Raw genomic sequence first — 276,831 nt, 5'->3', positions numbered from 1 at the left:
GGTCATCGCCAAGCACGAGATGAAACCGGCACTGAAACAGAAAATGTCGGACTTCCTGAAGGACTGCGCAGAGAGAATCATCATCCTAAAGATCGTGCATCGGAGGATAGTCAACAGGTTAGACCCAGTCTCACAGAGCAATGTTGCTGAAGTTGTAAACATATTTCAAGCATGTTATAAACTTGGATAATCTGAATTATGCAAAACCAAAGCACCAGTCTATCTGTACTATGAATCTTGGTGGGGGAGGGTCTAGCTCAGTGCTAGAGCATTTGACTGCAGGTTAAGAGGTCACAGGTTCAAATCCCCCACCTTATGAACACTGTTTTGAATAAAAAGCATCTGCTAAAATAAATATTTCACTCTGCATCACATGACATCTGGCTGTGCTTGGTGAGGGTATAATCTAGACCTGACCATCTCTCTGTCTCCAGGTTCCACGCCTTCCTGTTGTTCCTAGGACAGCCGGCCTACGGCGTGCGGGATGTGAGCGTCCATCGCTTCAGTAAGATCCTCAGCGAGTTTGCCCTGGAGTACCGGACCACTCGCGAACGGGTCCTCCAGCAGAAGCAGAAGAGGGCCAACCACCGCGAGAGGAACAAGACCAGGGGGAAGATGATCACTGACGTAAGCGCTCCATCCAGCACAATGCTCCCCGGGTTAGAAGCTCTGAAGACATCAACCTTTGACCCTCTCTCTCTGGGGCGTCATCCCGTTGTAGTCTCTCCATCGTGGTTGATATTCTTGAACTCGAATCAAAAACCCCTCGACCTGGTTCAATCCCCTGGAATGTGGCTACTCCAGACAGCACGTTCTTCTGTAATGACATCAGCATTGTTCTTCAGGGTCCAAACATATAGTTGGTTACTGTAACAATAACCTGTGGGCTGTTTTCAGCGTATCCTGTTCTATAGCAGCTGTAGACTGAGGTCAAGTCAGACACCTCCCCCCTGAGTAGTCTAAAACCCTTTATCCCGCAGAGCCCTGCTCTCTCTCCCTCGGTCTCTCTCCATGTCTATCTCTCTCTCCCTCTAGCTCTCTCCCTCTCTCTTTCTCCCTCTCCCTCCCTCTCTATCCCTCTTTCCTATCCCTCTCCCTCTCTCTCTCTCTCTCTCTCTCTCTCTCTCTCTCTCTCTCTCTCTCTCCCCAGTGTGTTTGCCTTGGCGGGGCCCTGCCCCAGTTTAAGGGGACCCTAATTCAATCACTGTGTGAAAATTCAAACCTTTGCATGTCCCTTGTGGAGCAATAACAAGGCCCACACTGCGCCGTCTCTCCTCTTAACGAGGAGGAAGCGGAGATGAGCGGTCAGGGTCACAGGTCTGATTGTGGGTCCTTATGGAGGACAACGCTTGTGAGTTCCAGATCGCCATAACAACTTTTTCTTTTCCGTTGTGTGTGTCGTCGTCCCCCCCATTTTCCTCTGAAGAGTGAGGATGAAGAGGATGGTGAGGTAGGAGTGCTAGAGGAAGAACGTCATCAGGTGCATGCTCTGTTAGCTGGACTTTGTTTAATCTGGCCGGCTCTGGTTGGACATCGTGATTTGCTGTGATTATAGAGTACAGCTACCTACGCGTCAAAGCCACGTTGTTTGTTGTCTTTGGGTGCTACTGGAATGCAACTAACTCGTAACATGAGATTAGCATTACCATGCCGGGTGTGTGTGTATGCATGTGTGTCTGTGTGCCTGTGTGTTTGTGTGTGTGTGTGTGTGTGTAGAAAGGGGCACATCTAGAGACGAGAAAGCGGCCCCCCAAATTCAAAGCAGCCCCAAGTGGGTCAGAGTCTGCAGATAAGCACGTCCACCCAGTCAAATCCAGAGTAGTGATTCTGACCGAGACCAGGATCGAATTACCGCTCTCTGCTCTCGATCAATACAAGATGACCTGCCCTGTCAACACAACTGTTGCAATACAGATGGCTGTGGCTTTTCATTGTTTGGGGTCAGGGTTCATAGGAAGGTCATCACATTAGACTACAGGCTGTATTGTCTCTGTGTACATGGAGCATATATGTATGTATATGTATGTATATATATATATACATACATATATGCTCCGAATATATTTGAGTTATATGTATATATATATGTATATATATTTGTATAACAGCTTCCGACAATTGTTTTCCGAATGCGGTTGATACCAGAGCATGGTGATTAATCTTAACAGCCAGCGCTCCAACAAAGTCTCTGTGCCTCTGTCTCTCCACAGAACGGAAAGTTTGGCGGCACGTCTCCGGAGGGCCGCGAGAGCCCGCCCCAGGGCCTGCAGTACGCCGAGGACGCCGCGGAGCACGAGAACATGAAGGCGGTCCTGAAGAGCAGCTCGCAGGGCGGCGACAGTGGGTCGTCCACCGTGCCGGGCTTGCGCACGCGCAGCAGGGCCAACAGAGGTCAGTGTTGTCATCCTCCACACACGACACCCGGGACAACGCCAGAAGCACTCGGGTGCAGTTTTTTCCCCCGCTTGAATTCCCCTATGTTTGGTTTTACTGGCTAGTGTGTGACTAGTGGGTGTTGAGTTTGAGGGGTACCTAGCACAGACTTCCTTGTCGTGCTAGCCGTGTTATGCTAGCTACTTTGGTTTGACTGGCCCATACTGACCCTTGTCCACAAATGCCCTAAACAGAGGGACAAACACCTTGTGTCGCCAGCTATCCCATACTGCCACGTGGGGGCTGTCACATGACTTCCATAGAAAATGAACGAGGGGCGAGATTTTGCCAGGCAATTTTTACCTCGAAACATTGCCGGTGGATTCCGCCCTTTAATCTCTGTCTGGATGTTCTAATAGATACTACTGACATTAAAAGTATATTCCTAACGCTAAAGTGTCACTCATAGTCTACATAGAGTTCTGATTGGTCAATATGCGACAGCTCCAAGGTTTTACGCTGGAAAAAAACATCAACAACAGTCTAGGGTGGGTGTCAGTGTGTCTGTCTGGTTTGGTTCCGCCAGGTCGCATCGCCCCGTGGTCCTCGGCGACCGACGACCCAGTGAACGGTACGGAGGCGGACACGGCGGACGAGATCATGGAGCGCATTGTCCGTTCCGCCACGCAGGGGCCAAGCCAGCGCACGCAGCCTCGCGAGAGGAAGAGGTCCCGGGCCAATCGCAAGTCATGTGAGCTGGTCCTTCCTGAATCTTTCGTCCAATGACAAAAGTGTTTTACTTGGGATAGGATTTAACTGGGATTTATCATGTAACGTTGTATCACGTTATGCGACGAAAGAAAACGCAATTAACAGTAATGTCCAGACTAATCCCTCTCTCTCCCCTCACCCCTTCTCTGGACACACAGTGAGAAGGACACTGAAGAACGGCTTGACTCCAGAGGAGGCCCATGCTCTGGGGCTGGCCAGTGGCTCAGAGATGCAGGTGTGACAAGGAGCTGGATCAAGCAGGACACACACACACACATCTGAGAATCCCACTGCCCCTCCCTCATCTCGCCGGCCGGCCAGCCAGCCAGCCACCCAACTGCAACAAGGCTGGCACCAACCCTGGCACCAACCCTGGCACCAACCCTGGCACCAACCCTGGCACGGCCTGGATGTGTGGATCTCACCTTTATGTTTAGACACCAGTGTGTGTCTCTTGATAAAGTTGGACAGAGACATGCTGAAAAGAAAAGTGTCCAGCGATACTAATTGTATCCAGAGACATGGAGGCCACACATTTTGTTTCTGGTCAGCAAAGTGGTTCTGTGAGGGCAATGGCGGACTCTCCTACCCTCCACTTTCTCAGGTCCTGAGGGAAACATTCAAACCACTAAACTATGAGGTTTTACTTGAGTGCTGATTCAACACGCTGGTCCTATCAGGGTCAAGTGTAAATTTGAACATGGGTGTTGGGGACATGTTGGAGAAACGTCTCCGACTTCAAATGTAAAAAGCAAGTCTTAATCCCAGTGGGTTTGTGACCATGGCTGAGAGGTATTCCTGTCAACAGAGAGCTCTGGAGCCCCAATGTTACTTGGCTAAGTGAGTGCTTGAATAACTGTGGCCTTCAGCCTGAGCCACAAGGGCTTATCGCAGCGTAGAACTCCGTAGCTACGCCAACCCTCGACGAGAAACGTCTGAGATTGTGCAGAGCTTGGGTTGTCACCCGTGTGGTTTTAGCGATAACAAAAAGAAAATTGTGGTTGTATTTTCTTTCTCTTTTGATATATTTGTCTCTGTGCACACAACAGTTATTCTGCTTCATTGTACTACTGTAGTAGTTTTGTCTAAAAGTACTTTTATGCTGAAGAAGGTGATCAGATGAGGAATATTTGCACTGGATGTAGAAGTTTGATTTTTAGAGAGGGAGTGATTAATCCTTGACACTGTCACACCACTCCGACATCCACTAAACATGTAAACAAACCATCCTGTATAACCAGCAACCAAGCAGTAGCACAGTTTGTCATAAAATAAAACTTCTTAAGGCAGTATCAAGATTCCATCTTCCATAGATTGAGCTCGGTTACAGTGAGTTGGAATTTGTGTTGGAGGAGGGATGAACTGGAATTTGTGGAACATGGCATGGTGTGTGGGAGAGGAATGTGGAACACGCTTTACGCTACGCGGAATTGAAACAGTGGATAAAAGGATTTTATGGAATGGATAATACAGTGATTGGCTTTTGAGTGAGCTGCAAGTTGACATGGGAGCAGAGTGGTTGGATAGTGCTGGGCCCAAGCTTACACATGTAATGCATACTGAATATCTAGCTTGAGCAAACCTACAGAATAAACACATGCTGCATGTAAGACACCAGGCAGGTGATCACCACTGATGCAGGTCATTAGTCCATAGTTGACCACACTTATAATGTGACTGAGGTGTTAGAATTGAGAGAGTGGCTTGGTAGAAATTTGACCACTCATCACGTGAAAAAAATGAGTGACCTTTAATATTCAAGAAAAAAAAGTTCAACAAATATTTGTGTGTTGTTTTATAGAAATGATGAGCTGCAAATGAATGAGTGCCTTTTAGAGATGTCTATTTATTAAGCCATGTTCAGGGACATAATCTAGAGAATGTCACTGTGTGAAACTAAAGACATACAGCAAACAGAGCTTGGGGTAGCATTATCACTTAGACCAAGGACTTGGAACCATTGACCATTCAACAGCTGTCTTTTTTTTTCATTCTCTTTAACATCCAGAAATCAGATCAACTATGTTCCATGGCAATTACATGTCTTCTACTTCCATGTAGTTTGTGGTACCAGTAAATAATTCAATATAAACATGATTTATTTTTATTTTATTAGGGCAAATAGCTAAATCCATCTGCCTTAATGTAGAATTATCTGAACTTTCCCACACTGCTGACTATCTATTGAGGTTCTTGGATCTAGTCAGACTTGTTTTTGTAATGGTCATTAGCAATTGTTTGAAAAGTTGTGAGATTGTTCTACAGTCACAAATGCCCACTGTGATGGAAGCATAGCCATTGTTGAGAGATTAAAAAAAATGATCAAAGTGCTATGTGTGCAGCACCTTGAGTGATTATCCACAACCAGCCGCAAAATATTTGCCACGCTTATGTCTATCTTGTGAGTACTTTCTGGCAACTTTGGATGAAACCTTTTCTGCACCTTATACACCATTTGTAGCATGCATCTTTTATGGAAACAAGTAGAAGATGAGATATCTGTTTAGCCTCTTTCCCAGATGGTACAGTACTTTGAGTATTGGCACAACAAAAAAAAGCTGAGTACATGTAAAGTAAAAGTAGACGAATGCTGTAAAAAGAAATATGTAAATGTCACGACTGTTTGTCTTTAATTTGTCGGTATTTTGTATAGAATAGTGTATTATAGTTAAATCAGTATTATTCTAAGAATGTTATTTTGTATTGTTATCATTGTAATTTAAGCGAAACCAAGCCATGCATGGTTTAAAATGTCTGCAGATATGTCACTTCAACTAGAATCTGAGGGAGGTTGGTTTGATATTTCTGAGACGTGTTTGTTTTGTTGTACGTTTTTACTCTGCACAGACTTGAAAACATAGTAGGATGCAGTGATCCATTTAACCACCTTAGCACTCCTGTGGAAGCCTCGGAAGCCTTCGATTCCATTGCACTCAACAACAATCCGTTTCTTCTCATTTCAACATTAGCCCGTGTTACCCATTGCTGCCTGTGCCATACCACGTCATTGTGGGGCTTGGATACAAGTGCTGTACTATCAAAACTCTGTGAGCTTTTCTTGCATCTATGCCCACAACAGAAATGTATGTATGAAAATAAATGCAATAAAAATTAAAAAAAAGGCTCATCAAAGAGTTGTGAGGAGTGTTGACATGCTACTGCTAAGATGTCACCTGTGTTCTTTGGTACAGTAAATGAGATCCTCTGCTGGTTACGTTAAAAACTGCAACTTGGGATGGCCGTAGACATTAAATGTGTGAAGGTGCAATATTTCAGTGTGGTTTCTCGAAGAATATTTGGAACCTTGCACGTTTTTAGGGCTTACCAACTGCCACTGTCAGTGAGTCCTGTGTGCTGTTTTTTTTAAGGCTTTGCTGCTCAGTATTAACGATTTAACAGTTTGATCCTTCAGTTAGTGTGCTGTGTACTAACAGACATACGCCACCACAATGTACAATTGAAACAAAGAAAAGTTAAGCCTCTTTTATTTTCAGTCCACACTACCCATGCTGCAAGTCACTCACACAGATCTTAACTGCTCCAGAGTGTATGCAGATTAATGACAAATATAACAATACACTTGTTCAGATGTTCACTCATGATCATCATACAAAACTCATATTTGGTCTTGTTTTAATATTTCTATGCCCACAGGTGTCATGGATCGGTAAATGTGATTATGGTTTGTGTTTAATAAACTAAGCAGAGACAGCGTATGATGAACAAGACATCTAGAAAAGAAATACACAAGAAATACGACTAATAACGAAAGCTCCAAAGAAATGAAGAAAAAAAAAAGGGAAAAAGATTTGAGAGATTCAGCTGAAAGACTTAGGGAACCCAGTGCAACCTAAGACATGTTCTGCTCTATACAAGTTGAGACTAAAAGCAAGGGCACATTGATTATTACATAATTTGTCTGCCTCCTGATCTCATAAGTCAAATCTATCAATATATAGTATTTTCCCTGAACAATTATATTTGCACAGTACCTTACAATTGTTTAGATAAATTACACATTGGAGTATTCCCTTTCCAACAGACAATGATTTACTTTGTAAAACCCCTGAACGGAACAGTTAACAGGCAGAGAGAGCTTACGCAATATACATTTTTCCCCAAGGGGTTCGTTTCTTGCATAATTTCCTATGTTTGCAGTTTGGTGAACGGCTGCACCGAATAAATGGCAAACTGTCTGTGGTAGCACCTAAGTACAAACACTTTTGCATTTGGTGGCCAGACATTTGATGATAGTGTGGTTTAGAAATAGTACATAGCAAGTGTGCAATGCAGTCTAATCATTAACTGCAAGGTGATTAGATTATTACAAAACAGCAGAGATAAACAACGCTAATAGCATATTACTAGACAAATAAAGCTAGTCCACACTCAACACAAGTCTGTCCTCCGTCGGTTGTGATCATTTGTTTCATATCCCCATGTTTACGGTTAATTTGTTTCTTTCAAATCATCGGAGAGGGATACTTAAACACTAGGAGCTATAGTCAGACACACAGTACACAGTGAAAGCTTGGTACAGTAATATACTTTCCCAAGAAAGACAAATGTTCTTTTTTTTCCAAAAGATCTGGTTCGAATTACAAAGGAGTAAAAATAAAAATTACATTGCATACCCATGACCCAGCTTACCTTGACTTTTTTTGTACTTTTCTTTTTTTTTTAAGGTTATGGTTGTTCATGGAGACATAAACATAATTGAAGCTTATCATTTGGGGTGTCTAAAAAGCATAAACATAGTTATATAAAATGTATACCCAAATTTTTGCTTCAGTAAGCCAGTAAGGGAACTAAAGGTTCCCATTTTTAAAAATACTTTTTTTTTTGTCAGTTACTCATGAAGTTATATTAATATATAGCACCAGCCTGTATATCATGGCATGTCTTGGGAATGGTCTAAAGAGCAAATCTGTGGTGCACTAAATAGCATAACCCAGACAGCAGTGAGACAAATTGCTGAATATTCAAAGAACTAAAAGTGCAGTCCCACTCCAGCAAATTCCCAGACCCAAGCTATCTAAACCCGGCCACAAGGCTCCTCCCACTCTAGGACAGCTGGTGAGGAGCTTCAAGCATTTCCATGAGGAAAGTGTCGATAGGGGTGTCACCAATGAGCTTGAAGAAGAAGAGATGCTCTAAGCACTTCAAGCCAATAGAACGCAGGGCAGGCAGTCTGAGGAGAAGCTTAGCAAATCTGTTGACGTGGAGGAAGAAACCACTTTTAAATTATTTTGTCACGCATAAATAAGTTACACGATGCAGTAATAAAGCTCTCTCACTACTGCAAACAAATCATATTCTGAAAACAAGAGAAAGCGGCAGTTTCTATTCAGAAATGTGTGAAATTCAGAAATTCAACCCATGAGGGTAAAATGAGCCAATCTCTCTGGAACTCACCTTCCCTGTTGCTCAGGGTATTTCTGTTTGCAGTAGGCCTCCAGTGATGCGTACACCTTCTCTCTCAGGAGCTCCACTTCACCGGTGTTGGACAGGCCTTTAGCATCTGGGGGACGATACACAGCCACATCCATGAGACTGGGTCTCCACCCTCCCTCCTCCTCCACCACCACCACCACCCACCCCAGTGCAAGGCTTAGGTGTGGAGCCCCGGCAGAGCGCGAGCGGCCCCCTGAGCGCGAGCGTCCGTACCTGGGTTGAAGAGGACGATGGCTCGGAGGCAGCCGAGCTCCGTCTTGTCCATTTCCATGTCTCTCATTTTGCTGACCAGCTCTGTGAGCACCCTGCACAAGCAATGACACGACCAGGAAGGAAGAGATGAGACAACGTTTACAACGCTTCTTGTCCAATAACGGTTTATTTCCTCTTCCTGGCAAAAAAACAAGCTGAGGAATTCTCCAGAGATCGTCGTTTTTTTGTTTTTTTTACCTGTCAAATATGGCTCCCACCTCGGCACTCTGGACACTCTCCCTGGGTGCACAAGGAAGTAGGTTAGTACGCCGCCGTGACACTACGATACAGGCCGATGAGGTGCACCTGAAACGCTGCCGGAACGTGCTGTGGCTACCTGTCAAAGATGGCCGCCACCCCTGCGCTGTGCGCGTTGTCCCTGTGCAGCTCGGAGGCCAGCAGGACCCCGTCCTTTAACGCGATGGAGCGGTGGGAGAAGGAAGCGATCAGGAGCTCATTCCAACCTGATTGACCCGAGATGAAATTGATACAGTGAATAAATACAGCTTCGGATCGAGCACTCCTTGGAAGATGACCGGGGAGAACGGCGGCAGCGAGGGATGTTTGCGACGTTATTTGAATTACAGTGAATGAATTGGGACTGTGGTTATGACATACGAGACGCGTGTTCTAGGCTGCTACCTGCACGCAGGAGGATGACCTGGTCGTCCAGGGGTAACTCGGAGAAGTGAGGGATCCTCTTGGCCCACTCCACCAAGGCAAACAGCTGCTTGTCTGCCGTCTGGCAGATGTTGGTGACGGCATCATGGGGCTGGAACGAGACGGCCAAGCTTGTGAAGAAAGAACTCCCGAAAGCCATGTTGACCTCTGAACAAAACGTTCCATTCTCTAAAATAATAATGTGCTTGTACACTGCAAAAATTCCCTACCAAATTTAGGTGTGAAAATCGTAGTTATGACCTTGCTTAATATGCTTAACCCTTGTGTTATCTTCGGGTCATTCTGACCCATCAGTCATTGTGACCCACCGTCGTATTGCGACAGATTTACCGCATACAAAGACAAAGTGAAGCATTTTCTTTTAACCGTTGGGCTGTCTCAGACCCCCCACATTGCAAAGGTTAAAAGAAAATTATTTTAATTTGTTTTTGTATTGGGTAAAATTGGGTAAACACAACGATGGTTCGTTATGAACCTTTGGGTCATGTGACCCGAAGGCAGCACGAGGGTTAAAATAAGTACATTTGGCTGCCAGTGCAGTAAGAAAGTTTTACTTGATAAGAATTGTATTTTATTTTCTTGCTTACTTAAATTAAGTCAGTAGATAAGCTATGTATACTAGAAACAAGTCCCAACTAGATTTCAAATCTAAAAGAAAGATTTTCACACCGATATGTACAGTTTTGGCAGCGTAGTAGTAGATGAGTGGCAAGCAAATCATTTGAACGGATGACACCACATTGAATCTGCATACCAACGTGACAACTCACAATCTCCCCAACATCTGGCCCTATCCTGGGGTGTGTCTTTCTTCCCCCCCGACTCACAGAGTTCACGGCCGAGCCTCCGTCGGAGTGCAGCTCGGTCCTCTGCTCCACGGCCGTCTCCGCCTCCAGGATCTTCTCCACGGGCATCTCCTCGTTCACGGCGCTGCTGCACTCCAGCTCCCCCTCGCGCTCCCGGTTCCTCTGGCGCTCCTCCTGCACGGCTGCTCCCGCCAACACGGAGAGGGAGGGGGGAGGAGGGGAGGGGAGGGGGAGAAGGAAGGGGGTTTAATACGGGGGGGGGACAACATGAGGGAGAAACACACAGGGTTCCAGAGAGAAAGAGATCGAGAAAAAAAAGAAGGAAACACTAGTGTGCACACTGAGCTTACGGTTCTAGATCAGAAGAAGGTCCGACAGGTTAATGTAACTATTCATTTCCCGTTCTAAATGAATATAAAGCAGATGTGTCTGAAACGTTAAACTATTTTTTTTTTCTTTCTCAATTTTCACAACACTGTACCATGAGTATCATGATAGCCTAACGTGTCAACTACCTACACGGAGATGAAAACACCATTGTCTCATTATTATTAACACAATTTCAAACCCAATCTCTTGAAAAAAATAACACATCCAGTCATATTCATCATCAACCTTACAGTCTTCCAATTTTTATTCTTACATTTCTGACGTTCATCTTGGACCACTATAGAAGGAGGGAGAGAAAGAATAGGGGAAAACAAAAGGAAAAGAGGGAGAGAGGGGTTAGTTTATTTAAACCTACCCCAATTCTCAGGTCTCTCCCCCTCGTTTCTCTTACATACCCACCCCCACAATTAACACACACGTCTAGAATCGATTTTGGTCAAATACTTAACTGGGTAATATTCTACAAAGTTCAATTCTGCCAACGAGTCAAATATTCTAGATATTCTTATTACATTTCACGTCAATCAAATACATGTAATTATTGGTAACTGAATCTTGGAAGTTTTAGGGCTTTAAACGAAAGAATTGTCAGTTAAATTGTGAGTTTGAGATTTCTTGTATTGGGTGACGCGTGACGTCTCTCCCTCCTCCTAGGAAAAGGCTCGATACAAATGTTGTCCCTATTTAAAGGGCGCCTCTCAAAACACTCTTCCAAGTGCCTCCAAAGAGCAAGGCGGCGACCCGACCTTCACCCGCCTTCCATACCTTCCCTCTTCATGCCCATGGCCAGGCACTTCTGGTAACGGCAGTACTGGCAGCGGTTGCGCTGGCGCTTGTCCACCAGACACTCTTTGTTGTCCCTGCAGGTGTAGCTCAAGTCTTTGCGCACAGTGCGTTTGAAGAAGCCTTTGCAACCCTCACAGCTGTACACTCCGTAGTGCTTGCCTGCATCAGAGGGAAGGAGGAGGAGGAAGGAGAAGTGACGAGGGGGGAAATCTAGCCCCACACTGAGAATCAAGCAGGACCTTTTTGTTGTGGAATTGTTTCATGGTCATGAAGTGTAGAGAACCGTTTTATGCTACAAGTGTTCATATACCATGTTTCCATGCAGCATTTCCAAATGCTACACTGAACATCGGTGATTTAACTGATGGGACTAGACAGCAGAACACAGCAGACAATAAGGGATTACCCCTTGCTGAAATTACCACGGATTTGAAGTAAGTCCTCACCCAGCATTTCACCTCTACTAACCCTGGCCTTAGTGCACTCACCAGAGGAGCGGTCTCCACAGATGGCACAAAGGCGTTTCTGGGAGAGCATTATCCCAGGGCTGTGTGCAGACATGGGCCTCAAGCCAAACGGTGGCTTAACATCATCTGAGCTGCTGATAGAGTGCATCCCCGACATTGAAGAGTTGATCTGTACAACAAGCAGAGGAGGGGGGAAAAAAACAACTGTGTTTGTTAGTGGAGAATAATTGTTATGGCTCCTTTTAGCCACGTAGCCTACAAGATACATTGCATATTTAAGAGGCCGACTTGACTTGCCTGATTACTGCTAATTGGTCCAAAGCCCACACCAGGAGAACCAAGTGAGGGGCTGATGACTGAGAAAGGGGAGCCAAGGGTACTGGTAGGACTGTTGGAGGCTGAGCTGGTGGGTTGCTGTGAGGACATGGCTATAGAGCTACCCCACCAAGAGTAGAAGGATGAGTTGTCTGAAGGACACAGATCTGAAGACCCAAGGCGAGGGTAATAAGAAAATGGCACGGTTAGTTAGCTGGCTAGCTTATTAACGTTAATCACTGTTAATGACACGGTGCTTAACTACTTATTGACTTAACGTGTCCCCTGGTGTGTGCCGTCCATAGTCGCTTAAATTCAAGGCAGCCAATTTGCTTTCCAACACCAGTGCTAGCCAACCACATATTTAGTGGCGATGGTACTTGTTAACTAGCCCTCATATTAAAGCTGTTAATGTCACAAATTATCTATACTGTAAAGTAAAGTAAACCAAAGACTATAGCAAATACCTAAATGTATCATTTTGGTCCCCACAAAAGCTCCAACCCCTGGCACAACATACTACTGCAGCGAAATTATCGTTAGCAATGGCACTGGCTTGCTGCTATTTTTACCTAAAAATGATAGCTAACCGAGTAGGCTAGCTGGTTAACCTTAGAAATAGCGTAGCTACCTCTGCGTGTTTTACTAACGAAAGCCCTGATCAGTACCTAATACTGTACAAACGTTGCCGACATTAACGCTTTAGCTAGCCCACTAGCTAATAGCTTACCAGATTTTTTGCTATGTATTTGGGCCAGCGTTCGTAAGCGAGCCTGCTTGGCACTTCAACTTGGCCAGCTACTCTACAAACGTAGCTGCTTAAATAGCTAGCTAGTCACACGGACGGGTAGGCTAGCTATCTGCATCGATAGCCATCCGTATACTAATCCGTTTTTACTGCTGCTGGCGACGAAAATGTTTGGCGATGTCTGTAATAAAACTATTTTAAAATCAAAACATGTCGTATACCGTTAGTGCTAACTGTCTCAGTCCACCAGAAGTTGGTGGTTAAATAATCCAATCGTTACCTCGCTCTACAGTTCAAGATCATATCAGATAGCTAGCTAGCTAGCTGTGTGTGGTCACATAGCTAGCTCGCGGACACGCTAGCTTACGGTAGCTACCTCGCTAGCTAACTAGCGCGAGAGAACGATATGGTCTCGAGTGAAAATTTGTATTACATTTCAGATGGTTATATTATAGTATACTTACTATAGAATTCTTCAGCACATGGTTAAATGTCACATTACTATTTTTGGTTGCGTATTTCTCGTCTATTTCCAGAGACTGGGGTGCGCGAGGTAACAGGCCTAAACTCAAGTCACGTTTACTTGATGCTGTTGTTGTTTACACACGGAAAGGAAGCCATCTTGGCTCTTTGCCAGCGTCCTCTGAGCCACAATGTCTCCAATGAAAGGCAGTTGCAGAGCTCCTGCCTACAAGTGAAAACGTGTGGGCTCAAAGGAAACTGCGACGGAGCTCCTCAAGTGGTTCAGCAGACTTCCTCATGATTATATTTGTTCCAGTGACTACTACAAATAGTATTATTTTACGTCTGAATAAGGAATCAAATGTAATGTAATACACATAGGCCTACAATATGTTTTTTTTTCTCAGTTGCTGATACAGGCAAATTTGAATAAATATGTTTTTATTTGATTTATTCTTCCAAATTATGTTGTACATGCAAAACACGACACTGGTAAACTGAGTAGTAGTGTCTAAATCTATAGGAATAAACCATGAAATTATTTTAATTAATTCAGTTTAGGAAAATACTTGCCAATAATGTATGTCATCCCATTGTTCTTTAAACTTCAAGTAATTATTTTGAAACCATGTACTTTTTTCTCTTATGCAGCACATATATTCTCCATTTTCAAACTGTGCTAACACATGAAGGGAGAAATGCTGTAAAACAGAGTAGGGGATACCGGGGTTGGTTGGCACACTTTTCACTGTCTGCCATATTTCTCTGGCATCATTTATGTTAGAATATTCTAATCAGCAGCAAATGAAACTTTATAGTCTAAGCTATTATTATGTTTAAATGTACACAAATATTTTCTAAAATGTTGTTATTAGTGATTAAATGTTGTGCATTTGTGCCAACAAGCCCCATCAGGGGGTTAGTTGGCACACAATATGGGGTTGGTTGGCACAATGTTAACCCTTGTGCTACCTTTGGGTCATTGTGAACCTTCGGGTCATTGTGACTCACCGTCGTGTTGCGACAACTTTACCTAATACAAAAATAAAGTGAAGCATTTGCTTTTAACCTTCGCGCTGTGGGGGGTCTGAGACTAGGTTAAAAGACAATATAAACTATTTGAACATTTAATAGCACATTTTAAGCAATTAATCATTAGTAGTGGCCCCACTCACACCAACTTTGTGATGAAATGATGTTAGCCAGCTACCATCACTCATTACAGACTTTCACATTTTAAATTAAAATGTAACTGATTCCTATGTCTATTAACTACACTTTATCTGACATCATTTTATAATACATTTAGTCCACAGACCACTTTTTTTTTTAAACTTTTGATACTATAAAACTGTAATGTTACCCTCACCAAAAAAGTTTGTGACTTTCAGATGTTTTAACATAGTAGATGAGTGCAGGTCAAGAAAGTAAACATTTTGATGTTACAATTTTGTTTTTGTTTCTCAAAAGGACCAAAAAATGCTGTGTGCCAACCAACCAACCCTTGTTGCCAACCAACCCCTGTCTCCCCTACATTTGATCAGTTTTTTGCACCTTCAATGGGTCCATGTAAAAACTACTATGAACTTTTCAGAACAATTTGTATTTTTCCTTTGCTCTTCCTCCTTTGATTGCAAAATAGCTTTCACATGTCTCTCCTGCGGTCAAGTTCACAATGTAACTACACACTTGGTCATTGTTTCCAGTGTTCTTTGGAACACCTCTCTAGTTAAAATGTCAGTGTCATTCTGCCCCTACCTTCCATCATAGCTTGTTATGACTAGTGTGTTAAAAGAGTGAAAATCCAACTTGAAAAACAACTTGAAGATTACAAAAAGAGCTGGAGTTGATGCCGTGAAAACAAGACAGGCAACATTCTTACACCCTCACACATGTACTGCCTAGATTGAGTCAACTTATTGTTCTTTTTGTTTGCTATGGTACATGAGCGCTGCTTCATTGCCTATATGCTGAACTTAAATATAGTGGGATTTGGTTTGCACTGGATGTTATCAAGGTGCATGTTTCACATTGTGCCAGATGCCTGCCTAAACAAGTACAGCAGTGATAATGGACGCTTCTCTATGGTGTCTGATATTTATATCAGGTCAGTATCTGATCGAGATTCAGCAGGGTGTTTAAATTATGGTTTTGATGTAATGTGTCAAGAAATGTGTAATTGGTTTAAATCCAGTGTTATGTCCATGTGCCAAACAACTGTTGACTTTCGGTCAATAGTTTCACTGTCAAAGTAGTGAATTTGTGCTTATAAATGTGTTTTTGTCTACAGGGCTGTGCTCCTTTACTTTATGCATCTCGCCACAGTACAACCATGTCAGTCTCCAAATGAATTACACAGACGCAAAGAGTTACTGTAGGAAGATGTATACAGACTTGGCCACTCTCTACAACCATAACGATGTGGAGAACTTGATCAGTTCGGTGCCGGTTGACTTAAAGAGGGCCTGGATAGGGCTGGAAGAGGGAGATGTGTGGCAGTGGCACTGGACTTATGGAGAGGGGGATTTTTTTAATTGGAGGGATGGACAACCATCTCCAAATATTAGTCAAAACAACTGTGTAGCAATGGGTCCAAGTGGACAATGGTTTGAAGATGATTGTAACAGTCACAATAGTTATGTTTGTTCTGATGGTGAGTAGATGTCCATTCCATAACACAAATATCGACAGTACCATGTTTGCATTTGTATATTTGAAAGATTATTATACACAAGTGTGACTAATTCCTATATGTAACAATAGGAGGACAAAGTAATGCTAGTCTCATCTTTATTGATGGGAGAATGTCTTGGAGAGATGCTCAAGATTACTGCAGGAACATATACATGGACCTGGTCACCATACGGTCCCTGGAAGAGAACCGGTTTGTACTGAATGTGACCCAGACCCAGGCAGTGTGGATAGGATTGTTTAAAGACCCATGGACATGGTCAGATGGAAGCAGCTCTTCTCTCCGTTTCTGGAGGCGTTTTCAGCCCTCCAATGACAAAAACCAGGCCTGTGTTCTCGCAGTATTTTTCGACGAGGGTCGGTGGAATGACAGGCGTTGTCACATCAGTCAAGACTTTATATGCCAGGGTGGTGAGTCGATACTCTTCAATATGAATATTTATTTGTCTATGACATTTGTTGATTTGTCACGTGCACTCACAGCAATAGGATTATGTGTGTTATAAATATTCCTAGAAAAGGACAGAATGTTTCTCTTTTTCCTTGAATTGCATTTACATGTCTCGTTATTATTCTCTACAGCTTTAAAAGCACACCCTGAAACATCGACTCCACAACAAATATTTTCAACAGCACAGCCAACTACTTTTCAGATAACGCCTTCTCTAAAAACTACTGTTGAAAATCAAACACACACACCCACTCTATCTGCCTCTACTAATGACAGAACTGCTAAATCCCCAACTCAAAACATACCATTGACATCTCCAGCTCAAAACATTACTTCAAAATCTCCAAGTCAAGCTGTGACACCAACGCAACAGGCAACAGACCTCAACTCTACCCCACACACAACCTCAGTTGAAGGTGCAGCCTCACACAGCACAGCAGAATCAACTGCTGCCATGGCAACTGAAAGCAGTCATGGTTTAATCCAAGGTAACTTTCAACATTTGTGTGCATATTATTTTTTATTATATATATTATTATATTACATATAGCTTGATTCTAACGGTTGTCTGTCCCATAATCTGATATTGGTGCAGAAGAACATGACCTGGATGCAGGCGCAGGGCTACTGCAGAGAGCACCACATCAACCTGGTTTCGCTGACCACACAGGTGGTTCAGGGCTGGGCTGCCGAGAAGGCTTCCAATGCCACATCCCTTTATGTCTGGCTAGGCCTGCGTTTCACCTGTACCTTCAACTTCTGGTTCTGGATCCCATCAGACACAGGCTGCTTTCAGAACTGGGCCCCGGGACATGGGACAGGCGGGCCCCAGGACTGTAGCCTTGCAGGTGCCATTCAGACCACAGGGGGGCAGCAGTGGGTTAGCCTGCCAGAGACGGCCATGCTGAATTTCCTCTGCTACACATGTGCTGGGACTTGAATAGAATTGGACTACAATCTTTTTTTGTGTTATGAATGAAGCTCCCATGTACGCTACTGTATGTGTCTGTTTTATGTGTTCAAGCCTTTTCCCTTAGTATTTTGCTTCCAAGTCAATGCTGTGTGGAAATGTTGGTCTTTTAGAATCTGCTGTTAAAATCAAATTATTAGTTCATTATGCAAACTCGTTCAGTGTCATGGGCAGCAAAGTGATAAAGTGATGTGAGAACGTACATCAGACTCAGGTTCCATGCCTGTCTTGTCGGATGTTGCACATTTGCATATTGACCTCGGTCCCCCAGGGTCACCCAAACGGATTGTTCTTTTCGACCACCGGGGCACAGCTCACACCCACAGGGCAACCTCCCTGCCTGCCGTCCTCATCGACCTGACCTTCACTGAACTGCATGGAAGCCAGTTCACTTCAGGCCACATCTTCCTGTCTGCACCCTTGAAGGAGAAGGATGCTGTTGCCACACCTCACAGCTAAGACTGTTTCATCCTGAATGGCTGAATACATCCCGCATTTGATTGTTTGCAACACGTATGTGCTGATCTTAAACCTGTGTTTTCTGATATTGCCATTTGAGAATTTGAAACAAGAAAGTCACATTAAACCCTCCTAAAATGCTAGCACCCTTTAATGTTTTCCCAGAATTAATTTTCTGAGAATAGAAGACTTCCATCACTTTCCCCTTGTCCCTTGTAGGACTCATGGCAGAAATAATAAATTGTCATGCAGACATTGCATTAATGTGCAGTCATTCTCTGTGCTAAAGCTATCTTATTAAGCAATCTGTTATCAGAAACTATACAACTGTAAGATCTAAAGTTGGCATCTCTTCTAATATGTATTGTTATTGTATTGAGTAGGAAACAACCCCCACAGAGCTTATTTCCTTAGCTGGACCGCAACCACATCTGATGACAATCAATCATATGTATTTATATAGTACATTTAAAGACAACAAGTGGCAACCCAAGTTCTGTGTACACTAGAACCAAAAGCAGAACTAAGCAAATAGAGCATACAATAGGCAAACTGCACACCCAACCCAATTACACGTGACATAACTTATGACCTGACAGAAAACTATGGCATTGCCTTACAGAGGATGAGAAACCAAGGAAAAATGATGTATCTTCAGGCAGCACTTAAATGTATTGAGGCTAGGGGAAGACCAGATGCACAGAGGCATAGTCTCGGGGCAGCATCTGAGAAGGCACCATCACCCTCTTCCTTACTAGATTGTGGTGTCTAAAAATAATCTGGTTTGAGGATCTGAGAGACCTCAATGTGTTGTGGAGACTGCAAAGGTCAGAAATATAAAGTGGTGCTAATCCATGTATTGCTCTAAACGCAAAGGATTAAAAAAAATGTAGATCTAATTTGAAGCCGTGAAGAGAGGCCAGAGTGAGGGAAATGTGGTCCCTCTTACTGGAGCCAGTGAAGAACCTAGCAGCTGCATTCTGACCAGCTGGAGGCGAGACCGAAAGACTCCCATACACAAGGAGTTGCTGTGGTCAAGGCGGGAAGAGATTTAAGTGTTTATAAGAACCTCTAAATCTTTGAAAGAGAGGATGGGTTTTCATTTGGCAATTGTCCTGAGCTGGAACAAGTTACCTTTAACAACAAAATGTATTTTTCCATCCAATAATAGGAAGAATTAAAGATTGTTTGGCCTGATTATGCACATTTGTGGAAAGATCCCCCCCCCCCCCCCTCCAGATTACTGGCTATGGTTTCGATTGAGTCAGATGGGCCAAACAATAAATTACATTTAAGTGTATTTTTGGAGGTTTTGGAGTTTGAAAGAAAGAAAGAAAGATAAAAATGTAACACTATGGGTAGGGCTGAATAACTGTATTCATAACAGAAAGAGACATGCAGAATAAAATGTGAAAATGTTTTTTCATCCTTGTGATCTGCCGCTGCATTTTGACTGCTGCATTTGCATCTGCATTGAAAATAAGCTTGTCACTTGTCAATTATCACGGACCATTACCCACGAGTGTGTCTTAGCCTAGGTTCTCCATGAAAAGGCCGTGGTCAGTATGGGCCTCCCATCAGTTCAATGTTAATGTCCCTTTGGGTCCAGTGTCGGCCTCTGGGTTGGCCCTCTTCCCCCTTTTCTCACCCTCCTCTCCTCTTGTGTGCTGTCCAGCTGGTTGTGACCCTTGACCTCCTGACCTTCACTCCTGACCCTTGGAGATGTTCCCACGCCACACCCTTTTGTGTCCTGCTCTCCATGGAAACACAGTGGTCACTCCCTCCTGAGCTCTAGACAGAAGGAAACGCGAGTCAGGTGCACTCGGAGCAGTATACTTACATCTCATTTGGCCTAATCCCAAATCACACTGGACAAGACAAGACAAATACAAGTTTATTATCAATAAAGGACAATTAAACTAAACTTGTTGATACTTTTTAAAACTAATTTCCACATGGTTCACATGAAGTTATGCTGAAGTAGTGCCTAACTCCATTTAATGGAGAATGTTTAGTGTGTTTAGTGTATTCGTGATCATAAGGTTGAGCATAGTGCATCATGAGCAAACTAAAATTCATTTAAATCAATTAAGGGTCAATATTATGCTCACTTGGGTTTGACAACTCCATATTAACCTGTTCCCATGTATACTGGTGAATATAACATTTTACCAATATCACATTACATTTTAACTGTATCTCCACATGTGCATCTCCATTTTTCCTTTTCCCTTTTCCCTTTTCCCTTTTCCCTTTTCCCTTTTCCCTTTTCCCTTTTCCCTTTTCCCTTTTCTCTCTCTCTCTCTCTCTCTCTCTCTCTCTCTCTCTCTCTCTCTCTCTCTCTCTCTCTCTCACTCTTGCTTTCCCTCTCTCAATCTGCGCCCCTCTGCTGTCCCCTCCCTCTATGCCCTCTGTCACTTTCACAGTTAATTGTGGCAAAAGAGATTTTCTCCATTGAGGCCCAGTCTCTTAGGTAACCCCAGTCCTGCATGAAATGAGATGGATAGAGGGAGAGAGGGACATGGACAGCCAGTCAGAGAAAGCAACAGAGGAGAGCAGGCCAAAGAGGAGTGTGGTGACTACAGCAACGGTTTACATTTAGAGAAACAAGTAAAGGAGAAGCAGTGAAATATATTAATACATATATTAGAACACTTCTACAGGACTTATAAGAAGGTGCCGAGAAGATGTAAGTATTAAAATAGCCCATCTACATGAATATCAGAATGAGTTTTGCAGATTCAGTGTTTATCCGGACAATGCTTTCGATTAATTGTTTGTTAGTTTTCTATGAATCATTAAAATTTGTGTTTGCTTTCAAGATATTATATATTTGAATATTAGTATGTGAAGAAGAAGGTTGATTTGAAACGTCTTTGTAGAACCTCTTGAATAGTCCCCGCTCCCCAGGACACTAAGCTGTGGAGGGATTACTCACAGCCTGAACCTCAAAGAAGATTTCATGGATTTCATGTTTTGGGGAGTAGAAGCTCTGATATGATGATTATCTGAGTCCTTTTGATATGGTGATCAATTTTTAAATGGACTGTAATGATACAATCATACAACGATGATAATTGTTGACAATTCATGTTTCTGAGTTGATTTTTTCACAAATAAGAAATAGAAGAACAATTTATTTTTTCTAACTGTGTAATCTATTGTGTACACGTCAACACATCCTTCATTTGAACAATTGCTTGGGCAAATCCAACGCTGTGCTCACAGTGTTCAGTGTTCAATAGGCCGCTCCTGCAGCTGCCTCTTAGGAGTCTGGAGCTGATTGTCCAAACGCAATTCTTGTGTTTTCCGTATCCATGTCCAGGAGTTGTGGATGGACATCATACTCCTGGCTCTTACTGACACCAAGAGACTGAAAAGAGAAAATAACTGAAATGATGGAGTTTATATGATGGGGCTTGCAACATTCAATCACGTTAGGGCCAATGTGTGGTGATAGATTTAGACTGAATTGAACTGCTCAATGTCTGTGTTCCTCAGACATTATGGTATATGTACATGAACGCTACTGAACATCAGTTACTATAAATGGCAGCATATAGTATTATTAGGAAACCTTTCAATTTCACTATATGTTTAAAATGTTTATTATGTTTGAGAAAATAAATAGATGAAAAATGTGATCTCATGCTTCTCATTTCAGGCTTTTCTACTGTAGTAAATTCAAAAAAAGTCATTTTCTTCGTGTATTTCTTGTATATAGTTTATTTTTACAGGGACAGTGTACATTAATCAACATTTCAGTAAAAGTGTTTGCTTTTTGTGTTTTTTGCCAGCCGGATCCTTTTCAACTGCAATCCCTGGGCAGGTTATTAAAAACAATTACAATACAGACAATCAATGAGCACACACAGAGCAACATAGGGCATACAGACAGAGCAACATAACACAAATAGCAACAAGATAAAATCCATAAAAGCAACAGGGTGTTTTCATATCTCACAAGCGACAGACAACAGACAACATGGAAAGTGGCAATATACAGCTTATTATTATTATTATGTTTACAAATCTGATTGTGCTTTGGCCATGTTTTCAAGTCTTTTGTGGAAGTGTGATAGGTGGTGCAGTTATGTCTGAGTGTCTTCCAGACATGGGAAGCTCTCACAGAGAAAGCAGATTTACTAAAGGTGCTTTAGGTGCATGAGAGTCACCTCTCATGGCAGATCTTGTGGATCTGCTGCCATATGTTTTGGGGGAGAGCCAGGCCATTTAGGATCTTGAATACGAGACATGTGTCGGCGTAGTGCACAAGATGTTCCCAACTCAGGAGCTCATGCTTCCTGAGGATGTAACGGTGATGATGGCTGCTGGGCTTCCTATAAAGCACTTTGAGAGCCTGTTTGCAGACAGACTAAATACGTTTTAATGTTGTACAGCAAGCTTGGGCCCAACTAGTCAAGCAGTAAGTGGGGGAGTATCATAGATTTGAAGTACAGTTTGGCTACCTCTGTAGTGAAACAATTCTGGGTAAATCGGTAATGAGCTAGGTTAAATTTGGTTATTTGAATGACCTTTTTCACCTGCTATTTAAAAGAGAGGTTGGAATCAAGTATGATGCCAAGGTACTTCAAATCAGATCCCACCTGGGGCTTCTCCCCTGACACATAGACATCTGGCTCAGTAGCATCTGTTGCCCTCTTTGTGAAGAACATGCAGACTGTTCTTTTCCACATTGAGATGCAAGCACGAGTCACTGAGCCACTTTGTAACCTGGACCATTCCAGTGGTGAGTTCTTGTGCAGCTTGTTGTTTGCTCTTTACATGCACATGTATGACTGTATCATCTGCATACATTTGAACTTCAGACCCAGTACAGACAGAAGGCAGATCATTAATGTACAGGCTGAACAGGAGACGCCCCACTTAGTACTAGCAGTAAAATAAAATATAAGTTCATTTAACCTCTGAACCTCGGGCGTCTCCAGGGCGTCTCCTGTTCAGCCTGTACATTAATGATCTGCCTTCTGTCTGTACTGGGTCTGAAGTTCAAATGTATGCAGACTAAGTGGGGCGTCTCCTGTTCAGCCTGTACATTAATGATCTGCCTTCTGTCTGTACTGGGTCTGAAGTTCAAATGTATGCAGATGATACAGTCATACATGTGCATGTAAAGAGCAAACAACAAGCTGCACAAGAACTCACCACTGGAATGGTCCAGGTTACAAAGTGGCTCAGTGACTCGTGCCACTCAAAGTGGCTCAGTGACTCGTCCCACTTAGTAGTACTAAGTGGGATTAGAATAGAATTAAATGAACTTATATTTTATTTTATTGTACATTTAATTCTATTCTAATCCCACTTAGTACTGCTAGTTTATGTACCCTTAGTATAGATAGTCCACATATTTAAATTTTAGGTCCCTATATGTTTATTGTATGCACCTTCCTGCCAAAGCAAATTCCTTGTCTGTGCAAACTTTCATGGCGAATAAATCCCATTCTGATTCTCCAGTATTGACCCTTGGGGCATGCCCACATCAGTGGGCGACAGCTCATTGTTCACTCTGATACACTGAGTTATGCCTTCAAGGTGTGATTTCATCCATCGCAAGGCATCCAGGAAATGTTGAACTTGGACAATTTAGAGATTGATCATGATCTTATAATGCATACTGCGTTAGCATGCACTCAGAGTAGGTGAGAACTCAGTAAACAGGTTACAGTATTCAAATTCTAAATGTGGATGAGTGAAATAGCATCGATGAGTACAGCCATTAATAGCTGTACTAATTGTTGGAATGCTTCTTCTTCGAATACATGTTTCTTCGAATCTTTATTCAACTTCTTCATATTTGTATTGTTGGAATGCTGCTTAACTATTGTTCTTCGAATCTTTATTCAACTTCTTCATATTATTCTATTTCTTCCGTGACACCTTTCAGCTCCTTCAAATCTTCAGCTATTAAAACTGTTCAGCTATCAAAAAATTCAGCAGTTTCAGGCTATGAGTGCTATGACTTTTCAGCTTTCTATCTCTTATGCTTGAATTAATATAAATCAATATTCATAATATTTTTTAAATGGTTTTGCAATGGAGTTTTTTCCAAATCCTCTTAATCCTCTTAAACTTCAACTTTCAAATCCTTCTTCTTCCTCAATCTTTCAGCTAGAGCAGGGGTCGGCAACCCGCGGCTCTAGAGCCGCATGCGGCTCTTTAGCGCCGCCCTAGTGGCTCCCTGGAGCTTTTTTAAAAATATGAAAATGGAAAAAGATGGTGAGAACATATTTTTTGTTTTAATTATTAAAACTGAAATGTTGAAAAAATATTTATTATACACATTTTTACAGCAAAATGTGTATGTGTATAATAAATATTTTATTTCAACATTTCTGTCAACGAAGATTTACGTCATAGCCTGCGACACACGTTTCTTTCAGCTCGGCGTAATGCCAGACAGGTGGCTGTTGCAAACAAACCGGCGGGTGTGTCATGGGCCATGGATCCCAAAGGGAAAAAGAGAAAGATAGCTGAGGAGAACAGAGGATTCAACAGTTTTTGACCGAATCATTTGCTTTCATTGCCAATGCGGAAGGATTGCCTGCATGTTTGCTTTGTAATGAGAAGTTGTCAAATAACAAAAAGAGTAACAGACATTTCCAGGGAAGGCATGCTACATTTGCAGCCGAGTACCCAGTTGGGAGTGAGAGAAAAAGTGCGATTGCATGAATGCTCATTATGTATTTGTAGCCTACTTATCATTTTGATAGTAATATAGACCAATTATCACCCTACGTCACACCACTGTCAAACATGCTCAACTGCGCATGTCGGCTGCAAAGGACGGACTTCTCCCAGGTATACACTTGGATCAGGTCATCATATATCTCTGGCCACTGGATTTCAGAGCTTGACATTAACTTTTTGAGGCACTTGTCCTTTGAACAAATACATTTACGTTTCATTTGTCCATGCACAAAAGTCACTTGACCCCCGATACCTTAAATATCCTGACCGAGTGATAGGGCAAAACTAGCCTGGCTAACGGAGGTCACTTTCTCAGGCAAATGACGAATGAAACCGGCTCGGTTAAAGAAATCCGAGATGTTGGCTATCTTCAGCAGGCTGGTATCTACAAAAGGTAGTCCTCCCTGACGTTTTTACTGTAGAATGGAGTGAACGGGCAAAACTAGGCTGGCTCGGGCAAAACTAGCCTGGCTAACGAAGGTCGCTTTCTCAGGCAAATGAACAGGCTTGGTTAAAGAAATCCGAGATGCTGGCTAACTTCAGCAGGCTTGTATCTACAAAAGGCAGTCCTCCCTGACGTTTATAGTGGAGAATGGAGTGAAATACAACATTGTGCACACTGCCAGTGAGCGACCCGAGTCTGACTGAGGCTAACAACGTCAAAACAGTGTAACGGGGACTCAGTCTCACTCAGATTGCCAGTTTTACACAAATCACAAAAATAATCGGACCAGCTGGCTAAAAGCAGAATTCCCATATCTCTTTAAAGCTGCCCTGCTTGACTTTTAAGGTGTATAATTGACTGTAAAACTGTAAAATGATGAACTTTGTGACGTGAAGACATAGCTGCCGCATAAGATGCGGTCTACCGGGCGACATTCTCACTCAAATCTCAAGACTTTCGTAACCCAAATCAAAATTCTGATGCGACAGATCAATGGGGAATCGACTTTTCTCTTAAAGGCTGTCCTTCTCGACCTTTTTGTTCTTTTTAAATCGTACTATTTGTATAATCCGTGTACTTCTCTAACCATTATAAAGGCTATCCTTTCCCGGTTTTCTGCAGCCACATTGCGCGCGCATCCCGAATGTTTACAAACAAATAATTGGTCTATAGACACTTACAGCATGTGTTGCCTTCATTATAAGGCATATATAAGGCTTTTAATTTTTTGCGGCTCCAGACAGATTAGTTTTTTGTTTTTTTGGTCCAATATGGCTCTTTCAACATTTTGGGTTGCCGACCCCTGAGCTAGAGCCACCATTTAAACTTTAAAATGTTAACAAAACCCTAAACTATTTTTAAAAAAATCAGCTTTTTTATATGTTTTCGACTTTTTTCAATATCCCTGATTATGTTTCATGAGTTTTTCAACCCGTTTCTGAGATTTACATGGGTGTGTATGTGAGAGCCTAGAGTGCTGACTGAAACACTAGAAGCTAGTACACTAGGAGCTTCGAAATCTGGTTAAAAAAATATTTGCCGGCATTGCCACAATTTTCACTCTTCATGCTTCGTTTTTGGATCAATAGATAGCAAATGTTGTGCTGGTCGTAGACAGTTGTCTGTGGAATCCAACAGACTTACAAATTTGTTCAGAGCCCCGCTAGAGCTAGTGCTCTCTAGCCCCATAGAGACCAATGCAAATCTGGTGACAAATTTCTCAGAGAAAGCAGAAGGTACACGTTTTTGAAATTGCCGGCCCGGTAGAGTCGTATTTTCTGACCGCACAGCCATATAAAAGGATATCTCTGGTTTCGGCAGAGTCTTGGGTCTCGGAAAATATCCATATTTTTGGGATTGGACATACAGTTTTGCGTCTAGATAAACGTGTTTGAAGTGTGGATTCTACATTTCTGTTATTCTCTCTGCCCTCAGCGCGTTAGCAATCATAGCTGCGCCATGGCAACCACACAGACGCGCACCACGAATTATGAAAGCAGAAGGTACAAGTTTTTGAAACTGCCGGTAGAGTAGTATTTCTGACCGCACAGACATATAAATGATATCTCTGGTTTTGGCAGAGTCTTGGGTCTCGGAAAATATCTGTATTTTTTGAATTGGACGTATAGTTTTACGTCTATCTTAACTTGTTTGAGGTGTGGATTCAAGGTACATTTCTGTTATTCTCTCTGCCCAGCTCGTTAACGGTCACAGCTGCGCCATGGCAACCACACACACGCGCCACTCAGTCTCTTAGGTGATTGGTATTAGTTTATTAGTGGAGTCACAAGACGGAGCTATTTAGTCAACTCGTCTCATTAAAAGACTAAGAGCACTACTACACAACTACTACCACTACTGATACTACTAGTGCTGCTACTACTACTGCACCTGCTACTATATCTTATGCCACTACTACAACTACTAATTCTGCAGGTGTTGCTAATATCTCTTTTACTACTATTGCTAATGGAACTGTTTTATTCTACTACGCCACTGATACTACTGTATCTGCTACTGATATTACTATCCCAACTATAATTTCAGCTACTAAAACTAATATTCTACTACTTCTATAGTTTAACAGTTCCGCTTTCAGCATTGTATTTAAGCTCTTAGCTTTGTTACTGTAGATGATGCAGTTCAGCTTCAACACTGCCTCTTCTGTGTGACTCACACATTTTTTAAATTCATTTCAGCTTGCGGGTATTTTCTCATTTCAGTTTTTTCAGCAATTTTTTAAAATTCATTTCAGCTTTCAGCATTCCAATGCATTTTCTGCAGGAAATGCACTTTCTAGTTTTTTGGGGTGTGCCAAAATATCAAGCTGCTTAAAAATAGTATTATGCAAGTAGCAGTTCAGGTCTGTATCCTCCTAAAAATGAGAGTTAGGTAAATATGGAATGTTGCCAAAGAGGGAAAATGCAGGCATCTGATTGAGAACAGGCCTTGAAATTCCTTGAAATCACATGACTTAGGGGGAAAACTGCCAGTTAGATTGTGAAATAGTGAACGATTTCCAAAACTCTCTTGTCAAGCCAAACAGGGTAGAGAACTGTGTTGTTTTTATTGAATTTGGCAGCGTCACTGCACATTGTACAGTTTTTCGGCATTTTTTATTCAACATAACATTGAATACATGCACCAACCAACATTATTTTCATGAGAATCAGAGAGAAGAAAACTATGCAAAAAGAAACATTGTAAATGAGTTATGGTGTGATTTGCCTTCTTCCCTCATATTATAATTTGAATTGAAATACAAGACAGTGAAGGACCTTGAATTGACCTACACTGGACACCAACTGGTATTTTAAGGGGGGGAAGTTTTTGTTTTGGTAAACCTCATTGAGAAACGTTGAGAAATATTGTTGAGGTGGGAGGTGCTTACAGTATAAAAGATTTGCAGGACAACAGAGGGGATTCATTCTGTGCACAGCCCTCCAAACAGGGAACATGGGGTCTCCCATCTGTCTACTGGTGTTCCTCGTCTTAGCTGTGGAACCAGCACAAGCAATAGAAAGGTACAGTAAATATTTCAACAGCTGCAAGAGGGCATTATCAGTCCTGTTGTCTTTTTTTTTTGCGTAGATCCAATGAGGCAGTTTTGTTACTCACCTCATGAGTTTAATCCTTGATGTGAAAGGTCAATTCAATTTCCAGATTTTTGCCATGAATGTGCTTTGTTGAAATTCCTATGAATCAACTCTGGTCTTTCAGCTTCTTCATCTCAGCTCCCAATGTGTTCCATATCGGAGTTAAGGAGCAAGTTCTGATCCATGTGGGGGAAACCCTCCTCAATAAACGTGTAACTGTTTACCTGGAGGTCGAGATAGGAGGGACACTGATCTCAGAGAGGATCAGCACAATCTGTACTCAAGTGGGGCAGTTTCAAACAGTGGAACTAGAGGTATGTGCAAAATGTGAGATGGACAGCAGACCCACAACTTGGAACAATACATATATGTGAATCCTTCATGTTAAGTATGTTTTCAGATAGACAAGGAGAAGATGTCAAAAGTAGAATTCCTCCGCGGTAAACCCCCCTATCTCTTGCTGGTGAGTGAGATTGCCTCGGTGGAAGGTAGACAGTTTACAAGGGTCTTAGTCTCCAAACACCAAGGCTACATCTTCATTCAGACAGATCAGCCCATCTACAATCCCACTCAGAAAGGTAAAACAAGAATTTAAACAGAATTTCATGCATAGCAAGATACTTTTATTCATAAACAGATGGGTGAAATATCATGTTTCTTCTCTTAACAGTGAACTACAGGGTATTTACCTTGGACCACTCAATGAGACCTGTAGATGGCATTTTTCAATTGTCCGTTTTTGTGAGTAGAAACATTTTAATTGTTGGCTTGTTGACCTTGAGCACAGATATCTGGAGCTTCTGAATGTGACATTGATGTTTAACTCTGACAGAACGCAGCGGGAAACAGAATAAAGAAGGCCCTCCTTAAAGCAACCTCTGGAATTTTCAGCAGTTCAATGAACATTCCTGATGTGTCTAAGTAAGTCCAGAGAGCTTAAATAATGTGATAAGATACCAAAGCATTACAAACACTTCAGAATCATACATTGTAAAAAGCCTATTTGCCCTACAAAAGATTCTAATATTTGTTGCTCTTGTTTATTGATCGCTATCGTTGATTGCTATCATTGATTGCTATCATTGATTGCTATCATTGAGTCATGTCACATGTAAGCCATGCCATACCTATACCTGCATATCTGTTCTAGAATGGGTACATGGAGGATAGTGGCCCACTATGAAGATGATGAAAAGGAAGCTGCCATACGAGAGTTCAGAGTCCAGAAATTTGGTGAAATTCTGTTTCCTAAGATTCAATTGAAGTTCCATATTCTGCATCTGACTATTTTATGTTTGATAGAAGTTTTTCACTGCTTGCCCATTTGAATGTTTTAGTGATGCCCAGCTTTGAGGTGACTATCCTTCCTGAACAAAATTATCTCCTGGTGAACCAAGACCTCCCCTTCACCATCCAAGCCATGTAAGCCTCAGTTCCAACGTCTGCCGATTTCTACAATCAAACACACGCAAATAGAAAATAACATGAAAAATTACTTTTTCATCTCTCGATTATATACTATGATCTGAAACCGCTTCCCGACCCAGGTACTCTTATGGGGAAACTATAAAAGGAGCCTTCCACTGTCGAGTGGGAGTAAGGACAGTCAACCAGGGGTCAGAGGGTGAGAAAGAAACAACTGTGTTCATAAGGGGACTAGAGCTAACTGGAACGGTAAGGGAATACACTCATTTCCAATTGAGTTCTTTAGCACGACTGTCATTTCTTCTAAAGCGATTTACAATAAGTAAGAGAAATATGTCTAAGAGAAAATGACCTGACTGCACATCAAGTTATCCTAAGTAGAGTCTTCGATAATTCCAACTGACTTCTGCAGTTACAGTACTTGAGCATTGGACACACGCATACATGTTTAGCTCGTTCCAAAAGTTGAGTAATCATGAGAAGACATGCAGCAGAAGAAAGTTACTTGATGGTGAGGTCAAATTAGGAGGTTTTCTTTATAAAGGTGATTTGTATTATTATTTATTTGAAAGTAGATACTGAATGTGCTTCTGTTTGACTGAACCCTTTAACCCCAGGAAGATGCTTTCACTTGATACCTACTCGCATTCTGTCTCAGATCATTAATGGACTAGGTGCTACAGAGCTGAAAGTATCCCGCCTAGATGAACTCCTACAAAACAATATGAATACAAGCCTGTCTGACCTGGACCAAAGCGGGGCGAAACTTCACATCGCTGCTTCTGTCAACGACATCACCAGTAAGGTTTGGCACAATCGAACACAGTACAATACAAAAACAGCATTCAAATCTAGCAGGGATCAGATAGTGACGCAAGTGATCACCTTTTTGCTATGGGGTCAACATAATAAAAGCAGGGCATAGGGCATCTTGGAATCCATTTAGCAGACAACATGCTAATACTGGTGTACGTGTGATTTCCTTAGGTGGTGAGCTTCAGGAAGCAGAGGTCTTCCTTCCGGTGGTTTCTCAGGTTTACTACGTGGATCTGTCCCGCACACGCTCCCATTTCATCCCTGGTTTCCATCTCTATGTGTCGGTAAGGAGTGAGAATTGAGCGCTCCATCCATGGTTCCGATTTTGACGTGAAAAACACAAATTCGATGTTTTGGGGATTTTTTTTCAAACTAGGTGGTGGTCAGCCTCCCAGATGGATCCCCAGCAGAAAAAGTGAAAGTAGATATTCAAGGTGAAGGGATCCAGAGGGAACCCAACAATGTTCTAACCAACCAGCAGGGTGTAGCAGGGAGCACATTAGCTGTCCCAGCTGATGCTAAACAAATAACTGTCCAGGTTTGTATGACACAACAGAGTTTTGAAACACCACATTGCTACATTTATATAGGCATCAACAAATGCTTGCTATAACTTAAATACAACCTACCAAGTAATGGCATTTTGTTTTTTCAACAGGTGACAGTAGATGGCCATCAAAAGAATAAAATTATCAAACGTGTCTCATCTCCTAGTAACAGCTATCTGTACATAAGTGTGCATCACACCGATTGGTCTGTGGAAGAACCCTTTGAAATGACATTCCATGCAAACGCCAAACCCAAAGATGGATACATTTACTACATGGTGAGAGTGTCTATCCTTGATTACAAACCGAGGATCTGCAGAAAACGATAAACACTCTTTTTGACACAGAGAAAATATCTGTTATCTCTGTCCCTGGTGCTTAGGTTTTAAGCCGAGGAGTTCTAATTACGCAAAAATCTGTCAGAGCAGGAGGGCCTGTTACAGCCAGCTCCTTCCAAATTACACACGCTATGATTCCATCCTTCCGTCTGATTGGCTTCTACTACCTCCAGAATGGTGACATCATCGCTGACTCTGTGTGGGTGGATGTCGAGGATGAGTGTGAGGGCAAGCTCAAGGTTGGTAGCCAGTCCATGATGATGAAGAAGACCATGTAGCATTTAATTTAAAGACAAGAAACAGTGTCTCTTTTTTACATGGTTAAAATATTGTGAAAAGTGTGTGAGTGAAGGTGTGGTTGTCTATCATATCCAGATCTCAAGTCCAACATCTGGTCCGTATTTACCAGGGTCCCTGACAAAGGTCACAATAGATTTGGAAGGCCAGAAGGGTAAAGTTGCGCTGATGGCTGTGGACAAAGCCATCTATGCTCTCAATGCCCAGAACAAACTCACTGCCAAACAGGTGACCCGCAAATCAACGAATATATAAATAAATAAATGTAAATATGCAGCTCCAGCTTGCTGAGCAAAATATTAACAGATTTGAGGCTATATTAAGTTCTGTGATCAATGATAATACAAGCAATAACTGTATTCACATGTCCCTTTTTAATCACTAGATTGCAAAGTTCTGTATGTTCCGTAAAATGGGAGATTATAGTGTCTTGTTAGACTCGTTCAGTCTGGATGTTCATCTGTCTGCACAGGTCTTCTCCTCTATGCAGTCCTATGACCTGGGCTGTTCCTATGGTGGAGGACAAGACATGGCCTCTGTTCTCAACGATGCTGGTCTCTCCTTCATGTCCGCCTCAACTGAGAAGTCCCAAAACAGACAGGGTACGCCAAGCATCAGTGAGAGTAGAAATATCTATTCAAGTTATGTTTGGGAAAAAATGTACTCTCTTTTATGTGTTTTTTATCCCACCAAATTTATTAAGTGTTCATGTAACACCAGGATGGTTGAAACAGGTCCATCTTATGGACTTACATAAACACTCGACAAGTAAAATATACACTCTTGGTTTTAAATGAACACTTTACAATGTGCTGTGTATAACTGTAGAAAGGATGTTTTCTCAGGTTTGGGCTGTCACAAAGACTTCAGGAGACGCAGGCGCTCCCTGAATCTACAACTGGAGATGATGACCATAAGTACTGTTCTTCCTGTAGTTCTTTCTTGAAACAGCACACACATTCCCACAAGTTCAATAACCTCTTCCTCTCCGTCTCACTGTCAGAATCAAAGTATACAGATGACAAGTTGCAAGAGTGCTGTGTCCGTGGTCTCACACTGATCCCAATGAGGAGGACATGCGAAGAAAGGGCAAAGAGAGTGTCACTGACCGTGAAAGACCCAAACTGCACTCAGGCCTTCAAAGATTGCTGCCTTCAGGGGGAAAAGCTAAGAGACACAAAAAAGAAGGAGGACGTTATCAAAGGCCATGGCAGGAGTGAGTATGACAGTCATAAACAGCATTTTGCAAACAATGAACCAAACTTTTGACCAGTTTGAATGTATTTGCCTCCTTACTGTTAATTTGGAAGGAAACAGTGTTGGTTATACTACGGTACTGTATCAAAAAGTTTTTAGAAACAACAGGATAAAAAGTGTTTAAAAAGGATTCAAAAGTTTTATTGTGATATTCAGTCATCTCCCTTCACCAGCGGCCAGTGAAACTGACATTGAGGAATTCTTCTTTGATGCCTCCCTTCAAAACATTCGGAGATCTTTCCCTCCAAGTTTTGCTTTCACAGTGATTGAGGTGGATGGTAAAAAAGAGTAAGTAACAGGAGATTTAGTGCCTTACTCACCTCCCTTCCTAGTCAAACGTAATTAACTATTATGATGTGTTTATCTCCTAGTCACACTCTATCTCTGCATGACTCCATAACCACCTGGGAGATTCAGGCTGTCAGTTTATCAAAAACTCATGGTATGACAATCGTTCCCCATCCATGTGTTTAGAAGATACTGAACAACCTGTAATTATCTGTTGCCAGAGGTAGAAATAGCTACCAGTAACAATAGCCATAGCCTTGACAAAAACTCTGAACAACTAGCGAGCTAGCCTGGCACTTTAATCCATCAATAATTCCATGTCCTTCCTTCAGGTTTTTGTGTGGCAGAGCCTTTTCAGATGACCGTGTTCAAGAATCTGTTTGTATCACTGAGACTGCCGTACTCAGTTAAGCAGTATGAGCAGCTGTCCATTGTTCCTGTCATACACAACTATGGGGAAAACCCTGCAGAGGTAGGTTTGATAACCTTCACTTGAAACCCGTTCTGAGACATGGCAACCGTCTTTATAAACCTCTGACAATTACCACGCTTCGTTGTAGCTTGCAGTCCATATGGTGCCGACTGAAGGGCTCTGTTCTCCTGGATCAGCCTCCATATCTACTTATGTCAACATCACTGTGGCGCAACAATCTTCCAAATCAGTCACTTTCTCTGCCGTACCCATGGCAATCGGCACCATACCTATCACGATACGCATCTACAACAGAGACAACAAGCTTGGCGTGGATGCAATTGAAAAGCTTCTGAATGTTAGGGTAAGCATAACCCATACCGTCAACCTATGTGTCTGAATGAAAGAGAAAGCCTGAGTGAAATTATATAAAATACACTCTCTTTGGATCATGTGTCATGAACCTGAGCTTGTTCAAATATTAAAATATAATGATTTGGGTTTTAGACAGAGGGAATAGAGGAGTGGAAAGAGGAAAGTCATGTTCTTGATCTGAAAGGTAACATCATTATACAATCATCTAATACACCAAATGATTGGCCTATATTGAAAAGACTTACCTAACCATAACCTGGTACTCTGCTTCTCTGTTAGGGGGGAGTGATGAGTTCGCTATTAATGGACAATTACCAGACAACAGCGTCCCTGGCTCCAGAACCAACATCTTTGTCAGGCTAGAAGGTCTCATTAATGCTCCTCAGATATGAACTTTTCTTACTTTGTTTCCAGTTGCTCAAAATCCTTTTTTTCTCTGACTTAATGATTTAATTTCCAGGGGAGGGATTTGGCAAAACCACAGCCAAAACCCTGCTGTCTCCTGAAGGGGTTAAACGCTTGCTCAAGCTCCCTACTGGCTGTGCAGAGCAGACGATGACTAAATTGGCCCCCCTGGCCCTGGCCTTGCGCTACTTGGACATGTCCCAGGGCTGGTTTGAGCTTCCTGCAGGAACCAGAGATACTGCCCTCCACAACACCGAAAGTGGTGAGGAAGAAGAGGGGTGTTGCACAATTATTCTTTTGAATCTCCTCATTCCTGTGAAAATGGGCTTATTCATGAGCCATGGATGGAAAGTCATTTAAAAACAGTTGACGTGTTTCACTGCGACACAGATTGTTAAAACGACTGTCGCTGGTCAATTTTTCCTCCTTCCTTCAGGCTACTCGAGGATTCTGACATTTAAAAAGAACGATGGATCTTACGGAGGCTGGACTAATACTCCATCCAGTTACTGGTCAGTTCACACCTTCCTCTGCTACCATCTTGTACTGTTAGAGCTGAAACATATCCCTTAACCACTAGGCTTCTACCCCTTCACTCACTCTTTGTGATTCTAAGCATACCTCATACACTGACATCGGTTTGTCACTATGTTTTTCCTCCAGGCTGACTGGCATGGTTGTGAAGGTGTTGTCGCTGGTGGCTGAGCGCCAAGCATTAGTCAGCGTGGAGAAGGGAAGGATTGGCCAGGTTCGGGTTGTGTCTCATGACGACATCACGGTTTCGGTTCAATACCTCCTCTCAAAACAAAATGATGACGGCTCGTTTACTGACCCTTATCCCGTCTACAACAGAAACCTGCGTGTAAGAAATTGAGATGGAATGAAAGTTATCTGTCAGTAGACCACTGAATGAACATTTGAGTGTCAATTACAACGTCTTACCCTACATTAGGTGATATGATTATAAAAAAGACAAAGCTGGAAGCTGAATCTGTATTTGTCCTATAGGGGGGTGTTGGAGGCATAGGTGGAGAAGTATCCATGACTGCTTTCATAACTCTTGCCCTCAATCGGTCCCTCGCCTTCTTACCCGAGAAAGAGAAGAACGATGCGGTAAGCCAGACACAGATAAGTCCTGAGAACCCATGATAACAATGGGGATACTGTATGTACTAAATGTAACTGCATCCTATGAGAGTACATCAACAATTGTTGCCAGTGAATTAAGCGGCTCATTGTGGTGGCTTTGGGTCTTATTTTGTGTAGAAAGACTGTGGTTACCTAGCCAAAGACACAGACCACGAAGAAGGATATATCAAGCGATAGCTTTATATGAAATAGCAGAGGTTGCCATACAGGGTATACTCAGGTACTTTTCTCGTGCATACAGGAATCAGAGGAAGTGCTAAACTGGTGTTAATTTATACTAGAGCTCCCCCCTGGTGGTATAACAAAAGAAACATTACAACACTCGTCCCCACTAAATTCCAACATTCCCCGAATACAAATCAACTCGTTAAATTAAGCTAAGTTAGTGTCATTGTCTTTCATAACCTTAATTTTAACAACAATTATGTTTGGCATATACACAACTGGCACAGTCAATTCAATTGAACACATACAGTGATTAACCCACAATCAGTCTGTCTGGAGGCTTTCGAGCACGCTGTGACCTGCGCACCATCTCCGGGGCTGTAGCTGGCACTGCCGGTGTAGGTGTTTCGGGTGGTTCAGGTGACGGGGTCACAGGAGGGGTCTGTGGGTCCATAGTCAACTGTCCCCCCCCCCCCCAGGGGCCGCCGACCCTTCCCCGAGTGACCTTTCCTCTGGTGAGATACTCCCACAGTAGGCTGGCTCACCAGGGGACACTCGGAGGTGCGGATGATCTCTGGGCTGATGTCATGACGTAGGCGGACATGGTCTTGATGTCTGCGGAACACTCATCCATCAGTCAGCTCAACAACATATGAGAGAGGACCTCTCTGTGTCAGGATCACCCCAGGCAGCCATTTCTGACTAGAGTTGCAGCTGAAATTTCTCACAGACATTGTCCCATGGTTTCAGCTGTCTCTCTTGTGCATGTTGATCATGTCCCTCCTTCTGCTTTTCCTGCTTCCTCATCACCGTGGCCTTTATGTCTGGACGCAGTAGGTCCAATTTTGACTTAGGCCTACGCCCCATCAACAACTCTGCTGCAGCCCGAGCAGTAGTGGTCTGTGGCGTCAGACGGTATTTAAACAGAAAACGGGAAAGCCTGGTGCTTAGCGTGTCACCTTTCATTCGCTTCAGACCCTCCTTCACCGTCTGGACAGCTCGCTCCGCCAATCCATTCGAGGCTGGGTGGAAAGTAGCTGTATGAACATGCCAAATTCCATTCTGTTCCATGAACTCACCAAACAGCTCACTGGTGAATGTCGGACCATTATCCGTGACCACAGCGTCAGGCAGCCCATGAATTGCGAATATTTGCCTGAGCTGGTCTATGGTTTTGGGGGCTGTTATGTTGCTCATGATGTGCGCTTCTATCCACTTGGAGTGGGCATCCACCATTATGAGAAACATCTCCCCCATGAACGGGCCAGCGAAATCCAGATGTAGTCTAGACCAGGGGTGGTCTGGCCACTCCCAGGGATGCAAAGGGGCTGGCGGTGACATGCGCTGATTAGACTGACATTGTGTGCATGATTTCACCTTGGTCTCCAGGTCTAAATCCATCTTTGGCCACCAGACATAGGACCTCGCTAGGATCTTCATTCGCGACGTACCCAGATGGGTCTCATGTAGCTCCTCCACAATCTGCCAGCGACCTGGGGGAGGGATGACTACTCTCGCCCCCCAGAAAATGCAGCCATCCTGTAGGCTGAGTTCAGTCTTGCGTGTGGCATATGGTTTCAGTTCCTCACTGTCCACCACCCTGGGCCAGCCCTGTAGCAGGTAAGTCTTTACTTTGGACAGCACCGGGTCTCTCTCTGTCCACTGCTTGACTTGGGCTGCCTTTACTGGTGTCTGTGACAACTTCTCTAATGAAAAAACAGTCTCCAGAGGCACATATGTTGAGACCGGTGTCTCAGGCAATGGCAGGCTACTCAACGCGTCAGCGTTTGCGTTGTCCTTCCCTGCTCTGTACACTATGCTGTATTGGTAGGCTGACAAGATGAGTGCCCACTGTTGGATCCTTGCTGATGCTAGCGGCGGAATGCCACGCGTTTCACTGAACAGGCTCATCAGGGGTTTATGGTCAGTATAGATCTTAAAAACACGCCCATATAAGTACTGATGGAACCGCTTTACTGCAAAAACAATGGCTAGACCTTCTTTGTCCAACTGTGAGTAACCTTTCTCGGCAGCTGTCAGTGTCCTTGAAACAAATCCCACAGGTTTCTCTGAGCCCTCTTCCATGACATGTGAAAGGACTGCCCCCACTCCATAGGGCGAGGCATCACATGAGAGCACAACGTCTTTATCTGGATCATAGTGAACGAGCAGCTTTGCTGAATGAAGGAGTTCTTTCACCTCGGCAAACGCTTTCTCCTGCTCCGCGCACCACTGCCACTTTGTGTCATTGTGCAGCAGCTTGTACAGTGGGGCTAACACCTTCGATAGATCCCGCAGGAATTTTCCATAGTAATTCACCATACCCAGGAATCCCAGGAACCCCTTCAAAACAGGAACGATGGGTGCTGCCCACCTTGAAAACTGGACAGGCTCCACGATGCCAAGCACCTGCAAACGTTCCAGCTCCTCCTCCACTTTGCTTTTCATTGCATAGGGCACCACTCTGGGCTTAAAGAAACGTGGCGCTGCCTCTGGGTCAACATGCAACTTCACAGCCACGCCCTTAAGTGTGCCCAGTTCTTCTCTGAACACCTCACTGTGTTCTTCTCTGAACACCTCACAGCGCTGCAAAATGTCCTCTGTCGTATGAGCATACTTAATATCATGCCAATTCAGTTTAATTTTGTGAAGCCAGTCCCGACCCAATAAACTAGGCCCCTTACCCTTGGCTATTACACATCTGCCTTGAGCCCTCTGACCTCCAGCTGAAATGTTCACCTCCAACACCCCCAAAAGAGGTATAGCCTGACCTGTGTATGTCCTTAGTCTGAGTGTTGATGGTTTAATAGGAGGTGGCTTGTGTCCCCATGTCCTCCTGTAGGTCTCCTCACTGATGACTGATGCTGTAGCCCCAGACTCAATTTCAAACATTATGTCCTTTCCTTCGACAGTCACTGTTGCATAATAGGGCATGGACGGTTCCTCATTGGTATCCACAGCAAACATGTTGAATGCACAGGCTGCCTCTCCTTCATCTCCTTCAAGATACTGGGTGGGCGCTTGATTCTGCTGGGCTTTCCATCTTTCATTCTTTGCCCTATTTTCAACACCCCTGCACTTTTTTGCTAAGTGTCCCTTTTTATTACAGGCATGACATACAGCTTCTTGGAATTTGCAATCATTTGCATAGTGTGCCCCTCCACACATAAAACATTCAACTCTCCTTGCTGGTTTCACAGCCTCTCTCTTTACATGGTGCACAGCCTGTGATGGCGATCCTATCTGACCACTTTGAATGTCCTTGGCATTATTTGCCGCCACTTCCATCCCCCGCGACATTTCCAGTGCCTTCTTGAAACTCAATGGTGGGGGTTCCCCCAGCAACCGGCGCTGAATGGCGTCATTGTTAATGCCGCACACTAATCTGTCCCGGAGCATGTAATCTAAAACTGCCCCAAAATCACAATGTTCTGATAGCTGCCGTAATTCTGCAACAAAGTTAACTACAGACTGACCTGACTTTCTAAACTTGTTGTGGAATTTGAACCGCTGGACTATTACCGATGGCATACATTGTGGTGGTTCCCAACGAGCCAGACCAGGCCAGCATATGGAATTTCCCCCGGTTTCCTCGGTGTGGCTAAGTTCCTTATCAGTTTGTAAGTCCTTGCCCCACACACACTCAGGAGAATTGAGCGCTGTGTAGCCTCCTCTGTTACTCCATTAGCCGCGAAAAAGTGTCCCAAACTTTCCTCATACTACATTTACAATTTACATTTAGTCATTTAGCAGACGCTCTTATCCAGAGCGACTTACAGTAAGTACAGGGACATTCCCCCGAGGCAAGTAGGGTGAAGTGCCTTGCCCAAGGACACAAAGTCATTTGGCAGAGCCGGGGATCGAACCAGCAACCTTCTGATTACTAGCCCGATTCCTTAACCGCTCAGCCACCTGACTCACTCTGTCCAGTCCTCGCCCCCCTCCACAAATTCACCGATCGTTCCAAACGTAGCCATCTGAACACGAGGCTCTCCTGCCGCCACTGGTACTCTGAGCTGTTGGCTCCCGTCTCCAAGCTCCACTTCACTACTTTCACTCATGGAGATAGCCACCTAACTTGCACACTGTTTTTAGCTAACGCTAACAGACAAAACGGAATGTAAAAAAAACATCTTCCAATTTACCTAGTCGCCAAAATATGTGGTAACCTAGCCAAAGACACGGACCACGAAGAAGGATATATCTAGCGGTAGCTTTATATGAAATAGCAGAGGTTGCCATACAGGGTATACTCAGGTACTTTTCTCGTGCATACAGGAATCAGAGGAAGTGCTAAACTGGTGTTAATTTATACTAGACCTCCCCCCTGGCGGTATAACAAAAGAAACATTACAACACTTGTTACAACAATTGTTGCCAGTGAATTAAGCGGCTCATTGTGGTGGCTTTGGGTCTTATTTTGTGTAGAAAGACAGTATCGTAAATTCCACGACCTACCTCCGGTCCTGTCTCGATGGGCTGGAGAGGCCCTACGCTGTGGCCATCACTGCCTACTGTCTCGCAGTCTGCTTACCAGACCGCACACAGGCACAACCCGCCTGGAAAAAACTCCAAGGATTGGCCACAAAAGGTACAAGGGAAGAACTACTATCACATTCAACACATCAGTCAACATTTCTCTCCTCCTGTGCCTCCCCTGACTCCTCTTTGCCTCCCCAGATACGAAAGGCTGCCGGGTTTGGAGGGCCAATGCAGAACTGGTGAGCCAAGGCACAAAGGCCTTAACCGTGGAGACAACAGCCTATGCCCTCCTGACAGCAGTAGCTCACAAAGACTCAGAGTGGGCAGAGTCTGCGGCTTGCTGGTTAACCACCCAGGAGAACTATGGAGGAGGTTTCAAATCTACACAGGTGAGGAGTATCCTGCCATCGAGCCAACCGAGCTAAAAAACACGAAAACATCTCATACGGAAACACAAGCCGTCACCCTTCACCTCTGGGTTTCTCAGTTTGCTTGAATCCGCATCACTGATATGCTGCCACTGTCTGTAGGATACTATAGTGGCACTGGAGGCTCTTTCAGAGTATGCCTTGGATATGCCACCGCCCCCAGTCACAGAAGTGGAAGCCTCGTTCACTGTTAAAGGGAAGAGCACAATTCTGAAGCTATCACTTGGAAATACGGATGACAAAGTGGAAACAGAGCTAAAGGTAGAACATTGAATAACATACACAGACATACACACACACACACTTGTATAAACCTGATCCTCTCTTGTTACTTATTCCTCAGCCACTGATGGGGAAGAATATTGATGTAATTGTCAAAGGACAAGGAAAGGCCAAGATGAAGGTAATTGAAGGGCTCCAAAGGTACTGAGAATAGTTGCAATCGATCCATAATCATTTGAAGTCAATGCAATCTTATTGTGTTTTATATTACTGTTCTGTCCGGCAGGTTTTAAAGGCTTACCATCTCATAGATCCCAGGGATGACTGTCAAGATCTAAAGATAGAGGTCACAATAGTCAAAGGTCGAGTGCTGTACACAGGTGAAAACTCAACATGGTTCTGAATCTGATAGAGTTAGCCTAATACTAAGAAAGGGGATTCATGCAATAGGATTTGTCATGCCATTTTCGGCGTTGGTCCTGTATTTCTCACACGGCTTCTCTACGACCAGACAAGGTTCCTGATTATGCCTACGGAGAGGACTATGGAGAGGAGGCGAGGAGGGAGGAAGAGGACTTCCCCTCATCATCTATCGAGTGGTTTGATGCCCGCACCAGACACAAGAGAGATACAGAGCAGAGCATTGAAAACGAAGTTCTCTACGAAGTATGTGTCAGGTCAGTTCTAGAGATAAGAATCCCATTAGTGCTCTGATTGCCAATTGCAAGTCAAATTGGTAATATCTTCAAATGTGAACTCTGAGGATCTTCAAGGTATGTAGTCTACTTCCAACCGTTTACTAACACACATACAGCAACACACTTTCTCGTCGTTGTATATTGTGCTATGACGGAGCTGTAACAAACCTCCATACCAAAGTGTGCTTTCTCTCTTCACAGTTACAGTCTGAGCAGAAACCTCTCAGGAATGGCCATTGCAGACATCACACTGCTCAGTGGCTTTGAGGCACAGACTGACGACCTGGAGAAGGTCAGTCACTAAGTCTTAGTGACTAAGACGTGAAAGAACCTTCTCCACGGCTTGAGGTTAGGGTTAGCGTAAGCTGCTCTATGCGTCTTGTCAACATTCGCTTTTGATCTCTGTCAACAGCTGAAGGACAAACCAGAGGAGTACATATCGCACTATGAAACGTCATATGACAGAGTGCTGATCTACTTTAACGAGGTAGGACTTTCTCATCATAGAACTTATCATACTGTACACACCAGGACCTCGTAGAATTGTTCCAACCATATAATACTTATATATACCATATACAAATTTCCCTTTGAGGATGAATACATTTCTATCTGATCTAATCTCTAAACCCCAAATTAATAATTGTCATCTCACAATCTTATTCAAGATGTTCGAGAATGAAGAGTGCATTACATTCAGGGCAGTGCAAAGGATTCCCATTGGTCTGCTTCAGCCAGCTCAAGCTTTATTTTATGACTACTATGAACCAGGTATGAATAACCCTAACCCTTTTATCCATACCTCCTCCATAATTCTTCAACTGAAGTTTCTGTGAAATGATAAAACCATAGTTGAAGTAAAACTGTGTTATTACCTGTTGTATGAGGCTCCCTCTGTCTTTACAGCCAGGAAGTGTGCTGTTTTGTACTCTGCCCCTCAAAGAAGCAAGATGGTCGCTCAATTGTGTGAAGGGAGCGTGTGCCAGTGTGCAGAGAGTAGGTCTTTGTTTCCTGGGCATATTCATCAACATTTCCTCACAGGTTTGAACCGTTGTGTAATCATGTCTAATCGCTTGTCTAAAGGACCATGTCATAAGGAAAGGACGTTTTCCGATAAACCGATGATTGGGGAACAGGATCGTCAGGAACATGCATGCAAATACCCTCTTGCAGATTATGGTCTGTATCACAATAGCTAAACTCCAATGACATTGATGTGGTCATTTGTACAAAATATGAGTTGATTAATACAATGTGGCTTTTTTAAATATTAGGTTACCAAGTTGAGGTTCTTAATGTGACTGTGAAGGGTAATTTTGAGCTCTACACAACTAATGTGGTGGAGGTACTCAGAACAAGTAAGTGTATAGTAACTATAGTTACCATGTAGTAAACCATAGTTACCATGTATAGTAAACCATAGCCATAGATGAGTAGCTGCAATGCCTGTGTTCTGATGTGTTGATGGACCCTCAGACAGAGACATGAAGATGGACGAGAGCCAGATCCGAGTGTTTGCTAAGAGGCTGCACTGTAAAGGAAAGCTGCAGAAGGGAAAGCAGTACCTGATCATGGGCAAAGATGGCCTAACCACTGACACCAGTGGCCGGTAAGTGCATTCAAGATGTCAGGTTTTTCTGATTTATATCCGACACACTCTTTCTCCGTGTCTTTCTCTCTCTTTTCTGTGTGTCTCTGTTTCTGACTCTGTCTTTTGCTGGCTTATCTTTTTGTCTCTCTCTCTCTCTGTCTGTCTGTCTTTCAATATCTCTTCTTACCCACAGGATGCAATATCTGTTGGAATCAACAAACTGGATTGAACAGATACCGAGCCGATGCAAAGGAACACATGCCAGAGACTATTGCGCCTTTTTCAATAAATTTGTGTCTGAGTATAGATTGAGTGGCTGTACCCAGTAAAGAGTTAGTTCTCTAATACATCGTTCTTGACAATAATACCAACATACTGATGAAGAAAGTGTTTTGTCCGTCTCTTCATAAACGGAGTGACTAAGTTCAGTTGAGTTCTGGATTTCAATAAGTATTATCAATCTGCAGATTGGGAGAGGAAACCAGTCTTCTGACCATAAAATGACAACACAACACCAAGCTTAGGTCTCAACCAGGTCTCTCCGCTCTGAAAACCGGAGGACCATCTTTATAGGGCACAAGAATGTAAACATAGATTGTGACAGTCAGGCAGGAATGACGTTACAACAGTCTCAGAGATAAAGATTCACTGCTCCCAACACATGACAACTCTCACACTAGAGAGTTCATAGTTGGAGTTCTCCTAGTAGTCATGACAAGGAAAAGTTTAGCCAGTACCTTCTCCTGACCCCGAACATCCATTAACCTGACACATAGACACAATATACTCTCATTAATAGCAAGCTTACATGAGAACGTACTAACTAGTATCCAATGACTAGTTCTATTGATTAGTGAATAATGTAAGCACACAGGAAATCCCAATTTCTTCCACAGTCCCCCCTTTTGACGTTCAACGTCAACACAACAAACAAGTTTCATAACATTTCAAAACCTTAACAATCAAACAATACTTTATCTGCTACTACTCAGCACAGCATACATGATTATAGGATTTGAAGAAGTATTAGGTAGTACCCAATCAGGCGAAAAGTACAAAGTCAATGAAGTGAATAGCTTTTGTTTAGTTCTCTAGATAGGGCTCTGTCATGGAAATTTTGGAATACAGTTATAATGTGTGTGTTTTATATGAGGAATGTGTTTTAAGGGAAGTCTGAAGAAGCTTAATACAGTGACAGTCGATTCAACCCATTTGGTAGAGATGCCATTTGCAGTTTTATAACTAGGAGACGTGAAGTCTAAGAGACGGGAAGTCTGGGTGACCTGAGAGGGTTCTTGTCACCTGGGGAGGAAGAGACAGTTGGTCTGGAGATGTGGATTCAACTGTATTGTCATTGTGATCTGCTGCTCTGACCCTTCCTGTTGCATTGGGTGGGGTTAATCAAATACTTGTTTGAAGTGGCCCGCACAAAGGATTGTGGGACAAATGGTACAGAGATGTATTGTTTCAAACTGTCACTGAATTGAGTAAGCCAATCATAGACTTGATTACATTGATGGATTGACCTTATAGAATGCCATTTGATCTAACGTTTATATAAGGTAGCGTTTGTGATTGTTCTTCATCACTCTGGCGAACAACCTGTGGCTAGCACCTCCTTCGTTATGACTGATCACAAAGTACTTTGTTAAATCATGATCTGTATAAGCAAAATAAATTTATTGTAACCGCCATCTCTTGACTATTCAAATCTACACAGTGCCGCTAGAATTTTTCCATATCACTTGGTGGCCAGTACGGGGAGATCCTCGTCTGCTCAGTGTATCTCCGACAAGTACTCCCTTAGAAAAGGTGATTTGATCAATCCGGCATAGCCGCCTTTACCTCTATCCAAAATTTTCTGAGAAAGCGGGGCCGATTCGAGGGGGTGCTTGACTGGTTGCACTTTCGCTGGCGCGGGATCCTGAAAGAACCGGTAAATATTCTTTTTTGGCTTCTGTGTAATTTGAGTTGTCTAAATGTGTGTTGTTTAGACTATGGTCAATAATTCGGTTTAGTTAGTAATAGGGCAGAGACCGAAGGAGAGCTGTGTCCTGTGCGTGCAAGTCGTACAAATTGGGAGAACGTTGGAACGTTGGTCCCGTTACGTTAGAGTCGTACAAATTGGGGGAACGTTGGAACGTTGGTCCCGTTACGTTAGAGTCGTACAAAAAAAGCATGCAGGAAATGTGCTGACGAGCGCATAAAGGGTAATAATTCACACGTGATATCGTGCTTTGTGTCTTTAAGGCCCTGGGAAATTGGGTCAGGAAATGTATTGATTTCTGAGTCCCAAGAGTAAAATGGTAAAAAGTATACTTTAGAGGATTGGTAAAGATTAAATTGGTAAAGATTAAAATTGGTAATTGGTAATCAGCTGAGTGTTTAAGAAAAAAAAAGCTTAGGAGGTATTGGGCCTGTGAAATTTCAAAGTAGAGGTTTTAAGTTTGCAACACGCGTGTTCATTTTTTGTTTTAATTACAAGTTATGTTTTTTTGAGGTTAAAAGAAGTATGAGTAACTAATGGTGTCTATTATTCAACCTATATACAAATTACAAAAATCAAAATTTAATTATTTTTCAAAACTTTAATTATTTTTTCGGTTTGAATATTTGTAATTTATGATTGTGCAGTTATTTTCATTGAAAGTTGGGAAGTCGGAATTTAATTGTTTTTAGAAACAAAAAGGAGTAATTGTGTCTTTATTTTCCGTCGTTGGTTATCGTTTATGGATTGTAATTCTGAAAATGAATGGTCTGGAGGCAGAATTGACCTGTCCAAACATCGATTACATGAAGCAAAAGTATGGTAACGATAGTTTATTGCAAATGCAAATATGGATTGTTAAATGTGGATTTTCGAGTGTGGAGTCGTTTTGTTTTAAGGACCTTATTGTATTGCGAAATGGGTTCGTGGAGAGAAATAGCTACACGATTTTTTTTGAAGTGGAGAAAAGAATAGATTTTAGCCTGATTGGAGAGCTTTTTTTTCTGATTGGATGGAGATAGGTAGAGGGATAAAGAAATATTAGGACAGAATAGTGTGGGGAATTTTTCATCTATTTCCCCACAGATTCACGATTGAGATTTTCTGGCTGTTCCGCAAACAAATTTCGCCTCATCCGCAGCCAGGGGTGTTGCGGCAGGATGCGCGGGCGCATGAGGGTTTGCGGGAATGCGAGAACAGAATACGAAGAGGTCAGACATTTGCCATTTCTTCTGACAGCCGGTTATATCTAGGAAAAGTCAAGAAAGTAGGATCCTGGAATGTTTTTTATAGATTTGCTTTGGATTCCCGCAAAGATTTAAGCTTGTGCCTTGACTTGCAATTGCCATTGTGTTTCCAAGAAGGAAAGGTTAAAGTCCTCTCCGGAACAAAGGGTTTGAGTCCCTGTTGTGTTTGGAATAAGCGTGTTGTGGGCTATGGTCAAAGCTGATGCAGAGCGTGTTGACATGCTGTTGAAAACATGTAGGCCAACACGAATTGCTAGGTATGGTCAATCCAAAATGCGTGCTTTAACTGTGGGAATTTGAGCAAAATGTACGTGAATGTCCGGAGATGTGTCATCACTGTTGAAAGTTTTTTTTGGAAATTGTGAGCGAACTCTCAAATCAGAGGGGTTCGTGACCGGAAGTTGAGTTCCGAACTGGTGACGTACAATGTTTATCGGTTATGACACTGTTGGTAGAGGAGAGACGATTGACTTGTTATATTGTTTTACAACTCTGTGTTAACCGTTATATATTTGATGTTAGACTTTACATCGGTCTGATTACCGCCAGAAGGCATTTGTTTTTGAAGACGGAGACATTCTGTTTTGAAAATGCTAATGTTAATTCTTTGACTGAATTCTCCACTTGAAAAGAGGTGCATGCGCTTGAGCCTAGCGGAAGTTGATTCTTTCAGTGAAGCTCATTCTGCGTGCAGTGCCCACACGTGAGTGCAAAAAAAATTAAAAAAAATAAAATAAAAATATTCACTCATTTTATTGAGAATTTGACGTTGAATTGTGAAGTATATTGGTTGGGAAAACAGATGTGTGTTTCTGTTTCTTTGTCGAACTTAAGAAAATATTGTGAGTTGCCATACTCTTGATTTGGAAATTATGTACAGACCGATTTTCTATATTATGAGCTTGATTCGTTATTGAATAACGCGCTGGAAATTTAGTGTTTGGGTAGGATAATTGGTAAAAGGCCAGTTTTGGCAATAAAAGCGGTATTCATTTTAAGAATTACAATCCCGGGGTTATTGAAACTTTTATAGAAAGTTATGTGTTCAAACGGAAATGTTATGTTGTTTAAGGAATATTTTTGTTTATGTCTGGAAATGTTCGATGGTTTTTAATTAATTTTGTGGAAGTTCACAGATGTTACTGTTGTTTAAAGAAATATGTAAAGGGTTATGAAGAAGTGATTAGAAAGATTGAGCCAGTCCGAGGGACTGAAGTGTATACAAGGGGAACTAGTTCGAGAGACCGAATTGCGTTTGTTGTTAAGAGCAAAGGTGCTACATATGTGTGTTTATTGCTGCTGAGATGATTTGTTGAAATGTGTTGGGTTTGGTGGTATTCATATGTATCTATTTAAATGGACTTGAAGTTGAAGCTTTGTTCAACCAGAATGCTAATACATGGGTAAACTGTCGTTCTCTGACGAGTGATATTAGGTGCATATGTAGATTTCGGAGCCTAATTTTTATGTTGAAGTTAAAATAGTACTAATAGTTGATAGAATTGTAAATATTGAGGTTCTGTTGTAAATATGACCATGGGTAATTGTTTTACATGTTGTAAGAGGGTAGACTTGTCCCTAGAAAGATATCCGAAGGCTGACATGATTCTAGCGAATTTGCCAGTCCGCTGTCTGTTGAACCAAGTCTTTTACAAATTGCTAGGATAGCTGGGATCTGAGAGGAAGAAAATCTAGGCCGTGACTTTGTTGGCTAATGGCTAATGGTGAAAACGTGGAGGAAGTGCATTTTGCTCTGTCCTGAGACAAAGGAGAGTCCAGGAAGTTGAATTTGCAACTATGGCAACGACATTGGCCAACAAACTAAAACACCGACAGGCGGGTACAGGCTAGTAAAGGAATTGCAGCTTGATATTTGAGATCCAGGATGAGTAACCGCATGACGCATGCGCAGATGGAAATTGAGAAATTGACTAAGACGAAAATTTAGAGAAATAGATAAATTTGAAGCGAATTTACATATTAATTTGGTTATTTTTGAAATATGTTGGGTGATGAGTATTTTGAGACATTTGCTAACAAGGTTTTGTTTGTTTGAGGACATTTTAAATGAGTTTCAGAAATTCCGAGGAAAGGTGGGGGCTACAAAAAAAAAGAAAAGTCCCGTTACGATGAGTTTTACAAAGGTGATCCCAGAGGGTGTAATTCTGCATACTTATGTGAGTATTAATGGTGAAAGATGTGTCCGTTTAGATGAATTCGAAGTTTGGTGGTTTACGAATGTATGATTTAACATTTGTTCTAAATCCTAGCCAAACAGGGAGGTAGAAGCCTTTCAGACCAGGACTTGTATTTACGAGCGGAAAATCTGTGATGTGTGATGGTATCCATAAAAATGCAGAAATTAGACCCTGGTTCATAAATTAGTTCTAATTGAATTGGAAAAGTTATACTTTAGCAAAATTAAGTGAATAGATGGTAAACGCCAACCATCTGTGTTGTTTAAAAGAAATGAAAAAAGGTTGAGAGTTTTTGCTTTGTTCCAGAGCGCGCTGTTTGATTCGAGTTTGAAATGCGCGATTGTTTATTTGAGTTGATTTACTAACAAAGAGTAATTGAGATAGCTGGTAAATATAGGAATATTCAAAGGTGTATACATTACATGCTTTGATAAAACTTTTGAGGAGTTAAAGAATAAGGTTTTGTTTTACGGGTTTATGTTAAATTGTGAATTTAAAGGTTGAAAAGAAAAAGGGAGAGTTTATATTTTCTTTTGTCTTAAGGGCATGGTACAATGTTTTGGGATAAACAGTTAGGCTGTGATGAGGTTGTTTTATTATGGTATTGGTTCATAAAGAGGGTTATGATAATTTGGTTTTGAAATAATTTGGGAAGACTCATTAAGTCTGATAAATTGTGGTGTGATGGTTGGAACGAAGTAGCTTGTTCTGGACTGCAGCCAAAGCAAGTTATGAAGTTCTACCTATCTAACCTATATAGAAATATAGATGGGGTATAAGTTTGGTTAATGGTTACATTAAGAACATTTTATGGTCTATGTTTTATTTTGGAATCATACAGATTAAATTCTGGTTTAGGGTAGTGATGCTAGTTTTCTACAATGTCTTGGAAAAAGAGAGATTTGATTTGGTGAATTTAAATACAAAAAATTAAAAGGGAATCTGAAATATAAAGGTATTCATTTGAACTGTTCCTAAAGGTTTTTTGAAGAAAAGATAATAAGAGACTAAAAGTTGAGGTTATTCGTAATTTGGCTGTTTTCTAAAATAGTTTTATTTTATACAAATTGGTTCAAAAGTTGGTTGCTTCAGTGTAAGCTTGTTAATTCATAAAAGGGAAAAGAGTTAAAATATTTACTGATAGTTAAATACTTCATTGGTGTTACATATGATTTGGGAAAAGGTATGGAAACAGGAAGTTTCTTATTTTCACTTATAGAACAACTTGCTGTATGCAAATGTGGAATTCACTCTAACAATTATGATTATTCCACAGGGAAAATGCTAGTGCTGATACTAGCTGGAGCAGTTTCTAGATTGCCTGAATGCATTGATGAACTAACTAGAATATGTTTTTGATGTGATATGTTTACAGGAAGTGATGAGATGATGTTGCTATGTCCGGATGAGCCTAACTTTGGGCTTACAGGACTCTTTTGAGGAAAATTGTTGTGTGACCTTGATACAACATTTGTTACAGATTCTTTAAGGGAAGCGCAGGCTTCTTAGAGAGGAAGAGATGACGTTTAGGAATTTATGACTGACTGATGACTGACTGATCCAAACAGAGAGTGACTATGGGGGTTTTATGGTCTTATGAATTTAGCTTCAGTAGTTTGGATTTGTGATAGGATTGTGAGGGTTTGATATGATATTGCTGAGTTGAAAATATTGGACTGTATTTAACCCAGAGTGAGAATTTTGTTTTGTTTGAGTATATTTGATAAGAATTACAGAATACAGCGGACAGATGGAGAAAGGAATGGTGGAATGGAGATTCGAACTTGGACTAATCCACAAGAAAATGCGTTTTGGAAAAAGGAAGGATATGAGAATAAAAAATGGAGGTTGTATGGTCTGCATAAAACATTTATCTTGAGATTTTGCTAAGTTAACACATGGAAAGATCATGCCTCTACAGTTTGTGTGATATCAAGAATCCATTATTTTAGCATACAAGAGGATTTGTAATGGATGCATAGTCATTTTGTTAATATTTCATATGTGGGACAAGTATTATGAGAAAAGGAATTTAAACACGATAAGCTTCACAGTTAAGGTTAGAGAAACTATTTGGGTATTGATAGATGGATTTTGTAGAGTTCAATTTTTGGAGAAGTGATACTGTTTTGATGGTTGTCGGATGGGAAGAAGTTTTAGACTTCTCAGGGGCTCAGTGATCAAAGTTTTGTTAATTTAGATTATTTTCGATGGGATTTTTCTTTGAGGTTATGTAATGATAATGGGTCACACTTGTTTAAGGAAGTTATTTTGGTGTTGATAGGATTCAACATTGTGTTAATCACTTCAGTTGAATGAGAGAACAGAACTTTGAAGACGAAGTCAGACGACAAGAAGTCAGTTACCTTTAACTCTGTGAGAATGTGCTTGTTTATCACTGTGCAACCTTTTTGGAGTCTATTTTGTGTGAGATTCACAGGCAGGTGAAGGAGGCTATTCCTATGACTGGACCGCTGCATGATTTGATACCAGATGACTGGATCGTGGTGAAGGACCTGAAGTCCTGGAGGAACCCAAGGTGGACGGGGCCATACCAGATTCTCCTGACGACTAATCCAGTGGTTAAGATCGGAGGGAAGAGCAACGTGGATACACGCTAACCATTGCGTGCACCTTGTCTGGAGACGGAAGCAGAGGATACGCGTTCTGCGTAGTACCAAGGAAATTTCCGAGCTGTACGCGAAGTGCAGTGTCGTTGAAAGTTGCCCTGAGCAATTTGATCGTCGTTTGCAATCGATTCGACTAGACTACACCGCCTGACAGAAGTTTGTCTACAAGCCAACTGAAGATGGCCACTACGGATGCACGACCATGGCATCAGTTCCGACAACCTGGACTTTGTGGTGTACGGGGTACAATGGGTTTTGTCTTGAGACTAGCATTTCTTATGTTAATGTTTGAATTATTTTTCTTAATTAACTGTTTGGGTTTATGGAATTGTAAAAAAAAATATATATATATTTTGGAATTGTCATGGAAATTTTGGAATACAGTTATAATGTGTGTGTTTTATATGAGGAATGTGTTTTAAGGGAAGTCTGAAGAAGCTTAATACAGTGACAGTCGATTCAACCCATTTGGTAGAGATGCCATTTGCAGTTTTATAACTAGGAGACGTGAAGTCTAAGAGACGGGAAGTCTGGGTGACCTGAGAGGGTTCTTGTCACCTGGGGAGGAAGAGACAGTTGGTCTGGAGATGTGGATTCAACTGTATTGTTATTGTGATCTGCTGCTCTGACCCTTCCTGTTGCATTGGGTGGGGTTAATCAAATACTTGTTTGAAGTGGCCCGCACAAAGGATTGTGGGACAAATGGTACAGAGATGTATTGTTTCAAACTGTCACTGAATTGAGTAAGCCAATCATAGACTTGATTACATTGATGGATTGACCTTATAGAATGCCATTTGATCTAACGTTTATATAAGGTAGCGTTTGTGATTGTTCTTCATCACTCTGGCGAACGACCTGTGGCTAGCACCTCCTTCGTTATGACTGATCACAAAGTACTTTGTTAAATCATGATCTGTATAAGCAAAATAAATTTATTGTAACCGCCATCTCTTGACTATTCAAATCTACACAGTGCCGCTAGAATTTTTCCATATCAGCTCCTAGAACTGACCTTAACGCTCCTTCTATTTTCCTTGTTCAAAGTTGCATGGTATTATACACTTTGGTGATATTGTGACCTCCGATTCATCCTAGTAAAACAGGCACCCCCTAGGACCTTACAAAAGAACTAGTTTATAGCTATTCACTTCATAAGCAAACAGCATAATGACAGTTTATCAATGATACTAGAAACATAGGCATATTTCTCTCCTGGACATAACCATGCTCTCATGAGCTCAACACAGCATGGTATAGATCAAACACTGTTCATAAATTCAGATTATTTCAAACAGTATAAAAGTAATAAAGTAACCACTATCTTTAATTATTGTTCACCGATCTGCGGTTAAGGACAGATCTATTCAGATTGCATACAGCATTGTATATCAGTTGGAAAATAGAAGGAGGCAAATGGCCATCTTTATTACATTGGCAAAATAGTCACTTGGTACTTGAGAATACATATCAGACATTTCAATCATTCCCAGGGCAATAAAGTAATCATCAGTCTTGCTTGCTTTGGTCTGTGGCTTGATCTGGGCTACCATAATCTTACTGGCAGCCTTACGAGAGCCTACTGCACAGCACTGTACACAGCAGGCAGTACACATCTTCCAAGCACAAAACACAATCAGCACAACAACGACTAACATGCCCAATCCAGTGATTCCAATTTGAATGATAGTCGAAAAGAAACCCCCCTCAGAGGAGGTCAGCCAGTCAGCAAAATTCCAAGCTTCAGGTTCCCCCAAATCTGAAATTATGTTTTAATGTGAGCAACCATACTTGTGATATTTGCAGATTCATCGTGGATAAAAGTACAACAGTCATGACCTATCACAGCACAGGTTCCTCCCTGAGCTGACAACAGATAATCCAGTGCCATACTGTTCTGTAGCACTACCTGCCTCATGGCCTTCATCTCAGAAGCAACCGCAGTTAAGGCGTCGGCTGTCTCATTACCAATGGACTCCAACCCTACTGCTAAGCTCCTAATATCTCTAAAGGCAGTGATAACACCATACACAGGGAGAATGGCAGCTGAAAACTGTGAAAAGTGGCTGTGTACTTCGACTCCAAGTGATGTGATCCCAGCTTCTTAGCATCTGCATTAATAATACTTCTCTTGTGGCGGTGCCACCAATGTTTGGGCAAGGGGTGCTCTTTCTCGCCATATGGCACCAAAATCGTGAGTAACTCCAAATGCATACCTTGAGTCAGTGTAAATATTTACGACCTTGCCGTCTGACAAACAACATGCCCTTGTCAACGCAAACAACTCTGCTTGCTGTGCAGTGCATTGTGGAGACAGTTTACCAGATTCAAATGTCTCACTGTCCGTGCAGACCGCATATCCAGAGTCTAGGGAGCCATCCCATGCTCGGGACGAAGATCCATCTACGTACAACACAAGTTCAGCATTATCATTAGGTTTGTCAAACAAATCAGGTCTGGGTGTTAGCACTTTATCGACAACCATCTCACAGTCATGTGGTTCACCATCATCAGGGGTGGGCAACAATGACGCTGGATTCAATGGGGAGCATCTATGGATCGTAATGTTACTTTGAGTCAACAAAATCAATTCATACTTTGTAGCTCTGGTGGCTGACAGGTGTTGAGTTTTGGTGCGTAACAGAAGAGCACTTACTGCGTGAGGAACCATCACTGCCAAGGGCGACCCCAGCACTATATCTGTAGTTGCTTCCACACATGTTGCCGCAGCACAGACTGCTCGTAGGCACGGGGGGAAACCTGCTGCCACAGTATCTAAAGAAGAACTCACATATGCGATTGGCCTCTTAAGATTACCATGCTTCTGGGTCAGTACACCCTGGGCAAACCCTTTGGCCTCGTGGCAGTACAGGCTTGGTGTAGTCTGGCAGACCGAGAGCTGGCGCCTGGGCCAAAGACTGCTTGAGAGATACAAATGATTTATCAGCTTCAATGTTCCACAACAAATGAGTATCAGTCTGGCCCTTCATTAAATCGAGGAGAGGTCTAGCAAACACAGCATAATCAAGGATCCACTGACGACAATACCCGGCTGAACCTAGAAAAGATTTGAGTTGTTTTGGTGTTCTAGGCTTCGGTATCAATCGGATGGCCTCCACTCTATCAGGAGTCAATAGTCGCTCTGTACCTTTGAGTGTATGGCCCAGATACTTGACCTCCTCAGACCATAACTGCAGTTTTTTTCTTTGAGGCCTTGTGGCCCTTCTCAGCCAGTGCCTGAAGCACAGTAATAGTGTCCTGTTGGCAGGAGGCAAGATTCTTAGAACATATCAATAGGTCATCAAAATACTGCACCAGAGTAGAGCCGGCTGCTAAGGTGACATCCTGGAGGTCCTCTCGTAATGCTTGACTAAACAACGTGGGTGATTCGGTGTATCCCTGTGGCAGAACTGCAAACTTATACTGGACCTGGCGAAATGTGAAAGCAAACAGATACTGGCTCTCTTCTGCAATGGGAACAGAGAAAAAGGCACAACATAAGTCGATTACTGAGTAATGAGTTGTGTCGGCTGGAATGCAGCTGAGTATCGTAACTGGGTTAGGCACGACAGGATGTGTTGGGATAACACATGCGTTGACTGCTCGCAGATCCATAATAAACCTCCAAGTGTTTTTACTGGCCTTCTTCAAAGGGTAAATTGGGGTATTACATTTGCTCTTACAACGTACAATGATTCCTTGTGCTAACAATGATTCAATTACTGGCTCAATTCCCTTTTCTGCTTCCTTACTAATAGGATACTGTGGTTTGTTCGGCAAAAGTTTTCTGGGATCTATGGTGATTACAACTGGGATAGCGTTCTTAATGCGTCCTACATCATTTGCATGCTCAGACCATAACTGCTCGGGCACAGCTGCTAGCAAGGACGCATCTGTGGTGGACAAGTCGGAACTATCTCTGCAGTCCACCAATGGAGCTGTATGGGAATACAGAATGTGATAGGCCAAGTGTTCCTTCTCCTGAGGAATAGATAAGAACACTCCATCAGTAGTGCATTTAATGACACAATTCAGTTTGCACAACAAATCCCTTCCCAACAGATTTACTTCACACCCTGTAGTTAAAAGGAACGCATGTTCATCACTCAATGGACCAATATCAACTCTTAACGGCTTGCTAACCACTGTTTGAACAGGAATCCCAGCTACTCCCACTGCATTGACTGTTTGTCTTGATTTTGGAAAGTTTGGATAGTTTTGTGTTGCAATAACAGATCTAGTTGCTCTTGTGTCTATCAGAAAAGGAAGGTCTCTGCCTTCCACTCTCAACGTTATCATAGGTTCATTATCACTAGACACAGTTACTACCGGCATACATGTTGATGTTTCGAGTCCTAGGCCTCCCTATTGTTGTTGTGGGTTCTGACCTTGAGGCGGCTCAAACGGCTCAGCACCATGCCACGTCAGCTGTCTCTGTTGGGGGTGGTGATTCTGTGACTGTGAAAAACCATTGTACTCAAGGCGATACTGTTGGTTAGAGGGGGACAGGTTGCCATTTGACTGCTGGGGGTTATTACCAAACTGCACTTGCGCCTGAGGGCAATCCCTCGCCCAGTGACCTTTCTTCTTGCAGCGTCGACAAACATCCCAATCCACCTCATCTGTCTGTCTCCCCCCCCTCGAGTTTCTCCCTCTTCCTCTACCTTTGCCTCGGCCCCTCCCTTTGAATCCTGTGTCCTGTTGTTCTAAAGAGCTTATCTGTAAAGCCATTAGTTTCTCAACTTTTTTTTCTGCATTTGTCTGCATTAAAGTAAAATTATGCTTTGCATAATCCATAATCATATCAACAGTTTTGTTCTCCCAATGCAGAACCTGTTTCTTAACTTCTACCTGGAGTTCAGGGAGCAATCCACACATGAACACATGACAAAGTGGGACAGGGGAAGCGGCAGCTGTAAACCCAGAGTGTTGGTCAAAAATCCTAGTAAGCCTTTCCAGGTAATCTGTAGGTTCCTCATCTTTCCTCTGTTTACAATCATACACTTTGCTCCAGTCCAGAACACCAACTCCCATTTTTGGTATCACAGCTATCAAACGGCGTTTAAGTGCTTCATATGTTCCATTATCGAGTTCAGCGTTTGGTGCAGGCCAGACTAGTGCTACGTCATCCTCATCTGGAATCAATGCTTTCAGTTTTCTCAACACTCCAGGCTGGAGTGCAACCTCTAGCAATTGATTCAAATCTAGAAAAGTAGGTCTGTGTGCATTGATAGTTATTTGCAGCTCTCTTATACATTTTCCTGGGTCTTCTCTTATGTCAGGGAAACCCTTTCCTAGCTCCCTCAGCTCAGTCACTGACCACGGGCGATAAAGGTATATAGGCTGTACTGCATCAGGACCTGGATAAGCTCGCATAGGGTACATGGGCACTGGTGGGTCCAACTGGTCTGTATTACACACCTTTCGTGTTTGATGTGTATGGGGCTCTCTTTCTTTGCTTGATTGACGTGAACCCCGAGCTGATCGCAAACCCCGACCTCTAGAGATTACCCTTTCTGTATGTCGCTGTGGGTCTTTGCTCAACTGTCTCAATTTCATCAGCAGTAGAGTACTTAGGTCTGCCAGATCCATCACATCTGCAGTAGTGCTTGTAGCAGCAAGTAACCCTTCAACCTTTTCTGGTAGATTCTGCGCTGGCTGCACCTGGCCCGCTGCTTCACCTAATAATGCATTTTCCCTGTCTCTGGCTCTCCTCTGCATAGCCACAGCCATAGCAACAACATCATCATCGGTAAATAGGCTACAAATCTTAGGTAGTAGTTTCCCTTGAGCGCTACCTTCAGCCTGTTTCACAACTACTGACTCCTCACAATTTGTTTTGGCACTGTTAGTCTGTTCAAGCAACTTCATGTTAGCCTGTGCAAGCAATGTCTCGAATTCCCTCACTCTATGACTTTGTTCGGTCTGATCACTTCTTAACACTGACTCCCCGACCCTCTGTCTCTCAAAGTGCTCTAGTTCAATTCTAGCAGCCTCTTGTTTGTCTCGCTCGAAACGTTCTAACTCACGTTTCTGTTCATCTTGTCTCTGTCTCTCAAGACGCTCCAGCTCACTCCTAGCTTCTCTATCAGAATCAGTTTTAGCTTGATCTGACCGTATTTTCTCAAGATAGCCAATGCCACGTCGTCTCGTAGCTTCAGTTAACCATATCATAAACATTGGCCAGCTGACAAATTGTTTACACGTCCGACTTGTTTCCTTGTCTTTCAAAACCGCTTTTAAACTCTCCAATATTTTAACATCAAACGTTCCCTCCAACGGAAAACAATGTGTCGGGTCATGACTAGTCCACGCATGCCAATTCTCAATGCTTGACACTGCTTGAATATCATGTACATCAAACATATATCGGGCTGGACTGTTCTCAGGTAACAACGTCTCTATCGTTCTCGCAGTGGAAGCTAAATTACCCATACTGACTTACAATGTAGGCTATCTGTAACAAAATCTCATAACGGTATGAAGCCAACTCTATTGATTTACTGCAGCAAGAATCACACAGCACTTTAGAACAGTCACAAAATCACATAGCAATGTAAAACGGCCACATAGCACATAGAAGAATAAAAGAACTACAATATAACTCGCTAGTGAACTACAAATATGGCCTTTTCAAGCCAAACTATCCTCGCCTTCCGGGCGCTCAATCATGGGACGCGCATACAAAAAAACTCAACTTGGGAACGCGCCTACAATAATTTCCACAACTCCGTTACATCATGAGTAACAAAATAACCACAATTCGTGCTTAAGAGAGACGAGCTGATCAATAAACTGCCAGTCTATCTTTCCCTCAGTATTTGATTGTGTCCCTCGCTGATCATTTAATGCCAAGTTTGTCAGTTAAAATCCTAACTGTCCCTTTACATTGTCAAAGTATCCCTCACTTGTTTAAAACCCACGTTACCCTTAAGTTGGTCTCTCGCATAAAGCCTTTGACCCTAATACATTATGACCGCCCACCTACTGTGCTTGGTCTTAAAAAAACCCAAAACAAAACTTAATACAGTTATAATTCATACCGAAAATAAAAAGGTCCCAATAAGATCTCTGTTCAAAAAGAGAAAACCCTACAACAAAACTTAATACAGTTGCAATTCAGACCAAAATAAAAAAGGTCCCAATAAGATCTCTGTTCAACTAAAGTTTTCAGCTTTAAACATGCCTCTCAAAAGGTAACATATACATTTCTTTGTTTGGTTCACCCCTGGTCTGTATTCCGTAAAACCATATTCTCTGTTAACAGATCCTTACCCACAGATCAAGAATATGGATTATTTTACATACTTTTCCAATACTTCACGTGACCAGAGTTCTTGTACGCTATCAGAGTTTACAGACTCTGACCAAGACAAAGTAAAAATAGCAAGTCAGTTAATGACCCAAATTTACTAAACCAAAACTCTAATATTATCTTCCTCCTGTTGAGGCCTAGCAGACTCGGGTCTGCTAAGACCAGGATCCCAACTGAATGTCACAATAAAAGGTTCTTAAATGTTTTACGTTACCAGCATCGCAGAGGGACAGCAGGCGCACCAAGCATAAAGCAGTCCGTGAATGGGTTTTTTGAAAAAGGATCCCCTTACCTTTTGGTTTTGCGCGTCACAGGTTCTGCTTTACACTGGTGCCGCCGTGGGTCTCTCCTGGATCTGGTTCTGCAATCCTGCCGCTCGACAACGCCAATTGATGAAGAAAGTGTTTTGTCCGTCTCTTCATAAACGGAGTGACTAAGTTCAGTTGAGTTCTGGATTTCAATAAGTATTATCAATCTGCAGATTGGGAGAGGAAACCAGTCTTCTGACCATAAAATGACAACACAACACCAAGCTTAGGTCTCAACCAGGTCTCTCCGCTCTGAAAGCCGGAGGACCATCTTTATAGGGCACAAGAATGTAAACATAGATTGTGACAGTCAGGCAGGAATGACGTTACAACAGTCTCAGAGATAAAGATTCACTGCTCCCAACACATGACAACTCTCACACTAGAGAGTTCATAGTTGGAGTTCTCCTAGTAGTCATGACAAGGAAAAGTTTAGCCAGTACCTTCTCCTGACCCCGAACATCCATTAACCTGACACATAGACACAATATACTCTCATTAATAGCAAGCTTACATGAGAACGTACTAACTAGTATCCAATGACTAGTTCTATTGATTAGTGAATAATGTAAGCACACAGGAAATCCCAATTTCTTCCACAATACTTACAGAAATCTTTAAAATACGATATTTCAATGGACTCATTGTTTAATACTGTGTGTGTTCCTTCATCTTCAATAAAATAATACTTCCACTGCCATCTTGTTAATATTTACAAAACGTGTGCGATAACTGAAGTCGAGATGTTTCACATTATCGTAATCACGGCAATGTTATGCAAAAAGACAATATTTGATTTGGATCACAAGGTAACCAGTTTTACAAATCACTCATTTCTGGCAGCATGCGAGAAAGAAAAAAAACACTCCAGCAAAGTACATACCGTTTTTTTTTCTTCGATTAAACGCCGCCCTCGAATAAATGCTGCACCAAAAATTACCATTGTGTAATAAACGCCGCCCTCGATTAAACGCCACACCCAAAAAATGAAAACGGTTATTTAATTGGTTAAATTAAACAAACCAAATTAACTAATGTAACGCATTACTGTTGATAACTTCAGTAATCGCATTACAGTTACTAATACAAAAATGTCTTGCGTTACTTGCGTTACTTAAAAAATAGAACCTATAGAAAAAATTGAAAAAATTAAACCTTTTCAAATTATAGGCCTGTTTCTTTGCTTTCACAGTTTTCAAAAATATTGGAAAAATTATTTTATACAAGATTAAATGATTTTGTTATAAAATACAACATATTAAGTGAAAAACAGTATGGGTTTAGAAGTAATTGAACAACTTCACATGCATTAATATAATTTGTAGAGAAAATATCTAACGCAATAGAAAATAAACAATATACAGTTGGGGTATTTTTAGATCTTAAAAAAACATTTGACACTGTTGCCCATGACATCTTACTAGAAAAACTGAAACATCTGAAACAACTTTTGGATACAATGGAAAAAGAAATGGTAATACTAAAAAATTGGTTTGATTCGAATAAACTAACATTAAATATAAGTAAAACTAAATTTGTTGTATTTGGTAATCATTCATCGAATACAATAGGTAAATTCATGATTAACGAAGTTGAAGTAGAAAGGGTGTCAGCTATTAAATTTCTTGGAGTAATTATAGATAATAACTTAAATTGGAAGCCCCATATATCTTATACTAAGAACAAGATTTCCAAATCAACTGCAATATTATACAAGGTTAAAGATTTCTTAAATGAAAAGTCATTATACACTCTGTATTGTTCCCTTGTGCTACCATACATTACTTATTGTGTGGAAGTATGGGGAAACACATATAAAACAAACACCAATCACATTTTTACGCTTCAAAAGAGAGCCATACGAATAGTAAAGAAAACCACCTATAGGGAGCCAACAAACTCCCTTTTTATTGAATTAAAGGCTCTAAAATTTAAAGAATTAGTAGAACTAAAAACATTACAAATCATGTACAAAGCAAAAAATACATCAGTTGCCAGAAAGTATCCAAGGGTTGTTCACAGGGGGATCTTGTATATTCAAAAAGAACAAAGTGAGGACCAATGCTAAATACCATTGTATTTCTGTTAAAGGTGTAAATTTATGGAACTGCTGTCATGCGGAACTAAAAATGTGTGGGACCTTTAGTAAGTTAAAGAAACTATTTAAAAATAATGCAATGAAAGTATATGAAACAATTCAAAAAGTGATAGATGAACAAGCTGTTTTTGTTGGATTTGGACTGTGAAACTCTATTCCATAAGAAATATTATTTTTTTGTATTCTGTTCAGATCTGATCGTCAACATAATAATGATGTAAGACAATAATTATTTCTATTTATTTTATTAAGATATGAGAAGTATTCATAAAGGGTAGGCATTATAAGCATGAGCTTCAGCCTACACCTGTTTCAGACTGCTGTAAATATGCTTTTGTTTGCCAACTCAATTGTGTGAAACTAAGTTGTTTGTCTGAAATAAACCAAACTTTCAAACTTGCATTACTGCGATCTGCATATCGGGAGGAGAAAAAAACAACAAATCAAACTTCCCTTTACAGTAGGCTAGGTGTGTTTGCTTAACACTCGTCAGTTGACTTAGACCCAGAGTTCAGGAGGCGAAACAAAAATGGCAGAGCCGCTTAGGACGTCTTTTGAGGGATGGAGGTATGCACATTAGGCTACTTCGTATTAGTTGCGCGAAAGGACAAAAACGTAACTGTACAATGTAGGGAGCCTGGGGACAGTCGCAACAAGGGACAGTTGCAACAAGTCTTATTCCTCCTATAAGAAACATGCTAGAGTGATGACACTCATACTGCACATGCACAGTTAGATCCCTCCCCCTACCAAGAAGAAATAAGACACATTCAAGATCTACTGCTGCATTAATTGACTTGTTTTGGAGGTATGAAAGTAATTTTTTTCATTAGGTGAATTTTGGTCGTACTGTCCTGACCTTTTGTATGAATTAATCAAAACTTAATTAGTTTGAATGATTGTTTTGTTGACTTCTAAGTGACATGGTTAGCATGTGTCAAGGTCAGTGTGGCTAGCTAGCACATTATGTTTTGTCATGGCTGCTTAGCTTGGGGACGGTTGCAACAACTTATTGCAACCCTCCCCAAGCTAAGCAGCAATATCAAAACAGACCACACAACAGTGTGTTTATAGCAACTGTTTATAGCATCCGTAACACCTGCACACTGAATCTATGTAGGCCTATGTTCTACACATAAACAAAACTCAATAAGTGTTATTTGATAAACATGACAAAATAAATAAATAATACAATAATATAATTGTATAAATAAATAATACGATAATATTATAGTAAAACAGTTATTATTTTCAGAATTCTATGCTCATTGAGACAAAAAGCTAAAGTTAATTAGTGAAACTGATTGTTGTTGCATCTGTCCCCTGGGTTGGGGTCAGTTGCAACATCTGGCTTCTTCCATTCAAATAAATACTGTAAACGATATGTCATATGTAATCATCTTTAAATGGTATGGGTAATTAGCAGAAAGATGCAAGTTTAATATATACACATTTGGTTGGTTTAGTCCAAATAGTCTCTGAGAAACTGAGAGAAATGCAAAAAGTGTTGTGACTGTCCCCAGTCTCCCTACATTGTGCCCACGCCAAAAACACCTCTCCACCGCCGCGAACACAACCCCTAATCTGTCAAAGCATCTTCAACATGCTAACTCAAGACTATATATATATATATAATTTTTTTTTAAACTCAAGACTATAGCTAAGGATCCCCGAACCTTGAGTGACACTGACGCCGATAAAAGGTTGCCGTTGCCATTGTTGCCGACACCAGCCAAGCAGCCACGACTTGACTTTCAACATCAGCAGGTTACCAAAGCAGAGATAAACAGGCTTGTAGCAGCATACATAGTAGAGGAAATGTATTTTATTTTGAGACATTTTGCTTACTACTAATACTGTAGCCTTGTTATGCTTGACAACTTTTAGGTTGATGTTCACAACTTTTTTGTCAGCTTTGTGGTATTAAAAAGCATAAAAGAGAGATCTGTCCTCATTATTATAAGAATTTGAGTTGATTTGGGCATATATATGGTACCTATATTGTTATTTGGCAAAGTGATGTTACGGAGTAATCCAAAAGTAATGTAACTAGTAGTGTAACTAGTTACTTTCAGCAGTGAGTAATCTAGTAAAGTAAAGCATTACCGTACTTTAAAAAAAGTAACTAGTAATGTGTAATCTATTACTTTTTTTGAGTAACTACCCCAACACTGCTCAGGATACACATCCTTTTCCCATACTTAGTTTGCCAAACCAATTCCCCCACCATACTTTCTCATGTTCTGGGTAAAACCAATTTGGAGTGGAGTTTATTAACTGCGCATGGTTTCTTAACTGCGCAGTTATAAGTCAGCCATTTTAGACCCCAAAACCTGACCTGGTGTAACCCTCCCTGGTTTGCCTAGCTGTCCCATAATCAATTTCCCATGACATGTTTACAAATCTGATTGTGCTTTAGCCACGTCTTCAAGTCTTTTGTGAAAGTGTGATAGGTGGTGCAGTTATGTATGTCTGAGTGTCTTCCAGACATGGGAAGCTCTCACAGACAAAGCGGATTTACTAAAGGTGCTTTTCAATAAGGGAACTATACAGTCACCTCTCATGGCAGATCTTGTGGATCTGCTGCCATATGTATGGGTTTTTTGTTTAACAAAAATACTGAGTCGAGGGGGAGCCAGGCCATTTAGGATCTTGAATACGAGACATGCATCGGTGTATTGCAAAAGATTTTCCCAACTCAGGAGCTCATGCTTCCTGGGGATGTTCTTGTGCAGCTTGTTGTTTGCTCTTTACATGCACATGTATGACTGTATCATCTGCATACATTTGAACTTCAGACCCAATACAGACAGAAGGCAGATCATTAATGTACAGGCTGAACAGGAGAGGCCCCAGTATTGACCATTGGGGCACGCCCACATCATAGCTAACAGTGGGTGACAGCTCATTGTTCACTCTGACACACTGAGTTCTGCCTTCAAGGTGTGATTTCATCCTTCGCAAGGAATCTGGGGAAATGTTGAACTTGGACAATTTAGAGAATGATCATGATCTTATAATGCATACTGCGTTAGCATGCACTCAGAGTAGGTGAGAACTCAGTAAACAGGTTACGTTTTCAAATTCAAAATGTGGATGAGTGGAATAATAATAATAACTAGAGAGGGTACAATTTCTGGGGAAATTGTAGGGTGTGCTTGCTTGCGTCGGTTGCAGAGTGGTCCGTTTTTTAATGACATTTTTACAACTGATAATTCTGTATATTTGATATTACATGCATACTTATTATTTATAAAGATTACATAGATTTAAAAGCATAATTTTTTGCTGCTCATTTACAACTCAAAATACTAAGAGTGAAGTGTAGAATGAAATAGTTGTCTTCTCATTTTCCCTGCAAGAGGGAATGGTGATCGGCTATATACAGTAGCAGCCTCATAGTTGAATCAAAACGAATACATTTGGCAGAACAGTGTAAACATTTACCTAATCTCTATGACTTAAACGTCCTTTTAAGTTTTTCCCTTCTCGTGATATTTTCAGGCATTTAGCCTACTCATACTGCATTCATTCATTAATAAAGAACCCCCTTTGAAACTTATTCTAGCAACGACGTTACCGGCAGTAGCTAGCTATCTCAGATGAAATCGCAATTTAAATAGTACCATCTGCTAACTGAAAATATGCCCACAAAAACGTAAATAAGCTTGACGTTTATTTAGGGGGAAATCGCTCATTCATAAAAAGCTCACTGGTAGCGTATGGAGGATTATAGGGGCCAAAACTAAATAAATACTTGGATAAATAAATTATTATATAACACAAAGCTTAAATAAATGACTAATTATATAATGAAATGCCTAATTGACATACAAAATATATAAATTACAAATTAAATGAGACACTAAATGTATAAATGTTACATGTATTTGTGTGTGTATATATATATATATATATATATATATTTACGTTTTAATGTGTTCACATTTATTTATTTATACTTACATTTATTTATTTATACTTACATTTATTTATTTATACTTACATTTATTTATTTATTCTTATCCACGGTGAAACTTGCTGCAGCAAAATAAATCCGTCGTCTACGTCAGGGGGCGGGTTTAAGCCTCTGATTGGTGAATGAACAGTATTACACACCAGGCAGGCTCAACCAGTCGATCAAGCTCTCTTCGATCCAGAAGGATAGCGAATTTTGGCGGGTATGGATGCCAAGCAATAGGTATAGTTTAATGAAAGTTATTGAGCATTATTTAAATAAATCAAGACACCAGAATGTCCCAGAAGACATACCCTCAGCTGCTGCGTGAGGCTGCATCCTTAATTGAAGCGGCCCTCAACTCGTCTACTACTAGTAGTAGTAGTACTAGTACTACTAACGTTAGTAGTACCCCTGTCGTTACCCCATCACGTCTAGACCCTGGGGCTAACGTTACACCTGCCATCACTCCAATTCGAGGCAAGTAAACTTATTGATCGTTGATCATAGTTATATGATCTTTATCAAGTTATGGGGCCAGGGGCGACGTATAGGGGGGAAAAGTTAGACGATTCTAAGGGCCCCTGACTGACAGGGGCCCCAAAAAATAGGCAAAAAGTAATATAAAATTATATTATATAAACCATCATCGAGTATATAATAAATTTAAAATATAATAATACAATGAATGATCTCTTTGTTTTTACTTGTGTTTGGCAATAAAGGTTAAATATCCCTATTGACCAAAAAGTAAACATCCGTATTGACCGACCATCCCCCTGTATCTGCATGAAATGGTTTGATCCTGCCTTTGAGCACTTATCGGTGACGGTGTTTAGTTGCAGTCAGTAGATGCTCTAGTCGCTAGAATGTCGGGCCGTAAACACAAATCAGGGTTTCAGAAAAGATCAGAGAAAAAAGAAAGAGAGGATAGACAAAAGAGAGGGTTTCAATCAGTAACCCAGTTTTTTTTACCAAGAAAGGTGGGTAGCCAATCTGTGAGTGGTATTAACCTGTTGGTTTAATGTCCATATAAGCTATCTAGCTACCCAGCTAACAAGGGACATTTTGTTAGCTGGGTACAGTTAGCCTACATTTCATCAACATTTAATCAGTGCAGGGAAACATTTAGCAAAATATTCAGATTAAATCATTGTCCCGACTCCCTGCCCCTTTTAACAGACTTAACAACAGGAGCCGAGTGCACCAACTGGGCGTAAAAAAATTGGTCTTAACTCCTACGTCGGTCTTAGTTACGTCCGACTTTGTGATTTGAATTTACACCGAGTGCACCAAGCTTGACAGGCCACGGTCGTAGCTACGCCTGGTTTTAAGATGCGCGTCCTTGTGAAAATGCGAAAGCGTTGATCGTTGCCAAGCAACACATTTAAGAGCCTATCCAAAGCGCACTTAGCTAGCCTATCACCCTTCAAAACAAGCCATTGATTTAAAAAAGAAAGAAAAGGAAAATACATTTTACTGATAGAGAAATTTGAAAACTTCTAGAGTTGTTTACTCAGAATAGAAGCGTGCTCACAGGGAAATGTAATAATATCAACACAAACAAACAGAAAGCTTGTAAATCGATCACCAATAAAATTAACAGTGGATTTGTGCGATCACGGACAACTTTTTCTCGCCTTAATGTCCTTTCCATATGTTGCCTATAAACAAGACGCGCTGCATGTGCGTTCAAACTGTTGTACATTATAATTACCATGGATATTAGTCCGATTTTCCAACTTACGCCTGCTCCCCACTAGGCGGAAAATGTACACCCAGGTGCAGCACATAAAGGGCTTAAATGGTGCACTAGTCGTAACTTTAAGTTAGTCGTAACTTTCAGTTCTACGTCGGACGTAGCGTTGCACCCAGGCGTACGCCCAGCTGGTGCACTCGGCCCCAGAAGAGTCAGCAGCACCCCAGTCTCCCCATTACTATCGAACTCCAAGAAGCAATCCATTAACTAGAGAGGGTACAATTTCTGGGGAAATTGTAGGGTGTGCTTGTTTGCTTCTGTTGCAGATGGGTCCGTTTATTAACTGTAATTTTTACAACTGATATTTCTCTATATTTTATATAAAAATGGCTACTTATTATTTATGAAGATTGCATAGATTTAAAAGCATAGCCTACATTTGTTGCTGCTCATGTACAATTCAAAATACAAAAAGTGAAGTGTAGCATGTCCCTGTACTTACTGTAAGTCGCTTTGGATACGGGCGTCTGCTAAATGAAGCTATTGCGCAAGTTCAGTCAGGCAAGACCGATCTTTGCACTCGGGCTTAATCGTAGTGTACACTTCTCACTCCCCCCGCTAAAAACACCCTACCTTCCCCCTTTCCCTGGTCGGGCGGTCACTAGGGTTCAGGTCGATTTGCGCTCCCGCTATCAATTAATGGTGTCACATGATCCGTGCCTTTAAATATGATTCTCTCCCTGTGTAGTTTGTCCATGCTATCAAGTGCGCGACCCTCCACCACCCCGTCGCCGCCCGGTTCCTGTCTCAGTCTTCGGCTCGATTGGTCGTCGGCTGCCGCCACCGCCACCCGTGCCTGGACTCCGTGGGGGATTCTTCTTCGGGCGTTGGGCAGGCGCCCGTGGATCTATATAATTCCCCGTGGGGTTCAAGGTCTTTTTGCCACAAAAACGTAATTTCAACTTAAACCGTGCAACGGAACTTGAATAAAAATACAAGCAACTCAATCGCTAGCAAGACGAAACTTTTGACATCAACGTTGTCTATGTAGTCCAAATATTGACAGATCCTTAGGGGTGGGAAAATAAATAATAACTAGAGAGGGTACAATTTCTGGGGAAATTGTAGGGTGTGCTTGCTTGCGTCGTTTGCACAGGTGTCCGTTTTTGAATGACATTTTTTTTTGCTGCTCATTTACAACTGAAAATACGAGTGAAGTGTAGAATGAAATAGATGTCTTCTCATTTCCCCTGCAAGAGGCAGCCTCATCGTTGAATCAAAACGAATACATTTGGCAGACCGGTGTAAAAATTGACCTAATCTCTATGACTTAAATGTCATTTTAAGTTTTTCCCTTCTCATGATATTTTCAGGCATTTAGCCTACTCATTGCATTCATTCATTAATAAAGAACCCCCTTTGAAGAATATTCTACGACGTTACCCGGCAGTAGAAGATGGAATCGCGATTCAAACAGTACCATCTGCTAACTGAAATTATGCCCCCCAAAACGTAAATAAGCTTGATATTTATTTAGTGGAAAATCGCTCATTCATAAAAAGCTCACTGGTAGCGATCATTGTCAGTAACAACTCAAAATGCGATATAGCCCTGTGTGGAGAAGCTGCCCCGGTAAATTGTACTACTACGGTACAGTACTAGACTACTGCTGTGTTCGTCTTGGTAGCGATTGCGTTGGTTGAATTGGATTTAACGTTCCGTTGTACGGTTTAGGCTGAAATTAATTATTTTCATGAACAGATTGACAACATTTAGGCTGTGGCAATGAAGTTCAGGTTAGTAGTTAGATAGACTTTTGATTTAAGTAAGGGGAGTGCCGAACATTTTCTGTCGCCGTTTGACTTCCTACAGCTGTGTACTGTAGATGTTTTTGTAGTGTGTCTCGCGTAAGCTACGTTGCAGTGAGCTACACTGGTTTGAAACCACAGGTAATGGTAATTTCACCAACAAATCGTTTACTAATGTCAGAATAAATCCTACAACGAAAATGAGGTGTGTGAGGAATGTTTATTTTAACGATTGAAAACAGATACATCATAGACCACTGTAGTATGTGTTGCCCGGGCAACACAGGCTAATGTCATGATGCTAATATTTCAGTGAAATAGTAGACTACTGTTTCCGAAAGTATATGTACTTTCTTAATAATATCAGCTTATATTGTACATGAAAACCTGAATGGGGTTAGCTGACCATGCTAAAAAAACTGAAAATAGTGAAAATTTAGTAGAAAGTTAGAAGCTGAAGCTTCAAAGCAACCGAAAGGTATTTTTGAAAGGGGCTGGAGCAGCATTCCAACATTGATTTGAAAGGATTTACCATTACTTTTAAAGGGAGAATAATTTGCACAAAAACCTTAATATTTTAAAAAGTATAAAAGTGAGAAATGAGAAAATACCCGCAAGCTGAAATGAATTTCAAAAATGTGTGAGTCACACAAAAGAGGCAGTGTGGAAGCTGAACTGCATCATCTTAACAAAGCTAAGAGCTAAAATAGCCTACAATGTGGGAGAAGCTGAAAGCTGAACTGTTAAACAGAAGAAGAAGTAGGCTAGCTAGTCGTAACAAGAATATTATCGTTTTAACAGATTAAATTATAGTTGGGATAGTATTAGCAGTAGCAGATGTAGCCTATGGGTTTACTCGGCTTTCTTAGTTGGATTCAATGTGTTGATGGAATGAAACATACAGCAGTAGGGCCGATACAGGAAGACACAGCGACACTTTGTTGCAGAAGGATGATGGTGCAAGTTTTGTCCGTGGAGCATACAACGATTAATAAAAAAGAATCATGTAGACGCGTTTATTGAGTAGTCGCATAACTAATTACACATGTAAACGGAGTAATCGTATTATTGGCATAAACCGACAATTGCTAGTAATCGTGTTTCTCATGGTCAAGTAAACGTACCAATCACCTGTGTGAGAGACTGAATGGTGCGTGTCTGTCGTTACGGTGATGGTGCAGCTATGATTGCTAACGCGCTGAGGGCAGAGAATAAGAGAAATGTAGCTAGAATACACACCTCAAACAAGATAACCTAGACGCAAAACTGTACGTCCAATCCAAAATATAAGGATATTTTCCGAGACCCAAGACTCTGCCGAAACCAGAGATATTCTTTATATGTCTGTGCAGTCAGAAATACGACTCTACCTGCAGTTTCAAAAACGTGTTCCTTCTGCTTTCCTGGTGCGTGTTTGTTTGGTTGCCACGGCGATGGCGCAGCTGTGATAGCTAACGAGCTAGGCAGAGAGAAAAACGAACATTTACCTAGCATCCACACCTCAAACAAGTTGACCTAGACGCAAAACTACACGTCCAATCAATAAAATGAGGATATTTTCCGAGACCCAAGACTCTGCCGAAACTAGAGATGTGGTGAAAGGTGAAATTGCGCATGGTATTTCAGAATGATGTCTGCCTGTTTAACTAAACAAGTAATCAAAATTATGACAGGCCAATAGACTGTGCCTGGATAAGAACCTGTGACCTTGCACTTTGTAAGACACCGTTTCAACCCATTGAGCTACCCTCAAGGCTGAGTATACGTGGTCAGTTACTGTACAAAAAAAGGAAGCCGTTTCTCCTGAAGCACGGATTGTTCGATTTGGCCAAAGTTTAAACAGCTGTAATTCAATGATCTTTTGACATATCGAGGTGAAATTGTGCATGGTACTTCAGAACGATGTCATCCTGTTTAACTAAACAGATATTTAAATTTAAGACAGGATCAAACACTGTGGCTGGATTCAAACCTACGACCTTATACTTTGCAGGTCACCGTCCCAGCCCATTGAGCTATTCTCAGTGTTAAATATTGTCATGTTCAGTTACTGTATGAAAAAGTAAGCTGTTTCTCCTGTGGTAAGCGTTGTTAGATTCAGCCAAGGTTGAAACAGCTCTAATTCAATCATATTTTGACATATCAAGGTGAAACTTTGCATGGTACTTCAGAGGCATGTCACCTTAAAGCTTATTAGGTTTGAACCATCCTTCAAAAATACATTTGATTTAGTGACACAAACATATTGAGGCAATGTGGACATTTACATAAATACACCCATTTCAGCCATGTTGTACTTGGTACTCAATTGCCTTAAGTAACGTTTTTAAATACGTCAATTATACATATCTGTACCAAATTTCAAGTCAATTTCACCTTTGGTTCAAGAGAAGAGGAATTTTGAAGGTTTTCCCAAATTGTCACAGTACAGGAAAATCCATCATGGTGGACCTTATGGGTCCTTGAGGCTTTTTTGTTCCTCATGAAAAATGAGGCATGCACACCAAGTTTCAGAAGAATTGGAGCAATGGGGTGGAAATGCCATCACTTTGAAAATCGGACTTTTGGGCGTGGCCTGTGGCGCCCCCTATGGTCCGATGTGGCCCATATTTGGTGTGGGGGTACCCACTTGGATGTAGTATCAATGTGCCAAATTAGAAAATTTATGACTAGGGACTTTTTGAGATATTGGGGCGCAAGGAGAAGAAAAATAATAATAAGAATACCAACAATAACAATAGGTTCCCTCCTACCGGAGGAACCTAATAATACCAACAAACACAATAGGGTCCTCCTGACGGAGGAACCCTAATAAATATAGCTGCAAGCAGCGATGCGGGTTCCTCCGCAAAATGGCAAAATATTATAAACATGTACACTGTAGAAGATCGAGACTTGGACAACAAGAGAGCAAAACTACTTCATGTTTGGCCAACAATAGCTGAACAGGGATTTGAACTCATGAGCATAAGGTTACTAGTCAGTCTCTCTAGCCTCTCTGCTACACACCAACTGCTGAGATTTTATGATTAGTAAGGGCTGATTATTAACTTTTTATAGGATACTGAAACTCTTCTTGAGTTGATCTCCTTCCAGACTCTTAGTCAATGCACAACAAACAATAGTCATGTGGGCAACTGGGCTAGGGCAGCACTCATATTCAGCTCCTTGCGAGAATAGCCTGTAACAGTACAGCAGCCGACTCTCTGGTCCCATTAAACTACACAACATGCACAATCAGGGTGACCAACAAGATTATATTAACTAACAAACAATAACATTACAAACATCTAACTGAACGAACACAACAACTGAAATCCCTTGCACGGCTGTTGTAACCAACTATTTTCCACAAGTCTTTGCGTTTTTTGATAAGCCGCACTGCATGCTGGGTACCCAAGGGTGCTGACGCTGATTATCTAGCTGTGCTCCGACTGCGTGATATGAGTATTAGTTTTTGGTCAGCTTTGGGACAAAGGTTAAGAAACGGTTGACATTTCAAGGTGAAATTGCGCATGGTATTTCAGAATGATGTCTGCCTGTTTAACTAAACAAGTAATCAAAATTATGACAGGCCAAAAGACTGTGCCTCGAAACGAACCTGTGGCCTTATGCTTTGCAGTACAACGCTTAAACCCATTGAGCTACCCGCAAGGCTGAGAAATTCTGATCAGTTTCTGTCCCCCGAAAAAAAGATGTATATCCTGTAGCATGGCTTGTTCGATTCGGCCAAAGCTTAAACAGCTGTAATTCAATGATATTTTGACATATCAAGGTGAAATTGCGCATGGTACTTTAGAACGATGTCATCCTGTTTAACTAAACATGTATTCAAATTAAGATAGACTCAGTGTTGCTGGATTTGAACCTACGACCTTGTACTTTGCAGGTCACCGTTCCAGCTCGTTGAGCTATTCTCAGTGTTGAGTATTGGCATGTTCAGTTACTCTACAAAAAAAAGCTGTTTCTCCAATGGCGAGCATTGTCAGATTTGGTCCAAGTTCAAACAGCTGTAATTCAGTCATATTTTGACATATCAAGGTGAAATTGTTTATGGTACTTCATGGGCGTGTCACCTTAAAGCCTATTAGGTTTGAAAACCCATCATTCAAAATGAACTTTGATTTAGTGACACAAACATATTGAGGTAATGTGGAAATTTACATAAATACACCCCTTTCAGCTATTTAGTATTTTATTCAATTGCTATAAGTAACGTTTTTAAATACGTCAATGATACATATCTGTACAAAATCTCAAGTTAATTAGACTTTTGGTTCAAGAGAAGAGGAATTTTGAAGTTTTTCCCAAATTATCACTCTACAGGAAAATCGATCAGGCGGACCTTATGGGTCCTTGAGGCTTTTTTGTTCGCCATGAGAAATAAGGCATGCACACCAAGTTTCAGAAGAATTTGAGAAATGGGGTGGAAATGCTATCACTTTGAAAATCGGACATTTGGGCGTCGCCTGTGGCGCCCCCTATGATCTGATGTGGGCCAGTCTGTGTTTGGGCCGTAGTTGTGGCATGTTGTATCAATATGCCAAATTTCAAAACTTTTTACCAATGTGTTCATGAGATAAATTACTAGAATAATAATAAATATAGCTGCAAGCAGCGATGCGGGTTCCTCCGCAAAATGGCAAAATATTATAAACATGTACACTGCAGAAGATCGAGAGTTGGACAACAAGGGAGCAAAACTACTTCATGTTTGGCCAACAACAGGCTGAATGGGGATTTGAACTCATGAGCATAAGGTTACAAGTCAGTCTCTCTATCCTCTCTGCTACATACCAACTGTTGAGATTGTATGAATAGAAAGGGCAGAGTATTAGCTTTGGTCAGCTTTTGGACAAAGGTTAAGAAACGGTTGACATTTCAAGGTGAAATTGCATGAAATTGTGCATCGTATTTCAGAATGATGTCATCCTGTTGAACTAAACAGATAATCAAAATTATGACAGGCCAAAAGACTATGGCTGGATTCCAACCTACAAACTTATACTTTACAGGTCACCATCCCAGCCCTATTCTCAGTGTTGAATATTGTCATGTTCAGTTACTGTATAAAAAAGTAAGCTGTTTCTCCTGTGGTAAGTGTTGTTAGATTCAGCCTGAGTTGAAACTGCTTGTACATTTCCTATAAAAACGGGACAACGGGATGACTGGGTTGCTGCTGTAAAGAATAACTTTCTCATCGTTTTTTTAAACAGGTTGTTTGGAGTGCCATAACTTGTCATGGAAGGGAATTTTAAATCATGCCTAGCATCAGTGGGAATGTGTCCTGGCTTAGGTTACTGAAATGAATTTGTGCAACAGGCAAGGGATCCACCTGAACAATCAATTGACTTCATTAGAGAAAACCATTAGAGTTATCTCTACCATGCGTAGACTACAAGTAGCTAGCTACTGTGGTGAACCTGGCTTGTGTTGCAGTAGTTTACACAGTCTCGCTAAACAGATGTGTTGTGATGGGCTCAAATAAACACGCATTGCTATGTTTTTACAACCGGAGGATTGATCGGAAGACTAGAAACCGTTTTGCCAGAATAAAAAATTAAAAACTAAGCTTCTGACTGGTTTTGAACCTACAACCATTTGCTTACCAGCCAATTGAGCCATTCCTAGACATGGATTACACAAAACTGGATAATAAAAAAAGCTGTTTCTCCAATGGCGAGCATTGTCAGATTTGGTCGAAGTTCAAACATCTGTAATTCAGTCATATTTCGACATATCAAAGTGAAACTTTGCATGGTACTTCAGGGGCATCTCACCTTAAAGCCTATTAAGTTTGAACCATCCTTCAAAAATGCATTTGATTTAGTGACACAAACATATTGAGGCAATGTGTACATTTACATAAATACACCCATTTCAGCCATTTTGTACTTGATTCAATTGCCTTAAGTAACGTTTTTAAATACGTCAATGATACATATCCGTACCAAATTTCAAGTCAATTTCACCTTTGGTTCAAGAGAAGAGGAATTTTGAAGGTTTTCCCAAATTATCACAGTACAGGAAAATCCATCATGGCGGACCTTATGGGTTCTTGAGGCTTTTTTGTTCCTCATGAAAAATGAGGCATGCACACCAAGTTTCAGAAGAATTGGAGCAATAGGGTGGAAATGCCATCACTTTGAAAATCGGACTTTTGGGCGTGGCCTGTGGCGCCCCCTATGGTCCGATGTGGCCCATATTTGGTGTGGGGGTACCCACTTGGATGTAGTATCAATGTGCCAAATTAGAAAATTTATGACTAGGGACTTTTTGAGATATTGGGGCGCAAGGAGAAGAAAAATAAATATAGCTGCAAGCAGCGATGCGGGTTCCTCCGCAAAATGGCTAAATATTATAAACATGTACACTGTAGAAGATCGAGACTTGGACAACATGAGAGCAAAACTACTTCATGTTTGGCCAACAACAATAGGCTGAATGGGGATTTGAACTCATGAGCATAAGGTTACAAGTCAGTCTCTCTACCCTCTCTGCTACACAGCAACTGTTGAGATTTTATGAATAAAAAGGGTAGAGTATTAGCTTTTTATAGGATATTGAAACTCTTCTTGAGTTGATCTCTTTCCAGAATCTCAGCAACGGGGCTAGGCAGAGCTCATGTTGCTAGGGTAAGGGTCAGCTGCTTGCGAGAATAGCTTGTGATAGTACAACAGCCGACTCTCTGGTCCCATTAAACTACACAACATGCACAATCAGGGTGACCAACAAGATTATATTAACTAACAAACAATAACATTACAAACATCTAACTGAATGAACACAACAACTGAAATCCCTCGCACGGCTGTTGTAACCAAACTATTTTCCACAAGTCTTTGCGTTTTTTGACATGCCGCACTGCATGCTGGGTACACAAGGGTGCTGACGCTGATTATCTATCTGTGCTCCGACTGCGTGATATGAGTATTAGCTTTGGTCAGCTTTGGGACAAAGGTTAAGAAACGGTTGACATGTCAACGTAAAATTGCAGTTTCGCAGGGTATTTCAGAATGATGTCATCCTGTTTAACTAAACAGATAATCAAAATTATGACATTCCCAAAGGCAGTGGCTGGATTCAAACCTGTGACCTTGCACTTTGCAGGACACCGTTTCAATCCACTGAGCTACCGTCAAGGCTGAGAACATGTGGTCAGTTACTTTATATAACAAAGAAGCCGTTTCTCCTGTAGCACACATTGTTCGATTCATCCAAAATTTAAACAGCTGTAATTCAATGATCTTTTGACATATCAAGGTAAAATTGCGCATGGTACTTCAGAACGATGTCATCCTGTTTAACTAAACAGGTATTCAAATGTAAGCCAATTTAGCCAGCCAATTGAGCTCCTCAGCCAATTGAGCCATTCCCAGACATGGATGACACAAAGTTCAGCAACTGGATAATAAAAAAAGCAGTTTCTCCAATGGCAAGCATTGTCAGATTTGGTCCAAGTTCAAACAGCTGTAATTCAGTCATATTTTGACATATCAAGGTGAAACTTTGCATGATACTTCAGGGGCATGTCACCTTAAAGCCTATTAGGTTTGAACCATCCTTCAAAAATACATTTGATTTAGTGACACAAACATATTGAGGCAACGTGGACATTTACATAAATACACCCATTTCAGCCATTTTGTACTTGATTCAATTGCCTTAAGTAACGTTTTTAAATACGTCAATGATACATATCTGTACCAAATTTCAAGTCAATTTCACCTTTGGTTCAAGAGAAGAGGAATTTTGAAGGTTTTCCCAAATTATCACAGTACAGGAAAATCCATCATGGCGGACCTTATGGGTCCTTGAGGATTTTTTGTTCCTCATGAAAAATGAGGCATGCACACCAAGTTTCAGAAGAATTGGAGCAATGGGGTGGAAATGCCATCACTTTGAAAATCGGACTTTTGGGCGTGGCCTGTGGCGCCCCCTATGGTCCGATGTGGCCCATATTTGGTGTGGGGGTACCCACTTGGATGTAGTATCAATGTGCCAAATTAGAAAATTTATGACTAGGGACTTTTTGAGATATTGGGGCGCAAGGAGAAGAAAAATAATAAGAAGAATACCAACAATAACAATAGGTTCCCTCCTACCGGAGGAACCTAATAATAAATATAGCTGCAAGCAGCGATGCAGGTTCCTCCGCAAAATGGCAAAATATTATAAACATGTACACTGCAGAAGATCGAGAGTTGGACAACAAGGGAGCAAAACTACTTCATGTTTGGCCAAAAACTGGCTGAATGGGGATTTGAACTCATGAGCATAAGGTTACAAGTCAGTCTCTCTATCCTCTCTGCTACACACCAACTGTTGAGATTGTATGAATAGAAAGGGCAGAGTATTAGCTTTGGTCAGCTTTTGGACAAAGGTTAAGAAACGGTTGACATTTCAAGGTGAAATTGCATGAAATTCTGCATCGTATTTCAGAATGATGTCATCCTGTTTAACTAAACATATAATCAAAATTATGACAGGCCAAAAGATAATGGCTGGATTCCAACCAACTACCTTATACTTTACAGGTCACCATGCCAGCCCATTGAGCTATTCTCAGTGTTGAATATTGTCATGTTCAGTTACTGTATAAAAAAGTAAGCTGTTTCTCCTGTGGTAAGCGTTGTTAGATTCAGCCAACGTTGAAACAGCTTTAATTCAATAATATTTTGACATACCAAGGTGAAATTGTTTGTGGTACTTCAGAAAGATGTCATCCTGTTGAACTAAACAGATAATCAAAATTATGACAGGCCAAAAGACTATGGCTGGATTCCAACCTACAACCTTATACTTTACAGGTCACCATCCCAGCCCTATTCTCAGTGTTGAATATTGTCATGTTCAGTTACTGTATAAAAAAGTAAGCTGTTTCTCCTGTGGTAAGTGTTGTTAGATTCAGCCTAAATTGAAACTGCTTGTACATTTCCTATAAAAACGGGATGACTGGGTTGCTGCTGTAAAGAATAACTTTCTCATCGTTTTTTTTAACAGGTTGTTTGGAGTGCCATAACTTGTCATGGAAGGGAATTTTAAATCATGCCTAGCATCAGTGGGAATGTGTCCTGGCTTAGGTTACTGAAATGAATTTGTGCAACAGGCAAGGGATCCACCTGAACAATCAATTGACTTCATTAGAGAAAACCATTAGAGTTATCTCTACCATGCGTAGACTACAAGTAGCTAGCTACTGTGGTGAACCTGGCTTGTTTTGCAGTGGTTTACACAGTCTCGCTAAACAGATGATCAGAGTGTTGTGATGGGCTCAAATAAACACGCATTGCTATGTTTTTACAACCGGAGGATTGATCGGAAGACTAGAAACCGTTTTGCCAGAATAAAAAATTAAAAACTATGCTTCTGACTGGTTTTGAACCTACAACCATTTGCTTACCAGCCAATTGAGCCATTCCCAGACATGGATTACACAAAACTGGATAATAAAAAAAGCTGTTTCTCCAATGGCGAGCATTGTCAGATTTGGTCGAAGTTCAAACATCTGTAATTCAGTCATATTTCGACATATCAAAGTGAAACTTTGCATGGTACTTCAGGGGCATCTCACCTTAAAGCCTATTAAGTTTGAACCATCCTTCAAAAATACATTTGATTTAGTGACACAAACATATTGAGGTGTACATTTACATAAATACACCCATTTCAGCCATTTTGTACTTGATTCAATTGCCTTAAGTAACGTTTTTAAATACGTCAATGATACATATCTGTACCAAATTTCAAGTCAATTTCACATTTGGTTCAAGAGAAGAGGAATTTTGAAGGTTTTCCCAAATTATCACAGTACAGGAAAATCCATCATGGCGGACCTTATGGGTCCTTGAGGCTTTTTTGTTCCTCATGAAAAATGAGGCATGCACACCAAGTTTCAGAAGAATTGGAGCAATGGGGTGGAAATGCCATCACTTTGAAAATCGGAATTTTGGGCGTGGCCTGTGGCGCCCCCTATGGTCCGATGTGGCCCATATTTGGTGTGGGGGTACCCACTTGGATGTAGTATCAATGTGCCAAATTAGAAAATTTATGACTAGGGACTTTTTGAGATATTGGGGCGCAAGGAGAAGAAAAATAATAATAACAATACCAACAATAACAATAGGTTCCCTCCTACCGGAGGAACCTAATAATACCAACAAACACAATAGGGTCCTCCTGACGGAGGAACCCTAATAATACCAACAAACACAATAGGGTCCTCCTGACGGAGGAACCCTAATAATAAGAATACCAACAATAACAATAGGTTCCCTCCTACCGGAGGAACCTAATAATAAGAATACCAACAATAACAATAGGTTCCCTCCTACCGGAGGAACCTAATAAAGAGAAACAGGAAAACAATAGTGAGAATGCTTAACAGCATTCTCACAATAATAATATATATGTGAGAGAACAAAGGTTGTGCTCTCGCCGAAGGCTTGAGCACACCCAATAATATATATGTGAGAGAACAAAGGTTGTGCCCTTGCCGAAGGCAAAGCACACCCAATAAAAATATATATGTGAGAGAACGATGGTTGTGCTCGCCGAAGGCACACCCAATAAGACTTTATTTATATAGCACATTTCATACAAGAATTGCAGCTCAATGTGCTTTACATAAAATCAGTAAAAACAATAAAAACAACAATATAAGTGATAAAAGTAATACAAATAAATAACAATTAAAATGTAACACAAAAAAATACAAGACGCAGTCTTTGCGGGAATCAAAAACACATATAAGCCGCAGTCTTTGCGGAGTCTCGAGTCCGTCTTAGACTCGAGCTGCCTTTGCAGTTTCCAAAACAACCCAGACTAGCCGCAATCTATCTGCAGTCTCTCGAATTCGTCTTGGACTCGAGCTGCCTTTGCAGTTTCAGAAACATATAACAACCCAGACTAGCCGCAATCTATCTGCGGTCTATCGAATCCGTCTTGGACTCTAGCTGCCTTTGCAGTTTCCGAAACATATAACAACCCAGACTAGCCGCAATCTATCTGCAGTCTCTCGAATTCGTCTTGGACTCGAGCTGCCTTTGCAGTTTCCAAAACATATAACAATCTATATATAGATTGTTATATGTATAGCAATATATACATATAGCATATAGCAATCCATCCGTCTCTCGAATCCGTTGAGCCGAATACAAAAAACAAAAATAAAACTATAAAAAACAATTAAAAAAAAAAAAAAAAGTAGTAAAACCCTTCTGAGATAAAATTAGTTAAATGCTTTGGTAAGAAGATAGGTTTTAAGCTGTCTTTTGAAAATGTCTAGCGTGTTTGCTTCCTTAATATTTATGGGTAATTTGTTCCATAGTTTTGGGGCGTAATTGACAAAGGCTGCATCACCAATATTCTTAGGACTGCTTCTGGTGACCTCTAATAGGCCTGCATTTGATGATCGCAGTGTTCTAGCTGGTGTGTAGTTTATAAGAGAGTTAGCAATGTAGCTAGGTCCTTGTCCGTTTAGATCTAGGTATGTGAGGAAAAGGACCTTAAAGTCAATTCTGAAGGTAACAGGGAGCCAGTGTAAAGTAGCTAGGACAGGACTAATGTGTTCTCTCCTTTTAGTTTTGGTTAATAATCTAGCTGCAGAATTTTGAATGAGCTGTAGTCTTTCAGTGGTTTTCTTGGGAAGACCAGCGAAAAGTGCATTACTGTAGTCCAGCCGGCTGTATATAAATGCATGAATTAACTTCTCTGCATCATTTTGGTTTATGAATGGTCGTACCTTCGCTATATTCCTCAGGTGAAAGAAAGCTGTTTTGGTCACTTTATTAATGTGAGAGTTGAAATTTAAATCTGAGTCCAGGATTACACTGAGACTTGTCACCTCTGGTTTAAGACAGGGGGTTAAACCTCCTAGATTCTTAGTTAGCATCTCTCTTTTGGATTTGGGGCCGCATAGTAGGACTTCAGTTTTGTCTTCATTTAATTTAAGAAAGTTATCATTCATCCATTTGTTTATTGCCGACAAGCAGTTGGTAATGGAATTTATGGCTGTTGCATCGTTGGGTTCAGTGGATATATATAGTTGTGTGTCTTCCGCATAGCTATGGAAATATATGTTATGTTCTCTGATTATGTCGCCGAGTGGTAACATATAAAGTGAAAAAAGTAATGGACCTAAGCAGCTTCCTTGAGCAACCCCGTAGCAGTTCTCATGTTTCTTGGACCTATGGTCTCCTAAACTAACATAAAACTTCCTTCCTCTGATATATGATTTCATCCAGTTCAATACACTATCCGTGAACCCAATAAGCTTTTCCAGTCTATTGATTAGGATGTTGTAATCAATGGTATCAAATGATGAGATGAAACAGGATAAGGATAGAGACTTTATTTGAGAGTTTATATCAGAGTTTAGTCTGAGGTCGCTAATTATTTTGGTGAGAGCAGTTTCAGTACTGTGATATTTCCTGAAACCTGACTGCGAGACTTCCAGGATGGTATTTTCTTCAAGAAAATAATTTAATTGGACTTATATTATCTTTTCCAGTACTTTACTAATAAATGGAAGGTTTGATATTGGTCTGTAATTTGCAAGGATACTGTTATCCAATTTGGGTTTCTTTAATAGGGGCTTTACAACAGCTGCTTTGAAGGCATCTGGGAAGATGCCAGTTCTAAGGGATGTGTTTATAATCTCTAGCACCGGACCTGAGACACCATCAAACACTCGCTTAAAGAATGTTGTGGGTATAGGATCAATATCTGAGGTTGTGGAGTTACATTCGCTGACGATTTTGGAAAGTTCACTTAGTGTGATACATGTAAATGTGCTCATGGTTATGTTACAGGATCTACTGATGCCAGTTTCACCTCCACTAGTAATGATACTAGCCTCGATGAGTACAGCCACTAATAGCTGTACTCATTTTTGTTGGTGTGCCCAGAACAAAAAAAATGGACATGAATGAGAAGAACAATAATGATGTTAATGGGAAGGGATGAGATAATGCAAGGCATATATCAAGCTGCTTAAAAATAGTATTATGCAAGTAGCAGTTCAGGTCTGTATCCTCCTAAAAATGAGAGTTAGGTAAATATCGAATGTTGCCAAAGAGGGAAAATGCAGGCATCTGATTGAGAACAGGCCTTGAAATTCCTTGAAATCACATGACTTAGGGGGAAAACTGCCAGTTAGATTGTGAAATATTGAACGATTTCCAAAACTCTCTTGTCAAGCGAAACAGGGTAGAGAACTGTGTTGTTTTTATTGAATTTGGCAGCGTCACTGCACATTGTACAGTTTTTCAGAATTTTGTATTCAACATAACATTGAATACATGCACCAACCAACATTATTTTCATGAGAATCAGAGAGAAGAAAACTATGCAAAAAGAAACATTGTAACTGAGTTATGGTGTCATTTTCCTTCTTCCCTCATATTATAATTTGAATTGAAATACAAGACAGTGAAGGACCTTGAATTGACCTACACTGGACACCAACTGGTATTTTAAGGGGGGGAAGTTTTTGTTTTGGTAAACCTCATTGAGAAACGTTGAGAAATATTGTTGAGGTGGGAGGTGCTTACAGTATAAAAGATTTGCAGGACAACAGAGGGGATTCATTCTGTGCACAGCCCTCCAAACAGGGAACATGGGGTCTCCCATCTGTCTACTGGTGTTCCTCGTCTTAGCTGTGGAACCAGCACAAGCAATAGAAAGGTACAGTAAATATTTCAACAGCTGCAAGAGGGCATTATCAGTCCTGTTGTCTTTTTTTTTTGCGTAGGTCCAATGAGGCAGTTTTGTTACTCACCTCATGAGTTTAATCCTTGATGTGAAAGGTCAATTCAATTTCCAGATTTTTGCCATGAATGTGCTTTGTTGAAATTCCTATGAATCCACTCTGGTCTTTCAGCTTCTTCATCTCAGCTCCCAATGTGTTCCATATCGGAGTTAAGGAGCAAGTTCTGATCCATGTGGGGGAAACCCTCCTCAATAAACGTGTAACTGTTTACCTGGAGGTCGAGATAGGAGGGACACTGATCTCAGAGAGGATCAGCACAATCTGTACTCAAGTGGGGCAGTTTCAAACAGTGGAACTAGAGGTATGTGCAAAATGTGAGATGGACAGCAGACCCACAACTTGGAACAATACATATATGTGAATCCTTCATGTTAAGTATGTTTTCAGATAGACAAGGAGAAGATGTCAAAAGTAGAATTCCTCCGCGGTAAACCCCCCTATCTCTTGCTGGTGAGTGAGATTGCCTCGGTGGAAGGTAGACAGTTTACAAGGGTCTTAGTCTCCAAACACCAAGGCTACATCTTCATTCAGACAGATCAGCCCATCTACAATCCCACTCAGAAAGGTAAAACAAGAATTTAAACAGAATTTCATGCATAGCAAGATACTTTTATTCATAAACAGATGGGTGAAATATCATGTTTCTTCTCTTAACAGTGAACTACAGGGTATTTACCTTGGACCACTCGATGAGACCTGTAGATGGCATTTTTAAATTGTCCGTTTTTGTGAGTAGAAACATTTTAATTGTTGGCTTGTTGACCTTGAGCACAGATATCTGGAGCTTCTGAATGTGACATTGATGTTTAACTCTGACAGAACGCAGCGGGAAACAGAATAAAGAAGGCCCTCCTTAAAGCAACCTCTGGAATTTTCAGCAGTTCAATGAACATTCCTGATGTGTCTAAGTAAGTCCAGAGAGCTTAAATAATGTGATAAGATACCAAAGCATTACAAACACTTCAGAATCATGCATTGTAAAAAGCCTATGTGCCCTACAAAAGATTTTTATATTTTTTGCTCTTCTTTATTGATCGCTCTCGTTGATCGCTATCATTGAGTCATGTCACACGTAAGCCATGCCATACCTATACCTGCATATCTGTTCTAGAATGGGTACATGGAGGATAGTGGCCCACTATGAAGATGATGAAAAGGAAGCTGCCATACGAGAGTTCAGAGTCCAGAAATTTGGTGAAATTCTGTTTCTTAAGATTCAATTGAAGTTCCATATTCTGCATCTGACTATTTTATGTTTGAAATACATTTTTCACTGCTTGCCCATTGGAATGTTGTAGTGATGCCCAGCTTTGAGGTGACTATCCTTCCTGAACAAAATTATCTCCTGGTGAACCAAGACCACCCCTTCACCATCCAAGCCATGTAAGCCTCAGTTCCAACGTCTGCCGATTTCTACAATCAAACACATGCAAATAGAAAATAACATGAAAAATTACTTTTTCATCTCTCGATTATATACTATGATCTGAAACCGCTTCCCGACCCAGGTACTCTTATGGGGAAACTATAAAAGGAGCCTTCCACTGTCGAGTGGGAGTAAGGACAGTCAACCAGGGGTCAGAGGGTGAGAAAGAAACAACTGTGTTCATAAGGGGACTAGAGCTAACTGGAACGGTAAGGGAATACACTCATTTCCAATTGAGTTCTTTAGCACGACTGTCATTTCTTCTAAAGCGATTTACAATAAGTAAGAGAAATATGTCTAAGAGAAAATGAAGTTATACTAAGTAGAGTCTTCGATAATTCCAACTGACTTCTGCAGTTACAGTACTTGAGCATTGGACACACGCATACATGTTTAGCTCGTTCCAAAAGTTGAGTAATCATGAGAAGACATGCAGCAGAAGAAAGTTACTTGATGGTGAGGTCAAATTAGGAGGTTTTCTTTATAAAGATGATTGTAATATTATTTATTTGAAAGTAGATACTGAATGTGCTTCTGTTTGACTGAACCCTTTAACCCCAGGAAGATGCTTTCACTTGATACCTACTCGCATTCTGTCTCAGATCATTAATGGACTAGGTGCTACAGAGCTGAAAGTATCCCGCCTAGATGAACTCCTACAAAACAATATGAATACAAGCCTGTCTGACCTGGACCAAAGCGGGGCGAAACTTCACATTGCTGCTTCTGTCACCGACATCACCAGTAAGGTTTGGCACAATCGAACACAGTACAATACAAAAACAGCATTCAAATTTAGCAGGGATCAGATAGTGACGCGAGTGATCACCTTTTTGCTATGGGGTCAACATAATAAAAGCAGGTGGGGGACATACGGCATCTTGGAATCCATTTAGCAGACAACATGCTAATACTGGTGTACGTGTGATTTCCTTAGGTGGTGAGCTTCAGGAAGCAGAGGTCTTCCTTCCGGTGGTTTCTCAGGTTTACTACGTGGATCTGTCCCGCACACGCTCCCATTTCATCCCTGGTTTCCCTCTCTATGTGTCGGTAAGGAGTGAGAATTGAGCGCTCCATCCATGGTTCAGATTTTGACGTGAAAAACACAAATTCAATGTTTTTCTGTTTTTTTTTCAAACTAGGTGGTAGTCAGCCTCCCAGATGGATCCCCAGCAGAAAAAGTGAAAGTAGATATTCAAGGTGAAGGGATCCAGAGGGAACCCAACAATGTTCTAACCAACCAGCAGGGTGTAGCAGGGAGCACATTAGCTGTCCCAGCTGATGCTAAACAAATAACTGTCCAGGTTTGTATGACACAACAGAGTTTTGAAACACCACATTGCTACATTTATATAGGCATCAACAAATGCTTGCTATAGCTTAAATACAACCTACCAAGTAATGTCATTTTGTTTTTTCAACAGGTGACAGTAAATGGCCATCAAAAGAATAAAATTATCAAACGTGTCTCATCTTCTAGTAACAGCTATCTGTACATAAAAGTGGATCACACCGTTTTTTCTGTGGAAAAAAACGTTGATATTAGATTCCATACCAACGCCAAACCCAAAGATGGATACATTTACTACATGGTGAGAGTGTCTATCCTTGATCACAAACCGAGGATCTGCAGAAAACGATAAACAATCTTTTTGACACAGAGAAAATATCTGTTATCTCTGTCCCTGGTGCTTAGGTTTTAAGCCGAGGAGTTCTAATTACGCAAAAATCTGTCAGAGCAGGAGAACATGTTACAGCCAGCTCCTTCCAAATTACACACGCTATGATTCCATCCTTCCGTCTGATTGGCTTCTACTACCTCCAGAATGGTGACATCATCGCTGACTCTGTGTGGGTGGATGTCGAGGATGAGTGTGAGGGCAAGCTCAAGGTTGGTAGCCAGTCCATGATGATGAAGAAGACCATGTAGCATTTAATTTAAAGACAAGAAACAGTGTCTCTTTTTTTACATGGTTAAAATATTGTGAAAAGTGTGTGAGTGAAGGTGTGGTTGTCTATCATATCCAGATCTCAAGTCCAACACCTGGTCCATATTTACCAGGATCCCTGACAAAGGTCACAATAGATTTGGAAGGCCAGAAGGGTAAAGTCGCACTGATGGTTGTGGACAAAGCCATCTACGCTCTCAATGCCCAGAACAAACTTACTGCCAAACAGGTGACCCGCAAATCAACGAATATATGAATAAATAAATGACTAAATGTAAATATGCAGCTTCAGCTTGCTGAGCAAAATATTAACCGATTTGAGGTTATATTAAGTTCTGATCAATGATAATACAAGCAATAACTGTATTCACATGGCCCTTTTTAATCACTAGGTTGCAAAGTTCTGTATGTTCCGTAAAATGGGAGATTATAGTGTCTTGTTAGACTCGTTCAGTCTGGATGTTCATCTGTCTACACAGGTCTTCTCCTCTATGCAGTCCTATGACCTGGGCTGTTCCTATGGTGGAGGACAAGACATGGCCTCTGTTCTCAACGATGCTGGTCTCTCCTTCATGTCCGCCTCAACTGAGAAGTCCCAAAACAGACAGGGTACGCCAAGCATCAGTGAGAGTAGAAATATCTATTCAAGTTATGTTTGGGAAAAAATGTACTCTCTTTTATGTGTTTTTTATCCCACCAAATGTATTAAGTGTTCATGTAACACCAGGATGGTTGAAACAGGTCCATCTTATGGACTTACATAAACACTCGACAAGTAAAATATACACTCTTGGTTTTAAATGAACACTTTACAATGTGCTGTGTATAACTGTAGAAAGGATGTTTTCTCAGGTTTGGGCTGTCACAAAGACTTCAGGAGACGCAGGCGCTCCCTGAATCTACAACTGGAGATGATGACCATAAGTACTGTTCTTCCTGTAGTTCTTTCTTGAAACAGCACACACATTCCCACAAGTTCAATAACCTCTTCCTCTCCGTCTCACTGTCAGAATCAAAGTATACAGATGACAAGTTGCAAGAGTGCTGTGTCCGTGGTCTCACACTGATCCCAATGAGGAGGACATGCGAAGAAAGGGCAAAGAGAGTGTCACTGACCGTGAAAGACCCAAACTGCACTCAGGCCTTCAAAGATTGCTGCCTTCAGGGGGAAAAGCTAAGAGACACAAAAAAGAAGGAGGACAAGGGCCTTGGCAGGGGTGAGTATGACGGTCATAAACAGCATGTACAGTTGCAAACAATGAACCAAACTTTTGACCAGTTTGAATGTATTTGCTTCCCTACTGTTAATTTGGAGGGTAACAGTGTTGGTTATACTAAGGTACTGTGTCAACAAGTTTTTAGAAACAAAAGGATTAAAAGTGTTTAAAAAGGAAGGTTTATTGTGGACTGGGGGTTATATTCAGTTATCTCCCTTCACCAGAGGCCAGTGAAACTGACATTGAGGAATTCTTCTTTGATGCCTCCCTTCAAAACATTCGGAGATCTTTCCCTCCAAGTTTTGCTTTCACAGTGATTGAGGTGGATGGTAAAAAAGAGTAAGTAACAGGAGATTTAGAGCCTTACTCACCTCCCTTCCTAGTCAAACGTAATTAACGATTATCATGTGTTTATCTCCTAGTCACACTCTATCTCTGCATGACTCCATAACCACCTGGGAGATTCAGGCTGTCAGTTTATCAAAAACTCATGGTATGACAATTGTTCCCCATCCATGTGTTTAGAAGATACTGAAAAACCTGTAATTATCTGTTGCCAGAGGTAGAAATAGCTACCAGTAACAATAGCCATAACTTGACAAAAACTCTGAACAACTAGCGAGCTAGCCTGGCACTTTAATAATTCCGTGTCCTTCCTTCAGGTTTTTGTGTGGCAGAGCCTTTTCAGATGACCGTGTTCAAGAATCTGTTTGTATCACTGAGACTGCCGTACTCAGTTAAGCAGTACGAGCAGCTGTCCATTGTTCCTGTCATACACAACTATGGGGAAAACCCTGCAGAGGTAGGTTTGATAACCTTCACTTGAAACCCGTTCTGAGACATGGCGACCGTCTTTATAAACCTCTGACAATTACCACGATTCGTTGTAGCTTGCAGTCCATATGGTGCCGACTGAAGGGCTCTGTTCTCCTGGCTCAGCCTCCGTTTCTACTTATGTCAACATCACTGTGGCGCAACAATCTTCCAAATCAGTCCCTTTCTCTGCCGTACCCATGGCAATCGGCACCATACCTATCACGATACGCATCTACGACAGAGACAACGAGTTTGGCGTGGATGCAATTGAAAAGCTTCTGAATGTTAGGGTAAGCATAACCCATACCGTCAACCTATGTGTCTGAATGAAAGAGAAAGCCTGAGTGAAATTATTAAAAAATACACTCTTTGGATCGTGTGTCATGAACCAGAGCTTGTTAAAATATAACGATTTGGGTTTTAGACAGAGGGAATAGAGGAGTGGAAAGAGGAAACTCATGTTCTTGATCTGAAAGGTAACATCATTATACATTTAACCAAATGATTGGCCTCTATTGAAAAGACTTACCTAACCCTAACCTGGTACTCTGCTTTTCTGTTAGGGAGGAGTGATGGGCTTTTCACTATTGATGGACAAATACCAGACAACAGCGTCCCTGGCTCCAGCACCAACATCTTTGTCAGGCTAGAAGGTCTCACTAATGCTCCTCAGATATTAGCTTCTCTGACTTTGTTTCCAGTTGCTCAAAATCAAATCAATTCCTCTAACTTAATGATTTAACTTCCAGGGGAGGGGTTTGGCCAGACCACAACCAAAACCCTGCTGTCTCCTGAAGGGGTTAAACGCTTGCTCAAGCTCCCTACTGGCTGTGCAGAGCAGACGATGACTAAATTGGCCCCCCTGGCCCTGGCCTTGCGCTACTTGGACATGTCCCAGCGCTGGTTTGAGCTTCCTGCAGGAACCAGAGATACTGCCCTCCACAACACCGAAAGTGGTGAGGAAGAAGAGGGGTGTTGCACAATTATTCTTTTGAATCTCCTCATTCCTGTGAAAATGGGCTTATTCATGAGCCATGGATGGAAAGTCATTTAAAAACAGTTGACGTGTTTCACTGCGACACAGATTGTTAAAATGACTGTCGACGGTCAATTTTTCCTCCCTCCTTCAGGCTACACGAGGATTCTGACATTTAAAAAGAACGATGGATCTTACGGAGCTTGGACTCATACTCCATCCAGTTACTGGTCAGTTCACACCTTTCTCTGTTCCCATCTTGTACTGTTAGAGCTGAAACATATCCCTTAACCACTAGGCTTCTACCCCTTCACTCACTCTTTGTGATTCTAAGCATACCTCATACACTGACATCGGTTTGTCGTTATGTTTTTCCTCCAGGCTGACTGGCCTGGTTGTGAAGGTGTTGTCGCTGGTGGCTGAGCGCCAAGCATTAGTCAGCGGGGAGAAGGGAAGGATTACCCGGGTTCAGGTTGTGTCTCATGACGACATCACGGTTTCGGTTCAATACCTCCTCTCAAAACAGAATGATGACGGCTCATTTATTGATCCTAATCCAGTCTACCACAGAGAAATTCAGGTAAGAAATAGAGATGGAATGAAAGTGATCTTTCAGTAAATCACTGAATGAACATTCTTTGTGTTAAATAGAAAATCTCACTCGACATTAGGTGACACGATTATGAAAAGCAGTTTAAATTAAGGACGAAGCTGGAAGCTGAATCTGTATTTGTCCTCTAGGGGGGTGTTGGAGGCTTAGAGGGAGAAGAATCCATGACTGCTTTCATAACTCTTGCCCTCAATCGGTCCCTCGCCTTCTTACCCGAGAAAGAGAAGAACGATGCGGTAAGCCAGACACAGATAAGTCCTGAGAACCCATGATAACAATGGGGATACTGTATGTACTAAATGTAACTGCATCCTATGAGAGTACATCAACAATTGTTGCCAGTGAATTAAGCGGCTCATTGTGGTGGCTTTGGGTCTTGTTTTGTGTAGAAAGACAGTATCGTAAAATCCACGAGCTACCTCCGGTCCCGTCTCGATGGGCTGGAGAGGCCCTACGCTGTGGCCATCACTGCCTACTGTCTCGCAATCTGCTTACCAGACCCCACACAGGCACAACCCGCCTGGAAAAAACTCCAAGGATTGGCCACAAAAGGTACAAGGGAAGAACTACCATCACATTCAGCATGTCAGATGGCTGAGTGGTTAGGGAATCGGGCTAGTAGTCAGAAGGTTGCTAGTTCGATTCCCGGCTTTGCCAACCAAATCACGTTGTGTCCTTGGGCAAGGCACTTCACCCTACTTTCCTCGGGGCGAATGTCCCTGTACTTACTGTAAGTCGCTCTGGATAAGAGCGTCTGCTAAATGACTAAATGTAAATGTAAATGTCAGTCAACAGTTCTCTCCTCCTGTGCCTCCCCTGACTCCTCCTTGCCTCCCCAGATACGAAAGGCTGCCGAGTTTGGAGGGCCAATGCAGAACTGGTGAGCCAAGAAAAAAATAAAAGGATACCTGGCACGGAGGCCATTACCGTAGAGACAACAGCCTATGCCCTCCTGACAGCAGTAGCTCACAAAGACTCAGAGTGGGCAGAGTCTGCGGCTTGCTGGTTAACCACCCAGGAGAACTATGGAGGAGGTTTCAAATCTACACAGGTGAGGAGTATCCTGCCATCGAGCCAACCGAGCTAAAAAACACGAAAACATCTCATACACAAGCCGTCACCCTTTACCTCTGGGTTTCTCAGTTTGCTTGAATCCGCATCACTGATATGCTGCCACTGTCTGTAGGATACTATAGTGGCACTGGAGGCTCTTTCAGAGTATGCCTTGGATATGCCACCGCCCCCAGTCACAGAAGTGGAAGCCTCGTTCACTGTTAAAGGGAAGAGCACAATTCTGAAGCTATCACTTGGAAATACGGATGACAAAGTGGAAACAGAGCTAAAGGTAGAACATTGAATAACATACACAGACATACACACACACACACACTTGTATAAACCTGATCCTCTCTTGTTACTTATTCCTCAGCCACTGATGGGGAAGAATATTGATGTAATTGTCAAAGGACAAGGAAAGGCCAAGATGAAGGTAAGTGAAGGGCTCCAAAGGTACTGAGAATAGTTGCAATCGATCCATAATCATTTGAAGTCAATGTAATCTTATTGTGTTTTATATTACTGTTCTGTCCGGCAGGTTTTAAAGGCTTACCATCTCATAGATCCCAGGGATGACTGTCAAGATCTAAAGATAGAGGTCACAATAGTCAAAGGTCGAGTGCTGTACACAGGTGAAAACTCAACATGGTTCTGAATCTGATAGAGTTAGCCTAATACTAAGAAAGGGGATTCATGCAATAGGATTTGTCATGCCATTTTCGGCGTTGGTCCTGTATTTCTCACACGGCTTCTCTACGACCAGACAAGGTTCCTGATTATGCCTACGGAGAGGACTATGGAGAGGAGGCGAGGAGGGAGGAGGAGGACTTCCCCTCATCATCTATCGAGTGGTTTGATGCCCGCACCAGACACAAGAGAGATACAGAGCAGAGCATTGAAAACGAAGTTCTCTACGAAGTATGTGTCAGGTCAGTTCTAGAGATAAGAATCCCATTAGTGCTCTGATTGCCAATTGCAAGTCAAATTGGTAATATCTTCAAATGTGAACTCTGAGGATCTTCAAGGTATGTAGTCTACTTCCAACCGTGTATTAACACACATACAGCAACACACTTTCTCGTCGTTGTATATTGTGCTATGACGGAGCTGTAACAAACCTCCATACCAAAGTGTGCTTTCCCTCTTCACAGTTACAGTCTGAGCAGAAACCTCTCAGGAATGGCCATTGCAGACATCACACTGCTCAGTGGCTTTGAGGCACAGACTGACGACCTGGAGAAGGTCAGTCACTAAGTCTTAGTGACTAAGACGTGAAAGAACCCTCTCCACGGCTTGAGGTTAGGGTTAGCGTAAGCTGCTCTATGCCTATGTCTATGTCTTGTCAACATTCGCTTTTGGTCTCTGTCAACAGCTGAAGGACAAACCAGAGGAGTACATATCGCACTATGAAACGTCACATGGCAGAGTGCTGATCTACTTTAACGAGGTAGGACTTTCTCATCATAGAACTTGTCATACTGTACACACCAGGACCTCGTAGAATTGTTCCAACCATACACTACTTATATATACCATATACACATTTCCCTTTGAGGATGAATGCATTTTTGTCTGATCTAATCTCTAAACCCCAAATAACTAATTGTCATCTCACAATCTTATTCAAGATGTTCGAGAATGAAGAGTGCATTACATTCAGGGCAGTGCAAAGGATTCTCATTGGTCTGCTTCAGCCAGCTCAAGCTTTATTTTATGACTACTATGAACCAGGTATGAATAACCCTAACCCTTTTATCCATACCTCCTCCATAATTCTTCAACTGAAGTTTCTGTGAAATGATAAAACCTTAGTTGAAGTAAAAACTGTGTTATTACCTGTTGTATGAGGCTCCCTCTGTCTTTACAGCCAGGAAGTGTGCTGTTTTGTACTCTGCCCCTCAAAGAAGCAAGATGGTCGCTCAATTGTGTGAAGGGAGCGTGTGCCAGTGTGCAGAGAGTAGGTCTTTGTTTCCTGGGCATATTCATCAACATTTCCTCACAGGTTTGAACCGTTGTGTAATCATGTCTAATCGCTTGTCTAAAGGACCTTGTCATAAGGAAAGGACGTTTTCCGATAAACCGATGATTGGGGAACAGGATCGTCAGGAACATGCATGCAAATACCCTCTTGCAGATTATGGTCTGTATCACAATAGCTAAACTCCAATGACATTAATGTGGTCATTTGTACAAAATATGAGTTGATTAATACAATGTGGCTTTTTTAAATATTAGGTTACCAAGTTGAGGTTCTTAATGTGACTGTGAAGGGTAATTTTGAGCTCTACACAACTAATGTGGTGGAGGTACTCAGAACAAGTAAGTGTATAGTAACTATAGTTACCATGTAGTAAACCATAGTTACCATGTATAGTAAACCATAGCCATAGATGAGTAGCTGCAATGCCTGTGTTCTGATGTGTTGATGGACCCTCAGACAGAGACATGAAGATGGACGAGAGCCAGATCCGAGTGTTTGCTAAGAGGCTGCACTGTAAAGGAAAGCTGCAGAAGGGAAAGCAGTACCTGATCATGGGCAAAGATGGCCTAACCACTGACACCAGTGGCCGGTAAGTGCAGTCAAGATGTCAGGTTTTTCTGATTTATATCCGACACACTCTTTCTCTGTGTCTTCTCTCTCTCTCTCTCTCTCTCTCTCTCTCTCTCTCTCTCTCTCTCTCTCTCTCTCTCTCTCTCTCTCTCTCTCTCTCTCTCTCTCTCTCTGTCTCTTACAATATATCTTCTCTTCTTACCCACAGGATGCAATATCTGTTGGAATCAACAAACTGGATTGAACAAATACCGAGCCGATGCAAGGGAACACGTGCCAGAGACTATTGCGCCTTTTTCAATAAATTTGTGTTTGAGTATAGATTGAGTGGCTGTACCCAGTAAGTTAGTTCTCTAATACATCGTTCTTGACAAAAATACTCTCATAATCTTTAAAATGTTATATTTCAATGGACTCATTGTTTAATACTGTGTGTGTTCCTTCATCTTCAATAAAATAATACTTTCACTGCCATCTTGTTAATATCTACAAAACGTGTGCGATAACTGAAGTTGAGATGTTTCACATTATCGTAATCACGGCAATGTTATGCAAAAAGACAATATTTGATTTGGATCACAAGGTAACCAGTTTTACAAATCACTCATTTCTGGCAGCATGCGAGAAAAGAAAAAAAACACTCCAGCAAAGTACATAGCATGAGGGAAAAGCCACGTCCTCCAACTGTTTAATGTTCAGCCAGTGGTTAAGATTCAGTTGAGTTTGCTGGTGTGATTTAGCTTTCCCAGCAGTGGTATTTATTTTTTATGTCGTTTTTTTTTTCTTCACCTGAGGCAGTCAAGGACATGAGAGAGCTCTCTGTGCTCAAAACAACCCTGACCCCCCCAGGCCCAGTAACCCCACCACCCCTTTCCCAATATCTGTACGGGAAAGGGGTGGGGGCAGCGATGGGGGCGGGGGGGTGAAGGTCGTGCACCAGGGTTAATACAGTGCATCTACATTGAAGGACTGCAGCTGACCTGACAGGGCCAAACCCAGACCATGTTCCATGGCTCATGTTGAGACAACAGTGACACAAAATGGCTTCAACTTCCTCACCTGACCATGACAGGCGATGTGATGTCCGTCAAACAGACACTACTCTGATTTCTATAAATACACAGACGTATATATCAAATACATGGATGGAGACAGCCCCAAAGTTGTGAAACAGTTGGGCTATCCTTTGTTGAGTTATGAGAGAGAGGCACAGGGAGAAAAGGGGGAAGAGAGAGGGGTCAGTTTAGAAGTGAGGGAGTGAAGAAGGAGGGTTCTGAAGCGGGAGAGGCAGGGGAACAGGCCTGGGCTTATGCGCTTATATTATTTTAATCTCTGAAGCCTGCTCCAATGTAAGCAACATGAGAGCACTGGCCGTCACTTCAATCACATCCAGGTCAATGGCTGTCCTGTTCCTGACTTTGCCATCAGACTTCTCATTAAATGTGAATCAATAAGGAGTAAGCAAATACACATACCACAACATCACATATTTTCACATCAGCAATACCTTATTTGACTGTTTGTGAGTAACACCTTTTGCACATTTCAAATCGTACATGTTTGTTTATATTATTTCCTAAATAGTGTGCGTCTGGGATTAGCATAATGCTACCCCACCAAGTCATCTGTGATGGTGCCTACTGTACTAGACTGTAAAGCACTGTTTTCTATGTAGACTACTGTCAAATCAAAGATTTGTATCACAATTATGACACTTTAGTCACATTTGTGATAATTATTACATATAATATTCCAGACACATAACTCTGCTTACACATGACATTTGCAAAGTAACACCTTGCATCCACATAAGTAGTATTTACTAGAAAAACAAACTGGATATATTAGTATTGAGGAGGTGCATATCAGAATAGAAACAGTGTCCGTAAAGCAAGTCAAAGACATCAGAAGCCAAAGCGATGGTAAACTAGATGGAGGATCATGGGATATGTGTTTTGTTAGGTGCCCATGGAGTCGTAGCTTGTTCACGGTTTGGCTTCACCCATTCTCCAGAGGCCAAGGCAGGGTCAGAGGATGGAGGGTGGTCCGCACAGAGATGGAGGGAGGAGGAAAGGAGGGCGGAGTCGTATCTGTGCCCGGCCACCAGATGGAGGCACCGATGGTGTCGGACCACCCAGCCTGGACGCTGCTCTGGGGGGGACAAGAAGTTCCTTCTCTTCCATGTGGATGGGAGGGTCCATCAGCTCAGGATGTCTCTGGATTCAGAGTCGACCACCTACGCCCTCAAGCCCATCGTGTGAACTACCACACGTCACCCACAGGGGGCCCCGAGCGAAGCATATTGTTTTCAGTATTTTTCCGCTTTTCAGCACAGGCCATGAAGTTAACTTAGACAGTGTGACATTCAAATTGCTATATTAATATTATTATTATTATTATATTCAATGTCCTTTTCCACATTTCCACCAATTGATGTATTGATGAATCATTCCATTAAGTTGAAAGGCACCCATTGAGGTGTTTCTGTATGTGCAGTAGGATTTTGTATTAGTGCTCGTATGTGTGTGTGTGTGTGTGTGTGGCATGAGAGGGTTTGTGTGGGTGTGTTAGTATGTGTGTCTATTTGTGTGTGTGTGTGTGTGTGTGCATGTAAAGAGAGTACTGTGCTTGCACATGGTTTACAAAAGCGGGCTGGTGGGTGGTCATTTAGCCAACGATTGCAACGCAGTACTACAGTGTTTGTTAGCTGGTGGATATTTGGTAACTTACATAACTCCCACGTAGCTACATCTCATTAGCTCCAACAAGCAGGCCATTCATATGGAACGATGTTCCTCTTGCCCAGCTATGGAGGTGAATACCTGTGGTGTGAAGCTGTGTATTCCTGCTGAATCATGGGTATCTGAATGACCAGGGGCTTTTTATGCAAGCCTGACTGATCACGGTGTGTTCAGAAAGAAACTGGATGTAATTGGATTGGACCCACTGGGCAAGTCATAACGTCAAACTGAAAAGTGAAAGTATGAATTGATTAAAACACGGTTGAACATGAAATGTCCTTATTGTGTGTATACCCATTAAATGATGAACGTTCACATTAAATACAAAATGTGCATACCCCCCCCCCCCCCCCTCCAATATAAAAAAAATATATAAATCAGTGTGGATGTGTTTTATATTTTATATTATATATATATTTATAACTAACTAGTCCTCATCTAAATCAAATGTAACTAGTCCGAATCTAATATTTTCTGCAGTGGTTGGGTAAGAAAGAACAAGGTGGGTGGAGGCAGGAGGAGGGGGGAGTCCTTAAGTAGCTGCAGAATTTATCCCCCTGCTCCTTTCTAGTGGTGCTCCTGTCTCTCTCTCCTCTTCCTTCCTGCCTCCCTCCATGCTCAGCCAGACTCCATGAAGTTCTCCAGACAGATGGAGAGTAGCACAGACTGACAGACGCAAAGCCAAGGAGGAAATCACCCATCACTGCCCAGGTGAGTGACTGTCCTTACGTGACTATTGGAAAGTTCACCTGAATCCTAAATTGCTAGCACGGGCATAATAAATATACAGTGATACAGTCTACAGTGACTGTTTCACAAGAGGCCCATTTTGGCTATACCCGTAACGGTCACGGTATTTGGATGGACTGATCCTCGTGTGAGAGGATTGTTCATGTTTTGCCTATTTTAAAACTCAGTTTCTTCACCTGTGCAAAATTAGGTAATTCATTTTTTAAATTTAAATCGATTTAATACAAGAGCAACACGAACAAGGATGCTGAGGAGTGGCAATGCATTGGATCAGTATCTGTTGAATTACACAGTTGCCGTTTCATCAGTACTACAACTGTCTTGAATGGCTATCATGATTTGATCACTGTCATAGTTTGAACTTCTAAACACACTAAATCCTATGTAAACCTTCAAAGACAGTACTTTTGTTCACAATTCAATGCCCTAACTCTTCAAACATATCATTGAGCACCTTCAGCATCTCTCGCACGTTTTCCTCTTCTACTCCATCGAAGCAGTAAAAGATCGGCACCAATTACTTTGTGGTTTCCATGAGGAGTGTGTGTTGGTTATGCAACCTTCTCTAAAGTCAAAGAGGTCCAGTCTCCAGGAGAGCTATACAGTACTACGTTGTTAGGCCCCTGCACAGGCTCTCCTCTGACTGCAGCTTCTGGCTGTCTCTCTCTCTCACCAGCCACCTCTCTCTTTCATGCTAAAAAACAAACCTCCAGGGCATTCACTCAACCATATCATTTTCAACTGAAGTTAATCACCATTTAGTTGTATTCATATGATTCATTCTTCCTTTTAGTATGTTAGCGGTACCAGGTTTTTGATTCAAAACCTTTCTCTGTTAATATACATTTTTGGGGGAAAGGTTTGAGTTAGTTTACGGTTCCATTCGTTTAGCTTCATAATCCTTGTGCCTTGATGACTTAGTACATGCAAACATGCAGATAGGTGTAATTGAATCTTGTGGACAGTTTTACATCAACATCCCCCCCAAGATAGACAAATTGAGCGCAGTTCATGTGCAGCATAATGTCTCCTTTCTTCTCGACGTGATGTGATACTTGGAAGTGGGAGTTTTTGGAGTGATCGCAAGAGGGGGAGTGTTTGTGCAGGTAGAAGGGAAGTAGGACTGTGAGATTGAATGTGAGCATGTGTGGGTCCATGACACCCTAGAAAACAGTCCTGACACCAGGTAGAAACCTCATCTATGGTGCGCTATAATGTAATGATCCCAGTACGCCCAAACCGATGTTTAAACTGATAACATACTGTGAGAATTTAAACAATGTTTCATTTTTCATTTCTAGTAACGCCCTGTGGATTTATTTGACTGTCCATCACTGAAACATAGAAGAAGGAGTTTTTTGTTCCTCACAAGCACTTCATTTACAAACCCTAAAAAACGGTTTTACCTTGATATCCAGTTACTGGTCTTAAAGGTAAAATGCTGTTTACACTGGCCCTGCTCCTCCTGGTCACCCCATTACCCTCTCTCCAAACCCCAACCAATGAGAAGAGGAACTCCACAGGAAGTGACCAGCCCAAGCCAAATGTAGTTCTCACCCTGGTGAAACCAAAACCCGTAGCTGTGATCGCTAAACAACCCAACAAGACCCCTCGCCCCACCCCCAAACCAACCATCAACCTGACCGTTTTGACCCCCTCAGTCCCTACCAAGCCCCCCGCAGTCAGTCCTCCCAAGACTGTTAAAGACAAGACCCCCCCTGCCCCACCACCTCCTGCCATCAAGGTGATCCTTACCGACGGCTGCCTCCACAAGGACATCCAGAGTCACTCTTCCAGCACCCCGGAGCAGGGCCAGGAGCTGCAGCTGGAGCTGAAGCCTGGGTCTCCACTGGTCATGACCCACAAGATCAGCCTGGTGCCTGGGGGCTGCACAGGGGGCTGTGTGGCCGAGATGGCTGCCCTGAAAGGACGTGTGTCCAGGCTGGAGAAGGAGATGTCGTCCATCAAGGAGCAATGTACGACCTCACATCCTTGTTGTGTTCTCCAACATTCTTTGATCTTACACTTGTTGATACATCTTGAGCATCTATATATGACGTAGAATGATAGCGATGCAGCCAGCTAGTCCAGTCAAAGTGTAGATGATTTGTCTTCTCGTAAACCAGGTCCCTGCTCTAAGGTGAACTGCCCGAATGACTGTGGCGGACGAGGTAAATGTGAGAAGGGAAAGTGTGTCTGCCTCCCAGGATTCCTTGGGCTTGACTGCAGCAAGTGCGCCCCCGGATCTGACTGCAGTAAAAGTGAGTCACCCGCGTTAGTTTGTCTGACTTCCTGATCATTGGACTGATCCTCCTTTGAATCATACAGTTCACCTACCCTTCCTGTCTCTTTTCTTTCCCCAGAGGATGTTAAAGACAAGGTGAAGACAACAGTGGAGAAGGTAACCCCTGAGAGCAATGTTAACAAGACCAGCGTCTCGTCTACAGAGGTGAAGAAGGTAGCAAAAGAGGACGACTCCAAAACCAAAATCAAAGTGGTCACCGTCACTGCGGTAAAACCGCAGGTTACGGTTACTAAGACTACCAGCAAGGCTGGAAAAACCAAGATTACACTGGGCCTTCCGACAGTGGGACAGGTCCTCTTAAAACACAATGGAGGAAAAAAGCAGAAAGAAGCTCGTAAAGGCGAAACAAAAGTTTTTCTTCCTAAGAAAACACCCAAACCAGACCTTAAAGGCAAAGTGACCGTTCAGGACCAACCTCTTAACGACACCATTACCCCGACTACTGTGAAGAAATCAAACGGCACCACCAAAGGCACAGACACTGCGAACAAGACTCGCCCAAGGAAGGAGAACCTAGAGCAGTCCACTCTGTCTGAGAAGAACTCCACCCAGACATCTGTGAAGAAACCCACCAAGAAGGTGAATGAGAGCGTCACCAAGGTAACAGTGTCTGTCAACAACACCCAAACGGTGACAGGCAAAAAGAAAATTCCACAGAGGAGTCAGTATTTAGTGAACGTGACCACTCCGAGTCCCGAGGTCAAAGTCCCGAAGGTCAACAAGACAATGGTGCTGCTGGTGAATGCCACCAGGAGGCCTCTGGCGACCGGCCTCGGTTCGGTCAAGGTCCAAAACATCTCCTCCTACGGCTTCACTCTCACGTGGTCCGCTCCGCAGGCCATGTTCAAGAACTTTACCGTGATCAGACGGGAGCTGAGGGCAGAGGGCGAGGAAGAGGAAGAAGCAGAGGATGGACCTCTTGGAGGACAAGACAAAGGACTGGCGACAGCAAACACCACCGAGAGTGCTGTCAACGGAACCGCGTCCTCCACCAAGGTTCTCAGTGGCTCCAAGTCTAAGGCTGACGGCAAGCACACCAGGAAAGTCTCCATGGCTCTCCCAGGAGGTGTTCGCTCGGTGGAGTTTGGCAACCTGCATCCTCTGACCCGCTACGCGCTCAGTATTTACGGCACGGCTCCTGGAAAGAGGTCCAAAATCCACAGAGTGACCATCACCACAGGTGACCAGAACCACCCCCTCTGAACTTTGAATGCTCGGATCTTTATTTAAACACTCTTACAGCAGCATTATATTCTGCCACATTTGTTCACAATATACAACTCTTGAGTGGAACCTGATTCTTCCCTTGACCTCTCTCTCTCTCTCTCTCTTCCCCGGCCTCTCTCCCTCTCCTCAGGTCCTGAGCCCCCTACAGACATGGTCTTCAGCAACGTAACCGAGTCCTCCCTCGCTGTGTCCTGGACCAGACCCAAGAGCGCCCTCACCGGCTTCCAAATCACCTACACCAATATTGTCACTGGTGCGATTCTCTCCATTGGCACAATGCTCTTTAAATCTTCTGCATGTCTACCTTAAAGAAATCCTGTACCCCCAGGATGACCTCTCTGTTTCTGTGCTTTGACAGCAGAGAGCAGCTCAGTGTCAGTCAATGCCCAGCAGTCCCACGTGGTCCTGCCCATGCTGTCTGCAAGCTCCTCGTATGTGGTCACCGTGACCTCCGTTCTGGGGAAGATCCGGAGCGACCCTGCCGTTGCCATCATGACCACAGGTGCGGGACTCGACATTCAGTCGATACATTCCACACTCAGTCAGAATGGAGGAATCTGATGATGGAGAGCGGATGTTTGCTTCCCACTCCAATCCTAAACAGCATCACGACAACAAAACGACTTGCTTTACCGTGAACTGACTCTCCCCTGCAGTGCCCGCTCCCCCTGTCCAGCTCCAAGCCATCAACATCACCGACACCAGAGCGGTGCTGCAGTGGACGCCCAGCCTGGGAAAGGTCGACCGTTTCATCATCAGCTACGAGTCAGCCAGGAGTGAGTCAGCAGGCACGTTCTCCCCACGGCGCGGTGGTGGGAGAACGTCCATTTTCTGGTGCCAGATCCACTCTGGTGCCAGATCCACTCTGGTGCCAGATCCACTCTGGTGCCAGATCCACTCTGGTGCCAGATCCACTCGCGAGGCCTGTGACGGAAGCGGAGGTAACCTTCTCTCTCTCTCTCTCCTCTGCCCCCCTCAGCGCCCAACGTGACGGTGTCGGTGATGGTGTCGGGGAACTCGGTGGAGCACCATCTGAAAGGCCTTCAGAGAGCCACCCTGTACACAGTCAAGGTGCTGAGCGAGAAGGACAGTCTCCAGAGCACGGCATTGGCCACCACCTTCACAACCGCGAACAGTGAGGAGGTTATGTACAATACGGGGCAGAAAGTCTTAGGCACAAATACAAATGTTTAAAGTAAAGCCAAAATGTGTTAAGAAATCATTTCATTAAAGTGTTTTCTCATCACTGCACTTTTATACTACGACAAATACGGACAAATATAAGACAAAATTAATGTACAATATTATTTAAGACGTTTGCACAGTCCTGTATGAGGAACCCTGAGATGTTTCAAAGAAACTTGATCCTGTCTTGGTGTGCCCTGTACCTGTCTCAGTGGTGAAGGCCAGCGATGTCGACGCTCATTCCGCTGTGATCACATGGAAAGCCCCAGCTGTAGCGTTCCACAGCTACAGAGTGACCTATCAACTGGCAGGAGGGGAGGCCAAGGTGACCACACTCCCCTGACCTCTGACCTCTACCACATGTCTCCCTCACGAGTTCCTTCACAAGCACAGCTGTTGATGGGAGAATGCCAACAGCCTGATAATCGTTGCTGTCCCCTTTGTGCGCAGGAGGTTATACTGGACCCATCTGCGAGTGAGTACAAGCTAACCGGACTGCTAGCCATGTCCAGGTACACTGTGCTGGTTCAGGGAGAGAGGGAAGGAGAGTACACCTCTGTGATCGCCGCAGAGTTCACCACAGGTAAGGCTTACCCACCGGAGACATCAACATTCCGACAGGCGGCGAGGCGAAATCCAAACGAGGCGTCTTATCCGACGAAGCGTTCACCGGCATCGTGTGTTCCTCTCTCCCAGCCAAGCTGCGCTTCCCATTCCCCACGGAGTGCTCCCAGGAGCTGCTCAACGGCGCCCTGCAGTCTGGGGAGGTGGACATCTACCCCCAGGGCAAGGAGGGAGGGGCCGTCAGGGTCTACTGCGACATGGAGACTGACGGAGGGGGCTGGACGGTAAGGAGAGAGGCTTCATGTATGATACTGATGCTTCAGGTGGGGCAGACACTGCAGAGATACAGTAGTCTCAGGCCTGTACTGCAATCACATCTCGGACACAGCAGGACGTCTATACGGTAGGTTATATTTAGACACGTTCCATGGTTCGCACTCCATCCAAATTGTTTTCTGAAGGCAGTTTTGCGGTTCTGATAGGTGTTCCAGAGGCGAGTGAACGGAAAGACCGATTTCTACAGAACCTGGAGTGAATACACCCACGGCTTCGGAAACCTCAGCGAGGAGTTCTGGCTCGGTAGAGTGATTATGATGAACCAATCCTGTCTGCCTTGGGATTCAAATACAAAAATTGTCATCGTAAAGCCTCATTAATATTGAGTTATGTTGAGTCACGTGTCAGGAAGTGACTCACGTGTCAGAAAGGAACGTGTCAGGAAGTGACTCCGTTTACGGTTATGACTCAACAGGAAATGAGCTGCTGCACAACCTGAGCAGCATGGGCCCTGTCAGTCTGAGGGTGGACCTGCGCTCAGGAAATGACACGGCGTACGCACACTACTCCAACTTCACCATCGGGTCCGAGGCCCGGCACTACGCCATTGAGGTCTTCGGCTACACCGGCACTGCAGGTGAGTCCAGAACTGGACAGTGAAGGGAAACGAGAGCTTGCAAAATCATAAATACATGATATTTATACATTACAGGTATGTAAGTCAGGTCTACTCCGTTTTTATTTCTCCACATATAACAATTGGTTTAATTCCCTCCTCGGTATAAATACCACCCACCTGCGGCATCGAAAAGTTCACTTTTTGGTTAACTCCTCCTTCTCCTCCATCACGTCTGTCAGGTGACTCTATGAGGTATCACAATGGTCGCCCGTTCTCTACCAAGGATAAAGACCCCAACCCCCTGGGGATCCACTGTGCCAGGGCCTACATGGGGGGCTGGTGGTACAAGAACTGCTACAAGACCAACCTCAATGGTCTCTACGGTGTCAACAGCAACAACCAGGTATAATCTCCTCTCTAGCTCTTTCCGAAATTCCACTAGACACGACGCGTTTTTCAAATGATTCGACATGTACACAGTCGTGGATATTCGTTTAGACCTGAGTCCGATGAACGACGCCAAACGATGAAATGCTTGTTTTCTTGTCTTCTACACTGTTGAGGAAGTCTGGAAATCAAAGATGTGATCGCCAACGACTCTTTTCATGTGCATGTGATGTTATAACCGGAACTTGTGCTGTGCCTCAGGGCATAGTGTGGATAGACTGGAAGGGGAAGGACGCTTCCGTCGGCTTCGCCGAGATGAAGTTCAGACCAGCTGGATTCTCCCCTGCCACCCATGGCTAAGCCCATCCCCGCCAGCCCTGCCGCCCCCAAAGCCCTTCGCTACGGAGAAACAGAAACGTGGACCGCCGCCGCAAGACCAAGACAAAGAGGGACGACGCGCTTTCCGAGGCGACGCCTCGGGTTTCCGCGTCAGATAGCATGTTCTGCGTTTTTTTTACACGGCTGTTACAGAAGCTTCTCTTTCGGTATTTGTACAGCGCTCCAGGTATTTTCGTCTGTGCCCTATCCTTGTCATGCATGGAGAGCTGTCTCTCTCTCTCTTTTAAAAAAAAAAAAACGTACGCTGAGATTCGATGTACTAAGCAGACAGGAGATGTTAGTGGTGGCAGTATTTTGTATTTTTGTCGTTTTCTTATGACTCACATGACCCCACAATCTCCAACAAGAGTTCACACTCTGTCCCTCAAACACCTCAGGTGTACAGGAGATAGGTTTGCCACCTCACTACTACTGGAATCAAATATGCACTGCCTCTCCACTCTATTGGAATAAATGTGGCAAACCAGGATCTGAAGTTGGGTGACTTTATTTGTCTCGTTGTGTGTGTGTGTGTGTGTGCGTGCGTGTGTGTGTGTGTGTGTGGGGGGGGGGGTTCTGGGTTTCAATGAAAGCAAAACAAAGCCCTCTCCCCAGTGAAGCATCTTGTTTTCCTGCCCCAGTTCATCTCTCCACCAGGGTAAACACTGTCCACTGTTAAGGTTAAAAACACAACCTTCGGAGAGGCCCCATGCTGGAGCACCCTAACCCTAACCTGGGCATTGTAGCCATCCGTAACTGAGACTAGATATTCTCATCCTGTAGTACAATGGACCCAGACCTAGGAGCTCCCCTCTTCCCTGTGTGGTATTAAAACATGCTGTCCTTTGTCTGTTTGTCTTTACTTCACCACCTCGATCCTTTACAACAAACATGAAGGTGAAAACAATATTTTACTAACCTTGAGCCGAGTGCTGTACCCACACAGCAAGAACGCCACACACACACACACACACACCACACACACACAAACACTCACACCATAAGGCTGGATGAGGTGGGTATATAGTATATGAGCAGAGGACAAAAGGATGGGTCTTTTTTGGAGTCAGTGAAGGACTGAGTCATGATGGTAATGGGCATATCAGTGGTGAGTTTGGGAGCTCTTCTCATGCTGCTAGCCCTGTGGTTACTGCTAACCTTTTCTGCTGGACACCATGACACATCCACACAGGGATTCACACAAGGTAATTAACATGATATCAATAACTACAATGTACAATAGGATTTCGAAGAAGTCATTTCACATAGACTTGTTAGGATATAAGATTATAAGACTATTGCTTTGTAATGCTCCACATTGAGGCAGGTCCAATCTGCATTTCTGCCACTTTGCTTGCAAATCTAGCAGCAGCTCTCACTCAAGGTTGGATGTCCAGACTACCATGAAAATGATTATTTACAGTATCATTAGGCTTGGGGTTACTTGACGTTCCCTTTTTCCTCAATACAGCGCTTAAATCTAGACTCCTGGCCTCGATCTATCAGTTTCTCCCCTGTTCTCCCTCTCCCTCCCCCTCCCTTCCGGGGCCTACCCCCTTACCTCTGGTGGGCAACATGTTTGAGCTGGCACACGACCACCTGCCCATTCACCTGACTACCTTGGCACAGCGCTATGGCAACATCTACCGCCTCAAGCTTGGCAGCACCAGTAAATATACATTTCCTCATTGCTTAGTTTCGGCAGATAAACAACACTTCTAAAAGCATGACCTAAATAAATCTGAAAGGAATTCAGAGGTTTGAGTTACGTTTTAAACATTTCAAAAGGTCGGCTATGCAGATGGATGGAGTTTTAGGGTTACTCTGGAAAAATGCTATCTGTTTCAGCCATGGTGGTGCTAAACAGTGGCGATGTCATTAGAGAAGCCCTGGTGAAGAAATGGTCCGACTTTGCCGGGAGACCGCATTCATACACGGGTAAAACACCTAACGAAGGCAGCCGTCACTCGGTCGGGCTAATTAATACAATACATTCCGACCACAGTTTCCCCTCCTAACGGCGTCCGTACCTCCACCCCCCCCCCCCCCTCAGGAGACGTGGTATCGGGGGGGGGGCGCTCCATCTCCCTGGGTGACTACAGCGACGAGTGGAGGGCTCACCGCCGCCTGGCCCACAGTGCTTTGCAGCGATGCACGCAGCAGTCTCTACACGGTGTCATCCAGAAACAAGCCCTGCACCTAAGACAGGTAGAAAACACGGGTTCCGCTCAGAACCCCCGCAGTGACGAGAAAGAAGGAAGAAAAGTGGAAATTAAGTTCTAGAAAGAAGTTATGACAACCTAATAGCTGCGTACATGGACGTGACCCAATAATCACACACGCTGACATGGCCAAATCACAAACCAATGTTTCCATCCATGTTTAAACTCATTTAAATACACCATGTATTTAGAAGCACAAATATGCCCAAATGCAGAGGCTCACTGTGACCCCTCCAGGTGCTGTTGGACTACCAGGGCCAGGCTGTGGACCTATCAGAGGACTTCACTGTGGCGGCCAGTAATGTCATCACCACCCTAGCCTTCGGCAGAGAGGTGAGCATCTTCCTGGCTCTCTGCCGGTCCTTCTGTCAGAGTGTGGGTCTCTTGTGGACAACCAGAGACCCAGGATTAGAACTGGAGGCTCGTCTGTTCTTATACGGCTTTAGTCGCTGGAAAAACAAAACTGGATGTATTTAAGTATTTTTACACAGTGTGGCCAGCACATCCTAAAAACTGAGACTCCCAATGAGCAAATGTATTGCTGCTGGAAAAAGTGACTATTCATTCAGGGACACAGGCTGCTTATCTTATGTGGCTCATGTAGGCATGAAGAATTCCATGAGGGATATATTATGGAATATATCACGGTTATAGACGTGGTTATGGTGGTTTGACAAAAAAATGGTTCTCTTCTCCAATCTAGTTATTTCCGTATGTATATCCCTGTATGCCATCTCTTGTGACAGGAATATCCTATTATATGTAGTGACCCGGATGTTTGTGTTCCAGTATGAGAAGAGCTCACATGAGCTTCAGCGCCTGCACAGCTGTCTTAACGAGATTGTGTGTCTGTGGGGCTCACCCTGGATATCTGCACTCGACTCCTTCCCCCTGCTGAGAGTCTGGACACTCTACATACTCACCCACACATATGACTAGATCCTACGTAGTATCAATAGAAAATACTTGTTATCAAAAGAACTTTCATTACAGAAAATCATGTCAGTTTGAGACCACGTTATAGCTTCTGTTGTTGTCGTTCCTTCCAGAAATTGCCCAATCCTCCGTTTGCCCGTCTTCTTAAAGAGGTGGCGAGGAGAGATGACATCATAAGAACACATCTGAATGAATACAAGGTTACAGCGTTAGACGTTTTGGAATGCTGCTGGTTTCTAACGTATCCACCAATCATGGAATTTACAATGTACAATAATGCATGTCCACTGTCAACGAATAATGCAGATGCAAGATCGCAAATGTGAGGATGCCATCACAGGGTCCCTTCTCCAAGGAATTGACCAATCACAGGCCAACTCGACACAGGGAATGGTAGGAACTAGTTGACTATGGTACTACTGACTCATCAGGACATTGAAGGTTAATGATAATGTGGTTAATACAACCAGTGTACTGGTCTATCTGCAGGTACTGACAGACACTCATGTCCACATGGCCACAGTGGACCTTCTTATTGGTGGAACTGAGACCACTGCTGCCTGGTTAAGCTGGACAGCGGCCTTCCTCCTACACAGACCGGAGGTACAGTAAACCATGCAGCATATCAGGGTCCTTCTGGGACTTGTAGTTTTTTATAAGATCAGAAATCAGACATTAGGGTGAATACTTGTGGGACACACAAATGGGAACATTTCTTCACTGAAAGGGTGATGAATATGGTGCATCACACCCAATGACTGTAAAAACCAATGGACATAGTAAAAGCCCATCAAAAGTGACCAAAAACATCTTGATCACCCCCATGTGGCTGGCTGCGGTATAGGTCATAAGTCCCACCCCCTCCATGTTAGCAGATGGGACATGAGACAAACTAAAAAGTGCACGTCTAATACTTCTTTTTCAAAGATGGTTTCTGTCATTTTTGGTAGTTCTTATTACGCTGATGTCTGTTCAAGTGCTCATTTTTATGATCGGTTTGTTTATCATTTGTTATTTGACGATAGAAAAAGGGGTTAGTGTGTGCTTCCGATTTGGTCGGGCGAGTGTCAATCGGGACTTCCATACCGCGGCTCCACCACCCGATCACTACTACGAATGACATCACCAGCGCAAGATTGCAGAACCTGTATGCAGGATATTTTGGCTTCATTTACGTACAGTGGGAGGAAGCAGAGTCGTTGCCCCTTGGTCACCCCTGGAAATGGCCTCAAAACCTATCGATTTTGTATCTGATACTTGCTTATGATGAGCTCAGTGTTGATTTTTAGTAATGGAAGCATATACAGTACATGTAAAGATAACAAAGATAAACTGTCCCACTTTACCAGTATTCACCCAACTAAATGTCGATGATTGAAATCTCTATGTATCTGTCCAGGTGCAGAGCTTGGTGTATGAGGAGATGTGTAGGGAGCTAGGTGGACGCTACCCTCAGTACAGCGACAGACCCCGCCTCCCGGTGCTGTGTGCCGTTATCAGTGAGGTGCTGCGGCTCAGGCCGGTGGCACCGCTGGCGGTCCCTCACCGAGCCATCAGGGACAGCAGGTGACCCGCAGACACAACTCTACCTCCGGGTTGTTTTTCTTATGTTACACTGTACCTCTGGTGTTTTTGAACTCCATGCTTTTGAACTCAAATATATATCTGATGTTTTTTAACATCATGTATGTGGTGTACTTATTTTATTACATATCTGGTGTGTTTTCTTTCACTAAAATATATATCAGGTGTTTTTATTATGCACTAAATCAGATCATTTATGGTATTATATAATTAAATCGGGTTCTTGGCTTTCAGAGCCAAACTTCAGTTTCTATACTATTTCCTCATTTTCCTGGGTCAGCTTGTTTCCTGTCAAGGTTATTTCAACAAGTGTCGTTGCGTCAGTATTGCAGGATATTTCATCGCCAAGAACACAGTCATCATCCCTAATCTGTTTGGAGCGCACCACGACCCGGCAGTTTGGACCGACCCCTACTGCTTCAAACCAGGTGCTTGGCTGTCGAGCGCATTCCTTTCATCCCCAGCGCAGCACAAACCCGGCAGCTCCAGAAAAGACTAACAGTAGCCCCTCTCTCTCTCTCTTTCAGAGCGCTTCCTGGAGGGCGGAGGGGCCTCGGTACGTGCTCTCATGCCTTTCGGAGGCGGGGCCAGGCTGTGCCTGGGGGAGTCGGTGGCCAAAATGGAACTCTTTCTGTTCACGGCCTACTTGCTGCGTGACTTCCAGTTGGTCCTCCCCGTGAACGAGGCTCTACCAGACCTGAGGGGCGTGGCTAGCGTGGTGCTCAAAGCCAAGGCCTACAAGGTGGTAGCGCGTGCCAGACCTACGTAACGTCTCCTACAGTAACTCTGCTATCTGATGGGTCGTGATCTCATTCTGATGACGTTTTGATACTCTGGAGTTTACACAGTTACAGTAAATATCAATAAAATAGTTGTATATTTGAGATGGAGTGGTGAGCTTTTATTGACAGTGATGATGAGGGGTGGCCTACTGCTGCTGCTTGGAAGTTTCACCTAGAATGCTTTCAGTCTCGTATAGATCCGAGACAAAACCAACTGTGGCCCAGTAGGAGGAAGAGACCCATGAGGTCAGTGTGGGGAACAAGCGATTGCAGTAAACTGATACCACCAAAGCAGAAGAGGGAAGCTTGAGCACTTAACACAGAACCTTGCAGACAGACTCACTATGGTATTGTTATTTCTGACACCATTTCTGACACCCTTTCTGAAACCATTTCTGACACTATTTCTTCGACTGATTTAGATTTCTGGGCAACAGCTTTCTTTGCCAACAGTCCAACAGCAGAGTCGGCTAGATTCGGTGTCTATGAAGTACTGTAACCAGTTGTATTACAGCGCAGACCTCCACCGAGTCTGTTAGACCAAACAGATAGTAGCCAGGTAGAGAATGCTAATGGCGTTTAATAAAAGAGAAATTGAAAAGACGTGAGGCGGGAAAAAGAGTTAGGGGGGAAAAGGAGGATTGAGGAGGGACAGACGGGAGTGAAGGAGAGAAGTTAGTTGGTCTTCTGGAAGGACTGCCCCGGGCGCGTTTTGCGCAGGATTCTCATCAGGTTTCTGGACATAACGTATGGCTTCTGCACACTGCCATCATTCCTCTCTAGGTCCTCCACTGTGGAAGCAAGAGGGCAAAGGTCACTCTGCTCTACGCTGTTCTACTACATTTCCAATCTACTCTAACCGAGTCTGCTCTACCCTGCTACAATCTGCTCTGCCATGCTCTACGCTAACCTATCCTGCTCTACTCTACTATGATCTGCTGAGCTACAATCTGCTCTGCCATGCTCTACGCTAACCTATCCTGCTCTACTCTACTATGATCTGCTGAGCTACGATCTGCTGTTCCCTCGGCGGAGTGGTACGTACTGAAGCACATGTAGAGGGTGTCGATGCACATGCTGTAGACACTGAAGAAGCCCTGAGCGATGAGGTAGGCTGCCACTATCACCGTCTGGAGGAAGACAGCACCGGGCGAGCTCAGTCACACCTTCTCAACGCAATGACCAACACACCTGCGCATACGCATCACCGCTGTGACGAGTTACAACTTACAATGCTGGGCACCCAGTAGTAGTTGAGCATGTTGGCTTGGAAGGCATCCTCGGGCATGTTGATCCCACCAGAGAAGAAGAAGAAGGCCGGCACACCTGTTACGTCATAGGTGAGTTAAATCGTAAAAAGGGGTGTTATGGTACATGCGAAATAAAGGTGCCCTTCGTAATTACGAATGATTGTATGTTTGAGTCGGAAGTGAACATAAGGTGGGTTTTGACGTGGCCTTACCAACTGCTGTGACCACTACGAGTTTGCAAAAGAACAAGAGCATGTCGGCCACACCGTCCAGTACTACCACCCTGTGGACAAGAGAGGTATTACAAAACAAAAATCTGTAAATCCCTCAAACCCTACAGATTCATTATTACATTTTCAACTGAAAATAGATGTATTATTACCGGCTAATGTTCCTCAACAGTAGTGCATAGGCACTTTGTGCTGACACAGCGAAGTTCTCTCCATACATAGCCATCTGTGGATTGTCCAGATTTAAAGACGACAAAATAAGAGTTGATCCACATTTGCTTAAAACATTAATCAGGGACAAAAGAACACGCCTACTTCTAGCTGCTAAACCAAAGTAGACAGGTGAAAACTGACGAAACTGACCGCGATGAAGGCGTTCCTGCTGACGAATTTGAGGAAGCCCTCCAAACAAATGGAGCAGGGCCGGAAGCAGGTCATCAGGAACCGAGCGCACGAGCCTTTGGAATCTACCAGAACGTGACAGTAGAGGCATTCCGTCAACAGGCCTGAGGTATCAGATGTGAACTCAGCAATGGTGTGCTATATCTACATAAACAGGAGGGAGAATGGGTGTTTTAGTCCGTACCACGGCACTTGCGGTCCAGGTATTCCATCAGAATCCTGGGGAGCTGGAAGAATAGGAGCGTGAGGGAGCCGATCGCCAGAGAGCCAACGTGATACCTATCGTAGACGGAGGCCAGAGCATGAAGCAAACACACAGACGTTCCTTCACCTTACAGAGAAAGTTCTAGCACTCCGTTGATCCATCGCAACGTCGCAGCTAGCTTCGACACAAGTTCTAAGTCTTCTCTCTTCAAGACTAGGTGAGCCTCCTGGTATGAATCTAAGATCCAGTCCCTCACAGTTTGAGGTCTTACCGTAGCGTGCGGATGAAAGCGTGGCTCAGGGGGAAGGCAGGGATGTCGGTGGGTTTGGTAAAGGCCCAGTAGTAGGATGAAAACACCCCAGCCAGGGTGCTCTGTCCCAGGGCAATGACAAAGTTGACACACCACAGGAAGGCAAAGACGTTGAAGAGCTGGAGGACGACCAAGTTCCTCTGGAAAAACCCTTCCTCATCGTACATGTAGAAGAGGCATCGTGCCGCGGGGCAGTCTGGGTAGATTGAGGAGTCGAATGTCTGATAGGAGAGGAGGGAAAAGGAAGGATATGAGGACACAAGGGTTTAAGGGGATTCACAAGGACGCATAGCCCCACATGTAACTCCAAACATCGCTTGAACCATGAGCCCTGCTGTTGTTACCTGTGGGCGGCAGTTTTGTGTTCCGTTGATAGGGCTGCATCCAGGCATGATGGTGTTATTCAGAGACACCACTCTGTATACAGGGATTCCGGAGGTTGCCAGGTACAGAGCAGTTATCCCCCAGTAGGAGACACACACCACCACCAGCACAAAGGTAAACAGAGGGTATACAAGGGTGGACATCATGCAACCCACGGCCCTGCAGGAGCAACAGATATGATTAACTCAGATCGATTCAAGTGTTGTACTCTACTCCTGTACCTGTAAGATCGACCTGTGAAAGCTGAATCCGGAATCTAACCTGCTGGATTCCTCAATGAGAGACACAGCTGTGACCACACTCCTCCTGATACAGCTGAGGACCACAAGGAGAATGAACTCCACCACACACAAGACGATCACTGGGGAGGGACAGAACGAAAGAGAGAGGGAGGAAGAGAGAGAGGGAGAGAGAGAGAGAAAGAGAGAGAGCGAGAGAGGGACAGAGAGAGAGAGAGAGAGAGAGAGAGAGAGAGAGAGAGAGAGAGAGAGCGAGAGAGGGACAGAGAGAGAGAGAGAGAGAGAGAGAGAGAGAGAGAGAGAGAGAGAGAGAGAGAGAGAGAGAGAGAGAGAGAGAGAGAGAGAGAGAGAGAGAGAGAGAGAGAGAGAGAGAGAGAGAGAGAGAGAGAGAGAGAGAGAGAGAGAGAGAGAGGGTAAAACCCCTGATGTTTCCAGCAAAACAAGCACAATGACAGCAGTTAACACAATTGAAAATGAACTCACAGAAGGCCAGCCATGTCTCTTTGACTTGAAAGTAGACGGACACTTTATCCTTGAACCTGAGGTCACCAATAGTCATTTTAGACTTGCTGAAATTGGCATATTCTATGTAGCAGCGAAATATACCTAAAAGGAAAGAAAAAAAAATATGACACTGGAAGGGGAAATTAAGCTTACATACAATTGCAATTGTAAAGCACTGAATACTTTTTTTCAGCTCTGAAGCTTCGTGGCATCACACTTACCATAGCCTCCCATGGCTAGCACTCCCAGGATAAGCACCCAGACCAGAACAAAGGCCAGATACCTCAGCAGCAACAGGAAGACCAGGCTGACGACCATGGCTACTATCATACCACTGAAAGCACAGCAAACACAATGGTTTAGAGCTCCTACACAACAACAATCTGTACCATGTGAGACACAACAAATAATCTTTTTTTTCAGACTTACAGTAATATCCAGTACCAGGAAGAAGCAAAGTCTTCAAATATCCTAACTCCTACGGCTTTGGTATTATAGCCTGTTATTAGGGAGCTTGAGGTAAAAAAAAAAAAAAAAAAAAAAGGTTATGTTTACATACACTTAATAAAGAGGTAGGTCGATTTGCTCAGTCATTGTCATCATCAGTACTATCACATACACCTACAGTACATCCACTGTTCTACGTCTAAGTCTTGTGGGTGCAGGGATATCTACCGAATGGCTGTGGTAATACTAGTAACAGTTTCGTTGACGTCGGCCTTTCCAGGCAAAGTGAAGTTGGAGGGCATCTTTCTTAGAGCAGCCTGAGTGGGTAAACATCTCCCCAAAGCTGAGTGTGACATCACAATATGGACAAACTCAGTGACCTATACATGACTACACACCCATGTCATATATTACTCATCTCAGATATGTATTTGATTATCCATTAAAGAATACCCAATTAAACCACTTTACCTGGTTCACTTGGGATATAGAAGGACGGGCAAAGTTCCTGATCAAGGATGTCTTGGACAGTCTAAACAATCAAAGAGAAGCTTCAACATGCATGATCAAATCAAATGTTATTTGTATCGTCCTGATCCTAACTGTCAATAACTCAATTGATAGCACTACAATCGACTCCAGTGAATGGACTGTACCAGTGTTGTCTCTGCCAGGTCAAAGTTGGGGTCGCAGTACTGCCGCGGGAAAAAGTCCATGGGGATGGCATCTGCTTCATAAGCAGCTTCTGGTAACATCCAGTACCGTGAGGGACACTTTTTGACGCACACCTGCCGTGCAAGAGAGACCCGCGAGTGAACGAGTGAGTGAGTGGGTGAGTGGTGAGTGGGTGACTGACTTGACTGACTGACATCACCTGTGTTGTAGGGCACTGACGACCATTCAGTGCTGCAGCCATCGTATTGGTAGTGGTGACACACTTCAGTATGTCCAGATAGAACATGCTGGGCTTGTTCCTGACAACACAAAGTACAATGTCACTACTGAACTAGAGAGGGTACAATTTCTGGGGAAATTGTAGGGTGTGCTTGCTTGCGTCGGTTGCACAGGGGTCCGTTTTTGAATGACATTTTTACAACTGATATTTCTGTATATTTTATATAAAAATGCATACTTATTATTTATAAAGATTACATAGATTTAAAAGCATTTTTTTTGCTGCTCATTTACAACTGAAAATACGAGTGTAGTGTAGAATGAAATTAGATGTCTTCTCATTTCCCCTGCAAGAGGCAGCCTCATCGTTGAATCAAAACGAATAAATTTGGCAGACCGGTGTAAAAATTGACTTAATCTCTATGACTTAAACGTCCTTTTAAGTTTTTCCCTTCTCGTGATATTTTAAGGAATTTAGCCTACACATATTGCATTCATTCATGAATAAAGAACCCCCTTTGAAGATTATTCTACGACGTTACCGGCAGTAGAAGATGGAATCGCGATTCAAACAGTACCCTCTGCTAACTGAAAATATGCCCCCAAAAACGTAAATAAGCTTGACATTTATTTAGTGGAAAATCGCTTTCATAAAAAGCTCACTGGTAGCGATCATTGTCAGTAACAACAAGTGGGATATAGCCCTGTGTGGAGAAGCTGCCCCGGTAAATTGTACTACTACGGTACAGTAGTAGACTACAGTACTGCTGTGTTCGTTCATCTTGGTAGCGATTGCGTTGGTTGAATTGGATTTAACCTTCCGTTGTACGGTTTAGGCTGAAATTAATTATTTTCATGAACAGATTGACAAAGTTTAGGCTGTGGCAATGAAGTTAAGGTTAGTAGTTAGATAGACTTTTGGTTTAAGTAAGGGGAGTGCCGAACATGTTCTGTCGCCGTTTGACTTCCTACAGCTGTGTAGATGTTTTTGTAGTGTCTCGCGTAGGCTACAGCGTTGCAGTGAGCAACACTGGTTTGAAACCACAGGTAATGATAATTTCACCAACAAATCGTTTACTTGTAATGTAATGTCATAATAAATCCTACAACGAAAATGTATTTGTGAGGATTGTTTATTTTAACGATTGAAAACAGATGCATCATAGACCACTGTAGTATGTGTTGCCCGGGCAACACAGGCTAATGTCATGATGCTAATACTTCAGTGAAATAGTAGACTACTGTTTCCGAAAGTAGATGTACTTCCTTAATAATATCAGCTTATACTTTACATTACACATGACAATTGTGTGTCATATCACAAAGTAAAATGAGTAAATAGTTATCACCCTGGCCTCTTTGCTTGTGGCGTTTCTGCAGCTGCCTTGCAGTAAAGCTATAGTTAGCCTAGCTATCCCCCAAGTTAACAGATGCGAAACGAATGTTCTGCCAAAGGTAGTCACGCGTGTTTTCGTGACGTTAGTGACGTAGTGACGTTAGTAACGTCAGTGACTGTGGCTAGCAAATTAGCCACCGTTAGCTTCACTTTTCGCCACAAAAACTTAACTTCAGCCTAAACCATGCAACGGAACGTAAATTCCAATAGAAGCAACTCAATCGCTACCAAGACGAAACTTTTGACACCTACGTTGTCTATGTAGGCCAAATATTGACTGAGTTTTAGGGGGGCAAAAATAAATAAAAATAATAATAATAATATATATGTGAGAGAACAAAGGTTGTGCTCTCGCCGAAGGCTTGAGCACACCCAATGACAGGATACTAACAAGCAAAATGCCTGTGTTGTATCTCCTTTACACCATGTTGATTGTTTCAGGAAGTGGCTTACAGGATGAATGACTGTACATCATGCTTACCCCTCCACCATCAGACACCAATGAGAAGGAGACTACCTACAGTAGATACTCACGCATTCATACCGGTACCACAGAACATTCCAGTCGAGTTCCTGGGGAAGAGAACGTGGCGAGGGTCTCCAAACAGCCAAGCTGGGGGACAGGGAGAGAAAGGTAGTTATTCCCTCTCAGTGGTTAGGGTTTATTGCTATGAGAAAGAGTGATATCACTCAAAGAGGAAATAATCTCAAAATGTTGAGCGGTTTTACCCAGAATTCCCACAACCATGTAGGCAGCAACTGTTGCCACGAAGAGAGTACAACAGGCCGCATCTGTGCAATGTCTGTAAATAAAGTTGCAAAATTAACTCAAAATAGTGTCTGACTGATTATAGTAACTGCCGTTAATTAGTAATACCGAGCGACCATTCTTAGCAAACCTTTTACGGATCAGTCCAGAAAAGAGAGGGTCATAAGGGCCTAGAATAAAAAAGCCGAGGATACGGTTATGATATATGATTGGGTTGTAGGAAGAGTTCAAGGTGTTGTATTTTCTAAACGCACAATGTTAGATTAATAAACTCACCGTGATTCACTGGCTTCATTTTACCGCTGTTGCGGAGAGGACGACACATTTATTAACGGTTTTGTAGGTAAAAACGTCCTCATACAGATGAAGTTAGGCCCCTGTTTAAGGAGTTCAGCTGTGATCTAACGGAGAGATGAATGTGAAATCTCAATTTACCGAGATAACCCACTATGACGCAATAGACGCGTACGTTGCCAAAGCAACACAAGCCGTTGCCGTAGCCAACTGTTTAGTAGGCCTAATGCACTTGTGAGTTAGTTGAAACTGTCGATGTCAAATTAAGTAGTATATCCATTGTATTAAATATTACAGAATAAAATGTGTTCTATCCGATATACCCAACTTGTACTCATCATACCCCTGACCTTGCACCCCTTAGTGATAGCCGTGCCATACAGGCCAACAGCTTGTCTTTCTTGTTTAGCATATAGTAGCCTACTGTACATGACAACTAGCTAGCTAACCAAGAATCCAGTGTAGCCTATCTCTGGCTATTGTTTTTTGTGGACCAATGTAGAATTTATTTTTATTATAATAATATTCGTTCGTCGGTTTTAAAGTGTGTGTCAGAGATAGCTACTAGTAATTTAATTAGAGCTAGCCTGTATTTTTGGTCTGTAGCGGTCCGTGTACGTGAGTTTCCTTATCCCATCAAAACGGAACAAGCAGGAATAAGAAAATCCGTGTATCATTCGTTCTTTCGTTTTTCAATTGATAAACCAAAAAACAAAAACAAAAAAGTATTCGTTTTTCCGTTATTCAATTGAGAAACCAAAAACGAGAAACGAAAAACGATTGTTTTTCTTGTTATTCAATTGAGAAACCAAAATCCAAAAACCAAATCCAAAAACAGGGCACTAATTAATCCGTGTATCATTCGTTCTTTCGTTTTTCAATTGATAAACCAAAAAACAAAAACAAAAAAGTATTCGTTTTTCCGTTATTCAATTGAGAAACGAAAAACGAGAAACGAAAAACGATTGTTTTTCTTGTTATTCAATTGAGAAACCAAAATCCAAAAACCAAATCCAAAAACGGGGCACTGACCCAAAATGATTTAGAAATTGTGTTTTTGGTGACCCGGAAGTTGTTACTCATACGCCCGTTGGCTGCGCGCAGTTTTCAGTGTAACCAGAGCGAGAAACCATGGAAACGAGCGTCCACCAGAAAACACAAGGAAGAATGTAGATAGATCCCAAACTTGAAATGGAATGTTTGCACTTTCAGTGTATATTTTGTTGTATGTATTGTACTTGTGTTTTTCATGCCAACAATGTTAATAAAATGATCAAATGCATTCAGTGGCACTCATAATTTCTCTTTCACCGAAAAAATGTGGTTAGTGGAAATTCTGATTGTGGCTATGGTAACAATCAGAATTTCCACTAACCACATTTTTTCGGTGAAAGAGAAATTATGAGTGCCACTGAATGCATTTGATCATTTTATTAACATTGTTGGCATGAAAAACATAAGTATAATACATACAACAAAATATACACTGAAATTGCATTCCATTTCAAGTTTGGGATCTATCTACATTCTTCCTTGTGTTTTCTGGTGGACGCTCCTTTCGTTTCCATGGTTTCTCGCGCTGGTTACACTGCAAACTGCGCGCAGCCAACGTATGAGTAACAACTTCCGGGTCACCAAAAACACAATTTCTAAATCATTTTCGGTCAGTGCCCCGTTTTTGGATTTTGGTTTCTCAATTGAATAACAAGAAAAACAATCGTTTTTGGTTTCTCGTTTTTGGTTTCTCAATTGAATAACGGAAAAACGAATAATTTTTGGTTTCTGGTTTATCAATTGAAAAATGAAAGAACGAATGATACACGGATTTAAGAAAATTGTTTGTCAATCCGTTTATTCGTTTTTTCAAAAACTGAAAAACGGATTTTGACTTCTTATTTTGTTATCTCGTCTTTTACATATAAACCGTAAAACGACTTGATATTTCGATTGATCTCACGTGGGTGGAGCCAAACGTGAAAGCCCTGTCATTGGCCAAATGTATAGTCAGCACTACTCTTTCAAAGTAGAAGTTTCCCTTTTAACTTGATCAATACACAACCCCAATTCCCCAAAAGTTGGGACACAGTGAAAAATAAAATAAAACACAGAATACAATGATTGGCAAATCTCATAAACCCATATGTTATTCACTAAAGAAAACATATCAAATGTTTAAACTGATGAAATGTAACATTCTACATTTAGCAGACACTCTTATCCAGAGCGACTTACAGTAAGTACAGGGACATTCCCCCGAGGCAAGTAGGGTGAAGTGCCTTGCCCAAGGACACAACGTCAGTTGGCATGACCAGGAATCGAACTGGCAACCTTCGGATTACTAGCCCAATTCCCTCACCGCTCTGCCACCTGACTCCCTTTTAAGGGAGTCAAAGTAGAAACCTGAGTCAGGTGCTCCCCTCCATTTTAAGGGAAATATATACGGTGATTATGAATTTGATGGCAGCAACACATCTCAAAAAGGTTAGGACAAGGCCATGTTCACCACTGTGTATCATTCCCTCTTCTTTCAATAACAGTCTGTATCTGTCTGGGAACTGAGGAGACCAGATGCTGGAGTTGTGGGAGAGGAATGTTGTCCCTTTTGTGTCTGATACAGGATTCCTGCTGCTCAACGGTCCTGGGTTTTCTTTGTTATATTTTGTTTCATGATCCACCAAATGTTTTCAACTGGTGAAGTTCTGGACTGCAGGCAGGCCAGTTTAGCACCCAGGCTCTTCTACTATGAAGCTATGCTATTGTAACAGATGCAGGATGTGGTTTGACATCGTCTTCCTGAAATATGCAAGGCCTTCCCTGAAAATGAACATGTTGCCTGGATGCAAGCAAATATTGCTCTAAAACCTGTATATACCTTTCAGCATTGATGGTGCCTTTCCAGATGTGCAAGCTGACCCTTGTATAGGCCCTAATGCACCCCCATACCATCAGAAATGCAGGCTTTTGAACTGAACGCTGATAACAAGCCGGTTGGTCCCTCTCCTCTTTAGTCCAGAGGACGCAACATCCATGGTTTCCAGAAATAATTTCACATTTCAATTTATGTGACCACAGAACATTTTTCCCACTTTGCCTCAGTCCATTTTAAATGAGCTTTAGCCCAGAGAAGATGGCAGTGTTTCTGGATCATGTTCACATATGGCTTCTTCTTTGCATGATAGAACTTTAACCTGCGTTTGTGGATAGCACGGCAAACTGTGTTCACAAACAATGAGTTCTGCAGGGTGTTTCTGAGCCCATGCAATGATTAAGGTAACATGATGCAAATGTTCCTCCAGCTGTGTATTTTTAGTATTTTTCAGATTGAGTATTTCATGCAGAAAGAAAAAGGCAGCAGTTAGGTGTTGAAAGTCATTTGACTTTGTATGGTACTTGAATGTTGCATCACAAAGGAACAGAAAAAAGTACACCTTAAAGTGTGTGTGTGCTAGTTAGTTGTGCAACCACTCACTAACTGCAGCTAAGGCCATGTGGAGTGAAACCTATACACAAAGGGAGCTCTCCTGCAACAGGATTGGTGACTACTGGTCTAAGGAATAAAAAGGTAAATATCCTTGAGTAGCCCAGTGAGAGCCCCAACCTATATCTGTCCATCAATTACTCTCCATCAAAACTACCCATGAAACTTGACAGAACTTTTGTTATAATAGTGTGACTTTTTTTCCCCTTAAAAGTATCCCTTACATGTGTGGAGTATGGTGTGTAGATGAGTGGGGGGAAGAGTTAATGCATGAAACTCTGTGGCAGTGACAGACTACACTACAGGGAGGAGGTGAAACTCTGTGGCAGTGACAGACTACACTACAGGGAGGAGGTGAAACTCTGTGGCAGTGACAGACTACACTACAGGGAGGAGGTGAAACTCTGTGGCAGTGATAGACTACACTACAGGGAGGAGGTGAAACTCTGTGGCAGTGACAGACTACACTACAGGGAGGAGGTGAAACTCTGTGGCAGTGACAGACTACACTACAGGGAGGAGGTGAAACTCTGTGGCAGTGACAGACTACACTACAGGGAGGAGGTGAAACTCTGTGGCAGTGACAGACTACACTACAGGGAGGAGGTGAAACTCTGTGGCAGTGATAGACTACACTACAGGGAGGAGGTGAAACTCTGTGGCAGTGACAGACTACACTACAGGGAGGAGGTGAAACTCTGTGGCAGTGACAGACTACACTACAGGGAGGAGGTGAAACTCTGTGGCAGTGACAGACTACACTACAGGGAGGAGGTGAAACTCTGTGGCAGTGACAGACTACACTACAGGGAGGAGGTGAAACTCTGTGGCAGTGACAGACTACACTACAGGGAGGAGGTGAAACTCTGTGGCAGTGATAGACTACACTACAGGGAGGAGGTGAAACTCTGTGGCAGTGACAGACTACACTACAGGGAGGAGGTGAAACTCTGTGGCAGTGACAGACTACACTACAGGGAGGAGGTGAAACTCTGTGGCAGTGACAGACTACACTACAGGGAGGAGGTGAAACTCTGTGGCAGTGACAGACTACACTACAGGGAGGAGGTGAAACTCTGTGGCAGTGACAGACTACACTACAGGGAGGAGGTGAAACTCTGTGGCAGTGATAGACTACACTACAGGGAGGAGGTGAAACTCTGTGGCAGTGACAGACTATACTACAGGGAGGAGGTGAAACTCTGTGGCAGTGACAGACTACACTACAGGGAGGAGGTGAAACTCTGTGGCAGTGACAGACTACACTACAGGGAGGAGGTGAAACTCTGTGGCAGTGACAGACTACACTACAGGGAGGAGGTGAAACTCTGTGGCAGTGACAGACTACACTACAGGGAGGAGGTGAAACTCTGTGGCAGTGACAGACTACACTACAGGGAGGAGGTGAAACTCTGTGGCAGTGATAGACTACACTACAGGGAGGAGGTGAAACTCTGTGGCAGTGACAGACTACACTACAGGGAGGAGGTGAAACTCTGTGGCAGTGACAGACTACACTACAGGGAGGAGGTGAAACTCTGTGGCAGTGACAGACTACACTACAGGGAGGAGGTGAAACTCTGTGGCAGTGACAGACTACACTACAGGGAGGAGGTGAAACTCTGTGGCAGTGACAGACTACACTACAGGGAGGAGGTGAAACTCTGTGGCAGTGACAGACTACACTACAGGGAGGAGGTGAAACTCTGTGGCAGTGACAGACTACACTACAGGGAGGAGGTGAAACTCTGTGGCAGTGACAGACTACACTACAGGGAGGAGGTGAAACTCTGTGGCAGTGACAGACTACACTACAGGGAGGAGGTGAAACTCTGTGGCAGTGACAGACTACACTACAGGGAGGAGGTGAAACTCTGTGGCAGTGACAGACTACACTACAGGGAGGAGGTGAAACTCTGTGGCAGTGATAGACTACACTACAGGGAGGAGGTGAAACTCTGTGGCAGTGACAGACTACACTACAGGGAGGAGGTGAAACTCTGTGGCAGTGACAGACTACACTACAGGGAGGAGGTGAAACTCTGTGGCAGTGACAGACTACACTACAGGGAGGAGGTGAAACTCTGTGGCAGTGACAGACTACACTACAGGGAGGAGGTGAAACTCTGTGGCAGTGACAGACTACACTACAGGGAGGAGGTGAAACTCTGTGGCAGTGACAGACTACACTACAGGGAGGAGGTGAAACTCTGTGGCAGTGACAGACTACACTACAGGGAGGAGGTGAAACTCTGTGGCAGTGACAGACTACACTACAGGGAGGAGGTGAAACTCTGTGGCAGTGACAGACTACACTACAGGGAGGAGGTGAAACTCTGTGGCAGTGACAGACTACACTACAGGGAGGAGGTGAAACTCTGTGGCAGTGACAGACTACACTACAGGGAGGAGGTGAAACTCTGTGGCAGTGATAGACTACACTACAGGGAGGAGGTGAAACTCTGTGGCAGTGACAGACTACACTACAGGGAGGAGGTGAAACTCTGTGGCAGTGACAGACTACACTACAGGGAGGAGGTGAAACTCTGTGGCAGTGACAGACTACACTACAGGGAGGAGGTGAAACTCTGTGGCAGTGACAGACTACACTACAGGGAGGAGGTGAAACTCTGTGGCAGTGACAGACTACACTACAGGGAGGAGGTGAAACTCTGTGGCAGTGACAGACTACACTACAGGGAGGAGGTGAAACTCTGTGGCAGTGACAGACTACACTACAGGGAGGAGGTGAAACTCTGTGGCAGTGACAGACTACACTACAGGGAGGAGGTGAAACTCTGTGGCAGTGACAGACTACACTACAGGGAGGAGGTGAAACTCTGTGGCAGTGACAGACTACACTACAGGGAGGAGGTGAAACTCTGTGGCAGTGATAGACTACACTACAGGGAGGAGGTGAAACTCTGTGGCAGTGACAGACTACACTACAGGGAGGAGGTGAAACTCTGTGGCAGTGACAGACTACACTACAGGGAGGAGGTGAAACTCTGTGGCAGTGACAGACTACACTACAGGGAGGAGGTGAAACTCTGTGGCAGTGACAGACTACACTACAGGGAGGAGGTGAAACTCTGTGGCAGTGACAGACTACACTACAGGGAGGAGGTGAAACTCTGTGGCAGTGACAGACTACACTACAGGGAGGAGGTGAAACTCTGTGGCAGTGACAGACTACACTACAGGGAGGAGGTCAAGCACCTGACGGTGTCACTTCTTATTCCTGCTTGTTCCGTTTTGATGGGATAAGGAATTAAACTCACGTACATGGACCTGTAGCCTATATAGTCCAGTAATTTTATGAAAAAGGGTAGGACAAATTGCAACAGAAGCAAAGTCAACTGATTTTGTATCTTTCATATGACCTGAGTAAAAGAAAATAATATTTTTTTGAAATTTGTGAATCGATCTGAATCGCTAGCAGACTGAATCGTGATTCAAATGTGAATCGATTTTTTTCCCCACCCTACAATTCACTATCAACCGGTTAATTAATGTACAAACAAAATATTCCTACCCCAATACAGTAGGCCTATTCGGTGGATACAAACATTTTGGTCATCATTTGGAGACAAAAACCAAAATTACGAATTATTATTTGTCTGATGGTCAAAGTAGCCTAGACAATTTTTTGTTTTTGACTATCCTTTTTCTTTCTTTCTTTCTTTTCTTCTTTTCTTTCTTTTCTTTTTTTGCTGTTGCGTAAGTGGTGAAAGAACGTTGATGGGAGGGGATGCTAGCGAGACTCACTTAACACAGGAAACACATTTCAAGAAGATAGCAAAAAGATAGAAATGGATTACTTTTCGATGCTGTGTCTCTACGTTATTGTAGTTGGGCATCAGTCCTCAGGTAATTTATTTTTAATCAACTAAACATCATTTAAGGTTTCATATTCATGAACAATGAAACAATACTCTTTGCTCCACATTTCTTAGGTCTAACCACAATGTTTGCTTCCGTGGGTGGTAGTATTTCTTTATCATGTGGTTCAACCTCACCAACATACTGCTCTTCTATTAACTGGAAAATGAAAGAAGGGCCAAATGGCATCCCCAGATTTGTGGTCAAATCAGGACAAATTACAAACCAAGAACAAGCCAGTCGACTGACAGTTGCACAAGACTGTTCACTGCAAATTTACCATCTTAACATATCGGATGGAGTAGTTTACATTTGTGAAGATACAGGAATCAGATCAGAGATCTCACTTGAGCTTCTAAAAGGTATGTGTTGTGCTTAATTGTAACAAATATACAGTACATTGGTTTTTATTTGTAGAATAATTTAATCATTTTGGCATTTTTTTTCTCTCTAATTAATTTAGTTTATCAGGTTGAAGTGGAAACAAACATTCAGCTTGAGTGCTACTTCAGTACCTTTGTTGGAACACCCTATTGTAACAATACAATTCTACGAGAGATGAAGTGGCTTAATGAAGACAAAACAGAGGTAATTGGAACAAGATTTCAGACAGATGAGGTAAATGCTTGTTATCATAGACTGATCATCACACCCAAGAAGTCAGACCATCACAGGAAATGGACATGTCAAGTAACTGACATTAATGGCATGAAAACCAGCTACAGTTACACCACATCAATTCCAGGTAGGCTACTTATCAAAATCTTTATAACATGTATAATTTTGTCAATATTTAAAACTACCAGAACTTTACGAGTGGAATCCAAGCAGTTTACAACTGTTCTGTCTCTGCCTTTCAGTTGGTATTGAGGAAGTGTTTGCTGTGGTTGGTGAGTCAGTGTCACTTCGCTGTGACAATGCATCCTCTCTGGTTAAGGGTGGCAGTCCATGGTGGAGAAGGATAAGTGAACAAGAAAGTTCATTGGTCCGTCTATCTGAATCAGAGACTGTTACAGCAGGCTCAAGGAGGGAGATACCTGAAACCCATATGAACCGTGATTCCTCCTTAGTCATCAACAAAGTGAGACCACTGCATTCTGGGTATTACACATGTTCACTCCTCAATGTATCCCTCAACAGAATCAAACTACACACTTTAGAGGGTGAGTGTTTAGGGATTCTCACTCGAATTTAAGGTTGTATTTAAAGATGTATTGAGAAAATAGCTTAACATATCTTGTTTATTTTCCCAGTAACTGCAGAGTGGGCTTCTCCAGGTAGAAAAAACCTCACCTTGACCTGTTTGCTCATGTGTGGGGGAGCATGTGGACAAGACCTCAATTTAACTTGGGCACCCAGTAGCCCAGATGCGAAGCTGAGAACAAGAAAAGACCATGAAACCCTGGTGTCTACATTCTTCCTGCCAGATCCGAACAGCATTGAGACAGCCTTCTGTTCTGTGTACAGAGAAGGGGTCAAAATGGCGACGAAAAAGTGGCCAGTTCAAGAGAGTGAGATCATTTGGATATACATCTGGACGCATTTGACCTCTTTTAAACTAGATTCCTTGTCTGTTTCTTCCAGAACAAGACAATTTAGTAAAATGTGTAATCGGTGTTCTCTGTTGCAGATCGAACAGGGATTTTGGTTGCATGGTTAGTCCCTCTTCTGATCTTACTGCTGTGCCTGGTTGGAGGGAGTGTCTACTATTTGAGGAAGAAGTTCAGGAGAGATACAGGTCTGTGGGTTTTCGCTTGCTCAAAGTTTTCTCACTTTCCTGACACAGATGTGTAAACTGTAGAATAAGTAGGATACAGGCAAAACATTCTCTGTCAAACATTTACTGTTCAAAAGACTGATACAGTGAAATGTATTTATTTATTTGTCTCTTTGTAGAGGAAGCACAGGGATCTATTGGAATGGTAAGTTGACTTGTTTGTAGAACAGAAAAAGAGTGCAATGTACAACAATAACAACATGCTCACCCACGCCACACAAATTGTGTTTGATTTAATCACACCAAGTTGTGATTAGTACCAACACAATTTGCTGGTACTAATAATTTTGAAAACTGCTTCAGTGACGTGTATATTGCTGATCTGCTCATGACAGACCACCCATGTATATGAAGTTGTTCACGACGGACTACCACCCAATTCACAGCAACCAAGAAGAGAAGCAAACAGTACAGATAACAATTCTTGTTTATATGATGTTTTACAAGCTGTGAACTGAATGTCATATTATGTCTTATACAGATATTGCATAAAGTGATTAAATATCATTAACCAGAACCCAGGTAATCACATTTATAAAAACTGGACAACAATGAAATTGTTTAAAATTAAAACTTTCAAATATTTTAGAAAGAAATACACATTGGCACACTTTCTACACTTGAGATTACACTTTGGAAAGAAAGTCTTGGAACACTCATCGTAACATGTCAAAGAAAAGCAGAAGTGCAGTTCATCCTTTTCACTCGTATATAACTGCAGAAAAAAAGATGAATCGAGATTACGTTTACTCATAAAAGAATGATCAAATACGCAATAAAAAAGGAAAAAGGTGTGATATTGTCAGTGTTATGATTTGGAAACTCACAGGTACATAGGCTCTCCTCTTGGTCAGTCGGCAGAGATGTATGCTCTTCATTGACCACTAATATTGTGAGAAAAGAAGATGGATATTAAGTGGCCCACGTATCTTGAGATTGTAGACAAATTGATTCATGATTTAAAAAAATTAACCTGACCTGAAATTGGGACTTCTACACATTCGTAGTGGTGGTTTGCCCATGTTGAGGTAACTGCTTGATACACAGTGAACAGAATAATGTATTTTAAAATGTAACATTGTACTAATTTAGCTTTTATCCAAAGCAATGTACAAATAGTGCATGTAGAAAGCGAAGCAGCATTTATATAATAACAATATACGTTGCCAAATCCCTCAGCAAATTTGTCAAGTAAATTGCTGTACATCACATTTCAGGGGTCATGCATTACCTGTGTGTCTAGTGGTCTTCCATCTGCGGTACAGTCCCACAATTAGTGCAATGGTGGGGATGAGGGTAACACTTGAGACCACAAGAGTTACAACCCAACTGCTCGACTCAGTCTGCACACTCACGACAGTTTCATTTGATGTGGCTGCAAAGGTGCGTGGAGCTGTCGAGAACACAGCTTTTTAGGACAAAGTTGGAATGAATTGCTTGTGAAAACTCCATGTGTTCTTTTCATACACATGGAGCAAAACACGTTTTCCAAAAGGGCCGTCTAGTCCTTATTTTGCTTCCTCAAATAACTCAAACTAAAAAGTCAACAAATGTCTACCTTGTGCTGTGGTCACCATTGTTGTCAGTGTTGATAAAGTCGAAGTGTTCGGTTTGTCCTTTTCTGCTAGATGACAGAGCATTGTCTACAGGGCCCATTGCATGACTATACATCTTCCCTTGACATAAACAAGGCATCTTTGAGTAAGACTGTATTTGAAAATACTGTACTCACGTTTCACTTGCAGATTCACTTCGGAGCATTTCTTGTTTTGCCCTTCATAGACAGTACATCTGAACCACATATTAGAAGCCTCCTCAGAGGTTATGACTAATGATGCATCCCCTGCTGTGATGTTCCGGAACCTCCTTTTTCCATTTGCAGCTGTTGCAGAGTTCAGACTGGACTCCGTACTTAAACTTGAGGACTCAAGGATTGGTTTAATTGTCTCTCCTTTAATCTCTGACCAGGTGATGTTTCCTCTTGTGTAAAATGGACAAGGCAAAGTAGCTGTGGAAAATTGGAGCACCTTCACACTTTCCAGCACTTTGCAATCTTTAGAAGAAAAGAATCGTGTTAAATCTGTACATACTTTATACATGATAAGATCATTAATATTCAATGATTATCATATTTGAATGTGCTGTTTTAGTTTTTGATGATGTATTGTTTTACCTCTCAATTTCAGAGTGAGGTTTGTTGTCAAATCACAAGAAAATCCTTCACAGACTTGGCAGGTATAGTCTCCTTCTTGAGGCTCATCTGCATCCTTCAGAGTCAGGTTTCCATTGAAGTTCAAGGCTTTCCCATCTCGTTCTGAATCTGGGACCACAGAGAATGTGGTCGGAGAACTACCAAGGGTCTGTTTCATCCATCTGGCATGAAAGCAGCTCTGTTGTGATCTGGGAGTTCTCAGAGTACAGGGGAGGACGGCTTCTTCTCCCTTAGTGACTGTGATCACCTGCAACCCCTCACCTTCATGAGAAGGAAAGGGAAGCACTTTTAAAGCAGAACAAAACATGCTTGCAAATACATATAACAAAGATTCCTTGTTTTATCTTATCTAGACAGTGCGCTCACAAACTCTCCAGACAATACTCACCAATACATCCTGATATCAGCATCAGTAGCACTAACATTGACGACTTGGTGGACTTTGCCATTGTCTGTGTATGTGGACTCATGATTCAATTACACATCTAGTCTACTCTTGTTAGAACTCCACCTATTCCCACTTCTACATTTCACAAAGTTGGTCTTTATGGTCTAGTTTCATTATGAATTCACACACTGGAAATAAAATAGTCAGTACAACACGAGAAGCATTTAGAACTATGCTGTATGGAAACAGCATAGTTCTACACTATACCCATATCTTTGAAATGTAAACGTTTTTAAATTAATACACCTTAGAGACGTAATGTATTGAGTATGCTCCTACCCGAGCAGTACGTTATTTGTATTATAGTGTCACCTAGTGTTAGAGAGGTTAGAGAGACTACTGTACAAGTGGCAATGGCCAATTAGAATTCAGAATAAGTTTTGATCACAAAGTAGTTTACACAAGGAATTCACTTTGGTGGGCAGGTTCATACACATACTGTATAAGAATCTTTAAAAAGTGAGACATTTTACCAAATTTACAAAAAAATACTAACAAAACCGTGCAAAATAAAATATTAATATAAAGTACAGGCTGTGTGACAGAGAAACATTAATGTAACGCTCAGTATTTTATATGTGAGTTAGTGTCAATTGGGGGTCCTGGCCGGGCCTTGTTGATAATACCCGCTGCAGATGGAAAGAAACTGTTCTTGTGAGGTGAGGATGGACTCAATGATGGCCGTGTAGATGTGCACCATCATTGTCATTTGCAGGTTGAACTTCTTCCGCTGCCGCAGGAAGTACATCCTCTGTTGTGCTTTCTTGGTGAGGGAGCTGATGTTCAGTTCCCACTTCTCACACAGGTCTTGGGAGATGATAGTGCCCAGGAAGCGGAAGGACTCCACTGTGTTGACTGGGGAGTCGCACAGGGTGATGGGGGTGAGTGGGGCTGGGTTCTTCCTGAAGTCCACAACCATCTCCACTGTCTTAGGAGCATTGAGCCCCAGGTTGTTCTGGCTGCACCAGGTGACCAGATTGTCAGCTTCCCACCTATAGTCAGACTCATCCCCAAAGGAGATGAGCCCAATGAGAGTTGTGTCTTCCGCAAACTTCAGGAGTTTGGCGGACTGATGACTGGAGGTGCAGCTGTTGGTGTACAGGGAGAAGAGCAGAGGGGAAAGGACACAGCCCTGAGGAGTTCCGGTGCTGATGGACCGGGAGTCAGAGATGTGTTTTCACAGCTTCCCGCACTGTTTTCTGTCTGACAGTCTGTGATCCACCTGCAGGAGTTTTTGTAATAAATGTATTTTGATTCCCTTATGAAACTCATGAATCGTCTAATATGTAAAACATTGATACTCAAAAGACATGCCCATAATCAGATGTACTTAACAACTCTCATAGCTAGGCCTATTATTCAATGGTCAAACTAAGCTTTATGAAGGTACAAGCTGTTCGCAACATTACCACTGAGAGGAACAACGTGACTTACCACATGCTAACTTTAGAGTTCTGAACTTCCTCCTCATCTTTGACTCAGTGTTCATGAAGTAACACTCATATACTGTGCTTGCTGCAAATTGTATATAAATCACCAAAAAGAAGAAAACTGAAATGGCCAAAGAATTTCAAGGTAAGAAAAATGTCTGTCTGCTTCTGTCAGTGCTGTTACTTGTTGAGAGTGATGTGCTGCTCTGCCTTCAAGCAAAAATGTTGGTTTTATCTAACAATGCAACTAATGCAACTAGGTTGTGAGTATGAAATATTAAATTGTAGAAATGTATGTTCTGCATCTGAAAAGATTCTTATGGTCCAATCTCATACCCTTTGTTCACACTTGTATTTGTCAAAAGACACCTTAAGCAGGAAATGAAAACATGTGATTTTTCAGGAGGGAAAGCATTTGGATTTATCAAGTCCCAGCAGGAGGAAAAATTAAACTCGACCAATGAGGTTTGTTTAATAATTGATATTTAAAGTAGACCTATTGATAATTACAGTAAATATGCAATCATGCAAAACATTGAATGAGCAGAGTAAACCTTTTCAAGTTTTCATTATGGTTTGACACTCTCTTTGGCACTGACAGGCTTTCCTCTCAGATCCCAAATATGCAGAAGAAGAGGAACTTGCCTCTAAGCTTGAGTTGTTTAAGAGTGAGAATTCAAGCTCTCTGAGATTATTCGTATGCACCAATAAATATGTGTTTCTTAAAAATTTAACTAATTCAGTCTGTTGCACTGTATTCATTCACAGATAAGTACATGGAGTTTGATCTCAATGACCAAGGAGATATTGGTAATTTCTATCGTATTTTCAGAGACCTATTTGTGTCATATGAGACTCACAGTGAAGAGAGTCAAGTCTGGATAATATTTAAATGACTCTCTGTCTTTGCTCCCTTTTTCTGTCTACTTCTTGAGACAGACATGATGGGGCTGAAACGTATGCTGGAGAAGCTTGGGGTGGCCAAAACTCACTTGGAACTTAAAAAGATGATGTCAGAGGTTTGTGGGAGTGCAAAAGACACTATCTGCTACACGGACTTCCTGAATATGATGTTGGGCAAGAGGAACGCCATACTGAGACTGTGAGTTCAAAGATTTTGGTTGTGACTTCCTTATTCTGCATAAGTCATGCTATTATCTCCAATTGTACCTCAGTACATTAATAGTGATTATTCATACTTATGAACTGATAGTATTATTATCGCTATTCTCTTCTTAAGGATCTTGATGTATGAAGGCATGGCTAAACCGCAGGAAGTCCAAGAACCTGGGCCACCACCACGCAAGACCTTTTCAGATCTTCCCTAGTTTTATGACACACTTTGTATATTACATTTTTTAATAACATACTTTTAAAAAATAAAGGTTTACCATTTAAAGTGTACAGCGCAGTTTAATATTGCTATTGATATGTCACTGATTGGTACTTGCAACATAAGAAAGTCCAGAGTGGATTCAAAGGTCCTCCTCTTTCCTGAATGAAAATAACCATCAATTTGGGTTCAAATGGCCCTTCTGTTATGGGCAGGATACTTATCTGATGAATCTTTCAGCTTTTGAAGCATTTGTATCTTTTCTGGGTGGAACATAAAGGCAACATTAAGCAGAATAGTCTTTGCATAGTTCCTTCTTTTGTTTAGTATGATTTAGTGACATATTTCGACTATTATTGAACATATTAACAAACTTCACTAAATTGTGTTTGCTTTCAAACCATATCAGTGTTTTCACACTGATCTTTAAGAGGTTACGTTTGAGACAGGTCGTCAATGTTAATATTCTAGTGTCTAGATGTGCGGATTTTGACCGGAAAATCAACCAAGCTCTTTTTGTGGGCCCCGGAAGAACTGTCTGTTTACAGTTGCTACCAGCAGCAGCAGCAGGCAGAGAAATCGTTAGCTAGTTATCTTGATAGCTAGGTAACAAATATTGAAAACAAATACAGGGTAAGTCGAGTGGCTTTATTATTTTATCAAACTTCATGCTGCAGATGATCGTGTTTTAGGTTGGTAGCTTATGTACTGTAATTAAAAGTTTCGACGTGTCGGCGTACTGTAGTAGCAGGCACGTAGGGTTAGCTAGCTAGCTACAGTAACGCAGCATCACAGTGTATATTGCTTCATATTCAGTTTTACTCCACGGTACGCTCGGGGGTCATTATTTCGGAAATCGGCATGTGTAGTTATTATCCCGGTGTAGCTAGGTTAGTGCAAGTGTTGGCTAGCTAGTACTAGGGTTGAGAACATAATGATAACGTATGTTGGTTGATTTACAATGATGGCCGATTGTTTAGCCATTTTTCTCTTTTCACACAGGAGTATGAGCAGCTCAGAGGAGGTGTCCTGGATCTCCTGGTTTTGTGGACTGCGGGGGAATGAATTCTTCTGTGAGGTCAGAGTTGAGACTACCCTGTCTCCCGCATGCTGGATACTTCTCTTTAGTTTAAACCCAGTTTGTGACTCCTCCTCAGCAGTACAGTAGTAGCCAGTCACAGATGCTTTCCAGCATCTTTCACCATCATTGAAATAGTTTATGAAATGTATGAATGAGTTAGCTTACTGCCTCTTGTTTGCTGTAGTAGTATTGCCTTTGTGGATCCCACAATTAAACATCGTAGAAGCCAAGTATTATCCAGTTGAAAAGTCTATTCTTAACTGTCTTGACTTTGTTAATTTTTAACACACAAGTAATCCTTTCAGCTTGTTATGCAACAAGGTTGCATGTGTGGCCATAAGACTCTAAACTGTGTGCAGCTGCTGGGAAACTCCTAAAGAACCACCATCTCTTACTGGTCTTATGCTCCAGGTTGATGAAGACTACATTCAGGACAAGTTCAATCTGACGGGACTGAATGAGCAGGTCCCCCACTATCGCCAGGCTCTCGACATGATTCTGGACTTGGAGCCAGGTAAGGTCGCCAGGAGAGTCAAACTGCTTTTTTGGGGGGGGTTAATTTGTATTTTTTTTGTATTTATCTCATGGTAGAAAAACATGAATTAAATAAGATTTAGAAGTAAATTAAGATCTACATTAATGAGTGCCGGTTTCCTTGGTGCAGTTTGTCGCCTTGAAAATCCCGCTCATTGCCGTGTGTGATTCTTAGATGAAGAGCTGGAGGACAACCCCAACCAGAGCGACTTGATCGAGCAGGCAGCTGAGATGCTCTATGGCCTCATCCATGCTCGCTACATCCTCACAAACAGAGGCATCGCCCAAATGGTGACTTGTCTAATGTTCATGTAGTCTGCTAGTGAAGTTGATGCCGAATGACCCACAGTGCAAGTTTTCAGGAACACTTCTGTTACTTTATAGTTGGAGAAGTACCAACAAGGGGATTTTGGCTATTGCCCCAGAGTGTATTGTGAAAACCAACCCATGCTTCCTATTGGTAAGTGCTGCTTGATTATCTGGCTGTTAAAGAACATTCCCTGTTGATGGAATTAACTAGCATTCATACACATTTGTCGGCATGATCTTTTTTTGTCTGTCCATCAGGCCTGTCAGATATTCCAGGGGAGGCCATGGTGAAGCTGTACTGTCCGAAGTGCATGGATGTTTACACCCCAAAGTCCTCCAGGCACCACCACACAGACGGGGCCTACTTTGGGACAGGTTTTCCTCACATGCTGTTTATGGTGCACCCAGAGTACCGGCCAAAACGACCTGCCAACCAGTTTGTGCCAAGGTTTGCCCAGTTTATTTCCCCCCCCCCCCATGTGTTAGTTCTTAGCTTATGACTGGTTCCTGTGTCTCCTGTGGTCTTACTTGTGGATTGACTTTGCAGGTTATATGGTTTCAAAATCCATCCTATGGCTTACCAACTCCAGCTCCAGGCTGCCTCGAGCTTCAAAAGTCCTGTGAAGACAATTCGCTAGACCTTGAGCATGACCAACGATGAAGACACTAAGGAGACTTATTTTCTATGTTTATTGTTACTTGGTTGAACGATTATGTAGATCAATAAAGGCTTGTATATGTAACCCATGACATATAGGTACTAGATACACACACACACACACACACACACACACACACACACACACACACACACACAGCCACATGTCATTCATCTTCCTGTTTCTCATGGTGCTGTGTGATGGCTGGGTCTCCTTGTAATCATCACTCTTCTAGAACAATCTCTCCCCCCCTGGAATGATCTTGTCTGATGTCATATCCTTTATCCTTACTGGGGTTTACATAGTCGCAAGAATAAAGAGGTTCAGTGAGTTTAATCTGTTCAAATCAGTAATAATTTACCTACTCCAGGTTTGAAAGGATTGCTGAAAACAACCGGCAATCAATCAGTCATTATTAGTTCATTTTGAGCTGCACTTTAGACACCAAGTTAAATGTAAAGGTAATTTTCAGATGCTACTGAAGCAGTTGCGGTAATGCTGAAAGGTGCACAAGACATGTTCTCAGGGTGAAGACAATGTATTTGATTTGTGTTTGTGTGTTTGGTAAGCTGTTTCAGAGGAGTGGGTAACACCCAATAGGGTCTAGGCTCATTTGTTCTCAACTCATCAAGGGTTTTAAACACCGTTTTGTTTAGATTAATCTGTTCAAATACTTTATGTAATTTAATACATACCTACAGATGCCATTTTACACATGCCCTTTTTCTCTGCAGCTTGTTAGAACATTTGAAAAGATTTCTTTTCAATCAATAAATTCAATGGTATTTGATGCCGTCTTAGGTATTCATGCTCTTGTCTTAAAGTGAGACAGCAAACATAACTTCAATAAACTGTTTTGTTTCGTATGTTTAGTGTCATTTCTTTGGTCCACTGCAGTACTGGAAATCATTCACAATGTAATACTTTTATAATTAATTCAGGTTTATTTTTTCAATTTTAGATTTATTTTTCTTAAAAAAGCATGGATAAGTCACAGGAAAGCATTAATGTTTTTTTGAGTTCTAAAAACTACAGCTTTGCTCTGTTCAAGGACTCACATTCCCTTCAGCTAAGCCACCAAAATATGGGTAAGAAAGTACGCTACCAAATGGGCTGTCTCCAGAGGGACTTACATTTAACATTATTTGCTCTACAAAAGGATCAAACACAGCAAGTGATAGAAGAGTCTATTTTCTAAGTGTTAAGAAAGCATTACAAACTTGGTTGATAATGAATGCAATTGTGAACAACATTGTGATAACTCTGATAAAAGCCTGAAAACAGGCTGGAATTAAAACATCAATGTACGTAGAATCACAGGAAACAGTCCCTACTTCACAAATAAATTATGGTAGCACATGTACAAAAGACAAAAGATACACCCCTATGAAAGAAATGCCACATACACTGAAACAGCTGCCTTTGATAAATACATCTTTAAAAACAGACCATTATTGTATAACAGATCTGAGCTAGCTTCACATTGTAGACCCCATTGGCTGGGCAAGAATGTACATCAATAGTAGGGATGGATATACATGCTGTGTCTGGACATTCTTCATACAATCATACAAGAGGTCTTTTGTCTCACTGTAAAGAAAGAACGAACAAAACCTGAGATACAAATACCAAAGCTTGTTCAACAACAGCTTTGCAAATCAATCACGATTTGAAAGCAAAAAGAACAAAAAGGGGAGTAAATTCTACCGACAGCGGACTAACAGGGAGCTGTCTTTTGTACTCAACAATGCATTAAAAGATGTAGTGAAGGATCAAATAAGGGCATGTCATGGAAAATGGGCCACGCCATTTTTAAGGTGTACAAAACAAAGAAAAGATGATATGTTAACCTATAATAGAGTGGATGGATTTCAATAACTTAAAAACCTCATTTTGTACAAATACTATAAAAGCATTAATCCTATAAAATAGAGTAGCATTTTAAAATAGATTTCAATCGAAAGTTTACAAAAAGGTGTGTACTATTAGTACAGTACATCTGTTTACTTGGCTGGTTGTGGAAGAGACAAAATATTGTATTAGTATTTTACCTGAGCAGAGAACTAGGCCAAACAGCAGTCCAGATTTAAGTATGAAACACGTCAGTTCAATACTTCATGGTGAGGTATATCATTTGAATATAAGTCCTAACTGCTCATTAATCATAAAAGTAAACACATAAACAAGGAAGGAGTTCCCTTATAAACAACCCTGTGTATTGAAATACGGTTATTTCAATTCAAGTACTATCATTTACTTATAAGCCGCCCCCAAAGATTGCTTTTAATATAAAACCAGCCAGTAAAATGTCTAGAAGTACTGACAAAAGACGTGAAAACCAATGGACAAGATGGTGTTAATAAGCATTTTTAAACCAAAAAGGGACAGAATCATCTTTAAACTGAAAACTTTTTTCCATCTACAAAATAAAAAAAGTAAAAATGGTGTTTTATACACCAGACTGAAGATATGAGATGAGTGGTCAGAGTATACAAGAAGCCACGCGTGTTCAGAAAAAAAAAACTTCAGAACACACAGGACAGCACTGTGGAAACCAAGGGTTCAATGGCAATCATGACATTCCACACAAGTGTGGAAGTCTTTGCCTGCAAGGGCTCAAGCTCTTGCCTGTCTTGGGACTGCCTTGGCAGGATAGACAGGATTCTAGAGCAGAGCAGAGACAGTATGGCGCCGGCTGTTTCTGGGTCACAATGACGAGTTTCTTCTCTCTCAAGGTGGCCGGCTTGGTTTGCATCAGATCCATAGGGCTTGTCTACTGTGAGGCACGCGCAGGTGTGTGTGTGTGTGTGTGGGGGGGGGGGGGGGCGGTGTATGTGTGTTTGGGGGGGGGCTCTGCTCACAGAAGCTGGAGGTAGGGGGGGGGGCAGTTGAAAGCAAAGCCAGGTGACAGGGAGTCAGATCACATGGAGTCTGCTCCCACGCCACTACCCTGCAAGACACAATGGAAGAACCAGTTACGACCAAGGACCACCAGATACGTTGAATTACAATTCATGTGAAAGACTTCATGGTCCTCCGCGTCCACAGAGAAACGATCAGGTTCTTCACGTCAGATCTGATGTTCACCAGCGTACCTGCTCTTGGTCTACTGTCTCAGAGTCTGCCGTGATGACGATTCTCTTCTCCACGCGGGTCTCTGAAGAGCCACTCTTCACCACCTGAGGCAGAGCAGAAAACAGATCCCCAGGCAGGATGTCAGACCAATGCCACAAGGAGAAGATTTTTTTTTTTTTAAGGAGCGGTGTTCCTTACCTTGGAGATGTGGGTGGTTGTGGTGGTGACCGTGGTGCCACTGGTGGTGTCCGAGGTGATGGTCTGCATGCTGGCCAGAGACAACCCATCTTTGTCCCCGTCGATCCCATCCGTCGCCACCTGAGGCAGGGGAAAACCCGGAGTTACGGACGAGTACCACCGTCCCGACCGGAAACCTCCTCCGGGCCAACCTCCGCTTCCCAGTCCCGTCATCCTCGACTGGGACTGATCTTTAGCCGGCCCGGCATTGCTGCCCTCCTACAGTAAGAGGAACCGGGAGCTAGAACCGGGCCATGGAGCCCCTACCTGTGCAGACTCATGGGTGATAGTCTTGCTGTGGGTCTGGACAATGGGGACGTCCCTGGTGGTGGTGCCAGCGGGGAGGGAGTTGGACGAGTCTGAGATGGTGACTGTGTGCGTCTGCACCAGGGGGGGCTGTGGAGGGGAACACACCCAGGAGGGGGGGGGGGGGGTCTTACAGGATCTCCCACAGCCCGGGGGTTCAACCCCCCTCCCCCCCGCCATTCAACACACACACACACACACACACACACACACACACACACAGAGCCTCACACACGGACATCACTCCAGCCCAGTCATCGGTAAAAACCCTCCTCATGCACAAAAATCATCCCCCTCCACCACCGCTTAATCCATTCATTTGTTGATTAGATCCCAGAAAGGTGACCGCGAGTGCCATGCCGAAAACACTTCACACTACCCACCACCAGAGGGCAAGAGAGGAACAGGGGGGGAAAGCCCATCCCCAAAAGTCTGAAAACGATTCCAGTCCCAAATCAGTGTGAAAGAGAGGGAGTAAGAGAGGGAGGCTAGGAGACCGTGTGAGATAGAGAAGTGGTAAAAGAGTCTCCAATAGCATGAAAGCCCATCACCTTAGTTTACAGTGCTTTCCCACTCGTCGCCACTCTCTGCAGCATGCTGTAATAGTTCACCCGTGCTGCTGACCGCAGACCTGTGCTGTGACTGAAGGGGTTTGGCCCCAGCCTTGCCCTGCTGGGTCTAGCCAAGATGCAGAGGACGAGGAAGCCAGCAAGAGAACCCAACAGAGGCCAAGCAGAGCTGAGCATCACCAGCACTTTGACGGGCGGAGGGGGGGGGCTACCTTGAAACAGCGAATGACCTGGGGACCACCGCCCACGAAATAGGAGGCATGAAGGGCCCCGGCTATCCTGACAGACTGCTCCAGGCTGGGGTCTGTATCCTCCTTCCCCTCCTCCTCCTCCTCCTCCTCCTCCTCCTCCTCCAGGGCTGGGCAGGAGGGCTGATAGGGGTTGTGGAGCTGGGCCAGTTCCACCTCGACGATGGGTACGAGGTCGTTCCCAGAAACCACACCCTCGTCCTCGTCCCCTGACTCCGCCCCTTCAGGTGCATTGTGGGACTGAGCCCCGCAAGGCCCCCGTAAGGCGTTTGGGGTCACGTTGGGGTCGGGGAGAAGAGCCCCCCCCACACTGAGGCCGGCCTCCTGCTCCGCCCTAGTGGGGGAGTCATCCCTTACAGGGGTAAAGCATACACTCTAAAAGAAAGACACACACAGGTAATCAGTGTGTGTGTGCATGCGAGTATGAGAAGGTGAGATTCACGTTGGAGGATATGTCGATGTGAAAACTGACAGAGCAGAGCAGTACACAATTCAAGCAGTTTCAATGTAGACAGTTATTCAACATAGCTGGACAGATTTTTTATACGGACAGCTTCTTTCAAAAGTAGCAAATGTTCTCATATTCACCTGAAAGGTCTTTATTATGTTGTTCAAATTTGATTGTCAAAAGGTCATGCAACAAGATGACAAAAGTGATGTGTTTTTTTCAATAATAACTACTAGTGAATACTGAATAGGTATCAAATACTAGAGTCCTCACAGTGAGTTATATTTGATCATTTTAGCAAGTTCTTCTTTGCAAATGTATTGCCTTAGCAAGTTCGAGCATGTAACCTAGTCTTGTGAGGTTTGGGTGCCACATTATAGGATTGTAGGTGACGCTCTACATATTGAAATACACAACGTGATTCTGAATTTTCATTCAAATGAGTTCCAGCCAAATCACAGTGTTACTGGTCATGCCACCAATCACGTGTTAACCACATTAAGGAAGAAAATGGAGACAATTGACACCTCTGATTGATTGCGTGTCTGCAATTGACACCTGCCCAAAAAACGTTTTGCACAATTTAACTGTCCAGTAAAAAAAAGTCAATTGTGACAACATCATTGTCAGACAACTCAATATAGTGAAGTCCAGATCGTGAAAAAAAATACTAAATAAAGAGTAGAGCAGGGTTTTTGGTCATACGGAGTCCTTCAGACTAGTCTTTGAAGCACAAGTCCGTCACGGCCAGGGGAAAATCACTGAGCGAGAGTGTGATTCCAGAGCCAGAACCAGGCCGCTTCACCAGGACAGATGAAGAGGATGAAGTGAGGGAGGGTGCAGCAGTGATGGCGTAGAAGAGGGGAGAAGGAGAAAGTTGACGGGCCGGTGACAGGGTAGGCCACACCCTCTCTGGTCCTGCCGGTCGGGACAGGCCCCGCCCCCACTCAGCTGCGCTTGGAGTAGAAGTCTAGGAGAGGCCCGCGGGGGAGGCGGAACACAAACTGAAGGGGGGGGGGGGGGGTAGGAGAGGAGAGGGGAGGGGGGAGGTGGAGAGGAAAAGCCGAGGGGAGAGAGATGACAGTTGGAAATGCTTGAAATGACTGTGGTGAAAGCCCGTAGGTCCATCCTTCTTTTGTGTCCCTGCCGACAGTGTCGTATATGAGCCTCCTAAACCTACTATGCACAGAGGCACCTGTTCTTCAGACTGCCAACAGTAGCTTATCCAACCACTCCCAAACATGTTAACCCAGAAACCATGTGCACTCGTGCTTTTAAAGGGGATGGTGTCAAACGGATAGGTGTGAATGTAATTTGGGTCTTGGTGTCATAACTGAAAAGCTGAATCATAAAATACAAACAAGGTCCTACACGAGATGCGGCTCGGTATGGAGGTAGCTAAGCAGCTATAACAGAGCACGCTAATAACTCGTTGAGGTCCATCAGGGCTATCATTTTGATTGGTGTGTTAGCGAGGTCTTAACATCTGTGGTGCATGCCTGTGTGCACTGGTGTTAGGAGAGGGAGAGCTGGGTGTGTACACGGATCCGATGAGGCGTCTAAGAATGGCTCTTTCCACATTCCTAAAGAGGGGGAGGACCGAGGCAGGTATGGGGACTGAGGGCCAGGGCAGGGCATAGAGGCATCAGGCAGGGAGGCAGGGGGGAGGGGGGAGAAGAGGAGGGAAGGAGGAGAGCAGGTGAAAAAGCTTGAAAACAAGGAAGAGAAGAGAGTATAAGCACACCGGTCCACCTCCCATCTCCTCCTTGGGAAAATGTAAGGAGGCTGGGAAGGGCTCATCTACAGGCCATGCAAGTTCACGTTGGTCTGTCCACCATGCAAGGAAAGTCGGGTTGAGGCTCAGAAACAGCCAACGAGGAGGCAGATACAGGGCTGGACTTCCTACAGGAAGACGACGAGGAGGAAGAAGCCAGCTACATGTAGCTAGCTCAGTGACTCAATGGGTAGTAGCAGGTGCAGAGGCACCTCTAGCATCCCAACGCTTCAAAAGAAGCTTCTAGCTCTTCAGCTCGTTCAGTAGCATTCTATAGACATGCACCTGCCGTATATCACATGCCGAAACCACATGATCCTCCGACATGCACGTGTTAATGCACATGCTGACAGATCGAAAAGCTGGGCTCCCGAGAACAACTGAGCCACAAAAGATAAGAGGAAGAGAACCAAAAAATCGGGTCAAGGCCGCTTGGTCCATCCAAACGAGACCACCACACACAGACTCAAGCAGGAGTGACAGCCGTGACGAGGGGCCAGTGCAGTCTGAGGTATTCAACCCATCACATCCATCCGGGTATAGAGATACCGTGACGTGAAACCGTGACGTGATACCGTGACGTGTGTGCTTTACCAGAAACTCCATTTATGCTTCAGTCAATTCAGGGGCCGACGAAGCAAAACTGAAAATACGATTGGTATTATTATTTTGTTTATTCCGTCTCCCTGAATTGACTCTGAGGTTTAAATGGCCTGGTTCCCCGAGCCTGAGGAATGCTAGTGGGTCCAGAGGATGGAGGTCGGAGGGTCAGACTCACCCCGTCTGCGCCGGCCAGTGACTGGCCGTTGACGCCCGCGCTCCGGAAGGGGGAGTGGGTGGACAGGCGCTTGTCCCACTCGCTGGGGCGGTGCTCGGGGACAGACTGCATGAAGTTCCTCTTCAGCTCGCTGATGCTGGCGTGGTGCCTCAGCAGGTCCTCCTGGGGCTTCTCAAACTCCTGCACAGAGGAGGATGAGAGGGGGAGAGAGGGAGGGAGGGAGGGGGGATGAAGAAGGAGGGAGAGAAAGGAATAGAGAAAGGGAGGGCAGGGGCGGGGGAGAGACAAAGGGGGGAGAAAGAACATAATACCCCAAAGTAGGACGAGCAGAGAGAGAGAGAGAGAGAGAGAGAGAGAGAGAGAGAGAGAGAGAGAGAGCGAAGGAAAGAGGGCATTAGGAGGAGACGCCAAAAAAAAAGAGGGGGATAGGATGACAAAAAGAAGTCAAACAAAAGAGGGACGGCGAAAAGGAGGAGAAAGAACAGAAGAAGGGAGGGGTAGGGTTGTGAGAGCAGGTGTGAGGACGGGTGACGAGACGGGGTTAGCAGTGCGGGAGAAGACAAAAGACAGAAAAACAAAGGTCAGATTTTCAGAAGACATCGGGTGTATATTGACATATATATGTTTGATTAATGATTAGATGGCTAATTGGGACAAAGCAGCAGGGGAGTAACTGTGCTGGTCGATGCCTGTCGAAGCTAGTGTTAGAGCAGGGCTGGGACGGGCTCTTCCAGGTATGGAAGGCCAGACTAAGGCCTCATTAGAGAGCAGTGAAGGACACTGCTGTCTTCTTCTCAATGCTACTGCAGAAGAATGACGGAGCGCGTGTTTAGTGAGCTCTAAAGGGGATCGAGAGGAAATCTGCAGTGGTTCTAGGGAACTAGGGAAATACAGGGGGAGGGGGTCATGACGAGAGTTGATTGACATTGATTATTAAAACAGTTTTACAAATGGATTTGCTTCCGGATAGGTCGTCGTGGGCATACAACCCTGTTGCATAAACATGTAGCATCAGAGCTGGCAGACAATTGACAAGATACAGCATACAAATCACAGACGATGACAGGTGAAGTTAGCAGACATGACCAGTCAGGCCTCTGAGGCCAGGGGCTAATGGGGATGGAAACGTGACAAGCAGCAGCGGCGGCAGTAACAGCAGCATGGGGGGGGGGGGGGGGGATGACCGTCATAACTTATTCATTAACTGCAGAAATATATGACTGGGGAAAAACACCATCCAGGCTTGTCTCATTTCTAGCCCTGGGGCTAACCTCAAGCCCAGGGTTTAGAGGCACGTAATGCTGGGCCTAGTCTGGAAAGATACCGTGCAGTGTGAAAGGTTTTTACGCTAGGCTGGGAGTAATGATGAGATGGGCTGCTGATGGGATGGGGAGGCGGGGGGGTGGGGAAGGGGGGGGGGGTAGAGCAGGCCGGCTAAACGAACAAAATCAGCTCAACAGAGTTTCAGAATGGAGCCCATTCACCTTGTATACTGGTGCGGAACATGCACAGAAAAGGCTTTCAAAAGTAAATGATGAGGCTTTTTCAGCTATGCCCATTCATTCAGCCAAGCCTGGAGACCGAGGATCAAAACAGGACCTAATGATGCCACTGCCTTTGCATGACCTTTTTTATGGTGGTAAATGAATATATTGTGGACAAGACCACAATCCCAATCATATACTTTGCAAGCAGCTCAACAACGTTCCCCTAAAACAAGTAGCCATGTTAGAAGTTAATGGCGCCCACGCACAATAAAAATTAAATTATAGGTTATGCGGTCGAATCAATCTAATAGCAAAATCAAGGATACCAGTGTCAAAAGTGAGAATCGTGCCACATGCAAAGCGTACTGCACAGCAGCCATTGAGACAGAGCAGGGAAACACAGCGCGAGAAGAAGAGATCTCTAGGGATACCAACCTCCAACATTAAAAGGCTATGTCTGATATAAATTGAGTCACCCTCAATTCTCCTAGCTCTTTTCTGTGAAAAACGAAAGGACAAACAAAACAAAGTGTGGGTTTCAGAGATTTCCGTGTGTGACATGGCAGTGGGTCACAACCTGGACATGCATGGTTACTGTTTAGTACACGGACGTGCACTAGAGTAGAGTAAAGTAGAGCAGAGGTGTCTGCATGCAGGGGCCCCCGGGGGCCCCAAAGAGCAGGAAGGAACCCTAGGTGAGCAAGGCAGGAGACCCAGTGACCTATAACTACAGTCGGTGTTAAGACGGCATTCAGAAGACTGCAGTGGACACGGTGACAGGCCCCCTGAAGATAAACATTAGTCGTCATCTACAACAGTTCAAAACCTCAAACCAGTCATGTGTTCAACGGACATTCCGTCGTTTTCAAAACGTGCAAAGACCGTTTCGAAAACCTCTTCCAAAAACCATTCAACAAAGGCTTGAGTCAAATCCTGTGCCTTAAAAACAGGAAGCATTGTTCTAATGCTTTGTCTACACGGCGGAAGGGGGAGGGGTAGGGGGCTGGTGGTGTAGGAGGAGTATACCGACATGGAGGAGAGGGTGAAGATTAGTCTGACGAATGGACGGGAGGAGTCGTGTCAGGATGAGGGGATGGAGACGCTATGGAACTAAGGCACAGCCAGGACTGAGGTATCTGACCTTGCGCATTCGAACCTGCTCCGTGCTTGTGTCCTCAGACTAGCATTCCCCCGGGGCAGAGAGGGAGAGAAGGACACATGTTAGCATCCTCCGCTAGCTTCTAGACGCCAGCCGCGCGTTAGCTCGGAGGCATTTGCGTGCGGTATTTACATAAGGCCCTGAGTGTGACACTAACCTGAGGCCAAGTCTCCCCATTGGTGGTGGCTGTCACCGTGGAGACAGCCTCTCTCTGCTGCCTCCCCGCTGCTGTCTACAGCAGCAAGAGAGACAGGTCACACTCAGACACAGGGAGGACTGGGCTACACTCAAACACCTTAGAAATGGGCAGTCCTTGCGATAGCCACAGACTGGCAAGTTGACACACTTGCCTTTGTACTAATCAAACTACCTCAAAGTACTGTTACTAGTAGCGAGTTGCTACACGCTAAATACTCTATTATATACTAAATTACTGGAGGTAATTTGCTACATTCAACATGCAAAGATCACAGTTATACAACATTATGTTATAGCCTACTCCGACTCCATTTGATAGTAATTGGCGCTTTAACTCTTCAGGTCAGTGTGTATGTGGGGGAGAAAGTGAGATCCATGAAGGGGTGTAGATGCTGTACCTTGACGTCGCCCTCTGGTTTGGAAGGCTCCACGGCCTCCACGGTGACCTCCAGCTTCCTGTCCTCCGGGCGTCCGGGCCTGCTGATGGGGGTGGAGGTCTGGGGCTGCTCCAGGGGGGCCATGGGGATGCCGGCCTCCATCAGGGCGGCCTGGGAGAAGACCGGGGCGCTGACGGGGCGGGCGCCTCGGTGGGTGCTCACCACTGGGGGACAGAGAGACGGGGAGGGGGGGAGAGAGGTGAGGGTGGAGATATGGAGAGGCGGTGTTGGGGCGGCGGGGGAGGGGCAGTCCACGCGCGTGGGACTGTCCGACCCACTGACAGGAGGGGGGACGGGGGACGGGTTTGAACGCGCGCACAAACACACGGTCGGTCACAACACCTTACCTCATGTTGACCTCAGCACACGTACAGGGCCTGCGGAAGCATACTGTACCTTCTCAGCCTCACAGGCACCGGAACGTTCCGTTTGACAGAGGCTAGCGAGTGGAGAAAGGAAGTGAGCGGGAAGCAGGTGCCCACAGTTGGGTGGGCAGCACGGCATGGTCAGCACTTCTGTCTCAACCACGGACGCACGCGGAGAAGTTGTCGTGACCCACTGAGTTAATTAGCACAAGCCAAGTGAGTCAATGTTCCTACAGCAGGCTAAAAATAAATTCAACAGTTCTTCAATAAGCAGGGCAAAGCATTCACCCAAAAAGGTCATGGGAATCATTCATGCTGAAGAATAATTCAGAAGACCAATTTTGATATGTTGGTTTTAATGTTTAGCTTAAGATAGTTTTTTTTGTTATTTTGCAGCAAAGCAATGGTCACAACGAACTCAAGAGAGTTGGGTACCTGAGTCAACATCCAGCAAAACAAACCAGTCATCCACCACCTCTCTCTGCGCTCGCGGCCGCCTTTCCTCCAGAATTCTCTTCTCAAACATTGGTCTCTTCTCATCAAGCGCTGTAGGTCTAGGCTCTATGGTTGGAGCTTTGACCATAGGTGGAATGTCTGGGAAAATCTGAATGCGCTTTTGTACAGCTATTGGACACAAAACAAACAACTTTTAGTGAAGGAATCAGTCGATATGAATGATATGGTGCATGTTAAACAAATTATGAAGAATACAATATACCTAGTCACCATCATTCACACTTTGTTTTTATTACGGGATGACAGGGCTTAGAATGTTAGATCGTTCTAGTGGTTTCCATGTGGAGCCGACTGATCAGGAAGGATTCTGAGAGTGTCGCTAGGAATACCTGATTCTTTATGGGCAACTTCCAGCAAGATAAACCAATCGTCTTCCACATCCCTCTGGGGCTGAGGCACCCTCTGTGTGGGTATCTCCTGCGGTATCTCCTCCACTGTGGTGACCGTCTCCCATACTCGCTGCTCTAGGGTTCGAACTCCAGCCGTATAGCCAGGTCTGACTTCACTCACTGACACAGAAACGGCAAGGTCAGACTTCAGACATTCTGAAGAACAGATGTGCTGACGAAAATGTAAAATGTTGCTTTCATGAAAAGACTTTGGGAGTGGATTGGGTTTCGGGGTGTTGATATTTAAACGGAATACTACATTCGTATTTGAGACAATATCTTAAGGAACGATAACAATACATGAACGCCACGGTGAACTTTGGGATAATGGGAGGTACCTTTAGGAATCTTAGGAGGTTCCTCGCGGATGGCTTCGAAGAGCACAAACCAATCAACTCCCTCCTCTCTGTCTACAGGTGGTGTTCTCTGCACCACCACGACCTCAGGCTGATGGCTTCCCACGGCCACCAGCACCCTCTCCTCCTTCCTCCCAGTCTCCTCAATCACCAACGTTCTCTCCTCTACAACCTCTCGTGCAGCTGCGAAGGCATCAACGATTAGCATCCAAACATGGAAATGGTGAGGAAAAGAGACAAGGTGAATCGCTGCAGAAAATAAATGGAAGTCAGACCAGGAAGTAGTACCTGGGACAAAGGTCATCGTCTCCACGGGAACACGGTCCGACAGGATAAACCAATCATCATCCACTTCTCTAGGTGTTGGTTGGGATACAACCCTCTGCTCCAGTTGAATGGTCTCTTCCACTATCTGCACTCTCCTGATCGGCTTTATGTCTACTGGCCCCAACTCATGCTGGACGCTCACTACAGCTGGAACCACCGCTGGTGCAACGGATTAAAAAAACGACCACAATCAACTTATCTGAAACGTGGCGAAACCACAACAGCAAGCGAGCCAGGAGTAACGTTGTCACAAGCTTTTCATGAACCTCAGATGCTAAGATCACGCCAATTTACTGGAGGCCAATTAGGGGGAAGCATTGAACTGTAGAATACCTGATACTTTAGGTGCAACATCCAGTAGCACAAACCAGTCATCCTCCAGCTCTCTCAGTGGCGGTGGTGGTACAGTCTCCTGGGGCCGGGCCAGAGGAGGTGCCACAGTCTCTTGAGGCATTCTCTCCACTTCTACCGTGGCTACGCTTGGTTCTGGTTCTATGGTTGACACGACAACATGCTCATCCAGACCAACTGATAAACAAGGAAGAGAAAAGCCTTCAGAGGCGGCAGGGCGAAATGTAGGGTTGTTGCTAGGCTGCTCGCTAGGGAAAACCGGTATGCGGATTTGTCACATTTGAGCCATGAAGAAAAAAGCTTTTGGTCTAGTTATAGATGCTTGGGTTTGGAGGTAAGGAGACTGTACTGTTTTTCCAAAACCGGGTGAATGAGACCTGTGTTTTGCAATAAGTTCCGTTGTATTTGCAAATGTTACCTGGTGGGACCACGGATGGTTCGTCACGGACAGCCTCAAACAGAACAAACCAGTCGTCTCCTTCCCTCTCAAATGGGGGAGACCTCTGGACTGGTAGAGACTCGGTTTGGAAGCTCTCGTCTACAATTTGCACCTTCTTCTGTATTCTCTTCTCTATGGTGACCATCTCCACCACAGAGACGGTCTCAGTCACAACTCGAGAGGCCTGAACACGTTCCTCAGGAACAACTAAACAGAGTCATAAACAAACTTCAGACTTCTGTATTCTGTTAGTCAGCAGGCCACACACACACACTGGTTATGCTTTGAGACGAGAGGTGATGGGTTAAGTTTATCATGTTGAGAATCGGGATGGAAAGCATTGCTTTAGATACTGGGAGGTGAGAGATACCTGGAGGTACGACAATCAGTTCTCTGGGAACCACATCCAACAGGACGAACCAGTCATCATCTCTCTCTCTGATTGGCTGCAGTTGAGTCTGCTCCACAGCGATTGGCGGTGGATGATTTTCCACTTGTACCATTATCATCCCAACTCCAACCTCCATCCTCTCCTCTCTAGACTCAGTCACGGTGGACTTGATCACCTGAACAGGCCTCTCAAGAAGCACTGATGAGCAGAGACAAAGATCCATCAAATATCGCAGGTCACAGACAGCCAATGGGCTGACAGCAATGAGCACAGAAAATGGGTGTTCTGGTGAATGCGAAGCAGAGCAAGGGATGATGGGAATAATACCTGGAGGTACATAAACCGGTTCCTTAGGAACAACATCCACCAATTCAAACCAGTAGTCATCTCTCTCTACCACTGGCTGTGATTGGGTCGTTTCCAGAACAAGCGTGTCCTCTTCTTCTTGTAACTTGATCTCTTTAACCACAACTTCTCTCTTCTCTTCAACCACCCTAGAGATGGTTTCTTCTGTGACACGCTCCACCGAAGCAACTAGTGCACAGAGAATTCGAATCCTTATACACAACACGGGCGCAACTGAGGAGCATTAGCATAGAAAGCACGTAGCTTCTGTTCTGGAGCCATGCGAAGCATAGTAATATAGTAATACCTGGAGGTACATATGATGGTTCTCTTGGAATCACATCCAATAGCACAAACCAGTCATCTTCCATCTCCCTCACTGGTTGTGGGTGGATCATTTGTGGCCTGGCCTGCTCTTGCGGTATTTCTCTCTCTTCAGGGACAACTTCTCTTCTCGCCTCTCGTCTCTCAATGATGTTCACCTCAGTTAATGTTGAGATAGTGTCTTCTCTGACAGGCTCCACCAGTGCAGCTAATACAGAGAAACAGGATCTTCACAATCCAGCTATTGTACAACGCTGATGGCAAGCACCGTTTAGCATTTTAGAGGCATGAAGAAGCATGCCTCTAAAATGGCATGCTTAAGCAAGAAGCAAATGTAAGCACAGCAGGGTCATATAGTCGTACCTGGGGCTACATGTGTTAGCTCTCGGCTAACAACATCCAGTAACACAAACCAATCGTCTTCCATCGCTCTCAGAGGCAGCGGCGGTGTGATTTCGGACGGACGCCTCTCTTCCCGCTCTTGTAGCTCAATCACCTCAACTGTCACCTCTCTCGTCTCCGCCTCTAACTCCTCGACCATAGAGACGGTTTCTTTTGGAGAGAACCGAACACGCTGATCCACAGACACTGATGAAAAGGAGATGCCTGAGGTATGAGAGCACAAAATGGCTGACAGCAATTAGCATACAAAGCACAAGGGAGGTGTAGTTCTCTGGTCTGGACAAAGCGACCACGGCAGGGATTACATCTGCTTTACCTGATGGCATTACAGATGATACTCTGGGAACAACACCAAGCAGGATAAACCAGTCGTCGACTCTCTGAGGCAGCGTCTGGGCTGGTTTCTCCTGCATCTCCGGAGGCAGGCTCTCCCCTTCCAGCTCAACCTGTATCTCTTCAGCTACAACCTCCCTTCGCTCCTCTGTCTGCCCAGCGGTTGTCACGCCAGTACCAGCAGAGGGGCTGACAGCAGGATGTCTCTGAGCACCCTGCTCAAATGATGCTGAAACAAACGCACACCAAATTCCAGAAGACCGTCAGCTACATGGTCACTGGAGTTACCCACAGCCAGAAAACTAGTCATTTTTAATACTGGTTATGTTTAAGAACAGTTCATTTCTACAGCAGCTAAATCAAGAGGCTTGGGTTAGTTTTTGCAGAGGGTGTGCCTGTTAGCAATTTATATAAGCCAGTGTTTGGAGAGGGCTAAAGCTGGTATTTCCTAAAAGGAATCTGTGATAACAGCTTCAAGAAAACAAGAGGCACAAACCTGGAGCAATTGGAACTGCAAGGTATGGAGGGCGGTCCAGGAGCACAAACCAATCATCTTCATTGGCCTTCGGGGCTCGGGGCATACTACGAGCCATCGACTTCTCTTCCTCATATCTTTCCTCAACGTTGACTTCCTGCCTGAGCGTCCCTTCCTCTGCTACTCCAACCCAGTCCATGACCGCCACCTCCTCCTCTCGCTTCTCCACCTTTCTAGTCTGCCACTGGCCCTCCTCCATCTCCTCCTGCCGTCGCCAGCTCTCCTCCACAATAGTGACTCGCTTCCGTGTCCTGCGCTCCACCATTTTCACCTCCGACACTGAGCAGATGCTGATGACGCCCTGCGGCGTCTGGCGTTCCTCGTCCTGGGCTCCGTCCGGCAGCAAGCCCTTCTGGAACACCTCCTTTATCTGCTCCTCCAGCTCGTCCTCAGTCTCAACCATCTCCTTTGAGGACTCTACCTCCACCTCCTCCTCTTCCTCCCCCAAGTCCATCTTTTCTACCTCTTTGTCTGACGGATCCTCTCTCTGCTGCCTGGTGTCTTCCGGCTCTTTGAGACCTCCTTCTCCCTCTTTCTCCCCCTCCTCCCCTATATCCATTGGTTCTACCATTTCTTCCTGGTCCCTGATCTCTACCACCCCCTCTTCCAGTAACTCTCCCTCCTCCTCTTTCTCCTCCCGTGGCCTGATGGCAGCTACCGCGTCTTCCTCCGCATCCTCCCCTCCCAAATCCATCGGTTCTACCCCTTCTTCCGCTCCCCTCCCCTCATCCTGCTCCCCGATCTCTACCCTCCCTTCTTCCTTCTGATCCTCCTCTTCCACCACCTCTGCCTTTCCCTCTTCCCCCGACGCCGCGCCTTCCTTCCCCTCTTGCGCCTCCTTTTCCCTCAATTCCACCTCCAGCACTTCCTGGATCCTCTCCTCTAACTGGTCGACCTCCTGAAGCCGAGCTTCCAGCTCCACCACCTCCCTCAGCCTCTCCTCCACCTCCTCCGCCTCCCTCAGCTTATCCACCAGCGCCACTGCCTCCTGCAGCCTCTCCAGCACCTCCTCCCTGGACCGAGGCTCCTCCTGCCTCGCCTCTCTGGCCCCCTGCTCCTCACTGGCCTGGGGCTGGAGTGGCGCAGGGGGGGAGACTGGAGGAACCAGAGGAATGTTGTCAGTACTATAGACAGGACTACTGGTGAAGACCTGCCAGGTGGTAAGTCAATTTACTAGCTATATTCAGCGTCAGCATATTTGATAGGTGTGTAAGAACTCACATGGTGGAGTGTATGAACGCTCATAGGAAGATGCGTCATCGGTGCGGTCCAGCACCCAGAACCAATCAGCACGTTGCTCTAGTCGTGGTTGTAACAACCTGTCAAGTTTGTCAAGCTTTGCGTAGCTGGGTTTGGCTGGAGACATCACAGAAACACCTATTTGTTTTAGGAGGGTAGATTAGAATTTGTATGCATTCTTGTGCTATAGGTGCCACCCATTCATTTGATGGCTTTTACACCTAGGTTAAATGAAATGCAGGGTCACGATTCAACACTTTTAAAAGACGCCCAAGGCTGAACCTGAAACCTAAAATATACCTGTCGTAGGGTAGAGATATCGTAGAGATGTCGTAGGGTCAGGAATAAAGGGAAGAGAGGGCCGTCGACGTAGCAGTAAATACCACTCCTCTTCCTCCTCCTCACCTTCCTCCTCCTCCACTCTCCCCTGCTGCCGCGCATCAGACACCCGTCCCTCCCATGATTGGCTGAGAGTTTGAGTGACAGCCTGTCCTTTCTCAGTTCCCTCCCACGTCTGGGTGACTGTTTGGACAGACTGGCCCCCCTGCCAAGTCTGGGTGGCTGTTTGAACAGACTGCTTCCAAGCTGTGAATAGAATATGTGATGATCCTGAGAGAGATCATTTCAGGCCATGGCAGCACTCTGGCGGTCTTTCAGACGCCGGCTTTGACGGTGGCCGCTGCATGTAGCAGTTATTACGCCCTGTAAACCGAAGCTCGCACAAAGCACATGAAAGGAGTAGCAGCATGCTTATTTGAAGATTCACAGTGGAGCCCTGCAGAGATGGCCTCGGTGTCAGCAGAGCTACAAGCAAGACAAACGACGCGGCTGAAATGGGACAGATGACTTCCGCGCCAGCGAATTTCAAAAGGCGGAACCGGAACGTTCCAGTGCAGTCACAGGACGAGTCATTCGAGCGAGACAACAGGTTGCGTGCGCAAGGCCGCTGCTGGCGGCAGCGTTCAAGAGCTCAGGGCTGCACACAGAGCAGGAGGACCGACCCACGGGTCCCAGACCTGGGCGTCTTCAGCTGCAGAAACGGCAGCCTCCCGTTCGGAGAAGCTCGAGGTCTTCGCGGTAAAGCGCGAGCAAACGCGCGTTAGGTCTTCAGCGAGACGCCACGCGACAGAACAAGGCAAAAAAGGAAAGCGGAGAAGCTAATGTTAGCGATGGGCAGTTGGGTGTGACGGAGATTGAGACGGCGTTGTGAAGAGCCGCTATGTGAGACCGAACCGTCCCGTGATAACCGGACCTGCCCTGGGGTTACACAGGGGGCGGGTGACCAGCTCAGGAGAGGCCGGTGACCCAAGGTGACCCCTTGGGGCCGCAGCAATGACCCCCAGAGGGTGAGGGTAGGGCGTGGCAGCAGGGAGAACATCAACAGAAGCGTTTCAAAACAAGCGGAAATGCAGCGACGGTGTAACTGTTAGTTGCCGAGCGGTATTGCTCTGTAAGCCAGGCGACAGGTCCAATGAGGGTCCACACGGTACCTGAGGATGGGCTGGGCCGTGGTTGGTCTGATTCCAGCAATAGGAACCAATCATCTTGCTCGGTCCTGTTTGGGGTTGAGAGCTGCAGGCTTTGGGAAGAATCGTCCCCGACGATTACTACAAGAGTGGGAGAGGTAACGTACAGGATGATCCTGCGGCCTTAAACGCACGCACGCACACACACACACAGAGACAAACACACACACACTAACCTCCGTCTATGGTGCGGGACAGCCTCTTGCTGGCAGAGCGCGTGAAGCGCGGGGCGGGGCGGTCGATCATGGAGCTGGCGTGGCGGGTCTGGGCCTGGGTGCGCCCGCTGTAGCGGAACTTGGACCCCAGCCCCAGGAAGCGCCGGGACGACGGGGGCTCCACCGTGGACACCCTGGGGGACACGAGCAAACAACTCAGCCAAAAGCCTCAGTCACGTTCCTCCTGTGTCACAGTGCCAGCCGCTCGGAAGCGGTGGCCGATGGGACAATCTCGCGTAACGAGATTACGCCGAGCTCCTGCTGTCTCGATGACATGTCACGTAGCCAAAACATTAAGAGATTTCATTCTGGGCCTTGGGACGTACAGCAGGTACTATGCGGAGATGGCGTTGATGGTTTAAATTGAACGCTGCCTAATAGAATTACTCCATGAGAGAGGTTAAGCCGCAGGGGCCTATTAGCCAATTAGCGTTAGGATGGCCTGAGAAGGGGCTATGTTGTCAGGCAGGTCAAAGGGGAGGGGCGTGGCCTCACCTGAAGAAGGTGTGGTTCTCCACAGACACCTTCCACAGCTTCTTGGAGGCCTTGTAGTTGGGCAGCTTGAAGCCAATGGTGCTCTCGTACTGCTCCTGCTGCAGGGGCGAGGACACAACCTTTACATGACTCGTTTTCTTACCCCGGACAGTTTAACAGCACATCTGTTCCCATTCTCGGATCTTCAGGTCTCACACAGATTATCTATATTGCATGATTTACATGGTATTGAAACTAATGAGAATTTCTCAAAAAAAACTATATATATATATATATATATATATATATATATATCATTACACATCAGATTAGGCAGATGTTTTCAACAGTGTGTGTGTAAAAAAAAGAAGCACGATGGCGCGGTGCCTCGCGCTACCTCTGACGGTCGGATCTTGATGAAGAAGCTGCTGCGCTTGTAGGAGATCTTGAGGACTTTGGGCCAGGGGAAGCGATTGATCCTCAGCTTGTCCTTGTAGACCATCAGCCCACCGGAGCACACCCCCAGCATGATATCTACACCCTCCAGGTCCTGCTCACACAGACACAAGACCCCACAAGGTCCCATTGACCCACTGGTCCCACAGGAACGCTAAGGACTAGCCATTGCACTATGGTACTTTGTAGATTTGCGTCACAATCAATCGATAAAAAAGAGGTATTTAGTATACATAAAAATAGTTTCATTCAAGTTCTACTCGATTTCACTGTCCTTAGTAAATGTGTATCATCAGCTGGGTGCACCTACAAGATTACACCACAAGGAGGCAGGCTCAGATGTGCTTTTAGGTTCATGGATTAAAAAAAATTAATCTGTGTTTTATTTTTTTCCTTTTCCTTTTTTGGGACGTGTGTGGGGGGGGGGGCGGGGGCAGGGGGAGAAGGGGGGGGGGGCACTGACATCAATTTTGTAATGACAATCTCTGTCCTTGTGTTACACAAGCAAGCACGCTGGGAACACGTCACACAGCATTATGCTTGAAAAACGTGAAAACCACAAAAGCAGCTTTCCTTTAAGCACGCCAAGAGGCCTACTGTACAGAAGGGGGATTAGGGGAACTCTGACAAAACTACTAGTCCAAGAGTGTGTCTGATGGCAGTTCATTGACAGTACCTTGGCTTGATGGAGATCCACACCGTACATGGAGAGCTTCTTGGCGTTCTCCAGAAACATCATGTCTGCCTGGGCTGGACTCATTGACCTGGAAACAAACACGATGACGTGTTTATGTATGTTAGGTTGTAGGTTATGTATATGTAAACAGACTGAAAGGGGTTTCTCCCGCTTCCTTAAGATGGGCTCTTGTTTGACAACTGCTGCTTCCAGGAAAACAGCTACTAACCGTAGTCTCTCATTGAGGTCTCTTGCCTCAATGCCTCCCCGCTTCTCCTCTTCTTCTCCCCAACACTTTGCCTCTCCTCCCCAAATACCCGTCTCTCTTCCCCTCCTCTCCACCTCCCTGCCTCTCCTGTCCTCCTCTCCAATCCTCTGCCCACCTCCTCTCCACCTCCCTGCCTCTCCACTCCACTCCTCTACCCACCTCCTCTCCACCTCCACTCCTCTACCCACCTCCTCTCCACCTCCCTGCCTCTCCTGCCCTCCACTCTACCTCCCCTTACCTCCTCCTCCCACCTGCTTGCCTCTCCAATCCTCTGCCCACCTCTCCAATCCCCTGCCCATCTCTCCAATCCCCTGCCCACCTCTCCAATCCCCTGCCCACCTCTCCAATCCCCTGCCCACCTCTCCAATCCCCTGCCCACCTCTCCAATCCCCTGCCCACCTCTCCAATCCCCTGCCCACCTCTCCAATCCCCTGCCCACCTCTCCAATCCCCTGCCCACCTCTCCAATCCCCTGCCCACCTCCTCTCCACCGGCCCCAAGCCCTGCCTCCCTCCTCCACCTCCCCTGCCAACCCACCTCCCAGGGCTCACCTGTAGGTGCAGTGCAGCTCCATCACCTTCTCCTCCAGCTCCTTGCTCTGGCCCGGGGCCAGGCGCAGCTCCTTGACGTAGTGTTCTCCGTGGACCTCCGGGTCGTACTCCCCCAGCTCCGACTGGGCCGTGTAGGAGCCCAGCAGGGCCAGCGTGACGAAGGAGCAGGGCAGGCTGCCGTTCATGATGTCCTTTCGGAGCTGCAGGCACAGGTAGTACCTGGAGGAGGGGGGGGGGGGGGGACACAGGGTCATCATGAGTCTCAACCAGGAGAAGTGGAACATGTCCCAGGAGATGGAATCATCTGTAACCAATAGGATGCTGTTGTTATGAGTTTTATGAAAGGGGCCATGGCTGAGTGCGTGTATGAAGAGACACGTACCGTGTGAGGTCCTCTGTGAGCTGAGCTGGATCAGGAGGGTAGAACTTCACGTTGAAGGTGAAGTCATAGGTAGCACCTGAGAGGAGGGAAACAAGCCAGTGAAACCCCGAGCGACTCCCACGTGAGCTACAGAGATACTTCAACTATCCTGATGACGTCACCCACCTGGAACCTGTTTCCGAATCTCTTTGGTGGGATCCAGCCATGTCTGAGAAGAGAAACAGTTCATGAACCACTTGGATACCACAGTACTGCCCTTTAGTGGACGGGCCTTCTCGTCCACTGCTCCAAAACTGTGTCACTCACTTCCTGTTTCCTTCGATTGGCGATTATTTTATTTGTTCTTAAAACGTAGCTTTTTAATCAGGTATTCAATTGTTCATTTAATTCTGTCGGTGCCTATTGTTATTATACATTATGTTTTATGATTTTAACGTTTACTGTTTCGTAGCGCTCTGTATGCAAGAAAGGTGCATTACAAATTTAACACTGTTGTTGTTACTATTATTATTATTATTATTATTGTCATTATTATAGCCATTTTCTGGTGAAATTGAACCAAAGCAGCCAGCCCATCCTATCCTGTGCAGTGAGAGAGCTCCTACCCTGACGGTGGGCGTCTCCCAGACAGCCACCCCATAGTAGTCCTTCTCCAGCAGGTTGAGGTGGTCGCACACCTTCGCAAAGAGCTCCTGGCCCTTGGCGTGTTTCTGGACAGGACAGAGAGATGGGGGCGACATCACTACTTGAAAACATGTATTCACTGCATAGAAGAAGCAACAAGATGATTTATGGAGGAGCGTTAGAAGACAAGGCAGGAAGACAGAGACAGAGAGAGAGAGAGAGAGAGAGAGACAGAGAGAGAGAGACATAGAGAGAGAGAGACAAAGAGAGAGGGGGGGTCTCTCTTACATCGAGCTCGCACTCAAACACATCGTCGTCCAGGAGGGTGACTTTGCACTGCATGGTCGGCGGGCGCTTGGAGGGTTTGGACTCCACTGCAGTCTTCTTCTTGTCTTTAGGCTTCTTCTTCTCTTCCTCCTCGTCCTCTCCCCCCTCCTGAGATGACTCCGACGACTCCTTGGCCTCCTCGTCCTCCTCCTCCTCCTCCACCTCTTTCTGCTCCGCCTTCTCGGGCTCTCCCTCGCCTTTCACTGCGTCCTCCTCCTCTCTCTTCTCCGCCACCGGGGGCGTCTCTTTGACAGCCTCCTCCGTGGCCTCGTCTTGGGCTGGCTACACGGTTCACGGAAAGGCAGCCATGTTAGTTCATTATAGCTTCACACAGACAGGAACAGTTGCACGAAAGACTGGACTTGAAATGACGGTTAGTGCAGAGATACTGCCCAGGAGAAGTGGTCTGGAGATGGCAGTTGCTCAGAGCTTTTTCTGAACACAGGCCAGATCTCTGAAGCTCTCTTCAGAATAATTCGTTCTGCTGAGCCAACTAGTCCATAGAATCAAAAATTTGTGACGCAAACAAAATAAACAGGAATTTAAAGCTATACGTGCTTTCCTTATCCTTTTATCTGATGCTAGGTCACAGATCCAAACAATTACATAGACTGCCCTACCCAGCCATCTCACTTGAGACTCATTCACTGGGACTTATTCCCTATATATAGTCTCCTCACCCAGGATACCCCTCTGGGAGTTTGTGTGTATGGCTGACTGCCACCTATGCCCGTCATGGACTCACCTGAATCTCAGTGCTGCTGAGGGAGACCTGGTCTGCGGCCTTCTCTGCCTCCGCTTTCAGCTCCGGCTCGGGGGCAGCGATGGGAGCCTTGGCCTGCTCCTGCGCGGACACCTCGGGCTTCTCCTCCCTCCTTCCCTTGGGTTTTCTCTTTTTTTTCTTCCCCTTCCCCTCTTTCTTCTCGCCCTTTTGGTCCTTTCCCTGTTTTGCCTTTCGTTCTTCTTCCTTCCGCTTCTTTTCGTGGTCTTCCTCCTCCTTTTTTGCCTTCTCCTCCTCCTCTTTAGCCTGTTCCTCCGCCAACTTTTTCGCCTTCTCCTCCTCTTTGGCTTTCTCCTCCTCTTTCTTTTTTGCGGCCGCCTCTTCTTCTTTCTTTTGTTCTTCCTCCTTCCTTGCCTTCTCTTCCTCCTCTGTCTTTTTCGCTTTTTCTTCCTCCTCTTTCTTCTTGGCCTTCTCTTCCTCCTCCTGTTTCGCCTTCTCTTCCTCCTCCTCCTTGGCCTTCTCTTCCTCCTCTTTCTTCTTGGCCTTCTCCTCCTCTTTCTTTTTCAGTTTGTCTTCCTCTTTCTTTTTCTCCTCCTCCTTCTTTTTGGCCTTTTCCCCTTCTTTCTTTTTGGCCTTCTCCTCCTCCTTAGCCTTTTCCTCTGCTTTCCTCTTTGCCTTTTCCTCGTCTCTCAGCCTCTCCTCCTCTTTCCTTTTCGCCTTCTCTGCCTCTTTCTTTTTCTCCTCCTCCTCTTTCTTTTTAGCCTTCTCTCCCTCTTTCTTTTTCTCCTCCTCCTCTTTCTTTTTAGCCTTCTCTCCCTCTTTCTTTTTCTCCTCCTCCTCTTTCTTAGCCTTTTCCTCCTCTTTCTTTTTTGCCTTTTCCTCTTCTTTCGCTTTTTCCTCCGCTTTCCTCTTGGCCTTTTCCTCCTCCTTTTTCCTTTTAGTGTCCTCTTTCTTTTGACACTCCTTCTGTTCTTTGTCCTCCTCTGGCTTCTTCCCTTTACTGCTCTCCCCCTTTTCCACGTCCGTTTTCTTGGCCTCTTCCTCTTTCTTCTCCTGTTTTACCTCTACTTTAGTCTTCGCCTTCTCTTTTTTCTGGTCTCCCTTGTCCTCCTTTTCACCTTTGCTTTTTGTCTCTTTCTTCTCGACCTTTTCACTCTTCACCTCTTTCGTCTCCTCCTTTCCGTCCTTCTTGCCCTCCTTGGCCTCTTCCTCCTCTACCTTGGCCTCTTTGACCTTTTCCTTGTCGGCCTTCTCCTCCGCTTTCTCCTTGTCGGCCTTCTCCTCGCTGGCCTTCTCGACCTCGAACCCCTCTCCCTCGGAACACTGGGAACGGCGCTTGAGGAAGGAGGAGAAGAGCCGCGAGAGGCCCCGGCCCGCGGACGTTCTGGTGCGGGGCTTCAGCTGCTCCTCCTCGGTCGGGGAGCTGGCGCCGTCAGCCGGGCCGGCCTCCGAGGCCTTCTCCTGGGCCTTGTCGCTGGGCTTCTCCCCCTCGACCCCGGCCTCTGCTGCTGCTGCTGCAGCCTCGGGCTTCTGGTTGTTCTCCGGCTCTGGCTCGGGGCTGGCCTTCTGCTTGCCCTCAGTGTCTGCCTCGCTCACCGCACTCGCCTCTGTCGTCATGGTAGCCACTGGAAGGAGAGGAGGAGACAGTCAGCGATGGGGAAAGGTCACGGGTCGCCGTTGCATGCACAGACACACCTCTCTGCGAGACACGTCTACGGGTCGTGACGCCCATCTGGAAAACGACATCGCTCTGAACACAGAGCCAGAAATAACATCCCAAAAATAAACCGGGTCACTAAGACGATCACAGAGATGCAGTTGGCAATTTCACCTCAAAGCCCCATTGACTCACAGCATACATACGTGTTAATGATGTGCAATAAGAAACTGTTGTAGTCTCTAAATAAGAGTGCTGCTGAGAATGAATCCATTTAAGATGAAACCACCTCCAGACTACATGCTCTCTGAAAACACACACACACACACACAGTTATGAGAATGGATGCCACTTTACCACACAATGGCTTCTCCTGTTGTGAATCCTCATGTCGAGGCGGCCCTCTAGGGCCAAGCTCGCGGCCGTGCTTATCAGAGTCTCATTAAAACTCAGTCACACAAAGAGGCCATTCTTCTCTGAGGCTGACGAGGAGTACAGCCAATATCATCATCATCATCCTACCTCCACTCCACCATCCATCCCACGCCCAGTCCAGCCGAGCTGCCAATCTGACGATTCAGGATAACTGGGCAGTGATCATTTGGAATTGCCATTCTCGGGACAGCAGAGATTCTCAAAAAGACTTGACTACAAGAGCACAACGGCGTCCATTTCACATGGGTTGATTTGAGGCATCACTAACGTCTGGGCATGAATGATTAACCCACTTGCTAACGCTCCGGTTCACAGCCAGGTTAAGACCTGGTATTCATCTGGTATTCACCGCTAACTGTCGTAAGGTATCTAGCCGTGAGCTATTACTGATGACAATTCAGATAATTGCAGTGCATTTTGCAGGAAATGACTTGCCAGGCTTCGTACTGTCGAACCAAACGGCCTACTCATTCGATAATGAACAGCTTCGGCACAGACGTGACTGGTAGCAACAACATGTGAGCGCTTGTTGTTGTTTTTTAATCGAGAGGGAGGGAGACAACATTAGCATGGCGTTTATTCATGATGAGCGTCTAGTCTGGTCTGGCAGGGCCGGATTGTAGTTCTCTCACACTCCTCCGAATGTGGTTCACGTCTAGCCCTACATACGGTTGGGGGAGGGGTGGAGGCAGGCTAGACAGGGTGGCAGGCAGGCCCAACCTCCAGATGCACAGGCCTGGGGGCTGGAGCCTGGAGGGTACAGCCCCCATACACTTCCCTCAAACACTATAGGAACAGCAGGGAAGTAAGAGGGGGGAGGGGAGTGTGTGGGGGGGGGGGGGAGACCCACAGAGACCCAAATCCTCTTCAGCCCTCCCATTGTTTATATCCAGTGACCAATAACTGTGCTGAACACTATAACTAATCCTGTGCACCCATCCCCCCACACCACCACCCCACTCCGCCGCCCCCCCCCCCCCCCCCCCCCCGCCACCCCCATAGACCAGTTCCATGGGTCACCACACACGTGCACGCGCCCCCCCCCCACACACACACACTTGCGTGTCCGCACACACACACACACAAAGTACGCCTCAGTGCTCTGGGGCTCCTCTGGGTCTTTTAATGCACCGTCATCTCAACGCTGACTGTCAGGAAACAGACGAGCCCGCTAATGGACCAGCTGAGCTCGTGTCTGCTGCCTCCTCCATTTTGTGCTCACGGTCTAACATCTCCAGCTCGGACCAGCTGAGCAGCGCTGACCCGCCACCGTGACTGATTAAGACGGCGAGCCGACTGACGGCCCCCCCCACCCCCCCCCCCCCCACCATCCAAATGGGAAAGATGGAGAGGGAAAAGATAAACAAGTGACGCCTGTAAACACACCGGGAAGCAGCTTCCCTGTTGTAACCAAGTCAAGAGTCCCCCAAAAGTAGAGACGTCACAGAAAAACAAAACAAGCCACCCAGATACGCTTCTCGCTATGCGCTACTAAAGCACCCCCTGGACCGTAGCGACACCTCCTCGTGGGGGACCATCTCGTTAGCGGTGATCGACTGCTGCGCGACGCCCTTCCAGAAAACAGCACGCTCCCTGGAGCTGCTGGATCAGGTGCAGGCCAGATGCTCCTTCGCGCAAGAGATCGAGACGGGGAGAAAAACGACGCCAAAGGCACACAGGAAGCGGACCTCAGAAGTGTTTACTTATCTGGGCTTGTCGGGGCCCATGCCAGTCCGCTTATACATCAGCCTACTTGATAATGTGTGTGCGTTCCCTGAGGTAGGTCGTTGTAACGGCATGCCAGTGCGTGTCAGCATGTGTGTTGCGATGGTTGGGCAGAGGAAGATAGAGCTTGCATGGGGGGAGCTATAAATAGCCATGCGTTGCAAGATGCTGTGGACTCATTAATTGCCTTTACACAGGCTAGATGACGTCTATTTCTGTTCAGTCGCGCGCGCACACACACACACACACACAAAAGCCGTACGAGTGTCCCAAAACATGTACGGGGCCGATCACGCGCACATAACTCGACACGGTTTCACCTTTTAGGAAATTGTAGATGAAACAGATGCTTCCCGGGCGCTGAGAGCAAGTTAGGGATTTAGAAAAGAGTTTCCCATTAATTAGGTCTCTTGCGAGATTATCTCTCTCTCTCATCTCTCTCTCTCTCGCTCTCATCTCTCTCTCTCTCTCTCTCTCTCTCTCTCTCTCTCTCTCTCTCTCTCTCTCTCTCTCTCTCTCTCTCTCTCTCTCTCTCTCTCTCTCTCTCTCTCTCTCTCTCTCTCTCTCTCTCTCTCTCTCTCTCTCTCTCTCTCTCTCTCTCTCTCTCTCTCTCTCTCTCTCTCTCTCTCTCTCTCTCTCTCTCTCTCTCTCTCTCTCTCTCTCTCTCTCTCTCTCTCTCTCTCTCTCTGTGTGTGTGTGCGAGGGAAGCTGGCAGCCGCAGCATGGCGATCAGCTGTGCTGATTCATGCTTTATTCCAAGTCACACCTACTTGGCCTCGTCAACAGAAACATGCTGAGCGCCAGAATGTCAGTCCGCTGACCACGTGGTCGCTCACGTCTCTCGGGGACGGAGGCACAACCACGCGCGTCTTCGCAAACAGTTATGAGTCATAAGCCCTCCTCCACAGCCCTCCTCCACAGCCCTCATCCACAGCCCTCATCCACAGCCCTCCTCCACAGCCCTCCTCCACAGCCCTCCTCCACAGCCCTCCTCCACAGCCCTCTCCGCGCAGCTCGCTCGGTTCGCTGTGCCGCGCAGAGCACGACTGGGAGTGTGGCTCCAAGCGCGAGTGCCCTCGACTAGAGGACTCCCGTTAAGAGGGGAAATCCTCTGCTTCTCTAGCGCCGCAGAGAACCGAACCGCCCGTATGCACCGCGGAGCGTCTGTGAAAATTAATGAAAACTACCACTTAGAAATGTGCAAGGAGCTTATATTGCCTTTGTGTACAGCTCACATAAACACTCACACAAACACACACATAAACACACAGCCACAGACAAGTGTCCTGGTCATCAGTGAAAGCCTCGATTATCCAAGACCAGGTTTCAAGCTAATCAATATGGGCAGATGGCAGTTCTGGTGTTGTAACCTGAACTGTCAAGGGATGGGAATGGAGTACGCTGATTGATTGACTGTGGTTGCCTTGAGAGCAGTCCTAAATCAATTTCCACCAGAACCTCAGCCAAAGCCAATTGATCGTACAGCTTTTTCTGTCTACTGGCGTACGTTAATGTGGATCAGAGTATCTGATAACATTGGTAATTATCCATTTTTGTAACTCGATATCATGAACCTGACGGAACAAAACATGTACCGCACACAGTTGCATTTCCTATTTCATAAGGTCCTGATCAGAGAGAAAGTTCCATTTTAAATCTGGTCTTTTCTGTCTACTGGCATACAGTAATGTGGATGAGAAAATCGGAAAACATTGGATAGGATCCATTTTTGTCACTCGATATCATGAACCTGACGAAGAACCAAAACATGCACTGCGCACTTGCTGTTTCTCGGTTCTGATGAAACACTTCCATTTGAAATCTGTCCTGAAGTGTTGTTTCCATAAAGCTGTGCCTGCAGCTTTATGAACCATTAAAGACTCTTACAGCAGATCAATGCACCCTGCTCTCCCTCCCCACAGGAAAGAGCAATTAACTTCCTTTAAGAGGACGGCATTTCCTATTTGCACTTGTCAACACAACACAACAACGTAGTGAGTACGCTAATGCAGCATAACTCCCAAAAGAGGATTAACACCAGCTCCAGGGCCCTCGTCGACCTCGCCCTCATACGACCGCGCCAACAACATCCTCCAACATCACCCCGGCAGCTCATTGGTGAAGGAAAGTCCCGGTGGGCTCTTCCTGATGGATAGGCCACACCCAGGACCCCACACCAGTCACGCGCTCTGGGGCTGAGCCCCTCTCCCGTTTACATCGAGGTGATATCTCGTCATCTCAAAAACTCTCCCTCTCCACTCTCTAATGCGCTCCCTCGCTCGCTCCCTCCCTCCCTTCCACGTCATGTTTTCAGCCCTTCATAAAAGATTATCTTCCTATATATATCCACTGCCAGTATCAATGGACTCCCAGCTTAGTGGATGAGCCCCCTGCCAGTGTGTGAGGGGGAAGCACACACCCAGGCCACCCTACAGCAAATATGTATTTGTTCTTAACATATCCCCTCCTATCGGAGCTCAAGCGCAAGTCAAGTCAACTGGAAGGAACGGAAAAAGGGCAAATAAAAGTGGTCCGGTAGGTTTTAGTGAAAAATGCGGAGCACTTCTTCGAAAAAGACATTTGCACTCGCTCATAGAGAGCTGGGGTGGTGAGTCCACTTAGTTTAGAGAAACAAAAGACCCCAAGTAGAGGTCAGGTGAGATACAGCAGAGGTCTGCTGCTGAATGGGAGCAGGCTAACATGCTCACGCACACCTGGGGGAGCTTGGCTAAGCAGGATCATGCATCGGGCTCTTTTTCACAACTAAATCTCATCTCCATTACTAACACCAAAGCCTTTTATTTTATTTTTGTTCAATCATAAAGCTACATATATCCTATGTAATAGAAACACGTTCAGTATATTAAAAAGAATATAGAGCTAAATCTCCAGAAGAGAAATGAGACTTCACCGCGAGGGGTTATAAAAAGCTGATTATTCCGAGTCGCGCAATGGCCACTGATCATTAGTCATGGGATCCTTTCTGGGAAAGGACTTGGCAAGTGTTGGCAAGTACCATTATCAAAGTTCCAATTCCACTCCTGAAGAAGAAATTGTATCTGGTTAGTATATTCAGAAATTCCTGGTCAAATCTACTTCCCATCTAAAGTGGCTTACAAACGGTCACCCCTAGGATATCACAGGACACGAGTGCTCTGCTGAAGTGCTATCAGCCAATTTAAATGCCCTAGCGTGCGCAGCTCATCCTTATCCCCCATTCATTCTTTTCCGTAAATAAGTCGCGCACATGTTTTCAAAGTGAGACTCGCTAATACATGCAGCGCTCGACCACACAGTGTTTTTTTATATATATTCTTCAATGTCTTGAAGAAACATTTTGGTGGTGGCAAAAAAAAAACACGCAACATAGAAAACCACACATTACATCAAATACAACACGCGGTCTTATGTTCCTGCAGGAAAATGAGTCCAAAACACAGATTTATTGACGGTGGGATTTGATCGTTTCGTGCGGTCTAGTCTGCCCCTAGGAATTAAATAATGGACCACTCAATGTATAAAAAAATGGCGCCGAATGTTTAAAACAAATAAACATCAACTTCAACAAGACAAAATACATTCTTAATTGTGCTTACCTATATCACAATTATCATCAATGGAGAATTATGAATCCCAATATCCAACTCAATCTATTATTCCGTACATTCAATGGAGAAACAATGTTGCAGATCGACACATGCTTTGCTTTGTTGTTCTTTAGGTGTTCGATGCTCGTAAAGGGGTGGAGTCATTCAGAGAGCGGACGAGTTACTTGGCCTCATGCACCAATTACACGGTTCGGTTAAGCCCTCTAAGCCAATCGGAAAAGTCGGAGAAGACATTAAATGTGCATTGAGGAACGGAGTAGCCTCCCGATCCAGTTCTACATAAAATGTTCTGATTGGTACATGGCCATGTATTACTCACTGAAACGATGTGGAAAGCATGCCACAATTATCTCACAATTACCTTTCTCGAATGGGTGGCCGAGAATGATGGCTCACGGATAAAGTGGAAATATGCAGCAACTTTGCAACTGGGCTGGGCTGTCAAACAAGCACGAAGGCTGATACAAATCAACTTTCAAATTATGGTTTGTAATCGACCAGTTATTTCCTTTTGACTTCCATCGATTTCCCGTTCCCACAGAGAAGCGGTGAATCTAGCCTCTACATCCTCCCTACAGCCTCAATTAATCATCCCAAAATAATTTAATTTGTGGCCCAATCCATTACACTTCAAATCTGCAGCATGCGGTGCCCATGGGTCTCATGCTGCTGCTACCAGAGAGTACGTTCCAAAAACAGTAGGGAAGCAACAGGGGTGCAAATGGCCCCATAACCCCTTTTAGACAACGCCCTAGTGCTTTCCTACACACAGCCAGAGATAGGCACGTCCCTTAACTCCTCACTCTGGTGCATGGGAGATACTGATTGACACATTGGAATAGCTATCAGGTCCAGCCATTCCACACAAGGGTCCCATTGGAGAGTACAATGGTCTCACCCAAGGAGGTGTCACAGCGCTCATTTGTTCTCCTCAACCCCACCACAAACACACACACCACTACCAAGCTGTCTTTAGGGGGGACGGCACGGTCCCCGCCCATCTGCCTGACCCCATTAGTGCCATACGGCTCATGGAGAAGCTGGGGTAGGGGGCTGGGGCGGGGGGCTTGGGGTTCATTATTTTCCACAGAAACACGGGGGGCTCCTTACCATCACCTTTGTCTCGTGACCAAGTTCACGGGCAAGACCGCATCAAAGTTGAAAATCGAACAGAAGCTACACAATGACCAGTGCCCTTCAAAAGGTTTCCTTATGCCGTTTCAGAATAAATAAATACAAATTTGGAATGATAATTTAACCCAAAAACCTCTGGAAACAGAGCTTTGCTAAACTGTTCCCTCAATACACAAAGTAACAAGGGGCACGGTCAAACACGCAGATGGAATGTGTGAACTAGGTGGCTGGGAGCTTTTTGTTGTCCCCCTGATGGAGAAGGGGAGTGGTCGGAACCACCCAGAACCCTCCCTCCATACTCCAGTTGCCTAGGAACCCCTCCCTTGCCTGGTCTCCCAGTCCCTGATGCAGGGAGCAGGTGTTGAGCTAGACCTCTGTGAGGGAGGAGCCACACCACTACACAAGGTCCCCAAGAGACAGCGACAGACTACAACCCCGCACTCAGACGGCACAACAGACGGAACGCCCGCTCACTTCAAGACAAGTCAACCCTCTCGCACGACTGACATGCTAGGTGTGCCTCCTCTTTCACTCTCTCTCTCTCTCCGGCAGATACACATACGCAAACCACCACTGCACTCCAGCTGAACACATGGAGTGCGTTTGTTTTGCCTGTCTTTATCCCTCCCTGGCTCTGTCGCTGATTATATAACCCCCCACTTCCCCACCCCTCCCTCCCTCCCTCCACCTGAATCCTGTGCCTTTTTCTTGCTCGTGCTCTACTCCGTGTTGTATCTGGGCAGATGTACAGTATCATGCCTCGTTCTGCCTGCCACTGCACGTCTTATGTAAAACAACATGTGCAGCTATGAACATGCAGTATGAACGCAACACCGCTGCGTATGACCGCGGGCAAGTTTTAGGGCGGGTGGGGGGGGGGGGTGGCGGAGGGCTTTATTTGTGCTGAGGGTCTAAGCTCTAAAAAGCACTGGCGGGATAGATGTTGGGGCTGCATTAATATTCATAGCACACCATTATGGTTTAAAGTATTTATGAACCAGGAATGGTCTATGTTTCTTCCATTCTTCCGGCAGACAGCTATGTGGGACCTCCCCTCTCACTCCCAAGTTTGGGTCCTTCCATCCAAAGACACTCTGGTTGTATGTAAGATGTCTCCATTATTCCTAACATCTTATCTCCTTGCTCCCTTCTCTAAATCCTCTCTGTTGCAATGAGGATGAGCCAAGAAATAGAAAGTGCGCACCGCTGCTACACGACGGCAGGTCGAATTGCGGTGTTATACTTGACTGTGACTATGCTGGTAATTAGCACGAATAGAAAGTCTGGGACTGAATTGAGACGGCCCTCTTCACAAAGAGGAAGGAATCGTGTTCTAACCCTTTTATATCCACAATGTAGGCTGCACATCTATTTATGCTCTTGTCCCATGTCAATCCCGAAATCGGAGGGTACGTAATCAGCATGTGGAATCCTTGAGTGTGTACCGCCACCTGGTGGTCAAATGGAGCATTGTCGTTATACATGAGGTATAATCCAGGATTACAAGCAGGGTGGTCTTCTGGTGACTGTGAAATAATGAGCTGTCAGAACTACTATGTAGCATAACTTAAATCTTCAAATAGGTTCGCTTTGATATGGAGGGAAAGAAACAGTATGAGACAGAAAGAAAAGAGAAAAAGAAAGAAAGACAGACAGAAAAAGAATAAGGAAAGAGAGGGGTAGAGCAGGAGAGAGGGGTGGAGAGGGAGAGGAGAGGAAGAGCAAGAAGGGAACCCCGCCTCGTTGCAGCAGTGCGCACTGGGATAGCGAGTGTTTAGGAGAGATAAAGGTCATTTTCCGTCACAAGGCCTCCGATAGATGTGCCACTCCTCCTTGTTTTGGCAGTGCGAGTTTACCAGTGGGGGCGCGCCAGAAAACCACAACCCATCACACAGCAGTTGTATAAAGTAGTAAATAAAATAGCATGCTGTCTTCGAATGTAAAATCGTGTAAAGAGTCATGTTTCTTCTCATTCCTGGTCTTTCTCTCGTGCTGTCCGTGAGCTTTAAATCTCCTTGGCTATAACCCAAACAACTGGTGTTATAGGTCCCTCCTAGTCTGGGAAACAGTCACATGGGATAACAGACTAGGCTAGACTCTCTATGTGAACGGCATGTTGTGAGTAAGAGCAGGGCTTTGCCTACTAGACACTATAGCAGGTGCATGCCCCGAGATACCAAGCGAACCTGAAAACATTCAGGACAGAACTGAATGTCTGAGATCTGGAGGGCAGAGCAGAGACAGAGTCATTCAACTTTGACTCTGGAGAATGCTGACATCCAGTATCTCCCTTGAGTCTTTTCATTAGTATGCATAACATTCAGAGGAAAACCAAAAAAAGCACACACACTCAGGATAGACAGCTATGCTTGGAATCTCCACTGCTATACAGAAGAACTTCACATTACACTAGCAGCACAACAAATTCTGTTAGCAGACGTAGCAACATGGCATACTCACCAAATGTCCACACAGGAAGGCATCACAAAAGGGCATCCCAGCCACGATGAGGCACACCAACCAGATGCAGGGAGGAGAGAAAGTCAGATATTTAATCAGGTCAAATATGAACTTGGTCAATAATATCACCATTAAATTGTTAATCCTTTGTTGAAATGATTTGTGCAGTTAGTCATGAGCCAGAAGTAATGCGAGAGGCCATAACAGATGGTGACTGGGAACAGTAGCACAGCACTGTTTAGTGCAAGGCCAGGCTAATACACGAGCAGTCAGCAGTCACACTCACACATACAACAAAATCACATCTATTACTAAAATCCAAAGTTAAGGTGATGTTTTCCATAGGTCACGAGTAGCAACGCTCGTGAGAAGGATTGGAGGGCTCGAAAAACACCTGTACATTTGCACATACTTGAATGTAGTATCTTAGCGACAAAAGTCGTGTTCAATAAGAATGACGTATAGTCTACCTGAAAAGTGCCATAAAGACAGGTTCAATAAACAGTGAGCGTTCGACTATGAAATGTCCAACATTCACCCAACAATTTCATTTACAATAAAAATCGCCTTGACAGAAATGTCTACGCCGTACAGTTTACCAATTTCGTTTTTTTAGTAATTACAGCGACCGACATACGAATGTCCCTGTTGCAGTTTGACATAATAAATGGAGCACAGCGCACGTTGAACTTCGAACGAACTGTAACTGAAGAAAATAAATAACACGACTGTTGCAGCAAAGATAGGAAATAATTGACAAATGTAAAAGCAATCAATGTTACCTGAGATTTGTGTCCTGTACAAGTATCAAACGGCATAACTCCGGTGGTTCCTGACACAAGTTAAAGCGTATTGATCTGAGGTTTCCAGTGACGCTTGTATCGCAATGACGAAGCACTTCAGCGCAGCAAAGGGTGGATGCCCCTGCGGACTAGGTGCTCAAAAAACAATTCTCCTCCGAAAGCTCAGAGAAGTATTATGCCTGCATGCTTCCAGGGGAAACTATAGAGCGGGAGAATAACAGCAAGGCAGGAATACTTGAATACACCGACGTCTTTTCTGTCTTCCTCGTTACTGTGTTAATGTTTACCTGAGTTCTTTGATAGCAGGTGTATGAATCACATGTTTGGAATGTGTGGTCAAAAAAAGCTTTGTTCTGATGGTCTTCGTGCCAGTCTAAACTCGCTGGCATCTGTTCTGTTATCCCCCACTATTGGAACATTAACCCGAATCTTAACGGAACATGCTGATTCTTCATATTTTAGACTGCTTGCACTGGTATTATAATAATAGCCCATAAAAAGTATCTCAAACGAAATTGCACGAAAGGCCATGGGCTATGTCCCTCCTCAATGCTGTCTCTTATGAGTAACAGCATTGCTCTGGCCTGGCTGAGCTCACAGCTGGAGGGAACATGAACAGCTGATGATGTCAGAGCATCTGTCTGTAGAATTACTTAAAACCAAGTGGCTTGTTTCCAAGCATCCAAAAATAAACAGCAAGGACAACTTAACAGCACTATACATGTGACCTGAACCCCAAATAAATCTATTATTGGGACCAATTTTCCACTTACCAACCCCTCTTTTTCAGGACACATTGTCTTATGTCTTAAAGGTTTTACCAGTGAGTCTACACATTAGCATGCAATCATGGAGCTATTTGCCCAGGAGCATAGGCCTAACACATCACAGTTGACACCCAGTTGAATGAGACAACCTCTTTCCCACTATCATGTTTAGCAGAAAAGATACACCCAATGTGTAGATTAGCTTTACACAGCTGGCCAGCCCAAACACACACACAGTCACACACACAGATAAAAGCAACCGTCGCTACACTAACACACATACACTAACACACATTTACACACACATGCAAACACCAACACACATTTACATGCAAACAGCAACACACAGACACTGCACACATTAAAGCACAAAAAACACAAGAGTACTTGTGTCAGCATCAAAGGACCTCAATTTTTGTGAATTCCCTGGGGACAAAGTGACATGTTCATTCATCTGAGCAGCATGTCATTCAGTGGGAGCAGCGAAAGTGAAGAATATAATAGGCTATAAAGTAAATAAGTAAATATAATATATAATTTATTCATATATTTAAATTCATCAAGTGATGCAATTTTAACTATATACATACATATAAATAAATACGTATTTACTCTATCTATAGTTGGGTGTGCTTTGCCTTCGGCAAGGGCACAACCTTTGTTCTCTCACATATATATTATTGGGTGTGCTTTGCCTTCGGCAAGGGCACAACCTTTGTTCTCTCACATATATATTATTTATTATTGTTTATTTTCGCCCCCCTAAGGATCAGTCAATATTTGGACTACATACACAACGGCGGTGTCAAAAGGTTTGTCTTGTTAGCGATTGCGTTGGTTGTATTTTATTTACGTTCCGTTGCATGGTTTAAGTAGAAATTGCGTTTTTGTGGTGAAAAGTGAAGCTAACGGTGGCTAATTTGCTAGCCACAGTCACTGACGTTACTAACGTCACTACGTCACGAAAACACGTGTGACTACCTGTAGCAGAACATTCGTTTCGCATCTGTTAACTTGGGGGATAGCTAGGCTAACTATAGCTTTACTGCAAGGCAGCTGCAGAAACGCCACAAGCAAAGAGGCCAGGGTGATAACTATTTACTCATTTTACTTTGTGATGTGAAACACAATTATGAAATCTAATGTACAATATTAGCTGATATTATTAAGGAAGTAGGCCCACATCTACTTTCGGAAACGGTAGTCTACTATTTCACTGAAGCATTAGCATGACATTAGCCTCTGTTGCCCGGGCAACACATACTACAGTGGTCTATGATGCATCTGTTTTCAATCGTTAAAATAAACATTCCTCACAAATACATTTTCGTTGTAGGATTTATTATGACATTACATTACAAGTAAACGATTTGTGGGTGAAATTATCATTACCTGTGGTTTCAAACCAGTGTAGCTCACTGCAACGCTGTAGCTTAAGTGAGACACACTACAAAAACATCTACACTACACAGCTGTTTAGGAAGTCAAACGGCGACAGAACATGTTTATGGAAGCAAATCGTTACCAAAATTCAAATGCAAATGCATTTCCAGAAATGCATTTGCATTTTAAGAATGTGGCTGCGTTATTTGACTCATAAATGAAATTGGTAATCAATCATCCTATTTGCATTTTAATTTTCTTCTTCAAGAGTGCTCAATCTTTCACTTAATTAAAATGAAAAATAAATAGACATTTGAGATTTAATTTTCAAAACATGTAACTCATGTGGCGAAAAGTGAAGCTAACGGTGGCTAACTTGCTAGCCACAGTCAATGACGCTACTTACGTCACTAACGTCACGAAAACTCGCGTGACTACCTCTAGCAGAACATTAGTTTAGCTGCTCTTTAACTTCTGGGAGATAGCTAAGCTAACTGCTTTACTGCAAGGCAGCTGCAGAAACGCCACAAGCAAAGAGGCCAGGGTGATAACTATTTACTAATTTTACTTTGTGATATGACACACAATTGTGACGTGTAATGTACAATATAAGCTGATTTTATTAAGGAAGTACATCTACTTTCGGAAACAGTAGTCTACTATGTCACTGAAGTATTAGCATCATGACATTAGCCTCTGTTGCCCGGGCAACACATACTACAGTGGTCTATGATGCATCTGTTTTCAATCGTTAAAATAAACATTCCTCACAAATACATTTTCGTTGTAGGATTTATTATGACATTACATTACAAGTAAACAATTTGTGGGTGAAATTATCATGACCTGTGGTTTCAAACCAGTGTTGCTCACTGAAACGCAGTAGCCTACACGAGACACAGCTGTTTAGGAAGTCAAACGGCGACAGAACATGTTCGGCACTCTCCTTACTTAAATCAAAAATCTATCTAACTACTATCCTTAACTTCATTGCCACAGCCTAAACTGTGTCAATCTGTTCATGAAAATAATTAATTTCAGCCTAAACCGTACAACGGAACGTTAAATCGAATTCAACCAACGCAATCGCTACCAAGATGAACACAGCAGTAGTCTAGTACTACTGTACTGTAGTAGTAGAATTTACCGGGGCAGCTTCTCCACACAGGGCTATCGCATTTTGCGTTGTTACTGACTGATCGCTACAGTACCAGTGAGCTTTTTATGAATGAGCGATTTTCCACTAAATAAATGGCAAGCTTATTTACGTTTTTGGGGGCATATATTTTCAGTTAGCAGATGGTACTGTTTGAATCACGATTCCATCTTCTACTGCCGGTAACGTCGTAGAATAATCTTCAAAGGGGGTTCTTTATTAATGAATGAATGCAATATGAGTAGGCTAAATGCCTGAAAATATCACGAGAAGGGAAAACTTAAAAAGGACGTTTAAGTCATAGAGATTAGGTCAATTTTTACACCGGTCTGCCAAATTTATTCGTTTTGATTCAGCTATGAGGCTGCCTCTTGCAGGGGAAATGAGAAGACATCATATTTAATTCTACACTTCACTCGTATTTTCAGTTGTAAACGAGCAGCACAAAAAAAATGCTTTTAAATCTATGTAATCTTTATAAATAATAAGTATGCATTTTTATATAAAATATACAGAAATATCAGTTGTAAAAATGTCATTCAAAAACGGACCCCTGTGCAACCGACGCAAGCAAGCACACCCTACAATTTCCCCAGAAATTGTACCCTCTCTAGTTCAAATTGTATGAGCTATTTAACCCTTGTGTTATCTTCGGGTCGTTCTGACCCATCAGTCATTGTGACCCACCGTCGTATTGCGACAACTTTACCGCATACAAAAACAAAGTGAAGCATTTTCTTTTAACCGTTGGGCTGTCTCAGACCCCCCACATTGCGAAGGTTAAAAGAAAATTATTTTTATTTGGTTTTGTATTGGGTAAAATTGGGTAAACACAACGATGGTTCGTTATGAACCTTTGGGTCATGTGACCCGAAGGCAGCACGAGGGTTAAAGAGACCTCATTTGAACGTTAAAAACCGATATGGCGTTACCTATAAAAAGTTACCTGACGTGTTGCCTATCCTTTGCGTGTCCTTAACCCTCGTGCTGCCTTCGGGTCACATGACCCAAAGGTTCATAACGAACCATCGTTGTGTTTACCCAATTTTACCCAATACAAAAACAAATAAAAATAATTTTCTTTTAACCTTCGCAATGTGGGGGGTCTGAGACAGCCCAACGGTTAACCCTTGTGCTGCCTTCGGGTCACATGACCCAAAGGTTCATAACGAACCACCGTTGTGTTTACCCAATTTTACCCAATACAAAAACAAATAAAAATTATTTTCTTTTAACCATTGTAATGTGGGGGGTCTGAGACAGCCCGACAGTTAAAAGAAAATGCTTCACTTTGTTTTTGTATGCGGTAAAGTTGTCGCAATACGACGGTGGGTCACAATGACTGATGGGTCAGAATGACCCGAAGATAACACAAGGGTTAAATTGTTTTGAGTTGAGTTGGGTACCTCACCTCAAGAGTTAAAATGTGTACCCTATTAAATGTAACCCAAGCATCTCCGTTCAGACATTACAACCATCACTTGTGACTGCAGATTGATCCCACAGGACCAGGAAGGAAAAAGTTAGAATGTTGGCGTTGGCATGCAAGCTTTGTGTTCCGTAGAGTTGACGAACTGTGCTGTCTTGAGAGAGCTCGTCGGACTGGTGTGAATTCTAGTGTGAAATAGATGGTTTGATTGTAGTTGTTGCTATGGCTGATGATAAAGGACCTTTTCTCACGTCTTGTATCATTTTTTACCTATCGATTGGAGCAGCGCTGTTTCAAATACTGGAGCAACCGAATTGGGAATTGGCCACGTTGGAATATAAGAACGAGAAGGACAGAATTCTTAACAAATATCGGTGCTTACGAAAAGAAGACTTGGACGAAATTTTTGGGGTAAACGTCCATTCCACATCATCTATGTTTTGTTGTGATAGTTTCATTGTTGCCTATTTGACAATGTGTTCGACCGACACTGGAAATTGAATATGGTCTTGCAGTATCACTAAACGACAGTTTCCTGTTATGGTTGTTCTCATTAAAAAAATTCCAAGACTTCCCGGAGAACCCTGAGGATAAGGTTCCTTCTTTGGGTTGATCAGGGTGTATGAAATGTGGGTGAAAAGATATAACAGCAGAAGTATTAACATACTGAACATAAATTGAGTAGCCATTAAGCATTTACTTCTCTAAAAATACAAGTAAGGGCATGCTGTGTCCTTCCTTGGTTGGTCACAGTATGGAATGGTAAAAAAAAGTTGAATCGGTTCAAGCAAGGTATTGGCCCTTTGAAAATGAATTCTAAATCGACTTGAAATTCTAATTAAAATTAAGAGCTAAATCTTAGTCTTACAAGTTAAACATGTCAGGTCAGTTTAATAGAACACAACTAACAGGAAGTGAGACAGTTTGCCACATGCCCAGGCAGTCATAGTTTGAGTGTTTTTGGGGTGTGTACACTCTCAGAGCACTAAAGGGAGGCTGTAGATGTATATATTAAAATGGTGTGTGTTTTCTTTAAACTCAGGTGTGAGATCACAATAATCAAGTAACTAAAAGTAAAACCCAACTCATCCAAACTCTTCTATATAGGTTGTGTCCCAAGCTGCTGGACAAGGTGTGACCATCACTGGGGAAAAGGACTACAAGAACTGGGACTGGGGCAACTCTGTCATCTTTGCTGCCACCATCATCACAACCATAGGTGGACAATTTCAATGAACTGGTGTTGTCGAAATTGGTCTTCTCGTGACGATATTGTAGGGAGTCTGCATTCGGGAATCATTTTATCCACTCAAACATTTGATAAATGGATATATGTGTGTGTAAAATAAATTACAATGATTTCCCATACTGACGCAATGAGTGTTTTGTATTAAGTGACCGTCAAGGCAGGGATGAAGTTTGTCGTCACATTTCTGGTTGCAGGTTATGGAAATGTGGCTCCCAAGACGGATGGTGGCCGTGTGTTCTGCATCCTGTATGGCCTCTTTGGGATCCCTCTGTGTCTCACCTGGATCAGTGAGCTGGGCTCCTTCTTTGGAAACCGAGCCAAGCGCCTGAGCCAGGTTCTGATCCGTAAAGGCCAGAGCGTGGTAAGAAGGCCAGGAATTGTATTTTGAGGGGAATCAGAATGCCTGTGAATAAGTACATTGTAAGGTTTTTCATTTCCCCTGGTATGAATTACCGGTATATTTGTTTAAATCTTAATTAAAGCGTTAACATTATTCAGATGTTGTATTGTTGTTTCAGATTTCTTTTATTCATCTTTTACAGAAAATGGTTCAGATTACATGCACAATGGTTTTCCTTCTCTGGGGACTTCTGTTTCATCTGGTGCTCCCCCCACTGGTCTTCAGGAACTTTGAGGGCTGGACCTACCTGGAGGGGCTGTACTTCTCCTTTATCACCCTCACCACTGTCGGCTTTGGGGACTATGTAGCAGGTATGCGATTTTATAGATTGTAATAAAAAATGGTCAAATTCAAACGTAATATGTATGTAACTGAATGCACTTAACTTTTTGTGTTCCTTGAGGGCTATTTACGGTATGTGTCCATCTTGATACATTAAAAACAGACCAAATATAGGATAAAATATAGCTGCAAGCAGCAATGACGGATTCCTTCTCAAGATTGCGGACCATTTGAAAAATAAACATGGTCGAGAAATGTATCCCACAGATCCCACTGAGATTAATTGGCAATTTTACGTTCATTTTTGTAGTTTTTCACAAATGATCCTTGTACAGAAAAATACATCAATTGGACATTGAGTTCCTCAGACTTTATTGTTTCCCATGAGCAATAAGACATGCAATACCAAGTTTCAGATATTTATTTTGAAAAGGACAACTTTGTGGCATGGTCTAGCGCCACCTATGCCCATATCGGGCCCATGCTTTCTTATAAGTGTAAGCCTAATCTTTAGTTTGTGGGCCAAAGCAGGAGTAAAACTTACCAAGCTGTGTTTGGTTGATGAAACTTCATGGTTCTGGAGAAGAATGCTTTCTGTTAGCAGTAGCATTAACTGTGGCTAAACTAGCCACAGAATGTTTTCTTAACAGAGTCAGCCCATTCTTGCCAGAAAGCCTTGGATCTGAGTGTGTGGCCTAAAGCTCGCTCAAGTGTGTCAATTATGTCAGTGAGAGTTTGGAGCGCACACATAATGTAAAGGAAGGAAGAGTGGAATGAGCAGATTCCACTAGCATTTAGTCGAGTTTGGAAACATTTTCATTGTACAGAAATATACAAGATGGTGGCCGTTATGGGTTCTTGAGGCTTTTTTGTTCCCCTTGAAAAATAAGGCAGGTATACCAATTGTCAGGCATTTTGGACTTATGGGGCGAAGGGAAAATCACGTGCGGGCCATTGGTGGTGTGGTAGTTACTTTCTCATAGCCTGTAGAATCAATGTGCCAAATTCAAACAAATTTCAAGTATGAGATTTTGAGTTATTGGGCACTTGAGAGCTACTAGAATAATTATAATAATAAAACCAACAATTCTAATAGGATTTCTTGTGACGGACAAATCCTAATAATGATGACATTATTAAAATATGATGCATGTCCCTCTTCCTCAACCAGGTGTCAATCCAAGCATTGACTACCCCAGGCTATACCGGGTGGGTGTGGAGTTATGGATGTACATGGGTCTAGCCTGGCTCTCTCTGTTCTTTAGCTGGAACGTCCATATGGTAGTGGAGGTCCACAAGGTCTTTAAGAAGAGGAGGCAGAGACACCGGCTCCCTCCGGACCAACGGCACCACCCCGAAAAGGACAAACAAGTCGCCCCCCTACAACGGCCCATGGCCATCGACATCTTCAACTTCCTGTCTGAGAGGGAAGCGGAGGACTACAGCACGGTTATCAAGAAGATTGGCGTCGTGGCCAGGAGGAAGGTGATTCCCGAGGAGGTGGTGGGGCGCTCCAAGAGCTGCAGTGACCTCCTGGAGATATGCACCCTGGAACACTCCCCTCGGCAGAGACGCCGCTTCAGCATCGGTGAACCCGTGTTCGTCCGGCCCCCGGAGTCCCTCGGAAATTCCTTCGCGATGGAGCAGGAGGAGGAGCCTTTGCTTCCTCAGGAGGACTACAGAGATCCGGTGCCCGAGGAGAAACTTCCGGATAAGGTCACCACAGGGGAAGAGGGTGGCTGTGTAGACGACCCGAACGAGACCCCCTGTCCTGCCAACTCTCGACACACCTCCAGCACCAGCACAGAAGAGAGCGTCCGGCACCCTAGGGGTGGCTCTACCAGGTTTACCATATCCAAGGTAGTGATGGGGGATGGGAGAGAGGACAATGACGAGAACGGGTGACGCTGGTTATGATCTTGAATGACGCAGGACAGTTTCCGTTTCAGATTTCCATTCATCCATCATCTTTCGCTTGTCCGGGGGTCGGGTCGCGGGGGCAGCAACCTAAGCAGGGAGGCCCAGACTTTCCTCTCCCCGGGCCACTTCCACCAGCTCTTCCTGGGGGACCCCGAGGCGTTCCCAGGCCAGCCGAGAGACATAGATTCCGTTTCAGATTTTGTGCGTCAAATTTTTTCCTACTAAAAAAACAGCAGCTTTGCTACCTCGATAAGCACATACCTGACGGGTATTCAGCACCGTTGAAACAATGAGCCTCCTATTGAGTTGGCTGTTTTCTTGTAGCTCTCCAAGCTTATTTTCTCTTTAAATTGTTATGACACAATTGGAGGATTCTAAAAGTAAGTGCACTACATCGTTTACATTTTCATATACACTGTTCTCAAACTGTGCGTTTGATTCTACAGAAGTCTCATCTCTTACTGTATGAAATCAATGCTTTGTTATAACAAATGTAATGTTTCCAAACAATAAAATACAATGGTATGTCTTTTTAATATGTCCATTCGTCTCAGCGTTATAGCAATTATGTCAACATTGCATGTTTGTCAAACTGCTTCATCAAGTTTGAATTCAAAGGGGCACTACTTCAGGTCACAGCAGAGTGCTTTGTGGTAGACCGTCCCGATGAGAAGCTTCCCTCCATAGGGGGCAGCTACAGAGGAGCCCATGATCACATGTCCATCGTCAGCGTAAACTTGGGTCACTATCGGCTTCTCCGAGAGAATATTCTGAATCCGAATGACCTGCAGGAAATATGAACAAAACCAAATAAATAACCTGATATACAGTAATGCATGTGGAAGGAATATTGATGCCTGCAAAGTGGGAAAAATGTATTGAGTTTATATGCAGATGCAGAAAAATGTCTGATGATAGTGTAGTTGTGAGAACTTCTCTCCATCAATGTTTGGAAAGAGCTGTATTGATACATCCTTCTGATTCATGAGGGCCAATACTTAAATAATCAATCATTGAAGGGCACTGTATCTTTGTGATTTTTTTATTTTCTTTCCGTAGATAAGTTTTAAAAGGTTTTTCACACTACATTGTGTGCATTGTCATTTGGATCGTTAAGTGCAAATCTAAAAGGTGCTCTGAAGGGACATTCTTTCTCTCAGCAATTTAAGTTTGAATCTCAGAAGTTTACGGTTGGGTATAAAAGGGAAGGCAGACCATTGTTCTTTTCTTTTACGACTGCTGCTTGTTCTACCAAGAGGTCCCTCCAGATTTACATTTTCTTTGTCCCCTCAGACGCCTTGACTATGACGTATTTCCTTCTCTCACGCTTTCTTTGTCTGTCCCCTGTCTAAACTTGATCTTATTATTGCACAGTCGGACAGGAAACAAGCATCTACTTTATAACCTGTTGGCCTCAACATTTGTGCTTAATGTAACCTCACATTGTTCATTCTATTAAACCCATGTTCAACGATTATTCGCACCAGGTCAGAGTAGAAACATACACTGACCTCAGATCCAGGTGGATCGTCAAGGTCCACGGTATTTTTTAGCTTTGCTCCATTCGGGTGACAGCCCAGCCATAAATCACCCGTGTCATAATCCACCTCAATGTTGTCACAGAGGGACCCCACAGCTACAGACTGTAAAAGACATCAGAAAAAGTGAGTGAAATACAGCTCTTTAATGGAGAATAATCATTGGCCCAATTTCACAGACATGGATTAAGCCGAGTCCTAAAGCAAGAGAAAAATTCAATTAAGATCTCCAATGAAACTGTTTTTAATCTAGGGCTGTAATAATATAATCCCTAATCTAATAAATTACCTTTACATAAACCAAGTCTTCCCCTCTGCGCCTCTCAAAAACCTCAACGTCATGGTCCAAAATATCTGAAACATATAGATACCTGCAACAAATAAGCATATACATTTTGTTTTTGCACACTATTGGGAATGAGCTCAATACATTTTGAAAAAATGAAACAAAAGTTACATCTAATAAAATGTTATCAAAACAAAAAGTGACCTCTTATCTGGTGAAATGTTGATGCCATTTGCAGACAGAAAGCCATCCCCAACTACTTTCACCTCTTGAGGACTGTAATAAATGACATTACACCAAGGCAGGCCGAGGACAACAGTCAGCATGTGTAACAGTTCGTTGGGAAAAGAGTGATCATTTGTAGCATAGAAGCTCTCTGGTCCCACAGCAACTATGTCATTTACACTGACAGAGAGGAAAAATGAGGGGGAAACAAAGTATTTAGTCAAACAAAAACAAAACACCTCTGGATTATGGGCCATAAGAGATTAGACGTACCTATGAAGAAGTTCATGCCTAATCGTTTTCAGGTGCACAATTGCATTTTCTTCCTCAACAAACCGAAAGATATCTACCTGGCTGTCACCAATCAGCTGATTAGGGTGATTGACGACAAACAGGGACACAGATTTATCTGTAAAAACAAAACGTTGACACTTAAAGGTCTGCTCGCTGTGCTTTTCCCTGGTGTATGGAAGAGGTGCAGCTCTGAATTCAGCACATTTATTCCATGATACATGGAAACTGGAGTTTAATATAAGTGATTTGGAGAAACAACAGCGAAATTAGAGAGTACCGATAATGATTTCCCACAGGTTCTGGTTTGGTGTGCATAATATAGTACATACTTCTACATGACTATATGTGTTCATGCTACATTAGGATTGCTACTCAATTTCGTATTACTTTGTGCAATGACCAAGGAATTCTATGAACCCAAAACCCTACAGACTCCAATATAATCTGATCAGGAATGTGGAGATTTAGGGCAACCTCCAATTTGTAATCTACAGAATTGTTGTGCTGAGTTCTCCCCTTTGAGTTTGGTTGTCTTCGATTCCAAATCACCAATATCTTTATTGTAACTATTGTACGTGTTTTACCGGTTTCATCAGTGAAGATGCTGATGCCATGGGGGTTGAAGGAGTCGCGGTCTAGATCTCCTTTGATTTGCAGTTCCACAGGGGTCAGTCTGGGATCTAGCAAGTCCAGGGTGTAGATCTTTCCTGGCCCTTCCGATTGTGGCAAACCAGGATAGTTCAGACCCTGGGTGGAAAGGATTGGACAAGTGAGGCAACTGCAGCAGTGGATTTCGCACAAATGTAAAACTGGAAAATCACCATGCTACAACTAATTAATGCTTAAAGATGTGTGCTTGTGAACACATTAACAATTAACATTATTTACTACTAGCTTTCACCCAGGCAGATCCATAGGAATGACTTACTGTGCTTATGATAGCCAGTCCATCTCTGAGAATACTGAGGTCTTCTGAACCATAGTCTATACAATGAGAGCAGATTCCACATTACCAAGTATACACTAAAAACCCTGCAGATTTGTAGGCTGTCTGAAGCCAAATATGATGTTACCTGTTGATATGTGGCATACATTACTATCTTAATTTCTTGGACTTTAGACTGCATATTTTGCAACTCATAACTACACACCATAATTTCTCAATTTATTATGAATATTACATACCATCTGAACATGACATCAGTAGTCTTACTCACTTCCGTTACAAAAGTGAACCGTTTTCAACATTCATTCTACATGTATCAAATATGTACATACCAATATGCTTCAACAGTTGACAATTGGGAAGGTGTTTTTGTGGAATTTCTCTTGAGTAAAGGCTCATTTCCCTGCAAAGGAAACCAACATAATATAATTCTGAAGTAAAAGGTGATAACGTGTGACATGTAAACATGTGAAACGTAACTTACATCAGTTTAAAAATACGTTGTCCAATTATTACTGCAAAAGCAGCAACACAAACTGCCACCAAAAGCCGATTCATAGCTGTGAAGACTTCCAAGCAACCCCTGGTCAAAGATTACACGAGGTAAACAGGAGGCGTGGCTTCTATTTAAAAGTTCATGGGTGCTGAGCCAAAGTAGGCGCTGTTTCACCAAACACCACATTACTGCTTTTAAAATGACTGGACTGAAGGTAACACAGCAAGGATTTATTAATTTATTATCTATTATCAGTTTCACATTGAGCAGAAAATTAGTTTCACATTCAGGTTCCATAAGCATTCCTATAACCAATTTAAAAAACTACGTTCAAAATTGTTATCACTGTGCATGAGAACTCTAAAAGGCACTTAGTATACTGTTGGGTCATAGACATTGCATCAGTACCAGTTATTTCCCCTAATAAGGCTTTGAGAGAAGGGAAGTGGAATAAAAGGAGGCATTTCAGTTGTTGTTCTAAACATAGTTCTGTTAGATGCATCTCTTCTCTGTTGAGTCTTCTGGATACTTCTACGGGCTAATCCAGGTCACAGCAGAGTGCTTTGTGGTAGACCGTCCCGATGAGAAGCTTCCCTCCATAGGGGGCAGCTACAGAGGAGCCCATGATCACATGTCCATCGTCAGCGTAAACTTGGGTCACTATCGGCTTCTCAGAGTGAATGCTCTGGATTCTTATCACCTGTGCAAAAATTTTAAATACAACATTAAGGTAATGTGATGTCAAAAACATGCTGCAGTTGTAGGTGACCGGTCTGTGCACCAACCTCTGATCCAGGAGGGTTTTCTGGATCGTTCAGAAAGAACCTCCAGGCGTTGGGGTGGCAGCCCAACCACAGATCACCAGTTTCTGGGTCAACCTCCACATTGTCACAAAGGGAGCCAACAGCTACAGTCTAGTGGCATAACATGATTACAAGTCTTTACATGGTGTCCAGAGATGCGATTCTTCAGCTGATTTCCAACTGTTCATTTCATCATGCAATGACTACACAGTTTCTGTTTTTCCTACATTTACCTTGACAGGGACCAAAGCATTGCTTTCCAGTTTTTCCAAAACATGCACATTGTGGTCCATTAGATCTACAACATAAATGTGTCTGCAAGAAAAAAGGTGTTTCACATTAACAACATCACAAACCTTAAATGTTATTATATTCCACAGAGCGTAGCTCGAGAAATACAGTGGACCTACTTTTTGTCTGGTGAAATGTTGATGCCATTGGCTGAGTAATATCCATCTGCCACCACAGTGACCTGGTCAGGACTGTAGTAAACCACATTACACCAGGGCTGGTCAAGCAAAGGCTCCAGCTGTTTCAAATTGGAATCCGTAAAATAGCGGTCATTGGTGGCATAGAAGCTCTCCACTCCCACAGCAATAATGTCATTTACGCTGAAAGAACAGAACAGATTTCATGTAAATGTTGTAATTTTGTGGTCAAACTGGTTAGTCAACACCTGTGACGTGTGTGTGTGTGTGTGTGTGTGTGCGTGACGTGTGTGACGTGTGTGTGTGTGTGGGGGGGGGGTGGTGGTACCTGCCTACCTACCTGTGGAGAAGGTCATGCTTGATGGTTTTCACATGCACAATGGAGTTCTCCTCTTCAACGAACCGGAAGATCTCCACTTGGCTTTTATGCTGAGGGTGGTTGACAACAAATATGTATACCTTGTCATCTGAAAAGTGAACGAGAAATTGGGTTTACACAAAACTCTAGATTAGAAAGAAATTCAAAGAATACGTTCCAATCACATTTTCTTTCTACCATTGTCTGTGTACGTGCTGATTCCATGTGGGTTGAAGGAGTCGAAATCAAAGCCTCTGTCCATACGCAGCTCCACTGGTTTGATCCGAGAGTCCTGCAGATCAAGAGTGTATATCTTCCCAGGGCCATCTGAGTAAGATGGCATTCCAGGAAACTTCAGTCCCTGGTAATTCAATAAAAGTTCAATGTTAGAAAAGACACTTAGCTAGACTTACTGGTAAGTAATACAAATACTAACATCTATGGTACAACCAAAATGTTGCAAAGATTAAAACTCTGAAACTCACAGTGCTAATGATGGCAAGTCCATTTGGAAGTATTGTGATGTCCTCTGATCCATACTCTATAAAACAAGTCATTGCTGAATTACAGTTCACAAGAGGTGTATGGGTAAACTTAAGGTGTTCTATTGATACATTATATTTGCGTTCATGTCTCGCAGTGCAGTCACGATTTTTCATTTCAATCGCAAAATAAGCTTTCAATTATTCTTATCTCATTCCACCCATTAACCGCATAGTCTGTGGCTTTGTGCATTTCTTACCAAGGCTTTTGATTGGACGACAGTTTTGGAGGTGTTTTGGGATTAGATCTCTGGAAGCAAGACATCTTTTTCTGCAACATGATTAAAGATTAATACCCATGCGTTAAAACTGCGGAACCCCATAGCAATGCTATGTCCAATGTGCACGAAAGCATTGCACACTGCTTGCAAGAAGACGTGCTCTGACTAGTCTTTGCAGTCAACAAACGACGGTATTAGCAGACGTAACCAACCTAGCGTATAACTCAAGTGACACAAACTCAGCGGAACGTAAATCGTTTAGTAGCTAGGTGCATGAAATCACAAACAAGTTTAATTTACCTTTCTAACGATTAGCATGTTAACCAATTTGCTAAGAAGAGAGGACCAATACAAACCTCAGATTGATAATTCTTTCTCCCAAAAAAATTGCAAAGGCTGCTATACAAATCGATAATATGACCAACTTCCCCATGTTGATAACCTAGAGTAACAAACTTGAGTGAAAAAAGGAAATGCGAATCGGTTCACGAATCTGATCACTCGTTTTATCCTCCAGTTGAAGCCGGCATTTATTCCTGCGTCATCCAAATATGATTACCCAGTTCCCTCAACAGCTGTTCAAGAGTTGAAAAGATTCGGTGTACCAATGGAATGCGTGCCCTTTGTAAAGACGGGACAGGTTATTTCCGGAGACACCCTTGGATCATTTTTGGCCCCCTATATAACATTTTGTGCGTTCAGTCATGGTCCTGTTAAATTTTCATTGATTCATATCCAGATGCTTTGATACAATAGCATTGTCCTGTTGAGATATTAAAAGAAAGTAGGCATCAACATGAAAAAGTATAGACATGCAATATCATAATTTCTGCCTTTGTTATCGATTAAAATGCCCTTTGAAAAACGTAAATCTGGTGACTGAAAACACAGACATGCAAGGAAGGGATAACAAAAAGACAACATGCACTACTGAACGGATAATACCTGTTTAAATCATTTATTTCTGAAGTTGTTTTGCAGGTGATAAGACTCCTCCCAACATAAAAACAAAAAGTTACAAAATTGTATATGTAATCAAAACCATGTGTAAGAGACTTCATAAAAAACAAACATGAACACACATACTGAAGTGAAGGTAACACAAAATTGGCAAACTATTGACCCTGTTATAATCAGCATTGGGTGCATGCAACCTGACAGTAACTGTAGAATATCTACAAAAGTCCAATCCAAGAATGATAGTTTCTAACAACTTCAAACACCAATAACTCCTGCACATAAGTGGTAGTGTGTGTGTGCAACCTTCCAAGAACTACATCAGAATCTGGTCTTCTTATTCGAAGTTGTGTAAAGGTTCACAGTGAAATACTACAGCAGGATCCCCCAACAAACTGGTTCAAGCAAGACTGATTATTTGGGACATACAAAATAAATTTTATTATCCATTCTCTTCTTCATGTCTACATTGTATTAGAATTTCTAGACACTGGCATTGTGAAATAACACAACCATATTGATTCTAATAATCCTGACAGGTGCGACTATACATTTCTGTCAAGTTCAGATCCCAAAATATAACTGAACATGAAAAGCAATTCAATTCTTTTTTTTGTGTTATTCTCAACATAATAAAAAGGAGACCCATGGGCCTGGCCTTCACTGAGAACTAGCTAGGCTGGATATGGGCGCACACAAACACAGGCGAGGAGGTGCCATGAGGAGGTCGGTTCAGGGCTGGGCCCCAGTGGAGGCTGGGACTTGTGTAGCCAAAGTGTTGGGGGCAGAGATGACAGGGGATCCAGCTATGTTAGCCATTGGCTGTGCGGAGGACATCGAGGTGATGCCTGAACGAAAGGGACAACAAAAAAAAAGAAAAAAAAGAAGGATCATCATCAAAACCCTGTGTTCATTTTGAACGCTGTCATTGCGGAGTGGGAGTTTAGACACCGGCAGTGCTGCGTTGGGGGACTTTACCTGCCATCATACTTGAGGAGCTGACCGGTGTGGAGGTGGCAGCCATTCCTCCAGGAGTGGTCCCCCTTCCCTGATCCTTGACGATGGGGTCTGCAAAGAGACAAGACGCACTCCTTAAAAAGGTTTCTTCCACTTTCCTTTTTCATCTACAAGTTCATCCTCGTCTTTCTTGAGGGTTTTGGTTGGTTTAGGTGCGTGTGGGAAAGCCCTCTGTGACAATGCTTGTAAAAAAGGCTACACAAATAATATTTGATTTACCTCAGGATTTTTGTTGTTGGTTTATTCTGTCTGATGTATATGTACAGAGATGTAGAGACGTAGAGAGAGGGAGTGAGAGAGGTGGAAGGGTCTGACTTACAGAAGTATGCGTGATCCATGGCCTCTCTGGCAGTGAGGCGGGCTTGGTGGTCGTAACGCAGAAGCTTGTCCAGGAAGTCCAAGGCCTCAGTGCTCACCAGGTGCTGGTTCTCACTGTGCACAAACCTCTCCCACCTCTTGCGGGAGTGTCTGTAACCAGACGTTAAAACAAGGAAGGCCTGTCAGTTCGCTGGGTCACGATAACTGTATCTTTGCATACAGGTTCGATTTAAAGGGTTCTTTCATTGTGTGCCATGAACTATTTCCAAAGGATTCCTACCTGCCCAAAATGTCATTGAAACGAGGGTCTAGTTCGATGTTGTACTTGTCAATGTAATCATACAGATCCTCTGTCCCAAGAACTTTAGCAATCCGCACAAGCTGTGAACACGTTTCAAATACAGTTAGAGGGAGGACCAAAACTAAAACTGAGAAGGTGAGCAACATTAAAAATGGTCTTTTATCTGGGCGACTTGAGTACGGCATGTTTCATATTGAATGGGACACCAACACAGCTCCTACCTGGTCGTAGTTATCGTGCCCATGGAAGAAGGGTTCCTTCCTGAAGATCATGCTGGCCAACATACAACCCAAGCTCCACATGTCCAGGCTGTAGTCATACATCTGCCCCAAGATAACACAGCACGCCCATTAAGACTACATTCCACCAAGCGATTTTAGGTGGATGAATCGGCATTAAAACGCAACGGGAGAGGGGAGCTCACCTGGTAGTCTACCAGCAGCTCAGGGCCTTTGAAGTACCTGGAGGCTACTCTCACGTTGTACTCCTGGTTTGGGTGATAGAACTCAGCCAAGCCCCAGTCGATCAGACGGAGCTACGGGAGAAGACAGAGCAGTGTGTGTTGGTGGTGTGTTCTCCCCCTGCAACTGCTTAGGATGGGATTTAAGTACGGGCTGCAGCGTGAAATTTGCGAGAGGGAAATGCTGTTACCTTTCTGTGTTCATGGTCTATCATTACATTGTGTGGCTTGACATCTCTGTGCATGATCCCCATACTGTGGCAGTAATCCAGGGCCTATAAGGAGTTAAGCATTTTTGATGAAGCACAGGTGAAGAAATTGGAGGAAATGCTAGCACTGCAGTGAAGTAAAGTCCAGTGAACATAATTCACGCTATTTATTGCTGCACGGCAGTTTGGCCTGTTTACCATCGTCATGGTTCAGCGTTGTTGACCAAGTATTTAAACAACTGAAAGTTGGCAGTGTTCTAATGACATGAGGCACTAACCACCAGCATGAGGTTCTTACCTTCAGGATTTCATACATGTAGAACCGGATGTCAAAGTCTGATAAGGTTTGATACAATTGCTAGATAAAGAAAGAGATGAGAATCAAATGTTAACACTTAACGTCTGGGCGGTGGACATGGTATAAAATAATCATGTTTAAAAGGGGGGGTAAAAAGTGAATAATTTTCACACCATATACCCACCTTGAAGTCTGTGTTGTTTACATGTTCGAAAACCAGTGCAGGAGTGCGCGACTGAAAATGGAGGAAAGAGCATGAGAGATGAGATGCCTTCAATCATTCATAATTGTAGCTCCAAATGTAGAGATCAGAGAGGCGACTTACCACAGGATCCTTGACAATGTCTAAAAGGGAGATGATGTTGGGACCACCCCTCAGGTTTTCCAGAATCTTGATTTCTCTCTTGATTTTCTTCTTTTTAACAGGCTAAACAAACACATCGTTCAAGTGTCAAATACACCGGTATATTATAGAAGCCACGAACAATGATGTCTTAGCACTAAGTAAGATTCTCATTCAATTGGACAAACTAAATAGTATTTCTACATCCATACCTTAAGTATTTTGACAACAACCTTCTCATTGTTGGTTATGTTAATGGCTTCAAACACTTCACTGTATTTGCCTCTGCCCAGTTTTCGCACCAGTTGGTAGTCATCTTGATTCCTGATAAATCAACAGAAGAGATAAGTTAGATAGATCACCCAGTCTTTTATTATTTTTAAATGAAAAAAACATATGCAACAGTCATATTCAAATGATCAAAAACAACTAACTGCCATTGTCACATACCCCCATTCAACCACGTGGGACTCATAGTCCCAGTACTCCCGGGGCCTCTGTGTGTTTACATCAGGGTAAACTCGAGAGCGGCTTGGAACCGGGCCTGACATATTCTACAAAAGGATCTTTTCTGGATCACCTGGGGGATCACAAAAGAAACATATTAAAATCTAAAAGAGAGCCTAGAAGCATGCAGTCACTACTAGATGCTTGGGGCTCTGTTAACATCCACTAGGGGTTCTGCTGAAATATTAAGTCATATTAAAATAGTTGTTCCTTATACATTTACCAGGCCAATTTCCCAAATCTTACATTTTAATCAAATCTATGCTCTGTACTCTTATCAATATACATTATTCATTCGTTACTGCCAGCAGTGATTCTCGACTAGTCATTTTCCCCCTAGCACAGCAGTGGCAGAATCACTATACCTTGGAGTTTTGCTCCAAGCTGCTGATGACAGGTGGGATATAACAAGAACGGATGAGATGCCTTTATGGTTGAGAAACTGGAGGACATAAAACAGAAAAAAGAACTTCAAAGACCATGTAGGAGAAATACGGTATACTCTATGGACATTGAGCTGGGATTTAGTCTCAAAAGCATATTTGATTCTTCGAGTGTCTAGTATTTTCACATCAGAAACCCGTGCAGGTAATGGCCGGAATAAATAACACGGTCACTCAACTGATGTGTTTTGTAAACTAAATTAAGGTGAGACATTTAAAATTCAGATCTGTCCATCCTCTAGATTCAGGAGTGACCTTAAGAATATGCGTTACCATCAATGTTTTACAATATAGCAGTCACATAGTGGGCAAACAATTATAAAATGGGGTGATATTGAACGAGTAATTTAACAAACCTGAATGTTGAGGAGGACATCCAACCAGTCTAATCCGGGGGCACTGGGCTCAGTAGAGTCATCACTAGAATCAACACCACGATAAAAAGCCTGTTGAAAATAGTAATTCGAGAACATGGATCAACACCTCACACTAGTAGTAGCAATCGGTCTATTATATTTTTTTAGATCTCTATCGCTTCTACGTGATGCAATAGCAACATTATTGGATATGCATCGTGAAGGCTATGACCGTGTAACTTGTGGTGTGTAGCAAACGTTAGGCTGATAAGATTGCGAGGCCAGTCGGCCAATGGTCAAACCTCTTAAGTAGATAGCTAATGACTGTTAGCTTCCAAGCTACATTATTCTTGGAACTTAAGCTTGCTACTAACTGGTTACTCGCGACGGTAATAAGTCGCTAGCACGCACGAAAAATGGCCTGGTCCGGTACGCAAGCAAATCAGGCAGCTGGCTTTGCTATCTGATAGCCATAGCGTGCTAGCTAACACCGCACCAAAGCCGGTGAGCGAGTAAACTTAAACGTGACCCCGAAGGTGTACTACAAAAACAGATTTTTGTCGGCGTCAAAAAATATACAATTGCTAAGCATAGCGATAGAAAAAGGTAGCCTCGAATATTTATTTCAAACACCATAGAAAAGTGATTGCAATGGCCTGGACTCAGTGAAAAGCTAACCTATCTAGCTAGCATATAGCTAGCTGGCTTGCGAGACAACTGACAACGCCTTGAAAAACATTTGCTAGTTAAATACTACGTTAATGATCGGGTTGCTACACAGATTTATTTCACGATTCAAGCATTTTTCCTATATTAAATTCGATCACAACAGTGCAGTTTCAGATCATGTACATTTCCCGTGAATAGTCAAAATTATATTACCTCTCAACGTTGTTAGGTTGTCAATATGGCGGTGCATGAAATCAGGGGCTTAGCAGTAGTATGAAGTTCCATTCCTGCAGGGGGCGCGCTTCCTTCTTCTTCTTCTTAGGATATCAAAGACCGACTGTTCCCCCATGAGCTCTTTACTACCCCCAACAGGAATGTACAGGCTTTGTAATTCAATTAACCCTTGTGTTATCTTCGGGTCATTCTGACCCATCAATCATTGTGACCCACCGTCGTATTGCGACAACTTTACCGCATACAAAAACAAAGTGAAGCATTTTATTTTAACCGTCGGGCTGTCTCAGACCTCCCACATTGCGAAGGTTAAAAGAAAATGATATTTATTTGTTTTTGTATTGGGTAAAATTGGGTAAACACAACGATAGTTCGTTGTGAACCTTTGGGTCATGTGACCCGAAGGCAGCACAAAGGTTAAGAAAAATGCATTTAACAACGATGATAATAATGTGCCAGACTACTTTTGATTACTTTTTGAAACACCTTACTTAGCTAGCCATGGCAGTTGGCCAGGTGGCTACCAGTGGGATACTATTGTCCCAAATGAGAAAACCCCCAAGTCTAAAATAAGCTCAAACTACAAGATGCGTCTAACAAATAAATCAAACTGATTTGAACTGTATTCAAGTCTCATATAGTCCATAGTCTCAGACGGTTACCTGTAAACAAATATTTCCAAACACTCACAGGCAGAATACATTGGGACAATGCAAAGCTGTTGTTCTGTCAATGGCCTCTATGTTCTCTTTGCTGTTCTAATGAAACCCAGAGGCATGGTTCTGTCTGCATCATCGACCATAGGCTCCAAACACCCATAATTAACTCAGTCTCAGAGACAAAGAATGTTTGCATTTTTAAATGTCTTGACCAGTTACGACAAACATATCTCAGTTTTCAAACCCAGCAGATAACCATCCAATTGTCAACAGACTAAACCACAGTTTTAATCCAATGAATGTAGGTTATTCATCTCCCCTATTCCCACAGTCATGCACGGTTTCCTTCACAAATAACCTGGGACAATAACAACAGTAGTCATTTCCTGTGACATGATATCCCTCTAAGTTGGCATGGACAGATGAACGGGTTTTGAAGCCCACTGCTCCCTTTGAGTGAAACCAATTCTTGGCCCTGCTTTGGATGCTGTGCATCCTTAGCCAGTCATCTGTGAAGCTTTTGTCTCTGTAGTCTCCAGCCTATGAGAGCTCAGTACTGCAAAAAAAAAGCCAATCAGAGCTCAAGTAGTATTATAAAACCTTTGATGCTCACCACCTGGACACCATAGTGGACGTCTGTTGCAACGTCATCCTACAATGAAGCTGTGAGTATCACCTTTACATTTTCTTCATTGCGCATGCGCAATGTGTTTGCTTTCCCCTAACCTTTGGATATTATAATAACAATATTACAACAATTATATGAACTAACTAATAACAAACTTATGAGATGTATGACTAAATATGAAGACTTTTGTGAGTAATCAGTTGTTTCTTCCAGCCTCTTGTGTCTGTCCATTCTGGTACATCTTACTGTTTCCTTCACAACACCAGTTCAAGGTACTGCCTCTTTCAAACATGGGATGGCATGTTTCAATGTTAACCTTTTGGATATGTTTTAATGTGCCTTTAATGTGTGTAGGTTTTCATCAGAATCAGAATCAGGTTTATTCGCCATGTATGTTATACAAACACGGAATTTACTGTGGCAGGGAGGTGCAAAACACTAAACATATACAGATCTTAAATTAAGTAAAAGTACAAAAGTTTAACTATTTGTAAGAACTAAACAATCTAAGAATACAACAATTTAAATATAAAATAAAAAATATCTAAAAAAAATAAAAAATAATAATAAAAAATAAATAAAATAAATAATAATAATAATTACAATGAGTCAATATTTCGTTTCAGTAGTAAGACGGTTTACTTGTGTCAAAGCCACCATATTCTTCTCTTGTAAGACTATTTGAGTTGTGTAAAAAGAGAATCCAGATAATGCGAAATGTTGCATATCCACCCCCTTTTCTTTTATCTTCATCTTTACAGATACAACTACAGCACAGGAAAACCCAGTCCCTGAAGATCTTAATGGTTTGTTCCTCAGACCTGACATTTCCTCTCTCCTCGCTGGGTTGAATAAGGGACAAGATACATCTAAACAGGAGGGATTCCACCGCTGAAATGTAACCTATTTAAAACACTCTCATTGCATTACACTCATCGCTCATGCATTCCAACCACTTTTTTCAGAGCATGGAAATACCCTTGACCACCCCGACACAACACCAGGTCAGTGATAATACAATTACGAGCAGAGTTATTTCTAGATGAAAAATCTGTTTTGTGTTCCATATTAAGCCAAACCTCTGTGTGTTTCAGGTGGTACCACAACCACTGCAGAGCAGGAGAAGGCCTCAGGAGGTAGGCAGTAGGTTTAGTACACATATCAACCCATACCTACAGGCTTTCTGTTATGAGTTCTATTTGTCATCCATAACTACTTTCTTTACAGAAATGTCAAAAGTAAAACCAGCCCCGAATGCTGGTTTATCAGACAAGTTTCAGACTAATTTTAAACAAATACACGAGGATATTGAGCACCCAATGAAACAATGGGAAAAATGTTGTCTTCTTTACAGAGACTGTAGATTCAGAGGCAAGATCCAGAGAGAGTGGTAACTCACACGACCTTACAGGTGGGTATCGAGTTTGGCATCGCCATAATTCAAGGTTACAGGATCAAAATGTTTGAAAATGTTTTTCTGAATTTGTTTCTCAATGTTGAATAGATGCAGAGCGACACGAAAAGAACTCAGTAGAGAGCAGAGGTGTGTCAAATGTATAATGATTTCATTTGTGTGACTACCAGACAGACAGACTGTCTTTCACACTTCTTTTGGCTCGCTTTCTCTCCTCTCTTTCACATGTGCACACTCTTTCACTCCCTACCTTCCCTCCATCTAAAAGAGGACGGCAATTGAAGACACTTGACATGTTACTAATTGTATATTGTGCTCATACATTTCTATAATAATGCCCAACAATTATATTCAGTGTGTTTAATTCAATGGGTGAGTCATAACTAATAACTCAATTATTCTAATCAGAAACATGGAGGATGGCGCAAGCTACTAATTCTGCAGGTAGGAACCTACATCTCAATGTTATTGCATATCAGGTAGTTATGTGCCACTAATATTAAACCCCACACCTCTGTGTTTTTGTGGTAGTCAATGACAGTGAGGAGACAACAGCTTCAGACAAAGATGTAGCTTCCGTCAAAAACTCTGCAATGATGAGAGGTAAGGGGGCACTGGCAAGTCATGAGGTACCTTGTACTTGTCCATATAGACTAAGGATGTAAAGAAAGTCCCCCCCTTTCTGTCTTGCTATCTCTCTCTCTTTCTTTCTCTCTTTTTCACTCCCTCTCACACACTCTTTCTTTTTCTCTCCATCTATATCCCTCCCTCTCTTTTTCTCTCTCTGCCTCTGTCTAAAGACACAGTGAAGCAGGTCATGAGCAGCAGAGAGGGCGATGTTCTTAGCGACGTGGGCATTTCCAACATGTCATCCCATGTGCTGATCCCAGACAAGTTGGACCTCGGCAGCGCCGAACGCAGGGACACCCTGAAGACCGTCCCCAGAGGGAGAAACGTCACCAACCACAAGCTCGTGGGTCTAAACAGCGAGGGGTCAAAGGTGGCAGACTGCCAGGATACCAGCTGTGTATCCACAGACCCAAGTGATGCAGTCAAAGGGCTCCATGTTGCCGTGAATGCCAGTGGGGAGGGCAAAGATCGGCAGGGCCATGAGGGCCCAGAGAGGGAGGCCGTGCCTGGGGACAGTCGCAGACTTGGGGTGAATGCTATGGTTAAACCAGTCAGAGAGCCACAGGACCTGGACAGTCTGGAGATGGCCAATGGGAGAATCCTTGAGGAAGGATACAGCAGAGATGATCTTGACGGTAGGTCTGTCTTATGCATTGAAGACAGGTGCTGACAGGGTAAACTTGATTTTATGTGATTTCATTTACCAATGCTTTGATCCAAAGCAACGTACAGGGGACCTGTGACGTGTTGAACTTCCGTCAAACGCTCTTCAACTGAATTATACTCACCCAAACAAACAAAAACAGCCATAACAACTGTGTTCAATCCCTCCACAGAAACCTGGGAGTTTATCAGTGCTGAGAGGAACCCAGCAAGTAAGTTCAGGATCTGAGCGTAGGACACACACCCTGGTTTACCTGTAGAACCCAGCTCTCTCCAAACCTCCAAGAGGCCATTGCATGTCATGATACTGGTGTTTCTGTTTTTGGAATGATGCATTGTAATGTCTCACTGGGAACTCTGTTTGCTGTGCTTTAGCACTTGATCAGATTGTCAGAAGACCCGGCCAGTAGTCCATTTGTCTACGGTGGATTCCTTTGTACATGCAGTCTCACTTGGAGAGCCGCCAACAACAGACGCATTTGTAGTTTCATGCAGAGCAAGCTCCCGTGGCAGTAAAAGGATCTGATGCCTTTCTGTTTTATTCTGGGTTGGGTGGATTGGCAACTCCACCCTCATCATTGTTTTTGAATAAAGATATTTAAAATACAATAGTTTAATGTGGTACATTTATTGTAATTAGCAGAAATTCATGTTTGTTACATTTTGAAACAGTCACATCCAAAGAATGTTTTAACAAACACAATATTCATGAACGAGTTCTTTAATGTTCAAAATGTGATTGAGTACAACACTGCTTAGTCAGGGCCTACAACATTTGACTCATGGGAAACAACCGACCAGAATATCTCTTGGGATTTTTTATTTTCTTCTTCTCTTTTCTTCTCTACAATTAATGCATAGAAGGGATTCTGTTTTACTGTCAGTAAGAAAGCCAACAGGGGAAACAATATGACCATAATTCAACAATATTGTCAAATGAAAGCAAATGTAGAAAAATACATATTCAGTACAATTAAGCATGTGAATAATATAAGTATATAAGCGGTACAGAAACATAACAATACAGATACAAACAGTTAAGATACAAACAATCATGCAGGAATTTCCAATATCCCAAATAACAACAATTTAATGTTAACCTTAACTTAAATACAATCCTGTACTTTTTACACACAAATAGATGCAGTATGTAAGGTAGACACATATATCTTAGCTCTACATCAGGAAAAAAGCATAATAATAGTACAGTCAGATCATTGTAACATCGTTATTCTCATATTCCAGCCATAAACAATTTCCGAGAATGTCCCTCTTAAGATATCCTATTTCCTGAATGTTTGAAGATCTTCGTACACATTTAATTGGACTCCATGTAACTCCTACAACAGTCAAATGCAGAGTCACATTCATTTGTGTGTATTTGTGTGTGTGTGTATGTGACTGTGTTTGTGTATACATGTGTCTGTGTCTACCTGGTAAGGAGATTCAGTGATCTCAGCTGTCTTCCTCACAGAACTGGAGGTCTTTGCCATTGCTAAGGAGAGAAGGAGCAAACGGCTATTTGGTTAGAATAACACACACACAATCACACAATCTCACACACGCACACACGCAAACACACACCCAGACACAAACTCACCCTCGTGAGGGCTGGCTCTGCTCCTCTTCCTCTTGCACACTGTGAAACTGAACACAGAAGCAACGAGGAAGAGGGTGAGGATGATGTCACAGACGATGATGCCTACCAATGCCCCCAAGTCCAGCTGGTAGCAGTGTCCACATTCTGCACAGGCAAAAACATTCTTTCAAAACAGAGCCAAAGATACCAAGAATATGAGATCAGATGTGGAACACACAAGGTATCAACGGGTATATAATGCTTAATGATACCTAGTATGTGACAGAATGTATTTACCTTGCCCTTCTTCTGTAGGGCCTGGAAGTCAGAAGTCAGAAGGTAAAATAAACAAAATGAAAGAAACATGAAGCAAAGTGTTCAGGAAGTGCTGTGTGTTAACCGTGGCCGGACGGACTACACATCACCCAGAATATGCTGTTTCTAGTGAGGCCGGACACAGTTTCCTGTAACTGCATCGCTCAGATCAACACCCACCCTCATGAAAAGACACGCTTCACCTGAGCAGTAAGGGCATCATGAGGACATCACATTATTATTGATTATTATTATTATGTTCACATAGCATCATCAGAAGGCATTTTAGAAACAATTAAATTGATTTTAATTATTTCCAAAGGTTAAACACTTTACATTGAGGATGACATAAAGTACCTTATGTAATAAAGTACTACATAAAGATAAAACATTATGGGTACATAGGAAATGCTATGTAACTCAATGGTATTAAGTATTAGTGGTGTAGGTCACTAGAAAAGTACTCGAAGAAGGTCAGAAGACCCAAAATTAGGACAAAACTGCTAAAGGGTCCACTTTAAAGAACTCCCCCTTCCACTAGGCTGGTGACGGGCCTGAAAGGGGTAGTTGAAGGTTGAGTTACCAAAACAAGACAACATGTTAACATTCACTTTACAAGCCTGGAAATCCAACTTCCCCCATACCAAGTTTCATGTGTGTATTAACTTCACTATACTGTAAGGAAGTTTAACTGCATAGAAGTTTCTATCTATTAACAACGTTGTCAAGATAGATTTTGCTACGTAGTTACATGGTAGGTTTTGCAGATTTTTGTTTTACACACTACTACAGAATAACTTCTGAACAACACAACTGACTATTGACAACTGACACATTGTTTAATACCTAAACTGCACACAGAATACAGTCGTCGTAAATTACTCAACACACTCACCAAACATCCCATTCAGAGGAGCGACAATACAAAGGTCCTTGGCCATCTTCAGGTTGTTGTTGCTAGGCAGAGAACGAGGCGGACAGAGAGGTGGAATCTATGACAGAATCTCTGGTGCTCCCAGTCATGTGCGCCCGGAGAGTCTGAGAGAAGACAGGAAGTCCACACACTGTAGGAGTGTCTGAGAGAAGACAGGAAGTCCACACACTGTAGGAGTGTCTGAGAGAAGACAGGAAGTCCACACACTGTAGGAGTGTCTGAGAGAAGACAGGAAGTCCACACACTGTAGGAGCGGCCGAGTCAGCAGGGGGTCACCTACATCGCCCTGTGTGTGTGTGTGAGGGAGTAGGAAGAGAAATACTGAATGATGAGAAAGCCAGGGAGTGGTATCAGTGGACTTGTTTTCACAAGTATTTTTCTCTTTCTGTGTCTCCCCGTCCACCTGGAGACCAGTTAGACAGCTATGTTGTTGAACCCTTTTCTACATTGACCATCCTTAGAGGGGTCAGACCATCTACAAAGCCTGGTTTAGGGTGCGGTTAGGAAATTGTTGCTTTGCTACATCCACCAGAGTGAATCTAATAAATATACAGACATACAGACAGTACTTTTCTATATACAAATCCTTCTTTCGAACTTTCACCAAAACGATCGTTATTATGCCAACTAGCTGTTACCAGTTTCTGTCAAAAGGTTACCTTGACACCTACACGAAACAATTTCCTCTCAGACCCTTTCAAATGAATCCGGTGGTTAGCAGAAATGTTTCAGCTGTCACCTCAGAACTGCACTGGCCCAACCTGATGGAACCCACAACCGCATGTGAAATAAAGGGACATTGAGAGTAAAACAAAACAAAGCACTTTTCTCCCTTTATCTGGAAGGGCATCTAAAAGTTGATCAAAGACAAAGACCGTCAATAAGTGATCTAACCTTTGTCTGTGGATGCCTTAGCTGAAAAAATATACATTCATGATGTGGTAGAGAGGGGATTGAGCTGGTTGTCCAACAATCAATTGTCTTAACATCGCATCATAAGATACATTTTTGCACATGACACTATTTACTACATAGACACTAATTCAAGAAACATGGTGAAGGAAGCAACACTTTAACTAGCCGAATGCTGGTATCAGAAGAGCTTGCTTCCTTTTTCAGTATTAGAAAAAGAGAGTATCTATACATCAGCTTTCACCTCCAGCTTATTCTACTGTAATAGAACATATATCACCACATTACCGAGCTACTAACACTTTGACTGGCTATTTCCATGTCATTGTCCAAGACAAAGGATTTCTTAAAAGTAACAAAGAGGCTGAGCCTAAGGCCTCAGCGTGTGAGAGGTTCGATCAGATTAGATAGAGGAAAGAAAAATGGGTCAGTCTAAACCGCCAGGACAGATATCAATCTAGGCAAACATACACAGCTAATGAGATAATGTAACTCTGCGTGTGTGTGTGTGTGTGTGTGTGTGTGTGTGTGTGTGTGTGTGTGTGTGTGTGTTAGAACTGATCACCAGTGTACAGACTACATTTACGAACGTTGTTTTTTCCTGTTAAACTGGAAGAATGTTTCTCCAGCAGGTGGCAGTAAATGGCAGTTGGTAAATGACAAGGTTTCATTTTTTGATGGCGAGTTTCCATTGTTTAACTGGAGTTGTGGATTTCCGTGAATTTACATAAAAGAAGGGAACATTTTACACAATGTTTTTAGTTATTAAATCATTTTATTTGCTTTGATGTAAGTTACAACGATGAACTATTACAAGTTTAGTTTATTAGCGTCACTCCGTCACTTAAATGTCCCTAAACCCAGATTAAAACCTAAGGAGATTGTGCTTTGGTTGTGGCAGTACCTCCCCTCTGGAATAGCCCCCCACTACAAATTAGAACATCTGACTCAATTGATTGTTTTAAATTTATGCTGATGACGCATCTATTCTCTTTTTCTTGTGAGTGTCCTTAGATACATGGAGATCCCAATGTGATGCTTCTGATGAGCTCTGTGTTCTGTGCATCTGTGATTGTTTGCTTGTGGCGATCTGGGGATGTGCTGCACTTTGGTCAACGTGTGATGTTTTTAAATGTGCTATATGAATAAATGTTGATTGATTGAATTATCGTATTACAGTAAGGGTACATTTGCACAAAAATCTTAATTTATGAAACGGTCATGGTTTCAACCCCCCCCCCCCCCCCCAACACACACACACAAAAAAAAACATATAACAAATAAAAATGGTTTTACAGGTACAATGTTTTATAAAATCACAAAACCCTTATTGATAACATATTCTATTCTATCGATGGGAAGTATCTGGGCCGGAATTGGACACCTGATCATGCCTATGCATAGTACAAATACAGAATATATTTACAATCCAAAAAGTTGAATACTGGTTAAGAGCTGCCTGAAAGAAATACGTGCTTTCACATATAAATAAATTTGTCCTGAATTAAATAAAAATTGTACAATTGTTTGTGCATTTAACTCATCATCCACTTTCATGGAGATGTGAAACCTTATGGTATGTCGGATTCTCAGGGGAACGTCATGTCTTGCAGTTTGCCCTGACATTCATGTAGATCTTGTCAGCTGAAAGGAGAAAAAAGATGGGAATGAACAAAAGGTAAAGAAAGACAGATAGAGTGAGAGAGACAGACAAACAAAGAAACAGAGAAAATAGATTATGCTGAGTTCGAGAGACACTGTTTATGTAAACCTGTGTTAAAGGCAGGATAGGCAAGATTTTTTGGGGGGGTTGTACAAACCTAGCAATTTTAGCTAGAGTGTCAAAGTATTCAAACCAAATGATCCAACTCCCCCAAAACACATGAACGCGCTGCCTGACTACTGCCGGGAGATAGGCCGACAGACAGACAAATAGCCCGTCCAATAACTGCATTTGGTACGAGTGCCATTCAATCATTAGTGCCGTTTCTACCTTAATAATTGGTTGTGTTGATTACAGTCCTGCAACACCCACAGATATAGGATTGATTTCATTTTACTGTCAAACATTTTGATTTATTGGTTGCTATCAGTTTATTTCAGCAAATATGACAAACGGTGCTATTCAACAACATGACAACAACATGACAACAACATGACCCAACCTAGGGAAAGTAATATCTTGACTAGGAGGGATGTGATCAGTAACTAAGCAAGCTTCAACCTGCACCTTCCGCTTTCCCCTTCCTCCTCCGGCTTGCACAATGGTAGGTGACCAAGACAATGACTAGGGTCAAGATCACATCTGCGACGATGATGCCAGCCATGGTGGCAGGATCAATCCTGTAGCAGGTCACATTCGCTTCTAGAAAAAAATGCGAGATGAGAGAGAGATGGGAGAGCTGGCGTGGGCAGGGGTGAGCAGAATGTAAGTAAATCAGAAGATCAGAAAATGTTGGTATAAGGTTTTCAGGCTTAAACACAGGACATGAGACTAACATTCCTGACTGTACATATTACTTATTGAAGGACTGATTTATTCTTAGTTCTCAGTGTTGTTGCTATGGTATTATTGTATGTAGACCTACCTTCAACAGCCACAGTTACCTCTGAAGAAAAGAAAGGTGCAATAGAAAAGTGTTATTGTGAAGGCTTAGTGAGAGGCGTCCATGCAACACCCATCCAAAAAGCAGTTCAGTTTCCGTTAACTTTTTGTGGTCTAACTTTCCTGTTCCCCCTTGCACTTTGCACACACACACACACGCACACACACACACACACACACACACACACACACACACACTAATACATTATTGCATGAAATACATACCACAAAACCAAAGAGTGAGAAATATCAGCAGTATGTGGTGGACCATTTTCTGTATATGATTCGGAAAAATATTCAGTTAATCAATTAATGATTCATTTCACAGTACCCATTTGTTTGTAGACCCCCCTGTACATGATAATGTTAACGTTATCACTTACATAAAGTAATTCTCTGTTAAAGTAAGACATTATGATTTTACATGAGTTTGACACCTCAAATGTCAACTCTATGAGTCATGTCACTTTCCATCTGATCTAAGAAAATGGAAAATACTGAGAAATAAATAATATACAATAGGAATAACAGATAATCAAATGCTTGTATTATTAAGTATATGTGATTAGTAATAATAATAGTGTAAATGTATTAAACAGCAATCACATTTCCTCACTGATTTACAACATTCATATGGGCAAAGCGAGGTGAAATTGGAACGTTTGCCGAAGTTTTTTGTTAAGTTGCTAGTTAAAAACAATCCTTTTTACACAAGAATAAATACATGAAAGATATCAAATATATTCACATAGAGTACATACAGTGCATGTATATATAGATATATATCTATATATATAAATGTATTACGGTATTTATATGAGAATATTTGTTTGTCTTAGCCAGTCTTAGCCAAGGCATGTTCCCAAACAGTGTATTCAAGCTTTACCTTATATAAAGCCCAAGCCTTGATAAATAGAGAACCGAATCCTCTTACCTGAATGTAGTTTTCGTGTTTGCTCGGACTTCCTTGTGACAAAGATGTTTTACTATGAATGACTGCCGGAACTCTTTGTTTCTAATCCCTCCCATGAAGAACCAGAGATTTCTGCCACAAACACAATCAGCACAAGTGTGTTTGAACACTCAGTTATACCTGTCACATTACTTTATACTTACAAATCAGTAGGCCTTCATTGAATCAAATGTCTTTAGTATTTAATCTGAGTATTTTGCTGTACTATAAAAAGTACATAAAGGTGTGTAGTCTTGTGAGAGGTAGTGTTGAACACCCCCACAGTTCAGTCAGTGTGGAGTGAGGATATTGCTGCCACCTTGTGTTCCTCATATATTGTTCACTTAAAAAAAAAAATCCACCACCACTTCCCAACCAGGCATACATTTTGAAGTAGAGGAATGTATAAGTAAGTGAAGAACGTCTAGGCCTACCTATCATGAAATTAGCTGATCACCTTGAGACACCAGGAAACCTACCTTTCAGCCAAATACATGTCCTCTAGTCTTGGGGGCCCTAACATGTAGCTTACCTGAGACCCAGGTTTAGAAACAACCCAAAAGACTCCGTCTTGACTACTCCTATAGCCTCAAATGCAGAAGTACAGGTTCATCTGGTTCATGTTTGTTATGTATGTATATGTATGTTTGACTAAAATCCAAAATATACTTCACGCAAAGTTCATGTACGCATACGCTGAGTGACTGCCTCTGTGTACAGACCAGCTGTCTTCAACCCTGTGGATTTCTAACCTGTTTTATTGTCATTTTATTTTGCTTGCTGTTGCGCCACAATTTATCCTTGGGTATGGATTGCCTTGCCATTTGTGCTCTCACACTGCCATGTAGTGGGCACTTTAGCAAACAATCTGAAATTTATACCTTTTTTTGTATATTTTTTTTCTCAGTAAGTAACCAGCACCTCACAAAATAGCCTACAGTTGTTGATAATGTCACTGCTTATTTATATTAGCCTTCTTAACCATAATTCAAAACTATAGGTTGACTGAGGAAATGTTTTCTCTCTTGCAATGGTCGTTATCTGGTTTTAATTTTAAACGTGTACAGACGTTAAAATGGCCGTGTACAGACGTCAAATTCTGTTGCCTGTACACGGCAAAATGTGTCCGTACACGGACGTTAAATTTTGGGTTTGAGCACATATCGCGTTCCATATAAGCGTGAAGTATACCGAGTCCTTTAAGACGTTCGGACCATCTACGCTTCCATGCTATTGGTTGGAGACAACATACCCACCCCTTTATGATGTTGGGACCAACGTATCAATCCCCTTTTTGACAGAGGGCCTTATCTTGCACCCAGCGCAATTGACTTTGTCAACCACCTTTGTCAATCATCATTCCTAGTTTGCACTCGACGCAAAGCGGACTTTTCCCTCCACAGACGCACGTCGGTAAATTAGGGAATGATCTTGCGCTCCCGGGGGCGGTTCAGCGAAAAAAGGAGGCGTGTTCCGGCGCAAACGTTCCCTGGTGCTATTTTGCAGTTTCAGAAAAACAATTCCACCACAGATCAGGAAAAATGTAGTCTAAAGTCAATGGCGCGTTATTCAGATGCTATTTTAAGGGCGCATGCTTGGCCCGTGCGCACTGCTGGCGAGGCCAGGGTCTTCTTCCTGCGAAGCTACGTTACATTGTTTTGATTTATTGTATGGCTGTGTTAGTACCTTTCTTTCATATCAATGATTAAAAAGATTTTCATGAGAAATCTATATGTATGTGAACTTGATTTATAACAATTGTGGCAATTTCCTCCCACGCCCGTTTAACCGAAGCACATTTGGGTGGGTTTCTTCTCCCATCCCAATCAGGATTTGGTTTATTCGCCATGTAGCCTAGCCTGGCTCTGCCCTCCTACGTACTTCCGCTCAATTTTATTTTTGCTTCTGTACATAGGTCTGGCCATGAGGTACGTAAGTTAGATTTTTCAGGTTGATTTTCTACCGGCGAATCAGTGAACAGAGGGAGTGGCTGAGAACGAGGACGTTGATGTCGCGCTAGTTTGTGTTGTAGTTCCGTAATGGCGGCGGAGAAAGATGCGAGCAAAGCCATTCGGTCCGTTGTGGCAACGCTGCCGAATATCCAACAGCTAAAGCCGGAGCAAGAACAAGTTTTGCTGAGTTTTGTTGGTGGCCATGATGTTGTGGCCCTCCTCCCCACGAAGTTCGGGAACTGTTTGATTTTCCAGCTACGGCAGCTAGCTCTGTTACAGTAGTGGTGAAGGAATTGGCTAAGGCGAACGCTAGCGATTGGTTATGGCAGATCAGAGTGGCTCTGGGCAGATCCAATAGTTTTAAACTTCAACAGAGTACCCGCCTACAAGGAAGTCAACGCTTGTCAATGGAGCGAGGCCAGACTCTCTGTACAAATGCAATGTACGAGAGTCTGGTTAGGACCAGGCTACATGTAGCCTACAGTACCAGTCAAAAGTTTGGACACATTTTCCCATATTACACAAACACAGAATTTACTGTCTGTGGCAGTAAGGTGCAAACAATAAACATATACAGGTCTTAAATTAAGTTAAAAAAAAGTACAATGGTTAAACTAATTCTACGAACTAACCAATTTCAAAAATAAAATATATATAAAAATAAAACGAAGCACTACGAATTGCGCTTCGGGGGGGGGGGGGTTCTGTTGATACATTTCGCCTAGGGCGCCAGTTGTGCTAGGACCGGTACTGCAGAACAGTTTATTCTAAATTTTAAAGCAGATTTAACCATTTTGTAATGAATGTTTTATTCATGGCATAACAAACGTAATTATAGCCTAATATAATTTGTGATATCGTGGCATGTTAAAGGTCCCATGGCATGCTGTTTTTGGATGCTTTTATATAGGGTGATTTCAGGTAATGTGGGACACATTTTGGTAGAGGCTCCAGTAGACTTACAAAAAAAACTGTTAACTCACCCCAGTGGTGTTTCTATAAATGGTTTTAAGGCTTAGGAACATTTTCATGTTGGAATGAAATGGGAATACACAGTATTTTAGGAGCTACACAATTTCAAAAGTGACCCCCTCTTTCACTCAGGCAGCATTTTCAGGTAATGTGGGACAGCTTGTGTGGTAAAGTGGGACAGTCATCGTCTGTCAGCCTAGTCTGCTAATATTAATAGTAATTGGTTTATAAACAACAATGCTAGGTGCAAGGGTGTGGCGAGATTCATTTAGTTGTGGGGTTTGACTTATACAATAGGCATAAAGTGTAACTGATGTAAACCTTAGTGATCTGCAGTCTATGTGCTAGCTAGCTAGTCACGATGCGTTAGCATTTCGTTGGACTAGCGTTAGTGGTCACGCTTACAAGTCTGAAAGCGCTGGTTCGATGACAGTGAAAGTTGTTATTTAGTTGGGAACTTAAGTGCAGTGTGATGCATTGGTATTAAACATGTGACAACTGTCGAATTAAATTACTTTTACTTTTTTTTGTTGCTAACAAAGCATTATTTTACACATTTTTGTGTGTGTTCGGAAGTTCGGATCATTTTACTGATTCGGTTCTTTGAATCTCGTTCATTAAAATGAACGAATCTTTTTTCGAGTCATTCGTTCATTTCAAGGCGGGGGGGGGCTATCCGTCTACTGCAAACACGTATCATATTCTCATGTAGGTTAGTGCATGACATGTGCACCAGCAGCTACTATTTAAAAAAAAATTCCTGCATTAAAATAATGTATCATGACAGTTTGTATGATTTGGTCATTTATTATCACACTAGCATTTAATTATCACGGCAAACAATTCCACTGCACTAAACTGTAAGTGTAAATGTAAAGTGAAAATAACAAAACCAGTCAGTATGATGACTTGAGCGAATATCATTCACGTCTTACTGAAACAGCAGCCACGCTAAAGGGAATGAGGAAACTGTTTCCTCTACTAAATAATACAATGCAGGTCACGTGAAAAAAGGATTCAAAGACTCGTAGAAAGACCGAGTCGGGAAATGAACGAATCGTTCGTTTCCTCTAGCTACCACTACAGAGCCTATGCAGGTCACGTGAAAAATGATCCAAAGACTCGTAGAAAGACCGAGTCGGGAAATGAACGAATCGTTCCCTCTAGTGTTTCCTCTAGCTACCACTACAGAGCCTATGCAGGTCACATGAAAAATTATCCAAAGACTCGTACCCGAAGACCGAGTCGGGAAATGAACGAATCATTTTTGTTTACTTGGACGAGCCTATGCAACAGTCCCGATGCGCGGCCACGAGAAAATGAACAAATCACTCTTTGAGAGGACTCGTTACTCCCGAGTCCTTGTAAGGATTCGTTCAAAATGAACGAATCGTTCACGAACGACACATCACTAGTATGTAAATATTATGAGGAGGAGAGAGGCGGGGCTAAGTGCCATGATTCGGTCGTTTGCAAGCCTTGATGTCTCAAGAAAAAACAATATCACGCTTGCATGGTCGTAGCTCATTTTCTCATTGGCGGCCAAATTCTCTGGGCGGGCAAAGCAGAGAAAGGGAAGGTAACCTTTCCTCTTATGAGGACAATTCCAGATCGGCCACTGGGGCACCATAGGCAGGCTAGGGGAACTCATATTAATGTTAAAAAACCTCATGAAGTGAAATGTTCATGCCATGATGGGACCTTTAAGGCATTATAGATTGTTGACATGTTGGAAAAGATGGCGTGGTCCGTTTCGCGCTCTCGCTTGTCTCTGCGCCACTGAGCACTTTCCATAGATATGAACGGGGACGCCATTTTTAAAGACCTCCGTAGCTTGGTCTAGGTGCTATGGTAGGCCTACATGAAGTTGATCTTTTTAGCGATTTTTCACGATGACAGCAGAGGGCGCACTAAGCTTTGAAAGTTACAATGTGCTGTAGTATCAAGCAGTCTATATTCCGCGTGAATGAACAACATACAAAGTATTTAATTATTGTACATTTAATTAAAGGCTATTCTTTTCTATATAGACTAGACAGTAGTCAAGTAGCTAAACCGGAGATAAACTTGGCAAAAAAGGCTAAAACTATGGGCTACATTTGACACCATTGAATTGCACATTTGGTACAACCAAAATAAGTAACCATCTTCTAAGGGGACTTATTTTGTACATCAATTTTGTTGTTACCTTTTCTGTTTTACTTTATTTTCAATAGGGCTACAATTGATGCTTCAGGGCGACCATATGTCGCATTTCCAGCAAAATCACTCCAACACGAACTCTACTGCGTATTTCATCACCTCACAGCGGAACCCCAGAGTTTGTCCGTTCTGTCATACGGGGGCGAGGGGCGGTACCTTATGACGTGTTATGTGTACAAAGTGAAGAGGAGAACTTAACACATTGACGGAGATCAGGTAGCTTACAGTGTTCATATCGGACTCCAGAGATAAAGATTCACTAGGAGCTCCAACGTTCTTGGTTAAGCCGAGCCGATAAACTTCTGATTTAAGAGAAAAAGGGATTCTGACATGCACTGGCAGAAATGTAAGTAACATTTAGGATTATATTATGTTGTGAATGCTGCCATATCATGCGTCTAATATACAGTTTGTAGTATCCCTATTATGAATAGGCTATAGCTATCTATGTAGGCTAAGCTTGTGTTTTTTCAACTAGCAAGGTTCCCATCTCAAATGCGGATAAAATCGGAAAATAGTTAAAGCTACACTATTTACAGTAGGCAAGTGCTTCTGTTGAATTTTTACTTTAACTCTGAAACATGGGGAAACCCTTTAACCCACCCACCCCCCGTCGCCCCTCTGTAGTTGATTTCAGTTCCAGTTTTACTAATATGAATTGCGATGAAGCGTGAATGGGGAACCCTGGTAGTAAAGACTCAAGGTCTACTACACTGCCTAGCGTAGCTTATCGCTCACTTTTACCTTTATGTTACGCGCTGTTCATTGCCAAGCATCTTGTCGACATTCTTAATATGGGGACCACCTCATTAGCCTATGCTTTCCATTGTAAACGTTATAAACGGCACATGTTGCCTTTTAAATACAGAACTCGTAAAATACAATATCATAAAAGCTGTCAGCATTGGGCTAGCATTAGACTAGAGTCACGATTGAGGAAGTTTGCTTTTTTTCGTTCATCGAAATTGAACCGACGCTGAAAGGTCGTAGGAATCCCCACCTCCCACGAGCGTGACTCAATGTCCAGGGGTTTCCGTAATTTAAATATTACACCCTGATCAGACAGGGTATCCCAGCGCTGTTATCAAGCCTGGTGGTCTATTTCTTATCTCTCACTGAGACTGACACTGTTTTGAGGATGAGGATACTATGCCAAATAACTTAGTTTAATCATTCAAAGTAAAAAACAAACAAACAGTTGTTGCATATCCTAGATGAAATGTAGGCTACATAACGTGAAGTTAAACTGCAAACATTTTATTGTAAATTATCCATGTTGGTAAGTGTGACATATTACATCTAGACAGTCCACTACATACAGAACATAAATTCATGATATGTAGGTCGTGATAGGGTTTTTCTTTCCTCCTTCATACACCACTGGTTATGAATTTGCATACATTTCTTTTCGAGCTGTGCAGCTGCTCTCGACTCGCTCCAGCGAACAGAGCCTGCGTGGCAAGGTTTATCTCTGGCCAGAGAAGGATTCGCGCCGTTGGAATCATACTCCCACGCTGCAAAGGACACTGAGAAATTACGTGGGGACATGTTTATGAGACCACTATGCGGTTGACAAACGTACATGCCCCTTGTTATAATGTGAGAACAGAATGAACAATATGAGAATAGTGTGAACCGTAATACTCAAACTAAGTATGGTTTCATTCACGTCATAGACTCACTTTCTTAGACAGGCTTCAGTCTTGACCCTTGGCCTCTGATAGTACAAGAGCACCATGAATATTATTTATTGGAAATGCACATGAGATGGAACTTTTCTACAGAAACTCCTTGGTATCTCCCACTGTGTCTGTACACTTTGTTTTAAGATTTGTGCAGCATTTGAAGTGCAGTGGGAAATAGGGAAGAGTAAAATGAGGAAAGGCAAGGATAAAGAATGAACACTAAGGTATTTTATCAGAGACGGACGTGAATGGTAACTGTGAATTTCCAGAATTGTAGAACAGTCTCAGTTCCTTTTTCTTAACTCATTTTCTATGGGTTACATTTTACTGCTGAGATACCGAAAGCTCTTTTGTAAACGAAAAGTGAAAACAGAAATGAGCCTCTGGTAATTTCGATCACCGTTTAAAGTACTTGTGAAAGGTCTACTGTGATATAACTTCATTAAAACAGACAGTGATGTATGTATCTAAAATCCCCTTTTGCAGTATTGTTATCAGAAAACCTTATGTGAGATAGGTGATGAGAAAAGGTCTTACTCAGTAACCACACAGAGCAGTGGTGAATCAGTGCAGCCCTTCACCATCAGTTAGTGACACATAGGCTAGCTCAAGAGGCCCTAGGTTTCTTCGTTTCCTTCAGGCTGTCATCGTAGGCGGTTCTCATCGCTCCAATTCAGAGCAGCGACTTCCGCGTCGACGTAACGTGCCCTTAGCACACAGGAAGGAACGTGTTGCGGTTCGTGTGGCTTGTCAGCGTAACGGAGCCAGACGAGAGTGAGTCATAGAAAATGTGTAGTGGCAATCCCTCCAATACCAGGGCTTCTAGAGAACCTGTGTGGTAGACCTGGCCTTGTGGTCTCTGTTCCTAATGGAAGAGGTTCCTTATACCTTGATCTGCACAACTTTCTGTTTGATGGGTGGAAATGTAATTTGATCTTTCATGTGTAGGGTAAAGACATCGAGGAAATGTAGCTACACTGCTTTGCCACACACCTTATCAACCTTGTCTTTCCTATTTTCAGCTTTTTCCTTTTTATGTTAAATAGAGGAACATTTTCATGAAAAACAACACATATTTAACAGATGAGATATTATTTTAGAGGAAAGGATCAAAAGACTGAAGTGGAAAGAGAAGACTCACTGAGTTTGCAATATCATCTCAGAAGCATAATAAGACTTTTTACGTAATACACTTGATCAAAACCAAGTACCCACAAATCTGGAGGATATTAATGAACTGTTGCAGTGAAGAACACATTCCACAGTTTGCCAATTGTTCAAACATTATTTTGCGTGTCTGTCTCTCACTCTCTGTTTCTACCACCACCACCTGACTTTTGGTTCAGAGGTAAATCAGCTGACTCGCTTTTCGCTCTTCGCTTTTCTCTGACAGCGTCAAAGGAGAAGCCGTGTTATTCTCTGCCCACTGTGAAGAAACTCCTGGAGCAGAAAAGAAGGCGAGACACAGCCTCAGGGTCGCCCTCCACAGCAACAACTAGTCCTGCTCCACCCAACGTTGGCCAGGTAAAACACCCTCATACACAGAGACACTGCCTATCTCTGAATTGAGTACTGACTAACATTCACTCTCTGAGTGAACTCCTCACAAAACTGCTCTAAAATGAATCCTATCATTCCTGTCAGCAGGTTTCCACTTCCGAGTTGTCGACGTCTACAGGTCAGTAATAGAACAGCAACGAGACCCACCTCAAACTCAAACCTGGGACATCCAGCTGAACAGAACGTCCTGGCCTTGTCGTGGTTGTGAGTGTTTATGACAGACGGTGGTTTGTCATTCCCCTGTCCCTTCCAGGTGCCTGCAACAGCTTCTCAGACATGCCGGTGAGCTACTGTGAATCCTGGGAAGCGGTGTGTGCTCACCCAGGCCCATCTGCAGTCCTGGAGAATCCCTTCCCCTCCATGGGGACGAGCTCCTACTCCAACCAGACAGGACTGGAGGACTCCAGCCAGGCCTCAGCCTACAGTCTCTCCATGGCATCTGCCTATAGCCCTCAGCCCATCCAGCAGAGTGGCCCGCTCTATCCAGACATCCTGGGTCATCAGTTCCATGTGAGATACATCTCACAAAATGTATTGTTGTGAAACTTTCGCAAACGTACAATGTTTCCAGCCCACTCACTGTGGATTGTCTCGTGCCTTCTTAGGCAGTCGACGGTTTGACTTTTTACCTGTTGTCTCCCCAGCTGGAGTGTCCTGTCTCTGATGCTGGGCCTAGTCTGGTGTCGTCCAGCCTATGGTTGTCTGGGGCCGGGGCCCAGGGGCCCACCTTGAACCCCTATCCCCGCCAGCTGGCCATTGAAAGGCAGATGGACATCAATATGCTGAGAGAGGCCAGGGCCTTCTTTCAAGAGAGGGATTACAGCTGGCACCCTGATGAAGATGGAGATACGTAAGTATGTGTGTCTGTGTGTGTTCGCTGTGTATCTGTGTGTGTCTACACTGTGTGTGTGTGTGTGTGTCTGAGCACAGTAAGTTTAGTCATTGCGATCCGGGTCTTTGGGCAGCCACCTTTTTGTTGCAATTATGCTATACAACAACAATGACCTATGACTAACCCTGAAAAAATACAAAGAAAATTGTGAAATTGGTCATGGGGCTTTACACGGTCTGTAGGAGTCACCTGGAACCAGTGTCTCATGTTTGCTTGTTTTGTCAGGATTCTGCATATCTACACAGCCAAGGGGCTCAGGGAGTATGCCTTCGCTGCTGCAGAGAAGCTGAGAGATCTTGAGAGACTGGACACTAAAGAACACAAGGGCAAGGTACAGCCCCAGTTACTATAACTTCAGGTGCAAACACGGCTGGACTGGGACAAAAAAAATGGCCCTTTTTGCTCAGACCGGCACACCACAATCGGTCGGACACCACCCACCAGTACACCAAAAGAGTTAAGAGATGTGATTGGGAAAATTATATAAAGGTTTATATATATATTAAATATCATATCGGCCACAAGTGCGTCGGACAGATTGGTATGCCAGATTACCAGTCAAGGCCTGGGTGCAAATACAGCAGCCTTTTAGGAGAGCAGTTCCACCCTTTATACAGCACAAGATACACTGCCCGTGTATTGGCCTTCTCACTGCAAAATAGCCATCAAATAGAGACATTTATGTTCCTGTTTCCCAGACTGCATTGCTGGTGGCGGTGACGGCGGACCAGCCAGAAATCGTCCAGGACCTGCTGTTTCTTGGTGCAGATATCAATGCCTGCGATGTCAAAGGTCAAACTGCTCTTCATCTGGCTGCAACCTATGGCTATCCCAGGATCCTGCAGGTGAGACTGTTAGTTTGGCCTCAGCACAGATTCAGTATGGTCTACATTGTCTGAATGTAGCCCAAGGCCGTAATCATAATACATATTGGGGGGACACACATCCCCCCCTATATTCAAATCTGGTCAAAATGTCCCCCCCAATATATTGATATAAAAATATAAATGTGCTACGCTACGACAGGCAACCACGCACGCTGTCCGAAATGATCATAAAAAATGTAATTCGTCCCCCCCAATGTTGACTCCATGGCTACGGCCTTGATGTAGCCTATTGATTTTGAATAGGTCTCTGGCACGAAGACTTCAATCCCTTAAAGCTTTGGATCTATGTTATAGGTTATCCTTTCCTCCGGACCTGGAGTGAACCTGGAAGCCAGGAATTTTGAAGGTAACAGCTTGCAAGCTGGTGTTCTGTTTGGGTCTTCATCAGAAATTCAAATTCTCGCTGTTCATGATCATTGACCTATGCACTTTTGTAAAGCTCTCTCTTGGAAGTCGTAATGAATAAAAGCGTCTGCTTAATGAATAAATGTAATGTAAATGTAGTAAATTATAATAACTTTGTTTTGGGAGATTAGATTGAAAAGGCAATACTCTACTATGTTTAAACTGCTTTGTACTTCCAATGAGGCTTACACAGAGATAGATAGAAATAAAGAAAACTAGACGGTAGAACATAATTGATCCCAGAGGACAAAATCCACCTTTACACAGCAACATAGAAAAGGAATACTCCCAGAAATGCACCTGCTGTTAACCTGTGGCTCCTCCTGCTCTCTCCCTCGCTGTCGCAGGCTTGACTCCCCTTCACTGTGCTGCTATCGCCCACGGAGCCACCATGAAGGCTCTGTCCTCTGCGGCCCTGGCCGATGCCAGCCTAAACGCCACTGCTGATGACAAGCTCTCCTGCCTCCAGATGCTGCTGAGTGCCGCAGCCATCGTTACCAGCCAGGTAGAGCGCCCCCCTCTGAGCAAGACTGGTGCTTCATCACGAAGACTCGTGACTGGTTTCAGCATGACCAAGTGAATGTGAAACGAATGACTCACGAATGACTCCCTTCTCACTTGTTCTCACTACTCTGAAAACCACAGTTGAGTTTTTATTTGAGGGGCACCTCAGGGCGTTGCAGTTTCATTATGTTTTGTTCACGGCGTTCTTCCTCTGTTTCCAGGAAATCAAAAGCAGCAAGACTGTCTTGCATCTGGCCGTCAAGGAGGGAAACATCCATCTGGTTCGCTACCTGCTCAGGATCCGCCTGTCTAACATGAAGGACTTTGTCAACATGAAGGTGAACAACCTCAGATGAACTGTGTCACTGTACGGGGTTGAAGTGTGTGTGTGTGTGTGCAGATGTGTGCGTGTGTGTTGGTGTGTGTGTAGACGTGTGTTTGAGCGCCATTCACCGTCCCTCTGGCTTTCCTGCAGGCCCACGGTCACACAGCGCTACACATGGCGGCTGGTCTCCATGGAAACCCCCATCAGGAAGAGATGCTGAGGCTGTTGCTGAGCAAAGGGGCGGACCCGAGCATCCGCAATCTGGAGAACGACCAGCCTGCTCACCTGCTGCAGAGCGGCCCTCGCGGCGACCAGGTGAGTCGTCAAAATCAAGATGTCAGCCAAGTCATGTTACCAGCCCTCCTGTAACCTGATCAGTGGCACAGAAGTTAAATAGCACTGACCTCTGACCAGTTAGTCTCTTAGTTAGGGAGTGGATCTACAGGTTCAGGTGTGTTGGTTCACAGCCACCCTCACCTGTAGCTACTGTGTGTGCGCTCGGATTCTTCATGACTTTCTCCTCTTTCCAGCTCAAGCTCATTCTGAAGAAGCGAAGCGTTTCCACTCGTCGACGTGTAATGTCCTTCCAGGACCAAGAGTGACTGGGACCACTGTCCCCATGTATCCCCCCCCCCCTGTGACAGTGCCGGTCAGGATGTAAGCCATTGTACAGCTATTATTTAGTCTAATATTTGACTATTTGCTTACATGGCATCAAAGATAGGGTTTACAGACAAGTTTCCCTCCAATAGCTTTATCCTGACAGCGCTGTGTTCAAGGGGAAGGGATTTTTAAGTATCTTCTTGTGAGGATATCTGGTTTTCTTTTTCAGAGAACCAGAATGACATGCTTTGTTATCAGTGTAACCCCCTGGGTTATTTTATGTGTGCACAAACATTTCTAGTTAAACATATGTTCACTTTTAGTGAGTCATATCTAAATTTCTTACCCGTATTGGCATCCTTGGCATTTATTCTAAAGCACCTATTATTTAATACTGCCGGTGGGTTTGTGTTATGTGTTTGGTCAATGAACGTGTCAATCGGGGGCAGTTGCACTGTTGTAATTGGTTTTCGGTTAATTTTGGTAGGGCGGAAGTTGCGCCCTGTTTTGACTGACACTGTATATATGTTATGTTGTTTTTCTTTTTGGGCTCTTGGGACGCGACCACTCACGAGAGAGGCTGGACGGTTAGCTCTCGTGGTGCGTCAATTTGAGGAGCTAGCTAGCTAAACCTAGCTTCTATGTTGGGGTACGGCTATCCTCTATTGGGAGCGGTTAACGGACTGACATCATTGGAAGTTACGAGAACTTTTCACCTAGAGCAGAAGATCTACCCATAGAGGATAACGCTGGACCCGTGTGCCCTAGCATTTGAGAGGACCGCGCTGGATTGTTGTTTCAGCCGGCTAAATCCACCCGGGAGTGCAACGCTGGAAGTTTGTTTGCTTGGTTCCCCGGAGTTCGCGCCACTTTCTTTCCGCACCCGGAGCTATTGTTTCGGGGTGCCATTAAAACCTTCGGGGTGGGTGAGTAGGGCCTACACGCTCTTGAGCGTGTAACATTAGCCGCTTTCGCACAGCAGCTTGGGCTGCACCGACTCTCCACATCAGGCCTGCACCGTCAGAGACCTTTTATTAGCACTCGGTACCGAGTAGGGACATTTATTGATAAATAGCATTGCCGGCTTTAGTATTGCGTATTTGATGTGTTTGTTCATGTGATAACCTACTGTTTTGCTTAATAGCACTTATTGATGGTTGTTGTTCTTTTCGTATTTAATACGGGAAAATTATTAGCTTTAATCATCGTGTGACTATTGACCTCGTTAATAGTTTATGACCCACCGAATCATTAAAGGGGTCATCTTTTTCAATGTAATCTTCTTGTTTCTATGTTCCTATTTACAGTTAAGTTTGCATCATCTTCTTTCATATATATGTTGGATTGAAGTAGCCTGTCACACACTTTACCCTTATTGTAGACCTTGTACATTGTTACACGTCATTTACATACTCATACTAGGGTTAATTAGCCCTGTCTACACAGTTTAGAGTGTAAGTTAACGAACTTAAGCGCTGTTCATAAGCAGTAAAGCAGAACAAGCGTTACATCAGTATCTGTCATTGTATTATTTTTCCAGAGTTGTTTTTTCTTCCTCAGTATAACTTGAATGTGATGTGTACTCTCGATTTCAAAGCTATTCTGAATCTCTACATTTTTGGCATGTTGCCACACTGACCTAATCTAATAACCTGATCCAGGTTTTTTTAAATGGTTACATAAATAAACCTGCAGAGAATTGATCAATCTAGTAGACATGCAGAAGCACCTAGCTTCAGTTTTCCCAGGTATTTATCTGCACCTACATCTTTCGTGTAAGTGGGGGTAATTATTTCAACAAAGGATATAAAGGAATAAATTAATAAGAAGACTGAATGATAAGGTAGATTGTGAACCCCATGATCAGACTCTTTCTCAGATCCTACCTGATTTCCATGAAATAGTTTCCATAGAGGCAGCCCCAACACATACTTACTCCCCTTAAAACTTCCCACCGTGAGGAGAAATCATATTGGTTCATTGAATGGTGGTTTTGATTTCAGTAAGCGTTAGTGCTTATATTAAGCATGCGTTTTTTTTCGTCATTCATAACTCAATTCTTTTACTCTTGGTACATTTTTCTTCATTTTACTATGTGAAGTGAATGTGTGGATGATGTCAATGCTGTTATAGTCAAATGTGTAGTATTTATTATCTTGGGCATTATACGGTACAGAGTGTGATTGTTTTTGATTAATATAAATAACTGAAACGTACTATTATGGTAGATATGCATCATTGTAAATGATAATATGAAATACCACTTAATTCCAAAGATAGATATCCATGGTACCATTGGTACTACGAAAGCTTTTATCTATTTTCCCCTGTTTTTCATATCATAGTATGTCTGAGTCCCCGACTAGATGAGACACACCTATCAGATCACTGAAAGGCACCCTAGCGTCAACAGGCAGTTTGAATGTTCTTTCACTTGTGTCAATTCTACCTCTAAATGACTGTTAAGAATCACTGAACTGACTGTTTGTGACAATGGCACGCTGCTTATGATGTCACTGAATTTAGTTTGTCTAAGCAAAACCACTGTCAATAAACATTATTTCAGTAGTGTGGTCTCTGGTTTGGTGTTTATTTCCCTCCAGCCCTCCTGTATGGCATGGATAGTGCCATCTGTAATTGTAGTAATTAAGAATGTACTCATTGTAAAAGACAAGGCACACTAATGACGAGAAAACTGCCAAACATTTTCACTACTCTGAAACAGGGTGTTACAAAGACACATATTAAAGAGATAGCATGAAAACAACTTTATTGAAGGAAGCTCCTAGAACATGCTATTTCATATTTATTGCAGCATCTGTTCCGTTTGGTTGTGTGCGTCTTTTTGTCTGCTTTTGTTGATGCTATGGGCTCAGATTCAGGCATGGCTGCATGGGCAAAACTAAGTCATGACAAACACTACAACTGCTAGAAAAGGATCAAACGGTTCAAACGAAAGCCCACTTGCAGCTCATTCGTTTCTTTGCTCCAAAGAATGGACATTCCCTCTCTTTTTACACATCAATGCCAGGCAAGTTTCATGAGCTGAGAATGGACAAAGTATCAATGATAGAAAACCAAACAGGTGCAGTGGTGCATATCACTAGTAGCGTCTAGAAAGCAGAAATAAACAAAGTAATAATGGAGCCTATTACAAAGACGTTTCTGATTTAGTGTTAACAGTGTTAAAATATGATATACAGCATAAAGTAGTAATCTAAAGAAAATAACGGAATGTGCTTGAGTATAATATTACAGACATGCTATGATGGCACCAACCATGTCAAACATCCATCCATGATGTTATTGGACAATAAATAAATGTGCAATTGCGTTTCAAAGATTATACAATAAAACAATTTTTTCCATGCAGCCATTTTAGTGCTTTAAATAAAGTATACTGCTCAGACCTTTATAGTCGTGACACATAGTGACAACAGGTGTTTTTTGCGTTTATTGGCAAGTTAATGTAGTTTATAATGCGTAGCCGACCTCTCAACTGGCACTGAAACCACATTGAACATTAATTTTGAGACAAGTCAGATGCACCTATGATGTCAAGTAAGTTGTCGAACAGACAGCTCTAACAGTCAAATATATTCTAAAACTTGTTTTTTTAAATACAATTCAACCGTTGAAAAAGGTACCGTAGTAGAATATTCCCTTGCGTAGAGAAGTACCCTGGTGTTTCTTTCGACCGAGTTTGAGTGTGTGTGTGTGTATATGTGTATGTGTGCGCTGACTCTCTCGTGTGTTTCCGACGACGGCCCCCTCTCCTGCCTTCAGCCACCGACTCTCTACACGGTCTGAGGAGGCACTGCAGCAAAGGACAAAGAAGAAGAAGGCAGCGTCGCTCACATCCACAGATATCGGCGCCAATGACTGAGAGCCTTCTCCTTGTGAGCACAGACCATGAGATCTACTGGAGCCCCCAGCAGGAGCAGCTTACCTTCTGTCTTTGGTATTTGGGTGCCAAGACCTGTGCTGGAGCTACAGCGAAGGAATCAGGAGAGGAGGGAAGGAGAGGAGGGAAGGACACGAGTTAGGACGGCACTTGTTCTAACGTATGGATGCGGCGAGGAAGAGCAAACCTGAGCAAACCGAAAACTTTACGGCCACAAATTATTTGCGTCTGGGTCGCCTGGTTTTGACCGCGTGGGCCATGCACATAGGACTGTGGATGGGTGGGTCAAATCCAGGGACCGAGATGCGAGGTCATTGTGGCCACAGAGTTCTGTGAGGAATGGAATTCAAAAGAACCAGGCTAAATGCAGTCGTTTCTGGGATGGTCCTGATTGGTCAGTTTTGGGGGTTGCGGCATGCCATTGGTTTAGATCGAACACGGCCCACATTGCCAGCTCTCATCCAGAACATGTCATCATGGAGGCCTGAACTGGGATCACTGGGTTAACTCGAGGGTTAGCTCAGTGTGTTGGCAGTGTTGTTGGTTTAGGGCATTCACACAGAAGCATCCACTACAGAGGTGGGAAGGGGTGGGGGGGGGGGGGGGGAAGAGGATAGGAAGATTGGAGGTTTGGGGGTAGGAGGGGGGTTCAGACATGATCAGACCAATAGATCAAAACTATGGCCTTTCTCCTCTGCTACTTGGGTTTCTTGTTTCATTGTCATTCCGCATGCACAGGCAGAGCTGCTGCCAAGCCGTTTGCAAACTCTTACTTTGAGGAGGATTTTGTGAAACATTTTGTCATTTTTTTACCTGTTGAAAAGATGAGAAGTTACACTAACAGAAGAAGATATGGGTACATTTTGTGTGTATGAAAGAGAGATTGGTAGAGAGAGAGAGAGACATATGAGTGATAAAGATAACTTACTCAGTGCTATTAAAATGCCGGAAACAAACATGATCACAGCCAGGATGACCCCTGTAGTCCGTAATGTCTCATAATCTGTGAAGAACCCACACATTAATACCCATGGAAACATAGGCTATGGGTAGTTTGTCACTGAAATGATCTGGCGTTTCATACTCACCATAGTGAAATCCACTTTGATCTGGAATTTCTGCTTTTGTACAAGGAAACATTTAGTCATGAGTGACAATTATTTTAACCAACCCAAAATGACATTAATTTGTCGAATTTGTCTGAATGCCATGTCTATTGTCCAACTTGATCTGTGTTTATCTAGTATGAAATGGACACATTACGTTTTGCCGTTAGACACAATGACAACAAGCGACTTGAGATAGACTCAGCAAAGGAGAAAGACATTTAAACATCGGCAACATAAAATGGGGAAAACTGTAGTAACAGGTGTCACTGTCGTCCGTCAGTTGTCTATTAACCCCCATTCTCCACAAAATTGGATCTACTGAAGAAACTACACGACCACCTTCTTTAATCTACAGCTTGGCCATCGAAGAACTATCGATAGCTGTATTGCAAAAGGTCATTGAGTGATGATTGAGCAGTGTAATTCAACTGAGATTCGCTATGAGGATCAGGGTGTAAACGGTGAGCGTAAAATTCTATCGACGACGCGATTTTTTTTGTTGAGACACCAGGCGCTGGTCCCTTGTTGCTTTAATGCGGAGCGCTTGATCAATGCAGCTTTCTCTGCTCAGCAGAAAAAGGCGCGCCACAGAAAGTGGGAGACGCAGAGGGGCTGTTGAGGCGATGCTTTGAGCAAGTTTATCGGTAAAGTCTTTGACATGCACACCTATCGATTAGTATTCAATTTGCCTCTTATATGTCGAGAATATGCTACTTAGCTGAATTTAACCAACGCTATATCGAAACTGTTTTAGCATATAAACTAAACATGCTCCTAAACTAATCTTGACCAAGATATCTTCAAAGGAAATGTAAGCCCCTAATTAGCTCGAGTTGGCTGGCATGATTTTGCCTTAACTGAGCATCGATAATGCGGCTTTGTGTTGCTGAACTCCCCCTTTTTTTCATGGCTTAGCTGGCGCTTTCTACATCACCCCAACACCATGCTACCCCATCTTTAGATGTGACAGCGATAAGAGTCTAATCGGAATTAAGCTATTTTTATGGTCAAACATAAAATAATGCATGCATTTTAGAAGTAGGCCCATTGGAATGGATTTTGAGAATCAATTAATTGACAATTAAACCTTTAATAAATTATATTTACTACAAATCTCTACTGGCACTCTCTTTGCACTGTAGCACCATCTAAAATTATTTCAATCAAGTAGATTACACGTACACTACATGCACAGAATAAGTCTGCCAGGTAATAAGATCTCAATTCAAATCAAACAAGACCAACAGAATAAACTAGTCAACTCAAACTTCAGCAGCATATAAATAATATATATATATAAATATATATAAGATTTCATGGATTAAACCAGAACAAACCTTGTGTTGCTTCCATTACTGCTGTGTTGAAGGATTTTGACTTTCTGACTCGGAATCTCGCAGGTACAAACGATGTGAAGCGCACATAAGCAGCGGAATCTGATGGAAACTGCGGCTCTACAGTTTCAGTTGCATCACTGTCTCAACCACAAAACAGCGGAGGCCCCCTAGTGGCTAAATGTGAGAGTAGCGGGGGACTATCGGTTTTCCAGTGCAGCAGTGATCAAGGTATTCCCCTATGATAGTAAAACTAGGTGTGCCAACCAATGCGGATGTGCTGCACGGAGCCGGGGAGCTCCAGAACCACTTCTTGGTGCGCTTCCCATTCCTCCTCAATGCGGCAGACGGAGCGGTCCTAGCAACATCACAAATGAAAACACAAGACTGCATTGCGAAGTGGATGGGCCAGACAATTGTTTTCAAAACTGCAGGAGTGTTGCGTATCAAACCATCCATTATTTTATCAGTTAATTTCCCGTTTATTTCAGTTTACTTAAGTGTCAGAAGCTTTATCAAGACAGCAGTACTATAGGTCTACATTAATGTGACAATCTTCCTCGAAAGCAAGGCCATATCAGCTGCATACATGCTGTATGCAATGTTCATGTAGTGCATCATGAACGCATATGTACACAAATAATCTGTAGGCATTCAAAAGCAATTCAAAGTGAAACGGCCTTCTTTTTGTATGGCAAGAGACACTCCCACTATTAGTTGCATTGCTTTAACGCCGTTGCACGTCTTGAGGAAGATGAATGTGTTGCCAATTCTTCCTCCGTGAAGACATACAGTCAGCAGAACTTTGCTGCAGGGGCTGTATAGAACCGCTGTCCCAAGCTCTATTGCAAACAGTTCAAAATGAACATGCATTTACGCAATGAAAATCTAATATTTTTCTACAGTTGTTTATTTAATAATTCAGAAAAAAAAAACAGTTTTACAATTTCTAATTAAAAAAGTACTTTCCTCGTGTAGCCCTTTATCGATAAACACGATAATCACAGAATCACATTTACTTTGCAGAGGAATACATAGAAAAATAGAGAACTAAAACATATGGCAAGCCGAGAGCATATCAGCAGGATGTAGACATGGGATGAAGCTCTTTTTGTGACTGCCTAGTCGGCGAATGGTATTCTGTCCAATGCTGACGGCTGGTGGCTTGACTTGGTATCACTAGAGTGGACGACAACAAGGCGTCAACAAAGAAGACTCACAATAGTATTTATTTATTAAACAAATAAAGGAGACTTATTTGATAAGAATAGCTAAGATTAAACGTTGTACTTACTATTAACCCATCCCTGGAAAACATCTTATCACCTAAAGGAAGAACTAAGTTGTTAAAACAGCAAGCCATGAATGCAATTAATCTATAGGCAAAATAACACCGAAACATAACTGGCCATCTTTACCGTACGTGTTCCCAGCCGCTGTGCCAGGAATCTTTCCTGAGATGCAAAGAAAAACATTAAAAAAGGAATAAAGAAATTTATTAAAAACAAGATAGTATATTTCACCGAACATTTCCCCAAAATACTCTGAATAGTCAAGGAGACAGCATCTTATCCCATCCTAACCAAACTTACCATGGCTTCACTTGCAACGGCATTTTCGGCCTGTATTAAAACATACAATAAAATCAGAGGCATTCTAATGGAAAGCATGTTAAAGCATGTAAACAGGTCTAAAAACACGAACAAAAACAAATCAGAGGGAACAGACACATTCACTCCAAGTCGGAAGCTTCTGAAACCATGTCTGAGCTATTGCATGCAATTCACATGGGTTTGCATGCAATACATGCTTAACTAATAACACTTATAAGTGGACACTACAGACATCTCACTGTGCTGTATCTGAAGCAGAGAGGGGAATGAAAGAAGGGGTGCACGACTAAGACAGGTCTCTCCATTACAAATTTATAGGCCGGTTTGGATTACAAGCCTTCAGCGGCTGCAGTCATTCATGTATGTACATATATATATATGTGTGTGTATGTAAACGGACTGCTGCAGTATATATATATATACTTTAGGATAGTAAGATTGGGGGGAGGGGGGGGGGTGTAGAGGGGAGGTGAAGACCCCTCCAGGTGGGGGGTCGGTGTTGAAGTAATTCAAGGCTGTTGGCCTGCCAGTCCCTCAGGAGTATCTGTGATTTACCAGACCCTGCTAGAAGGGAGAGTAGGCTGCAGAGAGTAGGCTGCAGAGAGTAGGCTGCAGAGAGTAGGCTGCAGAGAGTAGGCACACGGCTGTCCTTAACTGATCCGGAAACACTTACTGACAATCAGGACGATGCCCATGATGAACAGTACCACAGCAAACACCAGCCCACAGATTCTCAGGGATTTGTAGTCTGAAAAGGAGGTGAGAGGTCATTTTCCATGGCGAGCTAAGTAGGTTGTGAGGACATGTGGTGTTCTGTGAGTGAACTTCTACTTGTATGAAGTCTGCTTTACTTCTATCTACAGAGCAGGTCCATGGAAACTGTTAACATCAGTGTTGAGCCTTCATAGGTGCTTCTATAGAATTTACAGCTATGTCTCTGTGTGGCTGTGCAGATAGTAGCCTGTATCAATCATCCAATTTCCTGAGAGAGGATTTTATCACCATCGATAGTCTGCCAACACACAGCTTTACTCAGTATGCCCGATAGGGAGCAGATGAATATTTAATATGTATCTAGATCATTCTGGATTTGTTTTCTAGATATTCTATTGACAGCATTCAAACGTCATCCTTGTAAAAGAGGCTGCGGTCTTAACAGACTAGCACACAAGGGTACATAGTTCTCAAAGTCACTCCACTATGACTCTACAGAGAATTTGAGAAAAACAGCAGACAGAATCAGAGCTATTTGGCGGCTGCAGTCCGGAAGCTTGGCCTTGGGGGTTATGATTTTTCCATCGCTACTGGAGAGATGGAGGGAAAAATGCAACCCCATCTTGACTTCCTAGAAGTTTCCTGTGGAGGGTCACACGTTCAAAAGTCCATGTTGGTTCTCACCGTAAGTGAAGGGACTGTCGTAGTCTGGAAGAAGGGTACACAGAGAGAAGGGGTTAGCAGCCAGATGGATCAAGTCTCGCTTTGGATAAAGGAGTCTGCAAAATGCAAAATGAATAAACTAATGTACATTTAGTCACAAGTAGTAGGGCTTAGCATTCCTAACAGTTTGAAAAGAGCCCTGTAAATGATGCAAAGGTCAGAGACTATTATAAATAGGTTTGTCGTATACTGGGACTAGAGTCCTCTTTGCATACACACACACACGTTTCCAGAGTGAGTGGGGTGTACACAGTGGAAACATTTGAATATCAACCCTGCTTTTTCCTGAAACATCCTTATGAGAGTATGTGAAGCTTTTGCTTGACATAAGTGAGACATTAAGCAGTTACCTGGGACACTTGGGTCATCGATTGGAGATGCTGAAAAACAGAATAAACACTTTGTTTTACCAACCACCTTGCTGTGTGACTTTGTACCCAAGTGTGTAGTAGTACCTAACATGATTTAATGAATGTTTGGTTAAACTGCCTGGGCTGATACATAGGTTTTAATAATGTAAACAGTATAATGAAGTATATGATAGCTAACAAGGCTGCTGTTGACTCCTCACAATAAACTTCCAATCCACCGCTGGCTCTATACACCAGGTTAGAAACAGATTCATGCACAACACATTGTCATCATTAAATCATGCCACATAACACAGTTGAGTGAAGCGAGTGTACAGTTACTGAAAACACCTACTCCAGGAAATTGTACGGATTCAACACTTCACGACGCAACTAAAATATCCAACACATAACATTTGCAACAGAGCAGTAGTCAAACACAGTCTAAGAGTGCGGGTGTGATTGTTGTGCATCATTCCCATTTCGGGAATGACAAACATCTGGAAAATAAAAACATCTGCTTGTCAGCGTTGTGTTCGTGCTGTTGCAGCACACAACCAGGTGCAAGCTGGCTCTTCAATACCTCAGGCGTTTGGGGACATTCCTCTAAGACTGAAAGTGGGAAGAAGCCGTTCTCTTAAACCACTTCAGTCTCATCCCTTCTCTGCTGACCTTTCCTTCTGGTTGTCTGCCTGTGCGCTGTGAGCGAGAGCAGTGTTGCGTATCACTTGAATGATAATGGAGAACTCCCCGACAAGAACTGGACAACTATCAACGGGGACGCAGGTCAACTTCTCTGCCAGCTAACGCTTTCTTTGCTCTCATCCATCCCCGCCATTAGGAGGCTAACTGGCATTGTGTCCTCACAGTCCTGGCCAAGAGCCCTCAAAAGCAAGAAAAACAACCCATGTAGGGCGACGTGCTCAGGATCATGTCCAAGCCGAGAGCACACTGTCTGGGCACAAACAGGGCCTCATGGTACCACAATATGAAACGCTTGGGTGGATGCCCAGTCTGAGATTACAAATAAATCCCTAACTTAACTTATTCTGGTGAGAAATGGTCTTCACCTCATATATGAAATTCAGTACTTCATTCACCACCCACCATATTAAAGCTGACGGTCTTTATAAGTGCTGTGTTGGAAGTCTGAAGTGTTCTCTGTGGCTGGTTCTGAGGGATTGGACAGAGACAGGACACAGCCCCTTGCAGCACCGCAACGGACAACGTACAAGTCAGTAACAAAGCTCTTCGTGCGTAGCTGTGTTCGCTTTAGCAGACTGCACACATTCCATTCCTCTCCAGTGCTACAGAATTAACTTACCTGGCATCTCTCTGCCAAATGCTGAGCCTGGGAGAGCACAAACAGACCAGAAGCCTGGTCAATTGAACTGCTGATGCTTGAAATTCAGGTCTGTGTCAAATTCATTTGGATTAAATATACAGGGAAACCTAGGCCAAAATGTCTGTCTAAATGTTTTGACATGAGCCTGCTATTTTTAATGGTGTTTCCAGTTCCGTCCATTTTGCTTAGTCTTTTACTTAGTGTTTCCCCAGGTCACATGGAGAAGTTACTGAGCGCAGCCAAACATCCTGGTGTCAAACTGGAGCCAGTGTGAAGAGGCCAGAGACCGCGGTACTCACCCAACGCAGGGGCCACAACGGAGCAGAGCACCACCAACGCAAACACATCCATCCCTCCTGTCAACAGAAGATATGACGTCAAGCGACACAGATACATAACATAATAAACGTGTGTTGTAAACTTGGCCAGAAATCCAATTTTATGGCCAGGAATGGGTGCTATACCAGACAGAAAAAAAACATTTGATAAAAGGTCAGTGTCAGTGCCAGCTAGGGTTTTCTATTACTTAAAAGCTTTGTTCTTTCACCTTTAACACAAATGGATGATAAGTCATGCAAATACTTTGGTCAGCCAACAGACTTAAGAACAAACGTTTGGTCTATGTTCTCACAGCTGTGATACCTCCTTCAGTTCTGACTTACTGACTGAGGAGCAGTGTGTGTGTGTGTGTGTGTGTATGCCTGTAGGTAGAGGTGTGCCTTGCTAGGTAGTTAATACATTCAACCTGGGTTCCTGAGGCCAAACCGACACATTCAATAATTAACACAGACCAACTAAGAAGACATCCATATTAGCAATCCAAGCTAGAACAAAACCGCCCATCTAAGTCAATCATTTATTGATTATTAGTTCCTGAGGTTGTGCCATTGAAGTGATGCTTTTGATGACCCCACATGATCATTGACCACAACCACAAGGAGGGACTCGAGGGTTCCCAAGAAACGTCCGACCCAAACAAGCCTTAACCAGATGCAACTGGACCCCCTTATGCAATAACCTGACTCGGGGTAAGGGAAGAGTGGGCTATTTCAGGCTCGGCACCCTGAGCATGGGGAGACGGGGACCTGACACTCGCATGTTACAGGGCAAGGCCAGGGTTGAGTGTCTGTTGAAGTTGCTCTGCTTTCTCCCTCTCTGCTGGGCTGTGTTGTAGAGACCTACCACTGCTGGAGCACGTTTTTGTTTCAAGCATTCTTTTGGCATATCTGCCAATCCTTTTTAGATACTCTTACCTTTGTCATTTGGCAGGCAGACATGAAGTAACTTACTCTATATGAAGTGTCTTACAGTCATACGTTTACAGAACCAAACCTGACATGAAGTCAGGGATATATTTTCAAGCAAATATGAGGTTCTCTTATTTACCAAAATATGGTTGAACCATTTGAAGCTATATCTCAACCATAGTATCAATGGTGACTGGACTATACTGTTAAAGGATTTAAAACAGTGATATTTGCAAAAAAAAAAAAAAGCTCCTCTCTTTGTGGCTCCCTCCCATGCCAGAGGCAAGCATGCAGTTACTCTGGAATTAATAGAACTATTCATGGGGGAAGGAGGGTCTTTTTGGAGAGATATTTAAAGGTTGTGTAGGCAAGTTGTGCAAAGCTAGCTATTTTAGCTTCAGTTCCAAACGATTCAAACCATAATATCCCACCCCCTCCCTTCAAAGCAACTCCCACAAAACTATATTAACACGCAGAGTGCAGGGGCAGAGTGCGCACAGGTAGGTAGGTAGACAGACAGCCCGTCTAATCATTAGGCAGGGTACGGCTTAATGATTGGTTGTGTTTATTACAGTCTTGCGACGCCCACAGATGTCTGATTAATTTCATTTTACCATCAAACCTTTATATGTATTGGTTGCTATCTAGGTTTATTTAGACAAATATGACAACAAATGCTTCTCAACAACATTGCCTACCCTGCCTTTAATGCTCAACTAGGAAAACAGGATTACCAACTAAAGCACTGGCAGGCAAGATTTATCTACCAAAGGAAGCATACATTTTTAAGCATTATACTTGACCATTTCATGATTGTTAGTCCTGTATATTGACGAGTAGATCATTTAAAGAGAACATGTAAGTAAAAGTGAATGAGTAAAAGCAAAGTACAACATTTAGGCCTCGACCAATAAACAATGGGCATGTTCTTTGGGGAATTAACTCATAAAAAAATATCTAATTTAAGTGGGCAATTGATGGATCTCAAACTTTTATTATATTGGCCTAGTTGTCGCGGCACAGTGAGTTACTTCTGAAAACTTTCTTCGCACCCTAAGCTTTAAAACTTGATCAACTTTATTTCACCCCCCCCCCCCCCAAAAAAAAAAAAAGCCTCGTGTTACTTTTTAGCATGTTGGCCACGAGTTGTATATTTGAGTAAGTTGTGTCGCGACGAGTCAGTTTAGTCAATTTTAAACAACTTGATCGAACTGCGGCCAAGCCTATGGTTTCGCTTGATAACATTAAGTTGCAGCTGTGTACTGCCCCAAGAGGCAGGGAAACAACGCATCGGATTCAATTACTGTTATTCTTTGGTAAACACGAGGATAACAGAATTTGCTTTCTACTGTAGCTCTACTGAGTTGCCTAAAACCTAAGACAAAACATGCATGGCCATAATTTGACATTCAGCTCAGTCAACAAGGAGCTGACTAGTGATCAATAAATCTTACGCAAAAGAATCAACTGCAAAAGCAACTCGAGTAGTAACTTACTTTTTTAGAATAAAACCAAGACGACAAAACGAGTTCCACACAAAAAGGTCAATTGAAAAACAGTCCGCGTTTTTCTCACTCCCGAATGCGCCACAATTTTGATACTGAATGAATGTTCCTTTGTTGATGAAGGCTTAGCGGCAAACTTGATTAAAATGCATGCAAACTGGATCACGGAGTGATTCCTCAATAACTTCAGCAGAGCGTTACAAGCTAGGTCTGTCTTTCTACTCAGAAAAGGGGTTGGTCTGAGGTTTAATATAGTGAATGGGTCTTAGGACGTAAGACTCACCGCCAACATTAGGCTACCCCCCCTTGCTCAGGAGTAAACAACTACCAGTAGGCTACTTGGAAGAGCCCAGACTTGACACCAACGCCGTCTCCACGTTGTGGACACTTGTGATTACCCAAGCGACTCAAGCATTGCGAAAGTTCACTCATCCTGCTCACAAATTAACATGAAGACCATGTATGCTGATGTAATTTAATCAGACGTGTACGAATGTAAAGAGCAACATTCAGTTTATTATTAAACTGACTGGTCCACGAAAATAAGATTAAGTGAGCAGCTTGAGGGAAAAAAAAACACGGAACAATCTTGAATGCAATCCATGTTCAATTTCAATTATAAACCATGCGGGAAAACTGACTGCATAAACATGGTTTACTGTCGTCAAGTTGACGGGAACACCTTTAAGAATCTCAATCGATCAGCGATAAAGCACGACAGGCGTTAGCTCTCAGTTTATGCAACCAGGTTACAAGTAATGCATAAAACACAAGGGCCGCATGTTTAGTTGCCCATGGGTCAACTCAATTGGTGGTGCATTTCCAAAATAAACTTGTAAGCGCAAGTGTGGGGAATGTTCCTACTGTGAAACTGAACGTTTAACCAAGATAGAATTTAACCTGGACCACAAGATGGTGCTATTGATACAAGGAAAGTTTCTTTATTTTTGCAGACACCAAAGTCAGTTAAAGTATTAGTCAGTAAAACAGTATCAATTACAAAGCATTAGTAATGAACTTTTAGATATTACAGAAATGGAAACATTGATCAGATCTAAGCATGATTCATTCTGGCATACAACATTCCCAGATGTCATGTACAATGCAGTGACCCAAGCTCCACCATCAACATACTCCTGGCATTGACGTGGACAAGGACAGTGAGACTTGGTATGCTGTTGGAGTCACATCTTCTACAGGCCACTGGAAAGAAAGATGCAAATGATAAATCAGTCCCAGGCCTTTGGTAGTCAGCCAAGTCAAACATTCAACCAAGCTGAAGGATGACAGCAACACACTTGGGACTTTTGTATGAGAACTGGACGGAGGCACTCAAAACAAAACGGCCAATACCTCCCATTACAATACAGCAGAAGAATTTTTATGATTGGGCAGTTTGAGACGTATAATTAAAAGCCGTCACTCGGACAGCCAGTTAAAGAACACAGCCATGGAGGGCAGGCTATACTCCCCTCACCAAGGAACAGACACGCAACATTAAAGACTGCGATCTTGAATTAATACAGTACCCCAGATGAGGCTTTCAAATGTCCTTGGATGACAAGGAGTGATTGCATTGCAAGCGTGGAAGCATTTGATGGCAGCATATCAGCCTTACCTGCTTTTAATCAGTAATTACCATTGGGGATTCTGCCGTTTAATTAAAATCAGACCAAATGCAATTAAAAAACACTTTCATTCCCCCAACAAATTCTCTGTGGAGCTTTTGTTTGGTGCGTGTTAAGAGGAGAATTGGTTGAATAGTCTTGGCACTGCCATCTCAGCCTGATCTTTACCAGGCAATTTCAGAGGTCAAATTAACTTCACAGCTAGAAACTTGGAGAAACTCTGCTGACAATGTCTTTTAAATTATATTATCCTATGCTACGGTGGGCTCAGTTATTGAGTTAGCTCAATCAAATGACACCATTGCATAAGATCAGCAGCCCTTTGCATTTTTTTTTATATCTAAAAATGAACCTCAGTGTAGGCCTACTAAACATGGCTGGAGACCCCCCCCCCCAAACTCACCAGTTAGAGAAGTCCCAGGCCCTCCAGGACCCAACGATCACAGACACATCACTGGAGGGTGCTCCATCTGCAGTCTTCAGGTCATCCTTGGGGTTGTCGTTGTAGTTGCCACAGGCGCCGCAGACCTTGCCGGCCAGCTGGTTACCAACGGTTACGATGACTTCCTGGGAGATGGAGTAGGTGACGCGCACGGAGGAAGTCCTCTCGACGACCACCATCCTGTTATAAACCTGGACAGTCAAGTGATCGGCCAACGTGCTGGGAAGGGACGTCTTCCTGCCATTCACCTTGGAGGGGGAGAACAACAAATGACACCGCCGCTCTCCAGCCAGTATTCCTTTCACAAGCCAGCCACTTAATCCAGTCTAGTCAATCCCCTCACGTCCTCAGTAGCTACCCCACATCTGCCTCACCCAGACGAGGTGCTCGCTGTTCACTGCGACGGCGACGTCCTTGAAGAACACGTAGACCGCGGCCACGGCGGGAGCTGCTCCTTTGCTGCACACGCGCACGTCCACCACAACGCGGAACCAGACGGCAGGCGCCTGGTCGCACAGGGAGGCTACCTCGAACGCCCCCAGGCCTCCCGTTGCCCCCGCCATGCCATCGAAGGAGGTCAGGTAGGCCGCAGGGCTGACCAGGCAGCGACCCTGCTTGGGATGGCATGCCCTTACCCCATCCCTTACATCACAGACCTCTCCGCTGGCACAGGACACCTGCTGGCAGTTCACCACCCCAGAGGCCTGACACACACACTTGGAGTTGCAGTCTTTGTTCACGACTGTCTGACCCACCTGGAAATGCACATGATATAAGAGTTAGACATCAGACTCATGAACAAAAGGTGTCACATCAACGTACATCCTGTAACAATCTCCATGTGAGGAAGTGTCTAGAGTAGTGATTGATTAAAATATGCAAAGCCTGACCTGTAGGTACTGCCCCTCGTGGATGCACCCGCACGTTTCCATGGAAACGCACTTGTCGCCATCAGACACAAAGCCCGCGTCACACAGGCAGCCCTCGAAGCAGGTGTCGGAGCAGGGGAAGGGGGACATCAGACTGGCGCAGCTGGAGGCGCAGGTGTCGGCACACTGCTCAAAGTGGCTGTTAGCTGGGCATGTGGCGGCTGTAGGAGAAAAGTCATTGTGACATTCATCCTCCGCACGTGACTTCACTGGCTCTTGAGAAAAGAGTGGTAAGGAAGGAGAAAGTGAAGGATGAGGTGGGGCAAAAAAAAAAATGCCAGGACTCACGGCAGAAAGAAGGGCTCCTCCAGGGCTGGATCTGGACCCCGGCGTGCTGACAGGCGACGGCGTAGGCCTGGACGCCCTGACACAGGGTCTCCCTGTCTCCCTCCAGGGCACACACGTCATACACACAGTGGGCAAAGTACGGCGCTGGGTCTACCTTGCCGTGGCAAGCCTGGAAGGGCCCACCGGCGGCCGTTATGATCCCGCAGGAGTCTGGCTTGCCATAGAGGGCGGCTTTGGCTTGGTCACATGCAGGGCACTGCCCGCCGCAGCCTCCACACACGGAGCCAGGGAGGTCCACCACCCAGGCGCTGCCAAAATCGTCCACGATTCTCGTCTGCTTGCCACCAGGGAGGCTGAAGTCGTCTGCGGGGTTTTTGTCGTAGTTGCCACAGAGGCCGCACATCTTGCCCTGATAGGTGGAGGGCACGACGACCTCGACGTAGTACGTCGTGTCGTAGAGAACCCGCAGACCAAAGTCGCTCTGGACGATGATGTTGCGGCCCTCCTGGCTCACCGTCACACGGCCCTCGCTCAGAGAGAGGGGCAGGTTCATCCACTCGTCATCCACCTGGAGACAAGAGGGCACGGCTCAGACTGAAAGTTGAGATCAAGCTCAATAAAAAAAAATAAAAGGATGTACAGTAAGGTACTACTTACAATAACTCTCCATTTCACCCCTTGTTCAATGCTGACAATGTGGCCGTAGACCTCCACAGCTACGGTCTTTGTCACCGCCACTCTCCCGTTGCCATACTTCTCATTCCCCTGGGTGACTGCGAAGGAGCTCAGCTGGCCTTTGGCATTGTCACACACCTTAGCCAGCGTGTACACACAGATGCCCTGGAAGTCAAATCTACGCCCATCAAACGTTATGTAGTGGGGGTCCCCTGACGCCACGCACTTTGCCTCGCTCTCCGGGTAGCAGGCCTGCACCCCCTTCGCCACCTTACAGACCTCCCCTGGTCGACACTTGGCCTTCTGGCAGGTCACGGCGCCATTCTCTCCACAGCTGCACTGCTCCAGACACTTGTCCTCCGAGTAGAAGATGTCACCCATCCTGTAGTAGCGCCCTCCGTAGGAGCAGCCGCACTTGGCCACGGGCACGCACGCCTCGCCGCTCAGGAGGTAGCCCTCGTCACACTGGCAGCCCTCAGCGCAGGGCCGTTTGCAGCTGGAAAGGGAGGAGAGGCTGGCGCAGGTGGCAGGACAAGCAGGGGCACAGAGGCTGTACTGGCTGTTCGCCGGACAGACCAATGCTGTGCGATGGATGAGGAAAGGGGAAGAGGGGAGTGAGACAAGGAGGAGCGATAGAGATTTTATTCAAGATAAGACGAGTCAAAAACGTGTGACACTTGTTAGGTTTGGCTCCGTTAGGCTGTGACGGTGCATGCGTTGTTGGGACCACTAGAGGGCGAGGTATAGAAACAAAGCCAGACTCACGACAGAAGTTGGGGGTCCTCCAGGTGCCCACACTGGCCCCCTGACCCTGGCAGGCGGACACATAGGCTGCTACAGCGTCACACACAGCCCCGCGGTAACCATGGTAATGGCAGGTGTCGAAAACGCAGTCCTCAAAGAAGCCCGTGGGGTCGACTCGGCCGTGGCAGTCTTTGAAAGGCCCCTGCTTGTTGGTGATGATGCCACAGTAGGCCTGGCCCTTGAAGGTCTCCTTCTGGGAGTCTGAGCACCCCTGGCACCCTGCCTGGCATCCACTGGTACAGCCTGGCACCAGCCCCACGCGCCAGCTCTCCCCCAGTTTGGAAGGGTCTGAGGCAATCTGGCCATCACGCATGCCCAGGTCATCCTGGGGCTGGGTGTTGTAGTTGCCACACAGGCCACAGACAGCACCCTGGTAGGTGCTGGGCACAGTGACCTTCACCACACTGCGCCAGTCGAAGGTCAGAGAGATGCCGGCGGATGTCTCTACCACAGCCGCTGCGCCACTACGGAACACGCGGAGCTGACCGTTAAAGTCCAGAGGCAGAGACGACAGCTGTCCATCGAGCTGGAGACGTATAGGAAGTGAGGAGAAGGAAAGGGGCAGTGTATGAGAATAATTTATAGGAGATTATAGATTTACTGTAATAATTCCCCAGTGCTTTTTAATCCAAACTAATACCCAGTTAAAGCTTAGTTTAATCAAGTCCGCATGGATCACAAATGCTAATAGATAATTAAATACAGCGCCGTGAAAGGAAGAATTAACACATGCAGAACATTATGACCCAAACAGCCGAATCATCCTCAACTACTAATGCTGTTCCTGTACCCCTCTTCATACAAGTAAAAGGGCTGCGCTTGTTTGGATTTCTGCCACTACTGCCATGTTCAGAACTCACCAGGATCATAGAGGGGTAGTCCTTGCTGATGGTGACGGAAACCCCGTACATCGACAGGACGACGGTCTTGGTGAAAGACACGGCCATGCTCCCTCGGTGATCGTTCTGCACGGTCACCTTAAAGGGGACGAGCTCGGCCTTCTCGGCGCACAGCGCCACCAGCTGGTACACGCACGTCCCCTGGAAGTCAAAGCGGCGTCCGTCGAACGTCTGGTAGTGGGGATCACCCGCTGCCACACACGTCGCCGAACCGACGGGGCTGCAGGCGCGCTTGCCGCCCACCAGGCCACACTGCTCCTTGGCGGAGCAGGAGGCGACGCGGCACACGACCATGCCCAGGGTGGCGTCGCACTCGCACAGGCGCCCGCACGCCTCGTCGGCCCAGAAGCGCTCGCCGGCCTGGTAGTAGCGGCCCTGGTAGGAGCAGCCGCACGTCTTGGCCGGCACGCAGACGCCAGCGCTGAGCACGTAACCCTTGTCGCACACACAGGCCTCGACGCAGGTGTCGGGACAGGTCGGCCTCTGCTCAGGGAAGGGGCAGGATGGCTGGCACGGGCTGGCGCAGATGTCGTAGTGGCTGTTGGACTGGCAGTTCATCGCTGAGGAAAACATACGACCAATGTAGAATTTGAAACATTTGGGCCCTATTCGTGGGGCTAAACCCTCTAGGTCACAGCAGAAGGTTTACTTACGACAGCCAAACTGGGTCCTCCAGTCCTTCACCACGATGCCCACCTGACGACACTGCTCTGTGAAGGAGGCCAGAGCCTGGCACAGCATCTTCTTGTCTCCCTTTGTCACACACAGGTCGTACACACAGCTGTCCATGAAGGTCTGAGGGTCCACCTTGCTGTGGCACACCTGGAACACACTCTTGGCCTTGGCGGTGAGGATCCCACAGGAGGCTTCTGACTGGTACAGCTTACGGGCGCTTTCCTCACACTCTGGGCATTTCCCCTTGCACGCGTCTGCACAGGGAGTGTCCTCTTGGTCGGCCGACTTCCATCCTTTGGCCCAGTCCACCACTGAGGGCATGGTCTTGCCCGTCGCGTTCTGCAGCTCATCGGCAACGTTGCCGTTGAAGTTTCCGCACAGGCCGCAGACACTGGCAAAGTAGCTGCTGGGCAACGCCACTACGACTTTCCAGTTCCAGTCGTAGGAGACGCGGAGGCCGAAGTCAGTCTGTATGACAGCAGTGCCACCAGACTGGGACACGGTGACCTGGCCTAGGTTGAGTGGCAAGTTCAACACCTGTCCATCAACCTGAGGGACAGAGGTAGTCTAGTATGAATTACATATATAGAATATGTCAATATACAGTAGGGTACTCCAAGGTTACAGCCTTACCATGACTCGGCCTATCTGGTTCTTCAGTATGGCGATCGTGAATCCATAGACGGCCACCTTGACCTCTCGAACGAACGAGACGGCGGTGTTGCCGCGGTTGTCGTTGCTCTCGGTGATGCTGAAGGGCGTGAGGCCGGCCAGGTCGCCACAGGTCTCAGAGATGATGTACCTACAGGTGCCCTGGAAGTCATAGTTGAAGCCGTCGAAGGTGTGGTAGTGGGGGTCCCCCCAAGCCCAGCAGATTCCGGTGTACTGGGGAACGCACGCGGCCTCACCCTTCTCCACTCGACACGTCTCCTTCGCACGACACCCAGCATCCTTACAGGGATCTACAGAGGGTCAAGACTTAGTGTTCCACAGCATCTGTTTACAATTAAATACACGACACTGTGCCAAGTTCTGATTCGTGAAAAGCTTCAAGATGGGAAATGTAATAACTGCCATAGCTCTTGAAAGTGTGTGCGCACGCAAGAGTAAAAGAGCCTTGCCTGTGTTGTAGCAGGACTTGACGTCTTTTTTGATCAGACACTTGGTGTTTGCGGGGCAGGAGTGGGCCACGCAGACAAGCCCCTTCAGAGGGTCACAGGAGCACTTCTGACTGCAGTCTCCCAAGTACGCCACCTCACCAGCCTGGTCACATACAGGACGTTTGTTACATTAAGGACACATTGTTATGCTGCAGCCACACAAACCTCTCACTCTTATAACTTTAAGACCCATGCTACTGTAACCTTACGACACCCCAGAATAACCCATCTCTACCAGGTATGTCCGTCCGTTGTCATAGCAGCCACACCGATCCTGCTGGACGCAGGTCTGGCCGTTGAAGAGGAAGCCAGCGTCACATTCGCAGCCCTCAGAACACTTGGAGCACTTCACGACGTCAGTCAGACTAGGACAGGCTGAAGAGCAGGCATCAGCACACGCCTCATAATGACTGTTAACTGGACACTTCATGGCTGCAAGAGGAACAGACAGAAGAATCCCAAAAAATTAATGCTGAAGCGTAGGATGCCGACACCATGCTGTCAATCATGTTTGTGGTTTCCCCAGCTAGAAGGCATAACAGGACCATCACTCACGACAGAAGGAGGAAGTCCTCCAGTCGAGGTCCACCCCTGCCATGTGACAGTTGAAGGCGTAGGCCGCCACACTGTCACACAGCACCTTCTCGTCGCCCTCGGAGACGCACAAATCATACACGCAGTCGTTGAAGTAAGACACTGGGTCCAGTTTACTGCGGCAGGCTGCGAAGGGGCCCTTGGGAGCCGTCATGACCCCACAGTGGCTGGGCTTTTCAAACACGGCCCTCTTCGGGGGGTCACAAACCGGACACGCGGTGCCAGAACAGCCGTCGTCGCACACCACACCCTTTATGGCCACCTTCCAGGAAGCCCCGAACGCATTGACATCCTTCGTCACCCGATTGTTGGACATGGTGAAGTCATCAGCACGGTTTCCGTTAAAGCTGCCACAGAGGCCGCAAGTCTTGTCGCGGTAGTTGCCAGGCACGGTGACTGTGACGTGGTAGACGAGGTCATAGGTCACAAGCAGGCCAAAGTCTGTGGATATGGTGTAGTGGAAGCCCTGCTTGTACACCTGCACGACTCCATTGTTCAGACTCAGGGGCAGGTTGTTGAACACGCCATCCACCTGAGGAAACATTTGAAACAATGATTTGCCAATATCACACTTCCATTCAATTCCCTTTAATCCTGAAGGATTCCTTTTTCATAATTCTACTTCAGTTAGTGATGCGCATCGCCTCACCAGGACTCCAAACATGTCGTTTCTGAAGATGAGGGTGAAGCCGTAGACCTCCAGCGCCACCAGTTTGGTGACGGCAACCTTGCGGTTGTTCCAAGACTCGTTTTCCACCTGCACAGCAAAAGGCACCAGCTGGGTGCCATCCAGCCCGCAGGCCTTGGCCAGGGTATAGGTGCAGGTGCCCTGGAAGTCGAAAGCCAGGCCATCGAAGGACAAGTAGTGGGGGTCGCCAGACGCTTGGCACACAGCCTTACCCACCGGATTGCATTTCTGGACTCCGTCCAACACCTCACACTTCTCATTCGGACCACAGGAGAACTTCTTACACGCCACCTGTGGATGATATTTGCTCAAATCACTGAATGCAACATCCAATTGGTTTTCCTGTTGGAGATGCCTTGAGATTCATTATTGATGGTCAAGAGGCGGTCTTTGTATACCGTACCTGTCCATCCTGTGCGCAGCTGCACTCCTCGTCACACTTTCCATTAGGGTAGAACACCTGCCCCACCTGGTAGTAGCGACCGCCTTGGAGACAGCCACACTGGGAGAAAGGTACACAGCTGTCCCCGCTGAGGATGTGGCCTTCGTCGCAGGAGCAGCCCTCCTTGCACTGGGCCTGGCAGCCCTGCGGTGACGACAGGCTGCTGCAGGTGGCAGGGCAGTTGGACGCACACACATCGTAGTGGCTGTTGGCCGAGCAACGCACCTCTGGGAGACGGGAGCAATTATCGATGAGATCTCATCTGTTAAAATAAATATAATTTGGATAAAGAGAAAAAAAAGTTGTTTCAATGAACAGCTCTCACCACAGAGCTGGCTCGACCTCCAGTTGTAGACCTTGGCTCCTGTGGCCTGGCAGGCTGAGGTGTAGGCAGTGAGGGCCTGGCACAGCACGTCCTTCCTGCCCTTGTACAGACACACGTCATAAACACAGTCTTCAAAGTAGCCCGCTGGATCCACCTGGCTGTGGCAGTCCCTGAATGGGCCCTTGGGGTCTCTCAGGAGCCCACAGAAGTCGCCCGTTTCGTACGCCCTCTTCTGGGTCACGTCACACTCGGGACAGGTGCCCTTACAGCCATGGACGCAACCAGGGATCTCTTCCACAATCCAGCTTCCGCCAAACTCCAGAGCGTTCACCGGAGCTTTTCCGTTCATGGGTATGAGGTCGTCCTGGGGCTTGCCGTTGTAATTGCCGCACAGGCCACAGACAGCGCCCTGGTAGGTACTGGGAAGGGTGACGAAGGCGTTGCTGTTCCAGTCGAAGGAGACCTTGAGGCCAAAGTCTGTGGTGACCACAGCGTACCAGCCGCTCTTGTAGACCGATATCTGGCCTTCACTCAGGGACACTGGCAGGTTCAGCAACTCTCCATTTACCTGGGATAAATGGTTCAGACAGGAATTGGTCATTTTTCTTCAATTGTTTACTGGGAATGATCCAGTACATTGCTCTATTTAGATTCCTGTATCCCATGACTAAAAGCCAATTTAGCTTACCATGACTTGGCCCTTGTACGCCCTACTGATGGAGATGGTCTGAGAGTAGACCTTGACCTCTACCAGCTTGGTGTAAGACACCACCCTGCTACCCCGGAAGTCGTTCTGCACCAACACTTGGAAGGGCACCAGACCAGGGTCACTGGAGCAGAGCCCAGCCAGCTGGTACACACACGTGCCCTGGAAGTTGAAGCGCTGCTGGTCAAAGGTCAGGTAGTGGGGATCGCCTTTGGCCTGGCAGGTGCTGTAGGAGACAGGGTAGCAGTCTCGTATGCCATCCACCACCTGGCACTGCTGTCCTGCCCGACAACCTGTGTCCTGGCACTCCACGCGCCCGCTCTCTGGCACACAGCGGCAGCGTCTTTTGCAGGTCTGGTCAACCCAGAAGGACTCGCCGGCAGGGACATTGCGACCAAGGTAGGAGCAACCACATTTGGCAGTGGGCACACACTTCCCTCCACTCAGGACAAAGCCAGTGTTACAGGTGCAAGCCTCCACACATGGACCCTTACATTTCGTGGGGGCAGTGGGGTCGGCACAGGTGGCAGGACAGGGGCTCCCACACAGTTCATAGTGGCTGTTGGCTGGGCACTGGGAAGCTATAAGGACAGGATGAGACAAGGCAGTCAGTACAGGCAACAGTCGATGAACAACTCCCAGTTTCATGAATGAAAGGTTACTCACGACAACGGGCGAGGGCTCTCCAGTCTTGGACCTGGATGCCAGCCTTCTGGCAGGCGTCGGTGTAGGTCTCTAGAGCCCGACAGAGGAAGGTCCTGAGGCCTCCTCCCATGCACAAGTCAAATTTGCAGTTGTCAAGGTAGGCTTGTGGGGGGACGACAGAATGGCAGCTGCTAAATGGGCCTTTGGCCACTAGGCCGATCAGACCGCAGTACAGCTCGCCCTCAAATAGCTTCATCTGGCTGCTCTCACAGCGATCACAGCCTCCCACACACTCGTCTGCGCACAGGGCGTCCTTCACCAGGCCTGGAACCTTCCAGCTGCTCCCGAATGCCGGCACCCCACCTGCCTGCGTGCCCAAAGGTGTGGAGTAGTCATCGTTGGGGTTCCCGTTGAAATTGCCGCACAGGCCGCAGGTCTTGCCAGCGTAGCTGGCGGGCAGTGAGACCACGAGATGATGTTCCCAGTCATACTTCACGGTCAGGCCAAAGTCGGTCTGAATGACCGCAAAGCGACCCATCTGGGACAAGACCACCTTTCCCTCGTTCAGAACCACAGGCAGATTCCACAGGCCATAGTCAATCTGATCACAGAATTGTAGACAAAAAGGGCACAGCATTAATGCAATTAGCACAATGTTCATCATATTACAAATCCAGGTTGGGAGACTTAAAAAAAAAAAAACTAAATCTTTAGGCTTTGTTTAAATAGAAACAGTAATGGCATGGCCTCAGCGTGGATAACCGAGGAGCCGTCTTACCCTGACACGGCCAGTCTCAGTCCGCATCACTGTGATGGTGAGGCCGTAGACCTTCACCGTAACCACGCCCACATACGACACCCTGAGACTGCCCCGGTTCTCATTCTGGGATAGGACCTCGAAGCCTGGCAGCACGTCTTTCGCCGCACATTTATTGGCAAAGACGTATGTGCACGTGCCCATGAAGTTATAGAATCGCCCGTCAAAGGTGCGGTAGTGGGGATCGCCCATGGCCCAACAGGTGCCGGCCTCGGCTGGCTTCTTGTAGCAGGTGGGTATCTCCTGCTTCATCTCGCACACCTCATCTGCCTTGCAGGTCATATCGCTGCAGGTCATTGGGAAATGACCTGGAAAAAAAATTAAAAATAAAATAGATCATACAATGTTAGCACCACCCGTTTAGTACAGTACATTTGTTGAAAAGACAATGGTCCAAGTTATCTATCAACAAGTCTACTGTGATGGACATCCTCCATCCTCTATAGAAACAGTTCTGATGCAGCAATCTTTACGTCATTTACCTGCCTGGCCGCAGAGGGCAGGAGAACCATAGCCATTCATGTAACTGACCCCCACGCTGTAGAGGGCAAACGGACTGCCAAGGGTCAAATTGTGTCTGTTGTCAGGGTACCCCTGAGGGTAGGCCATCTCTGCCCAGGAGAACTCACTAGCTGAGATGCTCGTCCACTGGACAGTGTCGGGCAGGGGTTTGCCGTCAAAGCGCAGAGTGGCAAGCTCATTGGTCTTCACCACCAGTAGGGCCTTGTTCTGAAAGCCATCCTGGCCTTCCAGGAAGTAGGAGGAGCAGAAGCGCTGGGAGGGCAACACGGTCATCAGGAAGGGGTCGTATATTTGGCCCTTGTCCAGCATGACCCCGTTGAAGAGCAGCAGCACCTGAACGCCATGGTCGGCCTGGATGGTCATGGAGTCTGGCTGCTGGATGTCAAACTCTTTAGCCTTCCCCTGGTCCAGTGAGACGACGTCGACCTTGCTCCCCTTTCGCACCGTGACGCGGGTGGCCTGGGAGGCCTGGATGATGACTGTGCTCTGGTCTTTCTGGAAGCTGAGGGGAGGCACGATGAAGCTGGATCCCCAGCTGGAGACGGGCAGCAGCTGCTCAAAGACGTGGTTGCACTTGGAAAACTTCCAGGTGCAGGTGTGGCCCGTGAAGACAGCCACAGGGAGCTGGGAGGACACTCTGGTGCCCGTCAGCTCAGAGATTGACTGGATCTGGATGCTCTGGTAGGGCAGGAGGTCAACAACCAGCTGGCTCCCTGCGATGTACAGCCGTTTTTGGTAAAACAGTAGGTCACTGGGCACCACCGCCACACGGTTCTTCTCCTTGCCGTTGCTTATGGAGAACTCCTTGAAGGTGCCCAAGGGTGTGGCGGACGGGGTGAAAATGTAGTAGTCTGTGCCCCATTCGCTCACGGGATAGATCACGCTGGTGTCGGCCGTGTAGAGCTTGTAGTTGAAGGCAGACACCGTTACGTCTGCAGAGGACTCAATCTGGACCGTCTTGGAGGACAGCTCGGTTCCGCCCATCTCTACCCCGTCAGGGAGGGTAACGGTGACCGCCTGTCCGGCCCCCAGCATCTGCTGTTTCACAAAGTTCAAACTGGACACCTTCACTGTCACGCTGGTGTCGGCCTGCAGGGCATAAATCTGTAGCTGGAAACGAGCGCCAACGTAGCTGGTCTTGTAGTTCTCCATGAAGGACATGGCAAACTCCCTCCCGGCCCATCCAGCATGGCACACATCTAAGAGACAGAGCACAAGACAAACTGATCCAAGGGAAGATCAAAACCACTGGCTGACGTGACATTATTTTTGCCTACGTGTTGAGAATCCATGAGGGGATTAAAAGTGCAGTACTAAGACATAAGGGTTTGCAAGACAGGCCTGTTATACGATGGAACAAAGTCCTTGTATGAAAGCGAGGAGTACTTGAGGATAATTTGACAGGATAGTTAGTTCACACCTCATTTAGATTTTTACATAATGGAAGGAATAGTTTTGTTCCCTGTATAAGTGAGTGCGCTTTGAAAAGAGTAACTTAAAATTGCCAATCAAAAACACTCAGGTCACTTGGAGTTTAAAAGAATCTGGAAATTTCATAAATACCTCTTCAGTGATTCTGCAGAATGGATTGAGACCCCCCCCCCCCCCCCATCTGTGTCACTCAAATGCTGACTAACTTGAGTTTTAAATTATACTGCAGTTCACACTGCTATAGACCAGTTTCAAACTCAATAGCTGCTCGAAAATAAATGCCACTGAAAACAAACGCAGGTCTCAATTTAGACCATCCTTTGTTCGACTCAATTTTTACCCTGTTGAAATTCTAGTCCGCTCACCTTGGCAGTGGGACCGGCCAGGCAGGAGCTGTACCCACTGACAGGGTTGACAACATGATAAATGGCTTTAAATTGAGCGATTACTTGGCTGTACGCGTAGTGCTGAGGATTCTTGAGCATGCTTGGGGAAAGCCACAGCAATTGACAAAGAGGGATGAACGTGGATGCATCAGAGTCAATATTAGCACGTAATGGACAGAAAGCGGTTGGAGATGGATGGCAATACTCTTACGTTTCTTTTTTTTATATTTTAGTTTTAATGCGGTATTGAGATCTTATGTTGAATACAGAGGGAACATATGCAATATTTATTACAAGACTAATGGAAGTCTGTCTGTATACAGTATAACTGAAATTGGAAGTGGCTGATTGGAAATTAAATATGAAATGCTTTCAAACGTTGTAATTAGATTGGAATCACTGAATGGAAAACCAGAAAGATTGAAAAAAAACTTACCAGAGACTAGTAGAGCAGCAAAACACAGCAATAACTGGGTCCCCATGGCTGCAAACACAGTATTTCTTTTACTCAGGATACCCACAAGTTTCATAATTACACTTCAGAAAACACATCTACAATATTTAGTGTACTATAACAGAACTTTGACAAGTCACTGAAACAAGCCTACCTGGAGAGGAACTTAAGCTAACGGAACTCATTTACTGCTTAAATAGTGTCATGTTCAAGTTAACAACCAATAAGAGCCCATTAAAGTCCCTGAGTGGGTGTTTAGCATAGTAAACAGACGCTCTCCAACACAAGGGAGTCAGAATCTGACTACACCCGAGTCTGTTGACACAAGATGGAAAACCACACTAAAAATGATAAAAATGAATTTTCAGTAGGATACATTCTACTACAACTGAGTGATGTCCATGTTGATAATTAACACATTTGCATGGAATTTCCCCCAATTGAGACTTGCATTCCCTTATTCATAGAGCAACATTGAACATTTTAATTGAGTGCAATGAAAAACGAATTCAGAATTAAATTGAATGGTTTTTCTATACATTTTGCAATTGGTTTAATCCTCCGGTATGCAAAATATTAGGTGCAATCACAACACTATTGACTGGGCAAGGCAGGTGAGATAAGACCTCAACCGCAACATTTTTCTTCATTATAACCCTTTACACAGACTGAGCCAGGATACCAGAGAAAGAGGAATTGTTCAAGCAGGTGAACTCCATGACTCAAAACATTCCAAGGAACAGCAACCCCACTGAAACTTACTTTGTATCGCTTGTATAATGTATATCAAACATACATATACAAATCCTGTCAAAGCATTCTCTCCCGCTCTGCTTTTTCCCTGACTGGAGTCCTCCTGGATTTTTATTGCAGTTGCAAGGTGGCAGGCAGGTGGAACATCCTTGATTGCTGATGGAACACACCTGTGACCCCTCTATGTTGGGCCTATAGCGGGGACACTGTCTGCACAAGCACACACTGTTCATGAGCTGCAATCACCGTTTTCCCCCGTTAATCCCCCTAAAACATTTATTTTCTGCGATTATACCCATGAGAAGTCTCTTTTGTCACTTACCACAACTAATTCCTATCCCTACACTAATTACACTTAGAAAATGCTTATAGAAGGAGTTGACAATGGCTAATCACTGTGAAAAGAGTGTTGACGGTACAAGGAAAGAACCGTTTTTAATGGCACCTCTACTTCAACTGCCTTCAACTGAGTCAAAGCATTGCTTGATTACCGTTTGAGTCAACTGTCTGACCCACTGTCTGAACCAGTTAAAGGGTTTATTTGGGGGGAAAAACAACGTTAAGTACCAAGATTATGACATTTTGAACTGTATCAACAGGTTGAAACATCTGCTCTTCACAGGTATTTCAATTTCGTCCTACTGAATGATAATGATAAGTGAAATTGATGTTTGATTTGGGCCCCAACCTTGTGACAACCAACTTATGGTGTTGGTGTAAAGGCTCTGTTGTTCTGGGTGGTAGCTATTGGACCAATAATAATTGTTTGATAAAGAACGTCCAAGATGCCAACATGATTGAGGATTCAAATATTAATGCAGGACATCATTTGGCTTCATTAGGAGTTCACATTGGATCTGAAACCAGGCCAACAGGACTATTTCTAGGTAAGGCCCAGTCAGAATACAACTGTGTATATATGAGTGCTTCTCAATGGCTCAACACTTTGGAAACAGGGTGTGCCTTTTCTTTGCGTTGCCGTAATGTAAACTAGGTTAGCCGGACATGATTGTTTAATCAAGTGGAGCAGGAGTTGGATCAATTAGGTAAAAGTACAAAAGTTTAACTATTTCTAAGAACTAAACAATCTAAGAATACAACAATTTAAATATAAAATAAGAGTTGTCTCTGTAGAGGGGGTGAGGGAGGAGGCCCCGTGGGTGGGAAGGGGTAGATCAGGACAGTCCAATTGTCTTTCAAATCTACACTTGAATCATTTGGTTACGGTTTGGGTTCTGGTGAGGCAACACATTTGTTTCCTTGTGCATATTGATCCATATCCAATATTGCCACATCTCAAATATGTTCTTTAAACACGGAATTGAAAGCTGTCAACGTTATTTATTCATGGATTAACTGTGAACACAGGGTGTGACACACATCCCCGTAGGACAGCTGCACATCATACAGCACCTGGCCTCTCTCTCCCTGGCCTGGCCTCGACCCAGCGTGGCCTCGTATCTCCTGGCCTGGCCTCACCCCAGCCTTGCTTAAGATGCACTTTGAGATCTATGACTGCTCTGGAACTATCGCCTGGCCTCATGTCTCCTGGCATGCCCTCATCCTAGCCTGGCCTCGTGTCTCCTGGCCTGACCTCATCCTAGCCTGGCCTCGTGTCTCCTGGCCTGCCCTCGTCCTAGCCAGGGGTTGATCATTGTGTTGAACTGCGAAGGGATTAGGATACGTCTATTGTCAATATATAATGAGATTACCACCTGGGAGTCAGGTGGCTGAGCGGTGAGGGAATCGGGCTAGTAATCCGAAGGTTGCCAGTTCGATTCCCGGTCATGCCAACTGACGTTGTGTCCTTGGGCAAGGCACTTCACCCTACTTGCCTCGGGGGAATGTCCCTGTACTTACTGTAAGTCGCTCTGGATAAGAGCGTCTGCTAAATGACTAAATGTAAATGTAACTAGCACCCCATTTATTTGCTTACGTCAAGAAAAGTTGCCTGTAACCGTTATCTGATTTTCTTTGAAGTGCTTAAACATGGAAATCGGGAAGAGCAGATGAACGATAAAATTGCTCGCAGAGCAATCGAGCCTCAATGCAAAATCGGATTACATCGGACTGAAGCATGGTTCCAGAGTCTCATCAGCCACCTCACAAAATAAAGAAGGTTTTACACCAAATTTGAATATTTTTCTAAGAAAGTCAGCGACCAGATATAATTTATAAATGCATTTCTGGAAATGCATTTGCATTTGAATTTTGGTAACGATTTGCTTCCATACATTCACAAACACAATGCCCTTTTCATACCAATCATATTTAAACAATGATTTCCTATTGATTACAATGACCCTATTGTTCCATAAGGCTCAAATTTGTTAAGATAGGAATGTTTAGGCTCGAAGTTGATAGGCTCGAAATTTTTAAGCTCCAATTTTTTGGGGGGCTGGAATTTGAGCAACCTGAATTTCCGAGTCTTGAATTTTTTCTTCATTGAAATATGTGAATTCGTTGTTGTTTAAATTATTCAAAGTATTCAATGCCTTTTAAAATTCAAAACATTATGTCACTGATTTGCTTCCATACAAATGGCAGCGCGCCCTCTGCTGACATCCTGAATGTGACTGTCAAGCTCGTGGGAGCAACTTCCGGGTCACAACACTAAAATCTAGGCAAAATTGAGAAAGGAGATTTCCACACACTATTTTAATTCCCGATTTCCACGTGTAAGCACATCAAAGAAAATCAGATAACGGGTTGTTTTTTCTTTTTTCGTTTTCTATTATCGAAACAAAAAACGGAAAATGGTTTTACTGTTTACTTGGACGAGCCTATGCAACAGTCCCGATGCGCGGCCACGAGAAAATGAACGAATCACTCTTTGAGAGGACTCGTTACTCCTGAGTCCTTGTAAGGATTCGTTCAAAATTAACAAATTCACGAACGACACATCACTAGCCACTGAGCACTTTTCATAGAAATGAATGGGGACGCCATCTTGGAAGAAAAATCTAGCTGTGTCTATTAATATATAAGTCTATGAGGTGGGACCTATCCCATTCTCAGACAGTCCCTTGTAGCAGCAGCTGCAGTCCTTGGGCTGGCCACAGAGGGCGCCATTGAGCCCCAGATCAGGGTCACAGAGTCAGTCATCCCAAGGGCTGGGGGTCAGCTCTGCTCACATCTGGAACTTGTCCAGACAGCTTGGAGTGCAGCCAGATGGACGGGCCTATTCTGTGGAGGAATATAGAGAAAAACAAAACATGCTCAGCCCTCACATTCTGCTGGTGGAAGACAGTTGTACTTGGCTCACAGAGTTAGGGTTGGTCAATGATGCATTACTCCCATCTAGTGGCTCAACAGCAACCCAGAGTAAGAGACCTGAATAACAACCACTGTTTACCCACAAGGTCTGACATATTCATTCGAAATCTTTCACAAGTTATCAAAGCAGTAGCTTGAGCAGGAGAAAAACAAATAACTTGACTGTAAAAACGGTATCTGGAGACCAGGATATGAATTTGAATGCAAGCAGGCCCTAATCTCAGTAGAATTTCCTTGATATGTGATCAATATCAACCAGCCAAACACAATGAAATGTTAATAATGTGCAAGCGTGGGCTTCATCAAGCCCTCCATATTTCATTTAGCACGCAATGATGCCGAACCCGCAAACATCGCAGCTACAATTCCAGGGGAAAGTTAATTTGTTTTTGCTTGTATAACAAAGTGCTGGGAGCACATTCAGACTCGAGGCAGAAGCCCAGGATACTCCAGGCATGAACAGCAATCCTCTCTAGCTGGCAGACAGCAGTGCACTCAACCAGAGAGTCACCAAGGGCGGACCGGAGCACTCCCTGATGACACAGGTCAGTGACACAGATCCTGAACATGGCTGCTGGCTCCACTTGACCATGACAGGCTGGGAATGGCCCATTAACCTCTAGGATCCTCCCTCAGGCATCTGAGCCAGAATAGAAGCCCGGTCGCTGGGAGGAGCTGTCCCCAGAGGCAGCCTTCCTCACACCGCGAGTCTCCGGCGGTCCTTCACTCCCAGACTGCTCTGGGCTGAGGGGCTTCTGAGAATCGTCCGCAGTGAGGCCGTCAGCAGGGTCAGGGCTCTAGGTCCCAAACTGGCCACAGGTGGGGCGTTTTCCACAGAGAGGAAGGACGAGTGTTGTGCTTGTGGAGAGCCTGAGAATGAAGCCAAGGTTCTGTGAGGATATGAGAAAGTCGTCTGGCAGAATGGACCAGTACAGAGGAGCTCGGCTGGTGAGGCCTGCTCCTCCTCAACACTCCTGCAGGGGGAGCCAACACCGCACTCAACACTCCCACGTCAACAACAAGCATATGAGATTACAATTCAGTGTGTGTTCTGCTTTTTCAATTTCAAAGGGCATGGACTTCTTTAAAATCAGTCATGTTTCCAAACACAGCATTTTATTCTCTGGCTGAAAAACAAATAAGTCAGATAATAATTGAAGGTTACAGTTAATCACACCAAACAAAATGGCACAACATCATGTCGGCCCATGTAATGGTCTTGCTGTTCATCCTCACCAGTTCATTGTCCATGACCAGAACATGCCGAACCGAGCCCAGGCGATTGGCTGTCGCCACATGAAACTCTATGGGAATCAGCCCAGGGTTCTGCACGCGCGTACCTGTAAGCTACCACAGGTAGAGTGGACCAGCGAGTCACTCTACAGGGTGGTGGAAGAACGATGGAGAGACGGCCTTTGTACAGGCATGCTGCTCAAGTCCTCATCCCAGGTCTTGGTGCTCAAGTCGGGCCACAGGAGGCAGTGTGACCCAGGGCCTGGCGGGTGTGCGACTCACAAACTCAGAGCCGGTGCAGGCTTCATCAGACCAGAAAAACCTGTGTGGGGGGGGGGGGGAGGGAGGTAAGGGGTGGGGGGGGGGATGTTCTACTGTTAGACAAAAGCATCGAAGGGATGAGAACGCAAAACATGTTAGTGCTAAGTAGCATGTCAACCGTTGGCATTAACGCTGCATATTAAGTTTGGCGCAAACATCTGTTGGCTTGTCATACAAGTATAAACAAGTAGGATTGAGGACTAATCCAGTGGTGTTGTTAAGCAACCCTGTGGTGGAGGGGTTTGCAGCCCCGCGTAGGAGGCGAGGGCCCCGACGTCACCGTCTAACACATGAAAGGAAACGAGACGATCCAAAGTAAAAACATTGAATTCAAGAGTACGTCGTTTGCATTCATCTGTCACTGTGGGCATTATAAAGTGCTCCCGTGTTTCCTGGTGAACCACGCAGGCCTGGTTGCTGACGGCAGGTGGCGCTATTCCTTCAAGACCCCTACGAGGTGACCCGAGCTGCTTGGCATGGGGCTGTGTGGGCCTGCAGAAGCAGAGCTCCACCCTCTGGCTGCCCTGACTGGCACACCGGGCAGCGTCGCAGATGGTAGCGTAGACTGGGACCCAGTTGGAACGATGTTATTGTTGCACCATGTCTGGTACAAAGAAAATACAGACCGTTCCTCGGCTCTAACCACTGAAATACCGTTAGAACTGTGCACTTCAGGTCCCTGGACTGTCTGCTGTACTTACCACATGCACCACTTCCATGTGGATTTGGATACAAGCATCTGCTGAATGAATTCAATGTAATTTGTAGATGGTGGTTTTGAACACGGAGAGGCAATCGTGGATCGGTTTCTCCCAGGGCCACAAGCAGGCATGCGCTGTGACCCCCTGGCTGGTCTTCAAGTCCTGCTCCAGCTGGTTGGTGTAGCGAGGCCCAGACAGGAGCCCTCCTGGTCAGGGAGCCTGGGGAGACCTCTGGCTCCAGCCATAGGCAGTGGCGTTCACGGTGGTCCCCTGCGGAGAGAGGAGGTCGTTGTCTGCATCTGCTGTTATCTTTTGCCACACAGGCTGCAGACGTCTGTGTGGTTGCTGGGGAGTGTGTCCAGGACATGGGGAAGCCAAGCATACAATACCTGGAGGATAGCACCCGCCTCTGTGACCTGTAGCCTGTGGTGGATCCTCACCATGCCAGAGTGGACACATGCAAAACCCTTCTCTGACAATCTCTCTACAGAGAGACAATGTCTCACAAGATATTTCAGGCTCAATTATAACATAGAACATTTTTTGAAATATACTGGATGTAAAATGTCAAGCTAATTATTATTTTAATCCAATAATTATTCCAATCATGCAATTTTGATTGGCAAGCTCATAATAAGTGACACATAACTTCAAAGGGCAAGACTAGAACATCTGCCTTGAGATTGCTTGCTGCAGCAAAGAGTAAATGGATGGCCATTCCTTGGTTCATGTTTGAGCCTGTCAGTAAAACATTTGTCTTGGGGTGACTTGTTGTTAGTACAGGCTATTCTCTGGTTCGTGCTTGAGCCTGTCAATAGAAATTAGAAAGGACACTACTGAGCGGAACCTGGCCACCATGAATTATTTCCAGCACCTGAACGAGCCACTTATCACCAAGAAGACAGCCCCCGCTTCTCTCATTATGAGAGACAATCAAACAATACAATGGAGAATCAGTACAACACTGTAGTCTCCCCAACATTGCAACCTCCCTGTGTAAACTAACGTCCTGACTTTTTCTATATTGTTGTACGGGATTCCAATCGTGTGCCGAGCGCCTGGACGGCGAATTGAGAACTTGAGAACGCAGTCCCTGTCGACTCGCTGGATGGTAACATATGAGGACGACTTCACACCTGGTCCTCGGCCCGGCTGTTCTGAACTTTGACCCAGAAATCCTCAGAGGTGTCGTCTCAGTTCCCGAGTGTCGGCGCAGTAAGATTGAAACCCCTGGCAGTGACAGTCCCTGGTAGTGAGGATCTCCCGCTATCCAACACTGGGGAGGCAGGGTCTGGCTGTGGGGCTCTTTGTTCTGAATGTGTAGGGCTGTCATACACAGAGACAAATAGTGTGTTGATGATACACGCTTTACACTCCCTTCTCCGAGGTTTCATCAACAAATCAACATTTCAGCAGAGTTGTCTTCAGAGTTTCGAGAATAACACACAGATGTGAGGACTGCACACGCTTGACAGTGCCTCTAATTGAACGGATCCAAATGCACAAGCCACATTAGATTACCCATTATTCTTGTGATCATTACAGTCTGTTGGTTTGATAAATTAGAAATGCTGCCTCTTCCCATTCGCACAGCAGCAAAACACTGAACAGACACTACAGAGAACAGGCACTGTTGTTGGAAGTCTTTTTTTCATGAAATTGATGCATACTGAGAAATGTGATCAAGTGAAGATGACAAGTTAATTAATTTGGAGCCATTGATGGACATGGGCACTGTATTTGGTTGACTGACGAGAGCAATCATGCCTGCACCCCTAGGCTAGGCTTAAATTATGGACAAAGATACAGTGCTTTATGCAAGAAATGATCACGAAACACGTCATTTCTCAAGTCAGATGACACATTGCACTGATACATAAATGAGTCATTTTGTTGGCAAAGGACTCCGCACTCAGGTAGATTTTGAATTTGTAAGGCTTCTTCCAGACCAACCTTAATTAAGAGCGTCGGACTACGTGGATTAAGGTGCGGCTGGGGAAACAAAGTCAAGATTTGGTGGGTGTATCAGTTGACCCAGAAGAACCGGCAGTGCTTCCCCCAGCTAGGCAGTTTAGGGAGCCGTTGGCTGGGACAGCTAGTCCCCTCGGGGCATGAGAACCCTTTCAGATACGGGTGTCATGGGCGGAGCAGTTACACTGTTCCGAGCAGCCGTTGACTCTCGCCGTTGACTCTCCCCTATCTCCAACGAAACAATGAATCAGAGTTTGAGTGTGTCTGTGTGTGTGTTTGTGAGTGGGTGTTCCAACTGTTCACAAAACACGAACCATCCAACTGACACCCTGAGACAACACAAAAAGCCTTTGGATTTGGAGATTAGTCAAACTCACCATACAGGTGACTGACGTAAATTCCCAGTTGATACATTAATCAAAGACTAGAAAGGACTGGGACATGGCACATCAGGTTGTAGGGCAGCTGTGCGAACATGTTAGGCACCTGCACCCATGGACTTAGTGCAGGGTGATGATTCATTTTAGTATCACTATGCAACAAGTGCTGCTTTATCCCACCTCAGAGCATGATCCTAAAAACAAGCAGCCACACTTCCTGTATGAGGTGAGATACAACCATCGCCACTGACGTCACACCCAGGGTCACACTCACACCTCTCCAAACCATCACTGGCAATATGCAGACGCTGATTGACACTGGGGTGGTGAGGAGGTAGAGTGCCCATCCCCCATGAACACACATCCTGGCTGAGGTCACAGGCCTCCTGGATGGAGAAAGAGGTGACACAGTCTCTCTGGACCCTGAATCGGGCCATCGGAGGGAGGGAGCACCAGGCATCTTAGCAGCTGAGGGTCCAAGGACTCAGTCCGGCTAGTGGAGGGGAGATGGTGGGGTACTGCTGGAGGCTGCTGGCAAGTACCTGCACATGCCCGAGGCTGCTGTGCAGGAGTTTAATAACGTCCGTACTCTTATTGGTCTTATACGCATTCCATTTGATTCCACGAGATTAGCGTTTGTCAACCTTTGAGCCTGTTACGGACATGACAATACATCCATTTTGAAACAGCAAACATTATGTGGGCATTGCATTGGAACACACTGCTCAATCTGCAAGTGAGAACGTGACATAATGTGGCAAAGAGGAGGGGGGCACTGCCCCGAGAGAACCTGCACAATAACAGTCATCCAGGAAGCTGAGGCTATGATGGGAATTTCACACTGGACATCTGGTCTGTGATTGTTATGGTGAAGAAACATAATGAGATACCTTCTCCCTGTAGGATTGGCCCAGGATATGCCTGATAAAGAAAACATGTGCATTTTAAATTAAGATCATGCAGGAAATTATGGGTGAAGGGTGAAGAGATTTCATGCATTTGTACGTATTCTTATTTTTTTTTAAAGATCCTGCAGGACATGTGTCACTTTCAACAATTCCCCTGCTGTAAGCAAAACTTGTCCCCCCTCGAACGGTGAGTGTGAGTTATACGGTAATAGAGATAAGACTATCAGTGCTGGTGTCAGGTTACAACGAGCTCAACAGCCAATAGGGAATTCACGGGCACAGCTTCTACTGTAGTATGATTGCTGGCTGGTGTACACACCTGGGTTAGTGCGCACATACACACGTTTTGAAACATTGTCAAGGATCACCAGGAGAGGACAACAACACAAGTAGTCTACGGCCAACCTTGTAAAGTTAGACGTGTGAAACAACGGGTGAGATATGCATTTCTTGTTATGTTTAAAATTATTTTTCGACTACAGAATAGTAACTTTTTTTCAGTGAGTCTTTATGTGAATTATGTGGTTGTGATGACACACTTTGTATGTGGGGGATTCCAAATGAGTGCTTTCAGCTGTGGTTCACCAATACCAAATAACCCAGCAATGAAATCCTCTTTAAACATTTAGAATAGGTAGGTGCATTTTGACAGTTCGTTGCAAACCAACGTCTCAGTGTTCGTTGCTGTCAGAATGTCTGCAGGTGAGTTGGTAAACCGTGCACTGATGTGTTTGTAGCTAACCTGCCACTCAACATTGTTTGTCAAGCACCATTCCAACGACAGAGGACGTTGTCAAAAACATTATTATGAGACCAACCACTCGGACTGAGTGACACACTATTTGGAATGTGTTGGCTTGACATAATCCAGGTCAACATTTTAGGTTCTCCTATGAGTGGAGTTGCAGCCCCTCCCAAGTCATAACTCAAAAGTATACAAATAACTAAGGTAGGCCAACTGGACTGTCACTGTTGGGACTTGAGAAGCTTAAGGGAGAGGGAGGGGTAACTATACAATATTTCAAGGTTCTTGCTTTGTGAAGTGCAACCCAAGTGATGGTTCAAACACACCTGTTCAAATCTGATTTAACCCTAAATGAGTCATAATGCTTTCTTGATCCGTTTCAATGTGAATGCATTACGTCTGCTAATGCAAAGCCTGCCGTAGCACAGCACTTTATGATGTTGACTAAGACTTGCCTGTTAAACACCTTTAGACTCTGTGTGGGTATAAGGATTGAGTATTGTACTCAGTGACGTCCCCTGTATCTAAGAAAGGAGTCAAAATAAGTAGGCTACAGCAAAAAGTTGTTTCATGTGGTAGAGGTTCGCATACTGATATAGTCCTAAACTCAAGCAGCGATTGTAACTACTGCGTTACTTGCCTAAAGACAAGGAAATAAACGGTTCTTCTGCATTAAATTCTACTTAATTTTAAGAACACGGTCGAATTGGACTACTTTGAGGACTGCAGACGTTATTACCACAGAAAAAGTATTGTTAAAATAGTTACTGAGAGCAAGTAATTTTCTGATATTTAACCGAGCTCCCGTAAAATTGGCACCTGGATACAATGAGACCTTGTCAGAATCACTTAGCCTACGCAGGTTTATTTGCAGGATAACTTACAGCACCATTTACCTACAGTTAGCTCAATACGTTTTTGTACATTTCTTTTTAAAACCTATTTTCTTCAATCTCATAAAACAGGACAAATGAGAGCAGAAAGATTTTTTTAGCTGAGTAGACATGAGGCGGTAGAAAGTAGACCGCATGGATGACGTAACGATCATTATTTGATGTTTTCAAACTTGCAACTAGTTGCTTGTGAATCCCCTACTTCCTCAAACACTTCTCAAGTAAAAAAAAAAAACCTAATAGTCGATTCCGGCTATGCACGCAGTGTTTTCTGTAAGCGACGCGTTTACATTTCTGTGTCCGGTTCTTCAGATACTGTGAGAAGCAACCTGCTCTCTCGTCTCCTCGGTGAGTCTCTTAATACATTAAGTGGACAGACAGTTGATTTTTTTTTTTTTACTTTCCTGAAAGTGCTTGCCAGCTGTTTGTAATTGTAATCATTAAACCCTTATGTAAAATTTATTGGGTGTGCAAGGGCACAACCTTTGTTCTCTCACATATATATTTATTGGGTGTGCTTTGCCTTCGGGCAAGGGCACAACCTTTGTTCTCTCACATATATATTATTATTATTTTTATTTCTTTTTGCCCCCCTAAAACTCAGTCAATATTTGGCCTACATAGACAACCTAGGTGTCAAAAGTTTCGTCTTGGTAGCGATTGAGTTGCTTCTATTGGGATTTACATTCCGTTGCATGGTTTAAGTGGAAATTAAGTTTTTGTGGCGAAAAGTGAAGCTAACGGTGGCTAATTTGCTAGCCAAGGTCACTGACGTTACTAACGTCCCTACGTCACTAACGTCACAAAAACACGCGTGACTACCTGTAGCAGAACATTCGTTTCGCATCTGTTAACTTGGGGGATAGCTAGGCTAACTATAGCTTTACTGCAAGGCAGCTGCAGAAACGCCACAAGCAAAGAGGCCAGGGTGATAACTATGTACTCATTTTACTTTGTGATGTGAAACACAATTGTGAAATGTAATGTACAATATTAGCTGATATTATTAAGGAAGTAGGCCCACATCTACTTTCGGAAACGGTAGTCTACTATTTCACTGAAGCATTAACATCATGACATTAGCCTCTGTTGCCCGGGCAACACATACTACAGTGGTCTATGATGCATCTGTTTTCAATCGTTAAAATGAAAATTCCTCACAAATACATTTTCGTTGTAGGATTTATGACATTACATTACAAGTAAACGATTTGTTGGTGAAATTATTATTACCTGTGGTTTCAAACCAGTGTTGCTCACTGCAACGCTGTAGCCTACGCGAGACACACTACAAAAACATCTACACAGCTGTTTGGGAAGTCAAACGGCGACAGAACATGTTCGGCACTCCCCTTACTTAAATCAAAAGTCTTTCAATAGGTGAAACTATCTGACTTCTAACCTGAACTTCATTTCCACAGCCTAAACTTTGTCAATCTGTTCATGAAAATAATTAATTTCAGCCTAAACCGTACAACGGAACGTTAAATCCAATTCAACCAACGCAATCGCCAAGACGAACACAGCAGTAGTCTAGTACTGTACTGTAGTAGTACAATTTACCGGGGCAGCTTCTCCACACAGGGCTATCGCATTTTGCGTTGTTGTTTTTGTGCTGCTCATTTACAACTGAAAATACGAGTGAAGTGTAGAATTAAATATGATGTCTTCTCATTTCCCCTGCAAGAGGCAGCCTCATAGCTGAATCAAAACGAATAAATTTGGCAGACCGGTGTAAAAATTGACCTAATCTCTATGATTTAAACGTCCTTTTAAGTTTTCCCTTCTCGTGATATTTTCAGGCATTTAGCCTACTCATATTGCATTCATTCATTAATAAAGAACCCCCTTTGAAGATTATTCTACGACGTTACCGGCAGTAGAAGATGGAATCGCGATTCAAACAGTACCATCTGCTAACTGAAAATATGCCCCCAAAAACGTAAATAAGCTTGACATTTATTTAGTGGAAAATCGCTCATTCATAAAAAGCTCACTCGTCTCGGTAGCGATTGCGTTGGTTGAATTGGATTTAACGTTCCGTTGTACGGTTTAGGCTGAAATTAATTATTTTCATGAACAGATTGACAAAGTTTAGGCTGTGGCAATGAAGTTCAGGTTAGTAGTTAGATAGACTTTTGATTTAAGTAAGGGGAGTGCCGAACATGTTCTGTCGCCGTTTGACTTCCTACAGCTGTGTAGATGTTTTTGTAGTGTCTCGCGTAGGCTACAGCGTTGCAGTGATACACTGGATTGAAACCACAGGTAATGATAATTTCACTCACAAATCGTTTACTTGTAATCTAATGTCATAATAAATCCTACAACGAAAATGTATATGTGAGGAATGTTTATTTTAACGATTGAAAACAGATAACGCTACATCATAGACCACTGTAGTATGTGTTGCCCGGGCAACACAGGCTAATGTCATGATGCTAATACTTCAGTGAAATAGTAGACTACTGTTTCCGAAAGTAGATGTACTTCCTTAATAATATCAGCTTATACTGTACATTACACATCACAATTGTGTGTCATATCACAAAGTAAAATGAGTAAATAGTTATCACCCTGGCCTCTATGCTTGTGGCGTTTCTGCAGCTGCCTTGCAGTAAAGCTATAGTTAGCCTAGCTATCCCCCAAGTTAACAGATGCGAAACGAATGTTCTGCCAAAGGTAGTCACGCGTGTTTTCGTGACGTTAGTGACGTAGTGACGTTAGTAACGTCAGTGACTGTGGCTAGCAAATTAGCCACCGTTAGCTTCACTTTTCGCCACAAAAACTTAACTTCAGCCCAAACCATGCAACGGAACGTAAATTCCAATACAAGCAACTCAATCGCTACCAAGACGAAACTTTTGACACCTACGTTGTCTATGTAGGCCAAATATTGACTGAGTTTTAGGGGGGCAAAAAGAAATAAAAATAAAAATAATAATAATATATATGTGAGAGAACAAAGGTTGTGCTCTCGCCGAAGGCTTGAGCACACCCAAATATCAGTTGTAAAAATGTCATTCAAAAACGGACCCCTGTGCAACCGACGCAAGCAAGCACACCCTACAATTTCCCCAGAAATTGTACCCTCTCTAGTTCTTATTGGAGTAGCAAGGCTTTAATACAGATTATTCTATTGGACAGAAGCTGTACCATCTAATTATTCTATAACACTTTACCTGAACTAATACTATCACTAGGCTACTACATGTACTTTGCAGAATGAGCAAGAAGCGAGGATCATCTTGTGTTGGTGTTGGTGAATCTATATTAAAATAAGAATATTAACATTCTGTTTTAGGCCTATTGGTAAGCAATGTGTACTTAGAATCACTGTTAACATTGCAGCAGGCTGCAGCTGACAACCTGCACCACAGTATCCTTTCAGCATTATATCAAGTCAAAACAGTAACTTCAATGTGCCATTCAAATGAGCAAACTGAACCCATAAGGAAGATATTTTACGGTCAGTGGATGTTGCCTTCAGTGCCGCACAGGTGTTGAGAATAGATGGTGTAGTCAGAACTCTTAAGTTAGAATTCACTTGTGATGTTATATTCTTTCACATCCTGACTTATTCGTTTTCGGTAGGTCTCTGTGTGAACACGTGCTCGTCATGCATGCATTCTAAAGTGTGTCAGCCTGACCTGAATATTTTCTCAGATCAAACACTCAAGTTGTGGAGAGAGCTTTAGTTCTGCTATACCGATGCACGCTTCCCCCAAAGAGAGGAACAGGCCCACATAGACATCAAATGGATGAAACTCTGAGGAACTTTGTATTAGGCTTTTGAACATTTGTTTGAATCAAATACATTTTCTGAGAGGGATTTAAGATCTGTGGGTGAGAAGCTAGGTAGCTGAAAGGGAGCTGGTGCCAGCCAGGATGGAGGTTCAATGCTGAAATCCTTCAGTGTCTGATGCTCTAGGTGGGTAAAAGGAAGCCCAGACAGACTGAGGTTTTTGTCTATGAAACAAGTGGCGTTTTTATAGAAACCGAAAAAGGAACTGACGTTTTGTATTGTCTGAACTTTGCAGGAAGAACAGAGCTAACAGGGTTTGTGACATTCTACCTGTAAGGACAGTTCTAGATTTCTCTCTCTCCGCTGCCTAGTCCCGGAAGTGTTATTTGGGATATTTGCATCTGATTCAGCTAGATAAACAGTTCCTGTAGATACGACAGACTTGAGTAAACATTTCAATGAGAATATTTTCTCCCTTCACTGAACCACAGGAAAGTACCACATTGGAAGTGAATAGCAATGAATAACAGATGATGTGTGAGCTGTCTTTTCTCCTCTCTGGCAGTATTTCGTCCTTCTGTCTGTTCTCTCTTTCTTTGTTCATCTATTTGTTCTGTCTTTTCCACACAACTTTATGATATTACAATTTAATCTTTTGTGCACTCAGTATTTTCCTCTCGTTCGCTCGGTCTCTCACAAGCTCACTCACATAGCATTCACCCCCTTGTGCTTCCCTACTATCTCCCTTCCTCTATATATCCACGTCTGCGATTGTTATCTCTTACGTCAATGTCAGGTGTGTGTGTCTGTGTGTGTACGTGTGCTTGCATTTGTGTCAAAGCCAGGGTATTATCCCTGGTCTGAGTGTACGTGAAGGCAACATCCTTTTTATACATCACTCGTGTAAGTGTCTGTACCTCAACAGTGTTTGCGTGCGTCTGTTTGGTTGTTGATAGCACTGTTCATCTTTTAAAATTAAGCCCTGTAAACAAGATCTTGATGTTCTCCGAATGGGGCCAGGTTTAGTCAGACGGGCATGCCGCTGGAGGTTAATCCTATCACTGGATAAAAAAAATAAAAAAACACACACACACACACACACACACACACACACCCACACACACACACACACACACACACACACACACACACACACACACACACACACACACACACACACACACACAGGAGCTAATCTAAGAAAAACAATGCGAGTTTACTTTGCAGTAGTTGTGGGGCTTCCTTGTAGCATTGCACCCTTGATTTATGATTTTTAGATTTATGATAGTCAATGATGTTTGCTGTACTGGCTCCAGGAGAGTGTCTGCCTCTCTTTTTATTAGGAAGCCAGCGTTTATTATGAGGCGCAAATTTGGCCTGGTAAGAACGAACCTGGGAAAAAAGGAAGATTTTGCATTCAAATATACAAAAAAGATTGAAAATTGAAAAATAACCCAAGCTTTACAAAGTATTTTGATTCAGAGGCTGTGGACTGCGTTGATAAATATTTCCAAATTGGATCCGCTTATTATTTTACCCACAGTGACTCTGGAGACCAAATTGTATACAGAGGGTTTTTTTATTTTAATTTGTGGCTGCTTAGGTAGGTTGTTTGTGTTTGGAGATTTACTAGCCAGCCAGGAGGCCAGAGAGGCCTGCAATGCACTTTCTCCAGACAGTCGTCCGTTATTTGATTAGCACCCTAAAACCCCATATTTCTCCCTCCGTGACATACTGCTGGGTCATTTTGCAAGGCAGTCAGTGGCGCCTGATTCCCAGTCTCCGGCTCCTACTGCTGCCCTGCAGGACGGACATCTGCTAGCAAAGCCTTGTGGAGACTTCAAGAGCCGCGGCAACGCTAGCCAATGAGATTAGAAGCCTAGATGCTCCAACCTAAGGCCTTTCTCAAGCATCAAACCAACTTGGATGGAGGCATTTCTCTCTTGCCACTCCATTCCAGGCACCGCCTTTCTTTCCATCCTGCTCTCCGCTTACCAAGTATGGTGAACTGTATGAACTTCTTTAACATATTAGTAGGCCGGAGATCAATTCTCAGAAGCTAGTCTGTCCTAACAATGAAAGTCACATCTGCGCACTTCTCATATTACACCAGAGTTGCCATCCGAAGAAACAGCATTCGGATACAATGGATGCATGGAAAATCTGGAGGAGTCGTAGCAGATTCCTCCGCCTTGTTTACGAGAATTCTCCCAGCGTGCCTAGGGTGAGCTGAGGTCACAGGTCCGTTTCCAGGGCCGACCACCTAGGCATCGACCTCCAGTGGGCGAGAGGTGGTTTCCCGAGCAGTGGTGTTTAAATATATCCTTGATTGTACTAGGCCCGGCCAGCTGCACTTTGGAACTTTTGTTTTGCTGCCTGGGAACAGCTGGGTTCACATCTGTGCGACGTGGAGACTCGGACCAGGAAGGACTCTGTCCCTGGCTCCAGGCCAGGAGGAGGGACTTGGCTTTCGCACTAAGAAGGAAAACGGTTGAGCAGAAAACAATCAATGTACCTGTCGATATATCACCTAAACGTGTGCTGGCGGAAACCGTAATATTTCCGTTCTGTCGCATTATATCCCACATTGTGTTGCAGGGTTTAAATAGAGTGCGACCATCAGTGGCCTACGTAGTGGATGTAAATCACTTTTCGCTCTAATGTTGAATAAGAGCTGATTTGTGACTCGGCTTGGTTGCTCCACCTGGTACACAGCATGGAGGAGGGGCAGGTGTAAACGTTGAATAGGCCCCTGATGCCAGCTGACTGTGACCAAACACCCAGAGAGGTCGCAGGTTTCTGCTGAGCACTGTGGGAAATGAGGTTTATGTTGTGCAATCACTGTAGTTTTCCGTTGAGCCTGTTTTTATGTAACTTATACTGGAAGCGTGACATGCAGACATCGCAATATGACGAATGTGTGTTTTTTAGCGCATCTTTCACACCATCTATTGTCGAGGCACCATTTTCACACACAAGTGAGTGTCATTAGCAAGTATTTTAGAACATTCTGTCTCATCTCCCTCCAGCATTTGAGAAGATGATGCGATTCCTGTTCCTGTGCCTGCTACTGCGAGCTGCCATAGGTACGTTTTCACCTTTCACCTGTTTCTATCAGGTGATAAACATCAAGTCAGACACCTTATCTGTTATGGTCTCTTTCTACATACCAATGCATGTGTCTTAAACAGCCGCAAAACAAAAGTGCCAGTTTGAGTGAAAATATACCATTGAGTTGATTATTAACACAATTTTTCCATGGAAGTACAGTATTTGAGAACACCAGAATAGTCCATTTGATGATCGTTTCAGAGGTGAAGGAGTAAGCTTAAATGCTTTAGCATGCAGTCGGTGCTGTGATGGGTCTTTTAATGTCACAACAGTTGTTCTTTTATCGGATTATGACATCATCCTACCTACAGTTAGTAAAAAGCAAATACTCATCCTATTGAGTAAATCCCTCAACTTGTGACAGGATACATGCACAGATCTGTCTTTGGTTCACATCCGTCCCACCTGTCCTTGGAGAGTTTGTAGTACACAATGAATGGGGACCGGTGTGTGATGGTTGTTAGTTAACGCAGGCCTCTTCTCCCTATCCTCTCCAACAGCTACAGAGTTCGAAGTTGGATCTGGCAACGGAGGTATGTGATGCATCTTGTTAGTGAACCAGGTTCTGTAACGTGTGTGTGTCTTATAATGATCATTTAACCCCATAAGACTCAATAAGCAAAAATCGTATTCTCTCTCTCTTTCTATCTCTGTCTCTCTCTCTCTCTGCCTGTTGTCCCACAGAAATTGATGATGAGGACTTCGTAGCACAGACCAGTAAGTTTGCTACTTTGAACTGATCTGTGCACATGGAATGCTATGTGATTGTTGGGCACCAGAGACTAGGTTGTGGCCCAGTCCGGGGAAGTGAGGGCTGTGGACCATTCCTTTCTCCTACCTCACATCATTCGACCCAGAGTGGAATTAATTAGATGTCCTGAGGAGGAGGAGGAGGAAGACGAAGAGGAGGAGGGGGGGGGGGGTGAGGTTGCCTTCTGAACCACCTCTATACTGCCCCGCCAGCCGCCTAATCAACATTGGCATTCTCATCTCTCCTGACGCCTCTCCCCGTCACTCCTCATTCTGCCCATGATGGGCCCTTGATAGAATTACTGAGCTGTTTAGGACAGGCAAGACAGCCGAAGAAGAACCCCCAGCTAGCTCCCAGTTATCCCCGGGCCCCCAGCTGCTTCCCTCCACCTCCCCCCACCCTCTGCCTCCCACCTCCCACTACCTCCCCCCCCCCCAACCTGAGAGTGAAGGTTGAACGATTAACGATCCGTCCGGAGGTTCTCATCAAGCCAATCAGATTGATCGTAGAGCCGAGCGGGCGCTCTGTGCTCCAGCCCAGCCGTGTTGAGATAACGGCCTTTGTGTGAAGTCAGCCGACCACTGTGTGATTAGGTCTTTTGTTTGGTCGGGACGCGGCCATTGTTGTGGGGAATTAAGCGTACACATGCAGACACGCTGACAATCATTTAACCCCCCCCCCTCCCGTTGCAGGGATGCCTATATTGAGGACGTATACTGACATGGTCGACGCAAACAAGTCTACTGGAGGAGACGGAGCTCAAAGTAAGCTCACAACCAATCACAAACGTAGACGCGTTCGGTGGAGATCCCCCACCTCGCTGTTTGCACAGGAGATGCGCTGTTCGTACGAAAGCTATCCAGTCAGTCACCAGCTTGTGAGAGAATCTTAATGACGGCTGATTAAAAAATGAAAAAATGAAAAGATTCTCTGTTGCAGACACATTCGTCACCATCGTGATCGTGGTGGCTGTGAGTGTCGTGGCACTGTCGATCGCCGCCATCGTGGGTAAGAAATCTGGGCATCGATAAGACAACAATTATTGTGGTGTGCTCATTCACAGCTGTTTCTATGGCTCTAATTGGCTCCATTGTGTGCCTATACCAACTATAACCACAGTGAATAACATATACTGTAGTCACGCGTATGAAGAGAAATAGAGAAGTTAAAGTTTTAAGAATTAACTTTAGGGTAGCATTCTTAGGAAAGGACAAATTAAGAATATGAAGACATGCTGTCAAGCTATTGGTCTCAGTTCCATTTCTGTCACGGAGTAAACGTATTGCTGTCTTGCTGTTATGGGGTGGCTTGAGCAGGCTTAGGCGTAGTAAACTTTGACAGAGTGCCAGCTGAAATCCCAGAGTTGGTGGGAGAACTCTGGTTAATCCCTTGATCCAGGTGCTTGACCCTGAATACTATCCTATAGCTTCCATTTGTCATGAAAACCCTGCTAATGCTTAAGCAAATGTAAACGCGTTGCTTGTGAAACCGTGACCTTCTCCTTCCTTTTGTGAAACTCCTGACATTTCTTTTCTTTTGTGTACCTTGTCGCAGCTGTCGTGTTGGTGAGACGCCGCATGCACAACCGACAACAAGGGTAAGGCTACGTAGCTCTGCTCTCTCACACAATCGACCTCATTGTCTTACACCTGCTAATGTGGGTTTCTGGAGCTCGCGGTGTTATACAATACCCTCGATCCTCCATGGATATCTTGAGGAGGGTGTCGGGTACGTGCCTGGTGGAGACTCGGCCGCTGGGTTTGTTGACTGGGTTCTCCAGGATGATGTGAGGCAGGGTGTCCTCCAGAGCCTCTGGGTCTGAGTTTGGGCCTGGGTCTGGGCCTGGGCCTGGGCCTGAGTTTGGGCCTGGGTCTGAGTTTGGGCCTGGGCCTGGGCCTGGGTCTGAGTTTGGGCCTGGGTCTGGGCCTGGGTCTCCAGTCTCTGTGCCTGCAGTGACACATCGTTCCCTCCTAGAGGTACTGCATGTTGAGCTTCATGCCAGGTGACTCAGGGACAGAGTGTGACAGAACCAGTCGGGTGGGTAACAGTTCCCTCTCTGCCTTGGCAATTTGTTCCACTTCACGGCAACACGCCAGAGCATAAAATCACACAAACGCTCGGTTGACAAAACCCAACCAGGAGCATCCACCCAGTCGAGCCTGCCCAGGCCTGCTCTGCCATTACTGTGACAGCCTGGGGGCCTCGAACCTTGCCTACACCCCTCGCCCCACCCTGCTCAATCACTCCCGGCAACAATGACAGAGAGAGAGGGGGGGGGGGGAGGGAGAGGGGTTAAATGGAGAAAGAGAGAAAGAGAGAGAGAGAGAGAGAGAGGGAGAGAGAAATGGAGAAAGAGAGGGGGGGAGAGAGAGGTTAGAAATGGGGAGGGAGAGAGACAGAGATGAGTTAGAGGGTGTGAACTTGCGTGACCCTACAGTGCAGGACCCAACCTGTCCCGGCCTGCAGCTCTCCACGTGATCCGGGTCAGGAGAGCCTTACCTTTGTGGCTCTGAACACCGCATGACGACACTCCCAATCAGTCTGTCAGAGATCAGAACAGCCTGAACCAGTCGAGCAGAGAGACGCATTGCCTGTCTCTCTGGGGGCCGCAGGGCTCCAACACTGGTGCTTCGGCTCAACCTGTCTCTCTCATTCTTCAGCTTTTGCTTTTCTTTTCTTTCTCTCCTTCTTTCTCTTAGTGGCTTACTGGTGTTGATCGCTGTGGGCTGGCGTTGTGCAGAGTAATCACTTTCCCCTGTGACAGTGAATTGGTGCTGTGTGTGAGGCAGTGTTGAGAGGTTAATGAGTTCCCAGAGCTTCACAGCTCTGCTAGCAATGCAAATAGGGAGGATAACAGACTGGGTGACTGACTGACAGACAGACACTGCTAGACACAGACAGACAGACACCGACAGAGAGACAGAGAGACAGAGAGACAGACAGAGACAGACACAGACAGAGACAGACACAGACACACAAAGTCAGACACACAGAAAGTCAGACAGACACACACAGACAGACAGAAAGTCAGACAGACACACACAGAAAGTCAGACACACACAGACAGACAGAAAGTCAGACAGACACACACAGACAGACACACACAGACAGACAGAAAGTCAGACAGACAGAAAGTCAGACAGAAAGTCAGACAGAAAGTCAGACAGACAGAAAGTCAGACAGACAGGAAAGCAAAGCCAGACAAGGTGAGCGACACACCGGCAGCCACCGACAGACTTGTGGACACTGACATACAGGAGCCTCAGACACACCGACTCACAGACCGACTCACAGACAGACTGACAGACTCCCAGACAGGCTGGTCTGCGAGGGTTAAATTCCTGTGCAGGATTACTGGATAGCTCCTGGGGCTGCAGTCATCCCTGGCTGTGTTTGGTGCTGACTGATCGCTCCGCTGAGAAGCGGCTTAATCGCACAGCAACCCGCGGCTTGTTGCATCAACAGAGGCTCGCCAGGTTTAGAAGCCCCATCTGGGGACGGCAGTGTGTTTGGAGGTGATGCAGTCACCATGTAGCTGCCAGGACTCTGCCGCGCACAGCCGGCACGTCTCCCGGAGCCTTGTTCTCAGAACAAGATGACAAATCTCTTAAGCCTAAAACGTTCACGCCGGTGTATCTAAAAGGTGGATGCGGCGTTGGTTTGTTTGTTTATTTACTTACTTTTTTTCTTTTTCTTCCTTACATCTGTTTTGACGAAACATGTGCTGTAAATTGAAACTTCAAAATGTCAACGTTAGAGGTGACACCTTGGAATCTTCCGCTGTGTCTTCATATGAACTCTGTGTGTGCCTGCCTCCTCTCATCTCATCCCTTCTCCTCTCCTCTCATCCCTTCTCCTCTCCTCTCATCTCATCCCTTCTCTCATCTCATCCCTTCTCCTCTCATCCTCTCCTCTCATCCCGTCTCCTCTCCTCTCATATCATCCCTTCTCCTCTCATCTCATCCCTTCTCTCATCTCATCCCTTCTCATCTCATCCCTTCTCCTCTCATCTCATCCTTTCTCCTCTCTATCTCTCCAGGATCTACTCTGTGCCTGCAGAACAAGGCCAGAAAGGGGCGGTCTAACCCAAGACGGCCCACAGGACACTTGGAGGAGAGGACCAATGCACTGAGCTCTATCACACACTGCCCTTTGACCCAGGAAGTGGACACATCATGGCCCCCCTCCCCCCACCTGCCCTTATAGCACCTCACCCACACCCCCACCCTTCCCTCCACCGCCATCACAGAATGGCTGTGTCTAAATGGCTGTGCCTAAATCATGTTAGTGTGTATCCTGTTGTATTTCTATATCCTTGGCCCAGATATCCCAAATGTACAGTATGCATCCATCTCAGGACATTTGGAACAATTCCAAACACCTAATTGGATTCTATTTGAGGAATCCACATAGAAGTCATTGAATGTAGCCAGTAGAAAAACCTGTTTTGATGAAAGGCGTAATTTAGACCAAGAAATACTCTGTATTTAACAACTTGCGAGTAATGGGCTTTTACTCCAATGAGTTTCTTACCTCTGAACAACAAAAGTTTTTGATTTAGTGCAATTGGAACAAGCCTGTGTGAGAGGAACTGGCTTGTTTGACAAAGGGAAGCGATGCCTAATCCATAGTAAGCCAGCCCAGTTCTCACTTCAGTCTCCCTTTTCACAACTCTGACATCTCCTGTCCCTGGCCCATTAGGAGTGACAACAGGCAATGCAGCAGGAAGATAAAGCTGGTTCCCTCCCTTCTGAACCTTGGAGGAGGAGAGAATAGAAACAAGCAGAAAAAGACAGTCTGAAACACCCTCTTGTGAGGCAGTGAATTAATCGACCGCCGTGAATGATGATGTTGTTTTTTAGTTTTCCTGCTCCTTTGCGTTAGGCTTTCGCGCCGACGTCCACAACCTCACAGATTGTAAATAGCTCTCAGATGACTGGGTGAGAGGTAGTTTAATGCTGAATGCGCTGGGCCATGGGAGGGGTGTGGGGGGGTTAGGGCGGAGGGGGTGTGGGGTGGGGTGTGTGTGAGGGGGGGCAGGGGCGGTGCAGAAATCTAGAGCATCAAATCAAGTGTAGGGGATGATTGGGGAAATACCCACGATGCCCCATGTTTCATTCATGCTGAGCACGCCCTCTCTCTCTCTCTTTCTCTCTCTTTTCATTTAAATGGAAATCAATTGTGCCCTGTGAAGAAAAGCTTTAGGACCAAGGTGCGGGACTGGCTTATTTCTCTCCTGTATTACAGAAAAAGGAAGTTGTTTTGCCAGGGGTCAGGGGTCGGAGAAGACGGGAAGGTGGACACGATCAGGTTTGGCATGACTCAAGGTATTTTGTTCGGAGCGTCACATGGTGTGCAGTTGTGCAGGCTGGAGCTGGCGAGGGAGAGATGTAGTGTTGGAATCACTAGGTCTGTCTGAATAAGGGCTCCCATGTCCTTTGCTATGTCTCCGCTCAGCCACCCCTGGTGAGGTCCAGGGGTGAGGTCCAGGGGTGACTGCAGGGGTGAGACTGGGGGAGGACTCGGCTGGTATCCAGATTCTCAGGTACAGAAGCACCTGTGGTTCTGAATGAACCCATTTTCCCCAGGTTTTTACAGCACTCGACAACCTTCACTAGTGCCTTGCTGAATATGAAGTGGCCCATCGCTTGTCTTGCGAGGGTTCTCGGAGAGCCGCCTGTTATGTTTGTTTTTTGTGCCTATGCCTTCCTATGTACATACTCTAGTGTTTGTACATGTGGTATTTCTGTTGAACACCTCCATCCTCGTAAACTTAATACAGTCAGCATTTCAAAAGGAATTTTCCAATCCGGTGTTGTCTATACAATACAAAAGCATTTCAGTTTATCTTTCTTTTAGGTCTTTCTTTGTGTTTACACCAAACTCTCATTGCAAGGGATTCTTTTATCCCTTAGAAATAACTAGAAACAGAACCGAACAATGTTTCCTGTTGCTGAAGAGCAAGCTTGTTCGACCAAACAAACAACAATGCCCAAATCAAAAAGAAATCCGCGTCTTGTCCTGCAGCGGAGATGCGTCATAGAATCACACTGCACCGTTCAGTCGCAAAAGCGTCTTCAACTCTAATTATAGAAAAAAGTATTGTCATCCTGGTCTCTCTTGTCTTATCTGACGTCACGATTACAAAAAGGGTTTTTTATTTTATGCGGTAGTATATAAATATATTTTTTAAACTAGACCAAAAAAAAAAACATTTAGTAAGGGCTTACGTGGATTTGTCACTTGTGCAGAAGTCTGGCCAGTCTCCTTTTTCTTTTCATTTCATTTTTCTTTGGTATAAAAGAGAAGCATTGCTGCGTTCGGCCAATCCCTGGCCGTGCATGACCAAGCCAGCCCTACAGCATGCAGGTCCCCCACAACACAGTCCCTGTCTGCTTTCAAATTCATTTATTGTCATATATTTTTTTATTTTAGAAATAAGATTTCTTCTTCTAGAAAGAAGGCTTTCTGTTGGATTATGAATATGTTAACTAGTCTTTATTTTTGTGATCTCTTTCAGGGATGGTGCCCTCTGCACAACTATATAATATGCAATCAATGTAAAAAATATGAAAGATCCTTGTGTTATATTTGTGTCATGAGATTTTGATTTATATATAACCTCTATATCTAAATGCAATTTATTCTAAAGGTTTTGAAGTAAGCAGTCATATTTAGTTAGGGCTTTTTAATCATGTACATGTTATTATGGCATTGCTTTCATGCTGAAATACTAGTTTTTAATATCTATGGATATTAAACTTTATGGATCTTGCAATAGATAGGCCATTGTGGCCTATTACCTATTTAACAGCATATATTTGCACAGCTGTTCACACAACATAAACCAACACATTTTCTTTCCCTAGATCCTTCTCTCTCTGTGTTGCAATTGACATAGCATAGTATAGCAAAGTATTGTATAGTTTAGTATAGCAATTCTGTATGTTACATTATCCCCATTTCCAAGATTAAACGTGTTCCACTCTCTCCACTTGTCTCAGTATATGTGTTTGTCATCTTGCTAAACATTGCGTTTGTGAAGGTGTTGTGTTCTAGTGGATGCAGACATTTACATTTAGTCATTTAGCAGACGCTCTTATCCAGAGCGACTTACAGTAAGTACAGGGACATTCCCCCGAGGCAAGTAGGGTGAAGTGCCTTGCCCAAGGACACAACGTCATTTTGCAGAGCCGGGAATCGAACCGGTAACCTTCAGATTACTTCATATTAGCCCGATTAGCCCGATTACTTCAGATTAGCCCGACTCCCTAACCGCTCAGCCACCTGACTCCTCAGACAACTCTTGGGCTTCACTGATCTACGTTTCAAAGGGAAAAGCTAAGAGGCTTAGCACTTAAACACACTTAACATTCTGTAAAGAACACCCAGCAACTGACTGTCGGAAACGTAAGGGTTTATTTTTAGATGCCGCTCAAACTGTGGTGTGAATGAACAGGAAGTGAGACGACTTTTTGATTTTCTGCCTTTTTTCTGCCTAGGAATTCTTGAGCAGTGTTGTTATTGATTCCAAGGTTTTTAACAGAGACAACTTGGAAAGAGAAACAGCTTGCCAGGGGGCTGGGTGTGTGATTAAAATATGAATCATCTCTTCATTATCCAGGAGATCATGATCAATTTAAATTTCAGTTAAGTTTCCAGCCATGTCATGGAAATAACATTCAGCAAAGATGAACAGGATGATAACACATTGCTTTTTCACTTGTCAGCATGATTCATGTTTCCTTTGTTTGTCCTGTGTTTTTCAACCCCTCTGTTCCTGTTCGGCATGTAGTCTACTAAGGAAGAACACACACTCAACACGCATACAGAACTGTTCATACAATGTTTGTTAGTCTCCCTGGTGGCCTCCTGGCTCTCTGCACAGTCTCTCTCTCCTCTGGTTAATTCCTGGTGACTTGGTATGACCTGGGTGAAAAACACAGGGTAGTGGTGGGGAAAACACCAGTTTATCACATGGAAATGTCAAACATCTGTTCATTTAACAGTGAAATGAAAGAGCAGCAGATCTGCGCATGGTTGACCTGGCAATCCTTTATTGTTTTAACAAACGTCTTGAGCAACCGCATACTGTCTGCGATCCATTAGTCATCAAACCGACGGTTGTTCTATTCACCCACTATGAAGGATCTTGGGAGGGGACTCGACACAAGCTTTTACTTACCATTTGTTCAATGGTGCATGAAAAACAAATGAATCTACTGTACCTTCATATTGGGCCTATTTGCTCATTTGCATGTGATAATCATCCTCTGTAAGGTGTTGTCAAGATTTTATACCAAACCATTAGCACCCGGCATGCATGTTAAAATGGTTGAACCGTTGGTAGGGAGATGCAGACCACTCACTTTCCTTTACTGACGTGACATCTGGGGATCCTGGCTATTTTACCACCTGAAACAGAAAGAGACACAGATAGACAGAAAGAGACAGAAAGAGAGACAGAAAGTGAGAGAGAGAAAGCGAGAAATGAATATAGACAGCGAGAGAGAGATAGAAATAGAAAGATAGAGAGCCAAAAGAGAAAGAGATTAAAAGAGAGCGAGAGAGTGAGAGAGAGAGCGAGAGGGAGAGAGACAGAGAGAGAGTGAGAGAGAGAGCGAGAGAGACAGAGAGAGAGGGAGAGAGAGAGAGAGGGAGAGAGAGAGAGACACTGTAAGACTGTTGTGATCAGGGTTGTGCAGCAGGGGTCCTGTGGGTGCTCTCCTCAGACGAGGGAGAAGTGGTCCCACTCACAGGTGATGATCATGATCCCCAGGACGAAGAGCACAGCTGCCACCGTCAGCCCAGCCACGCGGAGGCTCGTGTAGTCTGGAAAGAGGAACAGTTCACACCAGACGTACGGACGTTCAGTTACCATGCTTTACATGACTTGCTAACATCTTTGAGCGTGGCGTGTGAAATCCACAAACCCAGTTCCATGCAAATCAAAGTTTCTTTTTTTTTTGTGGGGGGCTGGCAGTGAATTGTGGGTAAGTTGGAGAACAGACGTGAACTGAGCTTACCGTACGTGAATGGAGCATTCCATTTGTCGTCTGTGAGCAAAGAAAAACATGTTTAGAAGTTATCTATTGGTGGCATCGCAACTTTGCAACTGACTGTACAGAATGGTGACAGTGTTATGACAGGGACACACATCAGATATCCCAGATGTGTCTCACAGGATCCTCTGAGGAGTTGTTGATGTGACATCAGATCTCAACAGCCTAACCCAGCCCAGTGCAGAGGGACACCTCTAATCTCAAACATGAGGAACAATCAAGCCTTAATCTGTTGGCGAGACAGGGAGCCAGGCGTGCTGTTCCCCTCTCCTCCACAGACCCAGCGAGGGACACTGGGAGTGCTGATACTGTCAAGTCTGCTATGAGATAACAACCAAAGGAAAGAGCCAATGGCAGGTATGTTGAGTATTCTTGCTTGGTTACCCCAGGCAACCGTGGGCCCATTGGTGGGAAGTCTTGTTGAAGGACTGGATGATGTCACTGTGAATATGGATAAATGGAAGAATTTTTTATTTTTTTAGATATGAACTCTGAAATGTTGTTTGATTTGTAACTTGGCAATCCCACTGGATTTAACTTTTATAATAGCCTTACTTATTATGCAGTGATAAACCTACTCTGTTCATCGTTTTTCTGGGGCACACCGACTCCTTATCTTTGTCACGTGGACCCATACATAATTACATCTTATTATGTCCAGGTGCATGCCTTCATCTTTCATCTCTTTAAAGATTTTTTTTTTTTGGAACATTTCAATGGCAGCTCTCTGTCTAGAGACACTTTGTACAGCCAATCAGCTCTGTCTCTTCTCTGCAGTTCCAGAACCTTGAGCTCTTTGGTTTATCTAAAAAAAGGACTGGGAAATTCAACATTTTCTAATGACCTGCTAATTGAGTCTGACGCTACACGCATCCCTGATAGGGAGGATATAAATGGTGAATAGGGAAAACTCAATATCCCAGAATTCATTGCTGTATCTCCCCCTCCCCCCAATATGGAGTTGGTCATTTAGAACTACCGACAGCCTGTAATTTATATACCTGGGGTGGAGGAGGGCTTGGCTGTCGGTGTTGACTGGCTGGTCAGCGCTGGGGAAGGAAACACAGAGGGAGACAGTGAACGAGAGGAGAGGACAAGAATGGATGTGAACACAGTTTGAACCAGACACAGGACTCCACCTGATGCAGAAGCTATGGTTGTAAGATTGAGACGTGGGGGTCCTGAGGTGAAACTGGTCTTGTTGTCCATTCTATTGCCTGAAAGAACGAAACAAAATGAGAAACATATCAAGGTTGAAAAGTAAGTTATCTTTTTGTTTAGTGAATATTTGATTGATATCATAGGGTCTTATCAAATTTAAATTAAAATGTAAAAATTAATATAATCTTCTGAGCTACTTCTGAGAGTGCACTTAAATCCAAACAGCAGGCGGCAAGTGGTCTATGGCTATTGATCTCATCTTCATCCTCATAATGAGACAGATTAAAAAGCAGCTCTTGGTTGTCAGGCCTTTAGATTAATGGTTGAAAAACTGAAACAGTGGAAAAAGCTCAGCTTCCTGATATTGTAACCCAGCGACACCACAGCAATGAGGTCATAGGTCATACCGGTGGACACTGGAGGACTGGTGACATATAAGTTCACTGGTCCGGTTCCAGGTGTAGCAGATTGAGCTTTTAAACCTGTCAGAAAAAGATGCATTTTCAGAACAAACAAAGCAGTCGGAAGAACCTCAGAACCTCAGAACCCATTCGAGCACAGCTGGAGACAGTTAAAGCTTTTGGTGCAATGACCAGTGGCTGTAAACATTGTTAGGAATGTGTCTACTCCAGGTGTGGGAGGGGAGGAGAGGGTGATGGAAGGAGGGAGGGAGGGTAAGAAAGAGGGAAGGAGAGAGCAAGGGAAGGAGAATAAGATGAAGCAAGGGAGAGACGGAAGCAGAGAGGGAAAGAGCGACTGAGAGTGGGAGGGAGGGAGGGAGGGAGGGATGGATGGAGGGAGGGAGGGAGGGAGGGAGGGAGGGAGAGAGGGAGGGAGGGAGAGAGAGAGAGAGAGAGAGAGAGAGATAGAGAGAGAGAGGGAGGGAGGGAGGGAGGGAGGGAGGGAGGGAGAAGGGCACAAAGGAGCGTTGTAACTGGATGGACAGTGTGTCATAATAATTGTCTTGTGTACGTGGACAGAGCAGCGCAACTAGAAAGAGTTGATTCTCTTGAAGCGCTGGGGAACAGAGCCAGTCTGCTCTCCAGGACAGAGAAGCTAATCCAGACTGTCACTTAGCATCTCCCAATCAACCCCTGGAGGGACAGACATCAGCAGACCCACTCGAGGTCCCCACAGACAGACACACCAGCATCAGAACTGTATCTACAACTGACCACAGTGATCTACTAAGCTCAATCATCCATTTGTCAATTAAGGGATCCAGTACTGAAACTCGGAACTGTATTCTGAAAAAAACGTAAATCGTCTATAAATCTAGGCTTGTTGAGTTTTTGTAGTGAGAGAACTAGAGGGTATGGTAGTGTGTGTGAAGCCCAAAAGACGCGAACCCACCTTGTAACAGGACACACACGTAGAGAAGCTGGCACACGCAGAGAATCTGAAACCCAACCACGGGCAAAAGAGAGGGAACAAAAGACAAGCGTTACAAGAAAACAAAGAAGCAGACTGGCTTCATCTTCGTTACGATGAACGCAGGGTCCGCCTGGAATGAATTCAGCTTTAAAGCTGACCTCCACCTTCTGAGCTGAAAGCTGCCAGATAAGGATCTGGGGCAGGCCAGGTGACAAGTGAAGTGAATGCAGATCACTGGGAGACTGCCATCAGGGCGCTACTGTCGCAGACAATGGATTAAATGACGTTTGACATCCCAGCATCTATCAGGCCTCATTACCACACACATGTGCACACATGCACAATCATGCACACAGTCGCACACACATGCACATGTACCAGAACACTCACACACACACACACACACATACACACACACACACACACACACACACACACACACACACACACACACACACACACACACACACACACACACACACACACACACAGTCACACAAACTAAAGTCTATTTACATCCACAGGACAATAGATCTTCATATGCAGTCATTCAGGCACAATCATGCCCTACCCTACCCTACCCTACCCCGCCCCTCCCCCCTATCCACTCACACACACAAACAACGATGTGTCCTTGTCAATTACAGGGATAACAGGTCTCAAAACAAGCTGTTGCAATGGTTTTGCTGTAATGGTTCTTCAATGGCTGCTTTCTTTAATAGTTTGCTCAGAATTCTTCAATGCAATATGAATCATGTGGAGAGAAGTGACAGGCCTGTAAGACTTAGTGAAAAGGTCATAGGGGAACACATTTTACCCTGAAACCCCCCAGTTTCAATATCAGGAACTCGCCTGTGTGACAGAGAGTGTCTGTTTACAAACAGGAAGTTGTGCTATCTACACCTAGTAACACTTCCTCTGCATTACCGAAATGGGTCACTCACGCAATCATCCAAGTTGGATTTTAAAAAACAACCCATAGTATTGCATACTAATATCTCTATATATGATCTTATCTTCACAGTGATAGAATGAAACTCAATCGTGATTAAGGCACAGGGTGGAGGGGTGCATCACCAAGAGTCTCTGTTGCAGTTTCTTGAGTTTTAAAACCCTTCATCAATCTCAATCCTGTCAGGACAACTAAACGTACAGTTGGAGTTTGAGGAGTTGTCCCTGAAAGATCCACTGCCACCGAAAGAGGCTTCAAAGTCAGAGAACAATCCAATATTACGCACACAACATCAAATTAGCTTCCTGAATTCTGGAACCACATGGTTGTCCAACATTAAAAAAACAATAGCTATGCAAATGTACTGGATCGAACGCAGAAGAAGTAAAACATTTTCATGTACTCTATTGTTACGAAACCGCGAAGATGACAGTGTCCAAGGTGCATCTCCCTGACCTAATTCTGCCTGATGCAGGTATGAGGGGAGGGGGAGGATGAGAAGGCCGGGCGAGTGTATCTGGCCCTGGCTGAGATGCCAGCCCTGACCTATCCTGATGGCAGCAGGTCCTGAGGGCCGGGGCCGCTGTGACAGGTGAACGTCAGGGGCCGTCATGAGGTTTGACAGCTCAGATTAGCAGGTCGTGTCATTCTTCGTTTCACTCTGGAGCATATGTCAAGACAGGGCACTGTGAGCCCCGGGGTGGACTGTCACCCCTCTCTCCCCTCCGCCCCCTGTCTGTCTACCTTATCTGTCTGTCTGTCTGCCTGCCTGTTTGTCTGGCCGGCCGGCGGTCTGTATGTCTGTCTGCCTTATCTGTCTTTCTGTCTGTCTGCCTTATCTGTCCTTCTGCCTGTCTGTCTGTCTGTCTGTCTGTCTGCCTTGTCTGTCTGCCTGTCTGGCCGGCCGCCTGCCTGCCTATCTATCTATCTATCTATCTATCTATCTATTTGTCTGTCTGTCTGTCTATCTGTCTGCCTGTCTGGCCGTCCATCTGTTTGCCTGTCTGTCTGCCTGTCTGGCCGTCTGTTTGCCTGTCTGTCTGACTAACTGCTTGTCTGGCTGTCTCTCCATGTGGCTGACTGTGTCTGTCTGTCCATCGCACCATCTGTCTGTTTGACTAACCGTCTGTCTCTCTAACCGTCTGTTTGTCTGTCTGTATACTATCCTGTCTCTCTCTCGCTCTCTCCTTTTCGGTGAGGGAAAACATTGTTGGGTATGAAAGATTTTGGGCTCACCTTGGTGTCCATGCTGAGATGATGTAGGTCTGTCCAGAGCCTCACGTACAAAGTCCCCTCGTCGTATCGCTCAATACAGACCGCTAGAACATCCGTTACCCAGCCACACCCATCTGCTCACCACTTCTTCCTCATTCTGTTTGCTCACTCTCTCTCTCTCTCTCTCTCTCTCTCTCTCTCTCTGTCTCTCTCTCCCACTCAATCTCTCTCTCTGTGTCTCAGTCTCGTACCACTTTCTCATTCTGAGTCTTGAACGTGAGCCGTGTTTATTGTTTCACTCATTTGTTCTCTGGGTTTGACGGCAGACCGTCTCTCTGGATGTGTCATACGAACACTCCCGAGAAACAGTTTATGGATTGTCATACCTCGTGGGACAGATGAAACATTATTTTAGCAGGCTCTTCTCTCCATTATTTACATACGTTTTGCACAATATTTCCATTCTCTGGCCACCAAATGACAGCGGAATGCCCCTTTAAGGAGGTCTGATTGTGGGCCTGCATAAATTGAGTGTTAAAGGGGAGGGTTACTGGCAGGCCGTCTGAGGGATGCTTAGAGGCATGGGCCACGGCCTCTGACTGACTTCAGCCCCACAGGATTATGCCACAGAGGCATAGCAGTCCAGGCTGGAGACAATGGACAAAGGGCCTGATTCAGGAAGCCAAACAAAGGCCACAGTCTTCAAAACGGGGGGTCAGGGGTGGCATTTTGGACCCCCCCTTTCCCCTCCCAATCCCGTTCAACCTCCCCCCCACTCCCTAGTCACGGTCTTTACCTCAGAAGTTGCTGAGCCTCCAGCTGAGACACACCACTGACCACGAGTGGACAGAGAGATGCTCATTTCATCCATCTTGTTTTTCTGCTTAGAGACCACTTGAAGCCACACTGTAAAAAATAACCGTTTTTTTTACCATGAAATGCACTGTATTTTTTACAGATATTTCCTCTTTTTCCATAAAACAATGATATGCCTGCGGATTTACCAATATTTGATGTCAAATAAATGTTACACCCTTAAAATCACAGGCATTTTACCTTAATTTAAGATAACATGAATATTATGTTTATTTAATGACAATTCATTGTAATTGTACAGATTCAAATGTAATTTTACATTAAATGGGAGGTAATATTTAACAGATTTTTTCAGGTTAATAATAATGAAGAAATGCATGTGAAATTACAGAAATCGTTGGTCATTGGGTTTTCTTTAAAATTGTGATTTTATGTTTTTTAAACTAATTAGTAGTATTTGTACAGACACAAAAGTAATTTATTATTGGGAATAAACAGCAGAAAGGATGCACCCATGCTTCCCCTGGCAGGACAGAAATATCTATATGGTCCAGTGCCTCTTTAATGACTTCAATGCATGTATTGTCACCAAGCCTGCCTCACGTTTAAAAAAAATAGTCAAGAGTCTAAACTTTATGTAACACCTTTTATTCCATATTACAAAAACATTGGGCCAGTATCAAAAGTGCTGTGTTGAAATTTTTAAAACAGACAATGGTCTGTTAATTACTGTGTTAACAGCTCTAAAACAAAAAAAATGCCAACATAATAGTCAATAGCCAACTGTCTTTCTATGAGTCTGTGACCTTCATGAACTTCAGGGGACTCTGGGGCTCTTGACTTCTGGATCTCTTCTAGACAAACCGATGCTACCATGCACATTATCCTCCTTGGAGATAGAGAACATACATTTATTGAGACATGGTTGAGGTGTATTTGTCTTCACAAGAATGGATGGTGGATACAAGTTCTATTCATCATTGCCCATTAAACAGAACTTTGTTATGTTTTAGTACAATATATAGTTGAGTTGTACTTGTTTACTTAGAGTTGTTTAACTGTAAATGTAAGCACCTATTGTAAGTAAGGAAAGAAACTGTTCTTATGACGTGAGGTTTTGGTCTTGATGGACCGCAGTCTTCTGTGTGTCCAGGGTGGGAGGGGTCGGCCACAATCTTCCTCGCTCGCCTCAGGGTCCTCGAGGTGTGCAGGTCCTTGAGGGTAGGCATATTGCAGCCGATCACCTTCTCAGCAGTGCAGATGATACGCTGCTGCCACTGCCAAGGACAAGAGCAGACTGCAGCGTATCATCCGATGGATGATCTGATCATAACAGATCAGTGATGGAAGAGGTGAGGATGGACTCAATGATGGCTGTGTAGAATGCACCATAGTTGTCTTTGGCAAGTTTAATTTCTTCCGCTGCCGCATGAAGTAAATCCTCTGTTGTGCTTTCTTGGTGAGGGAGCTGATGTTCAGTTCCCACTTGAGGTCCTGGGAGAGGATAGTGCCCAGGAAGCGGAAGGACTCCACAGGGTTTACTGGGGCTGTATTCTTAGTAGTCCACAAACATCTCCACTGTCTTAAGAGCATTAGCTCTTGGTTGTTCTGGCTACACAAGGTCACCAGGTTATTTTAACTACTGATAGTGGTAGGTTATCTTGCTAACACATATCCAAAAATGCACAGTGTCCAAAACACTAAGAACATTATTCTAGTTTTCTAATACTTTACCATTGTGTTGGCCGGTAGGATTTGTAACGCAAATAGGCCTAATGTCAGTTTTCTGGTCATTTCCACAAAATTATGCATAAAGTAACTCTGCGATTGGGGCCACTATAAAATGCATTCTGAGTAAAACCTTTCACTTTGGCACCAACCTTTTAGTCCAGCATATGATCTGGACAAGTCATGGGATAAAGCCCCAGTTTATAAAAAAGTAACTTATTTGTTGCACAAATTTACCCTGTAACCAACACAGAAATGTATGATATGACTTGTGCTTGGTTTGGAAAGATGTACATTTTTTCGAACATATAGGGGTACAAATGCAATAAGAAAGATGTCAGTGTGTGACCCATGGTGTGACCAAATTTATGTTGGGGGATGGTATGACTACTGCCTCAGGGCTGTCAAGGAATTTCCTAGGAGATTAGAAACAGTAAGTCTATTGTTATTAATGCTAGTAAACAGAAAACTCTGTGAAATCAACAATGAACTGTCCAATATAATAATTGGACAGTAAATTGGACAGTAAAAATATTTATCTCGGAGACAACATTGAATGTTGATTTTTGAATGAGGAAGGTTCACACATGCGCAGTGGTTGTAGCAGTAGCACTTTGCTTCTCCCAACTGTCACTGCCGCACATGGCGCGAAAACCGGAGAAGAATGGAGGTTTCAGCTGCTCCAGAAGTTATAGGATTCAGGAATTATACTGACTGAAGAAGAGACAAAGAGATTCAGAGGTAACGTTAATGTTAAGCTGATATAGTGCGTTATATGTTTTTCACAACCTTTTTTTGTCAAAACGGAATGGACTTTTACCAAACTGAAGGCAAATTGCTAGCTGACGTTAGCATTAGCTATTTAGAGTGACTATTAGCTAGCTCAGGGGTTATAGAGCTCAGCTAGCGTTAGCTATCTAATGTCAGTTAATTAAATCT

The 276,831-nt window shown here is 44.0% G+C and overlaps 25 protein-coding genes and 3 long non-coding RNA genes across 52 annotated transcripts in view; 14 read left to right on the top strand and 14 right to left on the bottom strand.

The window, feature by feature from the left end:
- The window catches only part of LOC134024202 (FH1/FH2 domain-containing protein 3-like), a 25,988-nt gene extending 19,027 nt beyond the window's left edge, over positions 1-6,961 (top strand). Inside the window, exons 16-20 of the mRNA XM_062466713.1 lie at positions 1-117; positions 435-627; positions 2,211-2,391; positions 2,960-3,124; positions 3,303-6,961. The exon at positions 1-117 is cut by the window's left edge and continues 74 nt beyond it. Coding sequence (XP_062322697.1) covers positions 1-117; positions 435-627; positions 2,211-2,391; positions 2,960-3,124; positions 3,303-3,385 — 739 coding nt within the window. The 3' untranslated portion in view covers positions 3,386-6,961. The remainder of the gene's footprint in view (positions 118-434; positions 628-2,210; positions 2,392-2,959; positions 3,125-3,302) is intronic.
- Positions 6,597-13,716, bottom strand: rxrbb (retinoid x receptor, beta b). 7 transcript variants are annotated; one of them, XM_062466718.1, is made up of 12 exons: positions 13,508-13,713; positions 12,278-12,416; positions 12,002-12,149; positions 11,493-11,672; positions 10,981-11,004; positions 10,302-10,519; positions 9,493-9,622; positions 9,188-9,314; positions 9,049-9,090; positions 8,812-8,903; positions 8,560-8,665; positions 6,597-8,356 (listed from the first exon to the last, which is right to left on the bottom strand). In XM_062466718.1, exons 2-12 carry the CDS (start codon positions 12,404-12,406, stop codon positions 8,209-8,211), a joined length of 1,344 nt encoding a protein of 447 aa, XP_062322702.1. In that variant the 5' UTR covers positions 12,407-12,416; positions 13,508-13,713; the 3' UTR covers positions 6,597-8,208. The 7 variants fall into 7 exon arrangements, with proteins under 7 accessions (XP_062322702.1, XP_062322699.1, XP_062322700.1 ...); XM_062466715.1 differs by having other exon boundaries at positions 12,278-12,462; positions 13,508-13,712; XM_062466716.1 differs by having other exon boundaries at positions 12,278-12,447; positions 13,508-13,712.
- Positions 13,717-14,676: 960 nt separating this feature from the next.
- LOC134024204 (C-type mannose receptor 2-like) lies at positions 14,677-18,480 on the top strand. Its single transcript, XM_062466722.1, has 4 exons — positions 14,677-15,612; positions 15,796-16,158; positions 16,269-16,607; positions 16,779-18,480. The coding sequence occupies exons 1-4, from the start codon at positions 15,576-15,578 to the stop codon at positions 17,195-17,197; spliced, it is 1,158 nt and encodes a 385-aa protein (XP_062322706.1). The 5' UTR covers positions 14,677-15,575; the 3' UTR covers positions 17,198-18,480.
- Positions 18,481-18,815: 335 nt separating this feature from the next.
- LOC134024201 (uncharacterized) lies at positions 18,816-28,278 on the bottom strand. Of its 2 annotated transcripts, XR_009930861.1 has the most exons (4): positions 28,120-28,278; positions 21,303-21,449; positions 21,015-21,122; positions 18,816-19,867 (listed from the first exon to the last, which is right to left on the bottom strand). It is a non-coding gene; the product is annotated as an uncharacterized LOC134024201 (long non-coding RNA). The 2 variants fall into 2 exon arrangements; XR_009930860.1 differs by lacking the exon at positions 21,015-21,122.
- On the top strand, positions 28,104-44,914 carry LOC134024200 (complement C4-like). Of its 2 annotated transcripts, none has more exons than XM_062466712.1 (41): positions 28,104-28,252; positions 28,449-28,638; positions 28,725-28,902; positions 28,995-29,065; positions 29,157-29,245; positions 29,475-29,557; positions 29,662-29,746; positions 29,872-29,998; positions 30,408-30,549; positions 30,737-30,849; positions 30,942-31,103; positions 31,224-31,391; positions 31,496-31,690; positions 31,827-31,976; positions 32,221-32,350; positions 32,594-32,665; positions 32,752-32,964; positions 33,179-33,293; positions 33,377-33,447; positions 33,626-33,765; positions 33,854-34,069; positions 34,213-34,264; positions 34,360-34,446; positions 34,541-34,747; positions 34,922-34,997; positions 35,149-35,347; positions 35,494-35,598; positions 40,228-40,390; positions 40,480-40,670; positions 40,812-40,970; positions 41,053-41,112; positions 41,218-41,311; positions 41,443-41,608; positions 41,831-41,921; positions 42,042-42,116; positions 42,298-42,400; positions 42,536-42,625; positions 42,713-42,808; positions 42,904-42,987; positions 43,106-43,238; positions 43,414-44,914. In XM_062466712.1, exons 1-41 carry the CDS (start codon positions 28,185-28,187, stop codon positions 43,547-43,549), a joined length of 5,145 nt encoding a protein of 1,714 aa, XP_062322696.1. In that variant the 5' UTR covers positions 28,104-28,184; the 3' UTR covers positions 43,550-44,914. The 2 variants fall into 2 exon arrangements, with proteins under 2 accessions (XP_062322696.1, XP_062322695.1); XM_062466711.1 differs by having other exon boundaries at positions 32,221-32,365.
- A 37,091-nt stretch (positions 44,915-82,005) lies between these two features.
- On the top strand, positions 82,006-93,314 carry c4b (complement C4B (Chido/Rodgers blood group)). 2 transcript variants are annotated; one of them, XM_062466710.1, is made up of 41 exons: positions 82,006-82,154; positions 82,351-82,540; positions 82,627-82,804; positions 82,897-82,967; positions 83,059-83,147; positions 83,351-83,433; positions 83,538-83,622; positions 83,748-83,874; positions 84,268-84,409; positions 84,603-84,715; positions 84,808-84,969; positions 85,090-85,257; positions 85,362-85,556; positions 85,694-85,843; positions 86,094-86,223; positions 86,467-86,538; positions 86,625-86,831; positions 87,056-87,170; positions 87,254-87,324; positions 87,494-87,633; positions 87,722-87,937; positions 88,072-88,123; positions 88,211-88,300; positions 88,397-88,603; positions 88,778-88,853; positions 89,005-89,203; positions 89,365-89,469; positions 89,623-89,785; positions 90,073-90,284; positions 90,420-90,578; positions 90,663-90,722; positions 90,828-90,921; positions 91,053-91,218; positions 91,441-91,531; positions 91,662-91,736; positions 91,918-92,020; positions 92,157-92,246; positions 92,334-92,429; positions 92,525-92,608; positions 92,727-92,859; positions 93,049-93,314. In XM_062466710.1, exons 1-41 carry the CDS (start codon positions 82,087-82,089, stop codon positions 93,182-93,184), a joined length of 5,163 nt encoding a protein of 1,720 aa, XP_062322694.1. In that variant the 5' UTR covers positions 82,006-82,086; the 3' UTR covers positions 93,185-93,314. The 2 variants fall into 2 exon arrangements, with proteins under 2 accessions (XP_062322694.1, XP_062322693.1); XM_062466709.1 differs by having other exon boundaries at positions 86,094-86,238.
- A 2,842-nt stretch (positions 93,315-96,156) lies between these two features.
- Positions 96,157-103,762, top strand: tnxba (tenascin XBa). The gene is made up of 15 exons (XM_062466708.1): positions 96,157-96,292; positions 97,633-98,307; positions 98,458-98,592; positions 98,695-99,816; positions 99,994-100,116; positions 100,222-100,365; positions 100,520-100,639; positions 100,843-100,998; positions 101,261-101,373; positions 101,499-101,631; positions 101,745-101,896; positions 102,095-102,191; positions 102,364-102,525; positions 102,747-102,910; positions 103,156-103,762. The coding sequence occupies exons 2-15, from the start codon at positions 97,770-97,772 to the stop codon at positions 103,252-103,254; spliced, it is 3,258 nt and encodes a 1,085-aa protein (XP_062322692.1). The 5' UTR covers positions 96,157-96,292; positions 97,633-97,769; the 3' UTR covers positions 103,255-103,762.
- Positions 103,763-104,359: 597 nt separating this feature from the next.
- Positions 104,360-108,860, top strand: LOC134023803 (steroid 21-hydroxylase). The gene is made up of 12 exons (XM_062466165.1): positions 104,360-104,477; positions 104,744-104,941; positions 105,121-105,210; positions 105,326-105,480; positions 105,732-105,827; positions 106,284-106,394; positions 106,544-106,630; positions 106,737-106,823; positions 106,920-107,033; positions 107,830-107,996; positions 108,339-108,442; positions 108,542-108,860. Exons 1-12 carry the CDS (start codon positions 104,360-104,362, stop codon positions 108,781-108,783), a joined length of 1,569 nt encoding a protein of 522 aa, XP_062322149.1. The 3' UTR covers positions 108,784-108,860.
- Positions 108,861-109,358: 498 nt separating this feature from the next.
- On the bottom strand, positions 109,359-116,522 carry LOC134023885 (choline transporter-like protein 4). Of its 2 annotated transcripts, XM_062466242.1 has the most exons (21): positions 116,103-116,521; positions 115,957-115,996; positions 115,787-115,860; positions 115,592-115,670; positions 113,642-113,741; positions 113,424-113,555; positions 113,239-113,299; positions 112,996-113,110; positions 112,750-112,833; positions 112,542-112,654; positions 112,300-112,422; positions 111,839-111,938; positions 111,538-111,736; positions 111,155-111,414; positions 110,863-110,957; positions 110,640-110,743; positions 110,429-110,502; positions 110,259-110,329; positions 110,028-110,122; positions 109,842-109,926; positions 109,359-109,587 (listed from the first exon to the last, which is right to left on the bottom strand). In XM_062466242.1, the coding sequence occupies exons 1-21, from the start codon at positions 116,149-116,151 to the stop codon at positions 109,472-109,474; spliced, it is 2,169 nt and encodes a 722-aa protein (XP_062322226.1). In that variant the 5' UTR covers positions 116,152-116,521; the 3' UTR covers positions 109,359-109,471. The 2 variants fall into 2 exon arrangements, with proteins under 2 accessions (XP_062322226.1, XP_062322227.1); XM_062466243.1 differs by lacking the exon at positions 109,842-109,926 and having other exon boundaries at positions 116,103-116,522.
- A 7,434-nt stretch (positions 116,523-123,956) lies between these two features.
- Positions 123,957-126,025, top strand: LOC134023884 (uncharacterized). Its single transcript, XM_062466241.1, has 6 exons — positions 123,957-124,225; positions 124,341-124,643; positions 124,734-124,991; positions 125,111-125,218; positions 125,377-125,402; positions 125,593-126,025. The coding sequence occupies exons 1-6, from the start codon at positions 124,039-124,041 to the stop codon at positions 125,713-125,715; spliced, it is 1,005 nt and encodes a 334-aa protein (XP_062322225.1). The 5' UTR covers positions 123,957-124,038; the 3' UTR covers positions 125,716-126,025.
- On the bottom strand, positions 125,667-127,952 carry LOC134023882 (uncharacterized). 3 transcript variants are annotated; one of them, XM_062466238.1, is made up of 8 exons: positions 127,858-127,952; positions 127,431-127,730; positions 126,990-127,310; positions 126,816-126,881; positions 126,489-126,650; positions 126,236-126,292; positions 126,085-126,141; positions 125,667-125,972 (listed from the first exon to the last, which is right to left on the bottom strand). In XM_062466238.1, exons 1-8 carry the CDS (start codon positions 127,937-127,939, stop codon positions 125,959-125,961), a joined length of 1,059 nt encoding a protein of 352 aa, XP_062322222.1. In that variant the 5' UTR covers positions 127,940-127,952; the 3' UTR covers positions 125,667-125,958. The 3 variants fall into 3 exon arrangements, with proteins under 3 accessions (XP_062322222.1, XP_062322223.1, XP_062322224.1); XM_062466239.1 differs by having other exon boundaries at positions 126,236-126,289; XM_062466240.1 differs by having other exon boundaries at positions 126,816-126,878.
- Positions 127,953-129,363: 1,411 nt separating this feature from the next.
- LOC134024197 (allograft inflammatory factor 1-like) lies at positions 129,364-130,751 on the top strand. Its single transcript, XM_062466706.1, has 6 exons — positions 129,364-129,492; positions 129,751-129,812; positions 129,949-130,015; positions 130,116-130,157; positions 130,287-130,449; positions 130,588-130,751. Exons 1-6 carry the CDS (start codon positions 129,474-129,476, stop codon positions 130,673-130,675), a joined length of 441 nt encoding a protein of 146 aa, XP_062322690.1. The 5' UTR covers positions 129,364-129,473; the 3' UTR covers positions 130,676-130,751.
- A 405-nt stretch (positions 130,752-131,156) lies between these two features.
- LOC134024196 (casein kinase II subunit beta) lies at positions 131,157-134,129 on the top strand. Its single transcript, XM_062466705.1, has 7 exons — positions 131,157-131,313; positions 131,683-131,758; positions 132,173-132,275; positions 132,471-132,586; positions 132,680-132,755; positions 132,863-133,052; positions 133,152-134,129. Exons 2-7 carry the CDS (start codon positions 131,687-131,689, stop codon positions 133,240-133,242), a joined length of 648 nt encoding a protein of 215 aa, XP_062322689.1. The 5' UTR covers positions 131,157-131,313; positions 131,683-131,686; the 3' UTR covers positions 133,243-134,129.
- Positions 134,130-134,196: 67 nt separating this feature from the next.
- Positions 134,197-164,096, bottom strand: LOC134024195 (protein 4.1-like). Of its 10 annotated transcripts, XM_062466699.1 has the most exons (22): positions 149,014-149,749; positions 148,501-148,746; positions 148,146-148,388; positions 147,766-147,990; positions 147,441-147,647; positions 147,093-147,311; positions 146,702-146,929; positions 146,266-146,460; positions 145,894-146,091; positions 145,588-145,788; positions 145,190-145,369; positions 144,780-144,968; positions 143,941-144,143; positions 143,502-143,576; positions 143,327-143,365; positions 142,621-142,683; positions 140,699-140,878; positions 137,663-138,073; positions 136,843-136,971; positions 136,537-136,656; positions 136,359-136,442; positions 134,197-136,213 (listed from the first exon to the last, which is right to left on the bottom strand). In XM_062466699.1, exons 1-22 carry the CDS (start codon positions 149,744-149,746, stop codon positions 136,184-136,186), a joined length of 4,398 nt encoding a protein of 1,465 aa, XP_062322683.1. In that variant the 5' UTR covers positions 149,747-149,749; the 3' UTR covers positions 134,197-136,183. The 10 variants fall into 10 exon arrangements, with proteins under 10 accessions (XP_062322683.1, XP_062322686.1, XP_062322685.1 ...); XM_062466702.1 differs by lacking the exons at positions 144,780-144,968; positions 145,190-145,369; positions 145,588-145,788; ... (7 more) ...; positions 148,501-148,746; positions 149,014-149,749 and adding exons at positions 151,994-152,166; positions 152,528-152,625; positions 152,904-153,056; ... (6 more) ...; positions 156,535-158,135; positions 163,924-164,096; XM_062466701.1 differs by lacking the exons at positions 144,780-144,968; positions 145,190-145,369; positions 145,588-145,788; ... (7 more) ...; positions 148,501-148,746; positions 149,014-149,749 and adding exons at positions 151,994-152,166; positions 152,528-152,625; positions 152,904-153,056; ... (6 more) ...; positions 156,535-158,135; positions 163,239-163,476.
- A 9,023-nt stretch (positions 164,097-173,119) lies between these two features.
- LOC134024192 (potassium channel subfamily K member 5-like) lies at positions 173,120-177,454 on the top strand. The gene is made up of 5 exons (XM_062466690.1): positions 173,120-173,478; positions 174,175-174,286; positions 174,511-174,677; positions 174,859-175,027; positions 176,170-177,454. Exons 1-5 carry the CDS (start codon positions 173,290-173,292, stop codon positions 176,901-176,903), a joined length of 1,371 nt encoding a protein of 456 aa, XP_062322674.1. The 5' UTR covers positions 173,120-173,289; the 3' UTR covers positions 176,904-177,454.
- An 87-nt stretch (positions 177,455-177,541) lies between these two features.
- LOC134024193 (serum paraoxonase/arylesterase 2-like) lies at positions 177,542-180,837 on the bottom strand. Of its 2 annotated transcripts, XM_062466691.1 has the most exons (9): positions 180,692-180,837; positions 180,540-180,610; positions 180,190-180,245; positions 179,846-180,008; positions 179,241-179,376; positions 178,947-179,147; positions 178,746-178,827; positions 178,430-178,561; positions 177,542-177,703 (listed from the first exon to the last, which is right to left on the bottom strand). In XM_062466691.1, the coding sequence occupies exons 1-9, from the start codon at positions 180,763-180,765 to the stop codon at positions 177,542-177,544; spliced, it is 1,077 nt and encodes a 358-aa protein (XP_062322675.1). In that variant the 5' UTR covers positions 180,766-180,837. The 2 variants fall into 2 exon arrangements, with proteins under 2 accessions (XP_062322675.1, XP_062322676.1); XM_062466692.1 differs by lacking the exon at positions 178,430-178,561.
- A 91-nt stretch (positions 180,838-180,928) lies between these two features.
- On the bottom strand, positions 180,929-183,696 carry LOC134024194 (serum paraoxonase/arylesterase 2-like). Its single transcript, XM_062466693.1, has 9 exons — positions 183,412-183,696; positions 183,035-183,105; positions 182,778-182,833; positions 182,491-182,653; positions 182,275-182,401; positions 181,917-182,117; positions 181,740-181,821; positions 181,489-181,617; positions 180,929-181,403 (listed from the first exon to the last, which is right to left on the bottom strand). The coding sequence occupies exons 1-9, from the start codon at positions 183,486-183,488 to the stop codon at positions 181,242-181,244; spliced, it is 1,068 nt and encodes a 355-aa protein (XP_062322677.1). The 5' UTR covers positions 183,489-183,696; the 3' UTR covers positions 180,929-181,241.
- Positions 183,697-183,997: 301 nt separating this feature from the next.
- LOC134024191 (casein kinase II subunit alpha-like) lies at positions 183,998-189,275 on the bottom strand. Its single transcript, XM_062466689.1, has 15 exons — positions 189,147-189,275; positions 188,265-188,354; positions 187,831-187,907; positions 187,409-187,538; positions 187,171-187,282; positions 186,941-187,042; positions 186,800-186,850; positions 186,616-186,675; positions 186,300-186,383; positions 186,073-186,183; positions 185,870-185,971; positions 185,628-185,728; positions 185,349-185,497; positions 184,991-185,080; positions 183,998-184,860 (listed from the first exon to the last, which is right to left on the bottom strand). Exons 4-15 carry the CDS (start codon positions 187,507-187,509, stop codon positions 184,745-184,747), a joined length of 1,179 nt encoding a protein of 392 aa, XP_062322673.1. The 5' UTR covers positions 187,510-187,538; positions 187,831-187,907; positions 188,265-188,354; positions 189,147-189,275; the 3' UTR covers positions 183,998-184,744.
- Positions 189,276-190,438: 1,163 nt separating this feature from the next.
- On the top strand, positions 190,439-193,757 carry LOC134023912 (uncharacterized). The gene is made up of 12 exons (XM_062466270.1): positions 190,439-190,491; positions 190,668-190,726; positions 191,216-191,260; positions 191,420-191,458; positions 191,549-191,590; positions 191,809-191,865; positions 191,959-191,997; positions 192,277-192,312; positions 192,400-192,471; positions 192,669-193,133; positions 193,335-193,373; positions 193,537-193,757. The coding sequence occupies exons 1-12, from the start codon at positions 190,484-190,486 to the stop codon at positions 193,569-193,571; spliced, it is 936 nt and encodes a 311-aa protein (XP_062322254.1). The 5' UTR covers positions 190,439-190,483; the 3' UTR covers positions 193,572-193,757.
- A 109-nt stretch (positions 193,758-193,866) lies between these two features.
- tyrobp (transmembrane immune signaling adaptor TYROBP) lies at positions 193,867-196,094 on the bottom strand. The gene is made up of 5 exons (XM_062466264.1): positions 195,951-196,094; positions 195,038-195,058; positions 194,762-194,905; positions 194,595-194,656; positions 193,867-194,501 (listed from the first exon to the last, which is right to left on the bottom strand). Exons 1-5 carry the CDS (start codon positions 195,994-195,996, stop codon positions 194,445-194,447), a joined length of 330 nt encoding a protein of 109 aa, XP_062322248.1. The 5' UTR covers positions 195,997-196,094; the 3' UTR covers positions 193,867-194,444.
- A 1,595-nt stretch (positions 196,095-197,689) lies between these two features.
- On the bottom strand, positions 197,690-200,432 carry hcst (hematopoietic cell signal transducer). 2 transcript variants are annotated; one of them, XM_062466686.1, is made up of 4 exons: positions 199,732-200,432; positions 199,490-199,510; positions 199,126-199,266; positions 197,690-198,545 (listed from the first exon to the last, which is right to left on the bottom strand). In XM_062466686.1, exons 1-4 carry the CDS (start codon positions 199,775-199,777, stop codon positions 198,502-198,504), a joined length of 252 nt encoding a protein of 83 aa, XP_062322670.1. In that variant the 5' UTR covers positions 199,778-200,432; the 3' UTR covers positions 197,690-198,501. The 2 variants fall into 2 exon arrangements, with proteins under 2 accessions (XP_062322670.1, XP_062322671.1); XM_062466687.1 differs by having other exon boundaries at positions 197,691-198,545; positions 199,132-199,266; positions 199,732-200,423.
- A 5,358-nt stretch (positions 200,433-205,790) lies between these two features.
- On the top strand, positions 205,791-215,013 carry LOC134024189 (NF-kappa-B inhibitor delta). 2 transcript variants are annotated; one of them, XM_062466684.1, is made up of 12 exons: positions 205,791-205,930; positions 208,663-208,793; positions 208,914-208,947; positions 209,083-209,339; positions 209,474-209,679; positions 209,947-210,052; positions 210,420-210,566; positions 210,903-210,954; positions 211,361-211,518; positions 211,739-211,855; positions 211,993-212,157; positions 212,373-215,013. In XM_062466684.1, exons 1-12 carry the CDS (start codon positions 205,915-205,917, stop codon positions 212,442-212,444), a joined length of 1,461 nt encoding a protein of 486 aa, XP_062322668.1. In that variant the 5' UTR covers positions 205,791-205,914; the 3' UTR covers positions 212,445-215,013. The 2 variants fall into 2 exon arrangements, with proteins under 2 accessions (XP_062322668.1, XP_062322669.1); XM_062466685.1 differs by having other exon boundaries at positions 205,842-205,930; positions 208,917-208,947.
- Positions 215,014-216,094: 1,081 nt separating this feature from the next.
- Positions 216,095-219,112, bottom strand: fxyd7 (FXYD domain containing ion transport regulator 7). The gene is made up of 6 exons (XM_062466683.1): positions 218,796-219,112; positions 217,438-217,470; positions 217,278-217,352; positions 217,123-217,162; positions 216,395-216,435; positions 216,095-216,262 (listed from the first exon to the last, which is right to left on the bottom strand). The coding sequence occupies exons 1-6, from the start codon at positions 218,809-218,811 to the stop codon at positions 216,243-216,245; spliced, it is 225 nt and encodes a 74-aa protein (XP_062322667.1). The 5' UTR covers positions 218,812-219,112; the 3' UTR covers positions 216,095-216,242.
- A 572-nt stretch (positions 219,113-219,684) lies between these two features.
- LOC134024188 (uncharacterized) lies at positions 219,685-220,249 on the bottom strand. Its single transcript, XR_009930859.1, has 3 exons — positions 220,216-220,249; positions 220,087-220,118; positions 219,685-219,971 (listed from the first exon to the last, which is right to left on the bottom strand). It is a non-coding gene; the product is annotated as an uncharacterized LOC134024188 (long non-coding RNA).
- Positions 220,250-227,214: 6,965 nt separating this feature from the next.
- On the bottom strand, positions 227,215-240,915 carry LOC134024186 (IgGFc-binding protein). Its single transcript, XM_062466682.1, has 21 exons — positions 240,782-240,915; positions 238,489-239,727; positions 237,968-238,314; positions 237,211-237,790; positions 236,527-237,125; positions 235,839-236,406; positions 235,475-235,740; positions 235,033-235,362; positions 234,345-234,915; positions 234,025-234,221; positions 233,751-233,892; positions 233,263-233,591; positions 232,608-233,178; positions 231,916-232,514; positions 231,017-231,581; positions 230,234-230,832; positions 229,577-230,144; positions 229,250-229,449; positions 228,734-229,114; positions 228,321-228,607; positions 227,215-227,492 (listed from the first exon to the last, which is right to left on the bottom strand). Exons 1-21 carry the CDS (start codon positions 240,873-240,875, stop codon positions 227,483-227,485), a joined length of 9,042 nt encoding a protein of 3,013 aa, XP_062322666.1. The 5' UTR covers positions 240,876-240,915; the 3' UTR covers positions 227,215-227,482.
- A 9,704-nt stretch (positions 240,916-250,619) lies between these two features.
- Positions 250,620-266,574, top strand: si:dkey-262k9.2 (uncharacterized). The gene is made up of 8 exons (XM_062466679.1): positions 250,620-250,776; positions 258,752-258,808; positions 259,334-259,366; positions 259,518-259,550; positions 260,277-260,348; positions 260,524-260,592; positions 261,139-261,181; positions 263,624-266,574. Exons 2-8 carry the CDS (start codon positions 258,763-258,765, stop codon positions 263,667-263,669), a joined length of 342 nt encoding a protein of 113 aa, XP_062322663.1. The 5' UTR covers positions 250,620-250,776; positions 258,752-258,762; the 3' UTR covers positions 263,670-266,574.
- fxyd5 (FXYD domain containing ion transport regulator 5) lies at positions 264,857-273,672 on the bottom strand. Its single transcript, XM_062466678.1, has 10 exons — positions 273,370-273,672; positions 271,161-271,206; positions 270,215-270,289; positions 269,786-269,863; positions 269,648-269,695; positions 269,031-269,087; positions 268,611-268,640; positions 268,342-268,416; positions 267,954-267,999; positions 264,857-267,513 (listed from the first exon to the last, which is right to left on the bottom strand). Exons 1-10 carry the CDS (start codon positions 273,379-273,381, stop codon positions 267,489-267,491), a joined length of 492 nt encoding a protein of 163 aa, XP_062322662.1. The 5' UTR covers positions 273,382-273,672; the 3' UTR covers positions 264,857-267,488.
- Positions 273,673-276,286: 2,614 nt separating this feature from the next.
- The window catches only part of LOC134023900 (uncharacterized), a 4,002-nt gene continuing 3,457 nt past the window's right edge, over positions 276,287-276,831 (top strand). The window contains exon 1 of the long non-coding RNA XR_009930806.1: positions 276,287-276,633. This is a non-coding gene — a long non-coding RNA (uncharacterized LOC134023900). The remainder of the gene's footprint in view (positions 276,634-276,831) is intronic.

This window comes from Osmerus eperlanus, chromosome 7, assembly GCF_963692335.1.
Source record: "Osmerus eperlanus chromosome 7, fOsmEpe2.1, whole genome shotgun sequence".
Lineage (NCBI taxonomy): Eukaryota > Metazoa > Chordata > Actinopteri > Osmeriformes > Osmeridae > Osmerus > Osmerus eperlanus.
The sequence above is the reverse complement of the archived record's forward strand: the minus strand, read 5'-3'. Positions and strand labels throughout refer to the sequence as shown.

What these genes read in the sequence shown, in the direction of transcription:
- rxrbb (XM_062466718.1), bottom strand. Translation starts at nt 12,406, where the DNA reads ATGTCCTCACAGCAACCCACCAGCTCAGCCTCCAACAGTCCTACCAGT. An exon ending in GGCCAGATGTTGGGGAGATT is followed by an intron (nt 9,623 to 10,301) that starts GTGAGTTGTCAC and finishes GTCTCGTTCCAG; the next exon opens with CCCCATGATGCCGTCACCAA. An exon ending in GTGGGAGCCATATTTGACAG is followed by an intron (nt 8,904 to 9,048) that starts GTAAAAAAAACA and finishes TTGCTTGTGCAG; the next exon opens with GGTGCTCACAGAGCTGGTCA.
- LOC134024204 (XM_062466722.1), top strand. Translation starts at nt 15,576, where the DNA reads ATGGACGCTTCTCTATGGTGTCTGATATTTATATCAG. An exon ending in GTGTCTGATATTTATATCAG is followed by an intron (nt 15,613 to 15,795) that starts GTCAGTATCTGA and finishes TTTTGTCTACAG; the next exon opens with GGCTGTGCTCCTTTACTTTA. An exon ending in AGACTTTATATGCCAGGGTG is followed by an intron (nt 16,608 to 16,778) that starts GTGAGTCGATAC and finishes TATTCTCTACAG; the next exon opens with CTTTAAAAGCACACCCTGAA.
- LOC134024200 (XM_062466711.1), top strand. Translation starts at nt 28,185, where the DNA reads ATGGGGTCTCCCATCTGTCTACTGGTGTTCCTCGTCTTAGCTGTGGAA. An exon ending in TTTTTCAATTGTCCGTTTTT is followed by an intron (nt 29,066 to 29,156) that starts GTGAGTAGAAAC and finishes TAACTCTGACAG; the next exon opens with AACGCAGCGGGAAACAGAAT. An exon ending in GAGGTTTCAAATCTACACAG is followed by an intron (nt 40,671 to 40,811) that starts GTGAGGAGTATC and finishes CACTGTCTGTAG; the next exon opens with GATACTATAGTGGCACTGGA.
- c4b (XM_062466709.1), top strand. Translation starts at nt 82,087, where the DNA reads ATGGGGTCTCCCATCTGTCTACTGGTGTTCCTCGTCTTAGCTGTGGAA. An exon ending in TTCTGTCACCGACATCACCA is followed by an intron (nt 84,410 to 84,602) that starts GTAAGGTTTGGC and finishes TGATTTCCTTAG; the next exon opens with GTGGTGAGCTTCAGGAAGCA. An exon ending in CCAAGGATTGGCCACAAAAG is followed by an intron (nt 89,786 to 90,072) that starts GTACAAGGGAAG and finishes TTGCCTCCCCAG; the next exon opens with ATACGAAAGGCTGCCGAGTT.
- tnxba (XM_062466708.1), top strand. Translation starts at nt 97,770, where the DNA reads ATGCTGTTTACACTGGCCCTGCTCCTCCTGGTCACCCCATTACCCTCT. An exon ending in CGGATCTGACTGCAGTAAAA is followed by an intron (nt 98,593 to 98,694) that starts GTGAGTCACCCG and finishes TTCTTTCCCCAG; the next exon opens with AGGATGTTAAAGACAAGGTG. An exon ending in CAGAGTGACCATCACCACAG is followed by an intron (nt 99,817 to 99,993) that starts GTGACCAGAACC and finishes CCCTCTCCTCAG; the next exon opens with GTCCTGAGCCCCCTACAGAC.
- LOC134023803 (XM_062466165.1), top strand. Translation starts at nt 104,360, where the DNA reads ATGGTAATGGGCATATCAGTGGTGAGTTTGGGAGCTCTTCTCATGCTG. An exon ending in ACTCCTTCCCCCTGCTGAGA is followed by an intron (nt 106,395 to 106,543) that starts GTCTGGACACTC and finishes CGTTCCTTCCAG; the next exon opens with AAATTGCCCAATCCTCCGTT. An exon ending in CGAGCCATCAGGGACAGCAG is followed by an intron (nt 107,997 to 108,338) that starts GTGACCCGCAGA and finishes TCGTTGCGTCAG; the next exon opens with TATTGCAGGATATTTCATCG.
- LOC134023885 (XM_062466242.1), bottom strand. Translation starts at nt 116,151, where the DNA reads ATGTGTCGTCCTCTCCGCAACAGCGGTAAAATGAAGCCAGTGAATCAC. An exon ending in TCCTGGTACTGGATATTACT is followed by an intron (nt 112,655 to 112,749) that starts GTAAGTCTGAAA and finishes CTGTGCTTTCAG; the next exon opens with TGGTATGATAGTAGCCATGG. An exon ending in CCTGGACCGCAAGTGCCGTG is followed by an intron (nt 110,744 to 110,862) that starts GTACGGACTAAA and finishes ACGTTCTGGTAG; the next exon opens with ATTCCAAAGGCTCGTGCGCT.
- LOC134023884 (XM_062466241.1), top strand. Translation starts at nt 124,039, where the DNA reads ATGAAGTGGCTTAATGAAGACAAAACAGAGGTAATTGGAACAAGATTT. An exon ending in TTACACCACATCAATTCCAG is followed by an intron (nt 124,226 to 124,340) that starts GTAGGCTACTTA and finishes TCTGCCTTTCAG; the next exon opens with TTGGTATTGAGGAAGTGTTT. An exon ending in CAAACTACACACTTTAGAGG is followed by an intron (nt 124,644 to 124,733) that starts GTGAGTGTTTAG and finishes TTATTTTCCCAG; the next exon opens with TAACTGCAGAGTGGGCTTCT.
- LOC134023882 (XM_062466238.1), bottom strand. Translation starts at nt 127,939, where the DNA reads ATGAGTCCACATACACAGACAATGGCAAAGTCCACCAAGTCGTCAATG. An exon ending in GAAGACCACTAGACACACAG is followed by an intron (nt 126,293 to 126,488) that starts GTAATGCATGAC and finishes CTGTGTATCAAG; the next exon opens with CAGTTACCTCAACATGGGCA. An exon ending in TGTAGAAGTCCCAATTTCAG is followed by an intron (nt 126,142 to 126,235) that starts GTCAGGTTAATT and finishes TCACAATATTAG; the next exon opens with TGGTCAATGAAGAGCATACA.
- LOC134024197 (XM_062466706.1), top strand. An exon ending in AATTAAACTCGACCAATGAG is followed by an intron (nt 129,813 to 129,948) that starts GTTTGTTTAATA and finishes TGGCACTGACAG; the next exon opens with GCTTTCCTCTCAGATCCCAA. An exon ending in CAATGACCAAGGAGATATTG is followed by an intron (nt 130,158 to 130,286) that starts GTAATTTCTATC and finishes TTCTTGAGACAG; the next exon opens with ACATGATGGGGCTGAAACGT.
- LOC134024196 (XM_062466705.1), top strand. Translation starts at nt 131,687, where the DNA reads ATGAGCAGCTCAGAGGAGGTGTCCTGGATCTCCTGGTTTTGTGGACTG. An exon ending in CCAACCCATGCTTCCTATTG is followed by an intron (nt 132,756 to 132,862) that starts GTAAGTGCTGCT and finishes TCTGTCCATCAG; the next exon opens with GCCTGTCAGATATTCCAGGG. An exon ending in GCCAACCAGTTTGTGCCAAG is followed by an intron (nt 133,053 to 133,151) that starts GTTTGCCCAGTT and finishes TTGACTTTGCAG; the next exon opens with GTTATATGGTTTCAAAATCC.
- LOC134024195 (XM_062466694.1), bottom strand. Translation starts at nt 149,746, where the DNA reads ATGGATTTGGGAGGGGAGGATGCGGAGGAAGACGCGGTAGCTGCCATC. An exon ending in GACGATGACCTTTGTCCCAG is followed by an intron (nt 145,789 to 145,893) that starts GTACTACTTCCT and finishes ATGCCTTCGCAG; the next exon opens with CTGCACGAGAGGTTGTAGAG. An exon ending in ATAGCCTTTTAATGTTGGAG is followed by an intron (nt 140,879 to 142,620) that starts GTTGGTATCCCT and finishes TCCTCTGTGCAG; the next exon opens with GAGTTTGAGAAGCCCCAGGA.
- LOC134024192 (XM_062466690.1), top strand. Translation starts at nt 173,290, where the DNA reads ATGGCTGATGATAAAGGACCTTTTCTCACGTCTTGTATCATTTTTTAC. An exon ending in ACTTGGACGAAATTTTTGGG is followed by an intron (nt 173,479 to 174,174) that starts GTAAACGTCCAT and finishes TCTTCTATATAG; the next exon opens with GTTGTGTCCCAAGCTGCTGG. An exon ending in CACCATCATCACAACCATAG is followed by an intron (nt 174,287 to 174,510) that starts GTGGACAATTTC and finishes TTCTGGTTGCAG; the next exon opens with GTTATGGAAATGTGGCTCCC.
- LOC134024193 (XM_062466691.1), bottom strand. Translation starts at nt 180,765, where the DNA reads ATGAATCGGCTTTTGGTGGCAGTTTGTGTTGCTGCTTTTGCAGTAATA. An exon ending in TCAACTGTTGAAGCATATTG is followed by an intron (nt 180,246 to 180,539) that starts GTATGTACATAT and finishes CTCATTGTATAG; the next exon opens with ACTATGGTTCAGAAGACCTC. An exon ending in CATCTTCACTGATGAAACCG is followed by an intron (nt 179,377 to 179,845) that starts GTAAAACACGTA and finishes TTGTTTTTACAG; the next exon opens with ATAAATCTGTGTCCCTGTTT.
- LOC134024194 (XM_062466693.1), bottom strand. Translation starts at nt 183,488, where the DNA reads ATGGGGAAGTTGGTCATATTATCGATTTGTATAGCAGCCTTTGCAATT. An exon ending in TCGTCCAATCAAAAGCCTTG is followed by an intron (nt 182,834 to 183,034) that starts GTAAGAAATGCA and finishes CTTGTTTTATAG; the next exon opens with AGTATGGATCAGAGGACATC. An exon ending in AACATTTCACCAGACAAAAA is followed by an intron (nt 181,822 to 181,916) that starts GTAGGTCCACTG and finishes TTTTTCTTGCAG; the next exon opens with ACACATTTATGTTGTAGATC.
- LOC134024191 (XM_062466689.1), bottom strand. Translation starts at nt 187,509, where the DNA reads ATGTCAGGCCCGGTTCCAAGCCGCTCTCGAGTTTACCCTGATGTAAAC. An exon ending in ACATTGTCAAGGATCCTGTG is followed by an intron (nt 186,851 to 186,940) that starts GTAAGTCGCCTC and finishes CTCCATTTTCAG; the next exon opens with TCGCGCACTCCTGCACTGGT. An exon ending in CATGGATCACGCATACTTCT is followed by an intron (nt 185,081 to 185,348) that starts GTAAGTCAGACC and finishes GTCTCTTTGCAG; the next exon opens with ACCCCATCGTCAAGGATCAG.
- LOC134023912 (XM_062466270.1), top strand. An exon ending in CCACCCCGACACAACACCAG is followed by an intron (nt 191,459 to 191,548) that starts GTCAGTGATAAT and finishes TGTGTGTTTCAG; the next exon opens with GTGGTACCACAACCACTGCA. An exon ending in AAACTCTGCAATGATGAGAG is followed by an intron (nt 192,472 to 192,668) that starts GTAAGGGGGCAC and finishes CTCTGTCTAAAG; the next exon opens with ACACAGTGAAGCAGGTCATG.
- tyrobp (XM_062466264.1), bottom strand. Translation starts at nt 195,996, where the DNA reads ATGGCCAAGGACCTTTGTATTGTCGCTCCTCTGAATGGGATGTTTG. An exon ending in CCCTACAGAAGAAGGGCAAG is followed by an intron (nt 194,906 to 195,037) that starts GTAAATACATTC and finishes TTGCCTGTGCAG; the next exon opens with AATGTGGACACTGCTACCAG. An exon ending in TCACTGAATCTCCTTACCAG is followed by an intron (nt 194,502 to 194,594) that starts GTAGACACAGAC and finishes TGACTGTTGTAG; the next exon opens with GAGTTACATGGAGTCCAATT.
- hcst (XM_062466686.1), bottom strand. Translation starts at nt 199,777, where the DNA reads ATGGTCCACCACATACTGCTGATATTTCTCACTCTTTGGTTTTGTG. An exon ending in TCTCACTCTTTGGTTTTGTG is followed by an intron (nt 199,511 to 199,731) that starts GTATGTATTTCA and finishes TCTTTTCTTCAG; the next exon opens with AGGTAACTGTGGCTGTTGAA. An exon ending in GGTAACTGTGGCTGTTGAAG is followed by an intron (nt 199,267 to 199,489) that starts GTAGGTCTACAT and finishes ATTTTTTTCTAG; the next exon opens with AAGCGAATGTGACCTGCTAC.
- LOC134024189 (XM_062466684.1), top strand. An exon ending in GGAAGCCAGGAATTTTGAAG is followed by an intron (nt 210,955 to 211,360) that starts GTAACAGCTTGC and finishes TCGCTGTCGCAG; the next exon opens with GCTTGACTCCCCTTCACTGT. An exon ending in AGGACTTTGTCAACATGAAG is followed by an intron (nt 211,856 to 211,992) that starts GTGAACAACCTC and finishes GCTTTCCTGCAG; the next exon opens with GCCCACGGTCACACAGCGCT.
- fxyd7 (XM_062466683.1), bottom strand. An exon ending in TCAAAGTGGATTTCACTATG is followed by an intron (nt 217,353 to 217,437) that starts GTGAGTATGAAA and finishes GGTTCTTCACAG; the next exon opens with ATTATGAGACATTACGGACT. An exon ending in TTCACAAAATCCTCCTCAAA is followed by an intron (nt 216,436 to 217,122) that starts GTAAGAGTTTGC and finishes CCTTCGCTGTAG; the next exon opens with CTCCAGCACAGGTCTTGGCA.
- LOC134024186 (XM_062466682.1), bottom strand. Translation starts at nt 240,875, where the DNA reads ATGAAACTTGTGGGTATCCTGAGTAAAAGAAATACTGTGTTTGCAGCC. An exon ending in GAGAGCCCTCGCCCGTTGTC is followed by an intron (nt 237,126 to 237,210) that starts GTGAGTAACCTT and finishes CTGTCCTTATAG; the next exon opens with CTTCCCAGTGCCCAGCCAAC. An exon ending in ACCAGATAGGCCGAGTCATG is followed by an intron (nt 233,179 to 233,262) that starts GTAAGGCTGTAA and finishes TCTGTCCCTCAG; the next exon opens with GTTGATGGACAGGTGTTGAA.
- si:dkey-262k9.2 (XM_062466679.1), top strand. Translation starts at nt 258,763, where the DNA reads ATGATGCGATTCCTGTTCCTGTGCCTGCTACTGCGAGCTGCCATAG. An exon ending in AGTTGGATCTGGCAACGGAG is followed by an intron (nt 259,367 to 259,517) that starts GTATGTGATGCA and finishes GTTGTCCCACAG; the next exon opens with AAATTGATGATGAGGACTTC. An exon ending in ATGCACAACCGACAACAAGG is followed by an intron (nt 261,182 to 263,623) that starts GTAAGGCTACGT and finishes CTATCTCTCCAG; the next exon opens with GATCTACTCTGTGCCTGCAG.
- fxyd5 (XM_062466678.1), bottom strand. An exon ending in CGTGTGTGTCCTGTTACAAG is followed by an intron (nt 270,290 to 271,160) that starts GTGGGTTCGCGT and finishes TTTTTCTGACAG; the next exon opens with GTTTAAAAGCTCAATCTGCT. An exon ending in TGTCACGTCAGTAAAGGAAA is followed by an intron (nt 267,514 to 267,953) that starts GTGAGTGGTCTG and finishes TTTTTCACCCAG; the next exon opens with GTCATACCAAGTCACCAGGA.